Source organism: Mauremys reevesii, linkage group 6 (genome assembly GCF_016161935.1).
Source record: "Mauremys reevesii isolate NIE-2019 linkage group 6, ASM1616193v1, whole genome shotgun sequence".
Taxonomy (NCBI): domain Eukaryota; kingdom Metazoa; phylum Chordata; order Testudines; family Geoemydidae; genus Mauremys; species Mauremys reevesii.
In genome coordinates, this window is record NC_052628.1 from 37,997,117 (window position 1) to 38,285,474 (window position 288,358).

A 288,358-nucleotide genomic window follows, 5' to 3' on the forward strand; every position below is an offset into this window, starting at 1 on the left:
ATGTGAACACTATTGAAAGCCATTCTTTTTCTATTTGGGTGTACCTTTGGTTGGAGGTTACTGTGATGCAAGAGCTACTGACTCTCCTTTTTGGAAGAGTGATCCCCAGGCCTCACTGGACCACATTATGTGGTTGCCTTTTCAATCACATTGTAATATTTCAGAATGAGATAGTTGGTCACCAGCTCTTTGACATGTGATGGTTTCATCAGGTTGAGTAACCATATCCATACCTCTATGTCCAATATTTGCCACAGGGGTTTGCACACATCTGTGAGAACTTGGGAGAAATTTTGTTAATATACAAATTCTTCTAGTCTCTCAGCTGATTTAATATTGTTAGGTATGGGCATCTTCTGTATTGCTTTTACCTTCCCAGAATTGGGTTGTAGCCTTTGGTCTGTCAGTCATAATTTCCTTTTGTTTTTATTCATTTTAGATTTACTTCCTTGGCTCTTTCTAGCTCATAGATGAGGTTGTGGTCATGATCTAACAAAGTTTCCACCACACCATCTCCATGTCAATATATTAGGATGTCATCAGCTATGACACTGATCCCTGGAAGTCCTGTTATAATGGTGACGTTGATATTCTTCAACTGCAGGTTTGATCCCAAGTGGCATTCTCAACCACCTGTATCTACCTTGTGGTGTCCAAAACATGGTGAGATACCCGCTTTCCTTATCTAGTAACACTTGCTTTCTTTGGCATCGATAACTGAGAATATTTTTGGTAGTAAGACCTTTTTTGTGCTTTGTTTAGAGTGGGGGTTCTCAAACTGGGGGGTCATGAGGTTATTACATGGAGGGGGTCACAAGCTGTCAGTCTCCACCCCAAACCTTGCTTTGCCTCCAGCATTTATAATGGTGTTAAATATATTAAAAAGTGTTTTTAATTTATAAGGGGGGAGTCACACTCAGAGGCTTGCTGTGTGAAAGGGGTCACCAGTACAAAAGTTTGAGAACCACTGGTTTAGAGTGTTTGGGTCTATGCAAATGTGCCGATTGCCCGGCTTCTCAATGGCTACCGTTGCTGCTTATCCAATTTATGGGCTCTGTGACTTTAACAATAATGCCTTCCTTTTCCATTTGCTTTATTGCTGTCATTGGTTTTTCTTTTAATCATAGAGTTCTAGTAATGTATGGCTGGAAGAGACCTTGAGAGGTCATCAAGTCCAGCCCCCTGCGCTACGGCAGGACTAAGTAAACTTAGACCATCTCTGAGGGGTGTTTATCCAACTTGTTCCTAAAAACCTGCAATGAGCGGGGTTGCACAACCTCCCTTGGAAGCCTGTTCCAGAACATAACTACCCTTATAGTTAGAAAGTTTTTCCTAATATCTAACCTAAATCTCCCTGGCTGTGGATGAAGCCCATTATTTCTTGTGCTACCTTCAGTGGACATGGAAAACAATTGATCACTATCTGCTTTTTTGGTAAAGTGTATAATTGCTTGACTACACTTTGGTTAGTTATGAAATATATTTAAAAGACCAAAGAACCAATATCTGTCAGGTTTATTACTAAAAGTCAATAATAGTATAGTAAAGGAAGAAAGGCTCAGCATGATGCCAGTTTCTGGAAAGCTGTCCCATGCAGTCTTACTGAATTTATCTTACAAAGAAGGCTTGCTTCCAAGGTTATACCCAAAACGCTATCCTCTTTATACCCATCCTGTTTACAAGTAAAAAGGTACTATATGTGTTATCTGAGGCTAGATTTTACCAATCATCTTTCTACCTTGTTTTTATTTTCTCTTTGTTCTGAACACATGCATTCTGGGTACCAAAGGGCATGAAAGCACCTCCTAGGTTTGTACCAGGGCAGAACACTCATATATATTTAATCTTTGGGACATTCCAATACTGGTCTGTGAGAATAGCTTTCTCCCTGTTACTATGGTAAAACACCCATATGTCCTGATCCAGACAATTTTCCTGCATGCTGAGGCCAAAGTTTATTTCAGCTAATGCAAGGTATTATGTGATACGTAGCATAAGTGAATAGGATTATAGAAAAACATAGGCTGTTATACGGATATTGTGTATTCAATGCATATTAATATATGTGGTGCAAATAATACATATTGATAATGTGATTATAAGCCTAGCATATATTGGTGGTCAAGCTTTAACATATTTGAAGACTTATGAGGTCCCCCCTCTGTCTTTTTTTCTCAATACCAAATATGCCCATTTTTTTAACCTTTCCTCATAGGTCAAGTTTTCAAAACCTGTTATCAATTTTGTTGCTCTCCTTTGGACTCTTTCCATCTTGGCACCCAGAATTGGACACAGTACTCCAGCTGAAGCCTCACCACCTCTGAGTAGAATGGAACAATTACCTCCTGTGTCTTATATTTGACACTCCTGTTAATACAGACCAGAATGACATTTGCCTTTTTTGCATCTGCATCACATTGTTGACTCATATTAAATTTGTGATCCACTATATCACCCAGATCCTTCCTTTCAGCAGTACTCCCACTTACCTAGTTATTCCCTATTTTGTATTTGTATTTTTCCTTCCTAAGTGTAGTACTGTGCACTTGTCTTTTATTAAATTGCATCTTGTTGATTTCAGATCAATCCTCTGTTTTGTCAAGGTCGTTTTGAATTCTAAACCTGTCTTCCGAAGTGCTAGCAACCCCTTCCAGCTTTGTGTCATCTGCAGATTTCATAAGCATACTTTCCACTGCATTATCCAAGCCATTAATTAAAATATTGAAAGTACTGGACCCAGGACTGACTGTGAAGGGCTCCACTAGATACTCCCTCCCAGTTTGACAGCAAACCATTGATAACTTTTCTTTGAGTGTGATCTTTCAACCAGTTGTGCACCTGCTTTATAGTGACTTCCTTATAGGGCACATTTCCCTAGTTTGCTTATGAGAATGTCATGTGGGGCTGTGTCAAAAGCCTTGTTAAAATCAAGCTATATCACATCTACTGCTTCCTACCTATCTACTAGGCCAGTAACCCTGTCAAAGAAGGAAAATAAGTTGGTTTGTCATGATTTATTCTTGACATATCCATGCTGGCTTTTCCTTATAACCCTATTATCCGCTAGTCTGAGCTTTACAAGCCATTCATATGTGCTGTTTTGTACTGCATTAATGTCATATACATGCAAAATCTCATCCTGAGCCATTGTCTGCTTCCTCAGTGTAGTGCAAGCTTTGACATAGCTATTTCTCTTACCATAGCTATTGCATATGACCCCATATGGGGGATATTTTCCATTAACATGTTTTTCTTCACAGATCTTCCTATACATTATATCCACAGCTTTGTATTTTTGCATTTGCTTTTGCACACATTTTGGTGCATTTCCTTGTATTTTCATGTTTTACCTGTGCTACTTGGTGGATTCTGTGTCTTCTGCACTCATGCAATGTATCTGGATGTGAGTTTGCTCACTATCTTTGCACATGTCTATAGCTCTTGGTAGAATTAATGGGAGCTCTCTGACCATTCTCATTTGAGGTTCTGCAACTTTTGTCCCTATTACTAATTTGCTAGTTAATCTTTTAAGAGTTGATAGTCATGTGAGTCAGCCATTTTAGTTTGGCAGTATATTGATCTATTGTTTCTTCAGATTCTTGATTGCACTTGTTAAAAAGATCTCTTTTGTATTTCAAGTTTATTTCTGTGGGTTAAAAATACTTTTGGAGCACTTCTAGGATTTTACATGAGTCCTCCTGGTATGCTGCCAGCATATCCAGATGCTGCTGGAGCATGTGGCAGCCTTAGCCAAATACAGCTAATAGTGTGGCTGCTCTTATTTTGTTTTCCTTTTTATCTAGCCCTGTTGCAATTTCATAATTTTTCCACTGTAATCTAAAAATATCCTTTTGCTAAACACATCCCCTTTCGTGTCCATCTGCTCGGGGACAGGAATCTGGTATGCTGACATAATTACTACTTTCTCTTTGGTGTCTGTTTGTCTGATTTGATTTTGTTTTTGCTACATTCCTAGTTTCTGATTTCATGTATTTGCAGGAGCTACCTCATTTCTGACATCATATTCAGTGTCCAAGCATAAAAAGAGAGAGAGCTACGTCAGTGCAACACTCAGATTTTGTTCATTCCTCCATATATACTGTCCTCTCTCATCCAGCACCTCCTGAAAGTAGAGTTCTCTAAGCTCTTAGACATTGCCCTATACTTTCATACTAGAATGCTCCCTGTAGGGAAACTATCTGTTGTAACAACCCAACTGCCCACGGCCACAAAAAGCTGTGCCTGAAGCTGGGGATTGCTAGAGCTTCTCTTCACTCTGAAGATAGCACCTTTCTTCTAGCCATTCCCTATATACTGGGGTTTGGGAGGGTATTTAACCTGGAGTCACTGTGCTGTCTCTATGCCACCCAGGATTCCCCCTAGTGATGGGGCCCAGGTAAGTCAGGTTTCCAGCTGGGTTGGCCCACTAGGGCCTCTCAAACAGCCATACCACAGGGGAGGAATAAAGCCTAGAAGATTTTCTTATCACGTTGAGGTAAAAGACTTTTCCAAATTCACTTCCCTTTGAGCCCTGTAGAGCCTGATGTAATCAGCAGTGAGGAAATCTTGTGCATGTGTCCCTAGTCATTTTTTTTCTTTTACATTTTATGAAAAAAATAAGAAGGGAAAAGCCCAGATCTACAGACTAAAGCCCAGATACTCATTGAGAGTTAGGTGCTGTGATGGGATATAAAAATCTCACACTGGAGAAAAAGGGGCTAAGGCACAGATCTGGGCCCAGGCAGCCATACCCAGCAACACCTGCAAAGCCTGCACAAGCTGGAGGCAGGGCTTTAAAAGGGGGGGGGAGAACAGTTCAGAAGCAGGTAGTAGAAAGGAGCAGACGGCTGCTCTGAGGGGAAAGTACTGCCAGGAGCTCAGTGCCTGGGCCCTGACAACACAGACTGTGCAAACCCACAAGGGAGAAGCAGGGGATAGTGTGTTCAGGTCAGAAGCTTTATTGGAGTGGCTTACGCTAGGAAGCTGAAGGAGATCAGGGTAGGAAGTGGTCCAAGGGTGCAGAAGCTTAAGCCCAAAGTGTTGGGTGTAGCTGCCCACCATTGGGCTCTGGACTGGACCCTAATGGAGAGGGTGGGCCTGAGCATCCTGCCCACTCCAAGAAGGCAACACAACAAGATGCTTCAGATACTGTGAATATGGGATACTGCAAAGGCTGGCGGTAATCAGGGCCGCCCAGAGGATTCAGAGGGCCAGGGGCAAAGCAATTTCGGGGGCCCCTTCCATAAAAAAAAGTTGCAATACTGTAGAATACTATATTCTCATGGGGGCCCCTGTGGGGCCCGGGGCCTGGGGCAAATTGCCCCACTTGCCTCCTCCCGTCTCCCCCCACCCCCCCCGCAGGCGGCCCTGGCGGTAATGAGGTTATTCTGAGTAAAACAAATTATGAAACTGACATTTGAGAAACAGTCCCACATATCCCTTATTGAAATGATTATTACTAGGATGTATAAACTCTGCAGGACAGGGAAGTGTGTGGCAAAACAAGGATGGATGGAAAGAAAGCAGTTTCCTTTGCCAACTTCTTTGAAAAAACAGGAATAGGACCAGGGGTGGCTCTAGCTCTTTTGCCACCCCAATCACGAGAGGCAGGCTTCCTTTGGTGGCTTGCCTGCGGGAGGTCCCCGGTCCCGCGGATTTGGTGGCAATTTGGCGGCAAGTACGCCGAAGCCACGGGACCAGTGAACCACCCGCAGGCAAAAAAGCTAGAGCCGCCCCTGCCAGGTACATGCTTGGAGCGCTGATGCCTGGAGCCGCCGCTGAATAGGACAGAGGTGATACATTTAATTAGCAGAAGAGGATTTTTTGGAAATGTCAAAAGCAGAACATTAATGAAAGGCTAGTAAATGTTTATGCACACAAGGGCGATCTAAGAATGCTTCATTACTGATTGATTTAAAGCATCCTGAAACTAACTGAAGTAATAAGAAACAAGGAGTAGTAATGATATGTATGAATAGTTGTACATTTAGGATGTGAAACCAGCAACGTCAGAGGCTGTCAAGACTTGGGCCTTGAAAATGGACTCAGATTCATGAGTTAAATATAATATAGACAGGTCCATATATGTCTGTAATAATCTGATTTGCAGTTTTCATTAAAGTAGGGCATAAGAATGACATTATTGGATCAGCAAATTTCCCAAAAATAGGTTGAAGAGAAAGAACCCGAAGGAAAGGTACAATCTGTGTTTATCACTGAGGTGCCAGCAGCATAGCTAGACCTCAGGTTGAATTGGCTGTTCCATTTACAATCTGGATTTCAATGTTTATTGTGTAAGACATTTCAAGCTGCAGCAGGCTGAAATCTGGCAGGCAACTTGTAAACTGGCAACAAGTTCTTAATGCAGATTAGAACCTGTTGGTGTTTTGAAATGAAGTATGAAAAGTAACTACTGGTTATGCACAGCAGATATTTTCCTGAAATATTTTTGTAAACTTAATTCACCATTCTCTTGAATGCAATTTATCCTTGAGATAATAAACTCATGTAATGTCAATATAAGTCTTTGAGGACCATGCAGTCATGATATATGTTACTGAGAAATATTCAAATAACCACTACTGACTAGCTGTCTCCAGTAATATATAAGCAGCTGCGTCTCCTGTCTGGGGTCTGTACAATCCAGCAGGAGGACAGGGGTGGGGGGCAATACTGCTGCACTGGAGGAGCTGCTGGCGCAGGGCGCTGGCTCCTGAGAGCAGTGGCCTCATGTTCTTCTCCTTTTGCCGCTGCAGTTCCCGGGAAAACCCTGTAGTTCAGCAGATACTGATTTCTATCTGCGGATATCCACATCTGCGGATATAAATTTGTATCTGCACAGGGCTCTAAAAATTCATTCTTAAAAATATGTCTTTCCAGTACGGCATACCAGCGATAAATGTCTTAATGGTACGGCGTACCTGACCATACAGGCTTACTTGCAACACTGAGTATGATGAGACTGACTAAAATAGCATGTAGCCAATCTGCAACTGCTAGCAAATCTCTTCAACGGCTGGTGATGGGACACTAGATGGGGAGGGCTCTGAGAATTCTTTTCCAGGTGTCTGGCTGATGGGTCTTGCTCACATGCTGAGGATCTAATTGATCGCCATATTTGGGGCCAGGAAGGAATTTTCCCCTGGTTCAGATTGGAAGAGATCCTGGATGGGTTTTTCCCTCTTCCTCTGAAGCATGGGGTTTAGGTCACTTACAGGTTTAAACTAGTATCACTGGTGGATTCTCTGTAACTTGAGGTCTTTAAATCATGATTTGAGGACTTCCATAACCTCTGGTTGAGTTACTGATCTATTACAGGAGTGGGTGGGTGAGGTTTTTGGCCTGCAATGTTCAGGAGTTCAGACTTTGTGGGTGGGGGGAAGTCCAGTACTGGTCTTGGGGCAGTTGGACTTCTGAGAAGGGGGTGCCAGACAGGAAGTCTGCACCCTGGGACTGAGCCTGAGAGGCCAGAGACTGCACCTGGGGATACTGCTCAGACTTGGGAGGCATAGAAGCATGCAGCATCCTGTGTTTGCATCCAAACGCAGCAGCCCCGTGAGTGTCCAGCAGGAGGAGCTCCCCCCAGCAGATCTCTAACAGGCACTTTGAAAAGATTGTTTGATTAAAGCTAGTCCTCCTTCAACTGAAATTCATGAGTTTGCTTATTGACTTCATTGGGAGGGGGACTGGGACTTTAATGAGCACATGTGCAGCTAAGCCATGTAAATATTGACCTAGAGCTGCCAGTGGAAAGAAAGAATGTGGATGGGAAGGTGCTAGAGGATTGATAAAGATTAATTATGATAATTATATGACCAAATTACATGTTCTTCAAATGGGTCAAAAGGCAATGCTGGCTATGCTACTTGATAACATTACATTAAACTGAGTATATAGTATACTGTGAATTATACTTTGACCCTATAGTAACATGACAAGAAATGACATTAACTGAGATGTAAGCCTTTAGTTTTTGTTTCATAAACTCATCTCAGTTTAATTAAAATTTTAGACAGTAATAAATAAATAAAAAATAGAGAAATCCCCATTTTTCCCCCTTGCTCAAAGCAATGAAAATGATGAGACCAGGGACGGTTTTCCTTCCAGCTGTGGAACAACAGTGATAATAGCCAGGCAATAAATTGGAAATGCAAAGAAGATCCATGGAGCTGTTGCTTACAGATAAGGAAAATTAAGAGCAGAGTGTTTCAACAACAACAATTCAGGTATGAAAAAGAACCATGTTCTGTGCTCTATGAGCATTAGCTTGTATCTCCTTGCTCAGCACACTGATGATTTATTGCAAAGAGCTGTCACCGAACCATGAAACCCATTCCTCTCGTACACAGTGGTAATGAAGATTTTAATCTTCCCTTGGTCATCTGTTATTTTGTTGTTTTTATTTTTGCATCTGCAGGAGCGGGATTCAACTAAAGCTCATCTTGACTTAAATACACGGTAAGTTATTTTTGGTTGATATAACCGTTTTTAATTTAATTTAGATTTAATTTAATTTGTTATGTTTGTGTGTGATGTTATGGGACATGGATTATTCTAAAGCAGCAATATATTAGAATTACTGGAGGAAGAGCAGAAGGTAACAGGTTGGCATTTGACTGTACTGTATGTATAGCGTGTTGCTTGTTGACAGGTAAATCTTCACTAGTGTCACGATCACATGGGATTCTTGCTTTGACTGTTAACTTGAAATAACTCTAGTTGTCACTAATTACTGATTAGTTTGCATTTTCATTTTGGATAATGACAAACTGCTGTGCTTTGAAGATAATTGAATGTGTTAAACTGATTGTTGTACCTAGAACCTGAGGAGTTTGGATATACTTCAGAGGTGGTGCATTTGAGTTGTGTCAAGTACCCGGTAGGCTCACCATTGCACATTGGCCAACTTAGAGTGGCATTGCTGGTGCTCTTTGAAAAAGGCAAGTGTCTCTTTCTGCTTGTTGGAAATAAGGCTTCCTATAGAACAAAGTTCTGGAGAATAGTGGCCATATTGCCAAGTTACAATCAGTGGAAATTCTCAAGATGGATCAGCTGGTGGAAGAACTTTCTCTGAGGGCCCTCAGCTTTGGCGCATACTACCCTCTTTTAGTCCAGAGTAGCCTGAGTTCAAACTTCAGGGCATGTTACAAGATTTATGTATTTGCTCAATCTTTTGAGAAGAGTGTGATTTGATGGGAGCCAATTTTTGTGGGAGAGGGGAGTCTTGTTGGGGCTCTGTGTGGTTGGGGCTGTGGTATATTAGCTGCAGGGTTTATTTGCATTTGATCATCTGTTTTTACATTTTATGGCAAAAGTGCCTACAACGTATGTGGGGGTTGCTTTTTTTGTACATTAGAAAATGAAAGAAATAATAAAGAAGGGGGTTAAGAAAATCTGAGAATTTGGTTCTGTGTCAAACGTGGAGGGGGGATGCTTGTGTTCTGAGGCCTACGGGTTTTCACCACTTAAAAAAAAAGTCAAGTTTTCAATGGTCATAGTGCAAGAAATTTTAGTAGTTATTATGGACAAATTCTAAGAAGTTATGGACATTGTTAGTATCCTCAGTAAGGAGATGGATATAGTGAAAGAGAGTGAGTCATAGTTGACAGAGATGCTGCAGAACTTTAACCTACAAAGTATTTTCACAGGATTGCAAACTTTTTTTTCACCATAATAACTGCCAGTATTCTCACTGTATGGGAGTCTCACACAAACACCAAAGCAGATGTATTGCAGGTTTAATTGAAAGAAAGCTTGTGGTCTCTTCACAAGCTCACAAAAGTAAACCTTTCTTTAAAAATGTCTTGACAAGAAACAGAGCTCTTGGGCATGAGTTTAAGCAGCTCTTACATTAGGGCCAGTGCTGCTTTGGTAGTGCTCAAATAGCTCCTTTCTATATGCCATTAAGCAACAGTGGGACACCATTGCACTCCCTGGGATGCAAGGATTGCTCTCTCTATGCCCCTCAAAGCAGGTGGAGAAGAGAAGAGCCTGTAGCCCCACGTACTCATGTCCCTGTTAGCAGAGCCAGCTGAGCATGCATACTGCATCCTCTCAATGGTGGCAGCAGGAGGCATACTTGGTTTATTTGTCAGGGAGCTCAGGGAGCAAATCTGCTCCCGAGAGAGAATTCTTCCTGGATCTCCCCATGTGACAGTACAATTCCACCGCATAGAGCTGTCTCTTACAGGTTCACTAAACCCCTAGGGTACATTTTCACTCACACAGAGTTGGGACCCTCTTCCCCTTCCATCTCCCAAATAGTGGGGTCCAGATCATGAGCTGCACTTGAAGTCATCTTTACACACTCCCCCTTCCACCCTCCTGGTCCTGGGGTCTTCCTGATATCATGTCAGTCCCTGGTATAAGTCAGAGTACGCTGCTCTAATTTACACATACTATCCCAAATCCCTTTCTCCTGGCAACATCCCTTGTTGTGGCAGCTAGAATCCCACTAGCCATAGATTTTACCATATTGGGTGCTTGAATCAGTCAAAGCAGAGGCCAAGATCTGGCGCTATATTTCTATCACATTTTCTGCATTTGTCACTAGAGCAGAAATTGTTGTGCCCATTGTGCAGGGAGAAATATGAAAGCACCAGACAAAGGAAGGAAATGAAACCCTCATAGCTGTTTGCTGGCCACTGTTGCTAAGTAACCCATTTGGTACCCACATGTTTAGCATGTTTGTGTCATCATTTCATTGTCACGTCAGGAGGAAAGATTCTGCTGTCACAACAAAAATTAATTTTAGAAAAAAGATGAAAATGTAGTTGTTTGGATTTTCTAAATCTTTCTTACGGGAAGTTTGAATTACTTTTTTCTGACCATTTTCTTAATTAGTGGAACTACAGTAAGCCAGTTGGGTGCCAGTAGAAGTCAGTGAAATAGAAAATGCAGGGCTGTTAATTCTCTCCCCTTCCTCTACAACCCTACCCCACAGTGTGCAGATGTGGCAATAAATGCCTTATCTAACCAAATAAGGTTTTTTTTTCATTTTTTCCCTCCCTCTAAGCCACAGCAAAAGTGCTCATTTTCACAGTAAAAGTAGTTTTGCACAGAAGCTGTGAGAAAGTAAACATACTTTTACCTTGGAAATGATTATCTGTATATTATCTCAGTGTAATACTTCAGATACTGTTATTACAATTAGCATTACTTTATTTTCCGGAGCAAATATAGAAAAAAAAACTAGTATTCCTTCAGTGTTAGGGTTGTGAAGTCACCTACTGAAATTCCAGATTAAGGTTTCTGAAGCAACATGAATTTAGCCACAGATGTATGTTGTTGTACTGGTGCCAATGTCCTTCAAGCTCCACAAGACTGTGCCTGCAGTTGAACCCTGCCTTGGGTATACAAGAGATTTATAGTTACCTGCTGGAAAGAGCAGCTACTTTCTAACCCATGCTCTTCCACCTGATGACCAATAGGGAGGTGGGGCTACCTGAAGAAACTGTGCACTGCCTCAACAGGAGCTCCTGGAGGCGTTGTACCCAAACACAGCATGTGCAGGGATTCAGGGGGAATGTGGCCACCACACTATCCTTCGACAAGGTGAAGCCTGCACTTCCCTCATGCAGGCAAGCTTTGCTGCCTGTGCAGAAGGTGGGCTTATGAGTGCATCTTTTCTGAGGAGTCTAGCAGAAGCAGTGGTGCTAGTTAGGTAGGAGTAGATTTTCAAAGGGACAAATGGAAGTGAATTGCCCAATGGGAGCTGAGTGCCAAACTGCCCTTTGTGCCTCTGAAAATCTTTCTGTCATCCTGACACTCCCTGACATGCAGTTCTGCCAGGCTTAGTAAATATGCTGCCCAGGACATTGACACACCCCCCAACACACACACACAGGTGTGTGCATATGCTAAACACATTTATACAACAATACCCTTAGCAAGGGATAGGAAAAGACAACTTATTTGTATTTTACATCTCATCCTTTGTCTCTCTCCACATTGCCCTCTACCCATTCTAATCTCCTTTGTCTTGTCCTTCTACTCTTGACTTTATGCCTTTTTGTTTTACACCACTACTCCGTGTATATTGCCTAGGGAGGTTGTGGAATCTCCATCATTGGAGATTTTTAAGAGCAGGTTGGACAAACACCTGTCAGGGATGGTCTAGATAATAATGAGTCTTGCCATGAGTGCAATGAGTGCCATGAGGGGACTGGACTAGATGAACTCCCGAGGTCCCTTGCAGTCCTATGATTCTATGATTATGACACGAAAACAGCCATTTTTTTATGTTCCACTCTCCACTATTTAATCCCCTCCCATAGATCTCACTTTTTCTTCTCTTTCTTTCCACTAGTGATTCTGCTTGTGTTTTTCCTCCTCCTCTCCTAATGTACTGCCTCAACCTCCATTTCAAAATGTCAGCATTTATAAGATTGATTAGCCATATAATATAACTCAGGTATTTTAATGTATTTGAAACCTCAGCTCTCTGTTCCTGAGCTCCTTATTTTGTCATTTGTGTTCGCTGTCTGTCTAGTTTAGACTGTAAACTTCTGGGAGCAGGGACCATGTCGTCTTAAATCTTTGTTAACCACCGTTCTAAATAAAGCCACAGTACAAACGTTTATTATGCTAGTATTAACTTGCCCTACACCAGATTTGCCATACAAAGGCAAATATTCTTGGAGTCCTCTCACCACACTATTTATTAACTAGAAGGTAAGAGAAGTTGCCCTTGATCTGCAGGCATGTACGAGGGGAGAAAATATCCATACTGAGCCCTGTTAATCCCTTCCTAGTGGAAAATTGCTCCCCCACTGCTGTGCCTCATGTATATTGATTTACTGACCAAACTAAAGTGTGATGATGTAGGCTAAGGAAAATCCTATTATGTCATCCCCAGAGCTCCCAGATTTTTGGTTTAGATCCTTGTCCTCCATTTTGCTGGCCTTGTATCTCTTGTCGGGGTAAGATAAGTGGAAAGCTGGCTCAGCTGTTTGGTTGGGAAATTCCCCCAGGGCTATGAAAATCTCCAGGTGATATAGAGTTAGTATAGCTGACTCTAGGCCACTTCTCTTCCTGGCCTGAGCAAGAGAGTATGTTGAAGGAAAGAAGTGTGGCTGGAGCAAAGCTATACTCTGGTGATTCATAGATTCTAGGACTGGAAGGGACCTCGAGAGGTCATCGAGTCCAGTCCCCTGCGTTTATATATCAGATACATACAGAGACTTCATATATCAGGTTCTTAGCAGTATTGGTGAGTTTGCTGACTTGAAAGTCCCTCTGGAACACATCCACAGCTTGAACGGGTCATTCAGTCCTTTGTCCAGAGCTTCATTTGCAGAGAGGTTTCTCCAGCGGTAAGAAGCAGGAATGAAGACAAAATGGAGATGATGCAGCTGCCTTTTTATATCCTTTGCCATGTGGCTTGGAACACATAGCACATGGCATGGAAAAACCTGAGTTCTGTCCATAGGCACGCCCCTACATGTCTTGCTGACGATACAAACATATAAACAAGATCATCATACTTGGGAAATCATAACATTTTCAGATACTTTACATGGCATATCTGGCCAGACTCATTGCAATTTTATAATATTGATATCAACAATATCATAAAGTGTTGCACATATTCCATATAGCATCACAAGATGGCATGGGCCAGTTGTGAGTTTTTAAGACACATACCCAGAGTGTCTCAGACCTGAAGAAGAGCTCAATGCAGCTCAAAAGCTTGTCTCTCTCACCAACAGAAGCTGGTCCAATAATGGATATTACCTCACCCATCTTGTTTCTTTAATATCCTAGGACCAAGAGGACTACAACTACAGTGCATACTATATATAGGGTCAGGACAGGCTTGAATTGCACCTGATGTCAGCCTTCCTGTGAGATAAGTGATTCCCAATTGGTATAATGGCCCCTTTAGGGCTGCAAATAGCCTGTGCACTTTAGAGCTGCTCTGAGGCACTATGGGAAGTTCTGATAGCTAATATTTCTGTGCTGCTCTCTCCCCCCTGACAAAGAGGTAGGACATTAGTACTACATAGGAAAATGTGGCAGGTGGGTGAGTTAGGAAGAAAATTTTATTTTGAGCCTTAGGTTGGATTTGCTGCTTAGTCAGTGCAACCAACATATTTAAGTACAGCTTAGATCAAGAGTTTTCCCTTGCGAGGGCAGCAGGTATACAACATGATTTGCTTTTATAAAATTTCTAACCCAGCATGCCTTGAAACAGGAAAGCTGTACATTTTGAATCTGTGTATGCATAAAAGCATGAGCCTGAATGTGAAATGGGTTCTTATTTCTAACGTAGTCTAGTCCTAGTGTCCAGATTTCTGTAACCATTATCACTGATAGAGACATTGACAGCAGCACGTTAATATAGGGCCACATTTATTTATACATGCCAGATTTATGGCACTGGGATTGCACAACTGATTCTCTTGTTGCTAATGTCATAGTACATGCACATGGCTTCCCCGATCCCATATCTCCAGTGTAATAACACAACACAGAAAATAGCCAGACGTTGTAAGGGGTTGCAAGATCCCAGAGTTTGTGGTTCCTGGTATTTGTACACTGTCATCATTAGTTTTTTTGGTTTTTTTTTTTTTTACTCAAAGAAATATCTTTACAATAAAGTGCTAATAATAGTTTTGGAAGTGCTACAACTGCAGGTTACTGGGTCTGGCAAACCTATACTTCCTGGTAGTTTTCTGTAGGGAGATACATGACATCTAGTCATTGACAAGGAGTCATTTAGGGAAATGCCCAATGGTTTTCAAGGGTTTAGCCCTGCATCTTCACTATAAGTTTTTCTTAAACTTATTTCACTTTTAGGTCCATTAAACTTTGTAACTGAAACTCATGTTAGGCTTGAACCATATTTTGGAGTGGAATCCCCCTCAGTACTGTAAATGAAATGAGTGAAACGTGTTGCTCCCCTTTCTGCTCAGATTGCAACATGTTTTACACTTTCTCACAGAACCCAGGTTCTGGAATCGATGTATTCATACCATTCTGTGACTAACCCCTCCTCCCCTCCCACTCTCCAATATACTACACAAAATGTGCATCTCTTCTCTATGTACTTATTTATAATAAGTAAAAGTAGTACTGAAACTGAGTAGTTGGGACTCTCCAGTCAACATCCTATTGCCTAGACTAGTAAATGCATCATTAACATAAGATTGTTCAAAAGAGGTACTGGTGTAATTTACCCTCAGTGTTCTGGACAAACATTTGTGTCTAGATGCTATGTTGATTAGATTATTTCTAACTACCTGTATTGATAATTCCCTTTTTCCATGGTACTTGCATTTTTTCAGTCCCAATACATTTCAAAAATTCAGCTGTTCACAGGCTCTTGCTACTTCTACTGTGTATGCAGCTGGGCCTAAAGCCCATGGTTTTAACCATTAAACCAAATTGCACCAGTTTCTATTATCACCAAGACATCTTGCACAGAATGTCATGTAAACAGCTGACAATAAAATGAACAGGTACAAATGATGAAAGGAGGAAAAGAAATGGCTTTCCTTTAACTGCAGACTATACTGTATTTGCATCAAGACAAGGCCATGAGCATATTTTGACTGTAAATTAAGGTTCTTTCCATCCCGTGTAGCTTGATTGGATTTTCTGGAGTCTACATTATGTTTTGAATTACAGATTTAGAGTATTTCATATATCTCGGCTCTGCATGCTGCATTAGAACAACAGAAGATCAGATGACAAAACTTAGAGTTCCCTTTCATGAAGGGAATTAAAAAGATGAGACTAGCATAACCCCCCCCACCACCACCAAGCTCCTCAGAGAACCTGAAAACATTGTGGTGTATTTGAACCACTGAAGACCATAGATATGAAATCCTTGCCAGGGGAAGCATATTTTGCGAGCATTTATTTAAGAAATTAAATGCTAAAAGAAGAAATAAACAATACATAAGCTACTCATACTAAATCATAAAACGAGGATGAATTGCCCAGATCATTTCACACATGATAAAGCTGGACAGTAAGGGGGACGATAGAAAAAATTCTGCAAAGTATTGCTAGCTGAAATGTCAAAAATGTCATCTTAGTTTTTCAGAAGTCTTCTAAAAAGTATTATACTTGCCAACTTTGTCATCTTATTTTGCTGTCATGGCATTTATCTGCTTTCTGACTTAAGTTAAGAGGCTTGTATTTCTGTCCTTTCTGGTACTCATAGATTGAGGACCACTGGAAAGTAGCAGGGTCTCCTGGGGCTAGAGGACATGGATGTGTCATGAGTGTCCCATTCATTTTAGTGGGTGATCCCATGAGATGTTTTTCCAGATACCAAATATCTTCACTTCAGATCAGTGCTCAGTAATATATATAAATAACTTTCACTGTTTATTCACAGGATGTGTAGTAGCAAAACGGTACTTGTTCTGTTCAACATCTGCTTCCATAAATTTCCCTTTCTGGAATACACATTGTTTCATTTCCTAAGATGTGGAGGAGCATCTAAATTTTGGGGTGTTTGATGGCATAAAAACATTTTGAGGTTCACCCATGATTTCTCAGTTTTTACACCCGAGCAGCTGAAAAAGAACAGAGTGATCTGGATAATATGCATTTTATTTAGTCAACGAAGCAATCTCTGCACTTTTAGTTATGAGCAATGTTCATTATCTTTGTTCAGCTACAGAAAATTCCTAAAAACTATAGCAAAAAATAAGAATTCCCATCCAGTCTTTTCTCTAATGTAGATGTGGAGCTTTTTCACTAATAGGTTTGGTCCAGATTCTCAAAGGTATTTAGGTGTCTAATTCACTTGAGTTATTGTCCAGGGGTCAGCAATATGTCTGTACACATACAAGTGTCCAGGGTAAAATTTTTGAGGCCCATCGTAATTTTTCAAAAAGTTCAATGACTGAATGACATAACCTCCCAAATGTCCGACACTAAGTACGGTGATTTTGTCAAGTGTCCATTGTGCAAAATGGTGGTGCCAACCCCTGCTTTTGTCTCTACATAGTGTGCAAAAGGAGCTTTCAGGACTGCTGGTAGATGGCTGCTGATCCTGATTATTATGATACAAAAGATAACCTCCTTTACTGGCTGCAGAACTAGTGTTAGGCATGTGGAAGTTAGCCCTTTCCTAGGGATGAAGCCTATGACTCCATCTAGTTCAGTCAAACACTGTGGCCACTGGGTATAAAGAAATGGCATGGGAATTCTAAAGTTCCATTGTATCCTTGCATTCTTGGTAGTTTGCTAAATGCCAGCCACCTAAGAGAGAATTTTAATATTGGAAAAGCCATGGTTTTGCTGCTTAACAGTTTTGTTTTGGAGAAGAACAAACTAGAATGCAGCCTAAACATTACACTGTCACCTTAAAATAGGGATCATGACCACAACCACTGTCCCCAGCAAAATAGCAATTGTGGAGTGTGCAAGACAACATCAATTTTGGATGTGTTTTGTTTTCTTTTTTAATTCATGTCATATGGACTAGATTGAGGGAATTTCTCACCCATGTGCAAGTGAGGGATAACTAAATCCATAACTCTTGAGCATTGTGAAGCCCCTGGAGATATGGACAGATTGAAGTTAGAAAACGGAGAGCTCATGTATGAGCTTTGCTGACCTGAACAGTTGCAGAGCTCCCTGCTGCACAGCTTTTCAGAACATATGGAAGGCTGACCTTTCCTCTGGATAAGTCAGCCCAGTGTGGAGCAAAATCCATGACCTTCCAGGGCTTGAGCAGCTCAGAACACCCAACGTGTGCTGATCTAGCCGACTAAGCATACTGTGATTAAAAATGCCAAACCACTACTGGAAAACCAACCAACTGAGACGGCCAGTCGCCTGCTGCTGGCCAGCATAGTGATCTGTAGGAAAATCATTAAAGCTAGAGTACTTTGAAGATGTAGCTTAATGTATCCTCAGAGTTTGCTCTTATTCATCTACTTCTCAGGCAGTCAAGGTTTACTAGGCTTCTTTTCCAGTTTCACTAAAAGAAAAAGTTAATATGTATCACCATGTCAATGATCTCGCCGTGCAATATGATGACACGAAAAAATGTAATAATTTCATGACACGACACAATGTTATGATAACATCTCATCTGTCCAAGATTATTTTTCAAGAAAAACACATCAGCCTCAGTAATGGCATAAAGATTCCACAAAATGTGTAGCAGGTGTCAACCTTCAAGCTGTCTTTTTCTAATCTCTGTTATATCAATTTCTTCTGTCATAAAAGCCTCTTCTTCGGTGTGTGACATTTAAAATTTCATCATTCATTTAGTTGATTATCCATTCAAAGGAAGAAAAAGGTGCATGGTCTTCTTCTAGCTATGTCTATTTGCACTTTCTCTTATGCAAGGGGACGTCCTATGAAATTGAAAGGGAATACATTTACAATTGATAAAAGGAAATGCTTTAAAGTAATGTTTAATTTGTATGTGGAACGCACTGCCATAAAACATCAGTGAGACCAACAGTTAAGCAGGATTTATAAAAGGATTAAACAGTTATATGGGTAATGAAAACATGCAGTTAATTATGATAGGATAAAAAGAGCAAGGGATATAAATCCATCTGTTTCGGTCCCTAAACCAGCCACTAATGGACAGGAGTAGGGAGAAATTTATCTTATGGGCATGTTGTTCCAAAATGATCGTCTAAGGGGATTTTTGCACCTTCCTCTCAAATGTCTGACTGGCCACTTTTGAAAATATACTGGATTAGATGGCACTGGCCTGATCAGGTATTGCAATTCCTCTGTTTTAAACTGTGCTTATTTGCATTAAGACAAAAACATAAACATGTATATTTAGCCTACAGATTAGGGGTATTTGTGTCCTCATATATTGATTGCATTGTATAGAATCTAGATTGCATTTACAATTATTAACTTGGGGCTTATCTGTATTTTAAAGCTAACACATATTAAGGTAGGGCATGAATTTAAAGTGTGGCAGCTCTTCCTGAATAACCTCCATCTGTGGATACACTTACTCTGGAATAAAAGTAACTTGTTCTGGTTTAATGGAGTTGTTCTGGTAGGATGCCATGTGTGGACAAACCTTTAGTGTGGTAAAGAAGATTGGTGTGTTAGAGCTGTAGAAGATGAGTGACAAAACCCTGTATGTTCTTTCATAGAGGGAATGAAAAAGACGAGTCTACCAAAAATGCAGAAAGTTCTGCATAGGAATGTTCACAAGCTCTCGTAATATTCCTTATGGTGTATGTGGATGATTAACAAGCACAGACAGAAAATTTTGCTCGTAGGATGCATATTTATGTTGGCATTTTTAGAACTAAAAGGATCAACTCAGAAGCTGTACTCACCACCATTAACTTTTTCTGTTTTAATATATATTAGCTTTAAAAGTATTCAGATTTATAAATCATGGAAACCAGCCAACTGAATGTATGACAAGCACATGATTAATATGAATAGTTTGGCTATGGAACCCTGTTTTCAAAAATGGTTGATTAGACTGTGTGTGTGTGTGTGCATCTCACGTTTGCAAGTAGAAATGGGTGCTTAAGCACACAAATTAGTTAACTGCCTACTTAAGTGCATGTGTGCACACTAAATTGTGTCCCTGCATTGACACCTCAGGAAGCTGCTTTGAAAAATGGGCCTATGGCTATTGTCACATCCCTTCATAACGCCATTACCTGCTTGTACAGTGCACACCTGGGTGTGCTGCCAGTGCAATAGATATCTACTCATCTCTCTCTATCCACACATCTCCCCACCAAAACATCAACATGACCTGCACTCTCCTATTTTACAAGCCTTTTAGGTGTGGGCCGAGTGACCTTCGGCCCCTCCTGAAATTTTTTGGGTGACTAGGTTGCTTCTTGTCCATCTGAATTTATTGGGCCCAAACAATAGGCCAATATGGCATGGATTTTTTTTTCTATTTCCTGCTCATTCAAGAAGAATCTGGACTCATTGTCTCCTTCCTCAAACCGAGTTGGTAGGGATAAGTTGTAGCGGATGTATCCACTACGGCAAGAACTGGGATCTAGGAAATGTCACTTTAAACAGCCCTAAACTGCAGCTCTGAGAAACAGAACCATATTGTTTTCATAGAATAAATGTGCTTGCTATTTTGGTAATGCTGCATTGTTCACCGAGAGATCCCTTAATGGGATCTCCGTCCATTCACTGTGCTTAGTACTGAAAGAAAATGAGCTATCTCATAAAACTCCTGCATTATGTGCATGTGGATGTTCTGTCCATGGGGAAGGAAATGTGTTGGGTGGTCCTCTTCCTCCTCCACTAGCACTAGTAGATTCCAGAAAGGTTCCAAGGAATCTGTGTGAGACAGAGACTATCTGATGCCCCTGGCATATCAGGTAATCCCATGAAAGTACCCAGTGGCTAGGATACCTTGTATTACTTTCTACGAGAAATGTGAGATTAAAATTGCGCAGCAGCATCCCTCTGTGTCTGAAATTAGAATTGTTCATGGCTCTGGAAGAAAGCTGCCTCCCTCCCAAGCAGGGCTCCTGCTCCTTGAGTGGGCTGTTCCTCAAGACTGGGGAACTGAGATGTGACCCCCTTTGCTGGTGTGCACCCCCACAAGTGGGAAGAGGGTCCCAGAGCTCCTCCCTTCCCTCCAGATGGTGTATATCCTGGGAGCAGAAGTCACCTTGATTCTTCCTTGTCCTGGAATCCTGGAACTGAGAACCCAAAAGAATCCATGGTCTGGTTTTGTTCCCATGATTCTTCCAGCATGCCCATGCGTTTTCTTGTTCCAGGCATGGCTGTATAGCAACTGCTCCCTTGCAGCTGACCAGAGAGTAAGAGGCTTTGGAAAAGCCGAGGCTTAACTTAAATAGGCAATGGGGGCAGGGGAAGAGAAGGGTGACACACAGCAGCCAGTCAGTTGGCCCCATCCCTCTTTGCAGAGGCCAAGCAGAAAACAAAAGGGGGTAGATTATGGGGGAGATGTGCTCTTCTTTCCCCCGATCCCCACAGTGCATTTTGGTCTTCTCTCATTCCTTGTGTCCAGTCAAAGGTCCTCCCCTGCTAAAGCGGGTGAGAGGGTATTTTCATAGCCGAGTTCCAGAACTGGCTCCACTTTGCCAACTCTGGAAGCAGGAGTCTGGGGTGCAGTCATGCCAGTGGGCTGCAGGCTATGTAATTAAAAACACCAAAAGAGAAACATATGCACAGTTCAGGAAAAAAAGATGCCCAAATTTTAGAGGTCCAGGATACTGGACTAGAGAGACCACTGTTATCGCCCACTATGGAAATTTCTATAACGCTATTCGTTAGAAAAAGATTCATTGTAGCATCAGACCTCATGTAGCAAAAAAGAAACCTCTAGATGGGTTTATAAAGAAATAGATCTTTGTGGGTGTCTTAATTTTTACCGTGCGGTGTGTAACTATGGCTCTCTCTGTATAATTACATACAAAAATTATGTTAAAAGTATGTTGTTTAAGTTGCAAAGTCAAGCACTTGGAAAATTACAAAATGTCAGATTTACAATTGTACATGAAACCTTAACTTTGTCCCCTTACGCATCCAACCTGTACTCAGTGAGGCAGGGCTCCTGGGGAAAAACTAGTATGTAGTCATGGAATTAAAAACTGTATCATAATGCATTTTGAATAAAGAAGTGAATTAAGGTTCCAAGCACTCTGATTGGCTGAAACAATCCTGTTTCATTTTAATGTTATCCTGTGAGTTTCGCACAAGTTAAATGTTGTCTTAATGTCAATTTTAATGTTAGGATAGATTTGATTATATGCATACTTTTCTTTATTTTATTGTCATGTACCAATAGTCATATCTTACTTGAAATTGACTTTGATTAGATAGAGCATGAAGGCTTCCCAGCTCTCTGGCAGACAGGGAAATCAAAACCGGCAGTGGTTAGCTGGTTATGTTAAAAAAAGACTTTTGGGGTAGATAATGAAGAAGATCACAAGAGAAAATATTTTTTGCTAAGATAGGTATCTAGCAAGAGAGGAGACTTCTTCTAAAAATAAACTAATATATAACTAAAAAATTAATCCAAATTCTGAAAGCAGGTTAGGCTCATAAAGTCATATTTAGGTACCTAAAAAGACATGGCCTGATCTCTAGAGATGCTGAGCACCACAGCTCCAATTAAGAACTTTATATTAAGGTGCCTAAGTGTAGATTTAGAAGCCTTACTAGTCTCCCAGCTTTGAAATTTTTCACCTCAATGCTTAATTAAGAAAGATATTTCCATCTCTATGATTTTGGGGGGGGGTCCTTTGTTTAAAGTTATCTGAAAGCAAATTTCTTAAAGGAAAGGGCAAGCCATTAAGGAACCAAATTAGTCTTTGTTCAAGAAATTTTCTAGGGATTTTTTTTTACATAAAGTTCTTAGCATGCTGTTAAATAATATATAGGAGTCTGGTTTTGACTTATTTTATTTGACAGAATCCACCTGAAACAAAACAGTGGTAAGAGTTTATTATGTGGGCTTCTATTAAATAGTAGATGGTGGAGGGAAATACTATGCTACCTGGCCTCAGACTAGGGAAAGAAAATGTGATTTGTTGTAATGGGCATGTATGCCATAATAACAGGTAGATTGCCTGCTAGTGGCAGGTCTGGTTTGGTTATTAAACCTGAATATATTAAAAAAAAATACATGCATGAAAGAGTATAAAGAGAACAAGGAAGGCCACCATTGTAATTCTGCTAATTATATCTTCATAGTGATGCAGCATTAACAGTATATTGTATCACAAGAGAAGTTATAATCATGTGAATTGTATTTTGTCTAGTACCTTCTTTCGGATAGTTTGCCTAGTAGAGTTACTTACATACCTGTATGATTTTTGTGTTTCTTTTCAATAACTGAAAATAGACAGCATGCAAGAATAAGGTAAAGACCAGCAAGTTGTCTGCCTCTTAGATAAGAACTGCAAATTCCAATTAAATCTGGTAGTAGATCAATCTATAGAGCACATAAGAAAAGCATTTATTCTATGTAGTTATCCATTATAACAAAGGACAAAATCTGTCTTCAGCTGGGTAAGAGCTATAGTAGCAGATACATTTCTAATCCATCTGTTTCTATCTTGTGTTAGCGGATATTGTTCTGCTGACAAATAGATTACTTACAGGCATCTTGATAACATTGTTTTTACCTAAATAAGTTTTTTTTTCTATTAAAAATTAAATGCCGCCAATCTGTCTTGAGGTTTAAAAAATAGTGTAATTAGTTTTGCTTATTACTAGTGATCAGTATAGTAGCTCATTGATAATATAAAAGTACAAAGTACTCTGGCAGAAATATAAAAAGAAATATGAAAATGTTTGGGAGATGACCCTGACATTTCAGAGAAATCTAGTTACTTTTGGATTGTAGCTATTCAGACAGAAGCCATATACATGTATTATGCAGACCACAGCTTACTTGCTATGAGCATTGCAGTTTTTTCCCTTCTCATTCACAGAAGTACTTCATCTCCTACCCAAAGGCAGAAATTCTTCGGCCCTGGAAAGGTTATAGAGTCAGAAAAGCTGGCTATAGATTTGATTATATGCAAAGTGTCATTGCAAAAAGTACAATGTCTGAAAGGTTGAGCTTCAGGGAATATCATCACAATGCAGCTATTTGGTTCAGGGATGAACAAACATCCTGACAAAAAGTCTGGTCTAAGTAGAAGAAAGGCATGCAGGAATATGTAATAATTTCCCTAAAAATACTGTCTTGTTAGTTATATTTACATCCAGTTAATAGTACTGTATCAAGCTCTTTGTTGTTGTATTTCCTTTGTTGTAGGTTGAGGTACACCAGGAATTGATTTGGTGCATTTTGTTAAATATCTTTCCTTGATTACATTTTTAACTCTCAGGGTATGACTACACTGCATAGTAAACCTGGATCTGTGGGATCCGCACCTGCAGATGTGTTCTTTCTAAGCTCACCCTTGAGCATCCTCATTGCATTGCTATGCGAGCTTCGTACGCATGCCAACATGTCCATACTGGATTACCTGAGTCAGATGTTATTGGTTCTGGGGATGTATCCCAGGATTCTTAGTGTCCTTGTTAGCTGTTGCTCTAGGGCTTGGTTCACGGTGTGTTGTGGGAGAACTTGCCTGTCCATCCTGTGGCACTTGATTGGAAATTGTCTTAGCTCACCAACACATCCAGCTGAGCCATTTTTGAGTTTGTGTACTCCCTTCAACTGGAGTCAGCAACATGGATCTGGCACTGGTGAAAGATTTTGTGCTCGTGGTTTCACTCCTGTTTTAGGAATCAGGAAGAGCATCTTTGACATGCTGGTGGACATTTCAGCGGTGGTATTTGTCCTAATGAAAGCACCTCTTGGAGGGAGGTACAGACATGGAAGCTACGACCCAGCTGATGCTGATCGTGCCTGTTGCCATAACTGCAGATTCCCCATATGTAAACCAGCACTGCTGGAGCATATGTGGGATTGATGGGATCACATCATCATGTGGACCTGAGATGACCAGCAGTGGCTCCAGAACTTTTTCATAAAGAAACAGATATTCCTGGATCTGTGGGATCAGCTTGCTCTGACCCTCCAGCATCAGAACAGCTGCATGAGGGAGGCCATGCTGGTCCAAAGGCAGGTTTCTATAGCCATCTGGAAGCTGACTACCCCAGACTGCTATAGGTCGATTGCTAACCAGTTTAAAGTGGCTAGTCAGTTGTGGTGGAGGTTTGTGAGGTGATCAGGACTGTAACGTATCTAAAAGTGGTGGGCATAAACAATATTTGTGAAATAACTGCTGGTTTTGAGATAATGGGTTTTCCAAACGTCTGTGGGGCTATCATGTGCCCAGAGTTTGCCCTCCACAAGGCAAACGTGAGTACATAAACTGCAAAAGGTACTACTCCATTGCTATGCAGGCCCTGGTCAGCCGCAGAGGCAGATTCATGGATACTAACTGGGGTGCAATGGCAAGATGCATGATGCCAAGGTTTTCCAGAGACAAACTTCATGGACAAGCTGAGACATTAATCTCACCAAACAACATTGTTATAAATGGAGTCACTGTCACCACTGATATTCCAGAGCACTCCATGTACACCCTTTTGCCATGGCTTATGAAACCATACCCTGATCTTAATGTATTGGCAAAAGAAGGTTTAACAACATGGTCAGTAGCTGTAGGATGATGGTTGAATGTGCGTGTGGCAGAGTGAAATCCAGATGGCACTGCTTTCAGAACCATTCAGATGCCAATGTTGTTCACATGATTGTGCCTTGCTGTGCACTGCGCAATGTCTGCAAGGATAACTGTGAGCTATTTTACTAGGAGTGGACCCAATACACTGTTGGATTATTCACACAACCAGAAGGGCTGGGACAGGCAGGCCTATGGGACTGTGGGATAGTGTTGGTGGACTCGCCGCGCACAAGCCTGATGACCCTGGGTTCAACTGCATCTGCACTGCAAGATGAGCAGGCTTGGATCCACGCCACAGTGGGACTCACTCTTATCCTGGTTGAGTCTGCAGGCCCAAGCCTGAAAGGTTTCTGGCACAAGTCAGGCAGCTTTGTGTGTGGATGGTAGGGCTTAAACCCGAGTCTGAGCCTGGGTATTATGCAGTGTAGACATACTGTTACACTTTTAAGTATACTCTCCATATTACATAGTATCTGTTATAGTTAATTATTTTGTCACAAAATGATTCCTCAGTTAACTTTTTGCCTAGAATGTATAGATCTTCAGCATTTTCTGATTTTTTTTTATTTTTTAAATATAAAGATTCTTCTTAGTATTTTATATTAAATTTGTAGACCTATGTAATTTTTTTTGATTAATAACAAGGGGCCACAAACATGTAGGGATGGGATCTTCAGAAAGAGTCTAGAGATTTAGGTGGTCAGCTTCTATTTAAAAATTTATCCTTCTCCCCAAATTCAGTGGGAAGTGGGTGCCTTCCTTCCTTTGAAAACTCCAGTCTCTGTGTGTGTACACACTCTCTCTCTCTCTCTCTCTCTCTCTCTCTCTCTCTCTCTCTAGATGTCTTTTTAATATCTATCAAACAACATTATTTAAAATAATATTTTTACTTTGACACATGGTGATTGTTGCAAAATAAACAAATTCTTACCATGGTATAGACTGGCTGAGTGGCCTAAGCGACTTAGATATAACACTGCTGTTAAAATTAATAGACAATATGTGTCTAAATCACCTAGACTGATTTGAAAACATCTCAGACTCCGTATTTACTTTGTATACTTAGTGTGGAAGTTTTACATATGGCACTCTTTACTTTTAAAAGGTACCCATTGAAGTTATGCACAAAAATCATCTCCTCAGTTTATCATTATTTGTTAATTTGTGGGAGCACTCAGAGCATTTAGCATTTTCCATTAGGCAATTGATATACAAGTCCGCTTGATTCACTACAAGCAGCCTGGCAGAAGTGGGACCTTGTGGATGAACTCAGGAAGTTTGTACTGTGCTTAGGAGACAGCATGGAATAGAGGTGATTGCGGGGCTGGTGCAAGGATGTTTTGTGCCCTAGGCAAAACTTCCACCTTGTGCCCTCCCCCATCTCCGAGCCCCCGCCCTGAGGCGACCCCCCCCCCACGGCAGCTCCCCACCCTCTGCCCTGAGGCGCCCCCCCCCGCAGCAGCTCACTCCTGCTCCGCCTCCACCCCAACCACACCGTGGCTGCTTCACTTCTCCCATCTCCCAGGCTTGCGGCACCTAAGCTGATTGGTGCCGCAAGTCTGGGAGGCGGGAGAAGTGAAGCAGCCACAGTGCGCTCAGGGAGGAGGCGGGACAGGGGTGAGCTGGGGCGTGGAGTTCCCCTGCGTGCCGCCCCCCACTTACTTGCTGCAGGCAGCCCTCCCCGTGCTCCCCTGCCCCAGCTCCCTCTGCCTAAATGCCAGCAGCGATTGGGGCGGCCAAAGATCCGGCCGCCGCGGTCGCTGCCGAAGAAAATGCCGCCCCGCAAATCCTAGTGCCCTAGGCGTCCGCCTAGGTCACCTAAGTGGTTGCACCGGCCCTGGGTGATTGTGTGAGAATTGGACAAAAGGGTGGGCAAGGCTTGGGAGCAGTGGGAGCTGGTGGTAAAATGAAACTTGACCAAGGAGGATAACGAGCGAGGGTCAGAGTGACTTGGAATTTTGAAGGCAGAAATGAGGAGCTTAAATTTTATATGATAGTGAATGGGAAGCCAATGGAGGAATTCAAAGAGGGGAACTGCAGTCAAACTAAGCCAGCAAGATGAGTTTAGCAGTAGCCGTTTATATGGGCTGAGGAGGGTCAATTTATGTGTGTTTGGGAGAGTGTTGTAGTAATCTAGGCAGGATAAAACCAGGGCCTGAATTAGAGATTTGGATGTTGATGGAGAGAAAAGGACTGACCTTGGAGATGTTAAGAAGGAAGAAGTGGCACGTTTTAGATATAGATGTTTCATTAGTGACCCAGTGAAAGTGGTTTCAGAAGAGTGGAAATGTCAAAGCCAGATTGAAAATGATCCAAGATGGAAATGGAGGAGAACAAATCAGTGCATTGGTTGTATACTGCTGCACAGTTAAGGATTTTAGAGATAAAAGAAAGGAGCGAGATAAGGCAGCAGTTGGAAAGGGTGGTGGGAGCCAGGAATTATTTTTCGAGAGTAGGAGAGACCAGGGCGTGCATATATTGAACAGGGGAGGAACAAGAGAGCAATGACAGATTGAAAAGGAAGGGGTGTGGGTGTGGGTAGTGGGTAGTGGGTAATGAAAGTAAGGAGGTGAGAAAGGATGGGATCACTGGGGCACGGAGAGGGTTAAAGATGAAAAGGAGGCAGGAGCCTTCAAGGTGAGTGATGAGGGACAAGGAGGAGAAGGAGTTTGGGGAGACGAGCAATGAGAGGGAAGAGAGGCAATCTCAATGGATTTCAGCAAAACTGACAACAGATGTATGCTCTAAACCAGGGGTCTCAAACTCAGTTTACCTTAGGGCCATTGCCAGTCCTCAAATCCTTCCAGCAGGCCACTGTCACTCATGCTGCCCAGAATTCGCCCCCCAAAAACTCCACCCCCAAAAAAATTCTGCTCCCCACCTCCCTAAGGCTCTGAGATGGAGTTTGGGTGGAGGAGGAAGTCTGGGATAGGGAATTGGGGTGCAGGCTCTGAGAAGGAGTTCGGGTGCAGAAGGGGTGAGAGGTTGGGTTCTGGGAAGGAGTTTGGGTGGGGGAGGGGGCCTGGGGTGCAGGCTCTAGGATGGAGTTTGGGGGCAGGAGGGGGTGTGTGGGGAGGGGGTGAAGGCGCGCGGAGGGAGGGTGGGGGCTGGGGTGCAGGCTCTGGGTGGGAGTTTGGGGGTGGAAGGGGGTGTGGGGAGGGGGTACAGACTCTGGGAGGGGTTCGGGGGTTCAGCGCTTACCTGAGGCTCCAAGGTAAGGTGAGCCGGGATGCCTCCATGCACTTCTGCCCCCAGGCACCATCTCTGCAGTGTCCCATTGGCCACAGGAGCGCTCGGGGTGGGGGCAGTGCACGGAGGCACAGCCCCGCCCCTGGGCCTCAGGGAGGGGCCGGCAGCCACTGGAGCGAGCAGGCAGATGCCGCTCAGCTCCACTGCACTGCTGGGATCCCTGAGGGGGGAATGCCAGGGGGTGGCGGGGGGTGGGGAGAGCAAGGGAGAGACCCAGCCCCAAAACTGCTGGAGCCCCATGGGCCACATTGGGGAGGCCCGCGGGCTGCGAGTTTGAGATCCCTACTCTAAGCTATATAAACAACCATTGCTTGATCTCTGAACTGCAAATACCATTTCCCCCTACCTTTACATACCCTGGGGTATGAAACCATTTTGTGTCAGGCATTAGTGGTGTGGTAGCCACTCATGGATATTTAGTGTGTGATGGTTTGGTGAATCTTGTCTATGTACAACTTATGAATTCTGATTGATTTTATGAACTATGTATGACTCTAGCCCCCTATGTATTGAGGAAGTGCACCTCCTTCACCTGGTCAGCCTCAGTGTTTCTTCCTCGAATGATGGGGGTGTGGGGCTCGAGTAAATCAACCTGATGCCAGAGGGTTTTTCTTTGCATTCTGGTTTTATTTTTCCATATTTCCATGGTGGGCCTCAGGGTAGACCCAAGAAGTTCTCTTAAGCAAAACAAAAAATGCCCCCAAACTTGCAACCCAAACAGAAATACTTATTCCTTCCCGAGGCATTGACTTATCCGTGTCTTGGTTTCCCGTCTTTCCCCAAGCAGCTGTTAACTTTGTTTCTTTCCCTGTGCATGGGGGGAGACAGTCTTTCCTGCTGCAACTACCCCTGTTACAGCATGTGTCTCATCTCCCCTCTCTTCTTTCACCAGAAGAGGGGTTTTAAAGGACACTGGCAGCCCTTAACTGGCCTCAGATGTCTCTAGTTAACCTGTGGTGACCTTTTTTCAGCTCATAAGGAACAGGGACTTCACCATTTTAGGGCTGATATATCTGCCCTCCACTGCTCCCTTATATCTGTCAGGACTGATTTTGTCACAGTTTTGAATCAGTCATTTGCTGCGTGGCCATGTCAAGCATCACACACCCTGTGTGGAAGTTGCTACAGGGCAATCAAAATAGCAGCTAACGTGGAATGGCTTTGCCTGGGTACAACAATGAATATGCTAAACAGATTGGCCAACCTCAGGGAAACTGGTTTCTCCCCAGGTTGTCAAGGAGGGTGGTGGTGGTTTGAAGCAGTGGAGTTTCCCCAGGAGAACCAAGAATGGTCTGTTAGAAGCTGCTGTTTAAGAGGAGCATGTTGTCTGAGCTGGGGGGAATCTGTTGATCACTGCCCCTGAAGAAACTCAAGAGAGCTTTTTATAGAGGCACAGAGAGCAAACCTGAAGGGTGAGCAGGATGAAAGGAAGGTCTTGGGACCCTGCAAAGACTGACCAAAGCCCAAAGGGCCCTAAATGATGAGTTCACCAGAGAGAGATTTTGTTATTTTTGCATGGCTCTGCAAGTTGCTGTGCTTTCTCTGAATAGAATGTGCATGTCATTTTAGAAAGTCATTTTGCAAAGCCTCCAATTTCCAGCCCCAGCCCCTCCCGCCCCCACACACACATGGGGCCACCCAAGTCCTCTCTGCCTTCTGCCTACACAGGGCCAGCATCCTCATCGGTGCCTGGGGCTGGCCCGAGACCCGCCCCCCACCTGTGGCTCCCCTCCTCCCTCACAGCCCTCTTTACCCTCCTGTGCATGGGGGCTGGTCCTCTGAGGCCACCCGTGCATGGGGCTGGTCTGTCGAGCCCCCCTGCCACATATCCGCACACGTGGCTGCCCGAGGCCCCTCTCTCACACCTGTGTGTGGGGCCACCCTTTTGCTTGAAATATCCATATCTTACACTGGCTTTGATTCCCATCTAACCCTGTACACTTGTGATGGGTTGGATCACAGAGACTGCCTTGGGGCTGCCAACTGATGTGCCAAGACTACTTCTGACCCTGCTTTCCCTGCCAGCTTGGGACTCCAGCACCCTGTCTTGTTGAGCCAGACACGCCAGTCGGCTCCAACACAGACCCACAGTCTGAACCACGTGCCCCAAAGCTGCACACTGAAAGCAAATTAAGAAGTGTTCCTGTCTTTAACACTCCGATGCCCAACTCCCAATGGGGTCCAAACCCCAAATAAATCCATTTTACCCTGTATAAACCTTATACAGGGTAAACTCATAAATTGTTCACCCTCTATAACACTGATAGAGAGATATGCAGAGCTGTTTGCCCCTCCCAGGTATTAATACATACTCTGGGTTAATTAATAAGTAAAAGTGATTTTATTAAATACAGAAAGTAGGATTTACGTGGTTTCAAGTAGAAACAGATAGAGCAAAGTGAATTACCAAGTACAATAAAACCAAACACGCAAGTCTAAGCCTAATACAGTAATAAAACTGAATACAGATAATCTCACCCTCCGGGATGTTTCAATAAGTTTTTCACAGACTGGATGCCTTCCTAGTCTGGGCACAACCCTTTCCCCTGGTACAGCCCTTGTTCCAGCTCAGGTGGTAGCTAGGGGATTTCTCATGACTGCAGCCTCCTTTGTTCTGTTCCACCCACTTATATATCTTTTGCATAAGGCGGGAATCCTTTGCCTCTCTGGGTCCCCACCGCCCCCTTCTAAATGGAAACGCACCAGGTTAAAGATGGATTCCTGTACAGGTGACATGATCACATGTCACTGTAAGACTTCAATACCCGCTTGCCAGCACACAGGTATACAGGAAGACTTACAAGTAAAACAGAGCCATCTACAGTCAATTGTCCTGGCTAATGGGAGTCATCAAGATTCCAAACCACCATGAAAGGCCCACACTTTGCATAATTACAATAGGCCCTCAGAGTTATATTTCACATCTCTAAATTTCAGATACAAGAGTGATACATTTATACAAATAGGATGACCATGCTCCGTAGATTATAAGCTTTGTAATGATACCTTACAAGAGACCTCTTGCATGAAGCATATCTCAGTTACATTATATTCACACACATCAGCATACTTTCATAAAATCATATGGAGTGCAATGTCACAACACTAACTAAGCTAAACTTACTCAGGCGGGAATACAATATCCTGGGAGTTTTCATATAATTCTCATCATGTTGGGAGAAAGCTGCTTTTGCAAGTATGTTCTCACAATGACTTGAGTTCTCCTGTTACTATGATGTGCAAATCATGTTCCTTTACTCTTTGGTTTGACACAGTAACCTTAGGGACATGCAGGTTAATGAGCAACTGATGAGGGATGAAACACAAGTTTCAGGGATTTCAGAGAATAAGAGTTATCCAAAAATTCAGATGTTATTCTGCACCTTTCCTTTCTTCCTCTCTTCCATCCTATCTCATCCTTTTTGTCTTCTCCAGTGAGATTGTCATGCAGCTGGCCCGCCTTCAATACATGTTTTTAGTCTCTCCATTTTTTCCTCTTCTGTGATCTGCAATAGCATGTTTTCTCCTCCTCTCTGGAATCCTTTCCTCTTTGTAACCACCTTATGGCCTCTTTATCTATTCACTAGCTCTGTACTTCCTCCAACACACTCTCAGACTCACTTTGAAGTCTTAATGACAGAGTTCAGCAGTCTCTGGTCCTTCTGCACAGTTCAAACTCACTTCAGAATTTCCCCACCTATTTAGTCCCATGGCACATTTCACTTTGTCTTTTCATCGCCAATGAACAGTTGCATTCAGATTTTGCAGGGAGGGAAGAGAGATAGCATGCAGCTAAATATGGTACAGAACAGATGGGTAAGTTTCAATACATATACACAGTTAGAAGCGTACAGCTCTCCGAGGGCCAAACTCCATAGGCAGCCTGTCAGAATGTTGGTGGTCATAGGCAATAAAATGTTGGATTGGGTCCCAGTCAGGGATAAGGGTGAGGTTTGGTTCAAAATCAAGGACCATACTAACCTGTTGCACAAGACTCCTCAAGGGACTGGTAATGGGATGTACAACTATACCGAGGGTGTAAACAATACCCACATATTTGAGGGCATAAACAATACAAATGGAGAAATACTGTGTGGTATGGTACAAGGGAGTATAAATAAGTTTAGTAGAATGAAACCAGATTTAGGCTGGGTATTAGAAAAAATGTCCGACCAGTGAGATGTAGGAAGTGAGGCATATTCTTCCATGGAACATCGAAGTACTATCCTTTAAGACCGTTAAAACTTTACTAGGCAGATTGCTACAAAAATTGTTGTAGGGAATTATCCTGAAAGCTCTTTTCCATTTCTAATTTCTATAAAACTGACTTAAAGACTAGCAATTCAGTTAAAAATGATCTGTGAAGTGTTGGCTCTTCCTATATGCATAGGGATCTCTGAGTCTCTGGAACATTGTATCTGTTCAGGTAACATTTGTTTCCATTAGCTGAAGCCTAAAATAAAAAGTTGTTCTTTCAGCTGGTTTAGCAGAAACCTGCCATTGCTGAACCAACTGTTCTGAGTATGTAAACTGCTGCTGATTCTTGCTAATGAATATAAGCTGTTGGGGCCTGATCTAAAGTCCATTTAAGTCAATGGAAAGACTCCCATTGGCACTTAGTTGGCAACTGGTGATGCTTTATCTGTTTTTTTTACAGAGGCATGGATTGCCATCTCATGCTCACATTTTCGGCAGGAGATTGGGATGGGGGCGGGGAAGAGAGGGAAAAGCCCATTAAGTTTATGGAAATGAGGTATAATTCACATAATGTGCCACCAAGGTTATCACACATAGTAATCAAACAAGGCCAATCAAAGCTACACTGGCATCAGCAGATATATTTTCAAACACTGTTAGTCTCTGCAAACATACAAATGTGTCATTAGGAACTAAAGAAATCCTCATCAGCAATCTAGTGAAAAAAAACCCCCACCAAAAACCCTCACAACACCTGCTAAGCTATTTGCAATCATTAGCAGCCACATTCCATTTGAGAAGGGGCGGGGCACCTGGGGAATTCAGTTTACAGGAAGGATCAAATCTGCCACCTTAGGATGTTCTTTTCAAGTTTTGCTAATTTTGCTGAATAGTTTTTAACCTCACAATCACTTTTAATTTTTCTTATGTGTGTTCTCTCTCTCTCTCTCATGAAAGACCCAGACTGATGGCTTAGGAAATAGTAAAGAGTTTGGTAAAATTCAGTCCCAGCTTTTTTTATAAATTATTGGTGATGTGAGGTTAAGGAGCAAATTGAGAGGCAAATGCAAGCATATACAGTGGCCTTTTTGCACATCTCTCCCTATATGTATTCAGAGCTCTGAAAAGTATTTACAGCACCTGAAATATCAAGTTCACAGAAATGTTATTCAAGATGAGATCTCTGCCCAGTAACAGAAAAATTCCAGTTTCAAGTTACTTTTCAGTTTAATAGGATTCAGTATAGAGATTAGCAGTGAACACTTTTTATTTTTGGTTTACTTCATTATTTGGAGAAATAAACTGGTGATAAGAAAAAGGACCACAATAAATGAATCCTAATGGTGATATTTTAAGGGACTCAGAGCATCACAGCCCATTGCCAGATCTCATGGGAAATCATGCAAGATCCTGCCAGATGTTATGATTTAGACTCATATTCCATGGTGGTAAATGCATAGAGAGATAGGAATATTCCCAGTTTTTAAAGGAGTATCTGTATGTCTTTAATTCAATTTTTTGCTGGCTACCCTAACTGTTCCATTCAGCTCAAGACAGAGTTGAGAGTTATTACCATTAATCCAGCTGATCTACCAGCTCCTCAAAGGCAGCTCAGCCACAAAGAGTGAGTGCTGTTTTAGAAGTCCCATTTGAAAGTGGGTGTCAGTTGACCCACCACAGGAGTGATACTCTTGAAGCCCTGGGACAAAATATGTGCTGTGAAAAATATAAATCTTTGATTTTCTTTTTTGATATAGAAAGGAAAGGACAATCCATTCCCATTCCCTTAGGGTCGAAAAGCAACAGATGCTTTAGGATAGACACTCTTGTTATGTATTGGTATTGCATAGTCTCAGGGTTGCCAACTCTTTCAATGTTAGTGTCATTCTTGTGAATTTGGCATTTTTCTTATAGCCCTAGCTCTTTCAGTAGTGGTTACATGAGAATCTCAGCTTTCATGACAACAACAACAAAAGTAAGTTTGTAGCCCTCATAGTTGTATAAAAAGCTTGAAAACATGAACCCTCCTCACAAACCAGAAGGTAAATAAAAAGCATCCAAAATGTGCTATTTTAAAAACCATGATTTTTAAGCTAGTCTTGTGATTTCTGTGAGGGGGGGGGTTTCCAGTCTCATGATTGTGTGGGGTTTGCACTACCGTAATCTATCTTAAAAATGATAGCCCTAATCCTGCAAAGATTTACCCACTTGATTGAGGGCTTGTCTAAATGAACAGTTAATGTAGGCGAGCTGGGGTATAAATATGCACTAACGCTTTGTGTGGACCCTGCTGCTGCTGCACACTGAAAGTTCCCTATTGTGCTCTGATCTAATCTGCTGTCAAATGGGAGTAGGTTAATTGGCACAGGGGGACTTTTAATGTGGGGGTAGCAGGGTTCACATGCACAGTCAGTGAGCAGCGCTCTAGTGCGCAGTGGATTTACACCCCGGCTTGTCCTGCACTGTCGGCTGTTCTAGGCAAGCCTTCACTTTTTGCACTGTAATTAGTCGCGCTGAACTCAAAAGCAATCTCAAGTCTCTGTGTAATATAGAGAAACAAAATTTTAATGGCGCTTGTTGCTGACCTGTTGCTGGTGTCCTTTTATATATTTGGAGCCTCTTTTACTTCTAAATATTACTCTATTGTGAGCCAATGAAAATCTAGTTTAATAAATCCTCTGTTTTTGCAGAGCAGCTTTACATTTTTCAATTATTGGTTTCAGCTGATACACTAGACCAAAGAGATCTAGTGAGAGCCAATTTTTCAGTAGGACTTCAGATCAGCCTCTATTTCTGTGGCCTAACCTTGGCATTCAAAATGTACACAATCAAACTGAATTTGCATTTACTTTGTATGTGCAAATGGAATCCATCCCAATCTATTGTGCGTACCTTTGAGAGTGTGTATAAAAATTATACACACATGAATAAAGGCTATGTTTTGAAATGCTGGTCCCCAATTACAAATTCTAGCTTCAGAGCATGGACTGAAATTTTGAAAGAGCGCTTTAATTTCACATCTTACATGGAATAATTAAAAATACACTTAAGAAATACCACTGACTTGAAAGATTCTTCAGCTTCCTGATACAGTAGTCTCTCTTCTGAAAATCAGGTTTCTCATTAGAGTTGGTAGACTCAAAACTGGTGGAACATGCAGACATGTCCTCTCCCTGGGTTGCTCAATGTGTATGTGTAGTTTTACTCTGCTCTCTCTATACTACCATGGTGCAGATTTCATCCTCAGAGAGAACTAAAACATCCAATGTAGCAAAGTGGAGGAGCTAGGGCCCTACTTCCTCCCAGGACATCCCTGACTTCTTTCAGGTAATTTGCTTCTATGTAGTACCAGGAGTTAGACCTCAGGCCACAGCCATACTAGACAAAAAAGGCCACTGGTGCTACAGCTGCTCAGCAGGAGGTTTAATTGACATGACTTTCAGTGTTCTCAGCATTGCAAGCATCTTGCTTAAACTAGGGCAGAGTTTCTCAACCCGTGGGTTACAACCTGAAAATGAGTCACCAGAATGTGTCAAAGGGTTGTGAGGTTGGCTGGGCTTGGCTCTGCACTCCAGGTGTTCTGACCTCGTGCAGCGGGTAACAGTGCCACTCAGGTTTGGCTGGACAGCACAACAACCATGTTTCATCTCTTAGAGCTGGAACTTCCCTCTGGAAAGTGCTTCTCTCTCTTTTACAGTGACTGGACAGATATTACATTAGATAAGTGGGTACTCAGCATGGTGAAGGAGGGATATGTCATCCAGTTTACTTTTCTCCCTTTCCCCAACCAACCTTCCCTGTCCCTTTTCAGGGACCCATCTGATGAGGCTGTTCTACTTCAGGAAGTACAGTCTCTTTTTGAAATTGGGAGCAGCAGAGAAAATTCCTTACCAGCATAGAGGAAAAGGTTTCTATTCCCATCATTTCCCCAAAAAAGAGATGGTCTAGGGCCTTTTTTTTTTTTGGATTTGAGAAAGCTGAACAGATTCATCAAGAAAATCAAAGTCAGGATGGTCATCCTTGCATATATTTACCCTTCCTTGGAGATTGTTATGCTGCCCTTGATTTGCAGGATGCTTACTTTCATATGGCAATACAGCTAGCCCACAGAAAGTATCTTCAACTTGTAGTCAGGAACATGCACTACCAATATGCAATACTGCCCTTCAGTCTGTCCTCAGCCCAGAGGGGGGTTGCCAAGAGCAGGACAGTAGTAGTGGCCCATCTTCACAATTCCAGAATTCAAATATTTCCCTGTCTGGATTAGTCTGAGGAACGCCAAAGGGATGGGTCCAAAACACTATGTCCATAATCAGATCTGTTCTTTCATCTAGGGCTAAAGTTAACTGTAGAGAAATTGACATTACTACTAACATAAAAAATAAATGTGATAGGGTCAGATCTCGACACCAAGTCTGCCGAGGCTAACACAACTGAGGAAAAACAATCATCGGGTCATCCTTTGTGAAAATCTTAAGTTTGAGCCCAAGACAACAGTGCATTCTTGCCTCCAGCTGTGTAGGTAGATTCATGCTAGCTCCCCTAGAGCAAGCATGTTGAAAATAGCAGTGTGGACATTGCAGAGTGGGTAGTGGCTCTGGCTAGCCAGCTCTGCTCAAACCAGCGGGTCAGACGCACTTAGACATACCCTGTCTGGACATACTGATTTGCATACCTGCACGAGAGTTTGTTCTTGAATTGGTGACTAGATTCCCAGAATGTCTGCAGAGAGGTTTCTTCCTTACCTCCAGAGCCAACAATAACTCTTGTAACAGATGCGTCCACTATGGGTTGGGGTGCCCATCTGAGGCAACTTCAGGCTCAAGCACTATGGACATCAGAGGAGGCTACCCCCCATGTAAATGTATTGGAGCTCTAAGCCATTCACCGGGTCTGAGACTTTCATCACTATCATCAGGAATCAAGTGGTTTAAATTCTTACCAACAATACCACGGCTATGTTTTTATCTGAACAAGCAAGGTCAACTCAGTGACCCCCTTCTCCATAAAGAACATTATTCTACTATGGGCATTTCACCCTCCCAGGAGTGAGAAATACTAGAGCAGACACTCTTGACAGACAATAGAACACCATGAATGGTCTATAACTGCTTAACTGATGACTTGTACTACCTTTCTTGGGTTCTTCTAATTTCAATTGCTTAACTAAAGAAAAGGACTTGCACTGAATTTACTTTTACAGAGTTTTAATAAATATCCCTAACAGCAACTAATAATGTGGGATATAAGAAGCTAAAAAGGGTATTAGACTATGACTTGGCTAATGCAAAATAGAAAATTGGTTGATATAACTGATCAGGTTTTCAGAATCAAATCACACAACCACAATAGGAAATGGCACTTATACTCAAGTGCTATCTTGGGAAGGTGATTTTGCTCTGATTTTTGACCCAGTCCCCCGGGCATCAGTTGTGCCAATTGGTTGTTATTAATTCAGCTGTTGCTAACACAACTCAGGAAAAACAATCCAAAACCTAGCTTTCCCAGTGAATGATATTAGTCCCAGGATCTGACTAACACTCCTAAGTATCTAACAAACTCCTACACTTATGACATACTGTATATGCTGAGTGCAATTCAAAATGTTTGCACATTTGGTCTCATTTTACATCTGTACACATGAGAGCTTGAAAGACAGTATGAAACCATTAGCTATGGTAGACACATGTACAGTATTCTGTAATCCTAGTTAACAGTAACTTGTTCAATTTAAAGCTAGTTTATAGCAATCATGATTGGAACCTGTTACACACACTGTAATTTTGTGACAATCTTTAAAACACACAAGCATGTATACTACTTTACTAATTAGATAGTTTCAGGAAGTGGTTGATTGACTGATTGGGTCATCACCCCAAAGAATGTCCCTCCCACCTGCTTCACTACTTTGAATTTTCACTAACTGGCCATGTGAAGAAATAGAGATGGAGGTGGTGGACATCCCCCTTTATACCTTCAGCTCCATGCACAAGGATAGAAGGGACACATCTGCCACATGTTAATGCTGTTGGCAGAAGTCTCCAACTTGAGTGCATTGGCCTCACATTCGCCTACAGTAGACTATATATGTGCACAACACATCTTGAAGAACAGTTACTGTATGGGCAAGTAACATTTTTTTCCATTCACAACATACTTGTTTTCTGAACTTTAAAACATACCATAGTGTATTTGAGTTTGCTCAAGGACCACATAAGATTAAACGTGCCCTGAAGCTGACCAAAAACTCAGTTCTTCAAATCCACTCACATATTTTGGGTGTTCTCACTACTTGGGACCTGTGCAAATAAAAACAAACTACTAAGTCCACTTGCAGATTTGTGGTGGAAGTCCCAGAATATTATGGTCTCCTTGGAGCCTGGGGCCTACTTTGACTTTATCCACCATTTAGCTTGCTAACCTTAGAGGCCCAGAGAACAGTTCTCTGATGCATGTAGGCAAGCAGCCAGTTCAGAAAGTTTGTTGTCAAGGAAACTCCACTTCTGACCCTGAGAAAGCCGTCTAAGGTGTGATTTGAGCTCATTCACACTATTTGATCTATGAAAGGGAAGTGGCCAGCTGGGTGCTTTAGAAGAGGGGCCCATCTTGTACCTAAATCATTGCATTGCCTAAAAGAACAGCAAGGCACATTCACTGTAACTAAAAAGGATGAACGTTCAAAGTGGCTTTTCATTATAAATGGATTTGTAGCTAATTTTCTCTTGCTCTTTCTCATTTACCTTATGGGGGCACTGAAAGAAATCTGGTTTACTGACTAAGTGAGCACTTGGGTAGGTAGTGTGAACCTTTCAGATCACTATGAAGGTGGCACCCCTAGATTCAGATATACACACATTTTTCAGAAGAAGTTCAGCCTTTTTCTAATCAAAAGCAAATAGTCAACTTCAATCCACAGGGGACTTCAAATGAATTCTGAATAGAGACTTACCTGTTAAATTAAATAGCAGACTTTCAGCTTTGGGTAGCAATGCTATTATAAAAGCTATATGGTAAATCAAATGACAAAGCACTTCTCTGTGTAGTCTGCCACTACAAACCCACAGTCAAAAACATTTGATATTGGTTCCAGTAAGTCCCTTAAGCTCTTGTTCTCAGGCTGACATTTTAATATGTCATCTTGCAATGAAGTGAAATACAATGCTGTGTCATTTCACTGTTTAATGGAACTCAGGAAAGTCTGGTCAAAATGTTGTGTATACATAAAACTTCATTTCAGAACCAGTGAAGATTACTCAGTGACAATTGTGCAGTTCTCTGTCATTTATAAAACCCAAGCACTTAACAGCAAGGAAATGAATAGTCAGGAAAATCATAAATCGTATACTGCCTAGATAATAAGCAAATACATTGGGCTTGATTCTCTGCTCTGTTAGTCCAGTTTTGCAGGAGTATGACTACACTGAAGCATAAAACTGGGGTAACAATGCAGAATCAAGTCCCATTTTATCACAACACAGATGGTTTGTTTGTTTATTTTTATCTCAATTTTAGTATCTTAATATTATCATTTAAGTGATGATGATGTATGGAAAATGTATGTTTCAATTGTCAGTATTTGTCATTTCAAGTATTTGTTTCAAGAGTGTGCTGTCTGTTTAAGGACATGTCTGGGCTAACAGATCTCTGCTCTAATTTCTCTCCCTTTAAAGACAAGCATTTTGGGATGTATAGTGCCCGGGGTCAGGTGACTGTAGGCTGCTGCAAGGCATGCTGGAAGAAGTGCTAGGGAATAAAAAATGCAGTCTTCACTTTGTGGAAGCGGAGACATTAGAACTGTTGTGGATTTCTCTGCTGAAGAAGCACTCAGGCAAGGTGATGGAAGTCTTTGAAGAAGCAGGATATAGAAAGATTTCTGATTTTACTTTAGGAATATTGTTGATTAAATGATTTATTAAATGGAGTGACGATGAAAGATAATCAGAATAATGTAATCATGTTTTCTGAACAGTGGAGCTGGGTGTGATCAAAGGAAAGCAAGTACAGGAGAACTCAGAGTTACAAATATCCCTGGAATGGATGTTGTTCATAACACTGAAATGTTCATAAGTCTGAACAAATTGTTATGTTGGTTGTTTCAAAAGTTTACAACTGAACAGTGATTTAATACAGCTTTGAAACTTTACTGTGCAGAAGAAAAATGCTGCTTTTAACTATCTTAATATAAATGAAACAAGCACAAAAACAATTTCCTTACCTCGTCGCATCTTTTTTTAAACTTTCCCTTTATTTTTTTCTGTAGTTTAGGTTTAACAGCGTACTGTACTGTACTGTATTTGGGGTTTTTTATTATTATTTTTTTGTCTCTGCTGCTGCCTGACTGCATACTTCCAGGTCCAAATGATTTATGTGGTTGTTTGGTCAGTTCCTAAGTCTGATGTTTACAACTCTGAGGTTCTGCTGTAGTTAGGTCACTTAGGGTAGGTCTACACTTACCTGCCGGGTCGACGCGTAGAGTTCGACTTCTCGGAGTTCGAACTATCGCGTCTAATCTAGACGCGATAGTTCGAACTCCGAACGCGCTCCCGTCGACTCCAGAACTCCACCACCGCGAACGGCGGTGGCGGAGTCGACGGGGGAGCCGCGGACTTCGATCCCGCGGCGTCTGGACTGGTGAGTAGTTCGAACTAAGGTAGTTTGAGTTCAGCTGTGCTATTCGCGTAGCTGAACTTGCGTACCTTAGTTCGACCGCCCCCCCTTAGTGTAGACCAGGCCTTAGTAAAGAGGTCCTGATACACAGTCCCCCTTCTCATAATATTTTCAGATTTTTATAATTTTTTTGATGCAGAGCTAAGGAATATGGGGGGTGGAGGGGCCATAGTGGTATGTTTGCGGGTGTTGAAGCAGTGTAGGGGATGTGGGGTTAGAGAGGTGCAGGGAGGGGAGAGGGGATTAGAATGTGGAGGAATTAGGGTAAATAAATGGGGAAGGGTTTGGGGCTGTGGTATTAGGCAAATGACTGGTGCGGGGGACTAATGGGAAGGGAGAGGGGTTGGAGAGGCTTTGAGCCAAGGGCAGGGGGGTGGGAATTTGGGGAGAGGCTGGGAGGGGTGACAAAAGGGGTAGGTTGCAAGGGAAGTGGGGGGGATTAGGGACAGGGGGACCTTTTAGCCCCACATTCTTGCCTCCATTTTGAGTCTGGTGCTCCCTCCCTTGTCCTGGCCTGTGGGGGGAGGTAACAGAAGCCAGAATGAGGCAAGGCTGAAGAAAGCCCTGTGTATTTTTTTAATCCATTAAAATATAGGAGCGATTAATCTACCAAAAAGTCTGCAACGTAATTGAAATAAGGACAAAAATCTGACCTAAATCCACAGCAGCAAAGAAACAAAAGGATGAGGATGGCCGCTTTTTCCTAAATCACCTCATTATAGCACATTATTGAGTGGGCTTTAAACCTAGGAAAAGAGGATTTAGAACTGGAAGGGCCCTCTTGGTCATGTTCTCTAGTATCATAGGCAATCATATCATAGAGTCCTGTTCATAAATTTATCAAGCTACATATTATAATTGGTTAAGTTGTTTGATCCACTACTCCTACTGGGAGATTGTTCCAGAACTTCGCTCCACTGATGGTTAGAAGTAATCTTCTAATTACTTTGGAATAACATCCAATGTCACATCTGTGCTACAGAACCCAGGCTCAGTGAGGTGAATTAACAAGTCATAGCTATTTTGTATCAGAGTTATTTGAACTTTTTGTAAATATCATAAATACACAATAATATGTCATACCATTCTAGTCTGTCTATTATCACAAATGTTCAAATCATTTGCATTTTTAGAGAGAGATTTAGCTCTGCAATACCACATAATGTTAAAATGGAGGAGCTCAAGAGTCAAGGTGCAGATGAAGAGCTCTTTAATGTCTTTGTTTTGGGCTAAGAAGAGTATGCCTTGCAGTCTGCTCCTGAAAATTCCAATTAAAAAAAAATTATGGCATTTTTCATTCTGTCTTTCCATCCTTTGAAAACATCCAGCTGTGATAATCCACCAAAGCTTGTATGGTCATGGAATGATGATCTTTTCTGTTGGCATATTTCCTGATCTGAAGAGGTGGACACAGAATGAACACTCCATATTCCCAGCACTGTACACAAAACCCAACTCTTTAAATACCTCAAGTGATCATGGACACATCTGTCATCTGGATCACATGTGGCCTATATTGTCATGTATATTCTCTCCACAAAAGCAACCACTATGTGGACTGCCTTATACCAAACATGTGTCCCACTGGTCAATAGTTATCCAGGGTAGCCAGTTTCCACAGTGTGATTGATTCTCTCACACTGAGTGGAGCTTGTATTCTGGTTTTCTGGAGCTGCAGTGGTTGGGATAGCTCCTTCCAGATGTAGAGAAAAGTCTCTGTACACTGAGGGGGTGCAGGGGTGGCTATCTCCCCAGCCCAGGAAAGAACCAGGGCCATGCCCAAGTGTGGTTGAGGCCCTTGCCTCAGGGCACAATTTATTCAAACACAAATCTCCAAAGTAACATCAAATAAAGTGATTCCCCAGGCCACAGCAGGCTGCAGTCCCCAGGGACCATTCCCTTTCTCTCTCTTAGCCCCCAAAAGAGGACATGCTGCTTCCGTCTATCCCCTGTTGAGTCATGTGACAGGCAGGCAGCCAGCCCTTAATATTCTGCTATGTTTTACCCTGTCATTGTCTCCTGACTCATCTTAGTTCTTTAGCCACTATTATTTGTTCTATGTTTCAGGAATAACTTTGTCCCACTCATCTGTACCGTAGTTCCTGACCAAACCCAGCACTCCAACCAGTAAGTCCCCTTCATGTAATTCATGTCAGTTTAATACTGGGCACTGGGGGCAATAGAGTTGCAGCATGAATTGCTTTAACAGCTAGGACTTGCTACATGGATTAGTTCACGGCAAACTGGGGGGTGAATCTACTCTGCACTCCCACAGACTAACTGCCCATATGGACCCTGCTGACATGCATTAACCATTCTTAAATGTGCTTTGATCTAGTCCTCTCTGATATAGGATGAACTGCTAATGCACATCTGCAGGGTCCACCTGGGCAATTAATCCATGGCAATTAATCAATTGATTCACACCCCAGCTTGCTGTGAACTAAATGTTTGTGTAGACAACCCCTTAATCTCAGGCTTTGGCCCTCCATATGTTTTGCCAGAGTACACTCCACTGCTGCCTGGACCTTTTGAAATGCTTGGCAACAACTTTGTAGGACTGAGTCAGAAAATTGTAAGATAAGAATGAGGTTTTTATTGTTCCGCCTGGCCTCCATTTTGTACGTATGTTGCAGAAATGACTACATTTCCCAGGAGGTCATGGAGATTTGACTCTTTATTTTCCTCAAAATTATCTTGGACTTCAAAAAAACTCATCTAAGATTTGATTAACATATCAATTTTCATACATAGACTTACCATCTAGCTTCTGACTTCTGATATTCTGCTGTCTTTCTACAGCTTTTCCTCAAGAACTGACAAACAAAGACTCCAGTCCTGCAATGCAATCTGCTACTGTGGTTCCTTACACCCTTGTGAAAACACATTGACTTCATGTAGTCACAGTGGTCTTTGCTAACAAATCACAATGCAGGTAGAGCTAGTCGGGACCTTTTCAACAAAACTTTTTTTTTAATGGAAAATTTTGGTTTGTTGAAACTGAAACTTTTTGTGGAAACTTATCAGTTTTCATGAAGGTATTGCTGAGAGAGTTTCTCAGGTCCAGAATGGAATATCTGGTCATAGAGAGAGAGAGCCCAGGAGAGCCAATAGTTCAGTAGGTGGGGCATTCATGTGGGATGAGGCTGAATCTGCCACATCCCACATGAATGCCCCAAGTCCGTGTTCTGCCTGATTCAGACCAGGGACTTGATTGAGGTGTGTAGTCAGTCTCTCTTCTCCTGCTCTGGCCCAATGAATATTTAAATATTTATACACCATGGAACAATTCCAACAGGAGAGAGACCGATTCCGCAGCTTTGTGGTTGGGGCACTCACTTGGGTTGTGGGAGCCAATGTTCAAATCTCTGGTCTGAAGTGGGCAAAGTGGGACTTGAAACTGACTGTTCCACATTCCGGGTGGCTGCCTTGGGCTATTATTGTTCTGAGGCATGCGTGCACTAGGGTTTTTTTTTTTTTTCTTCACAAAAATTTTCGAAAGGTCTTGGTTTCAAAATAAATGTTGAAACCTTGACATTTTTGGCTAAATAGAATTCTTGTTTTCTGGCAAGCCGTAACTGCAGGATTGGACCTACATTGTCTTAATTATAGAGCTACTTTATTAATACAGAGAAGCACATCTCTAAATGAGAATTTGCATAGGTTGTTTGCATTCTGGGAAATCCTTTAATGCTTTGAGGGATTGTACAGGGTAAACTATTACCTTTCCTAACGGAATTAGAAAATCCCATGCTGGGGAAAATAAAAATATTGGGTATTTATTATTTTAAAAGTATCATCTAAAGTTTTAAGCTTTTGTCTATGTTTAATGAAGCTTCTAAATAATGAGTAGCACTAGTCAATTAGTATTTAAAACAGAAGCTCAGTAGGTGAACTGCAATCTGGTAATGAAATGCTTAGTTAGAAAAATACTTTTGTAGTCGCATTCTTGTGAAGCAATGACTAAATCCAGGAAGAAGTTTGGTTTTTTGCAGGTTTGTATTCTCTAAGGATGTTCCAAAGGCTCTTCATAATTGTTTTTCCAATTAAGTGTCAGTTTGCATTTGCATAGGTATCAATATAACTTGTGCATGGAGACACTATGGATAAATTATGAGAAAATGACTGAGAAATTATGAGAGGCAGTGAGGAGGAATTATGAAAAGTTGGCTTGGGGAAAAATGAAGTTTCTTTTTAGCAGTTTTAGGCTCATTAAAACATATGAAAAGTAAATGGATCTAAGTTTAATGTAGACTAGATTTTAAAGATTTTTTCTAAGTTCCCTTACTAGTTATTAACACCTTTTATTTGATATGCTGGTGAAGTCATAAAATTAGGCACATTATGATGATGGGTAAGTGTAAAGAGAAACATGACACCAGTAACTTTCTTGGCAACAGAATGTAGTGTTGTAAACACCAGATTATGACCATAGTCCAATGCATTATCCAATTCCATGACCACAGAAAATGCTGGTATGTTTTGCTCAGTAGAAACAGCAACCATATAACATCAGTGTGAAATTATTTTATTTTAGTATGAAGGAAATAGCAAAAGTAAAGTCTCCATGTGTGACCTTAACTTTAGCAATTCTTGATTTTGCAGTACTTGAATTATGCAACCTTAATGTTTGCTTAAATTAACTTTTAGTGTGGAATGCACTATTTTTGTAATAGTTTTACATTAGACTGTGAACTCCTTGAGCCAGATGTTCAACTGGAGTAAATCAGCACAGCTGTAACAGTTTCAACACAATTATGCCAATTTACAGTTGCTAAGACTCTCGCCCTATGTTGTCTTTGAGTAGTGGTAAGCATGTTATTAACACTCAAAGATCATAATATCCATCACATTTTCTAGCTGTTCAAACAGCCTCTGGTCTTAGTGGTTGCTCAGCATTATGTATAAGGAAACTATCATCTGCTACTTAATGAAATGTGCATCCTTTACAATTCTTACATGAGTTAAGTAAGAATTATTATTTTCTTCTGAAAAGCCAACAACAGGCAGCATTTGCAGCAGTTACAAGCTATTGTGTTATGATTAAAATAGTATAAAGATTCCAGAAATTAAATTCAAAGCCAGCCCGCATAAAGTTATATTTCTGTTCAGAAAATAAGAATGGGAAAACACTTAAATTATGCCTCACATAATCTTTGTCATTCTTGGAAATGTGACCTTCCAAAGGACCTGGCAGTGCCTGCCGTACTCAGGTAAAACTATTAACTTCCAACAACTGCGTAAGAATGGCAGAACTGAGCCCTATGTCCATGAATGATGTTACAACAATTGGTATTGCTTGATGCTATTTCTGGAACTAACAGGTTGAGTCCTGGTGGCTTAAGAGATGGAGAACTCCTGTCTGTGCAAAATAGTCAGTTAATCAGAATGCAAGGGATGGGAGAACATGTACAGATAAAATAAGCAGTAAGAACTGAGATTAATCTTTGTGCTGAATTTGAGCTAAACCAAATTTTATTTTATTTTTAGTATGAAAACATGGTCTGTGGGATTTTTAAAATATGTTTCCACTCCCCATTTTCATGTGGCTTTTTAATAGGTGGTAATTGACAAAATAGTACAGGCCCCAAACAGGAACACAAATGGTTCAGAAATCTCCCTCCCAACCACTATTGGCCAGATTATACCACCTTTCTCAGTAAGTATTACAAGGAGTGATTAAGTCACAGAATCTGGCTTTGTGTTTTGTAGGTAGAATCCATTCAGCCAACTCTACCAAATGTCTGTTGTTAAATTATGAAACAGCAACCTATGTCTACAAGTTTTGACTACATGATAATTGGGAAATGTTTACTTTTATTGCACATATGAATACTTAATTTTATGTACTTATACAATTCTATTACAGTAGATTACAACACAACAAAGCAACCATATGCTACAGAAAATAACTACCACCCATCAATTAACATTAATTTATTGCAGACACATTAACCATTGCTGTGTTTAACTTTGAGTTGAGTAATGTAATATTCACAGATTTCACAGTTTGATATTTTTTATGAATTCATATTGCTTCTAATGTGTTTTATGGTTTAATGTGAATTTTAACTGCATGAAATTAGAAATGTGTTCACATAGTTAACCCAAATGATCCAAGAGAAGATTTTTTTTTTAAAGTTAAATAATGAATATGGTTGATAGCTAAAGACCTGCCTGTAGTTCTGATGTAATGATCTACACAAGTTACCAATACAATTTTCATGGGTCATCAGTCTCAGAAATCTGGAGAATCAATCTGGGTTGACTTAATGTTGATCTTTCCAGTTCTACATTTATAAGAAAGTCTGCTTAATGCTGTTTCTAATTTGATACTACTTTGGTGTATTTTGACTGGATATGGAGCTAACACTGGCATTGGCAGAAATTGGTAAGTCTTTCATATAAAGTTAGAAAAGAGTGGTACCAAAATTTAGTTCTTATCCTTTTAACTTTATGAATAGTAGAACAAGTGTCCTGATAACAGTTTCCTATCAAATATCTAGCTATTTCAGGCACATTGCACTGAAGATACATATTCAGAGGATTTAGCTGGTATATTAAATAATGTGAAAACTAATTAAAGAGGCAAATCCCTTGCATGCCAAACCTAAATTATTTGATTAGTCAGCAATTTTTATTTACTGTCCCCTTATCCATATTCACTACTAGATAGAGGTATGGCAACATACACTCTTGCAGTGTCTACTTATGCACATCTGAAGCACTGTATACATAATTACTATAAGACCTCACTCTTGCCTTCTTAAAGGTAGTTAGTAAATTTCAAATTCAAGGACAAACTGTTCACCAAAGTGACTAAGTTTGTTCAGTCTTTATCATGTTTACACTCTGTGCATTTGACATTTAACATAATCTTTAGATATGGCTCTAGCTACACTGTACAGTGGAATTATACTTGGGATAAATTTGTGGCACAACTGTTGGACACCATGTTCTAAACAATTATTCAAGTAAAACATAGCACTTGCATTGCTGAGCCATTTATTAACATAAAGTTTTTAAACCATAGACTAGTATTATTAGTGTTTAAAATGTTTATATTTTATTTATTGTGATAAAGTAATAAACTAGAATGTATTGCCTTCCAACACCATAATGTAGGTGACCAAGACTGAATTATTCAAATACTTACAGCAGAATTCTCTTTCAGTACTCTCTCTTTTTTCCCCCGGAATATAGTTACAGCACTTATCTTCACTTGAACTATGCCCCAGCTTCATAATCTTATATGGCTTTACTACTTTCTAGAATTCAGCACAGTATTCATTACTAACCTTCAGTGGTGCTGTGCTTTCATCCAGCTTTCATCTCAGAACCTGCGCTGTATCTGATTCGCCTCCCCACCCCCCGCCAGGTATTATAATGAAACTGTGGCCTTTATCGGTTGATAAATTACTCACTTGACCTGCTCCTTAAGATGTTTATCCTCTTTGTTCCCACTCACATTGAAGTCAATGGGAATTTTCCTTTCAACTTCAATAGTATCAGAATCATGCCCATAACATGGTGGGGTTATGAAAAGGGATGACACCTTTATTGCCATCTTGCCAAAATTTGACTTATTTACTAGATGGCTCTGAGCATTTGATGGTGGTGTGTAGCCACAATTGTGCATTGGGAGCAGTGTGGAAGCATGCTGACCAGTGGGAGCTCCAGTAGGCACTGCATATGGCATGAACACAGCACCTCTTGGAGCTACCATACTGGGAATACAAAGAGGCATGTGTCAGCTTGCTATACCCTTGAAGACGATGGAACATCTATTCCTCTGTTCTGAGGAGGGGAGAGGGCCATAGCCCAACATCTTGTCCTTCTCCCTTCCTAAAATCTAAAGCTGACAGCTTCACTAATCCTATTTGTGAACTTCAGTGCCCTGTTCCTTCTCCCTTCATTACACAAACATGTAGGGGCCAGGACCAATAGGTCCCTTAACTTCTGTGCTGAATCATGTACCTGACACCTCTAAACTCACGCCTCCAGCAATGCCAGGCTTACCTTGCTTTGTGCTGCTACTTAATTTATTTGGACTCCTGCTGGGATATATGCACATGTTAGTAGCTGTGGAAGAATGTAGTACTCTTCCCCCCTGTAATTTATCTATGCTATCTTAATTTTTATGGATGCATTCTCGTTTCACCATCTCTAAACCAACTTGTAGCGTTTGTTTTCTGTCCTTTAATAAACTCAAGACCATATGTGACATGTTGAAACACTTTTTGTTGTAGCACAAGTTATAAAATAGTCTATTAAATCAGAAAGGCAATTTTCATTGCGTTCTGAATAATCCTGAAACATGAGGGGAAAAAATTCAAACTATTCAATTGAACTGCTTTTTAATGTAGAGCTTTCAGTGTTTGACAATAAAAGAACATTTTGAAGGGATGTAGATTACTTTAGAAGCTAGGCCTGGGATTTTCAAAAGAGCCATCAATAGGAATTGTGTGCTGAACTCCCTGAAGTTCTTTTGAAATCCCAGCCTATTGTTGTTTTCTCTTACGGTGGTGGAGTCAGATAGCTGAGTATTAGACGAAATATAAATAAGGTGGACTCACACCTTCCAGACAAGGAATTCATAATCTTGGACAATCTGGAAGGAGTTCATAGGTGTTTTGTCATCTATTCCTTTCTTCCTGGGCTGTTATATTCCTCTCACATGTAGGTTGCAATGGGTTGGCTATCTAGTTACAGCTATCTACTTACCTGTTCAAGGTTATAAATTTGTGATTCAGTAGTTTTGAGGTGTGTTGGTAACCTTAAGAACCGAATGGTATCAAGAGTAATGATGTATAATGTTGGGGATCCGTGTTACTACTTTTTAAATAATCGTACATGCTAAGATAGATGTTGAAAGGACAGTACAGTAAAGCTGTAGTCCTAGTTGTTGATTTTAGAATGCAGATTGATATTGGACAGGAAAGTATTTGTCAAATCAGCAGTATTGGCAGAAAAGAACTTCTAGAGCTTGCTAGGCTTAGGCAAACTCAGTAGCAGCTTGGCTGACTCTTGAATGGCATTGTAAAATATAGCTGATTAGTAGGGCTGCTGAGTTTCGGTTTTATTTGACAAACAGATAAAATTCCCCCTTTAACAGAGTTGGCGTCCGCTTTGGTTGGGTGTGTCCACAGTCTTTAAATCAGTCCCAGCACTGCCATGGGGCCATACCCCCAGGGCTTCATTGCTGGAGGCAATGGTTTTCCCCTCTTAGTCTGTTATGGCCCCAGTCTTCAGCTGGGGCCTTCTGACAGTTCAGTCCCCTTCTGGGGATTTATTTATGTCCAATTGTAGGCCCCTCCCCAGTGGCCTATGGCGGGGACCCAGGCCTTCCCACTACTCTGGGTCCCAGCCCTGGAACCCTAAGAATAGCAGCCATGCACCACTATGTCCCTTTAGTAAAACTGCCTTCAGTTCTCTGGGCCACTTCCCCGAGGACCCAGCTTTCACTGCTGCCTTACCCTTACTTTTTCTAATCTCAGGCCCAGTAGCCAGACAGGTCATTAATTGTCTTCCCCATTAAACTTTTTATTTAGGTTTAAAACTTCAGCAGCTGTTTATTGTTTTGGAGTGCTGAGAAATGTGCTCCATAGAGTTAGTCTACTGGTGTGAGTGAAGCTTGGTCCAGCTGAATATTTTCCAAGAACCAGGAAAGCATCAAAAACCTTTGAGATCCATGGAGACACTTTGTACTCAGCAAGTAACCATGGATATCAGCAGCAGAGTGATAACATTAAATTATTTCTTGTGCATAATTCTGCAAAATCCTGGACTGGGATTTAGTCTTTTTTAATGCAAAGCAGAAAGATTGAATTGGAGGATAAATGTTAGTGGTCTACAGTTGTAATCATTATTGGTACACTGTTCTGGTGCTAGTTACAGTAAACAGGAAAAACACCACCACAATTTCATGTAGCTTGTTTGAAAAAAGAGAGTTTCCTTTACCTAAATCTTTGGCTAATTGGGTAGAAGCCAGGCCATTTTTTTATGGAAAATAAACAGATGCTGCAGTTGTGTAGTAAGGAGAGAGGGTAAGATTATAAATTGCTGTTGTGACAGCAAGTCACTTTATCACCAAAATTCTAAGGGCTCATCTACATGGCAAATTAATCAAATTAACTAAAGGTGTGAATTAGTTAAAACACATTTAAACCCCTATGTGGATGCTCTCATTCAGAAATAAAGGGGTCTTAGTGTGATACTGTGTATAAGAAAGGTGACCATTTATACCATAAATATAAATCCATAAATCTTATACAAAATGTCATGTAAGTTGTCAATGGAAAAGTTATGTTTGCTAAGCATGATTATCCTGTTTATATGCATGTGTCATCTTTGTGTCTGAAGTTATGAATATTGGTTATGTGCTTGTATCTTAAACCTGTGATATATATCTATGTGTTGATGGCCCATCAAGAGCACTGTAATTTCACAGCGGGCCATAGAAGAAATTCATTCTGCCCAGATAACAATTCCTGAGGATGCCTCATACAGCAAGAAGCCAGTGGCCACCCCCTGTGATTCAGCAAACCATTTCTTCTTAGTGTATGTGCAACATGCCTCAGGTTGCACATACACCAAATTTGCCTGCACTGAATTTGGTCTGCTGGTTGGATCATTAGCTTTCTCAGCCTGGACTGGGTATAAGGACATGTGACATGCTCATGTGACCCTGGGCTCCATCTTGGGCTGGTAATTTTCCATGCATCTGGGCTGTGGGCTTTGTTTGAGACAGTAAATTTCCAGGCATATGTCAAAGGACATAAAAGACCCAGAGAGATCTCCATGTTGTCTCTTTCCTGCTCTGATTATCTGGACTGTGGATTTACAACTAAAAGGAGCATCTTCAACTATGGACAGAGGATCTTCCAATCTTTTGGAAGTTACCAGAGAGACTTTACAAGCCAGCAGTCTATTCCATTATTGCTACAAACCTGATATAAGAATTTTGCAAGCATTTGTGTATATATGATCTATTAACCATTTATAACTATCTTCTTTCCTTTTATTAATAAATCTTTAGTTAGTTTACTAAGGATTGGCTGGCAATGCGGTAAGATCTGAGGTTCATATTGACCTGGGGATATGTTTCTGATCCTTTGGGATTAGAAAGAACTTCACATATGGTGAAATGGGTTTTCAATAACCTCTCACTGTATTAGATTGGGATACCTGGATGGGAGCCAAGAGCTGGAATGCCTAAAGGGGACTGTGTTTGACTTCTGGTTAACCAGTGTGGTGCTGCAGAAACTCTTTTGTTACTGGTTTGGTGAATTTAATTGTAGAATATCCCCAGCTTTGGGGATTGCCTGCCCTGGTTCTTGCAGTGTGCCTGGAGTGTGGCATTATCAGTGTGGTCTATCCAGGGGCGGCTCTAGCTTTTTGGCCGCCCCAAGCAGTCATGCGCGGGAGGCGCCCCGGAGCCGCGGGAGCAGCGGACCTCCCGCGGGCATGACTGCAGAGGGACCGCTGGTCCCGCGTGGCTCGGCTGGACCTCCCGCAGCTGCGGACGGCTCGCGGGTCCGGCGGCTCCGCTTGAGCTGCCGCAGTCATGCCTGCGGGAGGTCCAGCTGAGCCGCGGGACGAGCGCCCCCTCCGCAGTCATGCCTGCGGCAGGTCCAGTCATCCCGGGGCTCGGGTGGACCTCCCGCAGGCATGACTGCGGCAGGACCGCCGACCCAGCCCGCTGCCCCCCGCGGCCGCAGGGGACGCCCCCTAGATGTTGCCGCCCTAGGCACCAGCTTGTTTTGCTGGTGCCTAGAGCCGCCCCTGGGTCTATCTCAGGCACCCGGTCACACTTAGTTTGCCTTAGCTTAAATTCTGGGTGAAGGGAAGAAAGGATTAAGTGTCATTAAACTTTCAAGCAAGTGATGTACAGACTGCATTGCCCCTATAAAGGAGCAAAGTTTGAGTCTAAATTCTGGGTCAGTATGATGGTTCATCAGGAATTAGAGAATTGGAGCTTGTGGAGACAGACCAGATCATGGGAACATCATGAGGCCAAAGCTGTAATCCTTAGGGCAACCCCTGAGAACTGTCTAGTGGTCTGCTTTAGATCTTGTCTACATAGGAAGTTAAACCGCATTAACTCAAGATATAAATTTAAAGTGCTTAAGCTAAAGCAAACTCAGGCCACTTTGCTTCTGAATGAGAGTGTCCACACGGTGGTTTAATGCACTTTAAATTCACACCTTCTGTTAATTTGCTTAACTTCTCTAAGGAAATTTCAGTGTAAATATATTCCCAAAAATCTATTATAAACAACACCAGAAGTCAGAGAAACCCAAAAGAGCCAGAGGTTCTGAGATATCAGAACTGCTTAAACTCACTTTGTTGTCAAGAGGCTTTGCAGTTCATGAAAGGTGAAATCAATCCCTGAGCAGAGGGCCAGCACAAGGGCTGATTTTACATGACCAATTATTCCAGAATAGCGATGTGGATGCTCTTACTCTGGAATAAAAGTGCTTTATTCTGAATTTACATAATCCACTTCCAAAGTGGATTAAACTAATTGAGTATAACAACGTCTATACTGGGAGTTCATCCAGAATAGCTATTCCACTTCAAATTCACACCCTACCTTCAACTGAATTAACTCCCCCCTGTAGACAAGCAGTGTAAAACCCTTCTACTGGCTATCTACTGGGGTAATATCACTCATGACCCTCTGTCAGGATTCCATCTTGCATAGTACACTATGTACTGTGCTAAAATAGTACAGGTGACTGTATGTGCAACATAGTGGTGACTTGAATTATTTTTGCTGTTATCACCTAATAATGCAACATAAATAATACGTTTAATTTGGGTCAACACAGTTGTCATTTCCAACAGAAATAAGGCACTTGATACCATTATCTAGTACTATATCTCACATTGTATGATCAGTTTCTTGTATTACCACCACTGAATGTTGAAATGCTAACGCAGTGATGAGTCAAAGATGCCACGGGAGCTGTAACATTATTTTATTGTTCAGGCATTATGTCTCAATGTTATTTTGCTGCCTTTAAAAAAATATTTTATTTCCTCTGAGTTTCTTTACTGCTTCATAGAGCTGTCTTGCTGAAGCTTTTTGGCACAGTAATATACAGAAATATAATACTTTAATATGTGGAAGCAGCAGTTATTGGCATGAGTAATTTTAGTGGTTTTAGCAAGTAATGTGTCTAAACAATTTAGATTTTTAAAGACATGGATTGTCAAGTCCTTGTCTAGTGAAGTGTCAGTCTGGAATGGGATCCATTGGCCAATAAGGCGAGAAGCCACCACTAAAGTGGAATTTTAGAAGTAGAAGTATAGTACTGGAAGGGACCTCAAGAGGTCTTCCAGTCCAGTCCCCTGTACTCCAGGGAGGACTAAGTATTATCTAGACCATCGCTGACAGGTGTTTGTCCAACCTGCTCTTAAAAATCTCCAATGATGGAGATTCCATAACTTCCTTAGTCAATTTCATGCAGTGGTCCCAAGCCCAGCAGAATAATCTTTTGTTTGTTTGGGACTTTCCTTTGGGCTTGTTACTCTGAAAGGGGAGTGAACTTTGAGAGTGACTCGGCCAGAGGGCTGAGTCATGTGAAACCCCCAGAGGAGACAGAAAACCTTAAGGAGGAAAGAGTCAGGGAGTGCTTGCAGTACTACATATGGCCACTTGGGGCGTGACAGAGCAGGCACCTTCTGTAACACTCAACCATAGTATAAAACTCATATTCTGAACATATTAGCAAAACCAAAAGGTCTTTTTTCCCCTCTCTCCCCACGCTAGCTGAGATATGGAAAGTAGAATATCCATATTATCCATGAATTTGAGGATTTGTCCTCTTTTACAGGTACTTTCATTAAAATACATCATTGAAAAAATAAGCCTGCTTAATTTTTCTATCCCTAAGTAAAGTCTGAGGAATTTTTTCAACTTTCTTTTTTACCTCAGATTACCTCTTCTTTTGTAATACTGCAGAAAATTCTCTCTAACCACCAAAATGTTTGATATTTTTTCTCTTAATTTCTAAATAAAGGATAGTTCATGGCCTAGTACAGCAGAGAAATTAACTTTGGATCACTGGACTTCTTTCTCGCATGTCTGGATCAAAGAGTATTGAGAAGCAACTAGAAGCTTAGACACACACAGATAAAACAGATTTATGTCAGCTTACCTACAAATTCCCTACCAAGTGCAACTGTTAATATAGTGACTGCTTTTGCTGGAATTTAACAGATTGTGGTAACTGATTGCATTCCTCCCAAAAGGAAACTCTGTGTCTTCTTTGTTATATTAGAGAGGGAAAGGCAATGATGCTCAAGAATCGGTCAGTGACCTAATCGCCAGCTGCCAGGTGTGCTTTGTATAGTTGCAGAGCAATTTGTAATACACAGTGCCAACATATTTCCTTAGTGGTTTACCTTTATGCTATAAATTCTGGTATTAAACTGTAATGTTGTGGAAAAACTTAGCTATTCCGGAAGAGCAAAGATCAACCCAGTGGTGTTTTTGTTTGTTTGGGAGGGAAGGAAGCAGGAAGTGGGTGGGTGATTATATGGTTTTTCTGACTTTTTTTCCCCTTTTGATCTTTTGCATTACTCTACATTGTAACATTTTTATTTAAAAAAAATATTAGAAACAATAAGCTCTAATTTAAATCTGTGAATGGAAACAAACTATTCCAAAACATTAAAGGTAACATCAAGGGATTGGGAAATCAAAACACTTCTTATACCTGTTATGTCGATTAGGAAACAACAAAAGCTGTTCAGATGCCTAGAGAGAAAGGGAAGGTGTGGAATCATTGGTGACTGGAGATCAGAGCGTGGCTAGTAAGTGGAATTGACTGACCCTGGATGTTGGAGAGGGCAATGTGTGCAATCATGCACTATGGTGGGGTCATGGTGTGATGTGTTGGACCTCCCTGTGCTGGGATCCCTCTGAGCCCACCTGTCTCAGCAGCTCTCTGTGGGAGGACTCAGCTAGGGGATTGCCCAGCACTCACATACTCACCCCCTTTGGGGTGTAAACTCAAAATAATATTGTCTTGCGCTGTATATAGAGACCTGCACAGCGCAAGCTTGTAAAAATTTCCCCCTCCCTCAAGTGTAGGGAGATATGCACAGCTCTTTGCCAGGTTACAAATAGAAATTTCTTCACCCTAAATGTTGTTTTAGGCGGGTTGCAGAGTTTCTGCAGCTTAGAGTTCCAGTTATTTCTCTTCGCAGGCTAGACCCCTGTACCAGCCTGGACTCAGCCCTTGCCTTTCCCCAGCTTAGTTCCTTTATTTCTTCAGGTGCTTTCAGCAGTCTTCCTTCTTGGGTGGGGAGACAATGGAGAAGAGCCCTGATTGACTCACTTCCCAGGCTTAAGTAGGATTTACATAAGGTAGGAATCCTTTGTTTCCAGCAGTGTCCAAGGCGGTACTCCGTACCAGGTGACAACATAGATGACCCTGCGGTGTCAAAGCAACATCCCAGGAAGCTCCTCAGGAAGATGGGAGATTAGTATCTTCAGAGTTTTATTGTCCTTAATTGGCTCCTTCAGGCTGATTGCCTACTGTCTGGTGGGCATTCCCCCAAGTACACACACAGTTGTAATTGATACATAGTCAACATTCCTAACTTCAGATACAAAAATGATAAATGTATACAAATTGGATAATCACATTCAGCAAATCATAACCTTTCCAATGATACCTTATGTGACCCATCTTGCATAAAATATATTGTAGTTATGCCATATTCATATCATAACAGTATTTCTATGAAGAATATAGGGTGTAGTGTCACACATGGTTTACTAAAATCTAGAAATTTCTGGAAGGTTGGCAGAGCATCCAGTAATGTGGTTTTATATGAAGCTGCCTAGCTTATCTGATTTATAAGATTCTGGTCTTTATTTTGTCTAAAATTCCCTGGGAATTTTCATGTGTTCATTACAAAAATTAAAAATGGGAGAAAATCAGTGCAAAGGCTTAATTTCACAGTTTTCTGGGTAAATATTGGAGGACAGGAGGACAGAAGAAAAGTAACAAATAGAAAAAAGGAAGGGTTTATGAAACCATTATCTCTAAATCCCCATTATAAAAATAAAACCTTTCTTTTTAAAAGTTTACTGTTGGTGACTTAAGATTTATATAATGGGTGGCAGTGCCCACTTTTCACAGATGTGCAGAAAGTGTGCTGATCAATACTCAGATGGGTGATTTAAATGAGTGATTACCAAATATCAGTTTGTGAATGTAAATGATTCAACATGTCTAAAAGTTGAACGAATTGGCAGGCAAGTGGTGATTGAATAGACCAAAATAACAAAAACTACTTTTTCTAAAAAAATGTAAATATTGTCTAGATTTGTCAACAAAGTAGGAAGAATTGGTTTTCATTTCAGATCGCAGAAAAATCATTCTTTTCAAAACTCAAATGTACCATTGAATGAACCTTTCATTATTGAAGTGTAAGAGTGGGTTATTGCTGAGTTTGATCTTGAAAGTCACATATTTTGAGTGCCCAATTCCCTGTTTCAGGCCTTTCAACATCAGTTTCATTAAGGAGCAATATCCATTCATCTTCCATACCTTAAAATGCCAAAGATCAGTCAGTGACTATAGCATAAAAACAACTGAAAGGCAAAGACTTGAAACTTAGTAGGAAAGCTGCAACATTTTTTTCTGCTCCCATCACGTTTAATGTAACACAAAATGAACAATGTAATGAAATGTCTGAAACACTCTGTCCTGGATCTGCTCTTCCAGCCAGATTTAAATGCACAAGTCAGCTACTAGATACTCCAAATGAAAAATTAGAGTGAGAACCAATAGACTCAACACAGACACCAGTGCAGGAAGATTTGTCAGACCTGAGAGATGACACAATAGTGGCTACAAATTTTCCCATAGGGAAATAGCAAAGAATCCTGTGGCACCTTATAGACTAACAGACATTTTGCAGCATGAGCTTTCGTGGGTGAATACCCACTTCTTCGGATGCAAGCAGTGGAAATTTCCAGGGACAGGTGTATATATAAGCAAGCAAGAAGCAAGCTAGAGATAACGAGGTTAGATCAATCAGAGAGGATGAGGCCCTGTTCCAGCAGCTGAGGTGTGAAAACCAAGGGAGGAGAAACTGGTTCTGTAATTGGCAAGCCATTCACAGTCTTTGTTTAGTCCTGAGCTGATGGTGTTAAATTTGCAGATGAACTGGAGCTCAACAGTTTCTCTTTGAAGTCTGGTCCTAAAGTTTTTTTGCTGTAGGATGGCCACCTTAAAATCTGCTATTGTGTGGCCAGGGAGGTTGAAGTGTTCTCCTACAGGTTTTTGTATATTGCCATTCCTAATATCTGATTTGTGTCCATTTATCCTTTTCCTTAGAGACTGTCCAGTTTGGCCGATGTACATAGCAGAGGGGCATTGCTGGCATATGATGGCATATATTACATTGGTGGATGTGTAGGTGAATGAACCGGTGATGTTGTGGCTGATCTGGTTAGGTCCTGTGATGGTGTTGCTGGTGTAGATATGTGGGCAGAGTTGGCATCGAGGTTTGTTGCATGGGTTGGTTCCTGAGCTAGAGTTACTATGGTGCGGTGTGCAGTTGCTGGTGAGAATATGCTTCAGGTTGGCAGGTTGTCTGTGGGCGAGGACTGGCCTGCCACCCAAGGCCTGTGAAAGTGTGGGATCATTGTCCAGGATGGATTGTAGATCCCTGATGATGCGTTGGAGGGGTTTGAGCTGGGGACTGTATGTGATGGCCAGTGGAGTCCTGTTGGTTTCTTTCTTGGGTTTGTCTTGCAGTAGGAGGCTTCTGGGTACACATCTGGCTCTGTTGATCTGTTTCCTTATTTCCTCGTGTGGGTACTGTAGTCTTGAGAATGCTTGGTGGAGATTTTCTAGGTGTTGGTCTCTGTCTGTGGGGTTAGAGCAGATGCGGTTGTACCTCAGTGCTTGGCTGTAGACAATGGATATTGTGGTGTGCCCGGGATGGAAGCTGGAGGCATGAAGGTAGGCATAGCGGTCGGTAGGTTTTCGGTATAGGGTGGGAAATATGCATTCCTACTTCATTCTATTGATTCTACATCTGAAAATAAAATGCTATTGATGGTATTCCAAATGAGACCAGACAAGGAGTTTTATATGGTGGAATCACAGTTTATATCTTCAACAGTTTATAACCAGTTCTGTATTTGAGAATTATATTTACTGGGTACAGTACAAACACCTAGTAAGTTCCAGTCCAAAAGAATTTACAATCTAAACTAAGCATGGATATAATAAATGGGCATTACAAGGGAACCCATTTCCCAGGAGGAGGGGAAAGTGAAAGATTCCTCTTATCTCTTTCCCAGGGGTTCATAGTGTAAGGCTGACAGGCCAGGTGCCAGTGCATGCCAGAGTCTCAAGATAATTCACTTGTATGTGAATATCAAAGAAGTGTTAGTATGTTTTCAAACTAATTCATACGTATGCTAATAGAGATCAAAGGAGATGTTGATTGTATTTTCGTCTGTCTTTATCCTGTAGTTTGCAATTACATTACTTCTATATTATGAAACTCTGTAATTAAATAACCCTAAATCCAAGGTGAGTTGATGTAATATTGTAGTCAGGTGTTAAAACTTCATGAAAACTAATGGAATGTTCCTTGTATTGTTTTCACTTCTCTATTTCTATTATAATGTGAAGGCAGCCATTTACATTATGTATAGCCTTGTAACTGAATAGCCTATTAAATGCAGAGGAAGCCTAGGCAAAATGCAAATGAATCATAGACTATCAGGGTTGGAAGGGACCTCAGGAGATCATCTAGTCCAACCCCCTGCTCAAAGCAGGACCAATCCCCAAATCCCTAAATGGCCCTCTCAAGGATTGAACTCACAACCCTGGGTTTAAGCAGGCCAATGCTCAAACCACTGAGCTAAAGAGAAGAGTGCTAAAGGATCATTGTGTTCAACAATGGGAAATCACAGACTCAGTCTGCATTTCCTACTCATCAAAACCCACGTGCGTGAAGACACTATTCAGATTATTTTTTGGAGAAGCTATAAATGGATTTAAAGGAATGATCCTGAATCTCTGAATTGTTTGAACACTTACAGGGAAGCATTCCAGATGCAAAGTGGAGATCCCCAGAATTTTTCTGGATGATCCTGAGAGGCTTTTGAAAAGCTAGCAGATTACTACATCTCTGCTATAATTTGGATTTGATTGACCTGTAAATGTATTTTGCCTGCTTTAACCTCCCAATACTCTTATTTCTTCTTAGCTAATAAATCTTTAATTAGTTTACTGGAGAATTGTCTACCAGTGGTTTTGGTGTAAAATCCAGAGTACCAATTGATTTGGGATTGGGAATAATTTAATGTGATGTGATTTTTGTTTATATAATCTTTTATCACAAAGTCCAGTTTGTCTGGGTGGCAAGATGGGCTGAGAGCCTCAGGGAACTGTCTATGACTCCATAGTAGTACTGGTACAATGATCCAGGACTGCACATTTGTTACTGGCTTGGTGAAGGCTAATTATAGAATATACCATCAGTTTGGGGTGTCTGCCCTATTTTCTGACAATCTGAGAATGGCACTCATAGTTGTGAACCACTCCAGGGTTGTAGATCCCTGATGATGCGATGGAGGGGTTTGAGCTGGGGACTGTATGTGATGGCCAGTGGAGTCCTGTTGGTTTCTTTCTTGGGTTTGTCTTGCAGTAGGAGGCTTCTGGGTACACATCTGGCTCTGCTGATCTGTTTCCTTATTTCCTCGTGTGGGTACTGTAGTCTTGAGAATGCTTGGTGGAGATTTTCTAGGTGTTGGTCTCTGTCTGTGGGGTTAGAGCAGATGCGGTTGTACCTCAGTGCTTGGCTGTAGACAATGGATCTTGTGGTGTGCCCGGGATGGAAGCTGGAGGCATGAAGGTAGGCATAGCGGTCGGTAGGTTTTCGGTATAGGGTGGTGTTAATGTGACCATCACTTATTTGCACCATAGTGTCTAGGAAGTGGACCTCCCGTGTAGATTGGTCCAGGCTGAGGTTGATGGTGGGGTGGAAGCTGTTGAAATCGTGGTGGAATTTTTCCAGAGTCTCCTTCCCATGGGTCCAGATGATGAAGATGTCATCAATGTAGCGTAGGTAGAGAAGGGGCGTGAGTGGACGGGAGCTGAGGAAGCGTTGTTCCAGGTCATCCATAAAAATATTGGCGTATTGTGGGGCCATGCGGGTGCCCATAGCGGTGCCACTGATCTGGAGATATATATTGTCATCAAATTTGAAATAGTTGTGTCTGAGGATAAAGGCACAGAGCTCAGCAACCAGTTGTGCTGTGGCATCATCAGGGATACTGTTCCTGACAGCTTGTATTCCATCAGCGTGTGGGATGTTGGTGTAGAGAGCCTCTACATCCATGGTGGCCAGGATGGTGTTTTCTGGAAGGTCACCAATGCATTGTAGTTTCCTCAGGAAATCAGTGGTGTCACGGAGATAGCTGGGCGTGCTGGTGGCATAGGGTCTGAGTAGAGAGTCCACATATCCAGACAGTCCTTCAGTGAGAGTTCCAATGCCCGAGATGATGGGGCATCCAGGATTTCCAGGTTTGTGGATTTTGGGCAGTAGATAGAATAGCCCTGGTCGGGGCTCTAAGGGTATGTTGATTTGTTCCGGTGTTAGTGTAGGGAGTGTCTTGAGTAGATGGTTCAGTTCCTTAGTGTATTCCTCAGTGGGATCTGAGGGAAGTGGCCTGTAGAATTTGGTGTTGGAGAGTTGTCTGGCGGCCTCCTTTTGGTAGTCAGACCTGTTCATGATGACAACAGCACCTCCTTTATCAGCCTCTTTGATTATAATGTCAGGATGGTTTCTGAGGCTGTGGATGGCATTGCGTTCTGCACGACTTAGGTTATGAGGCAAGCAATGTTGTTTTTCCACAATTTCTGCCTGTGCACGTCGGCGGAAGCATTCAATGTATAGGTCCAGACTGTCATTTCGACCCTCAGGAGGAGTCCATGTGGAGTTCTTCTTTTTGTGCTGTTGGTGGGAGGGTAACTATGTATCAGTGCGCTGTTCAGTGTTGTCCTGAAAGTATTCTTTGAGTTGGAGACGGCGAAAGTAGGCTTCCAGATCGCCGCAGAACTGTATCATGTTGGTGGGGGTGGCAGGGCAAAAAGAGAGTCCCTGAGATAGGACAGACGTTTCTTCTGGGCTGAGTGTGTGGTTGGATAGATTGACGATATTGCTGGGTGGGTTAGGGGTACCACGGTTGTGGCCCCATGTGGCAGGTAGGAGTTTAGACAGATTACAGTCCTTTTTCCTTTGTAGAGAGGTGAAGTGAGTGATGTAGATCTCCTGTCTTATTTTAGTGAAGTCCGTTTGTATGGAAGTTTGGTTATTGATGAGAGTCTCCAGGTTGGAGAGCTCTTTTTTGATGTTTTCCTGTTTGCTGTATAGGAGGCTGATCAGGTGGTTCCTCAGTTTCTTTGATAGAGTATGGCATAATCTCTCACTGTGGTCTGTGTAGTATGTAGATATGGACACAAATCAGATATTAGGAATGGCAATATACAAAAACCTGTAGGAGAACACTTCAACCTCCCTGGCCACACAATAGCAGATCTTAAGGTGGCCATCCTGCAGCAAAAAAACTTCAGGACCAGACCTCAAAGAGAAACTGCTGAGCTCCAGTTCATCTGCAAATTTGACACCATCAGCTCAGGATTAAACAAAGACTGTGAATGGCTTGCCAATTACAGAACCAGTTTCTCCTCCCTTGGTTTTCACACCTCAACTGCTAGAACAGGGCCTCATCCTCCCTGATTGAACTAACCTCGTTATCTCTAGCTTGCTTCTTGCTTGCATATATAAACCTGCCCCTGGAAATTTCCACCACTTGCATCCGATGAAGTGGGTATTCACCCATGAAAGCTCATTCTGCAAAACGTCTGTTAGTCTATAAGGTGCCTCAGGATTCTTTGTTGCTTTTACAGATCCAGACTAACATGGCTACCCCTCTGATAATTAAATCTTTTGGCCACAATGTCACACTGGGAGCTCATGTTTAGCTGGTTATTCATCATGACCCCCAAATCTTTTTCAGAATCACTTTTTCCCAGGAAAGCGCCCCCCATCTTGTATGTATGACCTACATTCTTTGTTCCTAGATGTATGCATTTACATGTGGCTGTATTAAAGTGCATATTGTTTGCTTGCACTCATTTACCATGCAATCCAGATTGATCTGTATCAGTGACCTGTACTCTTCATTACTTATCACCTGCCCAGTCTTTGTCATATGAAAATTTTATCAGTGATGATTTTATGTTTTTCTTCCAGGTCACTGATGATAATGTTAAATAGCATAGTGCAAAGAACTGATCCCCCTAGAAACAACCCTTCTCAGTGGTTATTTCCATGTTTACAGTTACATTTTGAGACCTATCAGTTAGCTAGGTTTTTTTAATCCATGTAATATGCACCAGAATATGTTTATTTTGTATCGTTCTAGTTTTTTAATCAAAATGTGGTGAAGTACGAAGTCACAAGCCTTACAGAAGTCTAAGTATGTAACATCCACATTATTACCTTTAACATCCAAACTTGTAATTTCATCAAAAAAGGCATTGTTAGTTTAACAATATCTATTTTTCATGAACCCATATTGATTGGCATTAATTGTATTGCCCTCCTTAAATTATTTAGTAATCCAGTCCTGGATCAACCACTACATTATCTTGCCCAGGATGGATGTCAAGCTGACAGGTCTATAATTACCCAGGTTGTCTTGATAATTACCTGGGTTAGTGAGGGGAAGGAAAGGCATGCCCAAGGAGCCCCTGAAGAGTCCTGAAGGGAGTGGATAAGAACACAGGAGATAGTTTCTTGAGGTGGTGGGATCTCTCCAAAATAGGTTTTCCTCTTTGCTTTGTCTTATGGGTGTGGGTGGTCTTTGTCTCTCACACTGCACCAGCACTTGGGAAGAGAAGAGATAGGAACCTTTTCTTTCCCCCGTCAGGAGAAAATGTGTTTCTAGGAACACCATTGCATTCCTAGCTTGGGACTGTTGCAGACACCACCAGCAATGAAACACAACATAAACTCTGTAGTGCATGTATTTACTGCATGCTTTCAAAATCACATTTTTAAAGAGTTCAAAACTGGAGAAAACTAGTGTGTCCATCCCTAATGATAATTGGATATTTAATTTATTTAATTCAGGATGAAGATTTGTTATTGTCATAAGTATAAAGGGAAGGGTAACAACCCTCCAGTATACAATACTATAAAATCCCTCCTGGCCAGAGGCACCAAAATCCTTTGACCTATAAAGGGTTAAGAAGCTCAGGTAACCTGGCTGACACCTGACCCAAAGAACCAATAAGGGGATAAGATATTTTCAAATCGTGATGGTGGGGGGGAGGAGGCTTTTGTTTGTGCTCTTTCTTTTGGTGGCATTCACTCTTGGGATTAAGAGGGACTGGACATCAATCCATGTTCTCCAGATCTTTCTGCACAAGTCTCTCATATTTCAAACTTGTAAGTAACAGCCAGGCAAGGTGTAATAGTTCCTTTGTTTTTTCAACTTGTGAATCTTACCTTTGCTAGAGGGAGGTTTATCCCTGTTTTGTTGTAACTTTGAAACTAAGGCTAGAGTGGGTTCCTCTGGGCTCTTTGAATCTGATTACCCTGTAAAGTTATTTTCCATCCTGATTTCACAGAGGTGATTTTTACATTTTCTTTTTAATAAAATCCTTCTTTTAAGAACCGGACTGAGTTTTTCATTTTCCAAAGACCCAGGGGTTTGGGTCTTTGATCACCTTGTAACCAATTGGTTAGGATATTATTCTCAAGCCTCCCCAGGAAAGGGGGTGTAAGGCCTTGGGGGGATATTTTAGGGGAAGAGGAACTCCAAGTATTCCTTTCCATGTTTCTTGTTAAATCACTTGGTGGTGGCAGCGTACCAGGTTTTAACCTAAGCTGGTAGAAATAAGCTTAGGGGGCTTTCATGCGGGTCCTCACATCTGTACCCTAGAGTTCAGAGTGGGGAAGGAACCTTGACAGTTATGCAAAACATTATTAAAAGCAATAAGATCTAAGTACTTCAAATTACCTATTTTCAGTTCTCTACTTTCATCCTCACAAAGAATTTTCTGGTCATATCTGCTTCGCATAAACTTTTCCTGGCTACTGCTCCACCTACTTTGTGTAACTGAGAAGCTAAATGGTTTATTTAGAACACGTGGTTCTAAAACTTTTTCTGGCACAGATGCTAGACTTACAAAGTCTATAGTTTTTTGAAGAAGTTGTGTCCCTTATTGAAACTGGCAAAGCATCAGTCTTCTTCCTAGTATGCAGTGCCAATTCTTTACATATTTTGCTTAGTTTTCTAGAGATGTATTCTATGTGGTCTTGCTAATTTCTTTTCAGCCAAAATTAAATCTGTCTTAAAATACTGTACAGCCAAAGACAGAGATGAAGCAAATCTTTTCTAGACAAACATATCTAGTGAATTCAGTTATTCTCTCAAGGCATATTGCTTTAAATGAACATTTAAACAAAGTTGGAAATCCCTCATTTTTGCCCATCAATCACTTTGGAGGTTAATTCTGATTTCATTGTTCAGCATATGAACCACCAGAAATTGACATAATTTTTGCATTGGCAAGATCAGCTACAAATTCCATGTATGCATTTTCCACTGAGGTACTGTAGTTCTTCAAAAGCTTTCAACTGGATATGTCTGGAATGCCCTGAAGATCCTGAAAATGGTGTGAGGTACAACCAAAATTTGTTAGCCCTACAAAATAAATCCTTTTTATAATCATTTCTGAAGATAGTATTTCATTTCATGCATATTTTAAAAACACAATGGACCAGATCCTGAAGTCAGTGAAGATATGCCAGTTAACACAAGCTAAGGATGTGGCCGAATATTTTCCATATCCTTGCTGGACTAAACAAGACATACCAGCCTCTTAAATTGCATTATTTCAAATAGCAGTTAAAAGTTGTCTGCCTACATGTGATTAAATGCCTGGCTCCCTCAGATATTCAAGTGCAAAATCCTTCACTTACAAGAATGTCACATATATTCAACATTTTCTGGGTTGGTAACTAAAGGTCTATAAAGCAGTAATTGGATTACACCAATCCATTTGTAGTTTTCTCACCTTGACAAATACTTTTTAAAGGAGTGATATGAAAACAAATACAAGGTACTAAGAACAGTTAAACATATTTTGGTCAGCTGTTTGAGAACAGTGTATCAGAGCACAGCAGAAGGAAAATTGCTTATATAGAAAGTGAGATAGGCCTGCTGCATTTTGTGGCATCCTTCCCAGTGAAGTGAAAGACATGTCACACTGTTCTTTTTGATTGAGTCATGCTCGCGTCTAGTGACATATCAGAGCCAAAAAGCCAGCTTGTGAGATGATTTTTATTTCACGAAGAAGCATGCCCCAAAATACTGTAACTCTAACTGCAGAATACAGCAGTTCATACTAGAGGAATATATAATATTGCTGGGCTACAGGTAACTTGTGTTTGTGACAATCACAAATAGGGTATAAATGTATTATCTCTGTTTCTTGTTATTTATATATATGAATTGCAGATGCACTGAGCAGGAACACAAACACATCTGGGACTAAAATTGTTTTATTTTTAAGAGATGCTCAACCATAGAGTCAGCAAACACTAGACAAGATCCATTGTGAGATGCTCATAATATAAATATGTCCGTTAAAGGCTAAGGGCTAGAATTCTGTCCTCATTTAACCCAGTTGAGCTAAATGAGATTGCACATGTGTAACTGAGGGGAGAAATTGGCTTAGGGGTTCCATTAACCACTTGGATAACTATAATTAGTGGCCCAAAGCAACGGAGATCCTGAGTCATTTGCTGGAGTAGGAAAAGAGCTCTCTGAACCCACTTGCAGCATTTCACTCATCCAGCCTCTAAAACATCTTGGCACTTAGCATTTCAAAAGAGCACCACTGTCACAACCCCAGATTTTTCCTATGCCCTGGGATCAGGGCCACCACGAGGCTTTTCACTTGGAAATTTTGTGTCATCTCACCTTTCACTCTGCTCCTTTATTCCAGTGACCCTATCCCCTGGAGCAGGCTGAAAAATATGGTAGTTGCTTTTCAAAGGCCATTGCAAACCCAGCCACCACTGCTCCACTCCAGAATTGCTTAGCAAACTCTGGGGTGGGGCCAGAAATGAGGAGTTCAGGGTGTGGGAGGGGGCTCCAGGCTGGGGCAGGGGGTTGGTGTGTGTGTGGGGGTGAGGGCTCTGGCTGGAGGTGAGGGGTTGGGGGTGCAGGAGAGTGCTTTGGGCTGGGACTGAGGGAGTTGGAGGGCAGGAGGGGGATCAGGGCTTGGTCAGGCGGTTGGGGTGCAGAGGGGATCAGGAGTACAGGCTCCAGGCGGCACTTACCTCAAGCAGCTCCCAGAAACAGTGGCATCCTCCCTCCCCGCTCCTACATGGAGGTGCAGCCAGGCGGCTCTGCGTGCTGCCCTGTCTGCCGGCGCCACCCCCACAGGTCTCATTGGCCATGGTTCCCAGCTGTGGGGTGGCGCTTGGTGCGGGAGCAGTGTGTGGAGCCCCTTGGCTGCCCCTACACATAGGAGCCAGAGGGGGGACATGCCTGACACTGCTTCTGGGAGCCGCGAGGAGTGGGGCAAGCCCCGATCCTCCTCCTCAGCTGAAGCGCTGGAGCAGGGCAAGCCCTGGACTCCGTTCCCCAACAGGAGCTTGAGGGCCAGATTAAAACATCTGGAGGGCTGGATGCAGCTCCCAGGCTGTAGTTTGCCCACTCCTGATCTAGATCCTCAGCTTTACCCTCTTAACCACGGGAAAGTTTCATTACAGATCCCAGGTCAGACTTCTTTCTGAGAAGGTGCTGAGTCCTATAACCTCCAAACTTGGTCTCAATGCCACCTTCCCAATAGCCCAGACTCCAACAGATCCTCATGGACTAGTCTCTGGTGTCCTGAGAGTACATTTCTGGCACCTTCATCCACATTCCAGAAAATTCCACCTCCAGCTGGCAAACTTCAACTCCATCAGTCCTTACCCAGCATCTGGCATGTGAACAAACAATCCATGGTGGCTCCTAGCAACCAAATGGGCCTTCATAAAGTCTTCGGATATCAAATCACTGTCTCGCCTCCAACCACAGGTTTTAGTCCCCACAATAAGTGACCCACCACATCACCTATCATTATCTACAACTACCATTACTGCATATTCTGAATGAGTGCAAATCACAGTAAGTCCTGGGAATGGCCACAAGGAGGCTTTCACAGTCTCTCCCTAAGACCCAATGGTGTAGAGAGCCATTTTTTCCCCTAATGAGGCTTACAAATTGACTTTCACAAAAAGTGTCCTGACAGAGAGTAGTATCCGTCACTACTCCCAGATCGATGCTGGAATGCAGCCACAATCTTCTGTTTATGTTGCATAAGAAAGAACCTGATCTGAAGCTAACAGGTAAATCTGAAAGCTGTCCCAGAGCTTATGCCATTCTCATGTCATTAGTATCACAGTAGATTTATTTAGCAACCTCCGCTGTATCATATGCTATAGGGTTTGGTAACTTACATGGCTGTTAGGTCACGTCATAATATGTTTGCTATATTAATTTCCCCCATCTCCTCTGCTGTTTCTGCCCCAAATTAATTGTTTATTTCTGAATTGATTTGTACTTGCTGAGAAGATCTCCTATAACTTCACCTTCATCAATCGATCAGTCCTTCAGCCCTCGTATAGATTGCGCCGATCACAACACGTCTTCCATTCTTCTCATATCTTGGCCTTCCTTCTCCATGTGTGGCCATATCTTTTCATGATAAAATCTTCCCATCTCTTTGGAGATCAGCTGAGTAGTCATTTCAGTTCCCGTAGGTACCACTTGGTGACAGCTGCAGCCCATCTATTGTCAGTGAACCGCGCTATATACCCAGCCCATCGCATTTTACTATGCCTGCTGTCAACAACGACGTCCTGCACTCCACTCTGCTGTCTGTCTCCTATAACTACCATGGGATAACTAGGCTGTTGCAGGCAGTGGTCACTCAATATTGATTCAGTGCCCTCTGAATCAATAATGAATTAATTCCCCAGCATGGCAATACAGGGCCACTATGCTGTTGGGTGTGGTACCTTTTGGCTGCGATTTAACTGTTTAGAGGCAATCAGAATCTCTTGGCATTTTTTCCCAGTTTGTTGCCCTTGGACTGTGAAACCTCTTAGTTTCAGTCTGCATAACTTTTGGTGAAATCTACTGGCCAGCTCATTTGGTACTATTTTGTGATCCTTGAGTTTTGTTGTTTGTTTGATGCCGTGAGCTAGTTGGATTCTGCTTCAGTAATAAAACTCTCCTTTCCTGCTCTCTGCCTTCTTGGCTCAGTGTCATGGCCATAGCCTGAACAGGCAATGAGAAAGCAGCTGCACTGACCAACACCTCAGTGGAGATGCCTAATGCTGGAGACAGATAGCTGTTTAGAGATTCACAGCAGCTGCAGCACCTGCTAACCACCTGACAAAAGCTCAGCACGCCAAAGAAGGCCTTATAATGACCCTCTTTGCAGGCCACTTAAAGCTCTTTGTTTTCAGAAGTCCATCAACAGGCACAGCCTGGGCTGTTACAAAAAATTATAAATATACACTGATATCTAGGCATAGATTATATATTACCCATATTTATTAAAAGCACAGGTCTGAAAAGTTTCTCACGCAGGTCTACAACAGAAATATATCAAAATGGAAGTTGTTTAACAGCACCCAGAAAAAAAACAACAACTTTTGTGAATAATTTGAGGATTGGATTCAAAGAAAGTTCAAAATCGAGTCCTAAGTGATACTAATGGTTATGTAGGCCCATTATTTATAGAATGCTAGAGGTAAAGTACCTATTGCCAGAAAGGTTAACCCATTTGAATGTACATCCACATTTTTTAAAAAAAAGCTTTACCTTGCCTTTGGCCATGACAATATATGTCGTGCTGCCTAAAGGATAAGAAAGTAACTTTTTGACTCTGGTAGATTTATAGCCCTTCAAAAAGCTGTGCTGCTTGAATGTTGTGAAGTACATTCACATCTAACTAACTGACATGAACCTGGCAACAAGTTTTGATTCACTGCCTGTTTTCTCTGAAAAATGAAATTTTAAAACCATTATTGTTAGAAAAGCAAATTGGACCTTCCGTTTAAAGTAACATATGAGGCAGTGGGAAATAGGCAATGGTCATGACTTTTTTTCAACAACCAGCAGTTGCTAGTGGGCAGTAGTCTAAGAACCAGACCACTTTATAAAAGAGAAGATGCTCGGCTGTGCAACCTAATACCAAGTTTCTCAAAAGCTCTGAGTACCTGGTTGACATTTCTGCTACCAGGGCTGGTCTTACCATGAGGTGAACTGAGGCAGCCGTCTCAGGTACCTGTGTGTGTGTGTGTGTGTGTTTGTGTGTGTGTGTGTGTGTGCGCCAGCCACTAGGACCCAGAATGTAGAAAATTGTATCTGCTGCTGGTGCATATGTATTCTCTCTGCTCTAGGTGCACAGAGATGATGGAGTGCTGTGCTGGAGGAAGGAGGACACAAGAGACATAACAGGCAAACAGGAGAAAAGTGAGAGGGAATAACAGAAAGCAGCAGGATCTGCAGGGAGAGAGAGGAGGAGGAGCCTCTTATGTACCTCTCTAGCACACCCAGGAGCCTGGACTGATTTAACACCAGCTTCTCAGGGAGCTTCCTGTTTCCTGCTGCTTCCCTGAACCCACTTGAGGAGAACAGGCAGTCAACTGAAGTAGTAGGAGCCAGTTAGGCCCTTAAGATGCTGATATCTTCCCTCACTCAGGCCCTGCTACCAGCCTGCTTATTTGTCCCCTTCAACTGAGTGTTGAGAGCCACTATAGCTGGCACAGAACAGCAGTCATGAGTGAAAGAAGAAAATGCCCCTCTGGGGCAGCATTCAGAAAAAGAAAGCAAGCAAAGGAAGCTTTTCTATATAAGCAGGAAGGAGCTCTCCTGAGATACATAGACACAAATGTTCACGGTGAGCTTTCCAGCCCCAGTGAGGATGTGAATGGTGAGGAGATGCCTGATGTTCCAGTTAGTCAGAGTGCAGGTGACCTGGCAGCTACTGCAGCATCCATATCTCCATCTCAAATGAATGTAACCATGCACATTCCTGAAGAAAAGTGTAGGTCAGAGAAGAGTGTGGTGGAGGTGCAAGAAACAGCTGCTGCTGAGTTTAGTTCCTTAAGTCTAGATGATCCAGGACTGTGGCCCTACTTGAGCAGTAGCCTGAGAGACTTACTTGTACTGCATGGGCCACAGCAAGTGAAAAACTTCATGTTCCCCAAAGACAATGAAAATAGAAGTTTCCTCCAACACATTACTGGCGTGAAATCCCCAATGGTGACAAAGTGGAGAGGCCATGGCTTATGTACTCGAAGACCCAGAATGCTGCATACTGTTTTTGTTGCAAACTCTTCCAGTCTAATGTTCCAGCCACATTGGGTTCTACAGGAACAAAGGACTGGAAAAATCTGGCTAGAAATCTGGCATGCCATGAGAAAGCAGCAGATCACCAGAGAGCATTCCATAGGTGGAAAGCGCTTGAAATGAGACTAAGGTTAAATGCAACCATAGATGATTAGCATCAAGAGTCTCTTTACAGGCAAAATGTTCTGAAAAGGCTCATTGCCATTGTGAGAATACTTGCTACCCAAAACCTAGCACTGCATGGCACTTCAGATCAGCTATATGTGCCAAACAATGAAAACTTCCTTAAAATTGTGGAGCTGATGCCTGAGTTTGATGCTGTACTCCAGGAGCATCTAAGAAGAGTCACCACCCAAGAAATGTACACACACCACTTCTTTGGAAAAACAATTCCAAATGAGATCATACAGTTACTGGCAACAAAAGTCAACCAGAAGATTGTGGCAGATCTGAAGTCAGCAAGATATTACTCTGTTATTCTGGACTGCGCACCTGACATCAGCCATACGGAACAAATGACTTTAATGGTGCGTTTTGTAACAACAACAGAACCTAGTGAAAATGTCCCTGCAATGGTGACTGTCAGCATTTTCTAGAATTTATTGACATTGATAATACTACAGGAGCTGATATGACAAATGTGCTGCTTAAAAAGCTGGAAGATACGGGAATTGCGATAGCTGACATGAGAGGCCAGGGCTACGATAATGGTGCCAACATGAGAGGAAAGAACAGAGGAGTGCAGACACGGATGTGAGAGTTAAACCTTCAAGTTTTTTTTCTCTCATGCAGTTCTCATTCACTGAACTTGGTGGTCAGTGATGCAGCATCAGCTTCTAGTGAGGCTGCTGAATTTTTTAATATAATTCAAAGCCTCTATGTATTTTTCTCTGTATCAACTCATTGATGGCACATTTTGAAGCAACATCTGGGAACATTCTCTCTGACACTGAAACCACTGAGTGCCACACAATGGGAAAGTCGAGTGGAGGCGATAAAGCCTATCAAACACCAAATTGGGAAGATAGATGATTCCATAGTTGTCATTATGGAGGATAATGCTATGACAGGAACTATTCATGGGAGAACAGTGGCAGAGTGGAATCACCAGAAACATACACAACTTCAAATTTCTGTGTGGCTTAGTGCTGTGGCATGACATACTGTTTGAAGTAAATGTTGTAAGCAAGAGACTCCAAGGTGTTGACTTTGATATATCTGGAGCAATGGAATAACTGGACAAAGCAAAATCATACCTACAGTCTTACCTGTCAGATGAGGGATTTCAAAACTTTCTGAATGGTGCACAGAAGTTGGCAGAGGAACTTCACACCTCTGTGGAAGCTATTTTCCCACCCATTCAAGAATACAAGAGTCACCGAAGAAGAAGACATTTTGATTACGAGGCACGGGATAATCCCATAAGAGACCCCAAACAATAATTGTTTAACGAGGTGCTAGATTGTGCAATAGAGTCAGTCAAAGAATGCTTCATGCAGCTCAAGCAACACAGCAGTATATTTGGGATGTTGTATAATATTCCAGAACTCCTCATTATACCTGAAGAAGACCTACACCAGCAATGCAGGGCATTAGAGACAGTGTTGACACATGATGATATTCACGATATTGATGCGAGTGATTTAGGTGATGAACTGAAAGCTCTTTCAAGATACATTTCAGTAGGATCAACTCCAAAGGCTGGTCTGGAATATATGTGCACAAATAAGATGACCACCCTCTTTCCAAATGCTTTTGTTGCTCTGTGCATACTTCTAACACTTCCTGTAACAGTTCCCAGTGGAGAACGCAGCTTCTCCAAGCTGAAGTTAATAAAAACATATCTACGCTCCACAATGACACAGGAGAGGCTGGTTGGCCTTGCAACCATCTCAATAGAGCATGAGCTGGCCCAGACTGTGGACCTTCAGCAGGAAGTAGTTCAAATCTTTGCAACCAGGAAGGCACGGAAAGCAGCACTTTGATTATTCAAACAGATAAAAATGCCAGTGTTTACCATGCAGACAAGAAAAGTTACATTCACTGTTCAGGCATTTGAAAGTGAAGTGTTACTTAAAATTTTTGAACAAGGCATTTTAAGTTGTTAGTTCTCCTTTATTGGGGTAGTACAGAGCAGTACCATGAGAGGAGTAGAACAGGAAGAAGGCAGAATTGAGACCTTTCAAAGTTTTGGCCCAAGTGAGGGCACATGGGGGCATCATTTGAGCTCCTCACCTCAGATTCCAAAATTTTGTGGGCCGGCCCTGTCTTCTACTGATTAGATGTACTGAAACCAGGAGCCCACTGCGATTTCAAGAGGTTTGAGATTATAACATTGTTTGTATATCTGAGCTGGAATCAAGCCAGTGGTTTATATATAAAAATGTCACTGTCCTAATCCCCTGAGCCATACAGACTATCTCATGTAATTTTTAATAGTAACATTAATGATCATGTATTTTAGTACAAATAAATTTGAGGCACACACGAGATCATTAATAGTGGACTTGTAGAATATAGTGTAAATGTCAATAAAATGTAAGCATAAATTTAGTGCAGAAGCCTGGTGTCAGATCATAGTTTCAACTGCTTAGAAAGAAATAAGAATCCATGGTCAGAGAAGCAGAATCTTTTTATGTCTGTTTTTCAGTTGACTTACTCTATAAATGAATGACCATTGGTGTTGGTGGTATTTTTCATTTGGAGACTAAAGATGGTGAATTCTACCAAACTCTGACTCCCTCTACTTCTATAGCTGCTCCTAGTTACATTTTCCATGTGTAAAGAGCAAATGTATTTTTCAGTCTGGTGACTTATTTCACATTAAGGAATACAAGGTATTTTGGTTGTATACTTTTAAAATGTGAAGTCTCTATGACAGAGAAAAATCACAGTGACTAATTCTGTAATAGTCTCCACCTGAACTGAGAAACAAAATGTCAGCTGCCTCACAACTGCCCCTGTACCTCTGCATTTAAATGTGTGGAATATAGAGAACAGAATAACATTTCCTTATTCACATAATTACATACTCCATAACTCTCCTTCCTCCCCCATAACTCAGGACCTCCCACCATGTACACATCACCACTAAGGTAAGAATTGCCACACTTGCTCAGACCAGTGGTCTATGTCATCCACTATCCTGTCTCCAGCAATGACCAATTCCTACTACTTCCTAGGAAGGTGCAAGAAATTTTGCAGTAGGCAGTTATATAGTTGCCTGCTTCAAGGCAAATTTCTTTCTGAGGGCCCTTATGGATGCTCATATCTATTTCCTATTCCAACCACACCCTGCCTGGGGACAGTCTGTATATTTATTTAACTTCCATAGAGTCTTCATTGGGATGCCAATAGGCACTTCTCACCTACAATTCTTCAGGGAGCTATGCCCGGTAATGTGACTACCTCCTCTAATTCTAGAAAGGGTCTTTAGGAGGTCAGGTGGTTTAACACTCTCTTCAGTGGAAGTGAGAGCCAGGATGTAGTTCTTGTTGCCAGTGGGTGAGTAATGGACCAATGGTAGGCAGTGCTCTGTTGTTCTTTATATGGGGTATAGTGTGTTGGTCACAATACCGTAGTTATCTGGTCATGGCTGGATTTTACCCTAAAATCAGGTAAAACTCAGTGGTTGGTTCTAAGCTTTGTTGTGAAGTTTTCAGTTCCTCTAATTCTGATTTTGGGAGCTTTTTCGCATTTCATACACACAGGGTTGGATCCTTAAGGTTTTTTTAGAGTTTCAATCAAGTCTACTTAGCAATTATGTACAGGTCTACTTAGCAATAATGATTATAAGTTATTCTGGGCCAGCCACTAGAGAACAACATACTTGAACACACAAGTAAGAGTGAATTCATTTATTAGAGGGAAATGGTATACATACACTTGAACCAGTACATTAGACTGTGGAGTGGAAGTATTTCAGGTCAAATGGAGGCATTTAGGATCAGGCACCATATTCTGATATATTTTGCTATGGCTGTTGAAAAATAGAATGTTATATGCCTTGTCTCTAGAAGCTGCTCTTACTATTCATCAAATGAGATGAGTAAGGTGCCTGTGGTATTTTATGAGGTATTCATGTATGTAAATATTGTCCCTCAATTACTTTTTAGATAGAATTTTCAGTGATTGGTTGGGAAATAATATTAAAGAATTAAAAGTAGTAGCAAATGATCATAAATTTATATAGATGGATTATTTGCCCAGTGCCTCTGAATCATAAAATTAATAGGCAAATTAAAATATTGCTTACTTTAATACCTTGATATGACAGTTTTGTTGCCATTTGGTCAATTGATGGTATATGTAATGTATTAGTTGGACTATGTAAGGAAGTGCAAAACAGCTAACTCTCCTCTCCTGCAGCTATCAATATCAGCTCATTAAAATATTTTCATATTGATTTTTCCTCTTATCTTGCTAATGCTTCTTGGCATACTTTTATGATGAACATCAGCAGTTTTAGAAAAATTATGAATTCCTGACCATAGGTAGTCATCCCTTTCCAACGGAAATAGATTGTTTAAGTTCCATGGGTTCCAAGTAGAAACAAATCAAGGCAAACAGGGTTTGGTCTGGCTCTGGATTACATTGAAGTTAGATCTTAGAGTTTGGGTTTGAGGGTGAATAAGGGATAATGTGTAAATTTGAATCTGAGTGCCGAAACCTAATGTGATTATTTTTGAGGGGTGTGTGGGGGGTTTCAAATGACAGAGAACTTATTAGGTATGTTCTCATGAGATTTCCCAAAATATTACCTAAATTCTTTAAAATGCACTTGAGAGGCGAATCAAGTCATAATGATAAAATAAGCCTTTTCCCCATTTGGATGTGACAGTAACCAAAATCAAAGTGATGGGGTTAAACTTGGACATTCTAATTTGTCTCTCTTCTCTTATCTCTGAAATCTGAAGGTGTTCAAATTCAGGTCTGTGTCTTTGGTTAATCTTGGTCTCAATCAGCCTGACTGAATCCTACTTAAGAGACTATTAAATAGCCCCAAAGTGGCTGCTCCTATAATAGGAGGAGTTTAAACTGTATTCACTCATGTTGGTGTTGGTTGCTCTTCACCTAAGTATACTGGAGTAGATCAAACAGAAAGAGAGTAGACTTAACTTGCTAATAATAGAGCCATCTCATCATTTCTAATCTTAAAATCAATAGCAAAACTGTTTCACAAGGTACTGTTTAGGCACCTAAGCTTTAAACCTAACAAATGACACATTGTTTTCAGATCATTGCTGTTGCTGTAATAAAAGCTGAAGACATTTAGTCTACTAGAGATCAAAGTTGTCTCAAGAGTTAAATTCAGTGACCTGCCAAATGAATTTGGCATTGCTCCTATTTGGTTCTCCAATGAAACTTAATTTAAACTTGTTAAATAAAAGCATGGATGACTGGTTTCATTTATATCTGTCTATGTTATACAGTATGGATAAAGTGGAGGGCATCTCTGTTGCTTATTACTGAAAGAATAAATTGTACCCATAGAAGTATTTTATCATTGGATTTATTTACTATCATATTATTACACATGGTAGTACAAGAGTTCACTTTTATGTAGATAATTGTATATGCATGTACAAAGTACATTTGAGAAATGGAAAGAAGATTTTGATAACGTGATAAACTAGCTTTTAAAAATCATCTTCCTATAAACATAACAAAAGTAATTATGTAAATATTGGATGTAACTATAACACATGGGCATTATAATGATAATACCTTTGACATATCTTATTCAGATTGTCCTTTATACCTTCAAAGAGACACTGACAATAATTTATAGGTGGAATCATTAACAAATGTATGTTTACTTCAAAGAACTCGCACTCCCATATAGTCTTCCCAACTACTGAGGTCACCTCCCCTCTAGGGAAGAGATCCATGTAGCTCAAAAGCTTGTCTCTTTCACCAATAAAAGTTGGTCCAATAAAAGATATTGCCTCACCCACCTTGTCTATCGGATTGTTAGTTGATCAACAACCTTGAGGTTCTTTTGGACTCCTTAGTGCTATTGGGTGTCCAACTAGTGGCAAAAACCAAACAACCATTTCTATCTTTGACTGATATTCCCACATACTGCAGTGTGGGGGATCAAGATGGATTAATAGAAAATAGATGTTTGGACAAAATCATAAATATCCACTTTTGTTGTCTCAGACTGAATATGGCAATGGACTGTTGCCGCAGACTCTCTCACTATAACCAAGTATGCAATTTTTTTCATTTGCAATTTATTTAGTCTATCATGAATTGTACACTATGTACACTGGCTTGGGATGCAGAATTTGCAACAACTCCATTCATATTTAATTTTTTATCAATTACTTGGAAGGAAACATCAAATCATAATTGATAACGTTTGCAGATGACACAAAGATTGGGGGAGTGGTAAATAATGAAGAGGACAGGTCACTGATTCAGAGTGATCTGGATCTCTTGGTAAACTGAGCACAGGCAAACAATATGCTTTTTAATATGGCTAAATTCAAATGTATGCATCTAGGAACAAAGAACATAGGCTATATTTGCAGGTTGGGGGACTTTATTCTGGAAAGCAGTGAGTCTGAAAAAAAATTGGGAGTCATGGTGGATAATCAGCTGAACATGAGCTCCCAGTGTGAGGCTGTGGCCAAAAGACCTAATGAAATCCTGGAATGCATAAACAGGGGAATCTTGAGCAGGAGTAGAGAAGTTATTTTATTTGGCACTGGTGGTAATACTATTCAGGGCATGATAATCAACACAGATGCACAGTGCCCCATCTTTCTGTTTAACAAACAATACGCCCCCTACACACACACACACACCCACACACACACACACACACCCACACCCCAAGGGATTTGGAGGGACGAATGAAGCCCTTGGCCAAATTCTCATCCAGGTAATCCCATAGGGCCTTCAGCTCAGGTTCTGGTATGGCCACTGCTGGAATATTATGTCCTATTCTGGAGCCCACAATTCAAAAAGGATGTTGATAAATTGGAGAGAGTTCAGAGAAAGGCCCATGAGAATAATTAAAGGTTTAGAAAGACGAGTTAGGTAAAGTAATACCTTTTATGGGACCAAGCTCTGTTGGTGGAAGGTACAAACATTCGAACTACAGAAAGTTTTCTTCGGGTCTGGGGAAAGAAATCAGCGCATCTGAGGCAAACACAAGTTTAGACAGACAGTTAAGCATAAGAGGTAACACATGTTGTAGGAGGTCATTTGAGATGGAGTGAACAGTAAGAGTTAGATAGCTATGCACAAGGGATTTGAAGTGGGCTATTAAGGGTTAGCAGGCAGGTGTGTGTTACAGATTGCTGTAATGAGCCATGATACCAGTGTTCCTGTTAAATCTGTGATCTTTAGTGGCTAGCAGCATTATGAATTTACGTTTCCAGGCTCGACTTTTGAACGTGTTGTGCAGGTTTCCCTTGAGGATGAATATTGAAAGATCAGATAAGGAGTGACCACTTTGTGAAAAGTGTTTACCCAATGGTGTGATGGTGTTTTAGTCTTTTATCATTTTTCTGTGAGAGTTCATTTGAGGATAGGAAAACATGCCTTATAGTGATAGACTTGAGGAGCTCAATCTATTTAGTTTAACAAACAGAAGACTAAGGGGTGACTTGATTAGGTTCTACAAGTATCTACATGGGGAACAAATATTTAGCAATGGGCTTCTCAATCTAGCAGAGAAAGGTATAACACGATTCAATGGCTGGAAGTTAAAGCTAGACAAATTCACACTGGATATAAGGTGTAAATTTTTAACAATGAGAGTAATTAACTATTGGAACAATTTACCAAGGGTTCTGGTAGATGCTTCATCACTTACAATTTTTAAATCAAGATCAGGTGTTTTTCTAAAAGATTTGCTCTAGGAATTCTTTTGGGAAAGTTCTGTGACCTGTGTAATACAGGTATTAAACTAGATGATCACAATAGTTCCTTCTGGCTTTGGAATCTATGAATATTTTACTAAAATACCTGACTTGAAATTTCTTTAGAAATCCTCATTACTTTATTCTTTGAGGGAATCGGGTTTTTTTTTTTTTTAATTCCAATACTTAAAATAAAGTTATTTCTGAAAGCTGCTTTTGTACATTGTGGCTCTAAAAGTTGGAACAATCTCTCTCTTAATGGAAATGCTTATTTAACACTTTATATTTTCAAAGTACTATGCAAATATTCATAAATTAATCATCATAACATCTCTGAGATTTTAATACATAGAGAAAACAGGCAAAGACATCAAGGTCTAAGACAAAGTTTTTCAAAAACTTAATGGGAGCTGCAAAGTGCTTAGCTCTTTTGAAAATCAGGGAACTTTTAAAGTGCCTAAATAAAAATCTGGTCTTTGGTGGCAGACCAAGATTAATGCTGAGGAGTTCTTGACTCCTAGCCCTGAGCTCAATTCACTAGTTATAAAAGTTTGAATGAAATTATTATATTATAAAATTGTTTAAAATATGTGCTGTATGCATAAGAATGTGACTATAATGCATCATTTCTGTTTGCCTTCCAGTATGATGTACTGTTCTTTGCTGAAAAATATTTTCTTTATTCTTGGTGTAATATTGACAAAGGATGATGGAATGTTCTATAGCTATGTTGTTTGGTTCTGGAATTTACTTCTCAGGGCAGGTCTATATGGGCACACACAGGACAGTTAAGACAAATCAACTAATGATGGAAGGTCACTGTGCACAAATTAAAGCATGTTAAGTTTTTAATTAAAAAATGGAGTTTATGCAAATTAAATTTTTCACAAAAATTGAGAAAGTATTCAGGTTTTCATAGGAAAAAATAAAAAATAGAGGGTTTCTAAAAATAAATCTGCATTTTTGGAAAAAAATTGGACAAAAGAGAGTTTACATTGTCATCAATTTTTCATGGAGGAAGGGAGAAATTCTAACCAGCTCTATCTCTAGCTTTACTGGGAAGGATGCTATATTGATGCATGTTGTTCTCAACTCCCCAGGGACACTCCTTGTACAGAGATATTTGTTATAACTCATGGTGAGTTCCTCATTCTTGCTCCAGCCCATTTACTCTGAGGAAAAAGGCTGGAACAGTGTAAAGGTACCCTAAAATGATTTGGGTGTGAGAGATTCCCGTGGTGCGGGCTCTGTAGAAGGCAGGTAAATCTGTCCTCCAAGGACCCCTGGAAAGCTCTGGTGTACAGGGTGGGAGGAGCCCATCGGGGGAGGGTCACAGCATACAGCACTTCAGATTCCAGGCAGCACTGAGGCCCATAGAGCAGCCTGAGGATACGGTACTGTAATTTAGGCCTGATCTACACTACAGCATAGGTCGACGTAAAGCAGCTTAACGTCGACCTAATTATGTTGGTCAGGGGCGGCTCTACAAAGTAGGCTGCCCCAAGCAGCGCGGAGCGCTGCGCCGCCCTTTCCCGGTCCCGCGGTGGGTCCCCTCTTCCCGCGGCTCCGGTTGAGCTCCCGCTGGCATGCCTGCGGCAGGTCCACCGGAGCCCGGGACGAGCGGACCTGCCGCAGTCATGCCTGCGGGAGCTCCACCGGAGCCGCGGGAAGACGGGACCCGCTGCAGTCACGCCTGCGGCAGGTCCGCTCGTCCCGGGCTCCGGTGGACCTGCCGCAGGCATGCCGGCGGGAGCTCCACCGGAGCCAAATGCCGCCCTCCCCAGGACGCCGCCCCAAGCGGGCGCTTGGCCCGCTGGTGCCTAGAGCCGCCCCTGATGTTGGTGTACACATGACAGCCTTGCTCCAGCTGATGTAATTGCCCTACTACACCGACATAATAACTTCACCTCCACAAGAGGCGTAAGGCTTATATAGGTGTAGTTAGGGTGACTCAGTGTCCATGTGGACATCATTACTTACATCTACTGGCTGTCATTCTTGTTAATTTCATGGCTCCACTGGAGTCCAATTGGCTGTCGTGCTCCTGGCGGGAAGTGGGGAGCTGAGAAACCAGTGGGGCAGCTGGGCTCCCGGAAGGGAGCTGTGTGTGGAGCTAAGAACCCTGGCTCTCAGCCCCCCCACACTGTCCCTCTTAAGTCGATGGAAGCACTCCTGGTTAGGACGCGCACCACCAACAGAAGAAGGGCAGTGTGGTAGCTGTAGGTCAACTTAAGTTTGTAGTGTAGACATGCCTTTAGACAGCCCCCAGGGCTTTTTGTGTTACACTGGAGACCTCTGAGCTATGCCAGCCCTGTCTTTGCCTTGCAGGTTAACATATATAACATATATCTCCTTCCTTAGAGGTTTTTAAGGTCAGGCTTGACAAAGTCCTGGCTGGGATGATTTAGTTGGGGATTGGTCCTGCTTTGAGCAGGAGGTTGGACTAGATGACCTCCTGATGTCCCTTCCAACCCTGATATTCTATGAAGAGGTGACCCTGACCCCAGCCCCTGACACTGGCTACACACAGAAATCCCAGATCCTCTGCCCCCAAAGGAGCAGTGTACCCCAATTTACCAGTTTTATCTTGACCTACCTCTCCTGTATAAAGCACACCACCAGTAATGAAACAAAAGAAGGTTTCTTTAAGAAAAAATAGAGGTTCCACAAGAAACAAGAAAGTGTGCTGGAAACAGACGGTTACAATAAAAAATGAAATCATAAAACACAGCTGTAGGGATTACATTTATTAATAGTTACCTTTCCCATCTAATAAAGTAGGTTTCCCATATTCCGAAAGTTCAGTCAGTGGCTTCACAGGAACTAGGATCCAATTTTTCATGAAATAGCTCTGCTCAACAAGATTTCTCCTGTAAATGGATCCAGAGTGACTCTCTCCACTTCACAGACAGAGCGATCCCTTATCTGGTATAATGGTCCCTTTTAACCTCCAAGTGTTTTGCAATTGTCTTTCAGAGAAGAATTTGAGGCTGAAAGCCAACAGTAATGTTTTGCTGCCTGCATGGGAGTGAATGCACTGTGCACTGTTATTCTATTATCCATAATAATAATATGATTTGCAGTGCCTCTTTCTTTTACTGGGCTAAGGTGTCTTTCTTATCTGCTATATAATAAACTGTTTTCAAAGCCAAGAGTTTAATTTAAAAAAAAAAAAAAAAAACACAGACACACACACAGACAGACACACAATTTTCACACAAAGGGGGGTGGTGGTGTGTGTTGTGTACAGTGTCAAGTTTGCATGTTGCATGCCATGTGTCTGGATTGCTGTTTAATATCTCCTGCACTTATACTGCATGGTGATGGGGGGGATGAATGCAGATGGGGAGGGTGGTGTGGTGTAGGTATCTGGTTGGGAAGGGACAGGTGTTGGGTGCAGGTGGTGGGTGGTGGGTGGTGGATGCTGGCTGGGAAGGTGGGGTGAGCTGACATTGGGGCACAAGGCACAGGCAGGGGGGGGGGCGGGAGTAGTGGTAGTGCTTGCTGCTCACAGTGTGACTCTAGACTCTCCTCCGCTCAGCTCAGGATGATGGATGCCAGCTCTCTGCTTCTCTCTTTCTTCTTTTCTCTTCTTTCTTCTTGTTCTCTCTTCTTTCTTCTTCTTTTTCTTCTTCTCTTTTCTCTCTGCTTCTCTAGAGTGCTGAAGAACTTTTTCTTCTTTTTTCTTTTTTTTTTTTTTTTTTTTTTTTTTTTTTTTTTTGTCTGTGATGTTGAACATCTGGGCAGTCAAGTCAAGTCAGTCAACACACACAACACACAACATGACAACATTTTTATTCCACCACTGAATCACATGAATTGTTAGACATACACTGAGGAGTTCTCACTTTTCTCACTTAAAGCAAAACTTTATTCAAAAAAAAACAAAAAAAGCCACAGGAGTGGGGAGTGAGGGTGGAGCTTGAGGGAGAGGGCTAGGGGAGTTGAGTAGGTTTGAGTGCTAGAGGTGCTAGAGGGGGGTTGAGAATGCAGTGATCATATATCTCTTCTCCTATCTCTTCACTTTCTCCCAACATTTTTCATTTTCACAGGACTTAATCCTGGGAGATTTTTTTGTTACTCAGGAACAGGGGAACAGGGGGGGCTCTTTTTAGAGCAATGTGGCGCCGCCCTGGACCCTGCGCGCCTGTGTCCAGAGAAATGGTCCCCTGGCGCGGCGGCCGGTCACGTCGACACACGACACAACTGACACAAGGGGACACAGCTCTGCTGCTAATAACCTGCGCCTGCATTGAAGCTGCTGATGATGCTGAAGAAGAAGATTACGCAGACAGATTACGCACATCAGCGGGGCTAATCCATCTATCGCACATGCATCCACATGCCATGCATGCATCCATAACCCCCTTCCTTCCCCTCAGAAAAAAAAAAAAAAATAAAAGCAACACGCCGCGCTCCTCTGCTTTGCTGCTCCTTGGCTGCTGGCTGGCTGCTGCTTGCTGCGGTCTCTGGCCTTCCTCCTCCTGCTGCTGCATGCCCTCAGAATCTCACGTTTCTTCCCCCCCCCCCCCCAGCCCCTCCTCTGTCCCACTCCCCCCTTCCTCCCCCTCCTCCCTCCTCCTCCTCCTCCTGTCCCCCCCCTGCTCCTTGTCCATCATCGTTACAGGCCCCGGTAGGGGTCCCCCTCCACGTAAAACCCACTCTCGTGGGGGGCGGGCGGACGCCGGATCTGGGATTCGATTCTCCTCTCGGCCACCTCTCACAGCTTTTTCACACTCTTTTGCATGCTCCCTGCCGTGTCCTGCCCCTGCCCAGTCCCCTATCCAGCATGTCCCCAGATATCCCCTCCTGGACTGGGCAAAGCGCAGCTGTGCACTGTTGCCTCACCCGCCCACACCACTGAGTCTGCAATTCACCTGTGCTCCATGCTGCAGCTCGTTTGCCACCTGGAGGCCATGCTGGGCCCGCAACAGCCTGCTGCTGAACTAAACCTGTAACCTGTAACTGATTAACTGGAAGCAGAAGGAGATTTTTGCAGGCAACGGGAAGGTTATTTTTAAAGGGCACCTGGAGCAGGGCAGTGAGAGTGTGCAGCAGGAGAGTGAGAGTGGAGGAACAGTGGGATATCTGAATTCCCTGAGGACAGGTGCGCTGGCGCTGGTGGAGGTAGCGCGCTGGTGAGTGGCCACAACCTGCGCTGCTGCGCTCACCTACCCCAGTGGATGGGGTTTCGCTGCCCCAACCCAACCAGGGAGGAGCAGCGGCTGTTGCAGTGTTGGTGTGGGTTGGGTGTGCAGCTGTGTGGAAAGCCTGGACCAGCAGCACGCTGGAAGCTCTCCAAAGCGCCAGAGTTTTCCACTGACTGTTCTGTGGTGGGGCAGTGGAAGACAATTGAACCTTGCATTACATCACCAGCTAGCCAGGGAAAGATGGCAACTCCCTCCTGCATGAATAAGTTGTCACTGAGTAATATTATTCACTGGTGACTCCTTTGAACTTTAAGACCATACCGGTACAAACTTAAGAATAGTTACATTATTTCTTCAATATTACCTGTGCACACATCATGCTATAATTATAAACATCAGTAAACTGCAAGTTTTCAGCAGAGACCTTACATGTTACCCTTTATAGACAAATGCCCTTTACGCTGTCTATTTGATGTAGTAAGTTTGTCAGGTCTGAGATGAGAATTATTTGCAAAGAACAGGGAGCCCAGTTGCCAAGGGGAAAACTGCTATTCGTCACAGCTGTCCACCTGTTAAATTTCAAGTCCTTGCTCCAATGCATGGGGAATGCTAATACTTTTCAAGAGCTTTGAAATTATTTTTTTTCTAGCCTCCTTGGAAATAATTCAATTTTTTTTGGCTGAGACTTTCCAGAAACGGTCAGCCTGAAGCAGAAAATGTTCATAGAAAATTTCAGCCCAAATGGTAAAAGTTAAGCAACTTCTTCCTAGCGTATGCACAATGTGCCTCAGGTGGCACATGGCCCGGATTCATCACCGAATTTGGTCTGCTGGTTGGATCATTAGCTTCCCAAGCTTGGAAGTACAACAAGAACGCTGATCCATGCCCCCCTGTTCACTGAAAAAGAGTCTTTGATGGGAAGTGTTGGGCAGCCTTAATAATAAACAGTGCTACCAGACTTCCTGTACTATATATAGGGCAATTGACAATGACAGTTTCAATCTGGCTGCTTTGTGCTACTCCAGTGGTACAAAGCAGCCATAAACTCATTTTAACCATCTACTTAGGCCACAGCATGCAAATATACACGGAGTCCTGCAGGAAATAGAGTAGATACTATTTTGATAAGCACTATATGAATGCTAACAAAAAATCAGGAAGTTTATACTATAATGTATCTGGACATGATGCAGATACATCACAGTATAAGATTTCAGGAAATACATTTTCACAATTTCCTGCACTGTTTGAACACTGTGACAGGAAACAAACCATGGCAAAAGAGTGTCTTAATGAAAACCTTCAAGCTGCCAGGACATGTTGTAACATAAAATGGGGCATAAAAAATAGATCTGTCCTGCAGGTCCCAGGCAAATGAGGACATCAGTGTGGCTGGAGCATATCAAGTAAAACAGCTGTTTTTGTTGTAATTAAGACTTAGGGCTTGTCAACATGACCCAGCAGTTCAGACTATAGGGGTGTAAATTATAGCAGGTGCTAGCATGCTGCGCTGTAACTCCCGTTCGTGGACATTGCAGGCATGAACAAAAATGGTAGTTACAGCGCAGCATGCTAGCACATGTCGCAATTTACACCCCTATAGTCTGAACTGCTGGGCTATGTTGACAAGCCCTAAGTCTTAATTACAACAAATTATACCTAGAGCTGAGCTTTGGAAAAAAAATCCAATCTTGATTTAAAAATTGTCAGTGATGGAGAACTGACCATGACCCTTGGTACCATAGATAAGCCTCAGTATATTAGGTCAACACTATTACCTTTATCAACCAAATTTGTAATCTCATCAAAAAAGATGTCGTTAATTTGGCAGGATCTATTTTTCACAAACCCTCTATTGGCCACTCCATTCTCTTGACCAGGATCAATGTCAGGCTGACAGGCCAATGATCACCCTGGTTGATCTGTTTACCCTTTTTAAAAATTGGCAAGCAGTTAGCTTTCTTCCAGCCTTCTGGAACTTCCCCTTTCCTCCAAGACTTATTGAAAATTAAAATTAATGGTCCAACCAGCTCATCAGCCAGCCCTATAAAACTTTTAGATGCAAATTATGTGGACCTGCTGATTTAAAAATGTCTAACTTTAGTAGCTTCTGTTTAACATCCTCCAGAGTTACCAGTGGAATGGAAAGAGTGTTATCATTATCATGACTTCATCATCTGTTTTTTCCCCAACTATTGAACAGAAGTATTTATTGAACACTTCTGTCTTTTCTCCATTATTATTGATAAGTCTACCACTTCCATCTAGTAATGGACCAATATGGTTGTCAGGATTCTTTTTGTTCCTAATATATTTTAAAATCTCTTATTGTTCTTAACTCTGTGGACCATAGATTTCTCCTTGTGTCCTTTGCTTCCTTTATCAATTTTCTACAATTCCTAACTTCTCATTTATATTAATTACTATCAATTTCCCCTTTCTTCCATTTCTTATATATATTTTTTAAATTTTTATAACAGCCTTTACTTCCCCTCTAAACCAGGTCAGTATTTTAACCATTATGGCCTTCTTCCTTGATTGTTGGATTGTGACTTTTTGGGCATCTAGTAAGTTGTTCTTACATGATTCCCAACTATCATTCACGTTTTTCTGATTAAATTCTTCATCCTAGCTGATTTAGCTCATAATTGTTTTCAGCTTTGTGAAACTGGCCCTATTAAAACAGCAAGTTACTGGTCTGGACTTTATTCTACTTGTATGTTACAAATGTAATCAAGTCATAATCACTTGTACCTAAGCTACCATTAATTTTTTGTTCTGTGATCAGTTTCTCTTTATCTCTTAGACAAAGTCTAGTAAATTGGCTGCAACACCTTTTGAATTAGGAAATTGTCATCTGTAATATTTAGAAATGCCAAGTATGTTTTAGTACTGGGAGCATGAGACCTCCAGCATATCTGAGAGACAAGGTGGGTGAGGTGATATATTTTACAAGAACAACTTGGTCCAGTAAAAGATATTATCTCACCCATCTTGGCTCTCTAATATCCTGAGAGAATCACTGGCCACAACAACACTGCAAATCTGCATCATATGTCACTCAGATTGAAGTCCCCCATGCTCATGCAGGTTTTTTCCACTACACATTATAGACAGGTGCATAAAGAGGTGGTCATCCTGTTCCCTGTTGTGATTTGGTTGTCTCTAGCAGTGTGACATTAGCTAGGATACAATCTGGGATGGATGGACAGCGGTGTCCCCTCAATTCTCCAACCTAAGGTGCCTTTTACACTGCTTTGCTGTGAGAGCAACCACTCCTGGTCTGCTCACACAAAGCCTCCAGCATGTAAATCACTCTGTCATACCATATGAGTTCTCTAGACAGCCTCTTATGAATTACACTGCAGGGCAGCACTAGCAAACTCCCAGTCCCAGCTTTCCCCCCAGAAATGTGCATCTTGTACTGCCCAGCACCTTTGTGACTGCCCTCCCGAACAAATTGGAACATGCCTTGGAAATATTATACCTTATATATCTTTACATATAATGTTGCCACATGTATTTTACCAGGACAATAATGATCAGCAAATCATAAGTTTTCAAATGATACCTCACACAGTAAGATTTGTCCAAAATTTAACATAGACTTGTAAAAGGGGTGAACGTAGGGGTACAGACAATCACTAGTAGACACCAGCTAATAACTCATCTTGTGCTTTATTTGTTAGGACGTTGATACATAAGCATTCAATATAATTTTCTTCTGAGTTATCAATGACTCATAAACAGGTTATGTCTTTTTTGACATAGAATGCCACTCCCCCTCTGCACACTCAATCCTTCCTAAATAGGTTATAACCATTGATTTTAACATTCCAGTTGTGCAAATCATCCCGCCAGGTTTCAGTAATAGCAATTAGATGGAATTGGTCATTTATTAATATAAATTCAAACTCCTCTTGTTTGTTACCCAGACTCCTACCGTAGGTCTATAAGCAGTTCAAGATCTTTTCTCTTTCTGTACTTTGGTTCCTTGATTAATTTTGTTCTCAACATGTCAATTTTGTGCTGAGTGTGCATATCTTCCCTCTTTTTACCCCTTCATCTTTTGCTATTAGTTTAACCTTCTTCTGGCCACTTTATCTAGCCTGTCCCCAAGGAGATTGGGGTAGAGGCCATCCAAACTATATGCCCCCTTTCCCCATAGAATGTGGACCAGTATTCCACAAAACAAAAACCAAACCCTACATCACTTACCTTGCCAGCGGTTTACTTCAAGAATCTTCTGCCTTCTGTCTTCCTTTACTCGGGGTACAGGAAACATTTCAGAGCAGATTGCATGGACATTCTTCTTCAGAATATTTCCAAGTTCCATGAAGTCGTATAGTGTCCGAATTCTGTTTCTGACTCTCCAGGTAATTTGATGGATGCACAGCGATTATGGTGGGTTCTGGACTGAATGCACTACTACCCCATAGGCAGGGCTGGCCTTAGGGAAAATGGTACCCTGGGCGAACTTACATTTTGGCGTCCTTGGCCCCTGTGAGCATGGTGCCCCCCATTGCCCCTGGCCTCCATGGGCTCCCCCCGTTACCCCTGTACCTCCCTCCTGCACCCCCAACCCCTGCGCCTTCTTCCTGCACCACCAACCCCCACCCTTTACCCCTGCCCCTCTTCTGTGTCCCTAAACCTGCCCCTCTCTTGTACCCCAAACCCCTGCACTGTGCCCCCTTCACCCATAACCCCTGCATGCCCTCCTTCACCCGCATGGGGAAACTGACCTGGATGCACGGAGCATCTGGCAGTGCTACTCACTGCCCCCTCAAAAGCTGCTCCTCTGAGATGAAGGGGGGGTGCCAGGAGCAAAGTCAGGGCTTCCTGCATCCAGGTCATTTTCCCTCACAGCACAGCGCAGGTGGCCATGCAGGGGGCAATCATCGGATGCGGCCTGGGTCACCTCCCTTTGGAGGTGTGCCAGCCCACTGCCTTTGGAGCATTGGAAGCTCCCTAGAAATGGAGGGGCCACTGACGTCTGGCCCATGCCCCACCTGTACTCTGCCCCCGCTCCTCCCTGAGTCCCCACGCCCACTCGGCTTCTTCCCCTGAGGCTCGGCCCTTGCTCTACCTCCTCCTGCTCCTGCTCAGTCTCTTCCCTTGAGGCCCCTGCTGCTGACTCCTCTCAACCTCTTCCCCGTGTTGCTCAAGAAAAAAATGATGGAGCCCTGGTTCCCTGTCCCCCAACCCCCTGTCCTGGCACCCCTGGCGTGAAAGTATTGTCTCTGTGAGTCAAGAACATGGATATTCAGGAAAAAAAATTGACACAAGCTCTAGAAAACCCAGTTTGGAAAAATTTGTTTGTAGAAATTATATGTACGTTGGAAATAAATGTAAAGATTACAATGATATTCCAGGCAAGGAAATAAGTGATGGAGATTCAGAGTCTTCATTGGCTGCCTGCAGTGACATACTGGGCCCTGATTGGTGGGAAGAGCGCTTGTTAAAGCAACCTAAGAGTACTGTGGTTTCTGACAGCAACAGTCTTACTAAATCTCCTGTTTCAGACCTTGGTAGAACTGCAAGAGGGCCATCACAGCCTCATTGACCTGAGTATCCAAAAACTGCTTTTGGTCAGCAAAATCGTTCATTTACAAGGGAATATTACAAGACATTTTCATTCTTACAGTACAGTAAGCAGGCAGATGCAGTTTTCTGCTTTCCTTGCAGACAGTTTCCCAGTGGTTCAAAGGACCCAGTATTCGCTGAAAATGGAGTAAGGGCCTGGAAAAGTATAGGACAAAAGCTTCAGAAACATGTACAATCTGCGATACACAAGCAGTGTTCTGAAAAGTGACATTTTTTCAAAGTCGAAAGAAGTAGGCTCTGTGAGTGGTACAGCTGTCAAATTCTCACAAGATGGCGTTACATGAAATCACAGAGTATGCTGCAAAAATCACCAATTTAGTGCTTTACTTGGCTAAACAAGGAATTGCATTGTGGGGGCACGATGAGAGAGAAGAATCAGCAAACTGTGGAAACTCTCTAGAATTATGCAATTTCTTCTTGAAATATGATAAAACATTCACACTCACAAAAAATGAGGGGTTCTTTCAATCTCACAAGCCATGCGACTCAAAATGAGCTTTTGCAAATTGCTGCTGATATTGTGAAAAGTAATATCATTTAGAAAGTTTGAGAGAATGGGTTTTTTACTGTTCTTGTTGATGCAGCATGAAGTTTTAAGCAAGAAGAAATGACAGTCCGGGTGAAATACACAGAAAATCTGGAAATAAAGGAACGATTTCTAGGATTTGTTGATTGCGCTGAGTGAGGAGATGCTGATGCCTTCTATCACCACACTAAGGAGTTCTCACAAGCATCGGGATTGCAAACTTGCTGGTCATAGCACAGTGTTATGATGGGGTTGCTGTCATGACGGGTCATGTAAGTGGAGCACAGCAAAAAATGCTGCACGATCACCCCACTGCTATATATGTACACTGCACGGCTCATAAATTGAATTTGGTTTTAGTTGAGGCCTACAAAGTAAACCGGACAGCAACAGGATTTTTTTTTTACACTCTAGAGGGCCCGTTTGCCTTCTTTTCACAGCCTGCCACACACTCTGCTTCCTTAGAGGCCCAGAAGACACTTGGAGTGAAACTGGAATTGTGTAGTTTAAATGACATGAGATGGGCATGCAGATGGAAAAACGTATCTCCATGAGAGTGCTTCTTAGCAGTTTGTTGGGACTGTCAGTCCCTCCCCACCAAAGATTTATTGAGGCATCAGGTTTGTTGAAGGATGTGTAGAAAATAGATTTTTGTGTGTTCTTGATCGTTTTTTTAACCATGTTCTTAGTATGATTCACATAAGACCAAAGATGTGCAAACACAAGACATGACGCTTTTTCAGGCCTCCAGTGTACTGCAGAGAACTGTCAAAGCATTAGAGAGTATGTGAACCAGGGCTAAGAAGGATGATGATTGGGAGGAAATCCAAAAGTTCTGTGCGCTGCATGTTCTGTCCCTGTTACCCCTGGCACAGATGAAGAGTATGCTCACAAATGACCTGTGGGGAAAAAAACCCAGCTTCCCTTGACTGTTCAGTTGTTACAAGCATACTTGGAGAACGAGAATATCAGCCAGGTAAAAATGAGAGCGCTAAACAAAAATGGGGTAGACAGCTGTATTTCCTGTGTTGGACACATTGTTAGGTGAATGTAATTGCAGGTTTTCGTTCTAGTCAAAGGAAATAGCGGAAAGTGTAGATGCAGTGCTACACTGTGAGCCAGAGGGCATTGACAAACTGCTCAGTCAAAATGCAAGTGTCCTTTCAATCAATTCAACACTTGCTCATGCAGCGATGCAGTTGATTCAAATAGATTTGCCAGAGATCACGCTGGAGAGTCTGAAGGCAGCTGCTGCAAAAACATTTTATCCAAATTTTACAAAACTGTTGAAATTGGCCCTTACCTGTTGGCACAGTTACCCGTAAGAGGTCATTTTCTGCCACGTGACGGGTATTATACTGGATGTGAGCCACAATGGGTCAAGAGAGACTGTCAGCTTTGTGTTTACTGCACATTGAGAATGACCTTACCCAGAGACATTAACCCTGAGCAGATCATGGGTGCCTGTGGTGCGAAGTCCAGTCACTGGATTTTACTGCACTGCTATTTAAGGTAAGACTGCAGTTGGCTTTATTTTTATTAGTCGTAGTAATAATATATAATTTGCTGCCTTATTAAATACAATGACTGCTACTTATAATAATTATTATACAAATATAATGTCCAGGTGTATATGTGTCTGAATGTTTACATATCAAGCAATACAGATCATTAATTTAAATTGGTGTAAACTGGTTGTTGTAAGCTTGTGGTGAAATGCGGTGTACTAGAGGAAAGGTTAATAGCTATTTTAACCCTACTGTGGTGTTTAAGAGTGGGCTGACACATTAATAGTGCTGTTAAACCATATGTATCATTGAGTGATTTTGGGGCCTTTGGTGCTATAAATTATTGTACATTTCAACTCTTAAAAAGACACAGGGAATGAATCTGGTTTACAGTATTTATTTTTGTCCATAATTCTAATTTACAGCCTCACTAGAAACAGAGGGGCGTGTGTGGGTATCTTCTTCCAGTCCTTGATACACACCACAGTGCTGCTGCTGTTGCTCTCTCTAACCCACGGTCTCCAGTGATTTCCTCCTCTCTTGCGCCACCACCATCTTCTTTTTGTCTTTTCCACTTCTTTCAGTTATTTGAATGCACATTTTCAACGGTATCTGTGTGTTTCTTGGGGAAATGGACACTCAGCGAAACAGAGAATGTGTGTGTTAAGGGTGGGGGAGGGTTAGGAGACTAAACACATGTAAGAAGAAGTAATAGATTTATTTCTGAATAGGGACTTGTCGCTTGCTGCTTAGTGATTGTTAAAATGTAGCATCACCTAACTGGGTAAGTAAGAAATTAACTTATTAAGAAAGACCGAGACACAACTTTGCTTATTCTACCATCACTAGTTCACTTTCTCCTTCTTTTGACTTTCTGTCACTTAATCACCCATGGAATTTGCATGCCTCTACTCTTTTGGTTCATGTCTCGCTTCTGTACCTGTCCCTTCCATTCACATTCAACAGAACAGCGAGGAAGACTCAGAGTCAGGCTGGTGGGAGAGGACAGATCAGGGCATGAATCAGGCTGTGGGGAATCCTGCTTTCTCAGTCACTCTGACCTGCACACATGCTCAGGAGAACAAACCCTGGAGGGTTTTATTTTTAAATAAAAACAGGAAGACAAATATGCCCGAGTGTCTTTCTTTATACTGCAACAAAGAGTCCTGTGGCACCTTATAGACTAACAGAAGTATTGGAGCATGAGCTTTCGTGAGTCAATACCCACTTCGTCAGACGCATGTGGTGGAAATTTCCAGAGGCAGATATAAATATGCAGGCAAGAATCAGTCTAGAGATACCTGCCTCTAGAAATTTCCACCACATGCATCTGACGAAGTGGGTATTCACCCACGAAAGCTCATGCTCCAATACTTCTGTTAGTCTATAAGGTGCTACAGGACACTCTGTCGCTTTTTACAGATCCAGACTAACATGGCTACCCCTCTGATTCTTTCTTTATACTGATGACACATTTGTGCTAAAGCAGCTGGGTGTGCTCAGATGACTCAGACCGCTGATCACAATGAGTCTGAGTTTGCTGTCTGTTTCATTGGGGAGGAGGTGAGAAAGTGAGGTTTCCATCTCTTTGCTGCAGGAACTGTAGACACACACAGGGGCAATATGTGTATATGTGGAGAGTGTGGGCTAGTGAATGCACGACTGAGTGTTCCCCAGTCCCCGCCTTGACAGGGCTAGAGAGGACTCTTTCTCCTGTGGTGGTAGATGCTACAGTTTCTACTTCTCACTTGCTGGCCCAGCTGTGGGACTCCTCCACCTTCTGTGCCGATGCCAGAGCAACTCAGCTAAGAGGTGCCAGAACGGGGGGCCAACGGACCATGGCCCCTTCACTTTTCCCTGCCTTAAGAGAGAGTGATGTGGGAGAGGGGGCAGAAAGGAGTGAATAGCAGGTGGGGGGAAGGCTCGGGGAAATAGGCGGAATGGGGTCAAAAAGAGGTGGAGCAAGGATGGGGTTTTGGGGGGGAAGCGATGGAGCGAGGGTGGGACCTCGGGGGGAAGAGACCAAGCGTAGGCGGAGCACAGGTGGGGCCACTGTCTGGGTGCCGGTGCCCCCCTCACTTCTAGGGAACTTCTGGCACTCGCATAGCCTCCCCAAACCAAAGACTCACATGCCACCTATGGATTTATATTCTTTTAAAACCTGAACCTTAGAGCATTTTCAATCCAAAATTGAAAATATATAGATGGAGACAAAGTTATACTGTGAGAGTATGAGTGTCTTAACCTTGGAAAACTGTGTTTGAATATTTTATTTATAATCTAATTCAAACTCAGCTGTCTCAGATGAGTTCTTACTCCATCACTAACCCTATTTCGCCATGATTTGTGGTTTCAACTCACAAAAGCTCCAAGTCTGGAATATTAGCAGTTTTTCAGATCAGCACAGAGATTTATAGACAAAACTTCATGGAAGAATTTGTGCAGTACATAACTACACCATAGAGTACTAAGCTTTAGCTGGTACTATCAGTCACTCGTTTTTATAATCAGTAACCTTCACCCCATAACGCTAGAAGAAGTAGACAAATTTAGTGACCCTCCTGAATATATTAATTTTACACTCTACCCGTGTAATGAGGGTTACTAGAACTGCTTGTGAAAAGTATATCTTCTTGATTCTTATTTTTAACTTATTTTTAGACTCCTGTATTGCTAGGAAACTGAAGATGGTAATATCAGGCTCTGTCTGCTAGCCTTTATAGCTTTAGACTCCAGATGGATCAGATGTCTTATCTCAGTCATTCTTTCTTTTTCACAGACTATTAACTTGTTGTTTCAGGACCAGAAATCTGTAGCTAAATGAATAGATAACCACATGTGTCAGAATTTGGATTTTATCCCTCCAGTTCAACATAATATTTACCATCCCTTGGGAAGTATCTCTTCTTTAAAATGTATCTGATTTTTGATGGGAGTTTGTGACTGAAAGTACCCCTGTAAATAATAATCATAATAATCTTTGTACAAAATATGCCTTTTGAGGAAACATTTGAAAACTAATGACTTGCTGGTCAATAATAGCATGGTGAAATGCATGTAGCAACATTATATGTAAAGTTATGAATTCCCTCAGTAGCATGATGTTTAATATGTTCAAACCCACCCAGCCCTGCCTAGACAAAAGTTGTTAAACAGATCTATCCTAAACAAAGAAATGTGTGTTTCCCTCAATTTACATATAAATAGTAAACAGGGTCCTTGAGACAGCAAGAGGGGGAAATGGCAGGAGAGGAGGCAAATCTGCATTTCAGCATACACAGGGAGATCAGAGAACATGGAGCCACCTTCACCACCAGACTCCATGTTGCCACCTTTACTGTTTGACTAAACTTTGTTTTGAGGGGTAATCCTCACAAGAATCCACTTCATAGGGTGATTGGGACTATAAAAGTGAGGGGCAAAAACACCCAAGCTATCTCTCTCCCTATCTCTCTCTCTTCTTTTTTCTCTCAAAAGACAAAGGAAACAGTCCTTTGACTTTGGGGAAGATCATGACCTGAGAATTTGGTCAGCAATGTTGCTGGGAACCTGTGGTAAGAATTTTACCTTGAACAAAGTCTACCTTAAGTTTTAGCTAGAAAGTGTTTTATCTTTGTTTTTCTTGTAACCATTTCTGACTTTAATGTCTTATACTTGTACTACTTAAAATCTATCTCTGTAGTTAAATAAACCTGTTTTATTTTAATATGAACTAATCCAGTGTTCAGTTTAAACTGAACTGTTGGGTAACTCCAGTAAAAGTAGCAAACTGTTGAATAATGATCCCTCAGAGGGGCAATGGACTTCTAATATCTGAACTGCCCCAGAAAGGGCTGGACAGTGCAGAACTCAAGTTTTGGGGAAAATTTGGGAATGAGAGTGTGTTGGGGTCACCCTATAGGTAGTATCCAAGCCAGAGTGTGGCTGGTGTGTTGCTGACAGACTGCTGGGGTCAGACTTGTTGGACTAGGAGTGTAGCTATACACCGACACTCACAGTGTGACTTGCATGTTGTTTGGCTGGTTGTGAGCAGCCCAGGTTGGGACCTCCAACTGCAAAGCATTGCGAGGCACCCACGTTTGCAGGGCAGGTGGTGACACAACTCTTCACTGGTATGAATTGCACCCTGAAATGTGACAGATTGGGATTTTGTGTGTTTAATATCAAGTTTTTCATTATGAACCTTGGTTCTTCTAAGGTTATTCTTTGTTTCCTTCCATTTATTGGCTTGCTCTGAATGCAAAATCTTACTTTATTTCTTTCTGTGCCTTTCCTAGCTGTCACTGTTTAAATTAATTTAGCTTTCAGTTATTTAAGACAGTGTAATTAACTATGCAGTTGCACTCTAAGACCGAACAAAAAGTCAATACACGTATAGCTCTTTTATTCATTTTATTATGCTATATCTGCATGAGGAACACACATTATGGAAGCAGAAATGACAGGATATGAGAAGTAAAACTGTAAACTTTGTGCTTATTCTGGTGCATATCGAATCACAAAGTACCAATAATCTCAGAGGAGGCTATTTCTGTGTGGTTGATTCTTGTATGATTTCTAGCCTGTATCATAACTGGTGGAACCGAAGTCAGAGAGCCCATCGTCCCTGGAGGGACTGTTATGGACTGGAAACAAGGGGAACAGGGAACGCTTAGGCTGGAAGCAACTCAGCCACATGGACAGAGCACTGCAGAGGGTTTAATAAAATTCCACTTGTGCATTCAGCTTCACTCTTGGCTAATGAAACTGTCCAGCTTTTATAGGTCCAAAAAGTGTTCTAATAATTGGATACAATCCCAATAAGGGTCGAGCCTTCTGAGTATTAACTGAACAATTCTGACCAGCTTGAGGATCATCCATTATTAACATTCTGAAGCTCTTTGTAGATGGTATTCTACCATGATAAGTAACAAAACACTTAGAGTTAGTAATATTGGACCAAATCCTGCAATTTTTATTCAAGCAAAACTCCTATTGACTTGAATGGGAGCCTTCCCTAAAGAGAAGTGAAGGATTTCACCAACAACACACTTTCAGTTTATAAATTCAAGGTAATGGAATTAGAAACACATTATTTTTAGTCTTTTCAAATGCTGGTACAAACCTGGCACCAAAAGCCTATTTAAATAAAGCCTTGTTGGCTTATAATACAACATTGGGAAAATGTTTTATTCTTGAATTCTTAATTTCTGTCTGAATCTGTCACTAGCATGCTTTGAAATTAAAACTACAGGGAGTCAGTCTGATTGGAAAGTCATTTAATAACCCCAGTGTTTGCCTTCAGTTAAAGTATGTTGGTTGAAAAGAATTCTTTGACAATCAAATATCTCCCTGGTATAAGTAATAGATATTCTGTGTGGGAAGGAAGCCTGTCTCTATTGATACTCTGCTTTATTTGGCTTTTGATGCACATCTGAAAGGTAATGGAATTGTGTGGAAATAATTAAATGTTACAGTAGTAGTTAATGTATTCACTCTATCCTGAAGGACTCAAAGCTGAACTATCTATTCCCTTTTATATTTAATGCAGAAAGGTTTATCAGTTTTTATAGTCATAATGATGTGAGGCACAACATATAAACAATGTTTTGAAAGGTAGCACTTATCACATCATTAATAAAACATACAACAGGAGGCTTGGGACTCCTTTAAAGTGATATCCTAGGATTTTGCTAAATGTGAACTCCAGCTAGCCTTAGTGGGAGTTGTGCAATTAAATCTCCCTCCACTACTTTGCAGATATATTGCTAACTATTAAAGAGCTCAAAATCAAATGTTTTCTTAAATGCAATGCAGCCATTTTGAGGCTAAAATGTGAATAGTGAAAGTGATCAAGGATTCACAAAGGGCCTAATTCAAAGCCTGTGGAAGTCAGTGGGAATCAGTCTGACTTCCATGGGCTTTGGATCAGGCCAAGGGCAATGGAAGGGAAATTGATGATTGAATTCAGAGCCTGATCCTAGTCCCATTTAAAGCAGTGACATTATTCCTACTAACCTCCGTGTGGCAGGATTATGCCCAATATGTGTGAAAGTAGAAATCCTGATTTCTAATAGAAATATTATCCATTTAGGGCTATTAGATACACCAAAGTCTCACTTGTCCAAAATGTGTTAGTGTCATCAGAAATAAGTGGATAAATGGGGCTTCATATAATCTTGCACCCGCCTGCATCTCTTGCTTTCTCTCTCTGTCTGCCCCATTTTCCTTTCATAGCCTTTTCCTACCCTCTACTTTGTAGTGTTGCAGTAAGTATTCACAAAAAGGATTTAAGAATAAGTACACCATTACACAAGCGCTTTTAAATACAACTATAAGTATTCCATGGAAAATGAACTTATGTATTTATAAGTACAAGTGCAAGTACTTTCAACTCCCATATTGCAATTGTCTGATCAATACATGGACAACTACCTAAATAATATAAGCACATGGTGGAAGAGAAAGAAGAGAAAGAAAAAGAGCAACAATGAAATTTTAGTCATATACACAAATTAGCATGGAATAGCAATGAAAATATCGCCTATAAATGTAAATAGATTTATAATTTTTCTTTCCATTATATATAATGTGTGTGTGTGTGTGTGTGTGTGTGTGTGTGTGATGATATTAGATAATTTAGAGTGCAGGGAACTGGACTAGATGACATCTCAAGGTCCCTTGCAGTTCTATGATTCTATGATTATGTACAGGCAGAATATCATTCCATGAAATGGGCATTTTTCTTTAGGATATGTTCAAGGTTATGCTGTTATTAAAGATGGTTCCTTCTTGGCAATAGAATTTGTCCAGCACTACTGAACAGACTTTCCACAGTAGCGGGGCTTGGCAGTGGGGTATTAAATTTGATAGAAAGCTTAGCAACAGGTGGATATCTTTTCAGCTGATCCAGTTCATGTGCTAGCTCATTGAGGAATTGCATCCCAGAGTCAGATGCAGATGCCCCCTAACATAAAAAGCCATAGCAATTAGTGGCAGCTTTGGCTATTGTAGATTGATCTATAGGCTTTGGCAGGGCATCACAACAAACCAGATCTTTAAAAAAAAAAAAAAAAAAAAAAGTTCCTCTCCAATTTTTCTCTGATCCTGATTCTGCAGCCCGTGCAACTTAAAAGAGTTTGACACAGAAGAAGCAACAAATGACTTTGCATTTTTGTTACTCAGAACAGCCTCAAATGTCGAAATATGCCTCAAACATTTTCTAAGTCCCTCCTTCAAATTATCTACCAAGCAAGAATTGTATTTTGGAGAAAATGAGTCAAGTCTGAATTTTAGCACAAGCACAGTAGGTAGAATTGCACCACAGAAACACTCTATTTTCTCCTCCTACTGAAGTATGTCAAGTGCAGTGGCAATTGGGAACATCAGTTACAATCACTCACCTAGAAATTCTAGCTCTGGGTTGGAGAATTATGACATCCTGAAGATGCTCCAATACAATATTGATCCTATCACGTGTATTGTAAATGCAGCAAAAGAAATCGAACTCTGAATTCCATCTCATAGAGGCAGGTTCAGGGATTGTTTTTCCAAGTGTGTCATTGACTATCTCAGCACTCTTTTACCTTTGGTGCGCAGTGTTGCTTAAAGTAGAGCAGTAGGTGCACCCAAATTCAGTGTGTGTGAAAAACAGGTCATATGTAGTGACAAGTAAAATATACACAGTCTGTCAGCAGTATCACTTGACAAAACTTCAGCAATACTCACATGGCTGCATCTATCTGAATCTGGCATGTCCACTTGCTTACCAGCATCATCCTCCAGCACTTCAGTTCCTGAGAACAACTGGAAGGCTTTGACAAAATTGCTACCATTGTCTATAACCACATGTGTTATTTTTGTCAAGTCCAATCAAACTGTGGCTGGACAGAAAAGCAATCTTGTTGTACAAATGTGTTCCAACAAAGCATCGGAATACTAGTTTTGTCAGTGTTTTACAAACTGAATTAGAGTAAATTATGATATTTTTGGCCTTTTCCAGCCTAGTAGACCCCAATTTCAGCAAGCATATCAAAACAGATTTTGAAGAAATAATAAATATGTCCAATTGAGGGGAAAATATAGCTATCAAAAAACAGAATGGACCATCTTTAAATAATAATACATAATTATTTACCTTCACATGTTTGGTGAAATTTGATGGCACTTTATGTTGGCTGTGAATTGTCTTCCTTTTTGGTTTGCACAAGCTACAAATTTTTTCAATAAAATTCCCATCCTTTTCAACAACATCTGAAAAGTAAGTTTTCACTACAATTGGCAATACTTTATTTTCAGACTCCATTACTAACTGAAGAGATATTGCAGGATTAAAGACGACCAATAAACTATTTACAACTCAGCTGGAAATGAAACAAGTACAGTCAATGATATAAGGACTGCAGGGGTGGCGGAAGGCAGACATAGACTAAGCAATTGCTTAGGTTCCTGTTTCCCAACAGCCCCTTCAGCATTGGCATGTGCCCAGTGGCTGGTAGGTGTTTCCTATCCCGTCTTGCAGGGGAAGCACTACAGGGTTCATTCTCTCAATGCAAGACACTGAGAGGTATGTATCTGCTTGCTCTGCGCTCCTTAAACTCCCCTCCCCCATTGGCTCATCCCTCCACAGGGCTGGGCCGGGGAGTGAGTTTCCCCTTCCCAGTTGCAGTGACCATTCAGAAATGAAGGGGGCAGGACCTTCTTGGTTGATTCAACAATAGGCCAACAGAAAAAAACCCATGGCAGTCAGAACTCAGGACCTAAAGCACCCAGGCTGAGAGAGTGGGCTCTGGGGGCCAGCCAGAATCCAGGACAGTTGGGAGGGATGTGATTGTTTAATAAAACTATTTTGAAAAAGTACTTACAGATAAAAAACTTACTTAAACTTTGAGTACCTTTAAAATGTACTTAAATACACCTGCTAAGTACAAAATATTTAAGGCATTTAATACAAGCACGCAAGTACTTCAAAATACTTAGATATGTACTTAAGTACATGGGAACACTGCTACTTTGCAGTCTATTCATGCTTCCCATGTTTGAACAATGCAGATCTGGAGAGCCCTCCTTGAACTATATCTGTATTGCAGGTTGTGAAGAGTTGCTTTCTACTGGCCCAATTACAAGAAGCGAACCATAGTCAAGCATGTGAATATCAGATTATAAAAAATCCCATGCTGTCCAAAAGGACTCAAATAAAGGCTTTAATTAGGGTTAAATAATTAAGATTGTCTCTTTGGACTTAACAGTAAATAACTGCTAATTTGGACTACTGTGAAATTGTTTTTGAGGAAGATTCCAAGGTTTATGACAGACTGTATTCTGTGGTAAAATATAAGAAAAATACAGCAGACATGTAATATGACTACCTAAAGTTTGCACTGTTTTCTTAAATAATTGTGGTGTAAATATACACTCTGGAAGCTGAATATACACTCTCCAAGACATTCATATGTCAAACCAGCCACTGTGCCATTTTTCTCCTGATTTATTTTATTATTATTCCTTTATGGTGTCAAATTAATAGCCGAAGTCCTTTATTTATCCATAGAGCAAGTACAGACACAGTCAATGCCAGAATGAATTCTCTATACTTCTCCACTATTTGTCTTAACTTAAACTTGACTGGAATAGCCAGCTCCAGGGCTCCAAAAAAAATTTAGACTCCATGACCATACACTTCTTGGCATCTCTGATGAGAATACCAGTATGCCCAGTATGCCTGTTAGTACCAAGTGTGATGGTGGGTTGTAATTAAGCCACCAATATATTTCATTTAGACCACTGCACAGCTGTTAGACTGCTGCTCAGGGCTGTACTAGATCTCAAGTTGATAAGTCCCTTGTCCCATTACCAATTATTTCACCCATCCAGTTGCCCAAAACATTGTCAGTATTTGTAGGGTCAACCAAAAGGAATAATTGAGAAACCTTTAATATTTTAATATGCAACTCTCATTCCTTTTCCTTCCCAGCCTATTCCCTCATGTCCTTCTCCAGCTTTCTTCCTATGTCTCTTTTTCTTAATTCCTTCAGTGTGTCAGTTTCAGTACAGACCCAACGTATCTCTGTAGAAATAACTGAACTTGGGAAATTTCGCCTTTGGAGTTCTAAGAGTATCTATTAAGTTTTATATGTGGGATATTATAGATATACAAAGGATTTATACAGAACTCAATATGTATCCAGCAAATACTCTGTTTAAACTGTGGCTTTTATGAAGTCAAAAATATGCAGTACACAAGTACTGAAATCCTGGCCATATGGGAGTCAATGCCAAAGCTCCGATTGACTTTTGAGGCCAGGATTTCATCCAAGGCATACCTACATTTACAGATTAATGATACCGTGTCAAAAATTAGGTATAAAAAATGCAAAAAGTTAACTGAAATGTCTGTTATAGAATTTCCAGTCCTGAGGGTGAACCTCAAAAATTTGAGTCTTGTTTACAAAATCAACCAACATTTCTGATGCATTATTCAAACTTCACCAAATTCTAGATCCTGCAAAAGTGGACTGGAGAGTTCATGGGCAAAAGCTTTTGTATAACCCTGTACTCTCTAGGGTATATCTGTTCATATGGCCCCTAACACTGCAATATCAGAATTACTCCCATGTATTTATCTGCACAATATCCATATGAGGTAGGAAGGTGTTATCTCCATTTACCTTTGGGAAACTGAAGGACAGAGAGATTGTGACTTGTCCAATTCTAAACAGGGATGTTTGTGACAGACCTAGGAACTGAGCCCAGCTCTTCTTAGTTCCACTGCAATCCCTTAACCGCAAGATCACCTCACGCCTCCCACCCAGAAATATGATGAACACCACCTTTTCCATAGCATTTCAGCACTTTTGGTTAGAGACCCATCTGGAAGCTGAGGTGCAAAGGTATTTAAAAATATTTCAAGCGAAAGAGTACATCTGAACCTTAAAGTTCTGGTTGTATTTTGATTCTGGAAATGGACAAAATGTTAAGGACATTCTTTTTTCTATCAATTGTCTCATCCCTAATTTCCATATCTATTCATTTCTTAGCTAAACAGCTACAGCTCTTCAGTTAAATAGGGTAGAAAAAATTTTCCCTGTTAGAATAATCTCTATTTAGATTTAATAGGAAACCTTGAAGACCTCAGTTGGTGACAGTTGAATTGCCAGCAGCTAAATTCCACTTAATGAATTTTCTCTGGCATAAGCAGCTAAATTTCTTCCTCCTTTTGACCTGGAGATTTCTTTTTTCATTGTTATATGAAGATAGAAACACATATTGTGTACAGTAAGTGGAATCAAAGGCAAGACTCAATTTTGAAACTTACTGGACTTAAGGTAGAGTTAAAACAAATTAATAATACAAAGAACCACAACATCTAGTCCCAGTCTAGTCTCCTATTCTTTCCCCAATTTTTTTAATAAAGTGTATAACAGTGAAAATAGTCTGTGATTACAAAAATATGGGAGTGATAGCCATAGACTTTACCATACAGAAATGAGGACTTATTACCTAAACAAGCGTATACAGAATGATCGGCATATTTATAGATGGTAACTAAATATTTAAGTGTGCAGAACGTGTGTCCTTTAGGAGGATGGTCAGCTTTTCTGTGGCTATGTGCCAGACATTTTCAAAATAAAAGTAAAATTTTAACTCTTTAATGGGGTGTGGTATGAAGCTAGACAACTTGTTGTGGGAGTAGTCTTGTTCTTATAACAGAGTGGACAAAAATGCCAGTATTTGAAACAGCTAACTATTTGATTGTGCCTGCAGATCACATAGACAGATGTCAAAATGATAATTTGTGCCCACAAATAACTGAGTTGCAAATGTTGCTGGTTGAGGCCTCTTCCAGCTTTGGCTCTAAACTTGCATCCAGATATCGTTACCTGCTATAAAGAGAGCAGGTTTTTAGGATTAAAGCTAAAACATGGAAATAATTAATGTAATGTGACTAAATGTAAATAAAACCAAATGAATTTTCTGATTCACTTCATGCTTTGACGCCATGAATTTACCATTTCACTCCTTGAACAAAACTATACTTCCTTGTAAACTGATAATTTCCCCCCTTGAATTCCAAATCTCCATGTTCCATTTCAAATTTGTATTTGGCCCCATTTCACCATCTCACATAAAAACTGACCTTTGCTTTTACTACAGTAGGTTGAATTCCTGGGTGATGGGCCTGGAAAGACAACTGTAAATATTTCATTCAGAAAATATAGCTCAACTTGACTGAATTCAAGCCCACTAGTTTTTGTGAATTTGCAAACCTTGAGACCAGCTGTGGCTTTTTCAGTCACACAATGAATATATTAGACCTATATTCAGGCCAGTACTCCTGAAGCTCCAGCCGAAGTCTGTACGTATACTGGAACTTTGTCACAGAGCATCTTGGCAGTAGGAGAGTTACACAAACCATGGTGTGTGAGGTCAAAGTTCTAAGCTCAGATACCAAATGGCACCATCTGACACTTCAGAAATGATTAGAATTGTCAGTTCCCTTGTGATAGTCGTTGGAAGCATTTGACTACTAAATACATTTGCAAAAACTAGAACCAGATCATCAATGATTTTGCAAAGCCAAACCATCCCCAAATTTGCAAAATGAATCCAGCTAAAACTATTTGACTTAGCTTTAGTTTCTATGAAGCCCTCATTTTGAAAATAGTTTTGATTTCTCTGAAATCTGCACAAGATTGGTGTTTCCTGTTTGTATATAGTTGTCTACTGCATGTGTTTCTATTGATGCAGAATCAAATTCAGGTGGTCTGAAATACCCAAATTTAAAAGCGTTTGATTTGACCAACGTGCTGTCTGGGCCCAGCGTATTCTGCAATGTGCTGACTGCACTCTGATTCACAACTTGATGCAGAAACAATGCTTCCATTTAAAAAAAAAAATGTCTTGGTGCCAGTGAAGTAAATGGCAAAACGCCAGTTGATTTTCTAGGTCTTTCTAGGGCTCCAAAGAAAACTTTAAAAATTACAAATGAAGTTTAAACTGATGTATTGCTATATTTTTGCAGCCAGCCAGCAGAAGTGTAAACTGCCTGCATTCATCAGAGTGTTAAGCAAAACTGAATAAAATAGTTTTAAAGGCAACACTGTTGACTATTCAGCTGATGATTTTAGCAGAAACATCAAGCTAATATGCTAATCTCAAACAGTTTCCCTTTTCTCCTCAGATTTCCCCTGCTACCATCTCCCCAGCTGCCAAAATTGACAGGTACCTCCCAACAGCTTTTATGATGCAGTTAGCCATTGTCAGTATACAAATCCGCAGCTTTATTGAAAGCTAAAATGGTGGGGACAGCATTGAATGAATGAATGAATGAATGAAATTAATTGAATGAATATCAATATAATAACAGGGCTACTATACTGAAGTTATTTTACATTTTGATATTTAATTACATGAAAAAAATTGTGTATCTGTAGTTGTCACAGATTTTCCACCACAGTGCCACAGAATCCAGGGACCTTACTACAGAGTTTAGATCCAGTTTGCCATGGTGTACCTGGGCCTTGCATACAAGTATACCATACCAATGGCTGTAGCCTACAAACAAATGCATTTTCAACTAAGGAATGAAGTGATTTAAACAGAAATTTTGCTTCTCTCTACAATACTTTGCATGCCTTGTTTTCTGTAACACTAAATAGCATCTGCTTTATTTTAACCAATTACTTTCAATTTGTTGTTTTGGATGTATATGTATCCAACAGCCAGTATGCTGAATAAATACATTTTAATTCAATGCAACAATGAATAAATAACCACACTCTTTTCAGTGTAACAATTGTTAAACAGTCATACTTTCCATGCAGTGTGAGTGTGCATTTATTTAACTCAAGCCTCAGATTGTGACTCTGAAATATAATTTTTCTTTTCACTTCAGAACTATATACACTTAAGAATTTGTAATTGTAATTCCATATCTTAGATATGAAATATTATGTCTTGAAAAAGAAGTTCTGTAACCAGACACTCATTTAGACTGGTTTCCATGGAAACAAGGAAGGGAAACTTTAGTTTTATCCCATGTGTCTATTCTTTTATTTGCACAGAAGAGAGATTACCTACTATAACAGTCAGAATGTGGTTGGTTAAGCTTTTTTCCTATACATGCTCAGTTTATGAACCCACATCTGTAAAGGTGAAATTCATCCCTGTGCAGAGGGCCAGGCTTGTGTACCACCTAAGGCCACAAAGTACAGCTAATGGGGAGTTAATTGATGCACAGTCTTTGAACTGGCCATTTACACAGGGATACATTTCACCCTATTACAATACATGTGCAGACTTAAAATTAACAAACACATGTAAAAACAATGTAATTTGAAAAGGTGTTTTCTCTATTTACCTACCAAGGTGTGAGTTCAGGTTTCAGTATTTCTCCTGCCACAATTGCTATCACTGTCATGGTTACAGGCCTAGCTGCACCTCTGCAGCTGTCCCTTTTCTGGTCTCTGAGAGTATGTCCACACTTCAATTAAATACCTTTGATTGGCCCGTGTTAGATGACTCAAGCTTGTGAGGCTTGGGCTACGGGGCTGGGACTCCATGAGGAGGGAGGATCCCTGAGCCTGGACTCCAGCCAGAGCCCAAATGTCTACACAGTAATTATTACCCCGCTACCCGAGCCCCAGGAGCCTGAATGAGCTAACCCAGACCAGCCACAGCCATGCCACAAGTCTTTTATTCCAGTATAGATGTACCCGGAGTGCACCCCTTCAGATCTTAGGGCTCACGATCTTACCTATCCCAGGCTGGGATTCTGCAGTTCTTTCACTCTTAGATTTGGCCCTGGGTCACAGAACTCGGTGTATTATTTGTTCTTACTCTGCTGATCCAGCCAAGTTCAAGCACCTGCCGTTCTTCCTTTTGGGCGATGAAAGCATTGCTTATTTTAGCAGTAGGAACAAAACATGGTGGGGCGGGGGGGGGGAAAGGATTTTAGAACAGCCTACACACATCTTAAAGGCTTGCCATCTCCTGATGGTGATCAAGGCAGGCCCAACTTCTTCAGATACCCTACTGTCTCAGTCTGGATCCCCCAGATAACTACCCCCCTCTCTTGAGAGAATGTTCCTTTTTAAACCTCCCATAGTTCTTTTGATTTCTTGTGTTCCCAGGTTTTTCCCTGCAGGGCTTTGGCTCTGTGCTCCGGCTCTGCTCCAGGTCCAGGCAAAAACCTGCTGCTCCGTGCTCCAGCTCCAGGCTCTGCTCCAAAGCCCTGTTTCCCTGTCCTGGCATTGTCCCTTAACTCTCCAGTGTTCACTGAGAAGGGACTTCTCTTGAGCCATGCTATTCCCTTCCTGCTTGTGTTTGCCTGACAGCCTCCTATTAAACTGCATCGATAGTCAGACAATAAATAGCTCCAAATTACATTGTTCATTGATTATTACAGAGCAACTCCAAATCCATCACAATCACAAATCCAATAAAGTGCAGAGGCTACTTCTTAGGAACACCTCAATTTTAGGTCTCATCTGAAACGTTGTAACTTTAGCACCACAGTAGGACTTAACACCACTGGTTCTGTGTGGTGTCTAAAGGAAGACTGTTGTCTATTTAATCACCATAATTAGAGATAGATAAAAAACTTCCTGTGGAAGCATTTTGAAATTTCAAAGTGGTTTCCATTTTATAGGGTTTGAAATGGACTTTTTTAAAAACAACTTTTGGGTTACTGGAAAACTTTTAGTAAATAAGATTTCAATAAAGATTGATTCAAAATTTCACAGGGAATGGAAAAGTATCAAGTTTTGTATTTTTTTTTCCCTAAAAGAGGCCATTTTTAAAGAAAAAACCTTTTGTTTTATAAAGCAATCCAGTTCTAAAAAATGCCATTTCTTGCAGCATCTACATTTTTCTTGGAGGTCTTATATAACACTAAATGCTGATCAAGCCTGGCACCACTTAGAGATTTAAAGTAATCACAGGTAAAGGTAATATGGCTGCAAGCACCTGCAACCACTGTCTGACAGCGTGTTCACCTCTGCTCCAGCCTTGAAAGGGTTAATGAGGCTGAGAACAGGACCAATTAACTTGATAGGCCATACCGGAGGGGAACCAGCCTGTATAAGTGACCACTGATTGGGAATAGAGCCCAGTTGAGAAGGAACAGGCAGGGCTATAATAAAACTGGGAAGCTGGCAGCAGAAAGGGGCTGTGGTATGGAGGCCTGTAGTTACTCTCTAACTATAGTGAGGAACAGGAGGAAACCACAGGGAGGATAGAAGTGATGGGGCCCTAGCCCTGAGGGAAGAGTGTACCCAGAGGAGGGTGGAGAAAGGGCCTGATAAAGGAAAAGTAGGAGCAGCCCAGGAAAACAGTAACAAGGTTTGGGACTGTGCACACCTTTGCTGTAGTGTCCCAGGGCTGAAATCCAGAGTAGTGGGTGGGCCCAGGTTCCCTTACCAGCCCTGGGGAAGTGGCGCAGCCCAGACAGTGGAGGAGAAGACTGCCCAGGATAGTCCTTCAGAGGGACTTTGTTCCCTCAAGAGGGGAAAACAAACAGTAACCTGGCTGATGAGTCAAGCCAGGAGGGGACAGCACCCTGAGTTGCACAGAGAGAAGGAGGTGGCAAATCTTGCAAGTGTGCAACATCCCCTTCTGCTGCTCCTGTAAAAATCCAATCCCCAGAGCAGCCACAAGGAGGTGCCCAATGGGAAGGAACCCCGTGACACACTACTGAAGAATATGAATGCAGAATTTTTCAACACCACTTATATTCTTTACACAGTCAACTGATCAAGAGTTTCAGACCTTCCAAGTTCAATTTAAGTGGGTTAGTGAATTTTTAATTTCATCTACTTTCCCAAGACTTGAAGTTAAAAAAAAACTTTAGAATTTAAATGAACTATCTTAAATGTTACTGTGAACTTGCAGACCAACTTGTGTAAGTGCACCTGAACTTGCACAGAATTCGCTGGTTCACAAAAAAGAAAAAAATGGTAACAGGACTACTTTACTTGCTGGAAATACCAGGTGACTGGTTTGCTCCATGTAATGTTTAACATCAAGTACTATTTCAAGTCCTAAATTCACCTGCAAGCAGAAGGGCTGATATTTTTTCTTAAATACACTTGAGGTCAGTGTCCAGCAAATGCACGTGGAGTTGTAAACCTACACTTGCATAAGCAATTATGATTATACAAGCAAATTGCTAGTTAAGTAAGCAGTTATGTGACTTGCATATGTAATTTTAGTAATTGCATAAGCAAATTAAGGCATGCAGTTTTGTCACCAGCAAAATGTATAAGTTTTGGTTCAAAACATTTGCAGGAAAAATAATGAAATATGCGTAAAGCGTTGGAACTTTCATAGTCATGAAAAAGGTTCTAACCCAGTGGTTACTCTTAGCTAAAGACTGAACCTGAACTGAAGCTGTTTTTGAATTGGGGTGGTGCTCAGTCAAGGCATCTTGATTTGCATCTGGATACAAGCTTGCCAAAATTTGAAAGAACATTTGATTGAGTGGTTTACTTAAGGTCCATTTCTAATTTTCATAGTATTCTTGCAGTTTGAGTTGAAAAGTCTTTAACATGCCAGCTGTTCTCTAATATACAAACAAAAAAACCCCCCATGAAACATAAGTTCAGGTGAATTATTATCTAATATCTTTTGCAAAGAAATAACTAGTCTGTCAAGGATAACTCACAAAGGGATATTGCATTTGAAATCTCAGGAACACTTCTACTTTTAACAAAATGGTTTACATCTTTTTCTCCTTTTCTTTATCCTCCAGCACCCTCAGGTGCACAGGGTGTCCACCAGTTTCTGCATTTTTTTCTATTTTATGCTGGCCTGTTCAGGCTTTCGAGTGTCTTGATGGATTTAGCTTATTTTTCTGTTCTATGTAGTTCTGTAGGTCACTCTCTTTTTAGTTGGTGTCCATGTTATCAGTTGATGTGGCAGTCATGTTTATGGCATCCTTACAACATGCCCTAAGCACGTCCAGCATCATCATCCTCTTGCCATGTGTGATGCTTTAAGTTGGTATACTCCACTTAGAATTTCTTATGTTATAATAAACTCTTTCCAATGGACTGTGAAAATCTTCCTCAGGAATTTAGTTTGCAATGAGTTATCAATGGCTGTTATGTGTTTCAATGACTCTGATCCATAGAAGACAGACATGATTCTGGAATTAAAAATTCATAGTTTAATATCAGTGCTGGTCATGCTATTTTTCCAAATCTTTTCAAGTCTTTGAAAATTGTTTGCTGTGGTTGATATTCGCTGCTTGACATGTAGCATGGTGTCGCCATCATGGCACGTCTTGCTCCCCAGATAAGTAAAATGACTGACTTCTGCTAGTGATTCTCTGTCTATTCCAATGACTGCTTGGGGAACACTGATAGCCATATATGGTATTTTGTCTTCCCTCTGTTGATGAACAAACCAACTTTTTTTGCTGTGTCGGCCAAAAGCTGAGTCTTTCTCCCATTACATGGTTTACATGGCTAAGTGAGTGTGTGTATGTGTGGGGGGGTGACCTACAATATATTATTTCAGTGATACTGGACAGAAATTGAGAACTAGAATGAATTTCAATATTGATTCACTGTATGGCTAACCTACACCCTTCCTCCCTTAGGAAGACAAGTCCCATTGACTTCATATCTCAAACCCTGATGAAGGAATGGTTGAAATATTTCAGCTTTCTTGGCTTCTGAAAGTTCACTGTAGTAGAAGGTGGTTCTGGTTGAAAATGTAGATATGGGCTGTATGCTTGTCAATGTCATGTTTGAGCCTGCAGTGCTTCCAGTAACCATAATAATAAGCCCTGGATTTGTCTCTTTCAGCATAGATGAATGTGGAGTGTAAAACTTCTATTAGAATAATATCTATCTAAAATCTGAAATGCTAACAACAATTAGGTAACTAATCAGGGAAGCAAATACAAAACAGTTCATTTCAGCAATTTAGCACTATACATGGGAAGAGAGTAAAGAACTAACAATGTGTAAATAAAATCTGATTTAAATAATAAAAATCTTAAAATTAACCTCCTTACCCTCCCCTCAAATCCGTGATCTATATCTACCCTGGTTCTACAACCCAAAGCCTGGATGCGGGGAGATTCACTGCCTGCATGTTGCATTGCTCAATTCTGCAAGGGAGTTTGGCCCAGGAGAGCAATGTGCTGCTACCCAGTTCTTCCTTTCCTTCCCCTTAAGTCACTGGGCTACACAGTGGGTCTATTGTCTCATTGCAGCCCTGTAGGCAATTGCCCACCTTCGTGCATCCACCCTGTGTCCAGGTTGACCTTGCAGGCGAGATACTGGCCTCTGCATTAGGGCTGTTGGGATAAGGACATACTCATACTGCTCCACTTGTGTGTCTTTTATTTAAAATCCTGTCTTAAATCCACTCAAGAACAACAGATATTTTACCTCTGCATGATCCAATGTTTAATTTTGGTGGATGAGTCTGACTTTGATTTTCTAACACATTGAAGTTACAGCATAATTGCAAAAGGAAAAAGTATCCTGCTGGGTCTAATTAATGGAAGCTTATGCAGAAGTGGGGTGTTAAACTGTCCCATTGCTTGGAACAGCCTTTCACTTTCCATGCACTAACTCACTCTTCCTCTCCTCGTGCCGATCCCCTCTTTAAAATCCTTTTCTTTGAAAGCCTTTCTATATTAATCTCCTCACCACAGTGTAGCTACACCTTCTTGGGCTTGAGTCAATGTTCCATGTATTCTATTTAGCGGAGTTAGATTAAGCTCTTCTGGGGCAGGGACTTTTCCTTCGTGTATTGTCAATCCGTAAATGGCATGCACATTTGTGGGCTCAGTAAATAATGGTAATTCTGATAGCTCTGCATTTTCGCAGTGACACTAGACTATTTATTTCCCACTGACAGTACAGAAAAAAAAACTTAAGAGACAACAGAGTGCATTCCCCAACCATGCTGTCCCAGTTTCTCTGTGTATTGAAAGTGTAAAGACTTTTGTAACTTTTTTAAATGTCACTAGAACTGTGACACAGCCTCTTGTTCATTTCCCTCTGCAGAAGAAAACACCTAAGCTACTGTCTAATAACATCCGAAGAACCAGCAGCAGCATCTCTATGGCACAATGAACAGTGATGCCTGGGGACATATCATGGGTAAGTAATATTCCAATGGTGGAATAGTCTTCACAATACATGTTCTTTCCCATATGATACATGTGTCCTGAGGACATCTATTTGTGACTATTCTTGAATGCCTCTGCTTCTGGTTCCTTATATGGCATCAGAAAATGGCACATATATTCTCCTCTGCAAAAGGAGCAGCTCCAGCAATATTTTAAATAGTTAAAAAACCCAATGACAGTCAATAGGAAATACTTTCAATCAGTTTCATAAACTGGCACAGTGACCAGGGGCAGTACTCATCAAACATGTGTGCTGTTTAAGTAGAAAACCTCCAATCCAGGTTTCTGCTACATTCTTCTTTTTACATCTTTCTACAGAGTTAAACTTTGGTGTTTGTATTTCTGAATTTAACTGTGAAGTTTGAATTTATAGCTTGCTTCTCCATCCACTTCCCCAGGGCCCTGGATATTACCTAGAGTAATTAAGAGTAATTCTTAATCTTAATTCTTATCACCAGTGTTTTTCCTATTAATGGATTAATAATTACTACTCCTACAGCTCATGTTAAGCCTACACACAAATTCTGTTGTGGCCCAATCTTGTTCTCATTGTGAATCAAAGTAAATGGTTGGTCATGGACTATCTCAACTAAAGCTTGGGAGGAACACTCCAACACCAAGTAGTGAATGATTCAGTTTCATTGGTACTACAGTCGTCCTGTGGTTTCATTAGCCTGCTCCCTCAATCTGTAAAGGGAAATAGTGTATCTACCAGCCCGACGCACAATCCCCTGGCCAGCAGGAGGTCTCTGCAGAGCTAGGCTCCAAGACTGCATCCAACAAAAGGCTGTCCTGGTGCAAGTTTTACTGTGGAGGTGGGTTTCTCTCCCCCCATAGCGGAGGGCCAAGTATTGTTCTTTTAATAGTTTAATACAGGGGTGGCCAACCTGTGGCTCCAGAGCCACATGCGGCTCTTCAAAAGTTACCGTAATATGCGGCACTGACTCTGCGGCTAGAGCTATAGGCGCCAACTTTCCAATGTGCCGGGGGATGCTCCCTGCTCAACCCCCTGCTCTGCCCTAGGCTCTGCCCCCACTCCACCCCTTCCCGCCCTCCTCCCCTGAGTCTGCCATGCCCTCGCTCCCCACCAAGAGCCTCCTGCACACCACAAAACAGCTGATCAGGAGCTGCAGGGAGGGAGTGGAGGCGCTGATCGGCAGGGCTGCAGGTAGGTGGGAGGCGTTGGGAGCGGGGAAGTGAGCTGATGGAGGGCTGCTGACATATTACTGTGGCTCTTTGACAGGGTACATTGGTAAATTCTGGCTCCTTCTCAGGCTCAGGTTGGCCACCCCTGGTTTAATATCATCGTGTTTTTTAAAAAAAATGTTGTTCATCTTTCAGTATTTACAGTGCGGTATGCAAAGATTTGTTCTTGTTAAAGCTCAAGGAAATTCTTTACCATTCAGTTGCTGGATTACAATAGAACTGGGTTTCCAAATATGTTTTGGCAACTTCCCCTTCTTGACGATGTCTGAATTATCACTCTGGGCCTTACCTGGCACCCATTGATGACAAAGGAAACACTCGTATTGACTTTAATCAGTGCCAGATCAGACCTCAGAATATTGTTAACCATATTCTTATTGAATAGTTAAATAGTGGATTTCCTAAGGAAGAGGCTAGGAATGATTTGTGTCAAATGAGTTACACTTTTAAAAAATTATTTGTTTGATAGTGATTGTGAATTGCAAGCGAAAAACTTACATAGAAAAATGTGGGTTTTTTTAAATAACTCATTAAATCAACAATCAACTAATGCAACAAAGCACTTAAGCATGTGATTAGTCCCACTGATTTCAAGGGGGACTTCTCATACTGAAATTAAGCATGTGCTCAAGTGCTTACTGGAAAGGGGTTTGTGTGTGCAAAGTGAGAGAAAATAAAGTACATGCAAAACTTTGAAGAATTTTCAGTTTGTTTGAGTATTTTTGAGAGCTACCATAGTACAAAGAAATTGCAGATGCAGCTTAGTACTGGCAAACACATTTCATAGCTGCAGCTCATCAGCATTTATAGTAGGTTCTGCAAAATGCACAAACAATTACTTTGTTTTCAGAAAATCAAATCCTACAGAACACTGACACGAAAGCATTAAGCATATCAGTGTAACTTCTAGCCTACAGTAGACCAAATATTAGAGATCAGCAAAATTATTAATTTGACAAGAGTTTAGTGGACAAGTTGAGAATAGAAATCTTACAAGGCAGCAGCAGGAACAGCACATTCCTATTAGCTTATTTTCTTACCCCAGCTGTGTAAATCAAGTATAAGCCTAGTGAAGTCAATGAGGCAGATAATCCTCTTACTTACAGTAGTGTAACACCTTTGAACTCAGTGAATGCACTCCTGATTTACACCTGGATAAATTAACAGAATCAGGCCCTTTACAATTGTAGGAGAAACACAGTAAGAGAGAGACATCCATCAGTCCCACAACGTACAATACTAGCTGGGATGACAGAAAAGATTTTGTAATTTTGTCATGTTCACAGGAGCGCCGTACTGTTCAGTGGAGTTTACTCTACAAGCCAGGCAAAGGAGGAATTATAAGTGGACAGGGCTGTACAGTGTTACAAGGAAATTGCTTACATAAAACTAAGGATAACTGCAGAGTGCTCTTTCATGGGTCTAGGCATTAAATCCAAGCAGAGGATGAAGCTAATGAAGTATGCAATGACTCACCTGTTAAATAGAGCATCTTGCTTTGAGCATGTTTTAGGAACTGCAGTGTTATTTATGGGTGAGCTTTTTCCAAAGCATTCTGTAGTGGCCTAATTCTGCTCCCATTGGGGGAAAAAGTACTTTCCGCTGCATAGACTGCAAAGATCTTACATTCTAAATAGAAAAAGACAGAAAAAGGAGGTAGGTTTTCCCATGTCCAGTGGCTTCTGAGTGGAGCTCAAGGTATCATTCTTAACCTATAGAGGCTTAAATGATCTGGGACCTGTTTACCTGGGAAAATGCCTCTTATCAGGCTATCCTGCCCCAGCTGAGTTTGGATGATGTGCTCAAGTTGGTGCCCCCTGGCTATTTGAGAGAGGGAGCTGCCAGCAAGTTATTCTCTGAGGACCCTTTCTCTGTAGAATGCACAACCTGGTCCAAAACAATCTGAGCATGACCTTCCACACATGCCACAAACCCCCTTTTAGTGGCCATGTGGTGAGGGTAATATTTTTTATTTTGATTGAATATGAGGGATGGGAGGTTTAAGTTGTACAGTGTGTGCTGACATTTGAGTATGTGGTAAGAAGTGGGAGAAATATGATATTCTTTGACTTTGTAATTAATTCAAAACACAATATAAAAAGACTGTTGAATGCCCACAGCTTCAAACAAATGTTTGTGTGGTATTTAAACCAAATAAAACATATTTAAATTAGGAAATGAATTAACATTTATCATATGGAGGATTCTGATCTACGTACAGGTAAAAAAAATATTGTGGAAGTGTGTTTGTTTATTTAGAGTTACCATGAAAAATTCAAAGCAAGAAAGGCATCAAAATTCCGACTCAATTTGCTTTGGTCATTTGTTTTGCCCATTAATAACCTTTTCTGTATCTTTCTATCTGCTCTGGGAGCAATTTGGTGCAACAAATGTTTCATGAGCAAATATAGTTGTATTGCACTAATATATCAGGTGCCACGATATGAACTGCTGATGTAATCTGGTGCACCAAGCTGCATTATGGGTTGTGGATGAGCAAGTTGATGTGGGGACTATGTGGAAAAAGTGCTGGTATGAAAGGCTTAGAGAAATATAGGTCTTGAATGTGGAGGCTTGAATGGGAAGGGGTTATGTTGTGGTGGGGTATAGAATGAGAACGTAGAGCTGGTAGAAAAAATCCTGTTCAAATGGTTTTCCAACAGAAAATACTCTTTTCACAAAACTGAAGTTTTCCATGCAAAATTTTTTATTTTTACATCAAGAAGATTGAAATAACTTCTCTCTGCTTGCCTGGAAGGCTCTTGCCAGTTTTGCATTCTACCAGTGAAATTGATAAAAGTTTTCCCAGGGGACTGCTGAGGCAGAGTGCCCTGACTCTCTGCCTCCCGGCCTCTCTGGGAACCAGAAAGGTAGAGAGCTCAGGAGCTCAACCTCCCTGTCTCCTCTCTCCAGCTCGTGAAGCTAGTGAGGTAGCTGGGATCTCTGCCTTTCCAATAGGCTCTGTCAGGTTTTTTTTTTTCCATGGGAAGAGATTTTCATTTTCTAGTCAGCTCTAGAATGCAGCTGCATGCTGTTATGTATCATTATGAAAATTGTACAGTATGGGGTAGTTTGGATGCTCAGGTTTCCTTAATTTGTGTTCATAAATTTTTAAGGCCAGAAGGTTCTGTGATAATCTAATCTTTCTTCCTGTAAAACACAGGCAATAGAATTTAATCACTTGAGTCTTGCATCGAGGTAATTTCCTAGGGACAGATCGCCAGCTGACCTAAGTGGGGAGTTATACAGCATCTCCCTCCAATGGCCCTAAATGAGTCTCCCTGTATCTTCTGTAGAGGCTATGCAAGTAGGAGAGTGAGTGCCAAGTGTTGAGGAACGAGTGGAGATTTTGCTTCACTCCTGGGTGTGCTGGCCAACACAATTGAATCAATGTGGAAAGGGCCACTAGCAGTTACTACCCTCTGGGAGCAAGGGGTCATAGTTGCTGTGCCCTCGGCTGCTCCTGAGGCAATGCAGCAATGACACCCTTTACTTTGGCCTAAATATAAAAGAAGAATGGAGGTTTTAGTCATGGAGCTGATAGGGAAAGGAATTTGAGCAACATTATCTGTACATTAACATAACATTTTGTATACGGGTATAATTGTAAATCCTGCTATCTTTATAGTAGGTAGAGATCCAGGGCTTGTGAACATGGACGGTGGGGAGGAGGGTTAAATCAGATTCACTTTAGTTAATCCAGTTTGAAAATTCTTGCCTACACCTGGCACAATTCATTATAGTGCATTAACTCTGCATTTATCACCAACTCTGGAATCCTCTTTCAATGCTAAGCAGATGTCCACAGCTGTCAAAACTGGAATGCCGACCAGTGCTGGATAGAGAAGCTTGGGGGAACTTACTTTAAAACCAAGGATACCAGGAAAAGGTCCAGCAGTATAATTTTTTTAGGAGGAGCTGGACAGGATTTTGAGCAAATACACCACTACTGAACCCGAGGAGGTTGTGGAACCTGCTGCCCCCACTCCTGTGCCCTCCCTGTGCCCCTCCCATGGACAAGCAGCCAAAGTCAGAGGAGGAACATAAGGAGGCCAGTGAAGAGCTGTCTCCAGAAAGCCAGGCTCTCTGCAGGACTCAGCACCCTAACACCAGCCAGGAAGCAAGCCCGACCCCTGCTGTGTAGGAACTGAGCCTGATTGGCAGCCAGAAACCCAGTCTGCGAGGGAGAGGCCACAGGGAACCTCCACATTCTTTGGAGGGAATCTCCACATGTATCTATCTATCTTTTCAATGTATTGTGCTATACTATATGCTATACTTCACTATGTGAAGCAGCCCCAGGAACATCTCCTGTGGTAGAAGTTGCTTGGTATCATCTTCATCTTCCTTCTTTACTGCTGCAGCCACATCATGTACTTGGTGGTGCAGCTGGTGAAGGCCAAAACCAAAGCCACCTAGCTTCAAGAGCTAAAACACGGCCCAAGCAGCCTCTGTGTATTCACGGTTGCTAGCATAGTAAGCAAAGCACTGGGTCCCAGCTGGCTGACCACAATTTGAAAATGGTGTTGGCCTGCCCAGAAGGAAGCTTGGGAGGGAGAGAGAAGAATCATGGGATTTAAAAAAAAATAATTGAACCCACCTGGCTTCTGTAATGCATCCCTGTCACTAGGTGCACTCAGTGCTAGAGTGCCACCTCTTGGCAGCTCTGGGGATTAGTTCCTTCCAGGTGCTGTGCCCTCCTCTAGCAGTCTCTCCACCTGTGGCCTCTCTCACTCCAGCAGCTGCAGCTTCCTTTTCGTGAATTAGTCCTCCAGCCAGGTCACTGTGTTCCTCTCCTTTTGGCAGCAAACTGTCCCAGGATAGTCTGTTCTCCACTGACTGGTCTGTGCCACATCCCCAGTGGCTGGTAGGGGAACCCAGGCCCACCCACTATTCCAGGTTCCAACTCGGGCCCTCTCTTCAGCAGCCAAGGTCTGCACTCATATTCCTTGCTGCTTTTCCCCTGAGCCTTTCCTACCTTTCTGGCTCTCCTTGCTCTCTGGCTTTGCCAGCTGCACGTCTCCCTTCTCCCAGGGAGTGACTACAGACTACTTCTCTGCAGCCTTCAGCTGCTATCAGCTACTGGGCTTTATACAGGCCCCTGTCCAGCTGCATTTCATCTAATTGATCCCTGCTCTATGGATCTTCCTGGCCACCTTAACCCTTTCAGGTCTTGTGTTGGTGGACATTCCATCTCAATCCCATAACGCACAGTGAGAAAAATCCCTGAACACACAATGCTCATCAGCAAAGCAAAGGACAGAGGGATACCCTGTGAGAACGCTATGTGTTTAGTACATAGCAAGCCCCTGCCAAGTGTATGCAATGATGTGAATTGAAAGAGGACACAGCTGTCCCATGTGCCTGCTATTAGTATAACTTGCATGTTGCGTGTCAACTAACATGTCAACTCAATGCAGATAATGATTAAGCCCTGTGTATAAACAAACTCCAGGGGCTATGTTGAGTGATGCAGAATATTTCCTTTTGTTAAATCAAAACAAAATACTGCAGATAATTGAACAACTAAAAATACTTGGCTGAAGTTACAAAAGGTGTAGGGGTGTGTGTGTGTGTGTGTGTGTGTGTGTGTTTGTGTGTGTGTGTTGGAAATTCTGTATCACTCAACTTTTTTCTGGTGCTATTCATTAGTTGTAAATTAGGATTCTGCTGTTTACAGCTTCTGGGCTTCTCACTACAAACCTTCGTTGCTACCAGATGGTGTGAGCTATACTTTGACAATCTGTAGACACTGTACTGCACTGGCAGACGTAAATTATTATTACACAGATCCTAGTAAAACATGGAAAAAATGCAAATAATTATTTTGCCTTTAATATTATTTTGTCTAATTTCCAAGAATACAAAATAATGAACACTTGTGTATTTTAAATTGAAGCACAAAATGGGTGAGTATTATGTCATTCTATGTACTATTACATCCTGAATACTGTTAGAAAATGTCCGCCTTAGCTCAGCCCTCTTGTACATATGCATTATGATACTGTCTTTAATTATCTCCTCACATATTCTCTTTTCCACAGAACCCCTGGCACAAACAGTACACTATAAGAGTGCTTTCACTTAAAGCTGTACTTTATTTTAATCTCAAGCATCTACACATGTCCACAACAGGTTAGTAAAATACCACAAAAATCAATTACCGAACTCTGGAGTGGTTTTCGAGTGGTGCAATGACAGCTGTCTGACTTGCCAGTCTTTCAGCTGTCGTAGGGGACTCTAAGATGTGTCCACAAAATGTTCCTGAAGAGTCCACTACTCCATCCTTTCTCTCCTTATTTATTTGGGTTAGTGTAACAAAAACATGTGAATAAAAAGCATGTTAAGCAAACAATTTCAAAGTTTCTTCAAACCATTAATTAGACAGATATATTTTTGCAGAGTCTGCATGTCTTGAGGGCCTGGACAAACACATCCCAAAGGGCAAATATTATAGATAAGCTTCCTGTTTTTTCTAAAACACATACCTCAGTAATTTCAGTAGGGATCTTATCAGGAAGGACACAGGGTTGGCTCCCCCCTTGACTCCCTCCCCTCCTGGCTTCTTGCTAAGGCTGTTGTATGGGCCCACTAAAGCAGGGGTTCTCAAACTGGGGGTTGTGACCTCTTAGGGGCATGCGAGGTTATTACATGGGGGGTCATGAGCTGTCAGCCTCCATCCCCAAACTCCGCTTTGCCTCCAGCATTTATAATAGTGTTAAATACAAAAAAAGAGTGTTTTTAATTTATAAGGGGGGGTTGCACTCATAGGTTTGCTGTGTGAAAGAGCTCACCAATACAAAAGTTTGAGAATCACTGCACTAAAGGCTTACTGACTTTGGCTGCTTTTGGCCATAAGTATGATAATTGATATTCCAATTATCGATAGTGCTCGAGGCATTTTGCAGGTCCACCAATATCTCCCCTGTACACTGCAGCACATGAACTAACTCAGCAACAAGTGGTAGTAAAGGTTGTTACCTTCTCTATGGATCTGCCACTAAAGAGCGGTAGAGCACACACCTTACTAATGGGTTTCTGTGAACCACTGGATTATCACCACCCCCAGAGAGTTCAGCAGCAGTGGCTAAGATCCAAATCCCACAACTCCAAACCAAGGTATTGCTTGGCAACCAGAATGACCTGACCACCACAGAACGGGGGGAAAATAGAGAACACAGTAGTATTTATAAAAGGGGAGTATCAGTATTCAATTTATCATCATCCATACCCAAAATCTTTAGCCCCATTTCCCCATAGTGCTTTTACAGCTCACACTCTCTCCTTTTTTCCAAAGTGTCTTAGGGAAGCAGGCCCCAGCCTGTGCCCTATTCTCCCCAAACTCAGTGCCTCCCCCACCCCCTCCAAGGTGCTTGGCTCTCCTCCTGCTCCTTTCTGGAGCTGTTCTGTTATTTGGCACTTCAGCCTACAATCGTCTTGGGTGTCCCATTGCTCCTCTTTTTCTGGGAATGAGCTGGGTCTGGCTAATATAGACCCCTCCCACTCCCAGCAGTCTCTGAGAGGAGTGGTTAATTGGAGTTAGCAGCTTGGGGTGTTTTTTTCTCCCACTCTCCTTTACCCCCCCCCCCCAACACCACATGACAGCAAAGGACTGTTGTGATCCAGGAATAATGGGTTCCATTCCAGGTTCTGTAGGGTGTGTGCTCTACCAGTCACATACTTTTCTGCTCCACCCCCTCAGCTTCTTCTTGTTCCCTCCTACTCCTGTGCTTTCTCTCTGCTCCTAGCCTCTTTCACTCCCCCAGGCTCTCGTCTCCAGTCCTGCATTGAGATCACAGGACTGACAATCTCCCTGCTTTTAGTGCCTGCGCCCAGCAGCACAGTGGATCCTGAGAACCAGGAGGAGCAATTGCAGGGAAAATCCTACTCAGCCCCTGAATCCTGAGATGGAGCATGGTCAGTCACACAGTGGGGGTTGTCTAGGCAGCACATAGGAGCTGTGAGGGGATGGAGCATGCAGATGGACTTGTTGGAGAATTTAGCTGCCAAATTCGAACAAGTCTCTATTGAACGTGTGCAAACTGAAGTTTTTCAAAGGCTTATCACTTTACCAATTTTGAAAGAATTTTCACAGGCTGGACAAGATACATCCCTGACATCAGGGTGACCAGCTTGCCAAATTTTAAGTCTCTGCTCCAAAGCATTGAGAAGCTAGATCTCAATAAAATGCTCGTGTGATTTTTTTTTTTTTTTTTTTTTGCCTGGGCAAAACAATGTACATTTCCCTAATCTTGTTCTCAGGAACTTTCCCAATCCATTCAGTCTGAGGCAAACATCCAGCATGGAAAATTGCAGATTGGCTGGCTTGTTTGGCAAATATTATAAGCAACTGGAAACAAGGTCTTTATAATGGTAAGTGCTTAGCCATAGGCATCACTATCTGTGCTGCCTAGAATAAGATTAAAATTTGAACTAAATAGAAGCATTACTTGAAGTTTTATGTGATGGTTTAATTTCTGCGGGTATAGAATACTGATTTTTTTAAGGATACTAATTTTGGATTGAATATGATCTTGTATTTAGTTATTCTGAGTCGCTTCTGCTGCAGTGAGGACTCACTTTTGTGCACTGGAGGCATCAAAGAAACATTAGAATATGAAGAGCATTTAAGTCTTTGGTACAGTATGTGATAGATACTAGGTAATAGATAATAGGAGTAATTTGAAGTGGAAGCTATGATGCTGAAAGATCGGAGTGGTGAGGGAAAGTGACATGGTAGATGCTTCCTGGACAGCATCTGGCAAGAGAGAGCTAAAGCACATCCCATAGGATATGGCCAGGTGCCTCTACAAAACATTGTAGATAAAACACTGAATGGAGGAGGAGGCAGTTATCTGACTACATCACACTCCTCTTTGAATCTTTCAATTGACTTCCTGCCCCTTACTGAATCATATGCAAGTTCATCATTAAGTTTACTTAATCTTGCCCCAATTTACATCCCTGATCTCATTTCCCACGAATCCACCTCTTGCTTTGTATCCTCTTTCTGCAGCTTTCACTCTACCCCTTTGCTTTTTCCCTGCTCTTGGCTTTATCCGTTCTGTCATGCCACCTCCTGCACCCAGAAAAGTCATCCTGTCCTCCACAAAGCACACTCTCTCCTTTTTTCAAATCCCTTCATTAAAATCCACTCTTTCAAGCAATATCTTAAATTTAATAGACTATAAGCACCCAATCTACTGAGAAAAGAGAACATAAACATAAGCAGATAATGGTTGAAGAGGACAAATCTGCCTCCCCCTCTAGCCCTCAAATGCCTTATTTCCTTTTATTGTGTCCATTTTTGCATATTTTGGTAGGTATAAAGAATATAAAATGAACTTGCAGAGCTTGGGTTGTGGTCACTATCTCTTCTGTATATTGGTTTTTATACCATGCTCATCACTGTAATATCTTGAGCACCTTCCAGCAGTGAATTAAGAAACGTGAGTACACATCTGTCATGTGTTGTTTATTTTCTCCTCTTCTCCCCAGGGGCAGAAGCATGTGCAGTGGAATGTGCTGTTTTGGTAGTGCTGGGTTTATTTTTGTTTTGAAATTAAAGTACCTGTTGCCGTGTATTTGTTAGAGAAGGCAAGGTCAAAGAAATGTGCCTTGCACTTGTAGTGTGAAGAGGTGAGGTCTGTGACGGTCTTTAGTTCCTGGGAGAGTTCTTTCTACAGCCTTGGACCGGCCCCTTAGGAAGTAGTCTCCCACTTTACTTTTATAGTTAAGAGTTTCATTGTGCGAGAGGAGTGAAGTTGTTGATCATAGTCTTCATCCTGGAGCTTTAGGTGATTGTTTAGATATCCTGGGCCCAAGCTGCGGAACACTTTAAAGATAAGGGCTGAGACCTGGGACTTGATTCAAATTTTATAAGAAATAATTGTAAAGACAGGTCTGAACATAGTTTTAGAACATACAGTGCCTCGTTAGAGCAAATTCCATTTTTGATTTGTTTTGTTTTCCACCTCCTAATACTACTTGGAATTCCATGTAAATTATATGTGAAACTCTTCAATAACTACCTTCTTTTACTTTTACTGATTCAAGTTCTATATTCAATGTTTGGCATAAGTAACCAGACCTACTTCATAAGTCTTTTGTCACAGTTCATATATATGATCAAGGGTGCTTTTCTTATCACGATTTATTTCCATATGCTATTAATTAGAAAAGAAAATTGTATCCCCTGTCCCTTAAAGAATAATAATTAGTTTTAACAATGACAATTCAGAACACTGATAAAGAAATCACCCCTCATTAAGTAAATTGGTCAAGAGTGTAATTACTGTTCTATAGGCTAAACTCATGATCATTCGTATTTATTTTGGTTCAAGAGTAAAAGCCATTTAGTAATTTCTTTTAACAATACAGGACTTTTAAAAAATAAAAATAAAAAGCATATTCGAGAGTACCCCACTCTGTAAGTGGTCACACTGAAACCAACAGGAGTATGCTAAAACTCAGTGTAATTAAAGGGGGGCAAAAATCTGGACCACAGAAAGAAGGCACTGGTTCATATTTATTATTATTAATTATTATTGTTATTGTTATTATTTATTTTATCAGAGGACTGATAAAAAGTATGAACGATATGACAATATTTTTCTATCAGTGTCATAGTAGCATTGTGACTTGTCACTACTTTGAATTGGCAGACAGATTCTTGACACTTCTAAAACACCTTTCATCTTGAGGACTTGTAGTTTGCAGTTGTTAACTAACTAAGCCTGACAATATCCTTGTAAGGTAGGTTAGTAAAATAACCCACATTTTAGAGAAGGGGAAACTGAGACCAGGAATAGCTAAGTGATATGCCCAGATTTACATGGCAAGTTTGAAATAATTTAAGGTACAATACAATACTGCTCACTGTCAAAAATAGTATATATATACACTACACAGGAGCAGGATCATGCAAGTTTGCCATTTTAATCCGCAGCTTTTCTGCAACTGGAGCAATTATGTTATTTTTCATACGCAAATCTGACAATTTTATATTTGTGCCTAAATCAGCGATGTTAAGTATACAAGTTTGTTACAACTGGATTTCCCCTTCAATATTGGTTAAGCCTCACACAAGGATGCGTTTCAGTGTACTAGCTTCCCTTGATATGTAATTAACTGTTAGCTTTTTCTGTTTAGAGGATAAATAAAATTTTTAAAACATTAATTATAATGCAAATATTGATCTTCAAAACCTCTTCTCTAACTGGAGTTGTAGCAAATTGTTGTAGTCCAAAAATAGGAGCTTAATGAGAGTAACAGAATGGCAGATGGAATTCAACATAGACAACCTCATAATTACCATGGGGAGGAGAACAATAAAATCCATAATGTTGCAGGCATCTCTGGTATATTACAGTTATGACCCAGCATTCCCTCAAGCCTCCCTTTCATAGATAAGAGTATCAGTGATACAGTACATGGCTTCCTCTCCAGTGCAAATATGTCAAGTGTCAGGCCTCAGATGAAGGGAGAAACTTAGTGTTCACTCTTCAGCCTAATAGAAATGCTAGTGCCATCAGAGAGAAGGAATGGAAAGCTAAACGACTGATTTGCATTTTTGTTAAAACAAGGACTAAGTCTGCATAAAAATGAAGATAATGCTTTTAACACAAAAAGGGCATGGAAATGGATTAAGATACAGCTGAGTGCTCAGTATAGACAGAGTGCTATAGAGAATTTATATGAAATTGATTAAAACTTGTTCGGAAGTCATGACAATCTGTGATTGTATAATCAAAAGTAATCATTATGTAGCTAAAAAGCAAAATGACTTTCATACCTGTTGTCAGCCATTCAAAAAGAAAAAAAGGAAAAGAATCTGCACAAAGTGCCTGAATTATTGGTATTTATGTCATTTTACTCCCCTAAAAATGAGTGCATTACTAGAATATTACCTACCTAGTATGCAAAGCAGTAAATGATCCTGAGAGAGGTGTAGCCCATCGAGTGCACGCAGCTGATGAAAAGATTTTTTCTTCCCGATTGCACATAGCTTATGTGAACTTGCTGGTTAAATTCTTTGCAAAACTGGCACTTAATGTTCAAATTGCTGCCACTTCAACATTGATTAAAGACACACATGCGAGCCTATGAAAGATTTAGAAACAATGCACATGAGCAAAGGAGCAGACATTGGCTACTGTGTTAACAAATGGTTCCCTAATAACTCGTAACTCATGTTCTAAAATGATTGTTCAGAAATCAGGGCCCAGAGAGGGGGCAAGTGGGGCAATTTGCTCCAGGGCCCCCACCATGAGAGTTTTTCAGGGGCCCCAGAGCAGGGTCCTTCACTCGCTCCGGGGGCTCTGGAAAACTCTCACGGATCCCAGGCCCCCGGAGCTTCTTCTGCTCCGGGTCTTCGGCGGCAATTTGGCAGCAGGGGCCCCCTGCTGCCGAAGACCCCAGGCCCTCCTGAATCCTCTGGGTGGCCCAGTCAGAAATTCTGAACAAAGTTCTGCAAAAATAAGACCTGAGGGTTTCTAAACACTTAGAAGTAATACACACACACACGTTTTTATTTGTCTTTAGCTACTGTATATCCTCTGAATTTTGAAAGGAAAATGGTAAAATGTGAGTGAGTTGTATGAGAGAGGGACCAATTTAAATTTTGATTTCTGCTAATCAAACAATGGATTCATAAACTGATTTAAAGTCCTTGCATATTTATCCATTTGAAAATCTGCTCATTTTCTAGCTATTGCATCTGCTTTGTTACAACAGTGACAATTTCAAGTGAACATCTGAAGATATTCGGATACAGCAAACATACCATTTTACAATCTCCATTCCTAATGCATACTGAATTGTATAACATTTTGTTCAGTCATTTTTATTACACAGGGGAATTACACAGGGGTAATCTGGAAACTAATTTGATGTTTGTGGTAGCCTGTGCCAGCAAACTGAAAAAGAAAATGGTTCTTCAAAGACATAGGAAGCTCAGAAGGGACAATTCAATAAAAGATATTGAGCTTCCACACGCTTATATCTGATCTTATCCCAGGTGTCAAACCTGAACTTCAATATATTTTATAAAGGGCATTAACTTCCTTTTGTGTGTATAAAAAGGAAATAGATAACAAACATGGCAGATCTGAAAAGCAATCCTCTGTGTAGCCAGTAGTGCTGCAGTCTACCTTGGGTGCTGCCTCTTCACACCAGCAGCCTCCCAAACATTGTCAGCATGAGTAACAGAGGCAGTGACAGCAACTGATGGGCCTTCTCCACCTGTCTGGGACTTCCATCAGCCACTCCATTCATGAAAGACTGGGTTTTTGGAGAGGAGTGTTCTCATGCTTTCATTGTATAGACCTCATATTACTGAGAGTGTCCTGTAGACCACCTACTATCCCATTTGCAATGGTGTCGATCATTCTATCTTTTGTTCTGCTTCTAATTTCCCCTTCGCCTCTGTGTAAGACTATGGAACTCACCAGTTTCTCCACAATGTGAGAATCATGGCTGTCCGGTGGCCTTTACACTTTACTGAGGGTCACTGATTGAGCTTTCAGATCTAGCACCTGCCTCCCTTTGATGGTCACATGTATGATGGCCAAGAAGGTAAAACAGTTGGGAACTGTGCATAGGTGAGTGATATGGATTCTGAGATTCTGCATCCTTCAGCTTCTGTTACAGTAAATATCAGGTGACAGGCATGATGAGAACAGTATTTGTTCTGTCCTATTGATTTAGTGGTTCTCAAGGTAGTAAACTTAAGCATGTGTGTAAGGGTTTAGAGGATTGGACCTAAGAACTTCCATGGGAGAAGAATAAGGCTGTAACTGAGTGCTGTTGAAATCCTACCCTCTTCCTCTCATCACAAGAGATAACAGGTGTTAATCCTGTAAACTGCTATATTTGGAGAACACCAAATTGAAGTGATTCATAAAAAGGAAAAGCAGAGTTGTTTAGTGTAAGAAAATTCCAAAAAATACATTTTCTTTGTCAAAGCAAAGGTGAAATTGCTACAGAAGCACAAAACAAAAGAAGGCACTATCAAGTAGCAAATGATGAATATAAAATCAAAGAGACTCTGCACTCTGAAATGAGGCTCTGATAGTCACTAGATATTCAGGCATGTTATTACCTGTAAACTCAAGAAGCTGCCCCTCCCTTTTCAGATGTTTGAATAGGACTCTTACCAAACAGATGGGATAACCCAGCTGCCCTCTGAGTCATTAAAAGTCTTCCTAATTAGTCCAAAAGCATAAGAAGTAGTTAGCTTATTTTAGAAACAATTCCCAAGTCATTCTTTCATTCTCCTTCACTCTTGAATTTAAGAGTAATCTGAAAAAGGCATGGATCTCATGACTGATTCTCCATTGAACCAGGTTTTATCTATGAATAATGACTGACAATAAAATAACCTCCTTACTTGGTAACCAGCTGCTACCAAAAGTATCACACATAATCAGCTTAGCAGACCTATTGAGACCTAGAAAAATGTGACTCAGAATTTACCCCAAAAATAATTGCCTATGTTTATACCCAGTGTGACTGAGGGTTGTGTATCTCAGAGTTCTAGAAAAATCATTTGCTATACAAATGATAACAAACATGCACTAATCACACTGCAATAAATTACAAACAGTTGAGGTAAAGCCTGGTGCTTTACTAAACTCAACTCAGAGTTTAATCACTGAAATCAGAGTGCTCATATATTTTGAGGCCAGAAGGGACCATGCTGGGATCATCTAGTCCGACCTGCATCATGAAATAGGTCTTCCCTGGCTTAATTTCTGCTTCAAGTCTAATCATTGTGGTTGTACTAGAGCAAGAAAAATATCCATTCTTGACTTCAAGATATCCTGTGATAGAGAATCCATCGCAATCCATAATAAATTGCTCTAATGGTGAATTTCCCTTGCTGTTTAAAAAAAAAAAAAAAAAAGGTGCCTTAATTCTACTCTGACTTTGTCTATCTTAAACTTCCAGCTACTGAATCATGTTATATATTTGTCTGCTAGAATAAATAGCCCTTTGTCCCAGTTCCTGAGGTAACCGCACCTCTGACTCCTTCTTGGCCTCCTTGAGGGCACCCCGTTTAGGTCTCAGGCCACAGGCGCCAGCTTCCTCTGGGCTCTCGAGGAGCTCAAGCCCCTGCTCCACCCAGGCACCGCCCCACCCCTTTCCCCACCCCCACCTCTTCCCACCCAGTTCTGCCCCCTCCTCTGAGTGTGCCCCATCCCCACTCCTCCCCCTTCCCCCAGTACCTCCTGCACGCTGCAAAACACCTGATCACATTGGGTGGGAGGCACTGGACGGGAGTGGCAGGAGTTGATCGGAGGGGCTGCTGGCGGATGGGAGGTGCTTGGAGGGAGTTGTCTGCCTGTGGATGCTTAGCACCCACTAATTTTTTTCCCGTGGGTGCTCCATCCCTGGAGCACCCACTGAGTCAGCACATATGTCTCAGGCCTCAAGCCATCACCGCCTTGGGGCAGAGTTCTGCAACTCTCTTCCTCTTGTCCTCGGTCTTAGGCTGCAGAATTCTGGACTTTATTGTGATTATCTCAGCAGGTCTGACTCCAGTTCAGCACCTGCAGTCCTACCTTCTCAGGGTCAATGTCAGTGTTATCTAGTGACCAGCCAACGTTGATCAAGCAAGGAACTGTTTTTTCACCATTACAGAGAAAACATACCTTTAAGAACAATAAATATTTGCAAGGCTAGCTTACCAGACAGTCGCTCCTCTTCCACAGGGGGGCCCTGATAGTGTTAAAATACCTCAGGTTCTTCCTGCAAGGCCTACCTCTCTTGGTGACAGACTCATGTCAGTTCTTGGATTTTGTGTGTGCGCATGCGTGTGTGTGCGTGTGTGTGTGTGTGTATGAGAGAGAGAGAGAGAGAGACAGCCCCCTAACCCAAATCTGGGCTGTCGCTTTATATAGTTTTATAGATCTTTGTTTGCCAGGCCTATTGAACCAGGTCAGACCAGAATATGCTATTTTCCCAGGGTGAAACTTCGACAGACTTGTTACCTGCATTAGGGTATTTGCATTAATTTCACCTCAGTAATGTTAGTTCCTACAGGAAGCATCTCTTAGCTCACCCATTAAGCCAGGAATACAATCACTATTTTCCCATAAAGATACACGTAATACTATAAAGTTGATACAGTAGTGTCTAAATGTTCCATGCGCCCATAGCATCTGTCACATCTCAATATAATTAGCTTGGAATATTCCATGTTTCCACAGTAGTGGGTGCGATGGATGAAATGCTATCAAATTCCTGGTCCTCGTATAGGTACATATAGATTGTGATCAAGTCCCCACTTTAACCTTCCTTTGATAAGTTAAATAAACTGAACCTTTTGAGTCGCTCTCACTATTCTGGTCTGCTTCCTCTACAACTTCCAAATGGTTGGGAAAGACTAAACTCTAGGTGTTGTGGGTCTATTTTATTGACAGGAACCATTGTGATGTTTACTAGATGAAGTTTTCCAGAGCCACATTTGGGATGTGTCTACACTACAGCTGGGATGTGTAATTCCCAGCCCAGATAGATGTACACACACCAGCTCTGCTCAAGCTAGTGTGCTAAAAATAGCAGTGTGGCTACAGGGCCATGGCAGTAGCTAAGGCTAGCGGCCTATGTACTTAGGACCTTGGGTGGGATTGTACTCAGGTAACTAGACTCCAAACTGCCACATTGCTATTATTTGTGTGCTAACTTGAGCAGAGCTAGCGCCTGTATATCCACCTGACCTGAGAATTATACCTCACACCCGAAGTGTAGGTATTATCGCCCATGTCTTCCAGATGTTGAAATAATGATCGTTTAAGTGATTTACCTGATAGTTACTGTAATCTAATGGATTAGTCATGGTCCATGAAGACAGGAGATCTGTTTTCTAGTCCTGAGTCTGATACTGACTGTGTCATCTGGACAAAGTTATTTGACATCTTTGTGCCTTACTTTCTTTGACTGTAAAATAGGGATAATTATATTATCTCATAGAGGAGTGGTTGGATCAAGCTAAATAATAGTTATGAAATGTTTGTACACTGTGTGGAAATGTAATAAAGAATGTGTTTGAAAATGAAATAGATTCACAAAATGCTTCAGTGGCTCTAGTTTCTAGTCATACGTTCATCTGAATAACCAAATACCAAGCTGACTGAGAGACATTCTCGGAGAGTCGAAAGCTTGCCCGAATTGATTATTTTTATGTTAATCCAACTAAAGACATAATTTCACTGAAAAGCAAATCATTGCTGACTGTGGACACAAGCAACCTCATCAGCCATTCCAGTATCACAGAGAGGCATAATAGTCATGTTTGAATTTACTGATAAAGGTTAAACCTATCAATAGCGGCAAGTAAAGTAAATTAATACCTTACAAATATGACTTCCTGCTCCAAGCAGCCCTCTAGAAACCACATGTGAACTCTTCATTAATAATGTATGTAGTTACCAAGATGTGTCTCTTCCATTTTAGGATGTTTTATCTAAAAATCTGGGGGGAAATTCTGCCAGGTTCACAAAGAGTACAAATTGTGTATGTTGCCCAAATTTTTTTCTCTTAGAAAGGACAGGTTGGTTTTTTTCCAGGTAAAAATCCTTTTTCCCTTAAACAATATATGATGCTTGAGCCCAGTAGGTACAAGCCAGAAGAGAAAACACAAAATAGCTGCGTTAACTGGTGGTGTTCTACCTTTACCAGAGGCTCTTATACTCTCTAAAAAAACAATGAGGAGTCCAGTGGCACCTTAAAGACTAACAGATTTATCTGGCATAAGCTTTCATGGGTAAAACACCCACTTCTTCAGATGCATGGAGTGAAAATTACAGATACAGGCATAAATATACTAGTACATGAAGAGGAGGGAGTTACCTTACAAGTGGGGAAACAGTGGTAACAAGGCCAATTCAGTCAGGGGGATGTGGTACATCCAGCACATCATCAATGATCTACAAAAATGTAGAAAAAGATCCCTCACTCTCACAGATCTTGGGAGACAGGCCAGTCCTCACTTACAGACAGCCCCCCAACCTGAAGCAAATACTCACCAGCAACTATACACCACACCACAGAAATACTAACCCAGGAACCAATTCCTGTAACAAACCCTGTTGTCTTCTCTGTCCCCGTATCTACTCCAGCGACACCATCATAGGACCCAACCACATCAGTCACACCATCATTCACCTGCACATCTACTAATGTGTTATATGCCATCATGTGCCAGCAATGCCCCTCTGCCATGTACATTGGCCATACCGGACAGTCTCTACGTAAAAGAATAAATGCACACAAATTGGACATCAGGAATTGTAACATACAAAAGCCAGTAGGAGAACACTTCAATCTCTCTGGACATTCAATAACAGATTTAAAAGTAGCCATCCTTCAACAAAAAAACTTCAAAAACAGACTTCAAAGAGAAACTGCAGAGCTACAATTCATTTGCAAACTTAACACCATTAATTTGGGCTTGAATAGGGACTGGGAGTGGCTGGCTCACTACAAAAGCAAGTTTCCCTCTCTTGGTATTGACACCTCCTCCTCAGTTATTGGAAGTGGACCACATCCACCCTGACTGAATTGGCCTTGTCAACACTGGCTCTCCACCTGTAAGGTAACTCCCTCCTCTTCATGTTCCAGTATATTTATGCCTGTATCTGTAATCTTCACTCCATGCATCTGAAAAAGTGGGTTTTTCCCATGAAAGCTTATGCCCAAAGTGTTAGTCTTTAAGGTGCCACCAGACTCCTCATTGTTTTTGTGGATACAGACTAACATGGCTACCCCTCTGTTGTTTATACTCTCTAGTGGAGTATTATGAGCCTTCCAGCTAGTGGACTGCACGACACAGTTGATTTTTCTGAACTACAACTCCTAATAGATTAGCAGAAGCTTTATCTGGTTTTGTTCAGATAAGAAGTTTAGCTCCTTAACTCTTTCATATTTTAAAACAATTTTTGCAGGAGTCTGGATCATCCAGTTTAATTTCTTAATGTAAGCAGAATAGTTGAGAGATGTATTTTGAATGTTAAAATACAATTCTACCTGACTGTTTATTACCACCCTAGGTCACATTTATTATTATTGTTGCACCTTTTTGACCCCAGTGGCTAGTCAATGTGAAGGCCCTGAAGTTGAGAGTAGAAATTTGTGACAGTCAGGCATTTCTTTGATGCAGTTTTGTCATGCAGTCCTCAGTTTTGTTTATTAACAAGGAAAGTACAGAGGCCTGTGCCTCTGAATGCAGAAGGAATAAAAGAGTAGGAAACAGCTTCTTTTGCTCCCAGCACCAAGAAAATTCTTTTCTGTCTGCAACCCTGATCCAAAAACTTCTCCCCAGGTTCTTTCAGGGTCAGATACCATACCTTCAGCTGCTGCTTCTGTCTGTCTGTCTCTCCCCCAGTTTGTCTGTTTTGCCTTCCTCTCTCTTTCTTTCACATCTCCATAATCAAAATACTCAGCAAAACCTCTCTGCCCATTCAATCCAAAATCCTGGGTGGGGTGTTCTGATTAACTCATCCTGACAGTTATGTTAATTGAAGGGTGTGTTCACACCCAGTCTCAAAGTGGTTTGTGATCAAAGCAGTCAGACTCACCAGTACCTCTCAGCATAACATTATTATTTATATTACTCTATTTGTATCATGACTGAAATATAAAAGTCTCTTTGACCATCCTGTAACCCAACAAGCAGTTTGTATTACTTGTGCACATGCATGATCACAAGCACTAACCCTTATTGTCAGCTTCTGAGATTTTCCAAGACTTTCTAAGTTAATTTTAAACTGACATTGCTATTGGTTTAAACCTGCAGCTCAAAATTCCAGCTCATGCTGAAGGTTTGAAAGTAAATGAAATTTAGGAAGCTAAAAAGGTTCAGACTCGTTCAATTATCAGTATTTTTGTTGTTTGCTGGATGTAATAGAAGCAACAAATATAAAATTATGGTACAAATGTTAAAATAACATCTATTGGTAAGTCTGGCAAGATACCAGACTTGTCCACTACCCAGAAGTTATCTGACTCAAACCTCTTATTCATTTGATGTTTGCCCATCACTCTCAGAAGTAGGTCTGATTGCAGCAGCAAAAGCAACTGTTGCTGGATTGAAATAAGCATGGTTGACAGGGCTCGGTTGCAGAGGTGGACTTACAGAGAAACACGGTGCCTTGGCATGGGGCCCCCCAAAGACAAGGGGCCCCAGGGCCGGGCAGACGTGGAGGCAGAAGCTTGGTCCTGCCGGCTCCTGGGGCTTCTGCTGCAGGCTCCACACCCACCAGCAGCCAACCTCCCCTCTTCCCTGCCTCTCCCCATCATAGCACTTCCCCCACTTCAGGTTGCTCTGGGAGGAAGAGGGAGGAGCAGGGCTGCAGTGTGCTCAGGGGAGGAGGCAGAGAAGAGGCGGGGTGGGACCTTGGGGAAGGGAGTGGAATCGGGGCAAGGCAGAGCAAAGACGGGGCCCCTGCAGTCCCCCTGCACATATCCCCCAGCGCCCTGCCGTGAGCCATTCAGGGCACAGGGCTGGGTGGGGCAGGGAGCTGGGAGCACCCCCACAACCCCAGCCCACACCCCTGGCCCTGACTCCTGCACCTCTCTCACACACCTCCAGCCCCCTGCCCTCCCTGACTCCTGCACCCCCCCACACATCCCCACCCCCACCCTGAGCAGCAAACAGGAGCTCCTGCACACCTCCCCACACCTGCACCCCTTGCACCAAATGGGAGCTGCCCCAGGTAAGTGCTCTACACCCCAACCTCCAGCTCTGAGCCCCCTTCTGCACCCTAACTCCTAGCCAGACCCTGCACCCCAACCCCCAGCCTGCTCCTGCAGCCAAACTTTCTCCAAGACCCTGCACCCCCAGCTCTGAGCCCCCTCCTGCACAATAAGTCCTGGCCAGATCCCGCACCCCAACGTTTTTTTACATTTTTTTTTAATAAAGCACTCTTATCCAAAGCACTTTACAATAGTTAGCTAATGGTACAAACAATATTTGGAAAGATCATTAAGTGGTCCACCGAGACCCTCAGCGATTTTCAAGTGGTCTGTGGAAAAATAAGTTAGACTACAAAAACAATCAAAGTATCTCACTTTATTTTCATTTGCTTCCTATTACTTATAGGAGGAGGATGAAGAAAAAAAGAATGAAAAACGGCGGTGGGGAGGAGATAAAAGAGAATGTTCTTTTCTTGTCTGGGTCCTGAGGAGGGGCCCCAAAAATGAAGCTGAGCATAGGGCGCACTAACTCTAAATCCACCACTGCCTGGTTGATTTGAGCAAGTCAAGCAGTTCTTTCACTGACCATGTATTCCATATATATTTGCATTTATTTTTTTTTTTCAATGTTTAACATTGCAGAAGTTGCACATAAGAAATACAGGACCCTTCGCAGGGGAAGTGCTTGACAGACTCCAAAAGCAAGCCCTAGCCTCTGGCATCAATGCACATCTCATTACAGAACTCAGGAACAAGGGAGGGAGAGACCAAATAAGAGCAGGCTTGAGAAGCAGCTACAAGCTCATCTAATTAAAGATAATATGCTAGATCTGGCACAATCTGGGTTCAGGCCATGATGTGGGGTGGAAACAGCTTCAGTGTCACTGACAGATGATCTTCTGCTGGCAGTATATGGTGGACAGACATCATCCATTTTTCATCATCCTGGCCTTCTCTGCAGCATTTGACACTGTCAACCATGAGATAATAATAATACCTACCTCTTAAATAGCACTTTTTCATCCATCAGATTGCTTTGAAAAGATGATCAATGTCATTAACTCCCTTTCCAGATGGGGAAAGTGAGGTACAGAGAGACAAAAATTACATGCCCAAGATCACTCAGTATACTAATGGCAGAGCTAGGAATAGAATCATAGAATATCAGGGTTGGAAGAGACCTCAGGAGGTCACCTAGTCCAACCCCCTGCTCAAAGCAGAACCAACCCCAGCTAAATCATCCCAGCCAGGGCTTTGTTGAGCTGGGCCTTAAAAACCTCTAAGGCTGGAGATTCCACCACTTCCCAAGGTAACCCATTCCAGCGCTTCACCAACCTCCTAGTGAAATAGTTTTTCCTAATATGCGATCTAGACTTCCCCCACTGCAACTTGAGACCATTGCTCCTTGTTCTGTCATCTGCCATCACTGAGAACAGCCTACCTCCATCCTCTTTGGACCCCCCCCCTCATAGAGTTGAAGGCTGCTATCAAATCCCCCTCACTCTTCTCTTCTGCAGAATAAATAAGCCCAGTTCCCTCAGCCTCTCCTCATAAGTCAGGTGCCCCAGCCCCCTAATCATTTTTGTTGCCCTCCGCTGGACTCTCTCCAATTTGTCCACATCCTTTCTGTAGTGGGGGGCCCAAAACTGGATGTACTACTCCAGATGTGGCCTCACCAGTGCTGAATAGAGGGGAATAATCACTTCCCTCGATCTGATGGCAGTGCTCCTCTGAATGCAGCGCAATATGCCATTAGGCTTCTTGGCAACTAGGGCACACTGTTGACTCATATCCAGCTTCTCGTCCTCCGTAATCCTCAGGTTCTTTTTTGCAGAAGTGCCAGTTGGCCCCCAGCCTGTAGTGGTGCATGGGATTCTTCCATCCTAAGTGCAGGACTATGCACTTGTCCTTGTTGAACCTCATCAGATTTATTTTAGCCCAATCCTCCAATTTGTCTAGGTCACTCTGGACCCTATCCTTACCCTCCAGTATATCTACATCTCCCCCCAGCTTAGTGTCATCTGCGAGGGTGCAATCCATCGCATCATCCAGATCATTAATGAAGATATTGGACAAAACTGGCCCAGGAATAACCCCTGGGGCACTCCGCTTGGTACCAGTTGCCAACTAGACATCGAGAACCTAGCTCTTCTAAGTCCCCATCCAGAGCTCTAGCCAATAGGTCCACACTGTCTCAGCTGAGACTGCAGGGGCCCAGAGGAATATGCTGAAATGATTTAAGTCTTTCTTAGAGGGATAAACCCAAAGAGCATGGGAAACTGAACCTCCATCACCAGACTCCACACTTACATAGGCTGACACTGATAAATTCTCCCTCTGGTCCTATTAAAAATCTACTTGCAGTTACTAGAAGAAATGGTCAGATGACACGGACCCAAGTTCCAGCAATATGCTGTTTGACGCATAGCTTTACTCATCTGTCGAAGAAAAACTCAGTTCTCGCTTTTTGTTTGGGTGCAGCAAAATCAAATACTTTATTATTTCTCCAGTAATTACCATGGAGGGAGAGAGTGCCATAGGACACAGGGTCGCCCCAGTCCTGGACAGGTCTCTCAACTGGTAAACAATCACAGCAAGCCTTTATACCTTTGTTACAGACAATTTCTAGCAATAATACAGACAGTAAAAAGCAACAACTACATTTTGTTTATACATAGCAAAAAGGCTTATCTTATTTGTCTCAGTCCTAAGAAAAGCAAGCCTGCATTTTGGTTAGTGATTGCAAGGTCGTAATAACTTTGTACACAGTTCCTGTCCTGTCGCCTCGCACTATCTTTGCTCCTACAAGTCTCACGTCATTAGGGTTACAGTATGGCCTGACTCTTGCTAACTAACATTCATTAAGATCTCTTCAAATCCTTGTTAATTATTTACTGGCTTCCACACTCCCCCCTTTTGTACTTCTAGTACAACAAACAATTTCAAATCTCAATTCGCATGAAACCATGGACTTCAAATTCTACAGCAGACATGTCAACCGTCATGGGACGTAATGACAATGCATGATTAGCATGAACATGAAAGGTATTGCTATTCTTATGTTATTTACAACAACAACAACAATAATATAATCCTAAATTAACTAACAACACTACAAACAATAACAATCCCATAGGAATAATATAATGGGGCTGTTGTACAATCGTGAACACAAAGCACAAAACATCATACCTAGTACATAAAGTAAACACTCTATAAGCTGTATGAAAGGCATTCCTTCCAGCTTGATATATATTCTAAAGCATGTGAATTTGCCCTTGCAATTCAGAGATTCTTTGAACCTTTGGTAACAATGAAAGCAAATTTTGAAACCGATCAGGCACTATTGTAGTCCAATCAAAATATACCTAAAATCTAAGAGCTACTTGCAACATTCTATCTGCATTCTATCTGCAGGCCAGTAAATGATATAATTGCCTGCAGCAGTGGTAAGATCAACATGTATATCTTGTCAGGTGTTATTCTAGGGGTACTGTCTATAAATCAGGTAGGTATACCAGGCGGTCTAATTTCCCAGATGTCTCGGTAAATAATTCAGTTCCACATGCATCCTCCCCATGGACCCAGCAGGATTCGGTATGTGGGAGCCCACACCCCCTAACTGGTCCATATGCTTGGAAGGAGCACTGTGAATGTCCACACTTCCATCCAGAAAGTGTCCAAGTATGTCTTCATGACCACAGATCAGATGGTACTCCTGACGTGTCTGTAAGGGCAGTGGGCCAAGTCTGGTCCAGATCCCACTGCAATGCCTTCCCAGCCTCAGTGATATTCAATACCATCTCTGTCAATAACTTCTGGGTCATAGAACTAAGGGTGGAAATGACATGTAACTCACCAACTCCAGCCTGTACTTAAGATAGCTGAGTTTCAAGAATAAGGCTAGTAGCCTTTTCTGGTTGGCCCAATTTCTTATCATGTTCTTGGCCTTTAAGAATAGTCCAAATGGCTACTACACTATTGGCCCCAGCCCACAGGGATCTGGTCAATTCCCTTTTTGTCCAGAGGAAATAACCCAGGCCTTTTGTTGTGCTAATCTAATGGCAGCCCCTTGTGAGCAATCTGGGTATGTAGAAGTGATTTGAAAACTGGATAAGGGCAATGTCAGTTAAAATCCAATTAGGGAGGGCAATACATACTGAAGGATTTATCCAGAACACAGGGCGCAGCCTGTAGAATAAACCCCAAAATCCAATTAATACCACAGTCCCAAGCATGGGTCCCACAAATTTCTTCCTGCCAGTATGCAATTCTTTGTTTCTTCACCAGGGTCAGTTCTCAGTGTCCTTTTCAGTCAGGAATTCCTGGACTTTGGCAATGTCAGTGGAGTGAGTGCTTCTTCTTCTTTCCCAAAACAATCGAGGTTTAGCATCCTACAGGGGAGAGGTTGCCAGCACATATCACCCTGTAATGGCTTTGCTTTTTCTAGAAAAGTCTAAAGGCACAGTTGGTCTGTCAGTGGACAAGGGAGAGGTTGCAGGTACGTCACCTTATCCTTTTTCCCTGCTGCCCAGAAGCACAGTAGAGCTAGAAGAAAAACAGGGTAATCATCAGTAGGAAAATTCTTCTGATGTGGAGGGGTCTTTTTGCAGTGAGAATCCTGGGTCCAAGCAGTCAGTCTGTGGCACTTCACAGCGGTGTCGGTAGTCAGCAGGACTTGGAAAGGGCCTTTCCAGCGTGGAGCCAAGGCAGTCTTTCGCTGATGGATCTTTATGTAGACCCAGGCTCCTGGTTCCAACGAGTGGCAAGGTTGCACAGGATCCTTTGGTAGTGCTTCCATCACCTGTGTATAAAAAAGACTTAACACATTTCATTAGTGCCTGACAATATTTAAGCATTATGTTATCCAGCAAATGAATGTCCATCTGAGCTGGGGTTAGTGGGGGTGCAGTTGGTAGTCAGCATTGGGTGTCCTGTCAAATTTCATGAGGGCTGAGTCCAGTCGTTCGATTGGGAATGGCTCTCATACACATCAGTGCCAAAGGAAGGGCATCTGGCCACTTTAAGTGTGTCTCAGCACAAATCTTGGCCAGTTCATTTTTTGTAAGTCCCGTTCCGGCGTTCCACTGTCCCAGCAGACTGTGGGTGGTGAGGGCAGTGAGTTGCACATAACTCCTTTACAATCTGTCCAGTAAAGTGAGTTCCACGACCACTGTTGATAGTCACAGGGATGCCAAAACGTGGTACAAAATCTGTAAGCAAAGACATCTACAGTCCTGCAGGGAAAAGCTTCAACCCAAGTGGTAAATACATCAACTAAAACTAATACATATTCATAACCACAACATTTAGACATTTAAATAAAATCAATCTGAATATTTACAAAAGGTCCCCAAGGAGGAGAGTGGGCTGGCCGCTGCACACCAATCTCGTGTAACTGCAGCAACCATCCCCCCTTTATACAGTACATTAGTCTTATTATTCAATGTATGCCACATATACCCTGTCACTAAAATAACCTTATCACAGAACTTTGGAACAACAAGCCAGGACAAGCACACCCACTTTGAGAAGTTCACTTAATATAACCTCTAGTCCAATAGCTTCCCACCATCCCCCACCCTCTGGCTAAAAGTCTGAGGTAGCCAGAAGGATCCCTTGTACAATATGGGGAGTGGGTTAACTTTTGATGTCCTTGCTTCCAAAGACTGTCAGTATGCAAATTTTAACAACAATTCTCAATTAAAAAATTTGGCCAATGTAGTTTCTTTCTCTTACTTAAGAAAATGTATTAGACTTTAGTATATCACATTTTCTGATGTAACCAAACACTTTGTATTCTAAGTTGAACAAAACAAGTATCTGCATCTCAATCCAACATTTCCGCTTGATATCAAATCAGACCATCTCATGAAAATATTAAACACAACAATTCTGGCCACGAGAAAAACACAACAAAACAGAACATAGAACACACAACATAGTTTTTACTGTGCCAGTAAATCAAGGTACGTTGAATGCTGTGCAGCTGGCATTAGTTTTCTTTGATTATCTGAAAGACAAAAACAGAGGTCCACCCCGTCTGGGCAGTTAAATACTTAAAATATACAAATACTCTTGTTGATTCTAGGCAAAACAGAGGAATTACCCCATATTTTCTCATATGTGTTTCTTAGACAGCCTTGGTTTCAGCGGCCTTTACCTTATCAGTTAGTTAATTTGCAGTAACACAGATTATTTCTGGCTTGCTTTTTTATTTCTTTTAACTCCTGCTTTTAAACACTGAAAGAAAACATCACCACTTATAGTGCCTGTAGAGCCTAATAAAATTCTCATTACATAGCACTGTATACATTCTTCAACTGATTTAACAAAATTGTTCATAGCCAAATGATTGCAATCTAATAATTTCTTTGCCTGAATTTATCTACAAACATTTCAAAGACACCAAAAACTTTTCTCTTAAAAATCACTTTCTTGTCTCCCAACAGTCACTTTCATCAACTCAAATCACCATTCCAAATATCCTCCTGAGTATTTGAAATCCTCATGCTTATATTCACTTACTCCTTCTTTCCACTACACCCTCAAAAGTTTCCAACCTGTTTTCCAAATCTCTTTGTCTGTTGCCTTCCCGCCTGGGCCCGATCCTTTTTCCCTCGCTGAATCGTCCCGTGAATGGACACTAGCTTGTTCCACAACCAGTTCTTAGCTAGGAGGGTGGGCTACTCAACTAGCCCCCACCCTTCTGGTCTTTTCCCTAAAACATTTCTACTCACAAGACTACCCGAGTCCTCCCTTGTAAGGCTTGCCACCTGGGCAAAAATACATGGCCATTGCGTAAAGGCCATTTACTTAACACACAATCCAAACCCCTTTAGGGGGTCTACCCAGAGACCCACCCATTTGTCTGCTGACACTGAAACAGAAAAGAAAATTACACAGAGAGCAGAGAAAATTACAGTCTAAGCCAGATTTTCCACTTCTATTACATTTTCCGTTACAGGGGGCGGGACAGTAAAATCTCAGGACAACCTCAGAGCTTCATCGCACACATGGCTTCCACCCTGAGGAATTACGAATGAGAAGTTCAGTTCCGCTCACACACCCAACGCCCAAATGAACAGAGCAGAAAACAACAGTAACCGGTTAAACAAAACAGAACAAAACTAAATAGTGTTTCCTTATTCTATTAGGGCTCACCTATAATCATGCAATCCTTATCATATAACACCAACAACACCAAATAAAGCAAACATAAAATAACAAGGGTAAAACAGATAGATGGTGTAAATTCTGCAGGGCTCCCCCATACATAATTGCTCACCAAACTGTGACAAATTCCTGTTACTAATTTATCCCTCATGTCAGGTGATCAGACTGACAGAGCATATAATCAAATTTTAAAGCTTCATTAAAATAATAAAACAACAATGGAGAGTGTTGAGAATGCTCCCACATCACTCGGGAAAAATATGAATGCTCCAAGCCTGAAGCCACTTTAATACTCACACGTCTCACTGGAAAGTTAAGCTTTGCAAATATAATTCCAATTCTGTAACTTGCACTGTCTTTGGTTTGCCTGTGTCTCTATTTTCCACAAGCAGCTGGGGCTGAAAGCAGTTTTCCTTGCACTTAGCATAGTCCGCACTGATTCTTGACCTTGAACACAAAACAACTTCTCCTTTATCTCTGGGCTAAGCCGAATTTCAAATTAACCCGTTCCTAGACAAATTGCTCACACTGTGTCAGAGGCTTTTCTCTGTGATTAAAGCTCCACTGAGATATATGATCTTATCTAGATTGAAGGTACCTTCTAATGGGCATTGTTTAAATGAATTTTCACGCGTGTACAGATTCCAATCATTTAAATACCTGCAGGTTTTAGGACCATAATGTACGTACATGTAATATGCTGGGGTACCCTTAGGGGGTAAGGTGGAATATTTAGACTGTCCCTTACCCATTTTCCACTTACACACACAGAGAGGGTGTCCTGTCCGCGCTAGCGGCTCAAAAACCAAGGAGATGATCAGACTGTCAGTAGCCCACATGGAAGGGAAAGGGGAGGGAAGATGGGTTCACACACCCCTAGACCCAGGCAGCTTCCTCGCCGGACTATGCCAGGCTGAGTCAACCCTTTTTTTTAACCTTTTTATCTCTTTTTAATTTTTTTTTTTTTAACCACGATGCATCTTTACCTGGTCCGGACCAATACCATGAGGTGGTATGACAACCCCTCTTGAGGCGGTAAAAACCCCTCAGCACCGGTGCATTCTAATGCATTTACCTATGCATTACCTTATGCATTTCCTTGGCCAACTCAGCAGTTCCCAGTACTGCTATAACCTAACCTTATTGGGGCCTCTCCCCAATACCACTTTGCATCTGATCCTGCTGCACAGTCAATAAGTTCAGATGGCGTGAGCCCAACAGAGACAGACGTCCTCACGGAAAGTCCTCCTCCGATACCCCAATAGAGATATCAAAAGGTCTCATACCTCTCATGTGGCGCCATGGGGTTCGAAGGGGAATGATCCGTAGTAGCCGTCTGTGGGTCCGTGGGCGTTGCCATCCCGGACGAGCCCCCAAATTGTCGAAGAAAAACTCAGTTCTCGCTTTTTGTTTGGGTGCAGCAAAATCAAATACTTTATTATTTCTCCAGTAATTACCATGGAGGGAGAGAGTGCCATAGGACACAGGGTCGCCCCAGTCCTGGACAGGTCTCTCAACTGGTAAACAATCACAGCAAGCCTTTATACCTTTGTTACAGACAATTTCTAGCAATAATACAGACAGTAAAAAGCAACAACTACATTTTGTTTATACATAGCAAAAAGGCTTATCTTATTTGTCTCAGTCCTAAGAAAAGCAAGCCTGCATTTTGGTTAGTGATTGCAAGGTCGTAATAACTTTGTACACAGTTCCTGTCCTGTCGCCTCGCACTATCTTTGCTCCTACAAGTCTCACGTCATTAGGGTTACAGTATGGCCTGACTCTTGCTAACTAACATTCATTAAGATCTCTTCAAATCCTTGTTAATTATTTACTGGCTTCCACACATCCTTTATTACGTACAGTCATACCACTGCTATTAAGATAGGCCAGTGCTTGGACAAGATCAGCCCATGGATGAAGAACAGCTGGTTGAAACTGAACCCAAGCATGACAGAAGTTTTGCTGGCAGGTGGAGGAAAGCACTTTTATTAGTTTACCACTGGATTCTGGGTTTTTGGTAAACCAAAAGTTTAGGTAACAGGTTTTTTTGTAATTGCACAAAAATGAAAAATTGAACCATGTGAAATGACAGCAACTTGAAATTTCATTTTTTCTCATTTAAAATAATATGCAAACAGCTCTACATGAGTCAATTGAAGTCAGTGAAAAGACTCCCATTGGCATCGCTGTGCATTGAATTAGGCCTCATATCAGTTAATCCAACAAAAGGTGCATTTCTACCCTTATACATATTTAACAAGTTTTTTTCCATGTTATATTTTAGCAAATTTTATTAGTTTAATTGAGCGCTCATGTCATACAGATATTTCAGCACATTTCAGCTTCTTCATTGTATCAGTTGGTTAATTGTTTAATAATTAAATCCATTGGTTAAAAAACTGACTTAGTGTAGAGGTGAAATGAAGGCAGTTCTATATAAAACAAATGGTAGAAAGAGAAATTGATAGTAATGAATATAAATCAGAAGTTAGGAATTGTAAAAAATAGATAAGGGAAGCAAAGGGACACAAGGTGAAATGTATGGTCAGAGGATTTAAAGCCAGTAAGAAAGAGTTTTAAAAATATTATAAACAAAAAGAATCATAACAATTATATGGCTTATTGCTAGATGGAAATGATAGAATTTCCAATAATAATGTACCAAAGGCAGAAGTGTTCAATAAATAGTTCTGTTCTATGTTTGAGGAAATAAACAGATGCTGTAGTCATATCATATAACACTCTTTCCATTCCCTTAGTATCTCAGGAGTATGTTAAACAGCAGCTACTAAAGTTACACATTTTAAAATCAGCAGGTCTGGATAATTTGCACCAATGATTTTTTAAAAGATCTGTCTGGGGAACTTGCTGGACCATTAATGCTGATTTTCCAATGTGTCTTGGAACATGAGGGAAGTTCCAAAAGACAGGAAAAAAGTTCAGTTTGTGCTAATATTTAAAAGGATTAATGAGATGACCTGGGTAATTATAGGACATTCAATCTGACCTTGATCCTGGGAAATTTAATAGTGCAGCTGATATGGGATTTGATTAACAAAGAATCAAAGGAGAGTAATATAATTAATGCCAATCTACGTGGTTTTATGGAAAATAGATCCTATCAAACTAAGTTGGTATTTTTTTGGATGAGCCTAAAAGTTTGATAAAGTTATTAGTGTTGATGTATATACTTAGACTTCTGTAAGGCAATGAATGGTACATTCATGACTTGGTACCACATGACATTTTGATTAAAAAACTAGAAAGCTATAAAATTAACACACTAAATAGTTAAAAGTTGGCTATGTGATAGGTCTCACTGTAAACAGGGACTCATCATCTAATGGGTATGTTCTGGCGGGATCCCACTAGGATCAGTTCTTGACTATACGCTATTTAACATTTTTATTAATGAACTAGAAGAAAACACAAATTAATACTTGATAGTTTGCAGATGATACAGAAATTGGAAGAGAGGTTAAATAATGAAGGGGATAGATCACTGATACAGAGTGATCTGGATCACTTGGTAGGCTGGTTGCAAGCAAATAAAATATGTTTGAATATGGCTAAATGTGTACATCAAGGAACAAAGAATATAGGCCATACTTACAGAATGGGTGACTTTATCCTGGGAAACACTGACTCTGAAAAAGACTGGGAGTTATGGTGGATAATTAGCTGAAATTATGCCCAGTGTGACATTGTGGCCAAGAGGGTTAATGTGATCCTTGAGTGCATAAACAGGGGAATCTTCAGTAGGAGTAGAGAGTTATTTTACCTTTGTATTTGGCACTGGTGCAACCACTGCTGGAATACAGTGTTCAGTTCTGGTGCCCACTATTTAGGAAGGATGTTGATAAATTGAAGAGGGTTCAGAGAATAGCCACAAGAATGCTCAGAGGATTAGAAAATGTGCCATATAGATAAATGCAATCTATTTAGTTTAACAAAGAGAAGATTAAGGGGTGACTTGATTACAGTCTGTAAGTACTTACCCGTGGAACAAATATTTAATAATGAGCTCTTCAATCTATCAGAGAAAGATATAACACAATCCAATAGCTGGAAGTTGTATCTATACAAATTCAGACTGGAAATAAGGCATAAGTGATGAGAGTAATTGACCATTGGAACAATTTACTAAGGGTCCTGGTGGAGTCTCTGTCACTGACCATTTTTAAATCAAGAGTGGATGTTTTTCTAAAAGCTATGTTTTAGGAATTATTTTGGGGAAGTTCCATGCATGTGTTATACAGGAGATCAGACTAGATGATTACAGTGGGCCCTTCTGGCCTTGGAATCTGGTTCACGGATACATAATCTAGCATCTCATTGTAACAGATAAATGAATATGACATGCTGATAATTGTAAGTGCTGATCTAGTGCCTAAAAGAACTGAAGGTTGTCATGCTGAACTATAACTGCCTAACTAAAATGGATACTAAAATTCTAGTTTATATTTAATAAATTATGTGACCATTTCCTTTGAAAAGCATAGAACATACATTGTCAAGCCCACCTAGAGCTAGGGCTGGGTGCTCTTTTATTGCAAATGAATTAATAAATAAGGTGGCACACAATTTAATTTACTAGCATCTATATCTAATTTAATTTGTGATTGAAATACATTTCTTGATAAATATAGTATCTCCTTACTTGAACAAGACAAAATATTTGTTTAAATCCCCATAGATTGGAAAGATACCTCTGACATCATAGGATTGGACTAATATAAATGACAGGGACACAATATAACCCTGATTCTGCATTACCTGCACTGCAGGACTGATGTGGCTTTAGGGAGCACCACTGACTTTAATGGACACAGTATTCCACTTGTACAAACCACAATGCAGGATCAGGGTTTTAGTATCTATATGACAAAGATTGCCTTATCCTCTTACTTTACACTGATGTAAAAGTGCTGTAGCTCCATTGACGATAGTGGAGTTACTCCTGATTTATACCAGCATCAGTGAGTGGAGAACCAGGACCCGTAAGTGCGCTACCAGTGTGTGTGTTCAAGTAGTGTAATAAATCTTTCTCTGCAAAAGTGAAAAAGAATCACTTGAATCATATGCGTTAGCCACCTTCTCTTGCCAGTTATGAAAAAAAATTAAAATGAGCTATAGTAATTTTGCTAATTATCTTTTTGGATGAAACAATCAAATTATATGAACCTGCTAGGGTTCCTGGCTTGATGTCTGTAATAGACAATTCTTGCTAATTAAGAAGTAGCTTCAATTCCTCAGTCCTGTCTTAAACATTTATTGGAAAATGCATCAAATATTTATATGAAGCTCATTGAAAAATAGGTTATCTGCTGCAACACCATCAACAAAAAATGAACAAATTGGTATGTGAAAAATTAATTTCTTGTCACCTATCAAATTAAAAAATAAAGAAATGCCCCCTCTTCTTTAATGGTTTCTGAAACCTCTTGCTTCATCCTCCCCAGGTCTGTCCTTGATTCCATTAGATCTTTTAATTTGCACCCAAATAAAATATGTTAAAAAATAAAATAGAATCTTCTATCTTATGTACTTATATGGATCTGTCAGAGGGTGACTGGCCCTTTAAGGGGAGAAGGGTCCAACCCCACTTCAGACGCACTTAGCTTGTCTACCCCGATGGAAAAAATGAGCAACGTCATGACAGGCAGATGAGGTCATGTGGCTAAATCAGGCTCTCTGGGATGGAGATAAGACATCTTTGGAGAGTGAAGGAATGACTCCAGCTAAGAAACCCTGGGAATTGCTGCTTGACAGAGAGCAGGGAGAGACTCAAAGCTGCATGAGTTGTTCTACGCAGAGTGACTCTCCCTAGCTCTCAGGCAGAGGGGGGAAGCCTGCAGGGAGCAGGAGCCAGTGAGGAAGGCTGAAGTGTGGAGAGCAAGTCTGCTTGAGGAAAGCCTCAGTGGGGACTAGGCTAAGAAACCTGCACCAGTGGCCAGGAGCCCACTAGGAAGGCTGGCTGGGAGTTCTTGAGTTTTCTTGTGAATTTTATTAATACACCTGGACCCCCCCAAAGGGGTGTTACTTGACACATGAAAGCCTATGGGAAAGGTATTGGGGAGCCCAAGGTATGGGGGAATGAGACTGTGGCTAACGTGAAAACAGACCATGTAGGTGGCACTGTGACTGTCCTGATCACCATAGCTAAGGCTACAATTTTGGCCTGCACATTTTTAGTAAATTTCATAGCAGAGGTGCAGGAGAAAACAGGGTAAGTCACAGAAAGGTCACCAAATAATGTAGTTTTCTCTACATCAACATGCACCACAGTGGGGGTGCTGAAAGGTGAGTCCTGGGGTGGACAACAAGCTCACCCCACACTCACTGCATGTGGTGGCTCCCGTCTTGCAGGTCTGGGCCTGGCTCCTTGCTCTGTGCATTGTAACTGGGTGCACAGGGTCATAGTGCCACTCAGGTTTGCTCCATTCACCCCCCAATCTCCATCTACAGAGGGGCAGAGAAGTCAAACCTGAGTGGTGTTGGACCTCACGAGCCAGTTCACAAAACCACTTGGTTGGGGGGCCTAATCAAACGTGATTTCCAAGATTTCATGGACTTTATTCAAATTAACAATTTCCATTATCTCCATGGCTAAATCATAGTCTGAAGTATTGTCTCTGAATACCTCACAGTCTCTTTTGTAGTTATCTTCATGATGTCACCCATTTGAGGTAGATACATGCTATTATCACCATTTTACAGATCAATTCTCTGTGCCTCTATAGCCTAAGGGCCAGATTTTCATAGATATTTAGGCACCTAAAGATGCAGATAGGTGCTTAGTTGGTTTTTCACTTAAGGTGCTTAAATACCTTTAAAATTCTGGCTATTAGTGACTTGCCCAGGGTCCCACAGAATGTTTCTAGTGGAGCAGAAATTGAACGTTGGTCTCCTGCCACCTAGAGGAATGGAGGTTGCTATACTTATTGTATACCTCCTACTATAACAAATCCTTCTTCTCATGTGTACAGATACAATGAATTCACATGTAGCGGGAGGAACAGAACTCAAGATTTTCTTTTCCAAAAAGGCAGGTCTCTAGGACTTGAATTAAAGCCCTGATTCAGCAAAGCACTTAAGCATATGCATGATTTTAGCCATATGTGTAAGAACAGTTGAAGTCAATAGGAGATATTTTCAAAAGGATCTGAATGAAAAGGTCCCACTTGACACCAATAGACTTGGACTTCCTCTCTACCCTCAATGAACTTTCTAACATGCAGCTTATTGAGGCTGAAGTACCTGCTCTTAGTTGTAGTGCCACTGACTCTACAATAAACTACATCTACACTGCAATAAAACACCTGCAGCTGGCAGAGGTCTGCTGACTCAGGCTCATGGGGCTGGAAAATTACAGTGTAGATATTTGGGTTCAAACTGGAGCCTGGGCTCTGAGACCTTGCACGTTGGAGAGGGTTCCAGAGTTTGGGCTCCACCCTGAGTCTGAATGTCTGCAATACAATTTTACAGCCCTGCAGCCCAATTCCGGAAAGACTGAGTCAGCTGACCCAGGCCAGCCATGGGTGTTTTGTTGCAGTGTAGACATTGTGGCATTACACCCTATATTCTTTGTAGAGATATTGTTATGTGATTATGGCATAACTGAGATGTGTTTTATGCAAGATGGGTCATGTGAAATATCATTGAAGAGGTTATGATTTACTGAATATGTTCATCCTATTTGTATGCATGTATCATTTTTGTATCTGAAGTTAGGCATATTGCCTATGCATCTATTACAAACATGTTTACACCTGGGAGACGCCAATAGACAGAATGCAATCAGTCTAGATTGCTGGCTGGAAAGGGTTATTAGGAAGAACAATAGGTCTTAGAAAATGCTAATATCTCACTAGGGAGCCTTCCTGGGGACGCTGAAAACAACCGTTGAGTTATGGCTGCAGGGTCATGTGATCAAGTCACCTGATACTAGACACCATGATAATACTAGTATTTTTCCATTGACCGGGGGTGGAAATCATGTTGGGAGATAAAGGATTCCCATGATATGTAAAACCTGTTTAAGGCAGGGGAATGACATAATCAGGGTTTCCTCTTCATTGCATTCCTCCCAACACGACTGTAAACATCTAAGAAACAAAGACTGAATGAGGGGAGAAGGACTGAGCTAGGCTGGAAGGTTGTCTAGCCTGTGAATGAAATATCTGTAGTTTTAAGTTGCAGGCAACTGCAGCTGGCCTTCAAGAATCTCTGCCTAAAACAACATTTAGGGTGAGAAATTACTAGTTGGAATCAGTTTCTCTAGTATCTTAGGCTTAGATTGCGTTTTTGTTTAATTTGTTGGGTAATCTGCTTTGATCTGTTTGCTATCCCTTTTAATCACTTAAAATCTATCTTGTATAGTTGTTAAACTTGTTTTTGTTTTTTCTAAAACCCAGTGCATGGAATTCGTAACTGGGGGGCAAAAAGCTCTTGCATATCTCTCTCCACATTGCGGGAGGGAGCGACTATCATGAGCTTACGCTGTACAATTCTCTGTGCCGTGCAAGACCATACAATTTTGGGTCTACTCTGTAGAGAGGGGCATGCACTTGAGTACTGGGAAATTTTTTAGTTGAATCTTCCCAAGCAGAGATGATCTCAGCATCTGTGTGTAAAGCTGAAGCTCAGTGTGTCCCTACCTGTATGTGTGTTGGTAAAGTGCAGTCTGAAGTCTGAGGCTGGCTTGCCTCAGCAATACAGGGTATGTCTACATAGCCGATGATAAAGCACTGCTGCGGCTTTAAATAAATAATAAAACCACCTCCGTGAGGGGAAAAGCTACCCCTTTATAGCACTGAAACTTGCATCACTCAGGGGGGTGTTTTTTCAAACCCCTGAGTGAAGAAAGTTTCAGTGCTGCAAGTGGCAGTGTAGACAAGGCCACAGTGTGAAGGGAGCCCAGGCTGACAGTTCAGGAGGCTCAGTGGTACCCCAGTTCCAACTGGCACCCCAAAGGGGGGAACCCATCACAGACATATCCTTTGGGTTAATAGAACTCAACTTAGCAGACCCTGGGTTTGTTAAGCTAGGGTGTGAGCATATACACTCATTTGTAACCCCAGGTTAGGAATTGTTGAAGCCTGGGTCCCAACACGGGGCTCCAGCATCTACCCTACATTATGCACCCATGTTCCAGATTTCCTAGAACCTTCCCAAAATGTGGCTGCTCTAGCCCTTTGTTCATGGTGCAATGTGGGGAAACTTGACCGTCCAGAGGACAAAGAAAATAGGCCCATGGGATTGTGGGATACTTTTAGTAGACTCCCAGAGCATGAATCCAGTGAGGCTGTGTCTACATTGCAAAGTAATAGGGCTTGAACCCTGGGTTCCACCTTGACAAAGGCTCACACCCTTCGCCCCCATTGGGTACTAGGACCCTGAGTCTGAGCAATTCATGTGTAGATGGAAGGGGAGGTTATGCCTTTGCCTGAGTTCGAACCCTGAGCTTACATTGCAGTGTTGACATATCCAGTAAGACAGAGCCTGTTCAGAGCCTCCAAAATAACAAGGATGATAACCTAGTGTCCTGGCAGGAGGGAGTGCCAAAAACACTGCCAGAACAGATTTGAATATCTTGTTTTCAATGGATGTTCCCTAAAAGGCTAACTAAATTTGTGAAGCTACAGAAACCTGGTCCTGAAATTGGCTACACATGGGTGGATCCCGCTAGAAGTCAATGGAGTGCTGCAAATGGGTTAGCCCACATGGATCCAATCGTAGGACTGGTGCACTAGCCTATGAAACTTTATAGAAGGTGCCTTGTATCTTGCAGCTAACTGATGTGGAAGTGTTTCTTCCTGAAGCTCCACAATAATACTTCCACCCTCCACAACTAATCCACACTGTTTGTCTTTGATCAATCTACTGTATTCTAGTATCTGACTCAGAGTTATGGCTGCCCTGTGTCTCTGTAAAGTGACTACAGAATCTCAACATATTTTCTTGTTCCTTTGTAAAAAATATTGCTGTCGATTTAGTTTCTTTCCAGGTGGTAGGCAGCTCTTCTGTTTCAAGTGTTATATTTTGAACTGACTTTTTGATGTTCCTTTATTGGTTTGCCATCTCCTTGTTGATTTTCCAGATGAACACCCATACATTTTTAAACAGAAAATACGTGGGTTTTTTTTGGTAAAATTAACAAATGTATGGGGGGTGTAAGTTTACTTGGAACAGATTTTAACTTTGGTCTTTAGAAAACTTCTGCTTTTGATGGAGCACCTTGACTAATAAAACTAGGGAAGTTCATCATTAAGATGATGCATCAGGTAAAACCCTAGAGAAGACATTTGTTTAAAAAAGCCACTTTGGAAAAAATTGCCTAATTCCCAGTGAAAAATTGAAATGACTAATACCAAAATTGCAGCTGTGCAAAAATACCTGTTGGGTTGTTGAAATAACATTTGTTGTATGACATTATTCATTACTTTTCAGAGCATTTTCAGGTTTCTAGTGTCTGTAGTTGTCTAGAGATTGTATCTGGGTGAAAAGGGGAATTGCACACCAGCTGAAAAACTGTAAATTCCTATAAATGCAACACACCCAAAGCAAACAACTCATACTTCCCTAAGGGTGGTCACGTATGCAATATGTAATCAAATTTCTATGCATGTCACTAGTCCTTCTGCCTGATTAACATGATATATCCTGTTTAGGTGGTTGGGAATTTTTCATCAAAATGATTTTTTCAGTGGCCAGTGGGGTTGCTGCAAAATCAGGACTTGAATTCAAGTGCCAGAAGCCTGCACTTTTGGAGATGAAAATCTTGAGTTCTGTTCCCCCTGCTACATGCATATAGTTTAGCTGAATTCATTGCATCTGTATGCATGTGAAGGATTTGTTACAGTACGAAATGTACAATAACTATAGTAACCCTCTCTCGCAACACCAGCACTTTTGAAAATCATACTTGGTGCTTCGCTGCATCTTTAGGTGTCTAACTTTGTATGTGTCTTAATCTCCTGAGCCCAGATCTACAAGGTATTTAGGCTCCTACTGTTCCTTGATTTCAATAGAAGTTAGAGGCCTGAATTTTTTTGTGGATCTGGGCCTCTGTCCCAGAGTTCCCATCTGTAAAATAGGGATAACAGCACTTCCCTACCTCACAGGGGTGTTGTGATGAAAAATACAGTAAAGATTGTGAGACTTCAGATACCACAATGATGGGCGCCATCAGTATCTTAGATAGACAGCAGTTTAGTTTGGGTGCCTCATGCCCCCATTCTCTCCTGTGGGTCAGGCTCCCAGGCAGGACTGCATTTCTCACAACACATTGTAGTCTGACCTATCGTTGAACTGCTGTGGTGCATCATGGGAGTCACGTGACTCTCGTGCATCATGGAAGAGGTGCAAAATCCCCAGCCTCCAGTAATTTAGCATTGGCTGGATGCTGGGCCAAATCTATTCAGGATATTCAGCCAGTATTTATATCAGCCCAGTACACAGGGTCTGACACACAGGGAAGGCAGAAGAGGGAACTGTCAGACACTTTCAGATGTCACTTCCCTCCTCCACAGCCTCCATGTATTGACCTTTTGGAAGGAGCTGGGCAAGCTGGTATCTTCTTTTTCTATCTTATTTATTATTTGTGTTGATCATAGCACCTAGGAGGCCCAGTCATGGACTGTGACTCCATTGTGCTAGGTACTGTACAAACACAGAACAAAAAGACAGCCCCTGCCCCAAAGAGCTGACAGTCTAAGCATGAGACAGATGGGTACAGACAGATGGATGGAGGAGTGCAAAGAAACAATGACGTAATATTATCTAGCATGTTGGGCAGTGGTCTCAGCACACCAGCAGCCTAACCACTGGTGAGTTTTTGTAGGCATTACAAGAGGAGAGTTTTAAGAAGAAATTTGAAGGAAGCCAGTGAGATACTTTGGTGGATGTTTATGGGGAGCTCCTCCCAAGCAGGAGGGGCAGCTCAAAGAGGGGTTTGTTTGAAAAGACAACATTGCTTAAAATGCTGGCCAGTGGAGGGCAGACCAGAGGCAGGAGTGGATTTTTTGGTACGGAATGAAAAATGATAGATAGGTTATGAAGGGCCTCGAAAGTGAAGAGAAGTCGCTGTCCTTCCCTGGCAAAGAGGCCTTCTCTCCCTTCTCCCCACTGTGACAAGAGGAGGAAAAGCATCCTCTGAGGGAATCTTCTTCTCACCTCCCCCAAAACAGCCTCCTAAGAGGGATGGGAGGAGAGCTATGATGATTGCTGATACAATGGAATGCAGTTGTTCTGGGCTGGGTTAAACCTCTTTGAAACTGCGTTGAGGTGTAACCACCCCCTTTCATTTCAGAAAAAGCCACTAAGCTCCTTTAAGTCACCAGATAGCTGCAAAAATAGCAGCCCCCCACCCCCAATGCAGGAGCATGTCATCACTCAAAACAAGGGCATGTGTTATGTTTGTCTGGGCATATGTCTACACTGCAATGTCAGCTGACTCATGCTCACAGGGCTTGCATTGTAGGCCTATCAAATTGCAGTGCGGAAGTTTGGTCTTGGCCGAGAGGGTCCCAGAGTCTGGGCTCCAGCCTGAGCCTGAACGTCCACACTGCAATGTTATAGGCCAGCAGCCTGAGCCCCGGGATCCTGAGTCAGCTGACATGGGCCAGCCAGGAGCATTGTATTGCAGTGTAGACATACCCTCTATGTCTGTGAGAGAAACATCAGGAAGACCGGAGAGGGAAGCAGCGAGGACACGACAGACACTGCCTGAACAAACAGTAGGAGCAAGGCCTGAGAGAACCCTGGGAGGGCTTTGGGGTGAGAACTGATTGACAGAGGCTTGGAGCTGTGAGCAAAAAAGTGTCTTTTGTTGTTTGATTCCTTCTGTGTTCAGGGATACCTGGCTCTGTACATTCTCTGTAAATAAACAGGATTACACCAGGGATACATGTCTCCATCATTAATTTCCTCTCTTAATGGAAACAACCTGCAGGGACCTGAACGTTGACTAACTGCATAGTTCAAAAAGGGGTATCATTTTTGTATGACCATGCGTATTTCTCAGAACTTTATGGGCTGATATTCACACCATCCATATCCTTCAGTGAAATATAGTAATGAAATATAGTCATCACAGGATTCGTGAGTGAGGCTCTCAACAACTCAGTAAAGTGTGCTTTGTGTTTACATTTCTGTTCACTGTACTTGAACCCCTCGGAGTCCAGATGGAATTTCAGATGGTTTGTTGTAGGGCAAGACTCCTCTTTGCAATGGGAGCACAACACTAATAAAATGGAGCCTATGTGGGTAAATCAGTCACATTTTTTTAATAGGAGTTAAATATTGTTTCTGAGATGTTAACATAGTAAGTATTGACCTAGCGTATGTCAGTCAAGTTACTTTACTTTCTCTTTTAATTGTACAAGAATAAACTGTATGTAGGCTAACCTGCTCATGGAATTATAATTTAGCGTCCTTCCTGAAAAGGTTAAATTGGCTATTAACTGAGGTCATAGAAAAGGGATTAAACACTGTATTAAGGATGGATAATAATTTTCACTCTAGTCCCTCCTGTGACTTGATGCAGCGCTCAAAGACTGAAAGCAGCATGTGCTGCCTATCACTCACTGGAGATTTTGCCCAGCTTGAGCAAGAAAATAGCTGCACTTTAACCACCATATTTCTTTCCCCCTCTCCCCAAGGAGTTTTCTAAATGTTTCACATTAGAGTGATGGACCAACTGTAAACTTTCCACTACAAAGAATTCTCACATTAAAGCACATTAAAGTTCTAGGCTTCCTTACTGGGCACATTAGGGTTTTAACCTGAAAAGAGTGAGAGCTTAGTTTGTCTCATTAAAATCAAGTAATTAGCTTAATATATGTAAGAATCAACCAAGAGGTAAAGAGTTTTCTTTTTAAATGTTAACCATTATTATTTCAGAATTGAGGTCATAAACTGAAGTACTGTATATCTCTATTATTTTTCTCCATGGGTATCAAGGCCATATCAGCAGGCCAGGAAAAACTTTTGAGCAGTCCTCAGATATTTTTTTCTTAAATGAACCACTTGAAAGATGTTTCATATGCCCATTTACGCTGACTGGTATTTCCCCACACATTACTCTGACCCCCACAGAAATCAGTCTGCTTTTAGCTAGCTCCATTGTAGGGGTGTCATGTCAGGAAAAAAATGGGGCTGCAGCATATAGTTGTGTCAGCATATAAAATATTATATGTGATTATATTGTAGTCTGCAAAGTCAGGGGGGTGCAAAAAGTTGGAAGACATAATGGAACACACAGATCTATGAAAAAAATGGGGGAGGGTGCAACTGCACCCCCACCCCATTGCAAATGATGCCACTGCTTCAAACCCAGTTACTTCTAGCCACTACACAAAACATCCACGTGCTTCAGTTCCCCCTGCCCAATCCAACAGCTCTCCTCACCATGTCTGATTTCCTCTGCAGCCCCATTTGCGCTCCTGGCCTATGGATCTCCATGGCAATTGCAGCATGAGTCTAGGCAATCAGAGGACTAAAGCAGACTACGTCCGTAGTTGTGCCTACTTCACCCCTGGAAATCCCTTTGTGGTGAATCACAGAGCAGTAGTGATATTTGGTGCCAGCGCTGTTTCTCTGTGTGAGCTATCTGAAACACAAACAAACCCAACCCGCTCCCCCCCACCCCCACCCCGTACCTCGCTTGCTTGACTTTGATCTTAATTTGGCCCTGTTGTGCATATGTGTTATGATACAGTCTTTCATTCCAAAATCATATACTATTTTTACCACAGGACCCCGGCCTCGTTCAATGCAATTTACATCAGTGCAAAGTGGAAATAAAACGCTACTTCCTGTGTAAGTGCAGAATTATAATATATTAGGGCCCTACCAAATTCACAGTCCATTTTGGTCAATTTCATGGTCACAGAATTTTAAAAATCATAAATTTCATGATGTCTGCTATTTAACTCTGAAATTTCACAGAGTTGTAATTGTAGGGGTCCTGACCCAAAAAGAAGTTTGGGGGGGAGAGAAGGGGGGTTACAAGGTTATTGTAGGGGGTCTTGTAGTACAAATACCCTTCTGTGCTGCTGGAGAGTGGTGGCTGCTGGCCAGGAGCGCAGCTCAGAAGACAGAGCTGCCACTAGCAGCAGGGAGGAAGTAAGGATGGCATGGTATGGTATAGCCACCCTTACTTCTGTATTGCTGCCTGCAGAGCTGGGCCCTCAGTCAGCAGCTGCCACTCTCTGGCCGCCCAGCTCTGAAGGCAGCACAGAAGTAAGGGTGGCAATACCGCAACCCCCCTAAAATAACTTTGCCACCCCCCTGTAACTCCCTTTTGGATCAGGACTCCCAATTAGAGAAACGCTGGTGTCCTCCCCCGCCAAATCTGTATAGTATAGAGTAAAAGCACACAAAAGACCAGATTTCACAGTGAGGAGACCAGATTTCATGGCCCGTGGCATGTTTTTCATGGCCATGAATTTAGTAGGGCCCTAAATATGATGGTGCTGTATGCTGATTTGCACAGGCGTAAATGAGTGCATAAGATGGCAAGGAGTGGAGAACCTGCCCAATTATTTTGAAAACTCTCAAGTTTCTACTAAAAAGGAAAATAACTAAGAGCCTCATCCAAAACTCATTGAAATCAATGGGTGTCTTTCCTATTTCAATGGGATATGGATCAGGCCCAAAGAAAATAATTACTAATGCACAAAAATGTTCTGTTGTCATCTTTGAGGACTTGTTACAGGAGAGTAATGTTCTATTCCTTTTGAAAAAATGAGCTGTCCTCTATAGTAAAGTGAAGCAGGTCTCTCCCTTTGGGATTATTGGGGAGAAATCAATCCAGATTCAGCTCAAAGGCTTTTCTTCTTATCTTTCTCAGTAATTAACAGTAATTTACAATAATTGCTGGGATTTCCTTGCATGGATGGTGGCAGCATACAACCTATATCACCTGGGAGCCACTGTTATTATCTTCTATCAGAGATGCTTAAAGAAATTAGTACTGTTTTCATTTTTATTCTTTATGACTTTAAACAGATATCATATCTTTAATATCTATTGTAGTTAAGCTATGGTGAAACAGACTAGAAACAAGTTTATTGTATTTGAAACATTTCTAGGAAGAAATGTATGTCCTGCAAAGAACTCTTAGCACAGGGATCTGTCCACATGCTTGTAGATCAGGATATTATTGTGTTAAAAATAATGTATAGGTATCCTTAAGATCCTGAAAGCTAGATGAGCTAGGAATAATACTTGAGGTCTGCATTCAACAAAGTGGGAAGCTGTACTTAATAATGTCTCTATTTTTCTTTTAGTTCAAATAAGCAGAGCTCTGAAAATAAAAGGGTCCCAATCCCCTTAGTTGTTTGCCTGCAAAAATCCCACAGACAATGGGATGTTACCTATGTTAGTTCTGCAGGATAAGGCCCCATCTTCCCTCCAAGCACTTGTTTTTTGCTATTCAAAATGGAAAATGGAGTATTTTGCTATTTTTCATTAGTAACCTATAATCAGACTGGCCCCTCCAGCAACAAAACCTATGAGGGAGGACTGAAATAACTCCCATCAGGTGGACTTAAGCAGGAGTCAAGGCTTTCCATCACTGTGGATCTGGGCAGAAACAGGCCCACCTTGAAACAAAAGACAACTGCTCCTTCATGTGCAGAGCGGGGTTCTCTCCCCTTCCACTCCACCCATGGTAGTAGGGTCAGGAGGAATTGTGCTGCCATTGGCTGGGTCATCTTTAAGGCTAATCAGTGGCAACCACAAAGGAGATTGCATACAGAATATAATATTTCTAGCATTTTAAAAAATGGGTTCCTTCAAAAAAAATCCCATCTTTGCTTGTTACAATCCCTGTGTGCCAGTGGCAAGGAACTGGGAAATCTGTTCATTTTTCCCATTTGAACAAAAATGTATTCTCCTGGCCACTTGGCAAACAAAGTTAGTTTAGGCTGATTTTTTCAGGAAATATTTATACTCTGCTCCTGAAAAACAACTAAGTATTCTGATGATACACTGCAGTGATCAGCTGATGTCATTTAGAACAGGATGGGGGAACTCAGGCACTTTTAGGGAAACCTGAGGATATCTTCCCCCAAGAATTGTTTTTAAATACACCATCCATTTGATGCCACTTTGGTCTCTTACAAAGGTTTTTAAAAAATTGCTTTTCAGAAAGCATTTTTATGAGCTCAGGGACCTGGTCCAGCCCACCTGTGCCTCATTAATAGCTTGTCCTGGGGCCTGGTAGAGGGCAGCTGGTCCCTATAAAGAGACAGCAGGGAAGAGGAAGCTGGGCAAAGGGAAGCTGTAGAGAATTAGAAGGTTCCTGTTGGCTGCAGGAAAGTCTTCAGGGAGTAAAGGATTCTAGCCAGGTAGGAGTGGCTTCTACAAGCAAGGGAAGACTGTAGAAAGGAAGGCCTGGGAGTGGCCAATGGGACAGGAGGATTCTCCTTTGCAAGAAGTGTTGGGCCCCAGGACTGCAACTTGTTTCCAATTGTATAGAAATAACTTAGATCCAGATGGGAGATGCTGTGAGAACTCTGGTCTGGTGGAGTTTATTCAAGGAGCACTGAAGAACTGAAAGTCAAATGGGGTTCTGCAGAGTCACCCCGGGTGAGGGTGGGCTTGGGTGGTAGCTGCCCTGTTACAGAGCTTCATCCAGCCCATTGGTGTCCTCGTGTCTTCATGGAACTTCACAGCATGGTCTGTGGCTTCATGTTCTTCCACCTTGTCCTTACTTCAAAATCTGAAGGGAAGACCCTACAGAGAGGCAACCATAAAGTCCTAGAAGAGGAACTGGGCTACGGAGATGCCTCCCTCTCTTCCACATACATCCTTTTTACTGAGCTTGGGGGAATTTCACATGCATAGAGCCTGCTTTCTCAGACTGGGGATGGCTAAAACTTGTCTATTCATAGTAAATACCTAGTTATGAAGATAGGAAGAAAATGTTAGTGACTTGAAACCAGGCAGTAGTAGGTGGAAATGAGCTTGCAGTGAAGGCCAGGAAGTGTGTGGATGGGTTCTTTCAACCATTTGCATGAACACACTGTATGCTCCATGGGGAATATAAAATAGTCAGACTGAAGGGGCAAAATTATGGGTTTTAAATTTACAGCGATGTAAGGGTGGAACTACAGATTAAAAGAGCCTCATTCGCCTCTTCCTTGCACCTTGTGTAGTCATTAACACCTGTGCAAAGCGGGTGTAAAATGCAGTGTATAAAACTAGCAGAGAATTCTAATTTAGGAGCATTTACTGCCCTGTTTACACCTGCATTAATGACTACATAAGGTGCAAGGCATTGGTGACTCAGGCCCTAATTGCTTGACTGGAGTGAGTTGTGAAGTGGCTCTTTGTGTTAGCAAGAGAGTCTAAAGTACAAAAAAGAGACAATCTTTTTTCATCAGGCCTCCTTTTATTTGCTCACTTCCATTGTTCTGTATAGATTCCTCCCCTCCCCCATTGTTCTGCTCCCTTCCACTCAATAATTCCATTGGCCTTAATGAAGCTCTATTTGAATCAAAAGCCTGAAACATTTAATTTTGGCACTGTGCAGGCAAAATCCTCAGATGTCAAAATCCCCTCATGTTGCACTTAAGTGCCCCTGTGGCTGATGCCTGGAATGTTGATGGCTCAGGTGAGAGTTGCATCCAGCTGCTTCTCAAAGGAGGCATTACAGTAATGTGGACCCTCTAAGCCCAGTGCTAAAGAGATCCTGCGGGATCTCCTTGCCCCAAAATAATGCAATCAAAGGAGGTTTGCTCAGCAGGCGGTTTTTGCCAAGCTCTCTCAGCTTTGCTAAATGCATAACCACTCTGCAGGAGGTGTGCTGTTTACTCTGATTCCATTCACCAGATTTATATTAGTTACACAAATCCCCAGACATAGCCAGACTTAGAAACAATAGGATTTCTCCCAAGGAGCTCCTGCTAACAAGTGAAAATGCCACCGAGGCTCTGTTGTTACTGCTATGAAGAAATATGAAGGAAGAACAGCTCATTTTTAACTAAATAGGAGAAAATAATTAATGTATCTGAAATGGGGACATTTTCAAAACTACGTAAAATAGGATCTTAAAGTTTACCAGAAAAATGCTGTGTACAAAACCCTATTAAATATAAATATAACTGGGGGTGTGCATGTTTTTAGAGAAGCGCTCTGATTTCAGTTACCATCCTATAAAGAATAGGAAGGAGTGGTTAAAGCCCTATAGAGGAGGTGAGGACGTAGAGTGCCCAATTCATTATTGCTCTTCGGCTCCTTTGTTCCACCAAGGACAGTACGGCAGAGCTAAGTACCCATTTCTGGAGAACACCCCTTTTGCCGAGAGCCCTTGCGCCTGGCTCAGAGCTGCCTCCACAGCAGCCCCAGGCATAGGAAGCATACTGGGGCAAGCCAAGGACAGAGCAAGATGGGCTGGAGGTGGGAGGAGGCATATCTAGGGCAGGCCTTGTGTCTTTCCTTATAGGGCCCTTTAAAATGGGGGCAGAATTTAGGGCAGTCATTAGAAATGCCTGCACTGGGAACCAAACAGATTATGGGAGGTGCAAGCTGTCTCCCTTGTGTCCCTGCACTGGTGATCTGTCCTTTGGATTCCCTTGCTGAATCTGTCACTTCTTCCTTTTGTGACCTGGTCAATCAGGTAATGCCTCACTTTCTGTGTTTGCCCATCTATAAATGGGGATAATGCTGTTTATCTACTGTACCTCACACACTGAGGAGAGAATATGGTTAGAGGCACTCACATGAGGTCCAAAGTATTGTTAAGGAAACTGTAAAAGACACATTTACATAAAACGGTCACCCAAAAGAGGCTATGATATGTGACAAAGAATGAAGCATCTACTATGATTAGTCAAAGCAAACAAGTCCTAGGGTCCAAGAAGTATTATCCAAACTGAACTTCTTGAATCTACTAGATTAGGGTGGAAGTCTCGGGAGGACAAACCAATATCTGGTACTTCATGCTTCTGGTCAGGCCAGAAATATCATGGGACTTGCTAAACTCCAAGGGGTAGGTTTGGATCCAAGTATTCAATAATGAACCCTTTAATTCCCCAAATTCAAAGGGGTTCAGATCTGAGATCTATTAAATACCAATGATTAAAGGGGAACAGAGAATACAGCTCAATCTGGCACTTGTTTTAATTCTAACACAAAATACACTTCCATGAGTTAGCCAAGTTATTTAAAAGTGAAGAAGTGCTTACACTGCAGTTTAATTTCCAGTAAAAATATTGATTCTATTGCTTCAGACCAGGAAAGGATTTCAGTGCCAATTAAACACACCATGTGTTTTTTTCAAATATAAGACATTTAAACACATTCCAAGGTTTGGGGGTAGAACTTTTTTCAAACCTGATTTATTTATTTTTTAAAGCTTCTAGGCTAAGACTTTATATTCCAAATCAGCTAAAAGGAAATGTGTATGGGTGAACCCTAAAGTGTAGGAGTTTACAAAGGAAATGCTGACCCAAGTTTAAATATAGTGATGTGAATAATGCTACCCTGATATAGCATTACCATATGCATTATAACTGTGCAGCCATACATTTTCTTGGGTGTGGGGGAGGGGAACCAGCTGCAGTACTAAAACTTTTAATCTTCTGAAAATTACAAGGCAGAAAAATACTTAAGCCTCAGAATCTGGGTATCACAAAAGGAATGCTTATTGAGACTGTCATAATGATAAACTTCTTAACTCCTTTTTGCCAAGCAGAGCTTTTAAACCAAAGGCTTGGTTTTAACCTCCACTATGTAACTGCATTTCTTTGTGTATTCAAAGTTCAGCCAATCCCCTTATACACTCTAGCACATTTTCTAAGGTACGCAGTGGTAGGAGATAGTGCTGCTCACTCGGTGAGGGGGCGAGGCAGTCTCTTAGGGTATGCCTACACTGCAATTAGAAACCTGCAGCTGGCCCGTGTGGGCTCATGGTGCTCGGGCTAAGGGGCTGTTTAATTGAGGCGTAGATGTTTGAGCTTGGGTTGGAACCTGGACTGTAGGACCCTGCGAAGTGGGAGGGCCCAGAGCTCAGGCTGCAGCCTGAGCCTGAATGTCTACACCTTAGCCTGTGCCACATAAGCCCAAGTCATTTGGCAAGGGCCAGCTGCAGGTTTTTAGTTGCAGTGTAGACATACTCTTGCTGCTCAACAGTGACCCATTTTGGTATGAGTGAGCTACAAGGATAAAAAGATTGTATAAGGGAGAAACCCAAAAAAGCCAATAGTGGCTGGCCCTGCACAGATCTGCATTGATTGGGAAAGAGTGGGTGAAATAGCTTTTTCCCTCATCTTGTGTTCCTGCTCATGGCCAGCCACAGTCTTGATGGGGAGTGCTGGGTAGGGCTACTGGAAGAGCTGACTTTTCTAAAGATGGCAGGAATGAGGGAAGATGTGGCCTTGCCATCATCATGTGGCCTTGCCAATATAGATGGTTCAGTGTTCGAAGAGAACATGCTATACCCTTTCAACAGGAGGCTGATCAGCCGGTATGTAATGCCTCCAAAGTCCCTTACTGCCATGTCCAAAAATCATGAGATTCTTTAAATCTCATGATTCTGTGCCAAAGTTTGGGGTTAGTTTCCTTTGCCTTCAGATTTTGAGCCTTCAGCGTACACTCTGGTCACACTGTCGGGCTTTTCTCTACCGCCATAAGGGTAGAACATTAGGGCTTGTTTTGTTTTAAACAAAAGCTGAAATTCGCACATAATCAATTGTCTTCAAGATCTGGGCTTTAAGTAAGACGTCAAATATTACAAGATCTGTGCTGTAATTGTCAAATCTGGCAATCCTAAAAGTCCCTAACAATGGGACTTTTGCTTGAGTAAGGACTGAGGCTTTATCTATATCAAAAAGTGCATTGGATTAACTAAATTGATTTAAAAATCCATCTCTTTAAGGCAGTGAAAGCCCATAATATACACATACTTAAACTGGTTTAACTCCTGCTTTGTGGGTTTGCACAAGTTTAATAAGATCAGTTTTTAAATATTTAAACTGGTACATGTTTCTAGTATAGATAAGACCTGAGTTAAAAATGAGTGAGAAGCTCAGAATTTGACCCCGTAAGAATATATTTGCTAACTTCTTTTAGTTAAACCCATTACCTTATCCATGATAACTTGTACCCCACCAAAGCAGTGCAGAAAACATTCAGAACATCAGTTTTGAACAATCTATACTCCAGGGCAGACACAGCTGTAACAGCTGCACTGAAATGCAGTTATATTGCAGTTGCACACACTTTTGTGTTCAGTTTTCAATTCTTTATTGTTTGTGCTGTTCTAGACTTATAGTAGCTTTCACATCTTCAAAGCACTGTCAATTTATTAATCCTCCCAGACAGCACCCCCATGTGAGTTAGGGCAGTATGTGTTATCCTCACTTTACAGATTGGGAATTTGAGGTAGGTAAAAATGATTTGTTCAGGGATAGCAGAGCTAGTCAATGGCAGGGCTGGGATTATTAGAATTTCAGGTGTTCTTGGCTTCCAGTCCCATTTTTATAACCATTAGGCTTCTTACCTATGTAAGAAAACAATGTAATGAGAATATTGAAGACTATTAATCCCACTGATTGTTCTAGTCCCTGTAGAATAATCTTAGTAGAATGAAAATACTTAGCGCACACATAGCACTTCACTGGCCTGTTTCTTCTGCTCTCATTTACCCTGGTGTGAATCAGGAGTAACTATTGATGTTAATTGAGTTACACTGGTGAAAAACTGGTGCAAGTGAGAGAATGGACCTCTACATTTCAAAGCTCTTTGCAGCGCTTTGCCAGCTCCACCAGTACATTCTGGCTGCTTTGTTCTGCTCCAGTGATGCACGGAGTTGTAAACCCAGCCTAACTGACCAGTTAAATAATGGCTATTGCTAATTTGCATTGTAGAGCTCCACAGAGCAACCAGGGTGTACTTGTGAATCTAGTCCATTAATTATGTGACAATAATTAATTAAGATGAAGCAATCAATTCATGAATATGAACAGGACACTGTCACTGCCGTACTGTACATTTTATGCTTGTCAATCTTGGCGCCTTTTTACAGACTCCTAATTGACCTGGAAATAAACCTCAAACTCTCAATAATGTTGTTCTCATCATGAAATCTCACCACAGGTGTATTACATGTTAAAATGGCCATAGCTTGTTTGAAAAATCGCACAGAAGATATGTAATTGACCCATACCACACTATAATATCTAGCTTGCCAAAAATAAAACCTTGATGGGTAAGTATAATTTACTGCTGACAAAAAGACTTTTTGAGGGTTTTCAACTGGTAGATTCCATTAATTCTTATTCCCTTTTATATGCACATTTCTATCCTTTCAATGACAACAGCGAAAACCATTGGCAGTGATTATCAATGACAGCACTGCAGCAAAAATGTCCTGTATTTCAGTAACTGGCAGCCTGACGGGCTTGAATGCACAACAGAAAGATCTTTCACACACTATCCTCTGTTTATTTCTTCTGCCCAGTGGCATCTCTTCTGAAAGTGATACCTTGTTTATAAGATGTTGAGACCCCAACACTGCCTGCTTTTAACAATATCCCTCTCTGTCCTCAGTATTTGCTGAACTCATTTAGTTTTAAACCTCACGTAAGACCGAGCGGCTTATTGTCAGTGCAGTGCATGGGACACTTTATTGAAATGATAAGGAGTGGCTAATTCCCATCATACAGCACAGAAATTCTTATTGTTTCACACTAGTTTCAGCATTATACTATATTTGCCCCTCATGAGAATTTTGATGAACAGGTTTCTGAGTTTTTTAGAATGGAAACTTACTGCTATTTGAATAATATGATAACTCTCTTTACTAGAACATGCCCTTTGGATGTGTGCTAATGAAAGATCAAAATATATGGACCAGTAAAGGCCTGGGTGAAAATGAGTAAAGGCTCAAAATGTAACAATTTCAAATTGGATCATAGTGTCGTCATCTGATTTTTGAGTTACTTATTTTGTAAAGGGCAGCAGGCTCTGGCCTTGGGTTCACCCCTGGCCCCCACTGCCTTCTCCAGCCCCAGGCTTCAGACATGCAGTGGCGGGGTCCATCCACTGGCCAGGAGACTTGGGGCTCAGGTGCCAGGATCTGGCACAGGATTTGGGGCTTGGGCCTTGGGATCCAGCCCTGGCCATGCAGCAGCAGGTGCCAGCCCAGGGCTCCCGGCTCCCCCATCGCCCCTAACCCCCACTGCCTCTTCTGGACCCCCATCAATCCACGCAGGTCCCCGCGCCTCCTTACCGACCTCCCCATTCAGGGCTTACTCAGCCCCAGCAAGCCTAGGGACAAATTAAATCCGCTGTGAAAAGTGACATTACAAATGTCACTTTTCACAGCAGACTTAGTAGCTAGCAGGGAGGATGTGAAAAGTGATATTAACATACAAGTATAACTTTTCACAGCAGCAGACTTACTACCTAGCAAGTCTAAAATAAAAAGCAACCAAAAAAGACAAGAACATGCAAAGCACCTTGTGTTTCTGTTCTATTTAGGTCCAGTAAAGAATAGAGACAACTGTACATTATTTTTATTATTGAATCTGCAAAAACAAAAAAAAATTACATAAATTACAATGATTTGGACATGTATATGTGGATATTTTTGTCTTTCCTAAAGTTAATTAAGTATTTTAGGAAAAATTGTCAGAATGGCAACCAGCAAGAGTCGGTGGCCCCAAAAATTTGTTGTGAGAACCTCTGATCTAGACAGGCAAGCCTCATGATCTTAGTGGGGTTCTTTAAAACTCTTTTAATCTCTGCTTCTTTCCCCAGACCTGAAGAAGATCTCTGTGTAAGCTCAAAGGCTTGTACTTTCCACCAACAGAAATAGGTCCAATAAAAGATATTACCTCACTCACCTCGTTGTTTCTTTAAAACTGCCAGTTCTGACTGTTAACTTCATGATTTGCACTGGTGGTGAAATTGTTAATGTTTATTCAGAATAATGGTGCATAATAGTTTATTAAATTGTCAAACAGTACATCCAGAATTCCCTTATGTCTCATTTAAATGTAGCCTCCAGATGGTTCGAAAACACAGACCTGCACTTCAATAAAGAGTCTAATTTACTATGTGTCTCTTAAGCCCACTAATCTTGGTTCATTAATTATGACTGTGATTTGGAGTACATATAAACAATGCATTTTGACTTGATCTTGAAGATATTACGACTTATGTCAGTGTGCAGTGAAAGCCTAGTTCATCCACTCAATCATACTGGTCTGTTTACACTGTGTGAAAATGTTTTCCTTTTCTCAAGGTTACTGAAAACTGTTTGCAGCCACTTCCTTGGAGGAAAAAAAATAACCACATACAAACTTAGAAAAAAATCTCTAACTCTCTTGGTAGATTGGATGCTTTAGTTTAATGTCCTAGTTAGTATTTTATTTTTGTGACTGAATGTGCTCACAAAAGTAAAGTTTGAATAGCACTGGCTTGAAATGCCCAGTGCAACCACAGCTCTGTAGGCTCAAGCCAACTTTGTTTTCTTATTGTCATTATTGTAGTCCTGGGCCTCTTTTGAGTCTATACAAACTTAAATCTGGGTAAGTAATGAAGAAAACTTCTCCACAAACATTTAATGGAATTCTAAGTTTAATTCTATTTGACCATGTTCTCAGCTTATGTCTTTTGCACAAAGATTTGTTTGAATGCAGACATAATCTCTTGCACTCTAGATATATCTAGTGCAGAACAGGGATGTTTATATGACCCTACAGAGAAATGATTTGTATGTGTTGGTTATAAAGCCCTAACCGGCATAGGTCCAGTCTACCTGAGGGATCATCTTGTGACGTTGCACTCCATATGATTTTATGAAAATATGCTAATAAGTGTGAGTATAATGTAACTGGAATATGCTTCATGCAAAAGGTCTCTTGTAAGGTATCATTACAAAGCTTATAATCTACTGAGTGTGTTCATCCCATTTGTATAATGTATCATTCTTGTATCTGAAACTAGAAATATGAAATATAACTCTGAGGTCCTATAGTAGTTATGCAATTGTAGGCCATTAATGGTGGTTTGAAATCTTGATGGCTCCCATTAACTAGGACAATTGAGTGTAGATGGCTCTGTTTACTTGCAAGCCTTTCTGTGAGTCAGGCTGGGAAGAATGAAGGCTTGGGGGTCTCACAGGACATATGACCATGTCACTTGGTACTGGAATCCATCTTAAACCTGGTGCTTTTCCATTTAGAAGGAGGGATGGGGACCCAGAGAGACAAAAGATTCCCTCCTTGTGCCAAAGCTATAACAGGGGGTGGAACAGAACAAAGGGAGCTTCAGTCATGAGAAATCCCCTAGCTACCACCTGGAACAAGAACTGTATCAGGGGAAGGGATTGGGCCCAGACTAGGAAGGAGTCTAGTCTGTGAAAGAAGCTTGTTGGAACATCTCTGAGGGTGAGATTTACCTGTATTCAGTTTCCTACTGTATTAGGCTTAGACTTGTATGTTTTTTTTAATTTTGCTTGGTAACTTACTTTGCTCTGTCTGTAATTACTTGGAACCACTTAAATCCCACTTTTTATATTTAATAAAATCTCCTTTTACTTATTAATTAACCCAGAGCAAGTATTAATACCTGGGGGAGCAAACAGCTGTGCATATCTCTCTATCAATGTTATAGAGAGCGAACAATTTATGCGTTTACCTTGTATAAGCTTTATACAGAGTAAAATGGATTTATCTGGGGTTTGGACCCCATTGGGAACTGGGTATCTGGGTGCTGGAGACAGGAGCACTTCTTAAGCTGTTTTCAGTTAAGCCTGCAGCTTCTGGGGAACGTGGTTCAGATCTGGGTCTGTGTTTGCAGCAGGCTAGTGTGTCTGGCTCAACAAAACAGGTTACTGAAGTCTCAAGCTGCCAGAGAAAATGGACACCGAGGTAGTCTCAACACATCAGGTGGCAGTCCCAAAGGGGTTTATGTGACTCAACCCATCACACATCTCTTCTCTCCCTTCTCCCCCCTGCCCCCCATGCCATACTGCCATAGCTGTGGACAGAGAGAGTATTCAAGCTGGATACCCTCATTATAAAAGGCAGGAGGTTCTTAGCTGCCTGTGAGGGTTCCAGGACTGTGGAACTTGTTCCAGCCCACCCTGTCCAAAATAGTCTGAATTTGGTGACTTTCCAGGCATGCTGCCGAAGATGTGTTTTGAGAGGATTTTGGGAGAAGGCTGGGGATGTGTGTGACTTCTTGGTGCCAAGTGGCAGAGGGAACAGGGGCACATAGAGTTTTACAGAGATCTCCTCAGCCAGATACATGCATAATCATTCACTGAAGGGTGGCATGTGAGTTCTCTATCAAGAGCCAGTAGCCCTCTGGTCATTTTCATACTTATGAAATGCATGTAATGAATAATATTTAAGGAGTTAAGTATTTATACTAAGAATGATGTTCTTGGAGTTAAGGCAGATTACCAGGAAGTGCCATACTTGTTCCCAGAAAGGAACATTCCCGAGGTAACAGACACTTATCTCCCTATCTGGCCATTTATGTATTGAATGGTTCACAATGTAGACCTATTTCCATACTGAGCCACAGGCTAAATAAGATTGAAAAAGCTACAAAAGAGGAACTCTATGGGGGGATGTTCTGCTTTTGAAAAAAAAGACAGGCTTGTTTGGGTATATGTAGGAGTATAAAGAAATACATGGAATCCTACGTACTCACCTCTGAGGCAAGCTAACAGCGTGTCTGTCTCATGAAAGGAGGATTATAGCTAGCCTGGCTGTAAAATGCTACAAGGAGTGTCTTGTAAGTCTAGGCTTTAGAATGGATGTTATGATTTCTTTTTATATGTAACCGTTTGTTTCCAGTACTACTTCTAATTATCACTTGAATCTCTATGATTTGTCAAATAACCATAGACTTGTTTTCACTATAAACATATCTGAGTGCCTTGTGTTAAGCAGGGCAGTCATCTGAGATGGACGTGGTAAACTGGGGTATATTGTTTCTTTGGAGGCTGCAAATCTGTGAATATTGTGAGTGCCCAGTGGACCAGGGGCTGGACACTCTAGGTAGAAACTGAGGAAGCTGCTAACCTGTGGAGCAGGAGTTCTCAAAATTCATTGCACTGCAACCTCCTTCTGACAACAAAAATTACTTCACAACCTCAGGAGGGGGGACCGAAGCCTGAGCCCGCCTGAGCCCCAGTGCCCCAGGTGTGTGTAGGGGAGCTCGAGCCCCACTGCTCTGGGCAGGGAGGCCAAAGCTGAAGCTCAAGGGCTTCAGCCTTAGGCAGGGGGCGTATAACCTGAACCCTGTAGCTCAGGGCTGAAGCCCATTTTGGCCCTGGGTAATGGGGCTTGGGCTTGGGCTTCAGTCAGTCTAAGCCAATCCTGCCAACGCCATTCAAAGGGGGTTGCGACCCACTTTGGGGTCCCGCCCCACAGTTTGATAACTGCTGTTGAAGAGAGACAACAGGGCCCTGGCAGGGAATGCTTGTGTTTCCTGGGGCCAGTGGAGTTGGAAAGCTGACCTCTGGCAGGCACAGGTAAAACTTCCTCACATTAAGGGTAGGTGGTAGTGAGGTGCCTCACAAGCCTGGACTCCCCTGGAAAGCATCACCATCTGCTTCTTAGCAGATGAAGTGGTGAATAGCTGAGTTCCTGTTGAGCTGACCAGCATAACATTGCTGAGATTGAATTGTTTTGGGAATGTGTTTTATGGCTTCTAGTGCCTTGGATAGGTGTTTTTAGTTATTTAAATAGATGGTTACCCAGTGGCTGCAGACAGGGGCTCTCAGCTCTGCTTCTATCAGTTGGAAAGAAGGGGACAGGCAAGCAGAGGAGATCAGTCACAGTAGCAGCAAGACCCTCATGCAGCGTAATCCATTGGGCAGGTGCTGTAAAGGGGGCTCAGCAGTCATTCTCAGTGGCTGCTAATGAAGGATGTATTTTGTTAATGAAACACAATCTTTCTAATAACCTCAGTTTGGTTAGGAAAGAGCAGAAGTTTTCAGTGGGTCAGTGGCTCTTGAGGAGGAACTGTGAGAAGCAGCAGCAACTATGAAGGGAGCAGGATCTTCTGGGGGAGGGCTAGCTGCACTGAGACAATTAACCAAACAAGTTTTGATCAAACGATGACTAACTTTGCCTTTATGCTGTCCATTTTTGGACTTGGTCTGATTTTTAGAGCAACTTTAGATGCCCATTCTTATCTGAGGCTGTGTGCACCCTTTGAGCGGGAGGTCTAATTTCCAGCTGGAGGATATACCTGCGTTGCAGCTGATTGAGCTGGATTGCTAAAACTAGAAGTGTAGCTACAGCGGAGAGAAGGGCTAATTGCCCAGGTATGTTCCATGCAAGATGCTAGGTGCGAGCTCAGGCAGCTGGCCTCTCCCACCGCTCATGCAGCCATGGCTACACTTCTAGTTTAGTGTGCTAGCTCAATCAGAGCTATCCTGGGTTTGTCTCCTTAAGGTGGAAATCCTGCCTTCCTGCTCAGTTGCAGGCATACCCTAAGTCAGTGGTTTTCAAACTTTTTTTCTGGGGACCCAGTTGAAGAAAATTGATGTCCACGACCCAACGGACCTAGGGATAAGGGGCTTGGCATGTGGGAGGGGCTCAGGGCTGGGGCAGAGGGTTGTGGTGTGGGGGTGAGGACTGTGGAGTGGGGCTGAGGGTGAGAAGTTTGGGGTGCAGGAGGGGCTGTGGGTTTGGGGGGCTCAGGGCTGGGGTAGGGGGTTGGGGTGTTGAAGGGGATCAGGACTCTGGGCTGGGGTGCAGGCTGTGGGGTGAGGCCAGGGATGAGGGGTTTGGGGTGCAGAAAGGGGTTCCGAGTTGGGGGGCTCAGGGCTGGGACAGGGGATTGGGGCATGGACTTACCTCCAGAAGCTCCCGGTTAGCGGTGCAGCCAGGGCAGAGGCAGGCTTCCTGCCTGTCCTGGCACCACGGACCGCGCTGTGCACTGGAAGCGGCCAACAGCAGGTCCGGCTCCTAGGTGAAGGTGCACAAGCAGCTCTGCGTGGCTCTTGCCCACAGGCACCACCCTCCACCTGCTGCTGGGTTATTCCAGGGTGCAACGCAGTGTCAGAACAGGTTGGCACTAGCCTACCTTAGCTGGGCAGCATCACCGATGGGACTTTTAACGTCCTGGTCAGTTGTGCTGACCAGAACTGCTAGGGTCCCTGGGTGCTGAGCCAGACGACCCAGTGCCTTACATACCATGACTGGGTCACGACCCGAACTTTGAAAAACACTGTCCTAAGTGCAGGGGCGGCTCTAGTAATTTCACCGCCCCAAGCAGGGCGGCGCACTCTGGCGGTCGCCAGTCCCGCGGCTCCAGTGGACCTCCTGCAGACGTGTCTGCGGATGCTCCACCAGAGCCGCGGGACCAGCGCATCCTCCGCAGTCATGCCTGCGGGAGGTCCGCTGGTCCCGCGGCTCTGGTGGACCTCCCGCAGGCATGACTGCGGAAGGTCCGCCGGAGCCGCCTGCCGCCCTGCCGGCAAAATGCCGCCCCAAGCGTGCGCTTGGCGTGCTGGGGTCTGGAGCCGGCTCTGCCTAAGTGTCTAAAGCCCCGATCCTGCAAACTCTCACATGTCCTTAACTTTAAGTGCCTGAGTAGTTTCATTGACCACAATGTAGTATGAGCACCTGTGTAAGTGTTTGACACTCTAATGTGAATTTGGATCTTTAGGAATCTAGGTATTTTTGGCCAAAATGCTTATTTTCTGTTTGTTTTTCTAAGGTGTAGTCAATACCAGCATGCCCCATGGGGAAACCAGACAAAAACAAATCCAGGGAATGCTTACTAAAGAGGAATTATATTTCACTGTTAAGTTTCCAATAAATTTTTTTAAATGGTGAGAAATAATATTCTAAAACAAAAAAAATACTGTGTGCTTCCATCTTAATTTTACTATAGCTGAGCACTAGTGTTGGGGTGTGAAGTTTCTGATCCACAGTGTGAATTGCAATATTTAGTCCTTCTATTGTGTGAAAGCTTCACTGGCTGGTTAATATCTTTATTAATTTGCAACTTTTATTTCAATAGCACTGTAAAGACATATAGTGCTGAGTAAGAAATAAACTCTGCAAATCTAACAGTAGTCTTTGCCCTAAAATGTTTTACAAGTGACAGGCTTGAATGGATACAATTCAAATAGAAACAAGCTGAGTGGTGCTCTTAACCGTATGCTCATTTCAAACCCATATAAGCTACTTTCCCTTTCCTTAAGAAAGCGGAAAGTTGAACACTCACATCTATTTGGCAAGCATTTTTTTTTATCATCAAGTGCATCAGGATAACCATCTGTCAGCCAAAGTTAGCCAGGAACCAACTTCATCAGCAAACGCAGCAACACTTGTGGGAAGCTTTTAGTACCCGCTGTTCAAAATGATGCTGCCCCTAGGCTGGAAATCAGGGTTAAGCACCTGTGGAATCTGTGCAAACAGTACAAGTAAAACACAGAATAGTTTTCTGAGGCATAATAGTGGCTCTGTGCCTGTCACAAGCAAGTACATTTACCAAGGTGTGTGGAACATGGTTTACCAAGTGATAAAACAGAAGGTGTTAGTGTTGTGCCTTGGGCAGAGAACAAGTAGAACCACAGAGTGCATCTCTGTAGTATTTTATTACATTAACTAAAGCTGCAGAAAAAAGAAAGGAAGCAAGATACTCATATTCAGGGTATGAGGAACATGGAAACACTGGTGTTTGGTGCATAAGTTCAACAGTGACTGAAAAGCTACAGGAAGTGAATAAAGGGCTAATCTAATTAATGGCCGTAGTCATAGGTGGCAGGTTCATATAATTTTTGGTGGGGCCCAAGATGGTGGTTCCCCCCCACCCCCGCTCTCACCCTGTAAGCCGATATAAAATGAAGCTACAATGCGTCGGCACCACAAGATTACAAGGGTCAATTAAAAGTGGAAAGTCAGAAGCAGCACTTGCGTGCTTCAATATACGGTATTAAATTTTGTTGCACCTGTTGTGACAAAGTGAGAATGTTCTTAATGTTTTCTCTGAATACTGTGTGGGTGCCTCAGTTTCCCCCGCAATGTGCCAACTGACGGTGTTGGGGACAAAGAGATCAGGTGGCCTCCTTGTCCGGAAGAGACACAAAGGCCAGATGAGGGAGTGTCAGTTTGGAGCTGGCTGGGGAAATGGGGAGAGGCCCAGAACTTGGGTCTGGGCTCCCCACCCCCCAAGATGGACCTGACTGAGGGGTCCTGTTCTCTGTACAAGCTCTGTTTTAGACTGTGATCCTGTCGTCTAATAAACTTTCTGTTTTACCAGCTGGCTGAGAGTCACATCTGACTGCAGAGTTGGGGTGCAGGGACCTCTGGGTGCCCCAGGACCTGCCTGGGCAGACTCGCTGTGGAAAGCGCACGGTGTGGAAGGGCATGCTGAATGCTCCGAGGTCAGACCCAGGAAGGTGTAAGCTTCTTGCCCTGGAGACAGTCTGCTCCGAGAGAGGAGGCTCCCCCAGAGTCCTGACTGGCTTTGTATGGAGTAGTTCCAAAGCATCCCAGCATCCCCTTCCACACCATGCGCTTCCTGGAAGTCCGCACAGGCACTGACACTCCCTCCTCTGGCCTTTGTCTCTTTTCCAGGAATTAGGAGGCCACCTGATCTCTTTGTTCTCCAACACCTTCAGTTGGCAGCTTGCAGGAGAGTGGCCCAGGCCATCAGTTGCCTGGAGACAGGGTTGCAGCCATTCTCTGTGTAGACGGCATCACACTGGCCCTCTAGGGCTCTACAACAATCACACCCCCTTATCCCACCATCTAGATCCTTGAGAAATGCATAGGGGAAACTGAGGCACCAACACAGTATTCAGAGAAAACATTAAGAACATTCCCAGTTCATCACACCGGGGCGGGGGGGGGGGTTGCTATCATGTGTAGCCTCCCCACCCCTGCTGCTGCCCCAGGGGGACGGGGGAGAGAGCTCCCAAGCACCTGTGTGCCTCCTTCCTTCTCCTCTCTCCCTCTTCCCCTCCCCCGGTGCTCCAAGAGGCTGCTGGCTGCTGATCTCTAGAGCCTTAGGCAGAAACAGCACAAACAAAGGAGAGAGACACTGGCTGTTTTCTTTCAGGCAGGGAAGCTCTGAGGTGGGGCAGGGGAGAAACCCAGCTCCAAATATTGGTGGAGCAGAGCCCTCAGCCTTGAATATTCCTGGGGCTTAAGCCCCTTGAGCCCATATAAATTGGCACCCCTGGCCGTAGTGTATCTAAAGCTGTATCTGCTTAAAGTAACAGATCCAGTAATGTCTCTTGTTTATGCATATTTTCTGGTTTCTGAATTTCAGCAACTTTTCTGATTTAGGAAACAAGGTGCACATTGGCTTCAAGTGGATTGCAAGTATAACTTGAAGCAAAATTTGAGCATACCGTTGTCACTTAAGTTTATTTCTTTGTCCTCAGTAAGTGCTTATATTTTACAGATTACCATTTTGCCCAGGGCCATAAGGGATGTGTGTTTCAGTGGTACTCTTCAGTGGGAGCTTTGCTGCAGGGAATTTTCTGTACATCCTGCTAAAGATTCTTGTAATTTGCAATTGCATATGACATAAATATATTTCATTTACAGAATATATCTAATCTTATAGTTAGGGCAGCGGTTCTCAAACTGTGGGTCGGGACCTCAAAGTGGGTCACAAACCCCATTTTAATGGGGTCGCCAGGGCTGGTTTAGACTTGCTGGGGCCCTGGACCAAACCCAGAGCCTGAGCCCCACCACTGGGGCCAAAGCTGAAGCCTGAGGGCTTCAGCCCTGATTGGTAGGACTCATAAGAACATGAGAGCAGCTATACTGGGTCAGACCAAAGGTCCATCTTGCCCAGTATCCTGTCTTCTTATCCACATGCTTGTTGACCCCCCCCACCCCAAAAAAAAGAATTATAGCAGATTGGTGAGGCATGATTTCCCTTTACAAAAACCATGTTGACTCTTCCCCAACAAATTACGTTCATCTATGTGTCTGATAATTTTGTTCTTTACCAGTGTTTCAACCAGTTTGCCTGGTACTGAAGTCAGGCTTACTGGCCTGTAGTTGCTGGGATCACCTCAGGAGCCCTTTTTAAAAATTGGTGTCACATTAGCCATCCTCCAGTCATTTTAGTACAGAAGATGATTTAAATGATAGGTTACAAACCATAGTTAGTAGTTCTGCAATTTCACATTTTGAGTTCCTTCAGAACTCTTGGGTGAATACCATCTGGTCCTGGTGACTTATAACTGTTTATCAGTTTGTTCCAAAACCTCCTCTAATGACACTTCAATCTGGGACAGTTCCTCAGATTTGACACCTAAAAAGAATGGCTCAGGTTTGGAAATCTCCTTCAAATCCTCAGCTGTGAAGACTGATGCAAAGGATTCATTTAGTTTCTCCGCAATGCCCTTATCCTTGAGTGCTCCTTTAGCATTTTGATCATCCAGTGGCCTCACTGGTTGTTTAGCAGGCTTCTTGATTCTGATTAACTTAATTTTTTTTTACTATTACTTTTTAAATCTTTGGCTATCTGTTCTTCAAATTCTTTTTGGACTTCCTAATTATATTTTTACATTTCATTTGCCAGAGCTTATGCTCCTTTCTATTTTCCTCACTAGGATTTAACTTACACTTTTTAAAGGATGCCGTTTTGTCTCTCACTGCTCCTTTTAATTTGTTGTTTAGCCATGGTGCCACTTTTTTGGTTCTCTTACTATGTTTCTTAATTTGGGGTATTCATTTAAGTTGAGCCTCTATTATGGTGTCTTTAAAAAGTTTCCTTGCAGCTTGCAGGGATTTCACTTTTGGCACTGAAACTTTTAATTTCTGTTTCACTAACATCCTCATTTTTGTGTAGTCCCCTTTCTAAAATTAAATGCTGCTGTGGTGTTTCCCCTGCCACAGGGATATTAAATTTAATTATATTATGGTCACTATTTTCAAGTGATCCAGCTATATTCACCTCTTGGACCAGATCCTGTGCTCCACTTAGGACTGAATCTTGTGGGCTCCAGGACTAGCTGCTCCAAGAAGCAGTCATTTAAGGTGTCAAGTTACTACATCTCTGCATCCCGTCCTCAGGTGAAATGTACCCAGTCAGTTTGGGGATAGTTAAAATCCCCCATTATTATTGAGTTTTTTATTTTAATAGCCTCTCTAATCTCCCTGAGCATTTCACAATCACTATCACCATCCTAGTCAGGTGGTTGGTAATATATCCCTCCTGCTATATTCTTATTAATAGAGCATGGAATTACTATCTATAGAGATTCCACGGTACAGTTTAGTTCATTTAAGATTTTTACTTCATTTGATTCTACACTTTCTTTCATCTATTCTGCCATTCTTCCACCAGCACAACCTCTTCTGTCCTTCTGGTATTATTGTGTCCTATTGATTATCCTCATTCCACCAAGTTTTTATGATGCCTACTATATCAATAGTCTCATTTAATATGAGGCACTCTTCTTCACCCATCTTATTGTTTAGACTTCTAGCATTGGTATATAAGAACTTTTTAGCTGTCTTCCATTACATGATGTAATTGAATGGGACTTTTTTTTCATCTGACTGTTTCTCATAAGATCCTACCTATATTTTATCATCTTCCATCCTCTCCTCCTTACTAGGACATAGAGAATCTCCATTAATAGATCCTCCCCTAAGGCATGTTCCTGTCCAAACCACATGCTCCTCTGCACCTGTCAGCTTTCTCCCAGCCCTTAGTTTAAAAACTTCTCAATTCTTTTTTAAATTTTAAGTGCCAGCAGTCTGGTTTCATTTTGGTTTGGGTGGAGCACTTCCTTCCTGCATAGGCTCCCTCTTTCCCAAACATTTCCCTAGGTTCCTAATAAATCTAAACCCTTCCTCCCTACACCATCATCTCATCCACGCACTGAGACCCTGCAGTTCTGCTTGTCTTAACTGGCCCTGCATGTGGAAGTGGAAGCATTCCAGAGACTGTCACCATAGAATCATAGAAGATTAGGGTTGGAAGATACCTCAGGAGGTCATCTAGTCCAACCCCTTACTCAAAGCAGGACCAACACCAACTAAATCATCCCAGCCAGGGCTTTGTCAAGCCAGGCCTTAAAAATCTCTAAGGATGGAGATTCTACCACCTCCCTAGGTAACCCATTCCAGTGCTTCACCACATTCCTAGTGAAATAGTGTTTCCTAATATCCACCCTAGACCATGGGGGTCCTGGACTTCAATCTATTACCTAGCAGCCTAAATTTGGTCTCCAAGACCTCTCTCCTGTCTTTCCCTATCTCATTAGTACCTACATGTACTACGACCACCAGCTCCTCCTCAGTACTACACATAAGTCTATCTAGATGTCTTGAGAGATCTGCACCCTTACTCACCAGGCAGACAAGTCACCAAGTGATTCTCCTAGTCATTGCAAACCCAGCTATCTATGTTTCTAATGATCGAATCCCCCATACTAATACCTGTCTCTTCCTAAAAACTGGAGTTCCCTTCCCCAGAGAGGTATCCTCAGTGTGAGAGGATATGATGACATTATCTGGAAGGAGGGTCCCAACTATGGGGTCATTTCCCTCTGCTCCAGTTGGATGTTCTCCTTCCCTGAGACTTTCATCCTCTTCAACAGCACAGAGGCTGTCAGACCAGGCAGCGGTGGGACTGTTCTACTGTGTCCTGGAAAGTCTCATCTATGTACCTCTATGTCTCTCTTAGCTCCTCCAGTTCAGGCACACTGGTCTCCAAAGCCTGTACATGGTCTCTGAGGGTGAGGAGCTCCTTGCACCGAATGCACACCTATACCACCTGCCCATAGGGCAGGTAATCATACATGTTGCATTGGGTGCAATAAACTGGATAGCCCCCACCCTGTTTCTGGACTTCTGCCTGCATTATCTTTTTACTCCTGCAGCTCATTCCTTGGTTGATGTTTTGTTTTGTTCAGGGGGTGTTTTGGGCTTTAAGTTTAAAGAATGTTACGTTTATCTAGCTCCGCCCCCATGCTTCCCCTCTAAACTCCCTCGCAAAACTCCCATGTTAGCTGCTCCTGTTTGCTAGCTCCCCTGGTAACTCAGGTTACAGGCCCCCTGCCTGGGGCTGAAGCCCTTGGGCTTCGGCTTTGGCCTCCCTGCCCGAGGAGTTGGGAGGCAGGCAGGCTCAGGCTTCAGTCCCCCCTCCTGGGGTCGTGTAGTAATTTTTGTTGTCAGAAGGGAGTCATGGTGCAATGAAGTTTAGAACTCCTGAGATAGGGAATGCCTCCTGTACTGTGGTAATACTAATTATCCTTAAAGGATAAATAGCAACAGTTTAAGAGCAATACATGGAGATAAGCATAGAATTTAAATAATACAAGCAGATCTTTTCATCTGATCTGGCAAAAAAATGAGCACATTTTACTTATAGTAATAAAACCATTCACAGAAGTCTAGCTGGACTGTTGGATTATCCCCCCTTTGGTACGAGATTGAGTGGGTTCAAATCCCTTTGTAGCCATCCCAATGAGAATTTTCTCCTTCTGTGACACCCATCAAATCCTGTGATGTATTTTGTTATTTATGGATGAAAATAGCTTTAAATGTGGCAAATATTAGTAGCCAATATTTCCCACAGCTCTGCAGGCAGAGTGGAACCAGGATAGATGAAAACAAAGTATTGTACTGAAAATCATCCGCAGGGGAAAAATATGTTTGTATAATGCCAGTATAAGTGGGCAGTCAGCAGAAGGGGCATAACTTGAAAGGGCAGAACTCAGCATATGTTTTTATATGGAGCAATACAGAGGAAAAAGCTTTGCATATGGAAAATAAAATTATTATATGCATGGCTTCAAGGCAATCATTCCCAATACACTATAAAGCCATTGCACTAGGTATAAATCTCTCAATCCTACACCAGTAAATATGCCTTAACAGAGAGAAGACTGTCTAAATCCAGAACATTAGCTTTAAAGGGAAACAAATCTACTCCAGTGGTTTTGCAGCTTCTGGGAGCCTTCAATCCTCCCTTGACATCACTATCCTCTCTAAGCATGTGGATTAGACCCAGATACACAAGATCAAAACACCTCTTTTTTTAGAAATTCACTGATGTTGCAAATTTGCAAGTTAGCTGTATCTGAAAAAAGTCTAATCCCTAAGATAATGGTTTGTTTTTTAAAAAAAGAGAGAAAATGTAGGTGCCTGACTACACTAGTCAATTTCCATTCTATTGTGCTTGTTCTCTTTAAAGTAAAATGTGTGTGTGTGTGTGTGTGTAGGCAATGAACTGTGCAGGTAAATATCAAAATAATTTCAATTTCAAATGGCTGGTTGAATCTTTTATTATAATATAATCGTGGTTTTCGGGCCTTCAAAGAATACAAACTATCCTGGCCCCAGATCTGGCATTCCGATGTCACTCTACCATCTCCTTTGTATCCCTCTGTTTCCTATTATGAGGGTTTTAGGGCATTAACCTTGTCATCTTCAATAGAAGTAAAGCACTGAGTATACCTATGGCATTTTCTAAATAAAATTAAAAAAAAGTTACCACTCAGACCTGGTCTACACACGACTTGTCCCTGTATAACTGTTGGTTGGCGTTGTAGATTTTTACTAATATAGTTATATCCGTACAACCCCTAGTGTGGCCACAGTTACACTAGTATAAATGTGTGTGTACCATTATATCTTCTTCCCCTTTACATACGGGAATAGCTATACCAGTATAAAGTATCTTTAGACTGATATCAGTGCACCCCCACTAGGAGGTTATACCACTTTAACTATACTGGTATAGTTAAATTGTACCACTTTTGAGATGTAGAAAAGACGTTATTTAGAGAATTTCAACTATAGATTTCAAAGCTCTTTAGAAAGATGGTTTCATATGATCTCTAATTTACAAATGGGGTAATGGAGCAACAGCTAAGTGACTTGACCTTGTGGTCATGTTCTCCAAACTCAGATCTGCTAAACGTGGGACCACATTGCTTAATAATATGCCAAATAAACTTCATGCTGTGATACATTAGAGGTGAAGCAGGAAATGAGAGTCTGATTTTAGCAGGAATTAGGTCGTCTTGAACAGGAAATGTTACTGAGAGAAACAAAGACTGCTTTTTCTGTAATGGCTTGCACAAAAAAGGATTCAAAAAGGAGAAAATTGGAAGCCAAAGTGAAGTAGCTGGAAGATGCTGCAGCAAAGCCGAACCTAACCTTTGATCAGTGCAGACTGAAAAAAAGTGTTTGAAAAAGGATTCAAGAAGGCACAAAAACAAATTCATGGATTTACGAAAGAGAGGAGTACAAGGTGTTAGAACATGGTGAGTCAGTGTAAGTGAAAATCTGGTAGTAAATATTATTGGAAGAACTTTGGATGTGTATTGAAGTATAACAGAGGTATAACCAGGCAGACAAATATGTCCTACCTTCCATTTCGAGTCAGACACCAGAGAAGATAACAAGCAAACAATAAGAAAACACTGCACACAAACATTCATGAAGATTGTGGGTGAATGACTCCAAATCATAATAGTCCATTAGACTTCTTAATACCATCACTTTTCCACTTGTATTTGTAGTCTTTTGAATGTGACTACAGTAAGACTGGCGAAGGAGGTCAGTAGGAAGGCAATAGAAGCATTGCTTGATATGAAAACATGGACTATAGAATAATATGTACGTTAGCCCATGGTAGGCTTTAGCATCAGGGAAGCATTGTAATGATGTCCTTCTAAAGCCACTGTATTGTAGACTGAGAACTACAGGACTGCTGAAAATTAGCCTAGTGAATGAGCTGGTGCAGAGTGGAGTGCATTGCTGGTGCTCTGCTCATAAGAGCAGTAACACTGTACCTATGTACATTTGAATTCACAACCACAAGACTGCTACAGTTCATAGAACTTTCTTCTTTGTTGTATTCTTTCTCTTTACCTTGAGGATTTACTGTCTTGGACAGTAAAAATTGACAAATGTCTCTTCCATGTATAGTATGTTGAGGCCATTCCATTTTGGCATGTCTGCCATGTTAACAGTTTTTGTTGTTTGTTGGTGGGTGGGCTTTGGTGCTTGTTTTTAGGGATGTGTTTCTAACACTTGGTTGCAGAAGAAGAAAGTGAGACGGCTGAATGACTTGCTTGCTGACTCCTCTTCAGGTTCCATAGTTAACCAGCATTTTGTTTGGACAGGGAGGACCCTGGAAAAGGGTTTCCCAAACTCAGTGATGGTATCCTGCTGATACTTTTTGTTTCTGTATACAAGCACTCAAGGCTATGAGAGATCTTGACGCTCTGTTCTTTAGCCAACTGTGGGCTGCAGTGTTACTTCAGAGTTGCTGAGGAGAGATGCCGTAACCCAGTGGGCCAGCCTGCCTCTGGGAGCCGCGATTGGCCGCTGGTCCAGGCCAATGGAAGCTGGTGGAAGCGGCAGCCAGTACGTCCCTTGGCCCACGTCACTTCCAGCAGCTCCCATTGGCCTGGACCAGCGAACCGCAGCCACTGGGAGCCGCGATCGGCCGAACCTGCAGACACGGCAGGTAAACAAACCGGCCTGGCCTGCAAGTTTGGGAACCACAGCTCTAAGCTATGAGCTGAGTGTGTTAACCAGGGAAGGTTACTGTTTTTGTGGTGTTTGGAGGGCTTTCAGTAATGGCACTGAATCAACTTGGAGTATTTTTAAAAGAATCATTAGTCATGTGGCCAGAGCTTAAAGTTAATGAGAGTCTGAAAAATACATAAATAAAAATTATGGTCTAATTTAAGATGCCTTTTCAGAAGCTATGAAATTTAATGTATGCAGCAAAATTAGGGTCAAACTCTTCCCATTCACACCCCATGCAATCTCAGTGTAAATTAGGGCAGATTTTGGCCTTGTTTGCTATTTGTAATCCATAGCTGTTCTACAAATAATCACTCATTTTATCTTAAGGTCCTGGTGCCTCACTTCCCCTTATGTCAGACAGGCCTTCCAAGATGGGGGGGCTATATCATGTGTCCTAGTGAATAGAGCACTGGATTGGGACTCAAGGTATCTGGATTCTGTTCCAAGCTCTTTCTCTGTGTGTAATATATATAATATAAAATAATCCTATTAGCTAGAAGGGCATTTGGGGATAGTTTACAAAGAAGGGGTTTGTCACACTCAGTTGATTTTAATTTTTTAATTTTAATTAGTTCTACCTACATCTAACTACGTTTCTGTACAGCACCTAATGCGGCAGGACCCACTCTTGACTGGGGCTGTTAGTCACTACAGTAATATAAATAATTCCAGGGTTAGACACAAAGTCAATTAGACTCTATTAAAAAGCCATGTTGAGCCAGGTCGACTCAATAGGCCATTTTTTAAAATTCGTCCTCTACTAGCTCTCGTAACTGTCAGTTCTGTGTGCCAATTCATCATTTTTGTGCTAAAATGATAGTACATGCAGATCTGCATGTGCTAAATAATTATGCATGCAAAACTGAAAAGGCAAAATTAGAGGTCAGGCTGATGGTACTTCAGAAATACAGCCCTATACTCCACACTAGGCAGAATCTAATTTCTTTTTATGGACATTCCTTTGCCGTGCCAAACTCCCACTAATATCCCTTAACCAGACATCAATGGCTTATACATAGCATATGCATCTGAAGACAGAATTTTTCTTGATGCTGTAACCCGCGGATGGTCACTTGCACATCAATAATGTTCCACCACATGCTTCAAATCTCGTTACTATGTATGTATGCATGTGTATGTTTAATGCATCCCTACTTACATGCCCACACAATAAAATTTATCTTTAGATAGCAGCTTTGGTTATATATAGAATTATGATACAATTGCAGGCAAAATCTAAAGAAAAAAGGAAATATCTTAGGCTGCTTTTGAAAGCTGGGATGGGATTCAGTGGTGTGAAAGACATTGAAGGATGAGCATTCGAAGTACACAGTAGCTAGTGGAAGAACAAAGGAAAGGATGATATTTCCATTGTGCCCCCTCTCCTTAAAGGAGTGAGGCCAAAAACATGGGTAAGAGGGGATGTGCGGTAGGGAGGAATATGTGAGTGTGTGATCAGATGGGTCATGAGGGGAAAACTTAATGCGAATATGAAAGCTAGGAAGCTGAAGTGCATGCACTTGATACATGATCAGAGCGACAATGTCCACCTTCCTGGAAAGAGAGTTTCCTTTTTGCAGTATGCTGAACTATAAATATAGATCACAGATATTTTATTTACAGTTCAGAAAATGAAAAGATCTTGTTCTGTTAAATTATCTCATTATAGTAATGGCCTCTTCACAAGTGACTAATGCTGCTAGTAGAAAATATTCCTTTTGGTGAGGGATAAACCCTTGTTATCACTGGACACATTTATTTCAGCCGATCCAGCTACAAATAAAGCATTAATGGTAATCTTAGCAATTTCCACTGAGGCAGAAATATCTTTGATTTTAATGGAAAGGCCCTAGTATTATCTGCAACAGGTTTATCTGAAGCTTGAAGAAAGAAAAATTGTCATATTTTATTTCTTCTATTTTAAACTATACTTTTAGTTTGTCAAATATTTGCTCTATTGCTTGTGACTTTAATTGTTTTGTAAAACGATTTAGCTTGGTCTGAAAGAGTGTAGTTCTTTTGAAGAATTTTCTGTGTCTGGGAAAAGTGAACAAATTTACAGTATCTAAAGTGACCCTGATTAAGTGCACTGTTTATTTTACAAATTATGTTGGTGTCTAAGTTGTCAGATAAAATTGCTTCAGGAGAAGGGAGTGGTTGTCTGGGTGAAGGGTGAAGAACCCTCTTCCCTGGGAAACCTATTAGTGCCAACATAGCTAAATTTAAAGTGAAACTGAATATGATTCCTCCTTAGTCTGTGGTGTAAATTTCTCCCAGTAATTAACATGCATGTGCAGTCTGGCACAATTAAGAACAATTGCCAATATCTGTTTAGGAGAAGCCGAGGGCTAGGATAAATTGGGTTATTGGAAGTCAAGATTAAGATTCTGAATGGAAGCTTGCATAGCATCTGACTACACTGTGCCTCTCTCTGGCTAGTGTCATCAGTCTCTCACTTTCATAAGCATCAGACTTACCCAATTTTTCATTTAAAATACAAAATTCCACTGCACACTTATATAAATAAAGATGGAAGTTTATACAAGCTGAAGTGCCTACAGGCAACAATGGTTCAACATAACATGCTTTCAAAAGGCATCTTTTTGAAGAAGATATTTCATTTTAAATTTCCTCTTTGGGGAGGAAAAAAACGAGACTCCAGAGATCAGATAAGCTATGGCAGAAGCGGCAGCATAGTGTGAGATAGTTAATCACAAAAAAAGCAGGCTTATACTATTTGTTTTATGACTGTGTGTTTGTATATGTTATCTGTGTGATGTAGCATCCAGCTTGTGTGTAAAGAGCGAGCCTTTAAGATATCAGTACACCGTCACCTAACAAAATAATGCCATGAAAAATAGCCCTAGATCATCTATAAGACATGTTCCTTCTATAGCTGAGAAACTTCCTCCAGAGAAATATTTACTAAGAAAAATATGATAGGCGATTAGGAAACATTTCCCTGGAAAATCATTAAGAAATGCTCTAGTTATTATAGGAAATCAATAACTCTTACTGTTTTGTAACAGATTAGTTACCAGCTAGAAGGCATTTGAATATTGTACTGATGGGTGCAGTGACGCATCATAGTGATGGATGACTGCTGACCTCAGAGGAGCCATTTCCCTTTCTATAAAGTGAGTTTTTATGCCCACAGCATGATAACCTGAGCATGAGATAATAGAGATGAAATGAAAATAGTAAACGGGCTTTGGAAAAAATATGTTAAATGATTTACTTTAAAGAACCAGTTGAATGTGTGATGTTAGGTCATCACTGCTGACCCTTTCTGTGCCTGTGCCAACAAAGATTTGAAGGTCCCAAGGGGCAACTCACAGTAGATCTTTACTACTGAGCGAACCTGGTTTTGGCACCCAGATCTGGAAGCTCAGATTAGTCTAGCCCAGATGTGAGCTTCCACATTGTCTCACTCAAGTCATGTAACTGTGACGCAGCAGGCACTGCACTAACCTGGTGAGGCCCTAGAATGTCTGGGGGCATATCCTGTGGTTTATCCTGTGGTTTGTAGCACTGCACTGAGATGCACCACTCTATGAATCCTTTTACAATGTATTGTAGGAGAACTCGTCTGTGTTTCCTGGCACTTCCAGCTTGGCATGCCTTACATTCTTGTTTGCGATCTCTGCTTCAATCAGTAGAAGGCACAGATCCAACTCAAACTGATAACCTGTTGGCAGCCTGAGCTCAGCCCGTGCCCACCCTGGATCAATCCAGGAAAGGGGTTGCAGCCCCTACCTGGAGCAGAGGGGACCTGGGATGGGAGAGGTGTGTGTGACCACCCCACCAGGGGCTGGGCCGCAAATCCAGAGGGAGGGGCTTGGAGCCATTCAGTCCTGATACAAAGATTCCAAACAACAAAGAATCTACCAGTGGTCAGCTGCTTCAATGAATGGTTACTCCCATGTTAAAAACATTGAGCTTTTTTCCAGATTGAATGATTCTAGCTTCATGTTCCAGACATTGGCTAAACCATATCTAGTATCACTTTTTCTTTGGCTTTTGCTTCTTGCATCTTTACCCAAAGAATTTCACCCCCTCAATCTTTATTGTTGAATTGTCTTATGGATATTTCTGGCATAACATCATCACCCTTATTTTTCTTTCCTTTCTCTCTCACCCATACCCTTCATAACCTTATATATTGAACTATCTCTTATCTCATCCTCATATCTTTGAATTATGCCCACTACTCCCTACAATTTGATAACACTGCCAGATCTTTTCCATAGTTCCTTTTAATTTGTGAATAGGCACTTTAGAACATTAATACTCTGCTTATTTTTCTGTATCTGAATAATTCTAATTTTGTGTGTTGAGAATATATGGCATATTATTTGAGGTAAGCAGAAGCCCCGCCCCTTTCTACTCATCTTGTTTAGACTTTACCATTTGTAGTAGACAATCTTACCAGTCACCTCATCACATATGGAATTTCCCTGTGCCCTGTGAATCCAAAACACTCCTCTGTACTTAACCAGTGAAATCTCTTTTTAGCAACTAATATCATCCTTGTCCTTTTTTTGACTCCCATTTGGCACCTGCAAAATCTCTGAGAAAATCACTTCTGTTGATCCTGTCTTCAGTTCTCTTCCAAGTTTCCTCAAATATACATGCCTCTTGATTTTCTGCGGCTTCCTTTTCATGCCTGCTTCTTGGTCAATTGATCTCAGCTGACCTTTTTTCAGAATGTTCCTCTAGCTTGCCAAGGATGGAATAGCTAATGTGGGAGCAGGGTTTAATGGCACCGTATCATTTTTTATATGCCATTTCCTGATTTCTGAGTCATTGTGAGCTTCTCCTAATGATAGACTGACGATTTCACCTGAGTTTGAGCCATATGCATTTGATGCCATTCTTAATGAAATGTACATTGGCAATCTCTGCTTGCTGAATTCTAGTCCAAATAGATCATAGCTCAGCATGAACACAATAATACTGTGCTTATTGGACTACCCTCGATCAGCTCTCAGCCTCATTTACAATCCTGGAGTATTATAATTCCATCTGACATTGTAGGAATGGAGTATCTTTTTTTTTTTCCCCAACAGGAACTCTGGAAATCTCCTTTAAGATTGGTGGAACTTTAAGGTTCTAGAAGGATAAATCACCTGATCTCATACAGCAATGATCCACATTTTACTTATTGGCTTTCAGATAGACCAAGTGGGTTACTAATATTCATAAGTAAAATAGCTTGCCCTTCAGAGTCCATTCATTATGCAAATGTTAAATATTTTTATACGGACTTGCAAGGGGCTTGATTCCGGAATGCATAACTGTGGAACATAGAATAACGTAAAAGGTCATGAGCAAGATAGGAAGCATAGAGGGAACCCGATCTTGCTTACTAATGGAAGTTACAGTGAAGAGGGCATTGTCAGCTATTAAGTGCTGTTTGCATAGCAAGGATCTCATTTTAGTCTATGTTGTCTCAATCTCACCTATTCTCTATCCATCTCCATTTCCAAGAGGTGGGAGCAGAGCCTTGAGAAGTCGTACTACTCAGTGCAAAGGAATACATCTACCGCTTACACTTGCACTGGAACACAACAGCCAGGGGTGGCTCTAGGAATTTGGCCGCCCCAAGCAGGGCGGCACGCTGCCGGTCCCGCGGCTCCGGAGGACCTCTTGCAGACGCGCCTGCGGAGGGTGCACTGGGGGGGTGGCAGGCGGCTCCGGTGGACCTTCCGCAGTCATGCCTGCGAGAGGTCCGCTGGTCCCGCGGCTCCGGTGGAACTTGAAACTTCCTTGCACCGGCCCTGGTGACAATCACATCAGCTCTCTTGAGGAGGAGACTATTGTTTCCACGCATTTGCCATATCACATTTTGGAACCTAGTATGGGGCAATGAGCGGCTATTTTATACTATCACCATCAAGAGTGCTAACATTTTTTCATTTTAAGTTCTTTTCAGTTAACAGATCAGACTGTTTAAAAATAAATTTGTTCCTTTAGAAATAGGTGCAATCTATTGTATGGATTCCGAATTGTTCTTTGGGACTGTACAGTTACAGTTATGTAACAGCACCTAGAGAATGCTTACTGATGTAATTCCTATTCTTAGATATGAATCAATGATGAAGTCTCTTAACATTTAGCAAAGATGAAAGTGTATATTAAAGTCTAAATGCCTGGTATGCCTAGTATATATATGGTAGGATATCATTAATCATTACTACACAATGACTGAGATACTGGAGAGCCGTGTATAATTGCATATAACAATGCGTTGTATTAATATGTCCATATCAATGATCACTACTTATAGTTTAAATCCATTCAGATGATAAAGTTAGTGCAGAACTTAGCAGTTCATTGTTTGAGTGAAGTATCCAACTTTGAGCTCATATGACTAGTACTCCATGCTCTGCACTGGCTTTCCTGTGGTCTTTAAAGATTTGTCTACACCACACACTTCTTTTGGCAGTAGAGTGTGTAGAGTACATATGCAAGTAGCCCCCCTAGCATGGGTTTGCATAGCAAGGTAGATGGTGAAGTACTGTTTAGGGGAGTAGAGTAAAGACATGCCTGAAGCCTATATACCCTACATGGCTCTGTTCACCCAAGCAGGGCCTTCCCATCTACACCGCTGGTTTTAGTAGTGTAGTGTCTTGCTGCCTTCCTGATGCTGAAGTCTTTCCCTGCAGTGAGAAGGGCTCAGGCAGGAGGGGAAGGCAGCAGCTAAAGGTTCTGCCAGCTCCCCACTGGCAAAGTTTTTCTCTGCTGCCGACCCACTGCCAGATCCTTTCACAGACACGTGTGGCTACACACTGAAGCATGAATGCAGCTTGCTTTTTACTGCAGTATGTAGCTACACATACCCTATTTACTGCCAACCCTGGTGTACAGTGTAGACATAGCCTAAGGTATTGATTTCAGACAGAGAGAGAGAGAGCTGCTGGCTAGACATTCCTAATGAGGTTTCACCAACTTTGGAATTCACCCCCTCCAACTGAACTCTGATCCAGAACAGCATAACCTACAAGGCACGCTAGGACTCTTCCTTTGGAGAGAATGTTTGAGGAGGGGCTTGGAGTGGATTTGTCTTTGGGAATTTGGGGAAGGGGAAATTTTGATTTGGTTTGTATTATATTCTGCTGCCTGTTGTTTGTAAGGAAGCAGAGAACGAATCATCTGTTTAGGTTCTTAAATATACATTATACAACCTTTTAATTGATGGGAAGGTGCTAAGAGCCTGGAATAGGAATTCTTTTATGTATCTTGTTTAAATCTAAATAAATAAACCATAGTTATTTGATTTACAATGGGGATGCAGTGCACTTGGTGCATTTCATGTAAAGTGTCTCTTTTAAAAAAAATGCAGTCTAACAAGATTTATATTATACAGACTTTTTCCCCTTTCTAAAATGTATGAGCACTCTAAAATACACGTACACTTTGAAAAGATTCACCTATTCTATGCTATTAAATTTTAAAGTGTGATCTATTATGTCTATATAGTAAACTACAAAAACAATTTTTTTGTAGCACGTTGCATGGCAGTTTAACTGTGCAACTCTCATTAATGCTCATGGATATTGTGTAGTTAAATCACACTGCACTGAAAATTCTATATACCCTTAAAGTGTCCTTATGTTTTTGAACAGAGAAGGAGCTGTGCTGGAGAGTAGGGGAGTATGTTTCAGTTAAAGGACAGCTTAGTTTAGATATAAAGCCTGATTCTGATGTGCTAAACAACTCTACTTGTGTGAGTATTCCAACTGAAATCAAAACACCCAGGATAGAAAAGGATTAGTAAATTAAATGGCATGGGTCAGCCTAAATAAGGAGACTATTGTCCTTCATTGGGACTACTCACATGAGTAGTTACTTGTAACACTTTGCAGGATTTATTCCATAGTTTACACTAAGGCCATTTCTCTGATTCTCAGATATGGATTTATGAAATATGGGAGCAGAAGGGCAAGTTAGTCCTAACTTTGTCTGAACATGGCTATTTAAATTGCTAATCCTTTATTAACCTTTCTAATTGTGTTGGGGGTTTTTTCGGTGGGAGGGGAAATGTGGGATATTTTATTATTTACATCACATTTAGAACCAAATTGTGCACATGCAGTCCTACTGCTTTCATTAACTGAGGTCAGAGAGTGGTGCCTAAATTGTCCTGTCCTTTTGGTATGGGATGAGGAAAGGTATTTTCTTTATTCCCATTAATGCTTTGAAATTAAATGAGCATAGAGCTCATAGAGCTCTTATACTGTGGAAATCAGATTTCATGCAGAAACCCCTAAAATTTGGATGTAGCAGTATTGCTTTTGATTCCAATTTCAATTAAGTACAGGCTGTTTCCTAGCTATTAAAAGGCATCAACTGAAATTAAAATATGCATTTCTTCCCAAGCAATGGCACCTTAAATACTTGTTGTTGAGTATGTACTGTAAGAACTTAATTTAAAAGCCTGTTTTAGCCCTGGAATATCCATCAAGATCCCAGAAAAAGAAGTGTAGGTATCTGGGTTAAAAATTATCTTGATCTATTGCGTATGTATAGTAGTATATAGTGCAGACACACACTGATAAGGATAATGGTTCCATTAAGAGTAGTAGTTGGCTTGTGTGTTGCTTTGTTAATGTCTCTAGCTGTGCAATAACTGCAAGCTCTAATGAAGCAGAACCAGAGAGTAAAACACTGAGCCAAATCCTGCCTGTGGTGCCCTGGTTCACGTTGGGGGATGCCAGGTGGGAAGGGCAAAAGAAAGGGCAGAGAGGCAGCTGTATAGAGAGACACACACAAGTGTATCAGCAGAAAGTGCAGCCTAGAAATCTAGAAAATGCTTAACAGGGGGCCCAACTGACGTATTTGGAACACCAGACTCCCAACCTCCCCTATGTGTCCAGTTATGCACATATATGTGCTAGAGAGTGTAGAGAGGGAGCAAACAGCTCCTTTTCAGATCAGCTGGAAGCTGCCCCCTATCACAGATCCTCCCTTTCTTCTGCCTGTGTTTCAGCAGGAAAACTCAAATGCAGCTGGTACCATTCCGTTCTTTACCCACCCATTTAACGACCACTTGGCAAATGGCTGAGACTTTGTCCTATATTCGAAGGTGGGAAATTTAAGGGAAATTTGACACCTTCCTCATACTGGACAAAAACCCCATGAAACTTGTGCAGTATTCTGTTACTAAAATCCTCCTCTCAAATTGCAGCACTTGGTAACCTTAAACATGACGCCTGAGCAGCAGGTTATTTCTTTTGTAATTAGTCACAGAGAATAAACTGATAATTCCCAGCAGTGGAGTAAAGTAGAATCCATGAATTTGTGAACCACTAATTTTGGATCCAAGAATTCATGGGCTAGAAGCAGTCGCCAGGGAGTCATGGAGTCCTCCATAGTGACTAGAGAGCAGTATGTACCAGTGGCAGTGAGCCATGACTTTCAGTAGCACTTTGAGTTGTGGTGTGAGACCTTATGTTTAGATTGGCTCCATCCAGGGCTTTGGAGCTGTGCTCCGGCTCCACTCCAGCTCCAGGCAAAAACCTGCAGCTCTGCTGCTCTGGAGCTGCTCTGTGCTCCACCTCCAGGCTCCGCTCCAAAACCCTGGCTCCATACCCCATTTTGGCTTAATCCCCGCCTGGTAATTCCTTTTAATTGGCATCAGCTAGCATCTTGCTGAGATCAGTGAAAGCATATAACACGTTAAAATGATTTATCTGTAGTAATTTCATTAACTTCATTAAGCTCTTATTGCCATGTGGTGACATCAGAAGTCAAAACATTACACCTTGGTAGAACTAAAACTACAGAAGACAACTCCAGTCTGCTGGGGCACCTTGATGATAAAATGAGAGAACTGAAATAATTACAGCCACTAAGATGATGATGCCGCTGATGATTCTCTGTGGCTCCCAGAATGACTAGTTCTTTCTAGTTTGTCTCATGTCCCTTTATCTTAATTTTTAATTATTTTTTCAAAATTACAGAATAACTTATTTATGTGCTTTAATATATTTTGTTTGCTTTATTTAACAATGAATAGCTCTGGAGTGAAATTCACATGTGGGGCTTTGCTGCCATTCATAAACCATTTCAGCATCCGAAGAAGTGAGCTGCAGCTCACGAAAGCTCATGCTTAAATAAATTTGTTAGTCTTTAAGGTGCCACAAGTACTCCTGTTTTTTTTGCGGATACAGACTAACACGGCTGCTACTCTGAAACGAAACATTTCAGCAGCGGTTCTGCAGAGTCCCTTGAGTGAAGTATAACTTTATCTCCAATCCATGGCCACTTATTATCCTCTGTTGTAAATTAAGTGTTTCAATGCGGGTGGTTTTTAATTCACTTCATTAGAGTTTAAGACTAGATGCTGCATTCTCAAGGAATCTAAGTCACAAAAATGTTACTCCAGATTGTGTCTTCATTAGAGCTCAAGATAAATAGGGTAATGCCTATTCACTGGTTGAAGGGGAAACCATCATGGAAACCCCTGTTAATTCTAGAAACAATTTTGGTATAACTCAGTAGCTGGTATTCTTCCCTTAAATCAGTATACACTAATGTTCCAGCACTATGCTTTTAAAGGTTCTGGACCAAATCATCAGCTGGTGTAAATCTGCAAAGTTCCATTTAAATCTTTTGGATGAGATGAAGACTGAGGTCCCAGACTGTTGTCACTATAGATGCTAGGGCATTTTGCCAAGAGTAAGGGATACTAGATTAGGTCTTGATACATTTTCAATTGATCAGAGGGGTAGCCATGTTAGTCTGGATCTGTAAAAAGCAACAATGAGTCCTGTGGCACCTTGAAGACTAACAGATGTATTGGAGCATAAGCTTTCGTGGGTGAGTACCCACTTCGTCAGATGCATGTGAAGTGGGTATTCACCCACGAAAGCTTATGCTCCAATACATCTGTTAGTCTTCAAGGTGCCACAGGACTCATTGTTGCTATTTTCAATTGAGATTATAATGTCTTGCCCAGCTAAATTCAAACTGCCAGTGAATACTATATTATACTTTTCCTTCACTAAACTATCACATTTGTTTCCCAGTGACAGGTGGCTACATTTCAGTAGTGGGTGAATTGATTCCTATATATGTATGATGTAGAAATACTTACATTCAGGGTATGAATTAAATTCTCAAAAATCTAGAAAGGTGAAATATCAGGTTCAATGTACAGTTTCTTACTGCAGTGTGATCAGGTTCTTAGAAACACGTGAGTTTGGGAGGGGAGAGGGAAAGGTATTTAAAAATTATGTGCTCACATTCCTAAACTCTAATATGACTGAACAATTTAAAGAGAACTGTGGCTATTAATAACGCCTTCTATTTAAGCAGCAAAGAGTCCTGTGGCACCTATAGTCTATAAGGTGCCACAGGACTCTTTGCTGCTTTTACAGATCCAGACTAATACGGCTACCCCTCTGATCCTTCTATTTAGCAGCCATCGAACTTTCAGTTCTTCCAAGCCAGGCAAGAGTGTACCCTCTTGGGTTTTGCTCATCTTTGAAGATATATGTAGCAGAACAGGATTAGAAGTACCTGAGTTTTAGTCCTCCCTGATGAGAGGAATTTGTAGCATTTGGATTTTCTCTCTTCTAAGGTCTTTGGGATTCAGATTGGTGCCAGCTGAGACTGTGGCTGCCTACCATAAATCTAGCTGGTAAGGTGGCTTTGCAGCTAAATTCCTGGCACTACAGGAAAATTGGTCCATTAACGATAAATGATCTAGCAAAAAATATTTTAAAATGCCTTCTATTTTTGCTTGATATGTTTTGATAGGGAAGCAGCCCTGGCTAGCATGCCATGTTCCCAGGTTCTGGTTAACTCAGGGAAATAAAGGCAGTGGTATGTGATTTATTAGTGGCAGTGGACTTACTATCTGCCCCTCTTTGGGCTAATCAATGTATAGGGTCTTTAACCTCTAAAAGAGGATTTTTAGTTTGTGGTTCATAGACCCATAGAGTCACAGGATGATTATGCTTGAATTCACCAAACAAAATCTTCTAAAATCTTGAAGAGTTGCCATTTCCAGCTGCAGAGGGTGAGTTAAAAGAACTTGAAGATTCTTTGAAAAGGAATCTGAATGCAGTTTTTGTATGTAATTATGGATGGGACTGGTAGCATCACCTCTTATTAAGGTTGCCCAGCACTTCCCATTATAAGACCATGTTTTAAGCATCTTACAATTTTGCCAAACTTTAGCTGTGGGGCGGTAATTTTCCATGCTGGGTGTCTTCCCCAGGGTGAATTATTTTTGAAAATTTCAATTGAAATGGTCCAGCCATTTCTAAGAAATATGCTAGGGAAAAATAAATTGTTTCAGCTGTTAAATTCTGGTGACCTTTTCTTTGAAAACGTCAAACACCCCCATGCTTTGGAGCAGTGACTTGAATTTTTGTGCGGAGCTGGACTTTGCATCAGGGATGATGTCTTTTGCCATCCCTTTGAAAATCCTCCCAAAATTGTCCAAGTAAAGCCTCTGAAGAATCAGTGTACACGTGCTCAGTATAGACTTCTTAAATTTTAGCACCTACATTCCCCAAAGATTCAGCTGCACTGAGCATGCTCCATCCTGGGGCTAAGCAGGACTTCCCTGCAATTGCAGTTCTGGGATGCTGCCCCTGCTGGGCCCAGTAGGAAAGAGGAGGAAGGTGCCTGATTTGAATACACAGGAATAAGAGTTGGACCTTGGGGGAAGAGGAACAGATCTGTTGAGGAGCCAGATCTGACTCACTGGGCAAAAGGACTGTGACAAGGAGCTGCGGGTGGGATGGTGACATTGGACAAAGGGACTGGAAGGAAGATTGGGATAAGAGCATGTGGAGAGGCAATTGAAAGAAGCAAGTGTATGGGGGAGAGAGACTGATCAGATAAGGAGCCAGGAAGCATGGATCTAGCACTGGACTGGGCAAGGAGACGTAGATTGGGACCGGGAGTCCAGATGGGGAAAACTCAGATTGGGAAGAGAAGCCTGAGGAGTAGAGACTTGTCCTGGTTAGGTGAGGAGAATGGAACTGAGACAGAGCCAGGGGTGGAGAAGAAAAGGAATGAGACAGGGACAGGTTTCAGGTGATGGGGCAAAAAGAGTCAAGCTTGGGTGGTGGTAGAGAAACAAGCTGAAGGATTTGTGCCCACTAGAGAATGCTCCCCTCCAAAGCCGGGATGGAACCCAAGATCCCTGTGTCTCACAATTCTTCTGCTGTCAGCAAATATCTGTGAAAGCCACTGGCAAAGTGCCCCATCCTTCTCTAGTGCTGGTCCACATAGAGAATAATGACCTACTAGTGCTATCAATTCCTCTGTTAGCTCAAGAGCCAGAGGCTGCGTGGTGGATCTAAAGGTTCCAATCCTGCTGATTACCCATGTTGGTATCAATATGATACCATGTAATGGAATAGCTGATTTTTTTCAGATCTTTTAAAAGCCTAGGAAATGGCACCCAAACCATGTTAAAAGAACGTTGTTAAGGTTGCAAAGTCAAGCACTCAAAAGTTGGGAAATGCCAGAATTAAGGTTGCACAGGCCCTCGTACACATATCCGTTATGAGACCATCTTTAATTCCTTTATCACATACAGTTTTACCACAGGACTCCTGCCTCATTCAGTGCACGGGATGAACCTGCTCAGGAGATGAAACAGGATTGTCTACTAACGGAGGGTGTTTTTCTCTGAGTGATTGTTATAGGTGTGTCCATCTTGTACACTGGTGACTGAGATTTTTCCCTAGTGGTACGCATGGGTTGGACACACATTTGTCCTGCCTCTCCTTGTGCCTGGACCCCAGGGTATAAAGGGTGGAGCTGATCCACCCCTCCTTCATTTCCTTCTTTCTGGCTGTGGTCAGTTGCAGCACATTTCTGTACTTTAGTATAGTCTTTGTCTTTAAAAATCTGTATATACCTGGATGATTGGTTGATACTGGGCCACTCCAGTCAGCATTCATGGACTACTCCATCTGTTCATCTGCTTACGCCTGATAAGCAGGGAATAATCCATCCCATCACTACTTTAAAGAATAGAGTTTATGGGCACTGTCCTAGACTCAACTTTGGCCAAGGCATATCTGCCAGAAGCCAGATTTCTGGTTCTCTGGACCTTTGTGCAACCTCTCAAGAAACAGCCACAAACCAGAAAATGGCACTGCCTGAGGATCCTGGGGTACATGGGCACTTGCACATGTGTAATGCAATATGGCAGGCTCCATTCCTGGTGCATGCAGGCATGGCTTCTGTCCACGGATACAGGTGGAAACGCTTCTTGCCACAATTGACAGGTTGCCACGATGTGTCTATTATGCAGTCTTCAGCCAGAAGATTTTGGACTATCCTTAGCATCTGAAAGAGTCAGGTCTGGCAATCAATTTGATTAAGGTGCATCTGGCTGCAATTTCAGCATTTCACCCTCATAATGACTGTTTTCACTAATCCCGTGGCAACCAGGTTCCTAAATGGATTGGACAGGCTTTTCCAACCAATTTGGGACCCAGTCCTACCTTGGGACTTGAATTTAGTTCTGTCAGCACTTATAGCACTTCCATTTGTGCCCTGAGCCTCTTGCTCAATGTTACATCTTTTGACTAAGGTGGTCTTTATAGTAGCCATCACCACTGTGAGAAGACTAGGGGAATTGCATGCTCTGATAACCGATCTTCCTTATACAGTATTCTACAAGGATCGGTGCAGCTTAGTCCTCCCGCTTCATTTCTATCCAAAGTAGTGTCTGACTTCCATCTCAGTCAACCAATATACTTAATAGTCTTTTTCCAAAGCTGCATGCTCATAAAGCTGGACAAAAGCTGCATACGCTAGATATGTGTTGAGCTCTGACTTTTTCCCTGGACAGAACAAAGCCTGTTTTTCGTTTCTTCTCAACTCTTTGCTTCCTATGTGGGGAGAATGAGAGCTTCTCCTGTGACAAAACAGACTGTCTAAATGGATTACTAGCTTCAGTCTATCTCTAGGAGATTCCAGTAAGAAGGAACTGAAGGCAGGGTGCTGCAACTCCTCCCTTTGTACCCCTCTGTTCCAGGGACAAAGGGAGGCAGTGTGCAGGTGTAGCTGTGCCATGGGTATTGCAAGGGAGGGACTCCAGCACCAGTGCATGAGACATGTACACTCCTACACTGGAATGAATCTATGCAACACATCGCAAAGAACATCAGTTATGATGAGAAGGTAAGTAACTGTTTTTTGTCTCTTGGATCCTTGCTTCATTTCTTACAGAAGTTAGGAAGATGTGCACTGAGAGAGGCAGAAGATTGCAGGAAGAGAAAGGATGGTCTTCTGGTTAAGGCAGTTGAAAGCTTCCCTGGAGAACAGGATTCTCTACCTGCCTTTGCCCCAGAGTTCCTGTGAGATGCTGGGCAAGTCATTTAAACTTTTCAGAGGTGGTCACTAATTGTGTGTTCCATCCAGAATCCGGAAAAATGAGGGAAGACCTGGGGTTTGATTTACAGAAGTGCTGAACACACATAAAGTGCTATATAATGCTAAGTGCTCTGAAAAGTCAGGTCTTAAGCATCTTGTATTGGACACCCAAAGTTAGTGGATACCTTTGACCTTAGTCTCTCTGTGCCTCAGTTCTCCATCTGTAAGATGAAGATAATAGCACCCTCTCACCTAACAGAGGTGGTGTGAAGAGACATTAATTAATATTTGGGAAGCACTCCAATACTATAGTGATGAGAGTGTATAGAAAAGCCCATGAGGCAACTAATAACTCTGCCTTCATAGCAGAGTTTGTATAGTGTGCAGTAAGTAAGGCCTAGGGCCACACTAAATAATGAGGAGAAAACACACTATTGAATAGCTGCTCGTTAAGTCCGCACCATGCATTGAATGAGGCAGGAGTCCTGTGGAAAAAAATAGTATGTTATCATGTAATTTAAAAGCTGTAACATAATATATACGCAGAAGGGGTCTGAATTAGGGTTGAGTGGGCAATCTTAATTCTGGCAATTCCTAACTTTTGAGTGCTTGACTTTGCAACCTTAATGTTCTTTTACCATAGTTTTTTGTGTGCTCATTTTCCTATGCCGTAATTTGGCCCCTTGTGTATATGCATTATGATACACTTAGTTCTCAGTAGCTAGAGTTGAAGTTGTGCTGCACTTTCCAACAGCAGGTGAAACTCCTCTGATGGTTGTTTCCCAACAATAAGGCAAGAAAGCCATTATAATTAAACCCCTACAGGAAAAAAAATGGTTGTGACGGGACTAGTAATGTTGACTTTGCTTCTGAAATTAGTGGCAGGGAGTGTAACACAGGTGACATTGAGAGTTCGACATGGTGGATCATTTTAAAAAAGTCTAATCACCACCTTTGTATCCAGGCCATTACCTAAGCCCTCTCTGCTTATCCGTTAGGTTTCAGAAATGATTGCCCAATTTCACAGCTTTTTAATGAGGATTTTATTGCTGATATGTTCTTTGAATCATGGCATTTTCTCATGAACATTTTCAACCTTGCTTCTAATGTTTCACAAAGCAAAAATAGACAATTTTACACAGGGTTAGCTGCTTGTTTTTTTTAAAGGCAAAGCCAAGATTGTTTTGTTCTGCTGTGGGAAAATATCTGGGGTGATTAATGTTTTCTTTCTTTCTTAAAGCGGGCAAAATGTATTTTGAAGTAGAGATAACAAACTTACTAAGTGGTTCTCCCCATAAGAAATTTAGTAAAGAAAAGTACTGGCTGGTGGTAGATTCATATCAAATCACTTCATGGACTTTAATTTTAGTTCAGTATGTTTAGAAATCTGGGGAGAGGTATCAGAAGCAAGAGCTAAAAACCTTCATCAGTGGTACTTTCATCCAGGCATTCAGAATGTCATTATACTCATCATAATTACAAGCAGTGGCGGATTACTGCGTGGGCCCCTGGGGCCCAGCCAACTTGGGGACTCCCAGAAAAATCACTCCCCACCACGGCTCCAGGGCTGAAGGAGAGCTTGCTCCCCCCTTTGGTCCTATGACCACAGAGCTTCTCTGGTCTCGGAGGCCATAGCAAGGGGGAAGCAGAAAGGAGCAAGAGGGGTGGAATGGGGCATGGATGTGGGGGAAGGGGAGGAATGGGGCGGGGCCCCAGGGGAAGGGGTGGAATGGAGGTGGGGCTGCAGGCAAAAGGGAAGGGGCAGGGTCAAGGTTCTGGCACCAGGCCCCCCCACTTGCTCCAGCCCAGGAGACCGTAATCCACCGCTGATAGAAGAGTGCATATAGCAAGAGGCTTGCTAAATAAAGTGCTGATAATTCTTCTCAATGAAATGTATCAACTGAGGAAGGAAAATATTTAGGGACAAATTTTCCTTCTTGATACTGCTGCCATGTCATTAATGTCAAACTCTGCTTTCAGTTAAACAGATGCCCCACATCTTGTTTTCATTGGAGTGGTATTTTGTGAAAACGACTATTACTGGTTCATTCTTATGGAGAGTAGTGACTAGATCACTATTTGTGTATGACGTGGTACACAACTTGCATAGGATGTCTTCATTTCATAGCCTTTTCTCCTGAACACTGTTTATTTTTGATTTATGCTAACTGCAGAAGCATGCCTATCCCAGGTTCTGTAGCATGGATCTACAAAGGGACTTATGCATTGCAACACTCAGGCTATGTCTACACTGCGCTTTCCTTGGTAAAACTTTTGTCGGTTAGAGGTCAGGCCGACAAAGTTACTGCCTCTTGTTGAGGGTGGTTTTATTTTCTGGGCAGGAAAGCTCTCTCCTGGCAACAAAGATTAGCTAAACTGTGTACCTTACAGCGACACTGCTGTAGCGGCACACCTGTGTTGCTGTAAGGTGCGCAGTACACATAGCCTCAGTATTGCAACACAACTTTTAGGTGCCTATAAAATCACAGGAACAACACTGTGATGCACAAAGCCTGAGTTGGGTGCTAGGCTCCCTCTACAATGAATGAGGCGAGATAGGTGCTTTAGAATAAATCCACAAAATCCAGAACACGAGGTGGATAGACACTAGCCAATTAGGGTTTGTTGATGAGAGGAGTGTCCTGAACCCCTCCCCCTTTCACAGAGATCGGCACCACCCTGAAGCCGGAACGTCCCTGCTTATCTCTATTTGTGATCCACTAACTGCAGGAAGGTAGGTGCACCTCACCTAACTCTCCTGCAGGGCTTGATCCAGGAGGCGTGCTCAGAGCCTGCCTAACTCCCAACAAAATGGTTGGGGTGGGGCCCGGGGCAGGAGAGAGAACCTCCTTTAAATTATTTTGCCCTGTGGCAAGGATACTTTACCCAGAATGTGGGAGACCACCAGGTGAGCAAACAGGAGTGGCTAACGGGAGTTTTGTGAGGGAGTTTAGAGGTAGAGTGTGAAGGGGCATTATATGCACAACATTTTTTAAAATGTAAAGCCAAAAACACCCCCTGATATAAACAAAACATCAACAAAGCTGCAGGACAGAAAAGAATGCAGGCAGAAGTCCAGTAACAGAGTGGGGGCGATCCAGTTTATTGCACCCAATGCAGCATGTATGATTACCTGCCCTATGGGTAGGCAGTATGTGGTGTGTATTTGGTGCAAGGAGCTCCTGGCCTTCAGAGACCATGTACAGGCTTTGGAGACCAGTGTGCCTGAACTGGAGGAGCTAAGAGAGACATAGAGGTACATAGATGAGACTTTCTGGGACACATTAGAATGGTCCCACCCCCGATCTGACAGCTTTTGTGCTGTCGAGGAGGATGAAATTCTCAGGAAGGAGAACATCCAACTGGAGCAGAGGGAAATGATCCCATAACTGGGACCCTCCTTCCAGATGATGTCATGGTATCCTCTCACATGAGAATACCTCTCCAGGGGAGGGAACTCCAGTTATTGGGAAGAAACAGGTGTAGGGAGAAGGAGTTTAGATTTATTAGGAACTGGGGAAACTTTTGGGAAAGGAGGAGTCTATACAGGAAGGATGGGTTCCACCTAAACCAAAATGAAACCAGTTTGTTGGCACTTAAAATTAAAAAGTTCGTAGAGCGGTTTTTCAACTAAGGGCTGAGGGAAAGCCAACAGGTGCAGAGGAGCACGTGGTTTGGATGGAGACATCTCTTAGGGAAGGATCTATTAATGGAGATTCTCTATATACTAGTAAGAAGGAGAGGATGGAAGATGATAAAATATGGGTAGAATCTGATGCAAAACAGTCAAATGAAAGAGGCCCATTCAGTTACATCATGTAGTGGCAGACAGCTAAAAAGTGACAAGTTTTTAAAGTGCTTATATACAAATGCTAGAAGTCTAAATAATATAGGTGAACTAAAGTGCCTCGTATTAAATGAGGATATTGATATAATAGGCATCACAGAAACTTGGTGGAAAGAGGATAGTCAATGGGACACAGTAATACCAGGGTACAAAATATATTGGAAGGACAGAACAGGTTGCGCTGGTGGGGGAGTGGCACTATATGTGAAAGAAAGCATAGAATCAATTGAAGTAAAAATCTTAAATGAACCAAACTGCACCATATAATCATAATGGATAGTAATTCAGTGCTCTAATAACAAGAATATAGTAGTAGGGATTTATTACAGACTACCTCACCAGGATGGTGATAGTGACTGTGAAATACTCAGGGAGATTAGAGAGGCTATGAAAATAAAAAACTCAGTAATAATGGGAGATTTCAACTATCCCCATATTGACTAGGTACATATCACCTCAAGAAGGGATGCTGAGATAAAGTTTCTTGACACATTAAATGACTGCTCTTGGATCAACTAGTCCTGGAACCCACAAGAGGAGAGGCAATTCTTGATTTAGTCCTAAGTGGAGCACAGGATCTGGTCCAAGATGTGAATATATCTGGACCGTTTTGTAATAGTGGCTGTAATATAATTAAATTTAACATCCCTGTGGCGAGGAAAACACCACAGCAGCCCAACACTGTAGCATTTAATTTCAGAAAGGGAGACTACAAAAAATGAGGAAGACAGTTAAACACAAATTAAAAGTTTCAGTGCCAAAAGTAAAATCCCTGCAAGCTGCATGGAAACTTTTTAAAGACACCATAATAGAGGCTCAACTTAAATGAATACCCCAAATTAAGAAACATAGTAAGAAAACCAAAAAAGTGGCACCATGGCTAAACAACAAATTAAAAGAAGCAGTGAGAGACAAAATGGCATCCTTTAAAAAGTGTAAGTTAAATCCTAGTGAGGAAAATAGAAAGGAGCATAAGCTCTGGCAAATGAAATGTAAAAATATAATTAGGAAGCCAAAAAAGAATTTGAAGAACAACTAGCCAAAGGCTCCAAACGTAATAGCAAAGAAAATACATCAGAAGCAGGAAGCCTGCTAAATAACCAATGGGGCTACTGGATGATTGAGCTGCTAAAGGAGCACTCAAGGACGATAAGGCTATTGAGGAGAAACTAAATGAATTCTTTGCATCCAGCTTCACGGCTGAGGATGTGAGGGAGATTCCCAAACCTGAGCCATTCTTTTTAGGTGACAAATCCAAGAAACTGTCCCAGATTCAGGTGCTGCAAGCTGAAATAACAGTTGCAGTTGTCCCTCATAACCCAACACAAATTTTATTGGGGATCGACTGGCTCAGGCTGTCCAGGGGTCTGTCAGCAACAAGGAGGAATCTTGTGTTGAAGCCCCAGAGGGAAAGAATAGTCACAGAAACTGCTGGGGAAATGGGAGAGTATCTCTTTAATTCCTCTTCAGCAGCGGAACACTGTCTGCTGACAAGGGTTGGTGAGGTTGGAGTCTGCTCTTACCTGGAGGCTAAAGACAGTCTTTTCTCCAGAGGGGAAGGGAGTGTTTTGCCTGACTGTAAGAAAACTGTCCAGGTTGAAATTAAGTGGCGTGTGAAGATTCCATGGGTTCTGTAACTGGAGGCAAACCCAATTCAAAGAGGGAGGAGGGTCCAGTACTTACCAGTGAAAGGTCTTGTTCTGGCTTTTAGCTGTGAGCCCACAGCTGAACAGGGGACAGATTCCACTCTAGAGAGAAGTTGTGTGCCTTGGAGGGGGGCCCAGAGAAGGAAGGTGGGGGAGTACAGGAATGTCTCCCTACTAATTACAGGGAAGGTTTTGCCCAGGAGGATTTTGCTGGAGAGACATCTGGGATCCCACACACCCAACCCATGACTCAGGTTTTAAGAGGGAAGGGTGTAATTGTCCTCCTGGAGGGGAACATACAGCTGACCTCTTGGGAACAGAAAGAAGGGTGACAGAGGGTACCCCAGTCCAGGTTCCGCTTTTGCAAAATGTTGTTCCTGCTGTACTTGTGAAAACCAGCTCTGTCTCTTTAAGGCAGGATAAGAGTCTTTCCACTAGCTCCAGTGTCAATGAAGATGCTAATGACCCACCTGATAAAGGGGAGGAGCCATTTCCCAGGCAGATAAACCCCTCCCAGCAGCTAAGCATGGAACACTGAGTAATGGGAAAAAGAACAGGAGTACTTGTGGCACCTTAAAGACTAACACATTTATTTTAGCATGAGCTTTCGTGAGCTACAGCTCACTTCTTCGGATGCATAGAATGGAACATACAGACAGGAGATATTTATACATACAGAGAACATGAAAAGGTGGAAGTATGCATAACAACAGGAAAAGTCTAATCAATTGACTTTGTGTTTCTCACTCCCATTACTCAGGTTTCAGAGTAGCAGCCGTGTTAGTCTGTATCCGCAAAAAGAACAGGAGACAGGAGATATGTTGGAATGGAACATACAGACAGGAGATATTGATTAGACTTTTCCTGTTGTTATGCATACTTCCACCTTTTCGTGTTCTCTGTATGTATAAATATCTCCTGTCTGTATGTTCCATTCTATGCATCCAAAGAAGTGAGCTGTAGCTCACGAAAGCTCATGCTAAAATAAATTTGTTAGTCTTTAAGGTGCCACAAGTACTCCTGTTCTTTTTGCGGATACAGACTAACATGGCTGCTACTCTGAAACCTGAGTAATAGGAGTGAGAAACACAAAAGAATCCAAGGACAAGGGACTAATTCACATGTAATTAGCCCTGGAGAGGAAATGCATCTCCACAGGGGATGGGCCAGTAACATACAAGGTCTCCATACACCCTTTCCTTGCCAAAACCCCAAAGACATATCTGAACTAAGAACTTTTACTAAAGGGAAGAGAACCTGTATCTAAACAAATACCATGGTGGTACAGGGGGGTGATGAGAAATATAATAAATGTTCAACAAACTGGATTGTCTAAACAGATGTGGTATGATGAATTTGCTGGCAATTTTACGTCTCTTACTACACACACTATGGGTTAAGACGAAGAATTTGGTACTGATAGTAAATACTTTAAAAATATGTAACGTGCATGATTTATGGAAGAAACTTTGGTACAGGCTAGGAGTGGTAATGAGGAAGTCCTATAAGAATACTGCTTCTCAGCTAGTACCTGTAAACAGGCTTTGAGCTTGGCACAGCAGGGAAAGCATAACAAACCTGGACTGGTGTGTGAAAGGGGAAACTGAGGCACACCACCTCATGGCATTGGTGGCTAAATGCCAAAACACCTACACTTTACAAGATATTAATATCTATATTGTGTAACAATGCTTTACTCTAAAAGGCTTTCAGGCAACTTGAAAAAAGGCACCCAGAACTTTGTAAAAACATCTATGGATGACCTGACAACTTTTGGTAACACTAAGAAATTGGATAACTAAGAACTAAAGAAAATTTTAGGCACACTGTCTTCGCACTGGTCAGTGACCAACCCTCCAGCAGTAATCTAAGGGGAGCGGTGTGACGCTGCACCCCATATTCTTCATAAAAATATTGTTGTAATATGAATATGGCATAACCAAGATGTGGGTCATGTGAGGTATCATTGAAAAGGTTATGATTTGCTGAATATGATTATACAATTTGTATGCATGTATCAGTTCTGTATCTGAAGTTAGGTATATTGACTATAACAATTACAACTGTGTGTGTACTTGGGAAATGCCTACCAGACAGCAAGTAATCAGCCTGAATGGGCAGTTAGGAAAGACAATAAGTCTATGAAGATGCTGATCTCTTGTCTTCCTCCTCTAGAGTTCCCCTTAGGGCACATTGGGGTGCAATCATAAGAACAGCTATACTGGGTCAGACCAAATGTCCATCTAGCCCAGTATCCTGTCTTCCAACAGTGGCCAATGCCAGGTGCCCCAGAGGGAATGAACAGAACATGTAATCACCAAATGATCTATTCCCTGTCTCCCATTCCCAGCTTCTGGAAAACAGAGGCTAGGAACACCATCCCTGCCCCTCCTAGCTAATAGCCATTGATGGACCTATCCTCCATGAATTTATCTAGTGAACTCTGTTATAGTCTTGGCCTTCACAACATCCTCTGGCAAAGAGTTCCACAAGTTGACTGTTATATGAAGAAATACTTCCTTTTGTTTGTTTTAAACCTGTTGCCTATTAATTTCATTTGGTGACCCCTAATTCTTCTGTTATGAGGAGTAAATAACACTTCCTTATTTACTTTCTCCACACCATTCATGATTTTATAGACCTCAATCACATCCCCTCTTAGTTATCTCTTTTCCAAGCTGACAAGCATACAATATGCATTTTAATACAGCTAAATTTAAATGTATGCATCTAGGATTAAAGAGTATAGGCCATATTTACTGGATGGGGGAGACTATCCTGGGAGGCAATGCCTCTGAAAAAGATTTGGGAGTTGTGGCAGATAATCAGTTGGACATGAAGTCCCAGGGTTGTGGCTAAAAGGGCTAATGCAATCCTTGGATACATAAACAGGGATACCTCAAATAGGAGCAGCAAGATTATTTTACCTCTGTACTTGGCATTGGTGCAACTGCTGCTGGAATACTGTGTCTAATCCTGGTGATTCACAAATTCAAGAAGGGTGTTGATAAATTGGACAGCATTCAAAGAGGAGCCACAAGAATGATTAAAAGATTAGAAAACATGCCTTATAGTTATAGACTCGAGGAGATCAATGTATTTAGCTTAACAAAGAGAAGGTTAAGGGGTGACTTGATAGCAATCTATAAGTACTAATATGGGGAACAAATATTTAATAATGGGCTTTGTCTAGCAGAGAAAGGTATACAATGATCCAGTGGCTGGAAGCTGAGTTTGTCTAGCTTCAGAGGGGAAATAAGGCATAAATTCTTAACTATGAGTATAATTAACCACTGGAACAGTTTACCAAGGGTCAGGGTAGATTCTCTATCACTGACCATTTTTAAATCAGGATTGGATGATTTTCTATAACTCCGTTTTAGGAATTATTTTGGGGTAATTATTGGGGTAATTTTTTGGTGTTATATAGGAGGTCAGACTAGTTGATTACAATGTTCCCTTCTGGCCTTGGAATCTGTGAATCTATTCATAATACTGAATAATGATAGTAACAGCTCTTGGTCAGTTTCAAAGGAGAGTTTCACATAGTTCCTTAATAAACATTTACATTCAGTGGTGCTGGAACTAGGGGTGCTGCTGCACCCCCTGGCTTGAAGTAGTAATAAGAAATACCAAATACGTGGTTTCCATCAGCAGCACCCCCATTATAAAAAATTGTTCTAGCACCCTTGGTTAGATTTCCAACAAAAGCTATTAAGTAGTAAATCTGCAGGTGTTTTTTCCATACAGACTTCTGCTGCTGATGCAAATATTACAGTGCAAGGTTTCAGCCTAATATTTACACTTATGTACTTTAGCACAGACGTATAAGCACCTTCATTCTTTATCTACCAATCTCTTTTTTCGGAGCTAATTCTCAATCTGTAGTGTGACACACAATACATTTTAGGTCCTCTGAATTTCTTTAGAACTTGAAAAGAATTGCAGTGTCTCAGTCTTCTCCAAACACTTCAGTGGTGTCAGCAAACAAAAGTCTTGTGGCTCTTCATAGCTACCAGCACTTCAGTCCTTTGATAATCGTTAACTGGTTCCTGAGCTTGTCCTCAGATAGGAGATCTGTATCCAATAACAGTACAAGTACTGCAATAAGCATGTAAAATATCCATTTCCCTGGACTCTTTTATAAGGCTCTTGCACTGTATCTTCCCCATTAGCTCAAACCCAGACTTCATTGAACTCTGCCTCTGTTCACTTTTTAACTGTGACAGAATCTCAGTTTAAAGTAGTTAGCTAAAAGCTATAGACTTCCATAAGCTTTGTAGTCTTTAGGACATGGAAAATGCTTCCGTCCTATCTCTCCTTCTAAGTCCATGTAATACACTGCAATGGAGCATGCGTTAACCTAACTGGGGGTCTCCCAAGTAAGTAAAAGCTTGAATAAACACTGACCTGTATCCAAAAGAGTACAGCTATTGAGACCCAACCAGCAACAAACTCCTCTCTGGTGCTTGTGCTGATATTCCTCTGATGAGTCCACTTCATCATCCACTAAATGCCATGTTTAAAATCTCCCCTGCTTTGAGCTCTGACTTAGAGCAGGACAACATTTTTCTACTGAAACTTTTTAAAATGAAAGATGCAGATTTGGTGATGCTGAAACATTATGAAAATTTGTGTGGATTTTGCCAAATTATTGGTTTAAAAATAATCAGAACTATTTTTTGACATTTTTAAAATGAAACACTTATTTTTCTATTCAAAATGACTTTTTGTTTTGAAATTTCCTTTACTTTTTTTTAATTTAAAAACATTTTAAAAGCTCAAAATCAAAACAAAACACTTCACTTTGGGTCAAACAAAATGTTTTGTTTCCAAACAATTTTTTTTATTTTTTGATTTGCTGAAAACTCTAAAAAAAATTATTTGACCCCAAGCAATTTTGTTTATATTATTCAGGATTCCCAGCAAACTGAAAAACTCAGTATATGTACAGCTCCACTCATTGCACTTGCATCTAGTTGCATGTGCAAAATCTGGCACTTGTGTGTGCAAATGCATTAAAACTGGCATCAGCAAATACTGCAGGCACAAATGGGAAGGCTGGTTGAGAATCTGGGCTTTGACCCTATTGTCTGTATTCTAAAGGGACAAAACAACCTCACTCCATCTCATTTCCTGAACACAAAAGAACAGTGATGGTTCTGCTGCTGTCTGGGCCTTTCATGCTCTTGAATGTATGTTACTCATGTGCTAGCAAGCCACATCTGTTACCCATTTACCTACCTACTGCCTTGGCATATCCTCATTCTATGCTGCCTTGATGTTAATGGGAGTTTTAGACCTGGACTGCAAACAATATATGTCCCCATAAATGGAGATACTTGTATGTAACTACAAGGGAGCAGAGTTTAACCCCTGGAGAATAAATAAGAATTCCATAGGTGTGTTCTGATGGAGTATTAAAGGAAGCAATAAACTGCAAGATCTTTTTCTCCCATCACATACCCAGCAGGCTCCTGCCTATCAGTAAAAAGTTAATTAAATCTCATTCTAGCATATAATTTGTTTGTTTGTTCTAGTTTTTACATCATCTGCTGGCTAAATAAATACTCCTTACGGTAGGTTGGAAGAAGGTGTGACTCCTCTTGCATACAGAGTATATTAAGTATCAGATACTGTGAAATTATACACTCGGGACAAAACAGTTGAAGGACAGGGAGGGGAGAAAGAAGAAGAGAGTGGAATAGCAAGTTATTAGCAGCTTGTTTATTTGTCAAGCAGCTGATAAAATCAGGAGAGAAAATAGGAAAGAAGTTATTGGGCAAACTATGGGATTTCACACTGTACAAAGCTCTCCTTCTGAAGATTTCTCATCACAAATAACCTCTTCCCTTTCCTTCAAGCTGTAATCACTATTAAGTAACAACTTATCTGTTGCCTTTTTTGACTTGGAAGGGAGCTGATTACAAAATATACAGCAGGTGTGCACTTAAAAATCCGATTCTAGCTGCATTTCCCTATGTTAAACATAGGAAATCTCTCTGAAACCTGTAATATTTCCAGAAACAAAGTGGGCTTTGTACTGTGCCAATTGGTTCCTGCCCAGTATGTGCTGCTGGGACAATATTCTCTCTTCAGGCCACTATAGTTTTCCTAAGCACTATGGATGAAAGCCAGTTCTTGTGAACATTCATCATGCCAAATGCAACCCTGCTGTTACCGTACCATAGGAGACAGCCCCTTCTGGTCCTTGCCATTCAACAGAGAGTCTTGAGTACATGATGTCTCTGGAACTCCCTGCGGTACTTCCCTTTAGAGCAGGGGTGGCCAAACTTTTTGGCCTGAGGGCCACATCTGGGTAGGGAAATTGCATGCAGAGCCATGAATGTAGGGCTGAGGCAGGAGGTTGCAGTGCAGGAGGGAGTGTGGGGTGTGGGAGGGAGTGCAGGGGGTGCAGGAAGGGGCTGAGGGCAAGAGGTTGGGGTGTAGGAGGGGATGTGGAGTGCAGGAGGGGGCTCAGGGCAGGGGTGCAGGGAGGAGTGTGGGAGGGGGCTCAGGTCAGAGGGTTGAGGTGCGGGAGGGGGGTTGGGGTACAGGAGGTGAGTGAGGTGTGGCAGGGAGTTTGGGTGCGGGATGCAGGAGGGGTTCGGGGTGCGGGCTCTGGTCTGGCACCGCTTACCTGGTGTGGCTCCAGGGTGGCAGTGGCGTGCACCGGGGCCAGGGCAGGCTCCCCGCTTGCCCTGGCCCCACTCCATTCCCATAAGCGACTGGCACCAAAAGGGGCGGCTCTAGACATTTCGCCGCCCCAAGCACGGCAGCATGCCGCGGGGGGCGCTCTGCCGGTCGCCGGTCCCGTGGCTCCGGTGGACCTCCCGCAGGCGTGCCTGTGGATGCTCCACCGAAGCCGCGGGACCAGCGGACCCTCCGCAGGCATGGCGGCGACCGGCAGAGCGCCCCCCGCGGCATGGCGCCCCAAGCACGCGTTTGGCATGCTGGGGCCTGGAGCCGCCCCTGGGCACCAGGTCTCTGCAGCCCCTGGGGGAGGGGAGGCAGAGGGCTCCACATGCTGCTCTCACCAGTTCCCTGTTCCTGGCCAATGGGAGCTGCAGGGGCGGTGCCTGCAGGTGAGGGCAGCGCACGGAGCTGTCTGCCCCTCCCCCAGGTGCAGGCCGCTTCTGGGAGCGGCATGGGGCCTGCGTCGCCACGGGGGTGGCAATCCTGTGGGCCGGATCCAAAGCCCTGACAGACCGGATCCAGCCTGTGGGCCTTAGTTTGCCCACCCCTGCTTTAGAGGCTATGTAATTCCCTCTCATGGGGTGATCTGTATGAAACCCCCAAATTATCTCCCCTAAGATCTTGACTAAAACTCTGTTTATTAGAAATAGACAGAGAAGACATAGCACATGAAACTGAATGAAAGCCAACTCAGATTTAAGTCATTAAAACAAAACTGTATCGGTGTAAGTGTTCATACGGAGGATGGAAAAATATTTTTTTCACAGCTTCAGCATTCTGTGTTAGTTGCTTGTCATCTGTCAAAACGTCTGACCATCACTCCCTCACTGAGCAGCTGGAGTTCAGTCTGCCGCCATTGTGTCCGACCCTGAGGTGAGCTTCAATGACCCCCTGTACTTTCAGAACAATTCTTCCAGTACGGAGTGAAGTATCAGTAAAGTAAAAATGTTACCTTTCATTTCAGCATTGACTATGGAGTTCTTAGACTGTGTCTGCCTAGCTCTGTAGTGTTTGCTCAAGTGCTCTTAGCGTGGGACGCAGAGTAATCTCCCGTTTCTTGGGCAAACAGGCTTGTTTTGATTCAACTGTTTCAGTACCTAATCGTATGTTTCAATTTCATTGGTTACAATAATGAAGAATTATAAAACCCTTGGAGGAAAATGATACACCAGAGGCAAAGCAGCCTGGTTTCTGTCACAGCTCCCAGTGAGCTCCCCTTCCTAGCACCCCCTGGGATTGCTATAAAGGGAATCCAAGGCTCTGTGCTCTGGATCCCCTGGATTGTGTTAAGCTTCTGGGGCCTCAGCAGACTGCAGCATTGTTTCTTCCCTTGGCCTCTCTGGCACACTTCCTGGGCACTGACTCATGTCTGCTTCCCCTTTCTGGAAACGGGACTCCCCCACCCACCTACCCTAGGCTCCTAGCACCACCACTGACCCCTGAGATACCCCACTTACTTAAACACACCCCTTTCTCAGAACTCCACCCTAAAGGTATGACGCTTCTGGGTTTTGGTTTAAATCTCTCAGGGGCACACAATAGTTGTAAAGCACTCAGCACGTGTGCACATACACACTTTGCACAGTTTAACACCTTTATCCTTTTTTACACTTACTCATGTGAAGTGCAGGAGAGTACAGATCATACAAAACAGTTAACACAAATGCATGTCCCTGCCTGAGTTTCCTCACCACTCCAGGGCGTTCTTTGGGCTGAGGTCTGAATTCCTTGGATTGTCCAGAGTCCTTGGAGAAAATTGGGGCTCAGGAAAGTGGGTAGGGCCCCCTGCCCCATGAGACTGTCCTCTTTCTGTCCGGCTCCCCCAGTTCCTGTGTGTTTCTTCTGGTCATCTAGTCTTTTTTTGTTCTACTCCTGGCAACAGGGGCGGCTCTACAAATTTGGCCGCCCCAAGCAATCATGCCCGGGCCCCGCCCGCCGCCGGAGCAGCCTGGACCTGCGCGTGGCGTGACTCGAGAGGTCGCGCTGGTCGCTGCTCTCAGACTGACCTCCCAGCGCGCGGACGGGCTGCCGGCTCTCGGGCGGGCTGAGCTGCCGCGCGCAGTCATGCGTCGGGCGGGAGGAGCAGCGACCAGCCCAGCCAGCGCGGCCTGCGCTGCAGGTCAGTGCCACCGCCCAGCCCCCCGCCCCTGGGGCCCCCCGCCGGGTGCGGCCCCGCTGGGCTCTAGAGCCGCCCCTGCCTGGCAAGTTTCCATTTCTCCTACCTTCCCGGCTGCAGTCAGAGGAATCAGCTAAATTAGAATTCCAAGACTTGAGTTTCTTTTTTAGCATAACTTTTGTGTGGCTAAAGTACTGTTAATCTTAGGTAGTTCCCTTTATATGTGTCTCGTGTGTACATGCTACATACCCCTTAGCAGTGGTGGATCCACATACATACAGGCATTCAGGATACAGCAGTTTCTCATAATACAACTTCACAATATCAATCAGAATTTACAAGTTGTACAGATGTAGCCCCAGTTCACCTCAGTTTCTATAAAGAGAAATCATGGCTTTCAAATCTACTGTAGAGTACTTTAAGCATGTCAACAAACTAGCGAAGAAAGGAGAACCAGTTGATATTTAAACTTTCAAAAAAAATTATCATAGCTCCTTAAAGCAAACTATGAAGGAAACTAATCACAGAACAGTTAAATCCAAGACTACAATCCCAAATACTTACACAGGTGCAACATTATTCATATGAATTGTCCCATCAATCTCAGTGCAACTACTGTCTTTGGACTAAATATGTGAGTAAAGTTGCACATGCATTCAGCTGTTTGCAGGATGATGGCCCACAAATTTATTCATAGAAATTATATGACAAATAACTTTAATTAAAGAATGAATTCAGGAAAATCATGATCTGTTCATGGACAATTCATGAACAAACAAGCAAAAAGTAAAATCTGTCCAATACATTATTCAGAAAGAATTAATCTACCAGCTCTACTCTTAATTTTCCTATGTAGCATCAGCCTTATTTTCAAAACATGTATTAATGTACGCATTTTAATTAAATCTAGTTAATATCAAATTACTTTTAGTTTGGACAACTGATTTTATTTTCTGCCAGTTATGTCTGTAACGCTATTTCCATGTATCTGTTGTGTCATGCTTTGCTTAGATATTTCATCTGCTGGATAATTCAGATACTACAAAAGCCTCTACACATTGCAGTGGGAAGAATTTTCCCTTTTTCCCCTTTGACATTCACAACTGCCAGTTTTGCAGAGCTAAAATTAGCTCTCATTTGGAGAGTTTGGAAACATTCCCAAACAAAAAGGGATTTTTCCTCTCATTCATATTTCCATGTAAATTTATCTTTTTGTTGTTCAATTTTATTTATAAACTCATAAAAATGAGTTTATAATGAACACACTGATAGACTCTTAAATTATAGCATTGATGCCCTAGCAAGCAGGCACTGCTATAATCAAACTCATTAAAAGGCCAAGTAAAGGATGGGAATCTGCATATGAAAAGGAACATAATTTTCCTGATGGAGGTTTTACTGTCCTTTTACATTTGCATACACCCTGTAGTGTATAACCACCATTTGAAGATGAACTACTTAAAACAGGAGAAGGTTTTTTTTCCCCCTTATCTCTTTAAACCAAAGCAATATTTCAAGGATTGGCCAATTGGGCTTGTGCCTTTCAAAGTTCGTTCTTTGAAGAACTGAAGCACTTTCGTTTATCCAGAACAGCAGATGCACAACACTCTTGGGGACAAATGAGATGAGTTAGTTGTGTACTGAATTTTTAATTATGTTTTCCTGGTAAAGACTTCAGAAAGAACTTTTGAAGATTGCAAACTAACATGGCAATAAGCAGTTGCCTTCATTTCAGCCATGAACAGGACTGAGCAGAAGGATCCATATTGGTTTCCATGTTCAGAAGTCACTGCAGGACATTCTGTTCTTTGCAGTTTATTAATTACCAGAAAAGAAAAGCACTGATAGAAGACAGTGTATGATCACATACAAACCTGGTTTCCATCTTCAATTAAAAAATGGCATTACTATTTTAATTTGGACTGCAATTCCTTTTATAAAATCCCAGTTTTGTTTTTGCAACATGTATCCTTGTTATCAAATCCCGGAAGTCTAGGGGAAGAAATACTTTGAGATGCTCTCAGACCTCTGATGCAGATACAGGTCTGGGATATATGGGCTTTGAGTCATACGTCAGCCTAATGCTTGGCCTTTGAGGAATGTAATGTTTAAAAGTAAAGAGAGGGGATGCTAGAGACAAGACCAGCGCAGCAAGCATGTGCCTGGGGCGGCAAGCCACGGGGGGCGGCCTGCCGGTCACTGTGATAGTGGCAGGCAGGCGGCTTTCGGCGGCACGCCTGTGGGAGGTCCTCCAGTCCCACGGCTTCGGCGGCAATTTGGCGGTGGGGACGCCAATGGCACGGGACCAGCAGACCTCCTGCAGGCATGCTGCCAAATCCACATGACCAGCGGACCGTCCGCAGGCGCGCCACCAAAAGCTGCCTGCTTGCCATGCTTGGGGCGGCAAAAAACATAGAGCCGCCCCTGGCTAGAGATTCCCCTTCCTCACCTTGAAAAAATTAGCTCAAAGATTTATGTCTGGTATGAAAATCATTGCCGTGTGCTTCAAACATGTGCCTCTCTTGACATTTGAAACTCTCTTTCATAGTGTCTGGTCCAAGCTGGGGAAGCTAATGATCCAATGAGCGGACCACATTCGGCGATGAATCCTGGTCACATGCCATCTGAGACATGTTGCACATACACTAAGAAGCAGATAGTGAGGGCACCTCCATAGGGCATCAAAATAGTTGCTCAATGCCCAGCATTGTACTGTTTGCTCAGTGAGTACCTTTTTATAAATATCACCTTGAACAAGCCTGTTAGTGGACTTCAAGAAAGTGACTTGAGCAACTGGTTATCTTTGACTGACACCCACAAGGCTGTAGTTTAGATTAGCACTGCTAACTCAAGTTACATACTCTCCATGTAAAAATTCCTCTATTGCTACATATGCTTAAGATACAAGCACCAAATAAGCCCTCTGAAAGCTCTGAATTATTTCACCTTGGAAGCCTTCCTCTAAAAGTACTGCAAGAACATTGTAAATGTATCAACATTTGTACATTTAGACACCACACCATCTCTCTTAGCTGTCAGCATAATTTCAAAAGATGGATGACTATTAAGACCTCAGAGTGCACAGAGCACTATTGAGAATCTACAGTTGCTCAGCTGAGGTTTGGTATATAATGCCTTCTCGCCTCACTTTGGTTATCTAAAACACTTTTTATGGGGATCATTTAGAAACTGACTGTTAATTCATATATTAAACAAGTGAATGCTGCCCAGAAAAATCCAGTGTTTTAGGAAATTTTAAATATGACTTCCAGATGTTGCTTAATTTAGTAATAACATAGCCTTGTCCATGATTTTACAGGAAAATGAAATTTGTTTTAAATTCCCTGCTCTGTGGATACATTCTGTGACACTGCATTACATCTGCCATACTGCAAGGACACAGGCTGCATCCTGCCATGTCCTAGCACTTTATGTGACACCAAATTCCCTTTGGATGCCTTCATGTGGACTCACATTTTGGGAACATCTTGTTTATAACCTCTGTCTGGTTAAAGCAATTGACATCTTAAAATGACTGTGCAGTCTATTGATGCACATGGACCCATTCATTTCTAAATTAGGGCTATTTCTAAAACAGGAAGGAATAACTTGTCCAAAAGCATGGAAGTACTGTATTAGCTCTGCAGTGTAGGGGATGAGAGCATTATCTTTATACTAATGTTTTGCCGCTAGCATTTTTGTATCAGCCAGTGATTGAATACGTCCTGGTATAACATACAGTGGTCCAAAGCTAAATATATCATCACAAAGATGAAGGTCTGTATTCATCACTAGACAGTACATGATAGTTTTAGATACCTTAAAATCTGACAACTAGAACTGGTGATTTCAAATTATCTTCCTTGCTCTGTATTGTATATGTTAAATATCTACCACAGAGAAGAAATTAATAAAATTTCTGATACTCACGTAAGAGCACTTAAACCCAATTCAGACCAGCTAATTAAGTGAAAATCTCCTTATCCCATTATCAGCCTCTGAACCAGCCATTCCCCTCTTTGTTCTGAGGGTACAGATTTGTTGTGATAGTGTTTATTTAAATTTTAAAATGCAAACCTGGCTTGCACTGCTCTTATTATATCGGGACAAGATTTTATTTATTTATGTATTTATTTTTGCTAATTGTGCTTATTACATTGTTTCATTGATAAGTGCAAGGCAGCACACTGCAGTGTGGTAGCATGTTATCACTTCTTCAAGTCAAGATATGTTAAATCCATATCCTGACTTGAAGCTGCTGTGAGGTTCTTAAGGTGTTGCATGCCATGAACTATTAGGTAGCAAAATGTGCAGTAAAATACAGCGGATAGTACTCTTATCAAGATTTGTATATAGTGAGGCCTACAATAAACCCTGCTGCTAAGCTGCTGCTAGAAAATATATGATTTTTCACAGGCTCGTGGTTGCACTGCACCTTTTGCATTTTAGGAACCAAATCGCATGACCAGATATTTATCCATACAAAGGGCCAAATCCTGCTCATTTTACTCACATGAGTAGCCTCATTGTCTCCTGTCAGACTGTTCACGTGAGCGGGATTTAGCTCAAATTTTGGTGCCAATGAACGATACACACGTCGACAAAATTAACGTGCCTAATTAAAGTTACCTGTTCCGTGTTCCTACAGACTGCCTCTGCTTAGTCAGGTCTTTCACACTGGGAAGAGGTTTCTGTCTATGTGCAAATTGGAGTTACACTGAGTTGACTTCATTTATGGTACCACAGCCATGGGTGTAGTGGGGGAGTAAATATACTTGGTCTAGTCTGAGCCAGCTTTGTTCATAAATGTTTTAAAGATACTGGAGGAGCTTAATTCCGTGACTTATGAACTGGATCCTTGCCCTTTGTGACTGTTAAAATCAAGTGGACTGGTATTGGGTGCACCTGTTTTAGACTGCTAAGCGGTAGCAGGGAACAGAGTCTGCCCGTCACTAGGCTTGTTGAAGAGACCAGAGTTGGACACTTGCAATTGACAGTTGAGCTGGGTGAACACTAGTAATAAAGTCAGTATCTGACATTTAAAATGTATAATAGTTTAGAGCTGGTCAAATAATATATCCCATAATTCAAATAATTATTCTAATATTGTTTGATCAGGCTTCCTCTTTCTGTGAGCCAACTATCATCCTGTCTCTAATCTTTCCTTTACCAAAAAAAAATATTGAGAAGTTTGTAGTGATGCAACTCTAATGTCATGTGGACTCTTTAGTCATGTGGAGTCCCTTTCAGTCGGGCTATCTATGTGGGTATGGTACAAAGGCTGTGATGATTTCATTGATTGACTGTTCTCCTACCAATATATAATAGTCAAATGCCCATGCTGAGTCTCGGAGATCTATTAACAGCCTCATCAAGTTTGTATCCTGTTAACCTTTCTTTCAATGTGTAAGTAAGGCCAATGAAGGAGACAGTGAACCGATTTAAATCGCAGTGTCATTAGTTTGCAGACAAAAACATGCATCGTTTTCATCCCGTCCAAATGGCGTAGCGTTTTTCTTCCTAAATGGCTGAGATTAGGACTTGGGTGAGAACTGCTCTCTGAAGTTTAATCTAGCAAGACAAAGGTGATGTTAATGAGAGAGAAGGGGAGGATCTGGAGGGCGTGGTGGAGACTTGTGTACCTCCCTACCTCTCAGAAGTGGAGATAAAATCTATTGATGACTGTGAGGTGCTTAGATACTGTGGGGATAGAGATAGTACATATACCTTTGTAGCCAGGCACACACTCATGTACAGGTTTAATATTATTTTATTAGCAGAATTCCAGCTGTCTGTTCCATGTTTGCACATCGGTTGCACTCCATCAACCACCAACAGTGCTGGGTTTCCCAGACGTCTAGAAGGAGCATGCCATTATATCATTCTCCTAATTCTATAGTGAGACAATAGGGGATCATCAGCCTTACTTTCAAGGTGCTCAATGGCCTGGGCCCAGGATACCAAAAAGATCACCTAAAACACCAGGCTGGGGACTGTGATCACCTGTTCCATTCCACAGGCACAATGGTAAAGCTCCTTTGTGCAGGAGACAAAGCTTTCTTAGGGGCCAGCCTTAGGCTGTGGAAGGAACTCTCCCAGGAACTAAAGACCATCACCAACCTCACCACCTTCTGCCTCAAATGAACACTTCTTCGACCTTCTCTTCTCTAATATAAGCATACAAGAGTGTGTACACATGAAATGAAAGAAACCCTACCAAAATGGAACACTCCACTGTGTGCACAATTCTCTCTCTGAGGAAAGGATGGGTGAAAGAGTGAACTATTGGTAGCAGATGTTATTTGCATCACTTAATGCATTACTGGAAGGTGCTCAGATACCAGAGTGATGAGAGTGGTACAAGAAGCTACATAGAATAGAATAGGGCTAATAAACATGTAACTATGGTTTTAGTTCTCATAAAATCATTTCTTCAATGGTCATCATCTTACTGTGATCACATTCCAAGGGTTTCTTGTCCTCTGATGTTTGCAGTGGTGCAAAGGTGGAACATTTTTCAAATGTTTCCTATGGAGTGCTGTGATTTGGAGTCATTTTACCATTAATGGGCTTCCTGGATTTTTGGTGGCTTTTTTTCTATAAAGAATTTGCTTGTTTTCTTTCATAGTGTCCATGAATGATACGAAGTGGTAGGCAGGATTTGCCATCCCATTTCTGCCTGTTTGGCTAGTTCCTCCAGCAGCTATTTTGTGTTTCTTTTTTCTATGCTTGCCACTGGATTTTCACTTTCACGCTGATTCTCTGCTTATTTTAATTCCTTTTTACTCTTCTTTTACAGTGCTGTCATTCTTTTTCCTTTTCTCCACTTCAGATCTTTTTCATGCACTTTTATTTTAGCCTGCAACTGCTTGAAATTTATGTTAAGTTCTCCTCACACCTTCTATGGGCCATCTTAATTATCACTTCAAAAAGTTTTTTTTCCTCCTGCTGATGATAGCTCATCTCAATTGATTAGACTCTTCCTGTTGGTATGCATACTTCCACCTTTTCATGTTCTCTGTATGTATAAATATCTCCTGTCTGTGTGTTCCATTCTATGCATCCGAAGAAGTGAGCTGCAGCTCACGAAAGCTCATGCTAAAATAAATTTGTTAGTCTTTAAGGTGCCACAAGTACTCCTGTTCTTTTTGAAATTTAGAGTTCACTTTGTAAAAATGACTTCCATCTTTTTCATTTTGGCTTCTAATTTCTTTTTCACAGAATCATTTTTGGTAATTTTGTCCTACAAACAAGTGCATTATAAGTAATACACTGCTACTGATGCTGGTACATGCTGAGAGATCTCTCTTTCTTTTCCAGTTCTCCTATCAGAGACTCCAAATTTTCTTGAAGGACACTGAAGTTCTTGCAGGCTGCAAGCTGTCCTCAGTCATGTGTGTCTGCTTCATTCATTGCAAATTGTTTTCCTTTTTCCTGTCTTAAGTTTGAAGACTGTCATCTGAGAAAGCATTCATAACAGAATGCTCTGATTTCATGCCACATTCATGACATTCATTTTCCAGTGGGCACACTGATTATTCTGGTAGGTGGAGGTATGACCCACCACACATTGCAGATGTTTGCAAATGTTGCAGGTTTGCTTGCTTTAGTATACACACAATGTTATCATGGTTTTCTGTGTCCAAATCTCTTGTTCCACCACTCCTACAGCTGCCGTCCTACATCCAAAAGCCTGTCTGTTTTGTTTTATGCCTTTATAATGTTTCTTTTGTATTCTTTCAAACATGGGAAGTTCCAAGTACCTTCTTTAACCAAGATGTGTCCAAAGAAGGGGTTGAGAGTTTGATTCCTAAATTAGAGTTTTTAGATAAAAGGACACAACTGAGGTTGGAACTGTGATGTGCTAATTTAGTGACTGCTGAGACAAAGGCCAAGTGCTATAAGGCAAGTACAAGTGAATTTATACTATATATACCTCATGTTGGACTGCCTTATTGGACCCAATCCTGCCCTCTGTACTCAGGCAAAATTCTCATGGATTGAACTGAGTAAATGAGCTCTGTAAGAAATTTCTTAATGAGAAGCAAGGCACTGTAATACATGGACCTCTGCAGAATCTCACAGTACAGTGTGTTGCTCAGACCATATAAAGTTCAGAGGAATCGACTGTGCTGAATCCTGAATAGATCACTCATCTTCTCCTGCTCATGTTGTTCAGTAATCGGACTTAAAATGAAAAGTTGTTTGAAAATAGAACATTTTACAACAACATTAATGAAAGTGCTTATGTCTAGCTGAGAGGGTTGAAGAGTGAAAATCATTGCACATTCCATAGGGATGGGTCTGTACAGTTCAGTAAGTATCTGCAAGAAGTCAATGTCCATTTCATACATTGGAAAGTATCTCTCAGAACTCATGGAAAAGATGTATTTCTCAGCAACTTCCCACCAGCTTTTAAAGGTGTTCTTGACTTTCCTGAAGCTGGCACTTTACGTTTGTGTCTTTGTGCCTTCTTTCCCAAATCTCCATGTCTCTTAAACCTTTCTGTGTTTCCTTTATGTTCACTTTATTTTGCCTCCCACTGAGATGATAAAAGAAACACACTGTACATGAGGGATAATTCCTACCTTCTGTGGTGGCTTCACCATTTGTAATTTTAAACCGAAATAAACTGAGATGTGGAGGAGGAAATCAGGAGAGGAAGGAGAAAGTTCAGGGAAGATTCTTCTAACAAAAAGGGAATATATTATTTCCATTTGAAATGTTGGTTTTGAATGTATTTAAAAGTAAAGATTAGAATAAATCTCATTCTGTGTTGTAACAGCTCCTTTACTCTCCAGCAGTGTGGGCTGTCACATAAAAAAATTACATTTATACCATATAAAAACCCCCACATCAAGTTACAATGGGGTCTGTTCTTCTAGCCATGTGTGGAGGATTTGTATGCAAATCTCCTCTATGTATGAATGAATGAATGAATGAATGAATGAATGTCACCCAATACTGTAAATCCCTTGCACATAAGTGGGGAAGAAGAGACTCCATATTAGTCCCTGTAGCTGGATGAATATAATAATTCATACGAAACATCATTAATCATAATTATTCTTATTTATCCTGCAACAGTGCTTAGGAACCCCAGTTATGGACTGGCTCTCTCTTTCACTAGGCCCTGTACAAACACATAACAACAAGATAGTCTCTACCCCAAAGAGTTTGCAATATAAATATATGACAGGCAACCGATGGATACAATAGGCAGACAGGAGGAGTGCAGGAAAACTCTGAAACAGTCCTGTCAGTGTGATAGCCAGTGGTAAAAGCAACTTACACTCTCTTGTTCTGTTCAAAAGTATCTGGGTAGAGCTGTGATTTTAATGTGTTTATTCACTGAAGAATATGTCTGAATAAATAATCTCTAATAAAGATTCTTGTCTCACAGATAGTTTAGGAGCAGTTTGTTGCCAGTATTTGACATTCAGAATCAGATTGACAAGACACCTAAGTTACATGGTCTGTTTCTTCTTTCTGTTTGGTTGAACTCTTGGACGTAAGTTTCCAGTGAGTATATTAACCATGTGTGATGAGCACTATCTGTAACACTCTGGTCACTGTAGTGGCTGCAGAACTGGGAAGACTGGCCGCTTTATTGAAGTTAATTAATCAGTTTCTGTAGGGGATTATCGACCCTTGGGTGGCAATTGCTGGGCTAATGAGGCAATTGGGGAGGATATATTTGGGAGGAACAGGGTAGTAAAATAGACATCATAGGGTGAGCTGGGGAGAGGAGAGAAAGCTGCGTGGAAGTCTCCTCTTCCTGCTGCACACATGTGGCTGAAACTGAAGACTAAATGAACACCTAGTGAAAAGGAAATAGCCTGTGTGTGTTTGTGGATAGGGAACTCACAGGATGGGTGAAGGGACCCCCTTTGACACCATTATAGATTAAAAATTCACTATCTGTGAACATTCTGCAATATTTGCTAAAAATTTACCAACTTTTGCAGCTGCACAGCAGTGGGGAAGGTACAAGAGCTTGGCATGGGCAGGGAGAACTTTGAGGCCATATTTTTAAAGGTATTTAAGCACATTTTGGAAAATACCACTAGGCACCTATTGGCATCTCTAGCCTTGCTTGCCGTGGAGTTCAAGCAAACATTCTGCTTTTTTGAGGCAGAATGACTTCCAGTGCATCCCGTGGGACAGGATTGCTGCAACGTAATCACCTTGTCCTAGGAATATCAAATTGCTTGACATTAGTATCTCATTAGTGCCTGTGGTATAGAAAATCAGGCAGACACTCTAAGGTGGGCCTCTTAGAAAACTTCATTTGGAGATATCTCTTCATTGCTAATTAACACTGTCTCACACAATTACAGCTGTAAACATGTTATAACCTCTTAGTAGCAGGAGTGTCAAAACAGTTACATTCTACCAACTTCTTCCACTGCCCATTCAAAGCATTAGTTTGACAACTGAATTACAATGAAAAAGACTCAAAATACTTCTTTTTTATTCTCTATATAGAAAAATACATTCCTGAAATCCAATCCTGCCTGGCTGAGTCAGGGTGCAGTTTTCCGCTGGCCTGGAGAGGAGCAAGATTGGCCCTTGGAGATATAGGTCTTGTCTATACAGTATGGCAAATCACGTTAGAGAGGGTGTGATTTGTAAACCACTCTTACTGCCCTGCATGGACCCTGCTGACATGCTCCAAAAGGTACCTAGTTTGTGTTGCGAACACACCTGCAGGGTCTACATGGAGCAGTTACAGCACAGCATTTCAGAGTGCTTTACAAATCACACCTCTCTAATGCACTTTGCCACACCGTGTAGGCAAGTAGTTATTCTTTCATTCTTTAAATTTACAGCCAAAATGAAAGGCAAATGAGCAGCTGCAAAACTACATCTCTGTTCTTTCTTTTGAAGTTGCAACCAAGGAATTCTTTCACTTCACCTTTCTTCAAATGCACATTCTGGTCAGGTATGTTTTAAATTAGAAAGTAATTAGTCAGTGTTTAGAAGATATCTAAACAGAGCTGGTGAAGTATATCTGCATGCTAATGAGATGGTATCGTAAGTCTTTGTAGCCAGAAGCAGGATTTAGAATGTAGTGATGTCAAAAATGTCTAGATCTGAGTCTGTCAGGCACTTGGCCTGGGAGGAGAAAATCCCAGAGGGAGGAATGTAATCTTGCATTTGATTGAACAAGCGTATGATTCCAAAACAGTAGGAACATTACTAATGTAGTACTGTAAAGGGGAGAACAATGGCCTGGCAGTGGTGATTGTTGTTGGGTTGTACCTCTATGTGAGGTATGTATAGAAAACTAATAACGGGAAAGCTGTGTTATCTGGCACTTCACCAACCGGAAAGCTCTGTAAACTGGCATTTCTGATCTTCATTGAAAGTCCATTTTATAGTCTGATTGGTGCGGGGCCGGCAGGGGGAAGGGCTGTGGGAGGGGGTGCAGAGCACAGGCTCTGAGAGTGAGTTTGGGTGTGGGAGGAGGTTTAGGGCATGGCAGGCCGGTCTGCACATCAGCGCTTGGGGCAGGGCAGGGAGGGTCAGTGTGCAAAGCCTTCTGCCCCGCCTCTGCCTAGGAGCAGCCAGGACAGGGCGCCGATTGCGGGGAACCACCTGAGGTGAGCAGCCCCCAGATCTAGCACCCCACACCCCCTCCTACACCCAAACTCCCTCCCAAAGCCCAAGTCCTACACCCCATCGCACGCCCCAACCCTCAGCACCACACCCCCTCCCACACTCAAACCCCCTCTCAGTTAACTGGCATTTTTCACTTACAAGCACCCCCCATTTCCCCAACATGCTGATTAAAACAGCTTTTACTGTATACAGAAAAATAAGCTCACAGGTATTATTGATTAGATCAGGACAGGGCCTGTTTGAAAGACAGTGTGCTGCTCATACTGTGGAAAGTTGTAAAACAAAATGTAAGGATTAATACAATATATTTAAGAGATTTTTCAGATTGGTCAAAGAATGAGTAGTTTGCTTTATTCCTCCCTCTCGCCAAAGAGGGTTGGACTCTGCTTCTTCATTAATGTCACCACCTGAGTTTGCTGGAGAGGGTCACCAAAGAATAATTCAAAGCACTCCTGGTCTAAGAGCAAGAGGCCACGATTAGCATTTGAACTCCAGTATTTCACATGGTAGCCAATGCATTGCCCAGTAGCTAGAACACTGGATCAGTCTTGCTTAAGAAGCTTTAAGGAAAAAAGGTGTATTTTTTACATTGTACATTTCTAGGGATTTAGGGCTGAAGAAAGAAGAAATGAAGAATCAGTATTAGTTACGTATTATGTGAGTTCAATCCTTGAGGGGGGCCATTTGGGGATTGGCCCTGCTTTGAGCAGGGGGTTGGACTAGATGATCTCCTGAGGTCCCTTCCAACCTTAATAATCTATGATTCTATGATTCTATTTTAGAATGGTTGTAGAGAAATATGTGGTTGAAAATTTGAAATAGATTCACAAAAGTAAGACATAAAACTGATTATTAATCCTTATAAATGAAAAACTGGTTGTGTTTTGAACAATATGTTATTACTCACTAGCCCTATCCTCAAACCGGAAGCAGGACTCCAGGAGATCATGCAGGTGCAGAACTCCCCTATGGGAAAATCTTACAGATTTTAACATGGATGAAGTCCATGGGGTTCTATAGAAACATAATAAGAGTTCTTTAGCAATTACTCCCTATAGAACATACTATAGAGTAATATCCTTCAATAGGATTATTTTAACCATCTTATCTAATTGTATAGAATTGGTATAATTTCTCTATTCAGTTCTACAGGGTGGTTCAAAAGAGCCATGAAAAGGTTGCTATTTTCTATTAAATTCTCTGTAGGACTTTATAAACAAAGGGCATATCCATCAATACACCCTGCAGGGTAGTGCACTGAGCTGAGCGGCGGCGGGACATAGATGGGCGGAGGGAGTGGCAGGGCCTGGGACAGAGGATCTGCTATTGTGCAGATTCCCCTTCATGGACAGGCTTTTCAGCCGCCCTGTGGCCTAGGATGCGGATTAAACCTACCCAGCTACTAAGGTCAGGTGCTGTGTTTAAGGGATGCCCTGATGAGCTTGATGCAAACAAAACAAATGTAGCTCCTGCTCTGTGGAAACACCAGGCCCTATCTGACAAAATGGTGAACGTGTTTTTAATTGATTTGGGTCCTGGGAAATCTCACTGATGCTTCCTTCTCATTCATCTTATTCTCTTTCACTACAGCCAGTGGCCAGGGAGGCCAGTCGTGCTCTGGTTTAGCCTACTAGTGGAGCTATTTCTCAGAGTCAGCTACTGTCAGGCAAAAATGTGTGATGCAATATAAAGCATTTGAACTCGACTGCAAATCAATATCAAACGTTGACACCTTTTTTGCTAGTCAGTACTCACCGGACAGCAGAGAGAATGATTTACAGCTTAAACATTTATGAAAAATAGATACAAGTAATAGAAGACAGACTGGTTATACACAAATCAAGTTTGATAGTACTGGGGACCTAATCCCAGGCTCCATGCTGCCACAGTAACTAATTCATTAAAAAAGCATTCCTGGATCCCTGGTGTACTTTTCAGGATGACGGGGTGGGGTTTTTTGTTGTTTTTTGTTTTCCCAAATGAGTGAGCACAGAAGGGAGCTTTTGCAGAATTCCTTTTCAGTTATGATTATTTTGTTTATCAAAAAGGACTTTGTCAAATTAATGCTTTTTTAAAAGGTAGAAATGCCAGCTCATGCTAACATGCTATAAATGCTTGCAGACTTTGGGCCTACCCCGTGTTCTTCACTTGGGCAAAACTCCCACTGGCTTCATTAATTTAAAAGTCTTTGAAACACTTTGCTTGAGTGAGGAGTCAAGCCCAGATAGACTGAATCTCATGTAAAACACATAAAATATGTATGTTGCTTTTTTTGTTTGCTTCTAAGTATAACTGATTTGAAATAAATTGAAATCAGGCTCAGTTACCATCTAATAGTGGATAATAGGGAAGCACTATGGTCTAATGGACAGTACACAGGAGTGAGAGACAGGGGAATCAGTTTTATTTCCATCTCAGGTACTGATTTACTATGTGACCTTGTTTTCATGCCCCATTTTGCCTGTGTCAAATGGAGATAATATACTTGCCCATATTTGTAAAGCACTTTGAAATATATGAAAAGTACAGTATCAACACTATGAATTCTTATGTTTTGATTTGGTAAGGGATGCTTTGTGGCCCCACATTATGGACTTGCATGGCCCAATAAAAGTGGGGGAATAGTACCTCTCTATTAACGTGCTTGTGGGGGGAGGGTGCTAGTTGATGTGGTGGTGGGGGGACGTTCAGTGCTTGGGGAGGGGTAGGTGCTTGATTGCATAGCTATGTACTTATGAATGGCATGACGACTTATGTAATGGGGGTGTGGTGGGGGATGATTCACAGTGTGGATTCATATAAGGAGGTGAATAAAGTATGGATTGTTGTATTTAACTCTCTAGAGGAATAGTGTTTGCTTACTAATTCCTAATTGCTCCTGCTCATTTGTTTAGCTTTATTATTTCAGATACTGATTGTATGATGAGATATGGTAATAGCAATAAGCTTTCTTGAAGATATAAAGTTTTATTTGTAGATGTGTGTTAAAATAGTACAACAATCACCCATTGTCAGGCAGGCCAGCTGACATTAGAACACCCAAACACCAGTTACAAGAGAACATTTCCAAAACAAACAAAATTGCATCAAAAAGTGAAAATGTGATAGAACCCCCCCTCCCTACTGCTGCTGCATGTCACATGGCCCATTTTCTCCTTTCCCTGTCTTACACACACTTGATGCCAGGGGCTGGAGGTATCTACAGGAGAGGGGGTCAAGATGGAGGGCTGCATGGGGTTTAGTTACCCTGCCCAGCTGTCCATAGGACCCGATTGCATGGGCCACCCAGATATGGAGTTTTCCAAGCTGTTTCTGGCCTAAGGGTACATCACAGGGTCATCAGGCCATGATATAGGAGAGGCAGCAGGGGCTGGTACCCTTGCAGCTATGATTAAGATGAGACACTCAAACTGTTCTCTCTGCTGAGCTCTGTCTTCCTCCCTCAGCTGCTGTTCCTGTTCTAGGAGCTGCACAGCAAGTGCCTGCTCCTGCACTGAAACCCTGTCCTCAAGCTGTGCAATGAACCCGAGCCTTTCCTCCTGTCTCTTGGATGCTGCTTCTCCAGTCTTAAGGCCCTCTGCTTCTGGTACTGGACCTGCTTGTTGGCCCTCTCAAAAACTTCAACCATAAGTTCGTCATGGAAATGCTTCCTCTTGGAAAGGTCCATGAAGGTACATTGGGCCAAGCTTGAACTGCACTGAGGTTGAGCTGTGAAGGTAAAGCAGCCAGTAGAGGTTGAGGGGCATGCAACAGAATGAGAAACAAATAGCTCAGTCCGTTCAGGTCTTTCACATTTTGGAGGAAATAACTGGCAAAGGGAGATGTTATTCCAAGCTGCTGGAGGGGAAAAAACTGAAGCACATGCAGCCAAAGTATTTAAAAGTATAGTGACTTAACAGCACATCTATGAGTGGAGTCGTATAGCCTCAGGGTACTGGGTTGCATAGTCCACCACTATTAAAATAAACCGGTATCCTGTGGTGCTCTTTTCCAAGGAGCTATGTCTGAAGGTCTGACTATGCCTTCTGAGCTGAGCTCAAAAAGTGTGCTTACTCACGAGAGGAGAACCAAGGGAGCTTTCTCTGTTGGCCTACAGGCTGTCAGCTGACATTCTGGTCATGAAGCACAAAAATTCAGAAAGTCTTTATAGACTCTAGGCCAAAAAAACTGGTCTAGAATTTGAGCTAGCATCTTGGAATCATATCATAGAATCACAGAATCATAGAATCTCAGGGTTGGAAGGGACCTCAGGAGGTCATCTAGTCCAACCCCCTGCTCAAAGCAGGACCAAACCCAGCTAAATCATCCCAGCCAGGGCTTTGTCAAGCCTGACCTTAAAAACCTCTAAGGAAGGAGATTCCACCACCTCCCTAGGTAACCCATTCCAGTTCTTCACCACCCTACTAGTGAAAAAGTTTTTCCTAATGTCCAATCTAAACCTCCCACTCTGCAACTTGAGACCATTACTCCTTGTTCTGTCATCTTCTACCACTGAGAACAGTCTAGATCCATCCTCTTTGGAACCCCCTTTCAGGTAGTTGAAAGCAGCTATCAAATCCCCCCTCATTCTTCTCTTCTGCAGGCTAAACAATCCCAGTTCCTTCAGCCTCTCCTCATAAGTCCTCCGAAGGTGCCCCATGGAAGGGTATGATGTGGGTCAATGTCATAACTTCCTGCTAATGAGGTCTGGGCAACAGAAGCTGGTTTCAGACTTCCTCAGTCTGATGGTCCTTCTCTTTTGTTTATAGATTATAGATTATTAGGGTTGGAGGGGACCTCAGTAGATCATAGTCAACCCCCCCCCCCCAAAAGCAGACAATATTTTTGCCCCAGATCCCTAAATGGCCCCCTCAGGGATTGAACTCACAACCCTGGGTTTAGCAGGCCAATGCGCAAACCACTGAGCTATTCCTCCCCCCAAGGCGTTATAAGCAGTTGCCCTGAATTTCAAAGCGTGGGAACCGTTCAGTTTGATGAGGTTGGATAGTTTCCACATTTACCACCACCAGTTGGCTCAATGTATCATCCACTCATTGTTCTCAATGATGATGGAGAACTGGGTTAGGATCTCTGACTCAGGTAAGGGAAGGGCCTCTGGTAGTTGGATGTCCTCTCTCCAGTAATGATGATCTCTCCCATACCTGCAACTGAGGATAGTGGTAGGAAGGCCATGGTGGCTGGAAAGGGTCCTGAAGTCTCCTTTAATAACTCCCTCAAATAATTGCAATCTCAACTGATAATAATGGAATAGGTGATAGTTGGGTAGTCCAATCATCAGGGACTTCATATGTTCACCCACAGTTAGCATCATTTGAATGCAGGGATAAGATTTCACATCCCCATGCACACATGGTAACAGGATGGTGCTTTGGGCCAACTCAGAGTTTGGGACCACAGGGCTCCACACCAGAGTCTGAGCACACCCTGAGTCCATGAGCCCTTCCACTTCTGTTCCATTCCTCCTGATGGGAATGGTCAGCTTTGCAGGTTTTCCTTGTCAAGCTTGGAACCCCAGGTCCAGATTTTCCCCAGGCTACACTGCATATAGGGGAAATCTTGGGACCAGTGCCCAGGACAACCATATACAAAATACACATCTTGGTCCTAGCTTCTGTGACTAGACCCTCCTCTGGGTACTGGGGAGGCTTCCTCCATGTGGGATCCCTCTAGTTCAGGAATCAACAATATTCCCTTCTTAAACTCCAGCGGATTGGCAATCTCTCAGACTGGGCCATGGGTCAATAGCTCTGGACATTTGGTCCAGGGTATCTATGGTCCCCACAATCTCCAGAGCTGAGTCTGGGTGAGGGGAGAGTGGGTTGAAGCCCCTCAAGATGTCTGCTTCCATGGTCCTCTTTATTATTTGGTGTCATGTGGCCTTTAGTCCCAGTGGGTCTCTGGTAGGGCATCATCATGGGGGTCTTGGCCACCAGATAATTTTCCATGAGACAAATGGCATCAGTTGTTTCAGGATGGTGCCATAATACAGTCTCTCCCTCCCACTCCCCCACCCCCCGGAGCAGTTTGTGCAACCTCAGTTAGGTATGGGGCCAGCAATATGGCCCATTGGTCTAGAGGCCATCAGGCTACTTTGGCCACTCACTTGATGATCCCAAGGAAGGCCTTAGGATTGTCATCAGGCCCCATCTTGGTAAGCTTTACAGGGGTGGGGATCACTGCTGGGACAAGTCTCACTGGCTCTGCTGTGGCAGATGGCTGTAGTATCATAACCACCTGCTGCTGTGGTTGTTGCTGTTGGGCTCTGGATCACAGATCAACTGCTGCTGCTGGTTGGCCATTTGTTGGAAGACTTGTTGATGATGTTGTGCATTCTATTCAGCTATCCATTTTAGCAGCTGATCCATCTCCATTAAGCTATTGGAAGAGGGTGTTTGCTTAAGGTTCCCACTCTCTCCTCCCCTCCTGACTCCCTTATGCAGAGATTAAGGCATCTGCCTCTGTTCACCCTTTTTTGGATAGGGTGCTTGGAGGGCAAGGCAGCTTAGTGCTTAGCATACCTGATTTTCAGCCCCTTGCTTCTCTGACTGGGTGGCAGAGGTGCCTAGTTCCTGACTTTAGGCTTGGACTCTTCTGGCCTCTACCCACATCTGGGCCTCAGCCCTTACGGTGATGTGGTAGGAGGACCTGGGTGCTCCCTCTCCACTGAGACCTGTAATGATCTTAGGGTTCATTAAGTAACAAACCAGTGAATGAGAAAGGAATACAATTTTAATGAAACAAACTGGAGAGCATCGCTGGTGAACTGCTGCACACAGCCATGCAGGGTTCCCAAGTCCCACCTTCAGGGCACATTTCCAAATTCCTATGTTCATAATACTGTCCTTTATGAGGGAGCATCTGGAAATTATGATCTTCTACAAACATTTCTCTACATCTTCCCTCTTAAAGAAAAACAAATTAACTCTTATATGCATATATTAAAACAGCTAACAACTATCTAATAATACATGCATTAAATTCTTAACCACTTAATACATTTCCATAAACCCATTGTCAACTACCTAGAGAGGAGAGGTTACCAGCACATCACTCTCCAGTGAATCTTTACCACTCACTTTCCTCAAATAGCCCATCTCCAGGCCAGTTAGCAAGTCTCTCTGAGTCTTTCAGGACATTTAATCTCCCGCTGTGATCTTCTCAGTATCAGCTCTTCATTAGAGTCTGAGTTGTTCTCTTGTTCCTTGACAGTTTCTTCTTTGTGCATTGATGATAAAGTATCACTCAGATGGGAAATGCCAGAGTCCACATCTACTGTCAATGTGCTGGAACTTTCTGGGATTACTCATAGATCCCTTTGATTACATCGAAATGTGTCCCCCTGGTCTGTCTGGACTACATAAGACTTTGGATGCAGCTGTATGGTTTCATTGTTATGCGATTTCAGCAAATTATCAGTAATGGATATAGAAATAGAAAATAGACCTGATCCTTCTTCCCATTAATAACTGAGCTAGAGAAAATCCATTCTCCAAGGGTGCACTTTGGTAAACCAGTAACACTTTATACAAATCATCCCCACTGTCAAAAGTCTTTTTCATAATGCTTTTTACTGTTTGCAGAGGCCTTTCCACGTGTCCATTTGATTGGGGTAATTTGGATTTGATGTTTTGTCATGAAAATCCCAATCTATGGCAAATCTGTGAAATCTGCACTGGAAAATTGTGGTCCATTATTGCTAAAGACTTCACCTGGAATTCCATGTCTGGAGAAGATTCCCTTCATGCCTGCTATCACAGACTTACTATCAGTACTGTGTAGTGTGAAAACTTCTGGATACAGAGAATAATAATTTGCGACTATTAAATCATCCGTTGATTTCCAGGTAAATAAGTCAGTGCCTACCTTCTCGTAAGGCCTTTGTGGGACTTGATGAGATCTCAGTGGCTCTGCTTGTTGGCATGGCTTGTATTTCAAGCATGAAAAGCAGTTTCCTACCACATTAGCAATGTGATGATTGATCCACGGCCAATACAGCACCTCTCGTGCTTGTCATTTGCACATCTCAATTCCTAAATGACCTCATGGATCTTCTGTGGCATTTCTTTTTGGAGGCTCATTGGAAGTGCAACCTTACTGCCCTTGAAAATCACCCCATCTATCACCGTAAGTTCATGTCTGCAGTTCCAATAGACTCTTATACTTGGACAGCAGCTGCTTACTTCTTCAGACTACCCTTTAATTTATCATTTTTTTAAGGATTCTCAATGATTCGTCTTCCTCCATTTCCTCTCTTATTTGTTGCAGTTAGCTATGGGAATTGACATTACAATCAGATCTACATAGGCTTGCATCTCTGTATGTAAAGTCATCTCTGATTTTGTGGGAGCCACTGCTCTGGAAAGTGCATCTTCAGTGAACATGAATTTATCAGGCACGTAGGTCACAACCAAATCATATTTTTGCACTTTATCATCATTCTTCGAATCATTAAGGTACAATCATTTAGTGGTTTGCTAAATAACGCTTTCAGGGGCTTGTGGTCTCTTTCAACTTCCACTGTCTGTCCATAAATATACTGATTGAATCTCTCAGAGGCAAACAATATTCCTAAAACCTTCTTTTCAGTCTGTGCATATCTGGTTTCTGCCTCAGTCAGTCAGTGATTTGGATGCATATGCCACTGGTTGCCAACAATCTTCATGTTTCTGTGAAACCACTGCACCTAACCCAGACTGTGAAGCATCTGCTGAGATTTTAATAGGCCTTCCTGGTACATAGAACTTCAACACTGGTTCTTCTATCAGTTGTTGTTTTAAACCTTCCCATGATTCCTCTTGTTCTGCACCCCAATACCATTCATTTTTATTCTCTGGGAGTTTTCTCAAAGCTACTGCTTTGGTAGATTAGGAATGAATTTTTTCAGGATAACCATTCCCAGGAACCATTGGACATCTTTCTTTGACTGAGGACGTAGCATCATTTCAAGACCTAACCCCTGGCCCTGTGGGAAGCAACAGAGGCAGAGTCCTCCTGGCAGTGAGCCTAAGTCTGCTGCTCTGGGCTACTTCTTACCTATGTCCTTTCAGTTTGGGGCACAGGCCCTATAGTCCAAACAGTCTGTAGTGTTTTGCCTGGAGTAGCACCCTCTTGTGAACCTTTTGCAGCATCCTGCCATGGCCTCAGGGTCCCTAGACCGGGGTGGATGTAAGGTTGGATGGGCCTAGCCCCACAATGTCCTTAAGGTCAAATAGTAAAGTTCACTCACTGCTGGGTGTTCCCCAGTCTCCTCAACCATCTCTCTTGGTCAGAAACTTGGTGCTGCTCTCCCAGAGATTATCCCAGTTGTCAGACTTGTCATGCAACCTTCTGCCTCTTTGCCAGTCAGCCCTGAACTGAGGCAGATTTTCTCCTTTTCTTCCCCCCGTCAAAGCCTGGCATTGGCTTTAGGTGTAGTGGGGTGGGGCTAGCTTGGTCAAGAGGGTCTCTTTAACCCCTTTTCTGCTGGTGCTAGGTTTCTTTGCTATATCATAAGTGCCCTATAGTGATAGACTCAAAGACCTCAATCTATTTAGCTTAAGAGGAGGTTGAGAGGTGACTTGATTACAGACTATAAGTACCTACATGAGGAACAAATATTTAATAAGGGACTCTTCATATAGCAGAAAAATATATAACATAATCCAATGGCTGGAAGTAGAAGCTAGACAAATTCAGTCTGGGTATAAGGCATACATTTGTAAGGGCAAGAGTAATTAATCACTGGAACAGTTTACCAAGGGCCATAGTGGATTCTTCATCACTGGCAATTTTAAAATCAAGATTGGATGTTTTTCTAAAAGCTATTCTCTAGGAATTATTTTGGGGAAGTTCTATGGCCTGTGTCATGCAGTAGGTCAGCCTAGATGATTACAATGGTCCCTTCTGGCATTGGAATCTATTAATCTAATGAGGCTCTTGTAGGCTGCAGTAGCTGGTTTCTCTCTCTCTCTCTCACACACACACACACACACACACACACACACACACACACACACACACGCCAGCAGCAGGCCCCCATCCCAAGCACTGGCTCCGCACTCCCATTAGCAGGTTCCCAGCCAATGGGAGCTGGGGGGGCAGTGCCTGTGGGTGAGAGCCACACTGAGCTGCTTGAGCACCTCCACCTAGGAGCTGGACCTGCTGCTGGCTGCTTCCGGGGCGCAGCGCGGTCCGCAGTGCCAGGACAGGTGGGAAGCCTGCCTTTGCACCCTGGCTGCGCTGCTCACTGGGAGCCACTGGAGGTAAGCCCACACCCCAACCCCATGCCCAATCCCCTGCCCCAGCTCTGAGCCCCCCCAAACCCAGAGCCCCATCCTGAACTCCAAACCCCTCCTCCCAGCCCCACCCCAGAGTCTGCACCCCCAACCCAGAGTCCTGCCCCCCCCTTCCATACCCCAGCCCCCTGCCCGAGCCCAGAGCCCACTTCCACACCCCGAACCCCTCATTCCCAGCCCCACCCCACAGCCCTCATCCCCACACCCTAACCCTCTGCCCCATCCCTGAACCCCTTCCCACTCCCCAAACCCCTCATTCCCAGCTCCATTGGATTGTGGGCATCAACAATTTTCTTCAACTGGGTCACCAGAATAAAAGTTTGAAAATCAGAACTACAAATCCCATAAGCCTTCTAAAGTTTCTCATTCTACAATGTGCTTGCATATAATTCTTTGTGGTCAAGCAAATCACAGAGGGGTTAATCTCTAGCTCAGTCATAATTGTATGGTCTCATTATTTCCATTCTTTGGCCACTTTCTGGTTTTCTGTAATGTTTTGCATTTTAAATTCTTCATTGATCTATATTATTCTTCATGGGCTTGGATCTTCATGTTATTTTATCTCCTGTTCCCTTATACTCCAACACTGAAACATAAACTGGAGATGGCAAAAATCAGAACCTTTGAGTGTGCTCCAAGACTGGGGATCTTTATGCTATTACATCAACTCCTTCTGTCTCTGTTTAAAAGTAGGTTAAGAATCTGTGTTTCCTTGATTATTTTACTTGGCTTAAGTGAGCTTTGCATTCATTTGATCATATACCACTTTGTGATGTGTAGCCAGAATGACACTATTAATATATATTTATGAATGTCAGCTAGATATGGAAGGAAGGCATGTTATGGCCTAAGACATTGATTTAAGAAATTGTCCAAGCAGAATTAATTCACGTGAAGAAAAATATTTCCATATAATGCTCCCAAGGTCAGTGTTTGTGTGTTCTCTCATCTGTTATGTAAATTCTGGTAGTGCACTTTTCAGCTACCTAAGTGGCTTTATTTAGTGCATCTGAGATTTTTGTAACTTTTAATTTTTACTTTATTGAAACAAAAAAACATACCCCTGGATGAAAGATTTTCCAATTTTTCTGTATTCTATGTTCTCTCCCTTTTTTGTACAATTACTGTAGAGACCCTCTTATCCAATGTACAACAACCAAATGTTCCTTTGTGCAGCAGTAGTCCATGTTCATAAGTAATGACTCTGCAAATTACAGTATGGGACTTAACAGGAAAGCACTGTAGGAAATGATTTCTTTTAAATTATAGTACTATGACTTCAATCTAAGGAAATTTCATTCCTAAACGTGGGAAGAACAAGTAAATCTTGTTGGTTTGTTCATTCATTCAGGTTCAATTTCAAATACTGTAGAAATAAAGAACTATCATAGTAAAATATGTGCCTTGTCCATGAAGCTAGCATATGTACTTTAATATAAAATAACCAGTAGAAGATGGAGGATAGATGTTAAGATTTTTTATCTTCACTTATGAAATGGGATAATTCACTTGTTCTGTAAATTAGCCCATCTCTAGTCACTCATGAAGATCGCATAGCAGAGGAGATAAAGAGTAGATGATTGATGTCTATTATTGTATATATCTTCATAAACAAAAAAGAATGAGTGGCACAGTCATGAGAGAATTATCCACCATGCTTCTCAGTGATAAATTACATAAGAGATCAGCATCAGACAACATCATTAAAGTTCAGGGTTGTACAGCAAGTAACATACATGAGAAATAAGTAAATATCAATAATGTTATTGTTAAAAACCTTAACTCTTTTAATGTATGGAAATAGTGAAATGTACATAATGATTCATATCTCCTTGCAGATTATATAGTCTCTAACAAACCTAGTCATGTTAAAATTTACTGTAGAGTTTCCAATAACAACCTTAACTCTGACCCCTATTTGAGGTTTTTCATGTAATACAAAAATGACATGTCTAAATGACTAAGGTATAGGATAGGAAATCAGCTGTGCAAGGTGCACACACATTAGCTTTGCCCTCTTGTGTATTGTGTGGTATGATACAGTCTTTAATTACATGATTACATATTATTTTTTTCTTCTTGAGCCCCTCATCCAGTGTTCAGGCTATGCAGTTCAAAATGAATTAAACCAGGCTTTGGTGTATTCTTGCCTCATTGTGAGACAAATTCTGTTCATGCTTAAACTAGAATAAATCTGGATTAACTCCAGTGAAGTCAGCTGAATCATTCTGGGTTTGTACCAATGTAACTGGAGAAAAAATTGGCCCAAGTGAAGATTTTGGATGGAGCATAGTTTGGTAAGCAAGACAGTGTAGCGAAAAAAATAGTGGTCATGGTGAGGCTTGCAGGCTTAACAGGGGCCAGTGGATGAGGCAGGAGTCTACTTGATAAACGAGCAGCAAGGACTATATTATTTTATGGTGTAGACTCTCTGGTGCAGCATAGCAACTTTACGATGCATTGCCAGCCCATCTGGCCCTAAAGCCAGTGTAATCAGTCTAGGAAGCCTTACCCTGGTGTAAGACTGATCATGGTAGTGGCTTGGACCTGAAATAAGCATTCTTATACCACTGCCTTCCCTGTGGAGGCATAATTAGGAAAAGGAAGCAAAGCTAGGGCGTATCTGAACTTTACGGCTCATGAGATGCAATTCCAACATCTTGTGGTTGTTTTCAGCTGTCAGAGGGCAGCTGTAACGTGGTTCAAGGGAAGAAGAGCTGCAGCAGGACCAGATGAATGCAAAGGTGAAGTTTAAGCTACCTTTGCATCTCCTGACCCCCTTGGCCTGCATTTTGTGTGCAGGATCTGTCTTATGTATTTAATTTTTTAAAATGATTTTTAAGGAAGTATTTAATGTAAATGAATTCATATAATTTTGACAGAGAAAATTAATTATTTGATGCATGAGCAACTGCATTTTGTGCTGCTTTCCCTGCATGTCTGTTCTAATAAATTACCTAAAAAGAAATGTCCTCCTCTGTCTCGCTCAACATAAAATGAATGAGGCAGGGGGTCCTGTGGAAATAATAGCATGTGATCTTGTAATTAAGGACTTTATTGTAATGCAGACACACACAAGGAGACAGAGAGTGTAAGTGTGGTTCTGTTATGAAAAGTGACTTTGTATAAATGGCATTGTAGGGTTCCAGTTTCATTGTCTCAACAATCTCCAAATCCAATGTGCCGAGAGTTCAAAGAAAAGGCCTTGTTTTTACTAAGTGGCAGCCCTGCAACTCTCAGCCTGTGTTCTGAGAGTCAAACTGGGTTCTTTCCATCTTGCATTCCATCAGCGGTAATAGCTTCAGCAAGACAAATTCTACCTTCATTTATATCTTTCCAACACTATAGTCTTCATTGCACTCATACAGGTATAATTGATTGGAATGTTGTAAACAATTCCACTGATTGAATAGTGAAAAGGTGACATTGTTACATACTTGTTTTCAGAGGGGAACCCCATTTTAAAGTTGTACAGCTATCCCTAAGTTAGACAATTCCTAACTTTTGAGCGTTTAACTTTTCAACTTTTTTGAAGTATGCACATGCACACATCCCAGACCCAGATCTCTAATCCATTTTGGGTGCTCTGCGTTGCTCCCGCAACCTGAGGATTCCCCCTTTTAAGGAGAATCTCTGGATAGCATGAAATCAACATAGCATCTCTACACCATCCCCCATCTTGCCCCAAGGTTAAGAGGCATTTCCAAAAGAAAGGGAGCACGGCCGGTGTGTCCCACACCTCAGTGATGCCAAGTTATTCCTTGAGGCAGGGGGCACTTGGGCATAATTTAGAGCAGCCCAGAGATTGTTCTAAATTACATTGGGGAGCATCCTGGTCCCCAGCCAGCATCAGGATTGAAGTAAAGCAGAGGTGCAGTTCAATCACTTTTTGCCATGCCTTCTTCAAGCTGCATCAACAGTATCCAGGCCGCAGCTGAGATTCTGGCCCTCTATATGATGGTGATATCCACGTCATGGATTGCTTTTAGTATGGACTCCTTGAATGTCTCACCTGCACTCTGCTCATTAATCAGTTTTAAGGACTGATATCTTGAGACTCTTTAGGGGAGTTTTATTACATTGGGGAGAGAAGATAGCCAGCTTTCCAACAATTGCAGGTAATCAGAAAGGAAATGCATATATCTGTATAAGTATTTAACATTTAAAATGATTCAGAATAACATCAACATAGATATCTTGTGTATTTTTGGAGCCAGAACACAGAATTGATTAATGACTTACAATAAGCTTTCTTAATGTTTAATCAATCAATCCTGGGTGAGGTTTTGAAAGAGGATATGGTACAGCTGTAAGTTGATAAATATGTTGTTAATAATTGCCCAAAAGAACATTTTTAATCTTTTAATTATCCGAATAGTTGTTCCAAGATTTTGCACTAGTCTATTCTTGCATTAATGTAATCAGGTACTTTTGAATAAGGATAGTTAATAGCCATATTTACGATATTTGAGCAAGTAATTTAGGCCAGGAGATGAACTTGGTTCTGTCTGCATCTCTGTGATGTCTGACAAAGGCTTACCAAATCAGTGGAAGTATATCCATATACCATATTTTTAAATAAACTAAGAATTATAGTTATAATAACTCAGTGTCTGATATTTAGAAGAGATCTTGAACAATATCACAGAACATCCTTTTTCTCCCAATCCTCTGTAGGCTAAAAACTGCCTTTAACAGGTGCTGTGGAAAAAGTAGTTGGAATCTGTGGATATAGTTAAAATTTGAATTAGCTTGCAGGGCAATATTTTCAAGAGATAAAAGTCCAGATCTATATTGTAATGTGGTATATTAGCCCTTTAAAGATAAAGGGGGCCATAAGACTCCATTCCATGGAGCTAAAATGACAAAGGCACAGGAAATGGCCACTGTTCCTTTAAGGACCCAGAATCAGGAACCCTGTAGAGTAGGGTGAGGCAGGGATCTGCTGTCTTCTAGCCAACAGGGAGAGCTCTCTGAAGGAGGGGAGTATATAGACTGTCTTCTCTGTCAGAGCAGGGGAGACATTGGCAAGAGAAGGAAGCCACTGTCTGAGCTATAAGGCTAAATTCCAGCAGGAGACAGCTGTGCTCAGCAGAGGAAGATCTCTGTGTGGGCAGCAGAAGAAGTGGGAACATGTAAGTGGGAACCTTTGAATTACAGTGATGGATTTTATTGATAGGACTGTTGTGGTCATTAAACCAGTCCCAAGTGGAGAGTTTAGAGGGTTTTTCTTATAAGAAAGGCTGTGGTGGATCTGTAAGGGGTTTTGAAGACTAAGAACAGAGGGAGGATGCTGCAAAAGGAACTCTGGTCATGAGGGACTACTCAGGAAATGGCAGCTCTGGTACATACACATAGAATATGAATGCACAAATATTCACCCAGGATTATGCATACGATCATCACAGTTGTTTGAGCAGGTGAAGAAATCATATATACAGCAAGCTATTTGGAAGCCTATTTCGTGTTTTCATTCACATTTGCCTGTGCATCATAGTAACATGCAGTCATTTGTGGTTGTGCTTTTGGGTCATAGTCTGAAAGTGCTTGGAGACTGCTGTGTGCAAACAGCAGAACTTCAGTTTAAAAACAAAACAAACAAAAAACCTTAGCCCTTACATTTATCAGAGAAAACAAAACATTTTCATTCGCCTTCTCAAAGGTCCCTGGGTGGGTTTTTTTAAGATCTCTAATTCTGGTTTACTTCACAAGATTATTTCAAAGTCTAGCATGACTGACTTTTTTTTCACCAGCAACTGCACACCGCACCATAGTAACTCTAGCTCAGGAACCAACCCATGCAACAAACCTCGATGCCAACTCTGCCCACATATCTACACCAGCAACACCATCACAGGACCTAACCAGATCAGCCACACCATCACCGGTTCATTCACCTGCACGTCCACCAATGTAATATATGCCATCATATGCCAGCAATGCCCCTCTGCTATGTACATCGGCCAAACTGGACAGTCTCTAAGGAAAAGGATAAATGGACACAAATCAGACATTAGGAATGGCAATATACAAAAACCTGTAGGAGAACACTTCAACCTCCCTGGCCACACAATAGCAGATTTTAAGGTGGCCATCCTCCAGCAAAAAAACTTTAGGACCAGACTCCAGAGAGAAACTGCTGAGCTCCAATTCATTTGCAAATTTAACACCATCAGTTTAGGACTAAACAAAGACTGTGAATGGCTTGCCAATTACATAACCAGTTTCTCCTCCCTTGGTTTTCACACCTCAGCTGCTGGAACAGGGCCCCATCCTCCCTGATTGATCTAACCTCGTTATCTCTAGCCTGCTTCTTGCTTGCTTATATATACACACCTGCCCCTGGAAATTTCCACTGCTTGCATCCGAAGAAGTGGGTATTCACCCACGAAAGCTCATGCTGCAAAACATCTGTTAGTCTATAAGGTGCCACAGGATTCTTTGCTGCTTTGACTTTTTTTTATAAACCTAAATAAATAACTTGAATTAACTGGCAGTCTCCATCATTAGTATCACCCTTAAAGACTGCAGGGAGTCCAGAGTCCGAAAGGACTTGGAGATTGAAGGACTTTCTCACCCTTAAGACAGACTGATCTAGGAGTATGTCTCCATAGCAGCTGGGAGGATGTTTTCCAGCATGGGTAGATAGACACATGCTACCTCTGATCGAACTACGATGCTAAAAATAACAGGTTGGTCATGGCCACATGTGTTGTAGCTCTGGCTATTCACATTAGTACCTACCCTGGAGAATGGGCAGGATTATACTCAGGCAGCTAGCCCAAGCTGCTACCCATATTGTCGTGACCACACTGTTATTTTTAGTGTACTAACACAAGCAGAGCTAGTGCATGTCTGCTTCGCCAAGCTGGGAAGCATCCTTCCAACTGCCTGTGAAGTCATAACCTAAGAGTAAGCAAGTAAATCTGCTGAGTCACATTGATGGGGCAGTGTTCTGAATCTTGTACTGCCACTGTTTGTGTTCTGAATAAAGTGCTCAGGGCTTTCAAACAGCCACCTTCCACCAGTGCCATTGTCCCAGCTGTTTCCTGTTGTAATTAAAAACAAAAATTAATGTTGATGGGTTTAGATCACAGAAATGTAGGGCTAGAAAGGACCTTGAGAAGTCATCTAGTTCAGCCTCCTGCACTAAGACAGGACAATGCAGAATAAGAAATATCTCCTAATCTTTGGCTAGAAGCATACTGTGAAAGGAAGGACAAAAAAAGAAATGACAATAACAGCCTCCTAGCACAGGCCGGGGAATGTCACTCTGGAGATTAGTGAGTTGCAAATTGGGTTTAAAGTTGTCTCAATTAAATGATCTTGTAATGATCTTAAGGGTAACGAGAGAGTGCTTGAGACAAATATAACTACGCTTGCTTTATTCTGAACAATTGTAATAACTACAGTAACACTGAGAGGTAGGATTTTGGGTTTTTTTCCAGCAAAGTCCTTTGTTTTTTGGATATCTAAGGCTACATTTGAGGGTAAATTTTGCTTATTGAAACCATTATTTTCATTGGTAAAACATGATTCTTCAAGATCCACCCTCCAGTGCCAAAACAATCATTCATCTTTTGTGCTCTATTGGCAACATCTATTGATTTTGGAGGCGAGAATACAGCAACTGAAGGGTCACTAAAAAAGCAATACCAAGAGTGCGAAGAGGATGAGTCTACTCTACCACTTTCCATTTTTATTATATTCAGTGTCCCAATTCCTACTCTTGCTACACAGCTGCAAGAAGAATTTGGTGTCTTGTGGTTAGAAATAGGCCAAACAGTTTGGCAAACATCAGTTGTCAGTGTGGGTATATATATATATGTGTGTGTGTAATATTATATTCTCAAAGAGATATTTTTCTGTGTGGGCTATGGGAATGATTGATGATTTAGAGAGGCACCTTAGGGGCAGCTAGGCCCTGGATTCTGGATTTTCAAAAGCCTTCCCCTTTGATTTCCTTCTTTTCATCATTCTTTTTCATTCATTCATTGATGGGGGTTAGGTTTGCCTAATGGTATTTTCAAGAGCACTTATCTGCATCTTTTTTTAAAAATTTTAATTTAAAAAATTAAATTTTCAAAATCCTATATTCATGATTATGACAAAAAGCAAACAAAAAGCAAAAAAAAAAACTGCTCTGCTCTTGCTGCTGCTGCTCTGCATCATCATGACATCTCATCATCTCTGCACTGCTAACACAGCACTGAGTTGTGGATTTTATTTAGGTTACTTTTTTTTTAACTGCTTATACATACATAAAATGTATACATTTCTGAGTCTTCTGAGAGTCTGTTTTTTTTTGTAATTTTTGTAGCAAATTTAGCTATACCTGGGATATACTAAATTTTTTCTTTTTAACCCTTTCTTTTGATTTTGAAAAATTCTTGACATACACACACACACACACACACACATGTCCAAAAGGACATGTGTCTCCACCTCTCCACAGTGTCTCCATGTTGTCATTGTGACCACCACACCACATATATTATACTTTACAGGCAACATATTATACACATACATAGTTCATGTTCTCATGTCTTTCTGCATGCAAATTCTTTTGAAACTGACTTGTTCTCTTGGTGGTGTACTGTGTTCATAATGAGATCATAGCACCATCTCTTCTTTCTCTTCTTTTTCTCTTTACTTCACTCTTTTGTTATAATGTAATAATAAAATGCCACCAAAATCAAATGCCTAAAGCCTAAGAATGCAAAAAGGAACAAGTGTTACAGAAAGTGCTGTATATAGAAAGTGCTGGCAGTAGTTGTATAATATAATGAAGTAGTTTTTTTGTAGTATACACAGATATATATATGATAGTATATAGAAAAAAAATAAAATAAAAAAACAAAAAAAAAATTATGAAATTTATTAACATGAAAGCTTTTTGTAGTTGTCTCTCTGTCTGCTCTTTTCTGGCTGAAAAGAATGGCAGAAAAGAAAGAAAAGATTTTATTTTTTTTTTTTTGATTTTATCTTTTATTTTTGGTTGTTGAGATTTGAGAAATGTGTGTGATGTGTTTCTTGTTTGTTCTTAGTAAGTGTCTTTTAATTTAGAGTGATGATTGTTAGATCTTGGCAGTTATGTGTTTCAAAAGTTGTGTATCACAAATAATGAAAGTAAGCTGTGTATCAAATATGATCATGAAAATGACAAAAATGAAAATGATGGAAACACATACATGACCATGAAATCTTTTTTCTTTTTTATTTTCTATATTTTTTTTTTTTTTTTTACTATATACTATCTCATCAATTGGGGGCCTGAAAGGGAAAAGAGTTGGGGGGGGGGGGGGGTTAGGGGGGTGGGGGTATTTATTTATTTATTTATTTTTTGCTTTGCGCTGCTGGGTGGTGGGGCTGCTTCAGAGCTGGGGCTGGGGGGAGCGGCTGGGTGGTGGCCCAGCAGCCAGCAGCAGCAGCGCAGCCACCACCAGCACACCATGCCATCAGGCATACCATATACCATACCATGCCTGCCTGCAGCAGCTGCTGCTGGCAGCAGCAGCTCCTGCTGAGCTGCTGTGCCCAGAGCTGCTGGCTGCTCTGCCGCCAGCAGCCGCAAGCAAGTAGTAGTAAGGTACACAGTCAGTACCACAACCTCCCTACAATAGCCCTGCACCATAAATCTCCCCTGTAATTACAGCACTATTACATTTCAGATTTAAATAAATAAAATCATTTAAAAAATGATGATAAAATCATTTGATAACATGAAATGACCATGAATATGACATTGATGATGATGATTGTCTGCCTTCACTTCACTTTGATTGTTCACTTAAGTCTTGCCTGTGTAAATTTTTCAAAAGCTCCTAAGTCTCAAAGATTTTCAAATGGACTTGGACTCCAAAGTGACTTATGTGGTCTTTGAAAATTGGATTGTAAATGCTTTTGAAAATTCTACCCTACACCCCTTTAGTAACAACATCAGAGTTCTACATTCGGCAAGTAAATGCTTTCAGGAAACAAGCCCAGGTCTCTTCAGGATGGTAGGGCTGGACTCTCATACAGGGTCACCAGTTCAATGACACTTTGGTATATAACTCTAGATCTGAACCAAACCATTGTTTTAACAGTTAAATCATCTTTAAAGGGATTTTTATACAGTGAATAAGGGGTTAAATGTGCATGGACTACAAACATTTATTTTAACATAGTTGTGCCAATGTTAAATGCTATAAAAAAAGAATAAATACATGTATCTATCTGAATGAGACAGGAAGGAGGGGCTTGTGGTTAAGGCCCTGAACTAGTTCTTGAGACCAGCATTCAATTTGTGACTCTACCTTAGCCTTAATGTGTGGTGTTGGGGCAGTTTCTCTGTTACATCCAGCTTCCACTGGGCACAGAACAAAGGAGCTGTCAAGGATCCCATTGTGGCCTCCTGATTCTCTGCACCTGCCCTAGTTTAAGGAGCCTAGAGTCTGTGCTAACTTGATCCAGTGGAGATAGCCGCACCCAGTATACCCCTTGCACTGGTTCTGTGGTTTGTGTGTGCTGCCAAAGATATCCGCAGCAGTGGAATTAAGGGTGATGTCCATTCTCTGTTTCCCAATGAATCTGCTCCTTTCTCTTTGTAACCTATCTGTAAAATTGTTTATAATCCTTCCCTTATCTGTGGTGTCGAAGTGCAAGCTCTTCGAGGCAGGGGCTGTCTCTCAGTAAGCATTTGTACAGTGTCTGGCAGGGTGATCTCATTTGGGGCCCCAAGGTGCTACTGTAATTCAAATAATTAATAATCCTGCCATTGATACCCTTATTGGCTCATTTTTAACATAGCTGGTTGGGGGGAGAACTTGTGTGTCAAGTTTGTAATGAAAACGTGTCCAGATACTACTGCTGCAGATTTGTGGTTAAGACCTCAATCTTCCTGTCAGAGCAAATCCTCTTTCTAGCTCAATTGTTCTAATAGACAATGAGGCTGCAACTCCGTTAAAAGCATTTCTAATGCCTATAAGAAAGTAACACATTAACGGAGAATATACAGCACCTACAGAAAGAACATTCAGCTCATTTACAGAAAGCACTGGATATCAGTACATTGTTAGATGCCTGAAGCACAACTCCATTACTCAGATTTTTAAGATGGATTCTATTCATTTCATAAGCTTTTGTCAAACGCAATTAATTTAAAATGCTGCCTGCAGAGCTCTTGAAAATTCCATGGCTGTTTAGGTCAGTTTCCATGGCCAGGGTTATAAAACTCGGGACAGGCTCCCGAAGTAGCAAGTTCCCTGCAGCATTTACACACCAGTATTAATAACAGTCTACTCGCATCCTCTCAGTCCCGTCAGCTGTAAGATTCTTGAGTTCTCTTCAATACCAAGTTAGGTGTAAAATATGTGATGTACCCTTTAATCTCCAGGGGAGGTTCCAACCTAAACATATGCCCAAAGGAAAGGAGGTTTGTTTATTTGCATTTTACCACTGACTGACCCAGTCACACCATGAAATGAAAGCTATGCTGATTATCTCCACTTTTTTAATCACGAATCAGACCTGAGGCAGGTAAAGAGAAGCAGACTTGATAAATACTGCATTTGCATGGTAGGATTTTGGCATTAACTTTCCTCCCTAATAACTATAATAGCTGCAGGAGAGAACATAATACTAGCAGAATGCCCTTGGAGTTTATTTGATACGCTGTGGATTATTGCTGTCCTGTCATTGGATGTATAGTTGTGTCTGCCAGCAACACTGTAAACTGAAGTCCTGGCAGAGTTTACACCATAAGCACTTTTACTCCCTTAAAAGTTTGTCTCTGTATAACACCATTCATCTCAAAGAATCCCAGAGAGCTTTGCAGACTCTGATACAAGATATTTGCAAGGACAGTTTCATCAGGCTTTGCCTGGGTGCAGCAGTCCACCCATATGGTGTAATTACATGGATTGGGCTCTTAGATTAAAAAACTACCCACACCACTTTCTGAAGCATGTACATCACAAGTCATGGAGGGTGGGGAGAAATCAGTATCTGACAACTGTGTACCCCACAGTTTACATCCTAGATGAAAAATATAGAGAGTCGTGATATCAAACACCAGTCTGTGGTAAACCTGGACAAACACTGGCTGTAATGTTGACAACTGTGTGACTTTGTTGAAGAGGCTCCTCCATCCAAGTACTGACCTGATCCAACCCTACGCAGTTTGTGAAATCTGACCAAATCAAAACAAACCCTGCAAAACACACTTTAAAAATGGAATTTTCTATGCTGGTCATCTAATGCTGGTGCCTTTTATGTACGATGTAAAAAATGGAGCAGTCAAATTAGTCAAGATTTGGAGACTGGCTACTTCATATGGACAGTAGATTTTCCTTCATCTTTCTAATATAAATTCCACTTTGCAGGCATGTTGATATCTGGATTAGAGCAACAAGGTGCATGAGGTAATATCTCCTATTGGACCAACTTCTGTTGGTGAGAGAGACAAGCTTTTGAGTTTACCCAGAGTTCTTCTTCAGGTCTGGAAAACTAAGGCCTGGTCTACACTACACTGTTGGGTTGACATAAGTTGCCTAGCAAATTTTGGAAAGTTGCTTTGAATCAGACCTGAGAACCTAATTGTAATAACTCTTATCATATACCAGGTACCCTGTAGGACCTAGCTAACATCTCCATGCAACCATTTTAAGGTGGGTTGATATGATTACAAACTCTGTTGGCTGTGAATACATGTCAGTACCCACTGCAAAATGTGGCAATGGTAAAGAATCACAGAAGGAATCGCTTTTAATTATGAACAAGGAACAAAGGCCTAGATGTTTAAAGGTATTTAGGTGCCTAAGTCCTAGTTGGAGATAGGCACCTAACCACAGCTGGAATACTGTGTCCAATTTTGGTCATCAATGTATAAAAATGATGGAGAGAAACTGGAAAGGATCCAGAGGTGAAGGGCAAAGATGACCAGAGGGGTGGAACTGAGTATGTTTAGGTGGAAAAGAGGAGATTAAGGGGGGATGTGATAGTGGTCTTCAAATACTTGAAAAGCTGCCATTAAAAAAGATGGAGAAAAGTTGTTCTCTCTTGCCACACTGGGCAGGACAAGAGGTAATGGGTTCAAACTACAGCATAGCAGATTTAGATTACATCTCTGGAAAAATTTCCTAATTTAAGAACAGTAGGATAACGAAACAGACTGCCTCGGGAGGTTGTTGAAGCTCCTTCACTGAAGGTTTTCAAAAGGAGGCTGGATAGCCAGCAGTCTTGGCTGGTTTAGCCACAAGAAATCCTGCATATTGGCAGGGGGTTAGACTAGATGACCATTGCAGTCCCTTCTGACCCTATTCTATTCTACTGAAATCAATTGGAGTTGGGTGCCTAAACACCTTTAAAAATCTGGCCCAAAGACACCAACACAGGACAAGCAGCTTTATTAGGAAAACATTATTTCCTCTGAAGCTTCTGCCTCTGCTTCACTGGTAAGCTTCAGCTGAGTACATTTTGTGGCTGTATTTTTGCCTAGCTTTCTGTGATGGACTTAAAGAAACAATGAACATCCTTATAGGTACTGGATATTTAAACATGTATTTATTTCTCGTCACCTGCAGAGCTATGTTACCTGAATTCTTTCTCACACAAGCCTAGAGTTATCAGGGCCTGAGCTGGACACAGCAAAAAATCTACATAATGGCACTATTTTTTCCCTCTCTCAAAATCAATTTAGACCCTTTTGTGAGGGGAATAAAGCATTTAGGGAAGTGCTGATGTTGGAGGTAACCACAATCCTGTGGCACCGTAGCCACTTACTCTTTGACCTCATTTGTGATATCTAAGAAGGTATCCAGCAATAGCCACACAGCCGTTTATTCCTCATTGAGTAAAGATGCTATTGTATTCAATTTGTTTAGGAATAGAAATAATAGGAGTAAAAGCTGTAAACAGAAGCCATCAGTTCATAACTTAAAGAATTTTATTGTTTATAAAAGAAACCATTTGGCTAATGTTTATTCTGAAACAGAAAATAATGAAGCTACCTGTTTTCTACCTTTCAGTGGCTGTTGTTACCCTCTGCAGGAAAATAATACACTAATGATGAGAAAATATGGAACAGAAGGTGGTGGATTTGCTAGATGCAGATTTGTTTTCAGGGCCTAATGTTCATCTCTTTATTGACATTATATCAAATCTGTTTGTGCTGTGTTACAGGCTCAACACTTTGAATAATTATGAGCACTACAGCGGTAGGATAAATGTGTTGCCATTTCAAAGCCATTTTGTGTAGCTGAGTATCACTAGAATGGATTAAAAGTTTTCAAACCTGACCATCTTACAGCTAACAGATTATAAATTTAAGTTGTTCTTGTAAGCATGAGCTGGGGAAATGACTTGTGATGAATCGCATTTAAAAATCCATAGGTATCCAGTATTGAATCTTTAGGTTCTCTTTATCACTGAGCTAACCATATTTGTTTTAACTGCTTCCAAAAGTACCTACAGTAGTTACAAGAAGGGGTTTAATTCATTTTCTAATTATGGGTAAAGTTGTTTGCACACATTAAGATAAGCAAAATGAAATTTTAAACTGGCAGTATAATTGGAGGCGACAACTGTGCTTTATTTATGTCTGGGAGCAGAATTCCAAACCCCTGATGGTTTGAGGGGAGCCAGGATTTATTAATCCTTTATGAGTCTTAATTTAACCCAGAATTTCCAGATCATTATGACAAAATAAAAATATACCAATAGCATGATTGGTTTTTGGAAGACTGATTGAATTATATCTGAAAACTATCTATATTCCTGGCCAATGCCCCCTGCCCACCCCAAAAAAACCAGTTTGTTAAATCCAATTTTATTCCAATCTCAACTTTCTTATGTATATGGGCTTTGTTCTGATTCTCTGCACAGGGATGAATTTTGTCCTCATTTTATGTAGTAGAGCTTACCCTATGTTTCTTATGTACCAGATAATATTGCTCTGTTGTATTGTTATACCTTTTAACATTAGACACTGACTTTCTTTAATATTCCATTAACTTCTTTACCTGTAGACTCTAACAAAATGTTCCCCAACAGAATAGTGGTTTAAACATAGACTCTTGGAGAAGTCTATTGTCTATTTCCCCTAATGCAGCTAGATTGACTCACCTGACACAACAATAATAATTTAAATAGGCATTCATATAGATGCTGTTTTTATTACAGGTAAACAGAATGATTATAGTGTCACTTTTTTATATAACCAGTAGAAGTGTACAATATAAGAATATATTACAGTGGAGGTCAAAATTCCTCATTCATTTCTGAGAGAATTAATAGTATTTCAATTCCTACTAACCATTCATGTATATCTACATATACATAAACCTTCATGCATATTAACTTATCCACATAAATTCATTTGTATGCAAAAGAATTCTCCACTTTTACATTAATGCAGATTTATTTCTCCATCTGAGTCTCAGACCCTTGTTGGGACTCTGTATGGAAGGGAGACTGTGCAATAGGTCTAGAGGTAGGATGGGATGAAGCAAGGAAATAGCCATTCTTTATGTATCTGGCAGATTTCCATGTAGAAAACAGTCAAGAATAAATGCAGCAGAAGGCCATGGACTTCTCCATCAGGCCTACCTATTCAGGGGGCTGGTAAGCCTGTTGCATTAGACAAATATGACAAAGCACAACCCCCTGTTCATCCAGGACTTGCATAGCAGTTAGCAGTGGGGTGAATTGAAGCAAATGAAATCCTTTCCTCACATTCTCTTTATGCCTGGTCAGTTTATTTATATCTTTATTTGCCCCTCTTCAGCAATGAAGCCAGGATATGCAGCAAATATCCCACTGGAGGAGCCATTAGATACAGTACAACTTTTTGGCCCAATCCTGTGACTCTTACTCCTAAAACAGGACTACTTCTGTAAGGAATAAGAGTTACAAGCTTTATGTTCTCAAGCGTCCTTCATATAACTTGTATTGCGAATGCATTACAAAAATAAACAAACTACTAATAAGCAGAACTGAAGATTCTTTCAAAACCCAAAATACCAGGCATCCTGTTCAGTATGTAACTTGTTCTCACAGCAACTGAGTTTGATTACCGTCATGGTACAGAAATATGCTATCCTCTCTCCTAGGAAGGAAAGTAACAAATATGATCCTAGCATACAGTGGGTTAACATGTCATGTTAGGGATTTGTTATAGCTCAGAGCTTAACCTCACCATAATCCATATTTGTGCCTCAAGTACAACAGAAGAAAACAGCAGAGTTCTTTTTTTCTGACAAGCTTAAAGGACCAATTTTCAGACCCCAAGGAGAGAGATAATTGTGATTCATAAAAACTCTATGACTAAGCTGCATATATTTTAATCAGATCTGGACACACAAAAAGAAAATGATCTAAGAATTATGATCTGGTGTGTAGAGTTCTATCAATGACAAGCCTATTTCCATGGTTCTGAAATATGTTGTAAATCATGGGTCAGATTGACAGCCCCTCTCTTCCACCCCTCCTCCCCAGACTTGGTGCTGCAAGCGAAGAACTAGATATAGCTCAGCTTTGCTCCAAGCTCAGAGTTCAGAGCAATTATGGGGCTGCTCTAAATTCTGCTAGCTGGTATTAGTTCCCAAGAGAGATTCCTCCAGTTAAGATAGCCAGAACAGAGCATTCTCTAGTCATGCCCCTACCCAAGACACTCTTTACAAGAGATGGGGAATTACAACCATTTTTAGCTCACTTTGTACCACCAGAATCATGAACTTGTTTTGGATAATGTGAACAATTAGTTTGACTGACTGCATTTTCTCTCTCTGTTTTTATTATACAGTGTGTGTGTATGTATATTGCGCGCACACACACACACAAACTTCATTAAAGAACATTAAGTTTGCAAAGTCAGGCACTCAAAAGTTATGAAATGCCAGAATTAAGGGACCTCAGGCAACCTTAATTCAGTCCCTTTGTGCATATTCAATATGATACAGTCTTTAATTACGTACCACAGGACCCCTGTCTTATTCAGTGTACAGATATGATGATGCTCAATTAATGAGCAGCTATCAATATTTTGTTCTCTCCTTATTGTTCAATGGGTGGGTCCATGCCGTATTTATTGCTGTATTTATTCAAACCCTGCTTTGAAGACAGACTTATTTGATTTCCTCATGGGCTTTTTTATGGTGCACATCATTACAGGATCCAAGTGTTTCACAAACCTTAATGAATTTATTTTCACAAAACCCTTGTGAGGAGAAGAGGTGGTGTTATCCCAATTTTACAAATGGGGAAACTGAGGCACAATGTAGAGGTCAAAGTTTCTCATTTTTGGGTGCCCAATATGAGATACCTAGAACACTTTTTTTTCAGTGTTCTTAGCATTATATCACTCTTTATCTCTGCAAAACACAGATTCTGACTTCAGTTACAGCCGTAAGTGCTCAGCATTTCTGCGAATCAGACCTCAGGCTATCAAGTCAGGCACCTACAAAATAAGGAACACACAATTAGTGGCCACCTGTGAAAAGTCTATTTTCAGTGACTAGTCTAGAATCACACAGGAACTCTGTAGCTGAGGAAGGTATAGAATCCAGTTAGCCAGTTGGCTGCACAATATCCTGCCAGTCCACCACTATACTGCACCCAGGAAACATCTCTACATGTTTGTGCTTCACACCACCTACTTCCTCATCCTCATGTTCCACCCTGACACCAAGTGGCAGGACCTGTTGCCACCTGAGGAGGGCAAGGAACCCCAATGGGCCAGTCTGTACTCCAGCCTGGTCCTATTGCCTGCTGGGGATGTTAGATGGTGGCTCCTTCACGGAGTTGTGAGCATAAGCATGTACTTGGAACAGTTCATGAATGTCCCTGACGCCTGTCCTTTGTGGTGAGAGGGAGTTCCTGATGCATGTGTATGTAGGGTACTTGAGACTGCAGCCCCTCTTTCAGCTACTCCAGAACCTCTTCTGAGGTTCTGGCTGCACTTATCTCTGCACCTCTTCATTTATACACACCCCATCCATTGCCCCGCAAAGTTGTGAGACCTCCTTGTCAACCTCCTCCTGGCCAAGATAGCCATCCATCACTCCAGGAGAAGGAACTGCATGGAGTGGGGCTCGCTGCAACTGTGAGGCCTATTTCTGATCCCTTGTGAAGTCATGCCTCCAAGTAGAGTTCCTCTGGGCAGTATCCACTAACTCCTTAGTTGCCTTTGAGGAGCAGAGCAGTGGAGGCTGATGGCTTCTCCGCTTGGTGTCCTCTTCCGGTGCCCTGATTTTTTTTTTCCCTTTGACATTCACTCCCATCACTACTTCTTCATTTGTTGTCCCCAGTATTTACTTGTGGCCTGGGTTCAGTGTCCTCTCACACTCAGATGCGTGGGCTTTGCGTGGGCTTAGGCCTGAAGTCTCACAGCAACCCCCTTAAGAATACACCTTCCAGCTTCTGCAGCAAATGAGGCAGCCCTCTTTCAGACAACAGCCTCTTTTACTACACAAGCCTGATTTACTGCAGAGCAGGTCCAGTCTGTGCATTGAATGAGGCAGGGGTCCTGTGGAAAAATAGTAAGTGATCATGTAATCAGACTGTATCATAATGCATATGCACAAGGCGGCTGAATTAAGGTTTCACAGGCAACCCTAATTCTGGCATTTCCTACTGGCCACTACCTATAATGGAAGAGACTACTATATTTGGAGATAGTAGGTGGGTGAGTTCAGGGCGAAAGGCAAAAATTATTAATATAGAGGCAAAATACATCTATTTCTACTCATGAATTTTCCCTCAACTGATTGTGATTTTTTTTGTGTGTGTGAGTTTATTCATTATTCGCTAAAGAATTTATAGGAGGAAAAAATTGGTCTGATTCATGAGCAGTTTACAGGGGTATCTGAAATTCAAGTTGTAGTGACTGGATGCATAAGTCGTATGGTTCTGTTCCCTCATTGGGTGAGTATAACTGTTTGAATCAAGTTCCTGGTGCATATACTCATGTTTGTGACTTCAAAACTTGCTTTCAATGAAAACTCTCCGATATTCACTTAAAATTCAGTGTTGTCAAGTATACTGTGTAGTCACTAGAATATTAATGGAACGCAAACATGAAAGGGGAAAGAATGCAGTCAAAGCAAGTTTGCTTAAAAATCAAATGCATATTCATAGAAAACAGTTTGATATATTTTCCCATCTCTACAATTATCTCTGTATGGTATTTGGAAAGGGGAAAACAATACTTTTTTTAAAAGTTGCATAAAAATAAGAGAATAATTTACACGTATATGTTACCTTTTATCTGAAGTCTCCAAATGCTGTACAGGTATTAATTAAGCATATGGATATGAGAAGAGACACTCGTGAAAAGAGTATGGCAAGGATCTAAGCTGAAACAAAATTAAAGGATCAAACAATACACAGTATTGTATTTTTCTGGTGGAGATTAAGGACAATGGAAAATTTGCAAAGTCAGCTATTATAACTGTCTGTATTAAGAACTATTACAGTATTCTACTCTAAGGACCATAACTCTGTGTTACTATAACTCATTTGTAAACTGCTGTTTTCCACACTGTGGAATTCTGTAATACTTTTGATATGGGCAGCGACGGCTCCAGGCACCAGTGTTCCAAGCGCGTGCGTGGGGCGGCAAGCCACGGGAGCAGTCTGCCGGTCCCTGCGAGGGCGGCAGTCAGGCAACCTTTGGCGGCTTGCCTGCAGGAGGGCCGCTGGTCCCGTGGATTCGGCGGCAATTTGGTGGTGGGTACACCGCAGCCGCGGGACCGGGGACCTCCCACAGGCAAGCCACCGAAGGCAGCCTGCCTGCAGTGCTTGGGGCAGCAAAAAAGCTAGAGCCGCTCCTGGATATGGGAGACAAGTAGTGATAAATATATGGATTCCTTTTCTTTGATAGGTTTGAATACTTGATAGGCAAGAGGAAATATTGCAGTGATCTCCACTGTAGTCAAGTTTAAAAGAAGCTACAAAAAGAAAGGGTCGTTAATAGAGAAATTGGAAGTGCAGCAGCATTCATTCATGGAGGAAGTAGATGGCAAAGGGGCTATCAACAGTAAAGCTCAAGTACTGCTTAAAAGCATACAACAGGAGGCAGCTCGACGCACTGAGAGATGTTTAATCTTCACTGACAGTTATCCATGAAGCAGTAAAAGACACCTTTGTAGTAGAGATCAAAATAGCAGTTAAACTCCAGGGACTATAAAGTTGCCATGGAAGAGTGACTGTATTTTAGAGAGTAAAGTTAACAACTGTGCAAAACAGTGCCAGTATATTTATGAAATTGAAGAGATCTATCTCTGTCTCCTGACCCATCAAAATACCTGAGCATGAGTACACTTGAAGGTTGTAACAGGAATCTAATCTAGATTTAGGCTAACTGTTGCTTGGTGGCAGTGCATCACTGCAGTACAGACAGCCTTGTAATTTTCACTCCACGGTGAGCGGAGCTCAACTGCACAGCAGGGATGACAGATTCAGAGTGTGTCAGCCACACTGCACTTTGAAACCCCTGCTGGTTAAATAATTAATGGAGCGGCACTGATAGCATTCCTAGAGCAGGTGGTGGACCCTGGCTTTCCCAAACCAGATCAAAACAAGTTCCTACTGTACTTAGAAAAACAGCAAATGCACAATACATCAAGAAAACAAACTCACCCAACAGCACTCCAGCGGTGTACTCATGCTATTATTGCAAAAAGGCACCATTGTCTAATATACTGAACATGGCCTGCAAGCCAGGAACTCAAGTTCTGATCCCAGCTCTCTTATGAAATTTCTCTCTCTCTCTCTCTCTCTCTGGGCGAGTCACTTGGAGCCAAATTTTCCAACAATTTCCACTAAATTTTGGATCCTTTATTTAACAAAGCAACAGAAAAACCATGTGCTGGCCTTCAAACACCTAACATGGAAACAATTTCTCTCTCTGCCTCCTGTACATACAAGATTCTTAATGTGCAAGCTAACAATGATGGCCCAGGTACATGGTCCCTGGTGCTTTGAGCTCATATGGGTATGTAATTATGTGTTGTATAACAAAAGCCTTTCCACCTTGTCAAATGTATACTGTGTTTCTGTACAGCGTAAAACCCAGGATGTAGTCAGGATATTGCCATGCCTGGGTCTCTTTTCTGTTATGCTGTCAGAGTAGAGTAAGGCCATCTTCACTATAGGAAATTTATCCTATTACCAATAGAACATTGCTATATGCTACTTAACATTACATCTCTCCCTCGAAAATAAAGCCAGTTAAGTGCTGCACTCACAAAGGCCATTTATCACTATAAGGCCATAAGTCACTTTTGGCCACTGTCCCACAGCACAGAGCTGACCTGCCCCAGAGGAAACACAAAAAGGTGCAGAAAGAATTTGCTTACTGTGACACCCCTTCAGGGTGAAGCAACTGGGGAGTGGAGGAAGGGTGAATTTCTTCCTCCCCCTCCCCCTCTCCCCAAAAAACTTTGCACTTGTTTAAAGTTCCATAGGTTGTGGAGCTTGGGAGGGAAGGTGGGATTTTGCACCCTCACCCTACCCTCTTCCCAGTCCATACCAAGGGAGTCTTTCCATTGATTTCAATAGACTTTGGATCATGCCCAAAGCCAGTACCACTAGCTACTGTGGAGCAGGGAGCAAGGCCATAGTCCACTCTCCTCTCTGTGCTCTTTGGAGGGTCTTGCACCCTACGAGATGCTACCAGAGCCTGAGATTTTTGACTGGATCTGTTAGGAATGAAGAGAAACAATGTGGTGAGGAAACTTTTTTGTGCCTTCCTCTTAGGCCCACTGATGTGGGGGGCAAAGGGAGCAATTGCCGGGGACCTGGCTGATTTAAAAGGACCTGGGGGCCCTGGCCGCTGCCGCAGTAGTGGTGACAACTGGGAGCCCCAGGCCTTTTAAATTGCCTGGATGGGCTGCAGGGCTCCTAAGCACACGTGGGGTGGTACTGGCGGCGGTGAAGGCAGCCAGGCGGGCATCTGGAAGCCCTGTTCCTGCCGAAAGAGCGCCCATTGACTGTTGTGCCCTGGGGCCCAGAATTGCTATTGGCAGGCCTGCCTCCTCTCATTGTAGCTGGTCCTTGTACAGGTGAACAATCTGGTCCTATGTCTAGAAGGTCTAATAAGTCAGTCCAGTTAGTCCTCAAAATTTAATCACTGTAAATGATTACAGCAGTTGAAGGAAATATTTCCAGTGAAAAACAGACTACTTGTAATAGGTTAGTTCTCCAGAGTCTCATGTTTAATTTTCATTTTATGTTCTTTTCACATATGCATCTATTATCTCAACTTGTTGTATGTGAGTGATGAACTGATGCCATTTTTTTTTGGCTTACAGTATTCTAATTCAATACACAGTAGTAATGGAGACCTGAAACCACCTGTCAGGTGCTGCCTCCTGGTAGTCATGCTCAATGATTGGCGCAGAGGTCCAAGCTGGATGAAGAGTCAGGACAGGGCCAAGGGTGGCACTAGAATCAAGATCTGGGGACAGACCAGGACCAGACCGAGATCAGAGTCTGTACACAACCAGAATCAGCACCAGAGTCCAAGTGCAAGCCAGAGATGGAAGCTGGGTGTTCAGAGTTCAGACAAGGCAAGTCAGTAACATACCTGGAGTCAGATACAGGCCAAAGTTTGAAGCCAGGTAGTCAGAGTACAAGAGTCAGCAAGCAAAGGCAAGGCTGGAGCAGGTCAGTAAGAGGCAGAATGAGGTCAGAATAGGGTAAGGACAAGACTGGAACAGGGCTTGGGGCAGGAGCAGGATCAAGAGCAAGCTGGGAGTTTCAAGAGTTTGATATACTGGAGAGTTTGTGACTAGGTAGTGCTGTTGCACAGAGCAGCTCTGGCAGGGTTGGGGAAATACCTGAGCCTGGGGGTCATCTGACCCAGACTCGGATCAGGGATGGGTTGCTGCCACATTCTTGAGAGCTGAGTCACTGCAGGCTCTATTGGAAGGGTAAATCAGTGCAGCTGGATTGTTCCTGCATGCCTGAGTGATGACTTAGTGCAGCTCTGTTGGAGAGACACCTATTGATGATTTAAGGAATTGGCAAGTCTGCCCACATCTAAAAGCCCCCCCCAAGCCTAAGGGGAGGTGCTACTGGACCCAGAGTTCAAATGAGTTCAGGAGACAACTAATGAAAAATAGGGACTGGAGTGAGGTCACAAAGTCAATTCAGGGATCCAGAGGGGGACACCAAGCAGAGAACCCTGGACAGTGCCCACTGCTCCTCAAAGGTATCCAGGGAGCCAGTGGATGCAGACCAGAGTAACTCTGCCAGGAGATGCTGTTACCGGCACACTCTTGCAGCACCTACCTTTATCCAGTTCCTTTGGCTCAAGGTGTAACCCTCCTAATTTAGGCACCCACCCATACCGCATTCCTAGGGCTCAGGGCATAACCTTACACTCTCTGCGGGTTTGCAGGGTCTTTTACCAATGAAAAAGCCTTACACAGTAATATCCTTAACCTCTATTTTTATTAACAATCACCAAAACAGAATGCACACACTAAGCGTACAGTGCTCACCACTCCCCATAAGGCAGATGAACTTTCCTGCTGGCCAGTCAAGATCAGATCATATGGGGACTCCAGCTTCTGCACGATATAGTTGGCAGGGTGTTGAGGTCCGGAAGCTCTGATCTTGGGGGCGTGTCTTTGACTTATTTGGGACTAACTTCCTTTTTACCCCAATTTATATAGTGAAACTTGAGTCCTGCTTAGGTATATCTTAACCAATCATTTTACTAAAGTATTACAAAATAATTATTTGACCAATCCTAACATTGTGAAACAATTCTTTACCCAATCATGCCCCACCACCTTAGTTGATTTAAATCTTCCAAAATTAATTATGCAACAGACAGAAAAAATAAAAGAACCAGACAGAAACCAGATAAACAATAGAGAAGTGGGGATCATAAAAGCAAAGCAATAATGAAGTAGAGATTTCATGCCCACGACTGTTAAGTGATTTCTTGCCAGACAGAATGCTGTGAAACAAAGTTTTCTTTAAATATCTTAAGCTCTGTTTCTTTATCTGGTGATGGGAGGTACTATTAGGACAGGAGTTCATTCTTAATAGCCTGATATTAGATTATTTTAATGTAATTTAGATGGAATGTGAGGATGTGACTTTCTGCTTCTTGGCTTATGGCTGCTGCTCTCCTAATATGGCAGCAGAAAAAAAGGCCTCAAACCCAGTAGTGATGCCTAGTGGTTGAAGCAGAGGGTGACACTGATTGAAGGGTCAGGACTGGGCCAAGGGTGGCACTGCAATCAAGATCCAGAGACAGGTCAGGGTCAGAACCGAGATCAGAGTCCATAGACAAGCCAGAATCAATACTGTAACTGGAGTCCAGGTGCAGACTAGAGGTTGGGTTGAAGCCGTGTGTCAGAGTCTGAGGATCCTGGGAGGGTCAGAAGGCAGAGGCAAGGCTGAAGAATGTCAGTAACAGGGCTGGAGTGAAGTCAGAGTAGGGCAAGGACAAGGCTGAGGCAGGAACAGGATCAGGGAGGCACAAAAGCAAGAAAAAATAGTATGATTAAACAGCAAGATTCAAGGATGTGTTCAGTCTAAAATGATATCCTGCAAAAAGTGAAAATTTAAGCTAGGTGAAGCCAGTAAAAAAAGAGTGTAAAGTGAAAGACAAAAAACCAAAGATACAAGAATAAAAAATTGTTTGGCACTGATGTTAAGAAATGAGTGTGTAAAGTTAGGTTCCTAACAGGGCCGCCCAGAGGATTCAGGGGGCCTGAGGCAAAGCGGGGGAGCTGCGGCGCTTGTACTCACCCGGCAGCAGTCCAGGATTTCGGCGGCGCCAAAGACCCAGACCGCTGCTGGGCCAGGGCTTGTGGGCAGGGCCGGCTCCAGACCCCAGCGCGCCAAAAACAGAAAAGGCCAAATGCTGCGAGGTGCTGAGTATCTGCCTCTCAGCACCTGCGATTTCCCACTGAGCCCCTTGATGGGAGGCATACGTACTTAGCATCTCTTAGGATTTGACCTTCTGTTTTACACACTGAATAATTCGTTACCTCTAAGACGGCAGGTAGTTCTGGTGAGCAGTAAATACATTGGGCACCGAGGTGCTCATGTAGCAGAATATGGTATGCTGGCAGGATTTGCAACCAAAATAAGGAACATTAGAACTACATTTTTCAAACCCGAGTGCCTAAGCCCATATGCAGACAGCTAAATATAAATTCGGATGCCTAACTTTTCCAGGTCACCCATCCTTAGTTATATTCTAATGGAATGAATAAACTCCATTCTAAGTCACAGGGACTGGATAGCACATCAGATTGTTAATAGACTATGGAGTTTATTACTTCTAGGTTGCTAGTTTGAATCTGGTTTAGGCCTGCATAAATCTATACCAGCTGTTTAGTGGTCCCAGTCCAGTTGCTAATGCACACATGACTGTCTGTTCTTAGCACTAATTGGCACCTTTGGTGCTAATCTTAATAGGGAGAACAAGGAATCAATGGTCATAGAGACTAGCATACACTTCCACCCCTATATTTAAAGGCTGAAGTACTTTGGCAGATGAGGGAAGCTGCTTACTTTGCCAGTGTTGTCTATTCTAAAGAGGATTTCAGTCTCCTGAGTTCACAGTCTGGCACCTTTCACAAGTATTACATTCAGCTGAAAAAATGGGAAGGAAGCAACCACCTCCCTCAGGTCTTTCTCTGGTAAATAACCTCCAGCAGCTATAGGAGTGGCATATTGTAAATTTAATTAATTTTTCTGCAAAAGAATTAAAGCTCACCAAAATATAAACTGTATCTCCACAAACTCTACCCTAACTACTAGGTTGCTGCATCACAGATTAACCATTATATTCAATGTAACTTTCATATTTTAACAGATTTCTTTTTAGCCTCCATTGCATACTTTTCAGTACTTTAATTAGGAATACTGCGAAAGCACTGCCAGAGAGATCCATAAAAAATGTGTCTGCAAAAATGTTTTGTTAAAGAAAGTTTTGTCCTAGCTTTTCCCAAGCAGTGTATCGATTGGGAAGAAGCTTAAAGATAATCTCCTACTGTTTCAAATACATTAGGGTAGTCATCTCACATGCACTATTTTGAAAATGCAATCTTGTGTGTTGTATAATTCATTTTTAATATATTAAGGTATAAATTTTCAGTTTAAATTATGTTGTTATGGGGATAAAAACCTACTTAGTCTGCTTAAATTAAAAGGAATCTGCTGCACTGCCCTGTATTGTGTAAACGGACCTCTCACAGTAGGGTTATTGTGTTATCATTTGAAATACATCCAAGGGTCATCCTGTCCCAAAACCACTCACCAAGATTTAGTGATGGCCCGTCACAGTGGTGGTATAATTTACTCAGCAGGTGAGAGGTGAGGCGGGGCTGATAAAAGGTAATTTAATGGTAGACAAGATATTTTTTGACAACTGGTTCTATTATACAGAGATTTTATTTAAATCAGAACACATGGAACCTGATTCCACCTACCTACAATAACAGTGACTATATGAAGATTATAACAAAAAAAAAATTGAATTCTTTTTCTCTCTCTCACACAAACACACAGAGAGAGAGAGTAACTTACTACTAAATGTACTTAACTAAATAGAAAACCCTCTAAATATAAAAAAATTACTATATCTGTGTATGCACAGGCTACTGTCTTATAGATTAATATTATTATTTTATTTTTAGTTCAAGATTCCCCTTTCTCCAAATCTCTCACTGGATTCTGTCTAATTTCCAAGTCAGTCTTTGAGTCTCAAGCACCTCTTGTCAAATCCATCTCTTCAGGAATTTACTTCAGTGATGCTTGCTTGTGGGGGAGCACATTAGACCAGACCCAATGGGTCTGAAGGAACGTTGGTCCTTCTGTTCTGGATCTGCAGGACAACACGAATCAATGACTGGAGATAATTGGATCTGACGCTCAGGAACATACAGGAACCAATGCACCATCAAGCACAGATTGACTTGACCAGCCAGTATTAAACTGATGGGACCATCTCCTCCACATCTGTCTGTCCTGCCCAATCTCAGCCTTTCCACTCACTCTTGGTTTCTCCCAGTCCCAGTTTCCCTCCATCCCTCTGGTTGCTCCCTCTTCCCTCACCCTGCATCTCTCAGGTTGCTCATAATGCTCCACTCACTCTCTGTATCTCTCCATCTCTCTCTCAGGTTAACTGTCCCCTTCTTCTCCTTCCATTGTCACTTCCCCTCCCTCTGAGGAGACGGGACACATCCTCCCACTTTCTCAGAGGGAGGGGCTACCGTCTCTCCATAGAATAATGGCAGCACATTCACTCTGAACACACCCTAAATCATATATCCCCATACAGGGTTGAGTCCCTTTATCATAATTACATTTGAAATGAAGCTTTCAGTGTCCACTCCAATAGTGGATGTAATAACATAGCTCATTAAGAAAGTTAGTATTAGTTAAGTGATATATATATTAGATATAGAAAAGCACCCCCAAAATGCTAGGTTAGCATATGTAGATGGGACAGGGGTACTTGTTATAAACAATCTGGTTAGGCCATTTATCTCTCCCATTCTATGCAACTTTTCTTTACTAGGCTCTCCTAAGTGGAACAAAACCACAATTACCTTCAAGTTCAAGTCATTTTTTTAAATCCTCGATGTTCAAAGTGTACATGTTTTTCCAGACTATTTACAAACTATGGCCCCACTCCTGCAAACCCTTATACATTTCAGTATTCTTAGGCTAGTGAATAGTCCCATTTGGTTCAAAGGTAACAGAATCAGGCCCTTTATTACCACAGATTTCTTTCCCAGATGCCCTACTATCAGACCCATTCAGCATTTTCCCATCTACTGCAGCCTGTATACTCATGTGTTTATAGTAGTTTGAAATGCCAAGATGAATAACACTAAAAGCTTATTACATGATAGTTACTGCAACGAATATTTGTGTAAATCAGCAATAAAAGTTTGTGAGGAACTCCTGTCACCAGTTCTGTCAACCCCTTACTCCACCTGATGAGCAGGTACTCATAGGAATAAACGCACTGACTTCAATGGGACTGTTTGTGTGAGTAATTGCTTCCCTGTTGGATTAAGAGGATCGCAGTCTGGCCCGTAATCTAACCTTTAGAGGCTGAGAGGAGAATTTTGCTCAGAGGCATCTGTGTGTTTATGATTAAAGTGACCTAACAACTGCAGTTGCAGGTTAAAGAGTTATCTTTTTTTTCAAGTGTTTTAAATAATTTAAAGTCTTTAAAATGTTATTTAATGAGCATGAGTTTGGAATCTATCATTCTTTTGGCAGCCTCCATTATTTATAATGTGCTTACCAATGGTCCCTCTAATTTTTGACAGGCTGTGTGCGCAAATAATTTCTTCTGTGCAAATTTTTGAAGCAGAGTTCAAATTTGTGCACCATGAGGCAAATGCACCCAAGTGAGTAAAATGCTTATACATTTAAAAAGTTTTAATTTGAAATTTGTGATAATAGTTTTACACCATGTTATTTTGTAAATGTTATTTTTAAATACTTAGAAAAAGGAAATTTAACCATTCTTTATGAAGCAGAAGTTAGTTTTAAGCATTACACTTTATGATCTTTTTTTATAGACAATCATGAGCATATATCAAGCACATATTAATCATGATCATTATCAGTCCATAGGCTTCTGCCCATTGGTGTCCACTTTCACCTTTCATTCTATACATGTCTGAAAAGATTTTGATAAACATATAATAAAGACAATTTAATAAGTATGCCATTATGTCAATTTATATGGGTTTTCAGATAGAGGCATCATAAGTAAAAAAAAGAAAAACAAGACTTTGTGTTTTAAATTTAAAATTTTCCTTAAAAATATCAATAAATGATTATCAGCCAAGAATAAGATATGTAATTACAAATGCATTATAATTTCCTTGTTGGTCAAAATGTCAAAGACTGCTAAACTAACCTTACTGTTTTTCCCTGAGATCTTTTTCATTTGCCTATTCAATATAAACTCTGTCCAGATCTATCAGTCCTCCATCCAGCTGGTAACTCTTAATACACATCAGCATGTCCAAATGATCTACTTGTAAACGATTCTGTAGTTTGTTTTTTAGAGTGTTCATTAAGCTAAAGCCACACTCACAGTCTGCACCTGATGCTAAGAATATATTCCTCCAATATCCATCAACTTTGGAAGATCCTGAAACTGTTCGTTCTGGTGAGCAAATGTCACCATATTCAGTAAACTTAAAACCAATTATCTTTTGATTCTTTCAGCTACTACAACTTTGAAGTCATTGTACTGACTGACTATAACAATCTTTCCAGCAAGAAAGTCTTTGTATTTTGTGACCCTGCCAGCAGGTAGGGGATCTTGGGGGACAACTACTGCACTGGTGGGGTGCAAAATAATCTTTATTAAGAAAATGCAAAAACAGGGAAAATTCAATGGTGAGGGGTATGGGGTTTGTTAAGGTAGACAATTGGGGAGGGGTTTCTTTTAGTAAATAGTATAGGGGGTTTCAATAGTGGGGTACAATACAGTGGGGTACAATACAGTTGGTAACCAATTAACACTGAAGTATAAATGTAACAGGTAGCTAACAATTTCTATGTAAAGGGTGTGTCACAGCAGCATATAACCAACTAACAGTTATGGATAAAATATGTTAAGTAGCAACAATCCTAGGTAAAAATGTGTCACAGTGGTGTAAATGTAGAATGTGAGGTGTATCAGAGAGAAAAAGTAACCAATGGGGTTTTATGCTAGATTGGGATGGGGGAAGAGAAGCACGTGGTGGAGCAGAGAGCAAAGGCAGAGGCGCTGCGGAGGGAGATTTAAACTCAGAGAGACACAGAGAGCAGAGAGACTGCAACAAGTCAGGGAGACACAGAGAACAAACAGGCTGTAAGTGACTGGGGAAGCTCGGGGTGGGGTGGGGTGGGGTGAGGGGGGCTGACAGTGGAAAGACAGACTTAATCACAATTATACAGAACACAGCAAAATCTTATCTATGATCTAACTTAACCAAGACTACACAAATTAGCAAGCAACAGAACACAATGCAACAACTTCTTAAACTTAACTTACAGAGCACAATACAAACAATTCCCTAAACCTAACTTAACCACAGCTATGCAAAATGAAATTACAACTTATCTAGACTAAAGGCTAAACCTAACCTAATGGGTGCACCTTATACTAGGGGTAGTTTTAGAGGGCAGAGTGGTGTGTGCCCAGGATACAGCTCCAAAGGGGGGTTTAAGGTGGTAGCTGCAGCAGTGGGGCAGCTGCAAGCCTGCAGCCCAGGAAGGCACAGCTCAGCAGCAGCACAGGCTTATTTCTAGCAGCAAAGGCGCTGCGGAGCTAGAAGCAGAGCAGTTACAGAACACAGACCACGGAGTTAACTTGGGTCTGTCTGCTGGGGAAACAAGGCCAGCAGCCAGAACAAGGGGAGTGTGCAAGAGGTTTTTCCTTACCAATCCCCAAAGCAGCAGCAGGAACAGCAGTTTCAGCATCAGAGGACGCAGAGAGGACTCGATTCGCTTACAATAATCAGGGGATCTCCAGGCAAAATTCGTTGTTCGTGGGAGGGGAGTTTAAAAATGGGGGTACGCTCAAAAACAAACGAGAGCGGGGAGAGGGCCCCCCAAAGACCCCTAGCTAATCAGACCAGGTGGCAATGCAGTAACCTCTCCAAGGTCTGATCAGAAAATGTCTGGTTATAAAGGCAAACTCAGGCAGCTTCCCGCCAGTAACTTTGATTGGTTCCCCTTGTTAGAGGGGAGGAGAGGAGACTTCAGGTGAGCACAGACATGCCTGGGCAAGTTTCTGAGCCACAGGCATGACTCATATGCTCAGCTATTTGGCCTTTTTAGGTCTTGCATACCTGGGCAGAGCACCCTACACCGAGCTGGGTCCGAACAAAGAAGCTAGACAAAGGAGCAAAAAGCCCCCCTCCCTGAGCAGAGCAATGGCTCCAGTCAGTCTGCACAAGCCATTCCCAGGACAGCAGGGCCAGGCTGTGACTTTTGTTAGCCCATGGCCGGGGGGGGCAACCACTCAGCAAAAACAGGAAGGAAGGAGGGAAAAGGAATGCAGCAGGGGGACAGCTGTAACAGACATTTTGAACATAGGGATTTGACCTGATGAATTCCAAAATTGAAGTCACATTTCACTATTGCTGCACAATCAAAAGCGGGCCACTCCTGGACTTCATCCTCTGGAAACCTGTCTGCCCAATGTGCACACAAGATGTTAATGAAAGTTATTATGGAACTGGTATCAATTTCATTATTTTCTTGAGAGCTGATATCTAAGAGAGCCTTAACTTTGTCACTCCATAAGACTGAATCTCCAAGGTACTGTCTTCTGATCTTGTTCAGTTTACCTCGGGCAAGGTGAAATGCTTCAAGAGGTGTAAGGCCTTGTTTCTGGAGTAGCGTCGTAGTGAAGCCAGCTCTGACAAAACATCCTTCAAAACTTCTAATGTTATTCGGTTTTCCATGGTATTCAGCTTTTTGTGGCAGTATTTAGAAACTGGATCAGTATCTTTGTCTTGCTCAAAATATTCCAGAAGAGGATTATAGTTGCAAATAATTGCTCGAAGTGCAAAGTGCCTAGATAACCAGCGCACTTCATTGAGTGGCCTGAAAGCCACTGACTCACATTCAGAAGCATCCATTATTTCCTGAAATTTGCATTTTCTCCTGGATGACCGACAGAACACCGTGTAGACGGTTCTCATTAAGGTTTCGATGTCTTTTATCAGCTTGACCTCTTTCCATGCATCGGAAATCCCCAAGTCTTCCCGGTGTGCAACGCAATGTTGTTGGACTAAGTGTGGAATATCATGTTTCAGCTGAGCCGCCACGCCATTGAGTTTGCCCAACATCATTGAGGCACCATCAGATGTGAACATCACCATTTTCATTAGATCAGTTGGTGTTTTTTATAAAACTCTGATTGCTGACACTATTGAAACAGCATCACATTCTTGCAATCGTAATAGTCCACCAAACGAAGTTTTATAGTCTGCAGAATTTATGGATCTATATTTAAAGTAGAGTATCAAGTATCTGTTAATGGATATATCAGTGCTTTCATCAACAGCTAGAGTATGAAACATTGCTGATGCTATTTCATGCATGAGGTCATTTTGGACAAGGCAGTTGATAATTTCAATACATTCAAAAGCATAATTTTTACTTCTCCAGCTCGCTGGTATGCACACATACTTTTCAATATGGTCATTAATATCCTGAACAGAAAGCACTGAGCTGTTCATTTTAATAGCCAACAACACACTGTCAATAAGTACTTTGATTTCTTCTGGGTTTGAGCGCTTGCGTTCAATATTAATTGCCTCCTCTGCTCTTCAGCTGGACTTTCAAGAATCATGCTAAGCAATCCGCTCCGTAAGGAAGGGTTTTTGTTTCTAAGTCTTGTTACACCATCTATATGAGACTTACTTGATGAAACTTTAAGAAATCCAGCTTCCATACATCGTTCCACATTCTTCCTGTTGAAAATTCTCCCGAAACTCTGACATCTCGACAATATACACAAACCACTCCGTTGTCCTCATCATATGTGAATATTTCACGAAGTTTAACAAGCATTACACTATGTGACGTCGGTGTAACCGTCTCTATAGTCTCATCCAGCCATCCAGATTTAAATGAAGTCGCTGTTCTTTTACGCTTTAGACCTCTAGACAGTGACATTTTGGGATTGATTTTTTTTACCAGATTGTTTATTTAAAATTAATACTTTTATCATATGGCTACTATTTCAATGTGCTTAATGGCGTGACTTGACAAAAGGGTAAATGGGAGATCATTCAGATCAGGATACTGGAAGTTTGTGCATAGCAAAAAAAGTGGCAAAAAAATGCGGGAAATGGTAAAACATCACTAGTAAATGTATAAAGTCCAATGCCTTTGAAAGATTTCAGTCACAAAAACACTCACATTTGTTCATTTCTGGGAAATCTTTGCAGTTCCTTAGCAACTACGGCCAGGCATTTTGACTTATTTGCACGTACTTGAGTTTGTACACAGTCAAATGTACAGACTACAAGGAGATGTGTGGGTCCTGACTGTCCCGACGTGATCATTCCACGTTCAAAATGCTGGTGGGGAGGGGTATGAACGATTCATTGCCCTCCTTTCCCTTCCCCCCCTCGCCAGCTAGTAGAATCTGGCTGTGTTGATAGATGGCAGGTGAACAATGTCAAAAGTCACCCGTAAATGATATTTCAGCCTGGCTCCGATGTAGTATTTCACTTTTTGTGCATGCGGTGTTTTGCCGTGTGCGTGGGGTTTAGGATCTGTGTGCGCATGCACATGCACACAGCTTAGAGGGAACAGTGGTGCTTACTATAGATGGGCCTGAACCAATACCCCAGATCCAACTGTTCCCCCCTAAACTTTAGTAAGTTTGGTTCCAGATCCTCCATGGACACGCAGTCATTCTTAGGTAGAGGTGTGTTTTGGTTAGGCCAAGGACATGAGTCTTTGGTGATTTGATTTTAGTTTTTGTGTCAAGGGCCTGTGACAGGCATTCTACTGTCCCTTGCCAGACACCCCACTGCCTTGGTGCCCCTTTCCCTAGAAAGCAGTCCTTTAAGTGAGTTTGGACCTCCAGGGGTTGCTTAGAAAGGCCTCCTGAGGAACAGTGGCTGGTTTAACCAGCAAGACTTGGTCCTCCAGAAGCTAGAACGGCTAAGTGCATCTGGTGGCCAGTTGGGGCCCAACAGGCCAGATAAAAGGAGCTGGCTGCATCTATCAAATGGCAGTTCTGATTGACGCCAGAAGAGGGGAGGAAGGATCATCCCACAGCCTTAACACAAGATGCCAGGCCTGGTCAGGGCCTAATTCTGACCGTACTTTTTGTTTTTAGCTCAGTGGCAAACTTTTGACATGTTTTGTGGAGTGTAAGACCCAGGCTGATCATCCTTATAGATAATAATTGGGCTACTGAAAATTAGGCAGGCTCACTGTGCAACATACCCATTGGTTCAGGCAACCTGGTGACAGGGCCTCTGAGCCCTGGAAGAAGTGTGGGTATGAGCTTCAAAGTTCATGAAGTTCCTAAGTTTTGCTCAGCTGCTACATCTCCTGTGGGCCTACTGAAGTACATTGGAATTACCAATCTGCAGGCTTTGATGTGCTATAGAAAGACCCCGGTAGCTAGAGCTACCGCAGTGTGGAGCTCAGGAGCTTGGCCAGCTTTGGTACTGCTGCTGCTACATTTCCTGAGGGCCTTCTAGGGCATGTTGGATTTTGGATGTATAGAAAGGCAGCTCCAAATTTTACAGGCTACTTCCCTCAGATCCCACTGAGGAATACACTAAGAAACTGCACCATCTACTCAGGACACTCCCTACACTAACACCGGAACAAATCAACATACCCTTAGAGCCTCGACCAGGGTTATTCTATCTACTACCCAAGAGCCACAAACCCGGAAATCCTGGACACCCCATCATCTCGGGCATTGGCACTCTCACTGAAGGACTGTCTGGATATGTAGACTCTCTACTCAGACCCTCAGACCTACCAACATGAGGTTACCTACCTCATGTTGGTAGGTAACCCTCCCATGTTATACCCCACACACATGTACTCATGTGTTGGTAGGTAACATGGGGGCACTCATGCACCATGTCCATGTTAGCCACAACATGAACATGCCTATGTTACCAGCACTCCCAGCTATCTCTGTGACACCACTGATTTCCTGAGGAAACTACAATGCATTAGTGACCTTCCAGAAAACACCATCCTAGCCACCATGGATGTAGAGGCTCTCTACACAAACATCCCACACACTGATGGAATACAAGCTGTCAGGAACAGTATCCCTGATGATGCCACAGCACAACTGGTTGCTGAGCTCTGTGCCTTTATCCTCACACACAACTATTTCAAATTTAATGATAATATATATCTCCAGATCAGTGGCACCGCTATGGGAACCCGCATGGCCCCACAATATGCCAATATTTTTATGGCCAACCTGGAACAATGCTTCCTCAGCTCCTGTCCACTCACGCCCCTTCTCTACCTACGCTACATTGATGACATCTTCATCATCTGGACCCATGGGAAGGAGACTCTGGAAAAATTCCACCATGATTTCAACAGCTTCCACCCCTCCATCAACCTCAGCCTGGACCAATCTACACGGGAGGTCCACTTCCTAGTCACCACGGTGCAAATAAGTGATGGTCACATTAACACCACCCTATACCGAAAACCTACCGACCGCTATGCCTACCTTCGTGCCTCCAGCTTCCATCCCAGACACACTACAAGATCCATTGTCTACAGCCAAGCACTGAGGTACAACCGTATCTGCTCTAACCCCGCAGACAGAGACCAACACCTAGAAAATCTCCACCAAGCATTCTCAAGACTACAGTACCCACACGAGGAAATAAGGAAACAGATCAGCAGAGCCAGACGTGTACCCAGAAGCCTCCTACTGCAAGACAAACCCAAGAAAAAAACAGGACTCCACTGGCCATCACATACAGTCCCCAGCTAAAACCCCTCCAACGCATCATCAGGGATCTACAACCCATCCTGGACAATGATCCCACACTTTCACAGGCCTTGGGTGGCAGGCCAGTCCTCGCCCACAGACAACCTGAAGCATATTCTCACCAGTAACTGCACACCGCACCACAGTAACTCTAGCTCAGGAACCAATCCATGCAACAAACCTCGATGCCAACTCTGCCCACATATCTACACCAGCAGCACCATCACAGGACCTAACCAGATCAGCCACACCATCACCGGTTCATTCACCTGCACATCCACCAATGTAATATATGCCATCATATGCCAGCAATGCCCCTCAGCTATGTACATCGGCCAAACTGGACAGTCTCTAAGGAAAAGGATAAATGGACACAAATCAGACATTAGGAATGGCAATATACAAAAACCTGTAGGAGAACACTTCAACCTCCCTGGCCACACAATAGCAGATCTTAAGGTGGTCATCCTGCAGCAAAAAAGCTTTAGGACCAGACTTCAAAGAGAAACTGCTGAGGTCCAGTTCATCTGCAAATTTGACACCATCAGCTCAGGATTAAATAAAGACTGTGAATGGCTTGCCAATTACAGAACCAGTTTCTCCTCCCTTGGTTTTCACACCTCAACTGCTAGAACAGGGCCTCATCCTCCCTGATTGATCTAACCTCGTTATCTCTAGCTTGCTTCTTGCTTGCATATATATGCCTGCCCCTGGAAATTTCCACTACTTGCATCCGATGAAGTGGGTATTCACCCACGAAAGCTCATGCTGCAAAACGTCCGTAAGTCTATAAGGTGCCACAGGATTCTTTGCTGCTTTAGCCAGTAGAAGGCATCCTAGAATACTGGAGAAGAAAGCAATAGCCTGAGGTCAGGGGCCTAGAAAAGCAAGCTATGTGGAGAGTTTGATCCAGTATCGGAGCAGTAGCAGCAGGCCAAAGGCATTTTGTGAGGTTCAACAGTCATTTTAACTGGTTTGCTGTGATCAAAATAATGCTAACAGCTTCTGTTAGTGAATATTTTTCCAACAGGTACTGATTTTTCTATAGTAACTTTCTTAGTTGCATAGTTATAACATACATTTGTAACAGGAAAATGCATAATTGTTCCTAAGAATCCTTGTCAATCCTGTTGAAGGAGGGGGCTATTGTGTAAATGCTTGTATCAAAAAGAGTGTTAATAGGCTGATTGCCCTTACAATTAATATTTCCCCTATTTTGCCCACCTTTGGAAGATTAGCATGCTCCCTAGTTGATTAGTAAACCACAGATTAACTATTGAAAAGTTAGTGTCACTGGATCCTGTAGTCAAGAGGGTTGGACTTCAGGGCATTCCCTCCAGAAATGTCTTAATGTGCCTTATTTCTGTGACAAAGGAGCTATATAAAGAATTAATTTAGCCCCAATTTTTAATCCAGGAATAAAAAGGAAAATTAAGAAAACTTGTTCATCTGAGAAATCCTTTGTAAGGGTGTCACAATGCAGTTCTGGGTCATACAGTTGGTGACAGGATGAAAGGCAAAAACGCTCATGCTGTAAAACGTCTGTTAGTCTATAAGGTGCCACAGGATTCTTTGCTGCTTCTAGTGTGCCTTAAATTGCTCACAACTCCTAAACCATTTTTATGGATGAGATTTGCTGACAACTCAAACTCACAGTCCCTGAAATCCTTCTCAATCATATGTGCATAAGAAACACCAAGCATCCAATTCCTGTCTCAGTTCTACAGTATCTTCCCGGTTACAACCATTGATGCTCACCGAGAAACTCTATTTCCACAATAGTGGAGGAGGAATACGAATTTTTCATTAAACTATTGTTCAGGAGTAGGCGGCACGCGAGCTGATTTTCAGTGGCATTCACACTGCCCAGGCCCTGGCCACCAGTCCAGGAGGCTCTGCATTTTAATTTAATTTTAAATGAAGCTACCTAAACATTTTAAAAACCTTATTTACTCTACATACAATAATAGTTTAGTTATATATTATAGACTTATAGAAAGAGACCTTCTAAAAACATTAAAATGTATTACTGGCACGCGAAACCTTAAATTAGAGTGAATAAATGAAGACTTGGCACACCACTTCTGAAAGGTTGCCGACCCCTGCTATAGTTAGTTCTCATCTACAAGACATTTATTATAAAATAGCTATTGAGTCAAGAACAGATATGAGGCTTACCTGAGCTCCAAAACATCCTCCTAAAACTCTCAGGGTTAGGTAGTTTGAATCACAAATCATTTGCATACTGAAAATGTAGTAATCTCCTCTGTTATGGTCCATTTCAACATGGGCTCTTGGCAGCTGATCTGGCATAGGGCTACCGTTCATGTCTCTGATTAAGTTTGGAAAGGCAAAAAAATTCTCTAGTCCCTCAACTCTCTGAGGAAAAACGTGTATAGACATCCCTTTTCAATTCCATGGCATTAAGAAAGTCATTAAGTGTAAAACTTTCAGAAACCCATAAGTGACTTAGGCTCCTAAATTCCATTTACAAAAGTGACTTAAATATTTGGGAGAAATAGTAGGCACCTCAATAAGCAGCTTCAGTTTCAGAAATTCTGAGCATCCGCTACTCCCATGAAAGCTAGATATCAATTAAAAATTCCACTTAACTGCTTGATATAAAAATGATCATCAAAAGGCAACATAATAACAAGTATTACCTGCAAAAGGTAGTGGTGCCCGCTTTCAACTGATCCCTGATATGTAGAGCAGGAAGTGCTAACAGTCAGAACTCCACTCACTATTAGAGGGGAAACCAGAGGCCTTAAGGTTATGTATATTATTAATCCACCCCAGACACAGCTTTCTGGGTTTATTGCCATCTGCACTTTGTCCATCTAACTAGCAATTGACCTGCAGGCATGGCTCATAGAAGCAATAACGAACAGATATCTGCTCATGCTGTTTTTGTCAATGGCCATAAGTTATGTTGTCTCTTTGTTTAGATTAAGTATATTTGGTCTTTGGGTGCTATGCGGTTATATTATGCCCAAACTGTAATACGGAACATCAGTACTTCAATCTGTGGCATGCTGAGCATCCCCAAAGAAAGCTCATATTTGACGGGTTTCAGGATAAAATAGAGTAATTGGGATTCAGACTTAAATAGAGTAACCTGGATTCAAAGAAATAACCAAGAATGCAAAAGTCAATGGACAAATACCATAGCAATCCATCCTTTTGTTGCATGTATGCTGATATGTGAAGACATATACTATTTTTTGTTGGGAAAAGGGTGGAAACATTGGGGAGAGGAGAAGGGGGAATATCAATAGTCATATCAAATAGAGCCTTTCATATGTGTGCTCAAAGGACCAGGCTGATAAATGAAAACGATCCTTTCCCCCAAAAATCTTTACTCGGCTAGGAAATCAGGGAAAGAAATAGGCTATTGCTTTCATTAGCAAAATTCACAAACAATTATGTATTCTAATGTCTGGGGATAGGATTGCTATATGCAATCAGATATGGTTCACAAAGGTCAACAAGTATCTTCTGAGGTTTCCAGGATGAATAGGGTAGAATGGCTCATTATGTTCTTTCTAGATATTTTTATGTCTCCTGCCATCATAGTATCTTGATACCACACAGACAGTAAGAATTTTATCCTCTCAGCATGAAACAGAGAAGTATTGGCAGCTGCATTTTACAGAACGTGACTGAAGCACAAGAAGATTAAGTAACTTTCCCAAGGTCAGCTGAGCATCACACTTAGGTCTTAACCATAAAATCATTCAGCCTCCCTCAGCTTTTACTTTTATGGATATCTGATGATTTTGAGGTTTCATGCTCTGATATTTCTCTTCTAGCAAATAAGTCTCCTCAAGAACATTGATTCTTGACCTGTTTTCCTTGCCCCCCCCAACCAAAAAAAATGAATAAGGTATTCAAGAAACAACTTGAAAACAAAACAAAATGCCCTAATACACAATTTTGGGGCTTATCCACCATGTTCTGAATGTCATAATCAACCAAGTAGTCACTCTTATTCCTGAGACTATATGCTGTTAACGCACAAATAAGAGGGGAATGTAGTGCAGGCTGATGAAATAATTAGGTTGGTGAATAGTATTGAAGCTATCTATTATTATATATGTTACCAAGTCCTATCAAAAACCGTATGAAGGAAGAGTAACTTCCTTAATGGAAATGTATGTAGCATAGTATGTAAATTTTTTTAATTTTCACACCTGCAATGACTGAGAACCCATTATGCATGTTCCAGAGTGACGACCATTCAGTGGCCAGCTATTTCAGTTCTGCAAGATTCACACATCGGGCGATGACCAGTCAAAACTCTCATTGCAGAATGCAGCTGTATCACAGACAATTGAAAATATCCATACATCAGAGGGTCAGCTGGTAGTTCTTAAGTCAAATAGGTTGGCATTGTAATGGGGTATACTGGCCCTTTAAAGGTAGAGGGGCCAGAAGAGCCCATTCTAAAGAGCTGGATTGAATAAAGGCTCAGGAAATGGCCCGGTATCGGAAGACAGAAAGTGGCCCCATGGAATTAGGAGTTGGATGGGTGGGGAAACCCCAGGAAATTGTTCCTTTAAGGACCTGGGATCCAGAGCCCAGCAGTTTAGGGTGGGGGCAGGGCTCCCATCTCTTCCAGCCAATCAAGAGAAGCTCTCTGGAGGAGGGCAGTATATAGACTCCCTTCTCCCTCAGCACAGGGGGAATGTAGGGTTACATACCAGCCAGAAAGGGAAGGGCCTGGCAGCTTTGGGGAGAGACGGCTGACAGAGGAAGAGCTTTTGGAGGGGCAGACAAGTTGGAGTTAATACTTAACTGTTGTATTATGATTTTGGACTTTCTGTGGGCACTTATTGAGGATTGTTTGGTTTATTTTGTGATGAAGGACTCTGGGGACTGGGAATTTTATGTGATATTAAACCAGCCTCAGGTAGGGATGCTATGAGCTATCACAGAGACTGTGGAGTGCTTAAGGGGTCCTGCAAGAGGAGGTAGAGTGTCTGAAAAGCAATGCCTGGCCATGAAGGGGTGCTTGGGTAACAACCACCCTGTTACAGACACAAATGATTGTCCAAGATGAGGTGGTTCTGAAGAGGATGCACTCAGAGGTGGCCCACCCATATATGTGCATGCAAGGCCTTCTCCAGAAAACATAATTGCTGCCAGGGCCGGTGCTACCATTAAGGCGAACTAGGCGGTTGCCTAGGGCGCCAAGATTTGGGGGTGCCAAAAAGTGGTGCCCCCAATTTTTTTTTTTACAGTGGTTCCTCCCCGAGTGTGCGGTCGCTGCTCCACTTCTCCCGCCTCCCAGGCTTGCAGCGCCAATCAGCTGTTTGGCACTGCAAGCCTGGGAGGAGAATTAGAGCGGGGAGGACGCGGAGCAGAGGTGAGCTGGGGGGGAGGTGCCGCATGGCTCCCCAGGCCGGGGGGGCAGGGAGCTGCCACAGGGCTCGAGGGGGGGCGCAAGGTGGAAGTTTCGCCTAGGGCGCAAAACTTCCTTGCACCGGCCCTGATTGCTGCAGGATAAGTATCAGGGAAGTGACACATAGTAGGCATTCACTTCTGATGAAGACATAATTGTCCTGAATTTCTAAAGTCACTGTCCATATTTCAGTGTCTCAGCTATGACCAGCAAATATACCATAGGACTAGAACAATCACTCCCTGATGTTACTGAAATAGACACCATGCTCAGTAGCACAAGCACAGTAGAAAATGAATTAAAACATCAGCAAGCATGAGACAGATGGGAAGGCACAAAGCATACAGAGCCTCAGAATGTAGAAAAATCCAAGGAGACAACTGACAGAGACAGCTATATGAATACCTCTAGTAGTGTGGAAACAGAAGAGATGAAGATAGGCTGTACTGCCAAGCATGAGGAGTGATTGGAAAAATTGAAGGAAAATGTATTGGAGATTGTTAGAATCTTTAGTGCAGGACATTTAAACATTCAGGCTCATTTGTATACTATCAGGGGTCTTTGTGTAACTGCCAATGTCAGCTGTCTCCTTCCCTTTTGCTACATTCTGATGCTCTGTGCTTGGACTCATACTTGCTAGATGGCTCACAGCATTGAATCATAATGCTTATAAACTGGAGAGGGTTCAGAGAAGAGCCATGAGAATGACTGAAGGATTAGAAAATGTGCCTTATTAGCAATAGACTCAATGAGCCCAATCTATTTAGCTTAACAAAGATTTGATAAAGGGCTATCCAATCTAGCAGAGAAAGGTATAACATATCCAATGGCTGGAAGTTGAAGCTAGACAAATTCAGATTGGAAATAAGGCATATATTTTTGGCAGTGAGGGTAATTAACTACTGGAACAATTTACCAAGCATCAGGGTGGATTCTACATCACTGATAATTTTAAAATTAAGAGTGGAAGTTTTCCGAAAGGATATGCTCTAGGAATTATTTGGGGGCAGTTCTACATTTTGTGTTAGGCACGAGATCAGGCTAGATGATCACAATGGTCTCTTCTGTGAATTTATTAATCTTTCTTAAAGTTTTCAACTTCCTGTATATGATATTATTTATGAGTCAGCATGCCCCATAGGCCAACAACAAGAATACAGCCAATGGCAGCAATCTCCCCACAGTGTGCTTTCACAGAACTATGTTAAATGTACTTTCTTTTCCTTTCCAGAAAAGGGATGGATATGATGGGCCTCTGCATTTCTTAAGTGGCTGGAGAATGCCCCTTCATAGTTCCCCTGTGTGTTAGGGGAATCTCTGCCAGCATAAGCTTGGCTAAGGTAGCTCTGCTGCCTTCTGCACCAGCTCCATCACCCAACTCTGTTACCTCTAGTGTGGAGGGGATTGGGGGTCTATGGAGGAGAGTCTGCTGCCACAAAGCCCATGTGCCACTGGCATAAGTTAAAGCTGTCTCCCTGCAGCTGTAACTCACTCTGGGGCCAAGTGACTACTAAACAAGGAGCTGCAATCAGCTCCCTGTCAGCCTAACCCAATATGCCCAAGTTCTGCTCAGGCACAGTGGAGAATCATGTCCTAAGTACTAACCAGACACACACACACAGAGACAGAGTAAATACATAGCCTGCGCTAAAGCCTTAGCTCGTCTATGTTTGGGCTGGAGTCAGTATTGGCTGACTGGAAGCAATACACAACTGGCAACTGTTCCTCAGAGTGTCGGTGATCATTGGACCAAAAATATAGCAGCAAAGGATACTTCATTAAAAAGAGGCATGGCTATTAATGCAGAATCCCACACCCTGGCAGTGAGGGATTCTACAATTAATTACAAGTGCGTGGGCAGTTAAGTACCATAGCTTTTAAGTTAATGAAGCAATCCTCTGCAATCAGTTATTGCAGGCATGCCAGAGCACTTGCTGCCCTTATAAGTTCAAAGCAGCAGCAGGTGATTCCTATACAGTGTTTCTCAGGTTTCAGTTTTGATATTTGCAGTTCTTAAATACTAACCAGCCATGTGTGAACAGCTACTACCGGCAGAGATGACAGCCAATCACTTAGATTGTTGGCAAGCATGTTTTGAGCAATGGGTACTACCTTTTATGCTCCACTTATTCTGAGTGAGGCTGAATTTTAAAAAGATGGGGCATGAAGGGGGCAGATTCAGAAGATCTGTCACAGAAGCTTGGCAGACTTGTGCCTTGCTCATGCTGATCCTTTCCCTCAGGCTGAAATGGTTGTTTGACAGCAATACTCCGATAAAGCAGCACACAGCAAGGAGCTGATTCATAACTTACCGTTCTGAAACTGGTAGTCCAGTTGCAAAACCACACATCCACATATAATCCCTCGCTACAGAAAGAAAGTTAATTTGGCCGACAGTGGGTCTCCACTGTTAAGACATTGCTGCAGTTCCCCAGGGCTGAGCTATTTATTGAGAAAGCCTGATAAAGGAATGATGTGCATAATTGCTTGCCCTTTTGAAATGCATCTACTGAGGCATGGAGCGACTTTTATAATCCACTCCATACATTGGATTTGATGAAGTCTGTGGTCTGAGGTGGTTCATCAGACATAATTGCCTCCATAGGAAAGCAACAAGCTCCATTTGTGAGGCAAATATTCATTGAATCCCTCCACCCCTGTTCATACATACATAAACTCACAAACGTGTATATAAAACCTTGATTTTTTTTATGAGCTCCATTAATCCAAATCACCATGTTATCTAAAAATGCCTTTATGGCCTCAGCCTAAGAACTTCCTTCACTGCTTCTCTAAGATTGCCTACTTATGATCAATGGTGCTATGACCTCTGTGTTGGCACAGTCTGAAAAAAAAAAAAGTCTGCAGTATTGTATCTTCCCCAGACCAGAAGAGCTTTGTTGTGCCTTTCATCAGCAGAAGCTGGTCCTGACAATAACACTGCATTTGATCTAGCTGTCCATTTGTGTGAGTGCTGTGGCCAAAGAAAGTGAGTTGTATTAGATTTCACACACAAGCTCAGGATAATAAAATATACAGACAAAAAAACTGTTACTCTGAAAAGGTTGTGAGTACATATCAATTTTAATCCATACAAGAATGTTATAGTTGGTTGTTGTTTGAACTGTCTTTAAAAGCCAGGAAATACTGAGTTAATACTAAATTTACATGAAATCCAAGTATTTGAAAGTATGTAAATTCACAACTATGGGGACTAAACTACCTTCACTCTGTGTTGCAGTGAGTCACTATTAAAAATAGCTTCACAGTTGTATATTCATGAGTATGGGGGATTTTAAGCGGTGATGGCCAGAGAGAAAATGTTCAGTTCTCAAACTTTCCACCCTTTTGGATTTTACACCTGTCTATCTGAATGTCCTTGTGCTAGAAATTGAGATGGAAGTCTCCCTTGAACAAGTTCTCAAGATTTCAAATTCAACAGAAATGAAGCAATCCTCTGGGAACAGCCTTCTTTCAGTATCTTGTTAGCCCTGTTTGCATTGTCCAAGTGGAATCCATAATATAGTCACATGGGGAAAATAAGCATAAAAAATAAAGTGTAATCAAAGTTTTAAAATTTAAAAAAAGTTCTCTTTGGGTGTGGATGAAGGTTCCTGATAGCTTTTCTTTCAGAACCAGTTCATCCATACAGTACTTAACTTGAATGTCCAAATATCTTTATGGCAAACTTTTCAAAAACATCCATTGATTTGGTGCACCTCAATTTGAGTGCCCAACTCAAATATCTACACAGGATTTTAAGAGGTGCTGAGCTCTAGCAGCTCTCATTGACTGACTTTAGTCAGAGCCACGGATGCTCAGCATCTCTGAAAAATCAGGATTAGGTCTGTCAAGGTGAGTACCAAAAACTGAGTTTCCCGAATTTAATGGACACTTTTAAAAACAAGAAAATGTTTTACAAAGGCAAACCTGTAGGAAGATTTTTTTTTCCTTGTTGAAATGCTCTTGAACTAATTTTTTTGATTTGCCAGTACAACAAAACTTAGCTCTGCCTGTAACTCAGGAACTCTGTTACTACATTTTAGGACTAAAGGACCCTGGATTACAAGGTACTGTAAACAAAAGCCCACCAAACTTTTACCATTTTTAATTCTGCATTTAATACTGCAACATTTTTACCTATTTGAGTTAAAGTACATCACAGCAGTATTTAAGACACAATTTATTTTCAAAAGGAGATTAATGAATCAAGGTGATATAAATTAGCAAATTAGTAATACAAGGCAGCTTGCTAAAAGGCACCATACTTTCAATGAGTCACATAAATATAATGTTTTGCCATAAGGCCTAATTTACTGGTACTTAGAGTTCTGATTTGTTGGGGTTTTTCTAAAATACAATAGAATGATTGGTACTTCAAAAATTAATATTGCTTTGAGAGTTTGGATCACAGCTTGTCCTCCTGTGCCCCATCTGGTCAACCATGATGTTTTAAATTAAGTTCTCACAAAGACCCAGTTTGAGTCTTTTTAAAACATTGTGTTACATTCTTGGAATTAACTAGAAAGTAGCTACTGCTCCTTTTATTTCATCCAAATAGTAGCTGACATTTTAATGTATCAGTATCAAGTCATCTGATTTCCAATTTTGTAAAATTATTAGAGCTATCACATGTTATCATCCCTCCTGTTGAGGATAAGTTGACATGTCCATAATAATGCAAACATCCAAGTTCAGAGGGTTATAACTGAGGGCTTGTCTATGTAGTGTGTTGGTATGCACCAACTGTGGTTTAAACTCTAGTGCACACCAATGTATCATGTACTAACTGGTCATGTGGACGTTGATGGTGCACACTAAAAGTTCTCTTGTGCACATACTAGGAATTTTTACTGTTACCCAATTAGTATGCATAAGGTTGGGCACACTAGAAGTTACATTCCAGCTACACAGTGTAGACAAGCCCACAGTAAAATAAAATAGTGTGGGCCCAGATGTAGATTTAGGGGACATGTAATGGAGTGGTACCCACCTCTCACAACCACCCCCTTCTGGGGACCCCTATCAGGGTTTCTCAGGCAGTTTTTCAGTGACTCAGCCCTCCAGCTGAGTAACACACACACTGTCTGCATGTGAATCAGACCAGACCCCTTCCAGGGTATCTCAGTACCCCTCAGTTGGTGTCTCTCTAGCTGTCTGTAGGCCCAGTCTTTAAGTAGTCCCCAGCCCTAATATGAGCCATACCCCCAGGGCTTCCTCCCTGGAGACCCTACCTGTGTTAGGGTCAATCTCAGCAGCCAGCCAGGAACTCCTTCTTAGCTCCCCTAGCCCCTACCCACACTGAGCTGTTCATGGCCTTGCTGCTATTTCAGCCAGCTAGTAATCCAGTCTCCTCTGCTCAAGCTCCAGGCAGTAACTAACTGCCATTCTGCAGTTCCTTTTATATGTCCCTGCTGAGCCCTGATTAGCTGCTCTCTGCAGCCTGTCTCATTGGCTGCTTCCCCACAACCACTCTAGGCTGCTTAGAGGATTTCTCTTCTACTCCTCTCTGAGACAGGGTGTGGCAGGACCCTAAAGCCTCCAGCAAGGGGTGTCTCTGGGCCTAGTCTACCCCGTCAAAGGACACTTTTACAAAATACAAAGTGATAAGGGGAAGTGGGATACCAGGAGGAAACACAAGGAGGAGGGTGCAACGGGGGGACTCCTGATTCATATTGAGAAAGCAGGGCAATTGGCTAGTTATCTTAGATGCATGTACATGAATGCAAGAAGCCTGGGAAACAAGCAGGAAGAACTGGAAGTCCTGGCACAGTCAAAGAACTATGATGTGATTGGAATAACAGACTTGGTGGGGTAGCTCACATGACGGGAGCACTGTCATGGATGGGTATAAACTGTTCAGGAAAGACAGGCAGGGGAGGAAAGATGGAGGCATTGCACTGTAAGGGAGCAGTATAATTGCTCAAAGCTCCAATATGAAACTGGAGAAAAGCCTGTTGAGAGTCTTTGGGTTAAGTTTAGAGGTGAGAGCAACAAGGGTAATGTCGTGATGGGCATGTGCTAGACCATCAGACCAGGAGGATAAGGTAGACGAGGCTTTCTTCGGACAATTAACTGAAGTTTCCAGAACACAGGTCCTGGTTCTAATGAAGGATTTCAATCACCCTGACATCTGCTAGGAGAGCAATACAGCAGTGCACAGACAATCCAGGAAATTTTTGGAGAATGTTGGGGACAACTTCTTGGTGCAACTACTGGAGGAACCAACCAGGGCCATTCTCCTCTTGACCTGCTGCTTACAAACAGGAAAGAATTGGTAGGGGAAGTAGAAATGGGTGGCAACCTGGGCAGCAGTGACCATGAGATGGTTGAGTTCAGGATCCTCACAAAAGGAAGAACAGAGTAGCAAAATGCACACCTTGGACTTCAGAAAAGCAGCCTTTGACTCCCTTAGGGAACTGATGGGCACAGTCCCCTGGGAGGCTAATATGAGGTGGGGGGAAAGGAGTCCAGAAAAGCTGGCTGTATTTTAAAGAAGCCTTATTGAGGGTGCAGGAACAAACCATCCCGATGTGCAGAAAGAATAGCAAATACAGCAGGCGACCAGCTTGGCTTAACAGTGAAATCTTCAGTGAGCTTAAACACAAAAAGGAAGCTTACAAGAAGTGGAAACTTAGTCAGATGACTTGGGAGGAGTATAAAAATATTGCTCAGACATGCAGGAGTGAAATCGGGAAGGCCAAAACACAACTGGAGTTGCAGCGAGCAAGGGATGTGAAGGGTAACAAGAAGGGTTTCTACAGGTATCTTAGCAACAAGAAAAAGGTCAGGGGAAGTGTGGGACCCTTAAAGAATGGGGGAGGCAACCTAGGGACAGATAAGGTGGAAAAGGCTGAAGTACTCAATGCTTTTTTTGCCTCAGTCTTCACAGACAAGGTCAGCTCCCATACTGCTGTCCTGGGCAACACAGTATGGGAAGGAGGTGAGCAGACCTTAGTGGTGAAAGAACAGGTTAAGGACTATTTAGAAAAGCTGGACATGCACAAGTCCATGGGTCCAGATCTAATGCATCCAAGAGTGCTGAGGGAATTGGCTGATGTGAATGCAGAGCCATTGGCCATTATCTTTGAAAACTCGTGGCGATCAGGGGAGGTTCTGGACGATTGGAAAAAGGCAAATGTGCCCATCTTTTAAAAAGGGAAGAAGGAGAACTCAAGGAATTATAGACTGGTCAGCCTCACCTTAGTCCCTGGAAAAATCATGGAGCAAGTCCTCAAGGAAAGCATTTTGAAGCACTTGAAGGAGAGGAAGGTGATCAGGAATAGTCAGCATGGATTCACCAAGGGCAAGTCATGCCTGACCAACCTGAGTGCCTTCTATGATGAGATAACTGGCTCTGTGTATATGGGGAAAGCAGTGGACATGATGTATCTTGACTTTAGCAAAGCTTTTGATATGGTGTCCCCCAGTATTCTTGCCAGCAAGTTAAAAAAGTATGGATTGGATGAATGGACTATAAGGTGGATAGAAAGTTGGCTAGATTGTCGGGCTCAACAGGTAGTAATCAATGGCTCAATGTCTAGTTGGCAGCCAGTATCAAGCGGAGTGCCCCAGGGGTCGGTCCTGTGGCCAGTTTTGTTCAATATCTTTATTAATGATCTGGACGATGGGATAGATTGCACCCTCAGCAAGTTCGCGGATGACACTAAACTGGGAGGAGTGGTAGATCCGCTGGAGGGTAGGGATAGGATACAGAGGGACCTAGACAAATTAGAGGATTTGGCCAAAAGAAATCTGATAAGGCTCAACAAGGAAAAGTGCAGATTCCTGCACTTAGGCGGAAGAATCCCATGAACCGCCACAGGCTGGGGACCAACTGGCTAAGCAACAGTTCTGCAGAAAAGGACCTGAGGATTACAGTGGACGAGAAGCTGGATATGAGTCAGCAGTGTGCCCTTGCTGCCAAGAAGGCTAACAGCATTTTGGGCTGCATTAGTAGGAGCATTGCCAGTAGATCAAGGGAAGTTCCCCTCTATTCAGATCTGCCGCAGGCACGCCGGCAGGAGCTCAACCGAGCCGCGGAAGGGCGGCGCAGTGCTCCGCGCTGCTTGGGGCAGCGTGATCTCTAGAGCCGCCCCTGCCTCTATTCAACACTATTTCACTAGGAGGATGGTGAAGCACTGGAATGGGTTACCTAGGGAAGTGGTGGAATCTCCATCCTTAGAGGTTTTTAAGGCCCAGCTTGACAAAGCCCTGGCTGGGATGATTTAATTGGTATTGGTCCTGCTTTGAGCAGGTGGTTGGACTAGATGACCTCCTGAGCTCTCTTCCAACCCCAATCATCTATGATTCTATGATAAGAACATACGATTGGTCGTACTGGGTCAGACCAAAGATCCATCTTGCAAAATATTCCGTCTTCCAACAGCAGCCAATGCCAGGTGCCCCAGAGTGAATCAACAGAACAGGTATCATCAAGTGATCCATCCCCTGTCACCCATTCCCAGCTTCTGGCAAACAGAGGCTAGGGACACTATCCCTGCCCATCCTAGCTAACAGCCATTGATGCACCTATCCTCCATGAATTTATCTGGTTCTTTTCTGAACCCTGTTATAGTCTTGGCCTTCACAACATCCTCTTGCAAGGAATTCCACAGGTTGACTGTGCATTGTGTGAAGAAATACTTCTTTTTTGTTTGTTTTAAACCTGCTGCTTATTAATTTCATTTGGTGATCCCTAGTTCTTGTGTTATGAGAAGGAGTAAATAACACTTCCTTATTTATTTTCTCCACACCAGTCATGATTTTATAGACCTCTGTCATATGCCCTCTTAGGCGTCTCTTTTCCGAGCTGAAAAATCCCAGTCTTATTAATCTCTTCTCATATGCCATGCCAGGTTTACAGTGGCTCCATGGAGCTGGGCCCATGCTCAGAAGGGGTCCCGGCCTGCTCTGCTTGCACTGAGCCCTGAGACCCTGCTGGTTCCCCCTACCCACCGCTTGCTCCTCTCGACCTGCCCACCGGCTGCCTGAGGGCTCCTCTCCGCCCCCTATCCCCACCCCTCTGCTCCTCTTAGACCCTGGCCAGACACCAGTGCACCTCTGGCTCTGGGCAGTCTCTGCTTCTTACCACCTGTGGGGCACCACCTGTCTCCTCAGAACTGAGCTGCCTGGGACTGGTGCAGAAGCTTCGCCAGTCTCAGCCAGGTGGAGGGGGAGACAGTGGGGGGAGCTTGGCTGGGCCCCTCCAGGCAAGTGCGTCTTGAGGGAGCCCGGCCGGGCTGATCGCGCCCCTCCCGAGGGGCCAGAGCAATTCCCAGCCCTGGGACTGGCTCTGGCTGCGTTGCTGGCTCAGCCTGGCAGACACAGTCACCTCCCAGCAGGGCTGGTGAATGCAGCTGGGAGGCAGGACTTGGGGGAGTGGGTCTGGGGAGTATGGGTGGGGGTGCTGGGTTGTGAAAGGGTGAGTAAGATCTGTGTGTTTGGGGCACTAGGGAGTGGGGGTTCAGTGGTGGGGTGCTGGGCAGTTGTGGTGGGGCTGTGGGCAAGGGGACACTGGGCAGGGGTGGTGTTGTGCAGGGTGCTGTGCATTTGTGAGTGGGTCTGAGGGGGCGCTGGACATAGTGGGTCTGTGGGGGCTCTGGCAATAGGGAGTTGGGGGTGTTGGGCGGGGGGACTGTGTGGCACAGCATAGGCCCACCCCCAAGGGGAAAGGGCATGCTGGCAACACAGGGTTGGGCAGGTCACTGTGTGTCTAGCCACTGCTGGTTTGTTAATAGTGCCCTCACATTGGGCAGAGCAGGGCCACCCCGCCATGCCATGCCCCATTGCCTCTGGCTAGCCCCTTGCTCTGGGGACTGACCTCCCTGCACCATGCTCCATTGCCCCCATGGGGGCCCACAGATATGTTTGGCGCCGGGCCCACAAAAGGTTAATCCGGCCCTGCTCATATGGAAGCCGTTCCATTCCTCTAATAATTTTTATTGCCCTTTTCTGAACATTTTCCAATTCCAATATACCCTTTTTGAGATGGGGCAACCACATCTGCATGCAGTATTCAAGGTGTGGCTGTTCCATGGATTTACAGAGGTAATATGATATTTTCTGTCTTATTATCTATCCCTTTCTTAATGATTCCCAACATTCTGTTCCCTTTTTTGACTGCTGCTGCACATTGAGTGGCTGTTTTCAGAGAACTATCCACCGTGACTCCAAGATCTCTTTCTTGAGCGGTAACAGCTAATTTGGACCGCATCATTTTATATGTATAGTTGGAATTATGTTTTCCAATGTGCATTACTTTACATTTATCAACATTGAATTTCATCTGCCATTTTGTTGCCCAGTCACCCAGTTTTGAGAGCTCTTCACAGTCTGCCTGGAACTTAACAATTTGTATCGTCTGCAAATTTTGCCACCTCACTGTTTATCCCTTTTTCCAGATCATATATGAATATGTTTAATAGGAGTCGTCCCAGTGGAGACCCCTAAGGGACACCACTATTTACCTCTCTCTATTTTGAAAATTGACCATTTATTCCTATCCTTTGTTTCCTATCTTTTAACCAGTACTGATGCATGAGAAATTTACTTTGTTATCCCATGACAACTTACTTTGCTTAAGAGCCTTTGGTGAGGGACCTTGTCAAAGGCTTTCTGAAAACCCAAAATCTGTAAAAGCCTGATTCATAGGAAAGTCAGGGTTCCCAGACTGCCGGGTGCTGCAGGCAGAGGAACCTCTCTGATGCTACCTACATGCTGTGAGGGGACATTGGCTGTTGCCTGGACTCCAACAGAAATAGCCTGACAGGGAGGGTTTGTAGGGGGGAAGTGGACACCTATGGGGTGGGGGCAGAGCAGGGACCAGATAGGGTAGTATTAGTGGGCGAAGCAGAGACCCAGAGAGGAATGGAGGCTGGTGGTGGAGAGTGAAGCAGGAACCTAAAGTGGGGGAACTGGGTGGGGTGTGTGTGTGAGAAGGGACTGATGATGAGGAGGTGAAAGATGGTCCTGGGTGGAGGGAAAAGGGAGGGGTAAGTGGGGAGCCAGTTGTGGGAGGAGTGGAGAGGAGTCAGGGATCCAGAGGGTGGGGGACATGGAGATGGGGAAGAGAGAATGGGGGGAGCACAGAGACCCTGCCATGGAGGTGGGAAGCAAATGCAAGATAGGGGAACACAGAGCCCCAGGCAAGATGGAGGGGGTGGGGGAACTTGCAGGGAGTCCCTGGAATAGAGAGGGATGGGAGTGGGGCATACAAGGAGCTTGTGGTGGGGGAAATGGAGAGATGCAAGGAATCCCTGGTGTATGCAGTAAGTTCAGCCTATAGAAGCTATGAAGTATGTGACTCTCAAGTTAAAACCTGTGATCAGTTGGTTAGAGGTGATCATCATGGAGAATGCTAACAAAAATAATGTTGATAAATTTATATTATTTTTGGCAATGCAACCTGAAAAAGAAAAATGTTAAGGAGTCTCTGTATGTCTTCACATTATTTCTAGATTTTGCGTGTCTATAGTTCAGTGTGTTTATAAGATTTTTATTAGTCTGCATTAAACAGAAATAAAATAAAATATCACATCTAGCTAGGTACAAAGGTAATCATAAAAATATTTACAAGTGCCTTGAAGTAATTAGTTTTACTGTGATATTCTCCTTGGTCTGAATTTAATAGCAACCACAGAACAAATCCTTCTGATTTTGATTTTTTTTTGTCTATTCTTTGCAATATATACAAATGCAATTGACAGTGGTTTATTGTAAGACTAATATATTGTAATTTTGTGAGCTGGGTATTTAGCCTCCATTTTAAAAACTTTGGAAAGAAGTATGGAGGATAAAGAAGGAAGACTATCAGGCCTTCCCTGCCCTCAGCTGGAGGCATCAGTGCCCTGGCACTCAATGCCCAAAGAAAATCCACTCAAACCAGACAACCAACAGGACAGTTCTCCAGAGGCCTAGATTGGTCAGGAAGACATGGTGACCCATCAAGACCCAGCAGGCCAGTTAAGAAGGCTTGCCTGCTTTTGCTCAGGAGCAGAGCTGGGTCAGACTGGGACAGAGGAGGAGGGGCCAGGGCCTTACCCTTATTGCTACAACCAACCACCTGCATTCACACCCTTTCTGTTTAAAGGTTCAGACACCCAACTCCTATGTTGCTATTTGGTTGATTGTTTAGAGACTGCCAAGCCCATTGCACAAGCTACCCTGCCCCAAACAGGTGGCCAGACCTTGCAGGCTAAGGTGAGGAGTGCCTGCCATACCATGTGTGACCCTGAATGGGGTACTGCAGAGCAGCACCACCTTCCACAATAAATCGTAAGTTCTAATATACTTCTTAGTAACAGTACTATTGTTAATAATATACAGTTCTAATCTTTAGATCACAACATACTTTACAGAGGCAGATAAGTTTCTATATTCACATTTTAGAAAGAGGGGGAAACTGAGGCAGTAAAGAGAAGGGTCTTGCCCAATATCATATAACAGCTCAACGGCAAAATTGAAAATAGCGCCCAGGCCACCTCATTATCCTCCAGACTATTCTGCCTCTCAAAATTATTTCACAAAATTGGGCAAAAATCAGCAAAAGGTTCAACACTTACACCTTTTGAAAATGTTTTTCTCTCCAGGTTTTTTTATTGGTCTTAATTCCCCCTCCTCGTCCACCTTGTGTGCTGGCCACTGAGAGTCACAGCGTTGGCACTTGAGAGCAGACAGGCTGCTCCTTCATTGCACCCTGTGGGTGCCCATCACCTCCACAGAGCCAGGGATCGCCAGGCACAATAGATAGGAGTTGGGGAGAGATTAGCACAGATCCTCCCAGCATTCCCCCGGATGATGTTACTTGTTACCATTTTCATTCAGGACTGTGGCTCCATGTCACAGTCTAACCTTCAGAAGCAGAAAAAGCCTTTTTGTCTTTAAAAAGCTTTTCTTAAAGACAACTAACCCCCCCCTTCGCCCCCTCCCCCACACACAATTTCACTCAGATTAAAATAAATCCATTCTATTGAGGAAAAACTGAATAGATGCCTGCTTTTTGGCCATTGCTACCCAAAATGTATTGTTGCCTTTCTGTTGAGTGCTACCAGAATTCTGGGCCCTTTGTAATGAAGGAGAAATTGGTAATGAGGAGTCTGAGTATACTCTAAGTGTCATTTGCTTTATTCATACAAATACATCAGTCCTGGAACAGAAATGGTCAAACAGCATATAGACCAATCCCTCCTTTCAGGAATCTCAGCCTAACACCAATGTCTGCTTCCCACTGAGCATCTCTGCCTCAAGAACTGATCCCAATCAAGCAAGAGAGCAAACTCTCCTGCGGCTCATACAGCTTTGTGTTTCGGAACTTAAGGGTTTTTTTAATCTAACACCAACACGCTACATGTCATCCCAAACTGACAAGTCACTGACAACACTAGGAAAAAAGTTGGAATTTTATGTGTAAGTGTCCCACCTGGCAACAACTGTTGTTACTGTATCTTCCTATTAAAAGTGTAATAGATGGTCAGTACAGCCCATGCAGTAACGAGGGTATATGTTCTCTCCATAGCCTCTGTATGACTCTTGTAGCCTTTGAAAATGGGTAAATTTTCTATCTACAAATACATATATAACTTGTGATGTGAAAATTTGTGCGTGCAGCCACTAGTACTGTACATATAAAATCATTGTCATGCACAGAACCTATTTGCACATGTAAATTGAGCACAAACTATGTTTGCATGTGTAAACAAATCCTGTCATTTGTGTGTCAAGTAATAATGCACAAACCTGGTCCCAGCATGTCACCTAGGCCTGTAAACAAGTGGAAGTTCCTCTGAGGCCCTACTGGAAATTTGATTCTGATATTTGG

The 288,358-nt window shown here is 42.1% G+C and overlaps 1 long non-coding RNA gene across 1 annotated transcript; it reads left to right on the forward strand.

The window, feature by feature from the left end:
* The first annotated feature begins 21,629 nt into the window (after positions 1-21,629).
* On the forward strand, positions 21,630-210,465 carry LOC120408397. Its single transcript, XR_005600668.1, has 5 exons — positions 21,630-21,644; positions 22,808-22,825; positions 23,400-23,448; positions 112,372-112,467; positions 210,406-210,465. It is a non-coding gene; the product is annotated as an uncharacterized LOC120408397 (long non-coding RNA).
* The last annotated feature ends 77,893 nt before the right edge of the window (positions 210,466-288,358 follow it).